Source organism: Anas platyrhynchos, chromosome 7 (genome assembly GCF_047663525.1).
Source record: "Anas platyrhynchos isolate ZD024472 breed Pekin duck chromosome 7, IASCAAS_PekinDuck_T2T, whole genome shotgun sequence".
NCBI lineage: Eukaryota > Metazoa > Chordata > Aves > Anseriformes > Anatidae > Anas > Anas platyrhynchos.
In genome coordinates, this window is record NC_092593.1 from 23,185,262 (window position 1) to 23,473,619 (window position 288,358).

Below are 288,358 nucleotides of genomic sequence, written 5' to 3' on the forward strand. Positions count from 1 at the left end.
GGAGCGAGCTCCTTGAGCACAGGCGAGGCTGGCGTGGCAAGCAGTTAAGCGTTGGGTTATTGTTTGAACTTTACTGTTGGGCAAAATCCACTGCAAACCTCTGGGCTAATACTTCAGTTGGGATATTTCTGGGACCTTCTTTTCTTAAAGTGTAAATAAAGGTTATGAAAGACCCATTTGATGGGCATAAAATTCCTGATTAGATTTAACAGTCAAGTCTTAAACTGCGTCAAGGAAAATAGTATTTTGTTTCTTTAAACTCTGTGGGTTGTCCGGGCTGTTGTTTAAAAAGAGGAAATTGCTAGAAAGCAAGGGGGGGAATGCAGTGCTCAGAGGGAGCGTCGTGGGCTCCTCTGCAGCTTCTTTCCCAGCTCAGGCAAATCTTAGCAATGGCTCTGATAATGATCTTAAATGTAGAGATTTTGGAAATGCCCCTTTCCCTGCTGAACCCTCGGTGCCGGTGGAGCGTGCCCGGAGAGGGCAGAGGGCTGCGCCAGGCGCAGGGGATGCTGCAAAAAATCTGGAAAGCAGCGAATATTATGGAGGTAATATTTAAACTCTCCGGCAACACAGAAGCTGGAGACTGGAGCTATAAAAGACACTGGCTCTTAACCTGACAATGATGTTGTATTTGAACAGCTGCGATAAGGTTTTAAAAGGTCTGTCTCATTGCCACAGCGAAATTTTAAATAGGGTTATTGTTTCCAGCAATGTAAAGTGTACGGTAAAGTGCAAAACAGTCAAATGCCAGGAAACAGGAGAAAATTCAAGCCCACATTGCTGGAAAAGGCATGTTTTGAGCTGTGCGAAAGACGCATTTGAAATGTTAAAAATCCTTTCACGTGCTGCTTGCTCCTTGGAATCTGAAAGGGTGTTTTGATGTTAGAAAGGCCCAAAATAAACAGCCAGATGCATCTGAAACAAAAATTATCAACAAGTTCACTTTGTGTGGATAAGAGTCCTTGACAACATTAGTCCCAGATAAGAAATACTCCAGATTGAGAACAGTTAAAAGCCAGCCAGCCAGCCAGAAGCAAAGAAAGAAAGAAAGAAAGAAAGAAAGAAAGAAAGAAAGAAAGAAAGAAAGAAAGAAAGAAAGAAAAAGAAATAAAATTAAAAAAATAATAATAAATGCCCTGTGCCATCACTATTTAAAATGTAACAGGTTCGGGTGTAAATATGGTTACGATGTGGGGGGACACTAAAACACGTTTAAAGTATTGGGATGCAAACAACTAATTTGCCAAGTAGGCATTTACTGGTGCCCTCGGTATTTTTTATTTTTTTTTAATTTATTTATTTTTTTAATATTCCAGCTGCACTCATCACTCGTCATTCGAAAAAAGAAAAAAGAAAGAAAGAAAGAAAAAGTTACTCGATCAGTTGCAGTAGGGGCATGAGTTTCTGTATATATATATATATACGTATTTTTTGATGAGCAATACTACAGAAGGAGAAATTATCTTATGGTGCTTTCAGTTTCCCGGGCAAGTGAAAAAAATGTATATATGTATATATGTGTTTTTTTTTTTTTTTCACAAGCCGTAGTGAGAAAGCATTGTAATATAATTTTAGGAATGTATTGTAACTATAAAACTCGACTTATGACAAAAGTATAGCTTTTAATATTTGACGATTTGTGTTAAAACAAAAATTGACCTTCTTGGTTAGTAGCGAGGGGAAAAATCAATGGTATAATTTTCAATAATTCATAACGCGAACGCCATTATGCTAAATCTTAACTATTAATCTTATCCTTTACAAAGTCTCGATTGATTTGTTAATAAAACATCTTCCCGTGCGTGGCAACAGCGGGTATAACTCTTTAAAAACCTCCAGAAGCAAGAAAATTACCAAGTAGCCCGGGAATGCAGATGAGGGCTTTTATTGATCGCCCCTGCCTCTCCCTAATACGCACCAATAAATCCCGCAACCTCTTGTACCTCGCGCTCGTCAGGCAGCACGCACGGCTTTTACAGGATCCGCGAGGGGAGGCAGCGGGCTTTTGCCGGCCGGGGGAGCGGAAGGGGGGCGGGGGGGGGGGGTGCTGGGGCCGGCCGCGCGGTGCGGTGCGGGGCTGCGCGGGGCTGCGCGGGGCTGCGCGGCGCGGGGCGGGCGGTGCGGTGCCGCGGCGGCGGCCTAGGGGTCGCTGTTGACCGCGGCGGGGCGCGGCGGGGCGGCGCGGCGGGGCGCGTCAGCGGCGGGGCGGCGGGGCGCGGGGCGGCGGGCGCTGCCATTGGCCCGGCTGTCATGTGGTCGCGCGGAGGCATCGGCGCTTCCCCGGGAATGTTTTCCTCGAGATGTCAGCCTGCAAGGGACACAGGCTCTCTTCCTCAAATTCCTGCCCAAAATGTCCTTCCCCAACAGCTCTCCTGCCGCTAATACTTTTTTAGTAGACTCTCTCATCAGTGCGTGCAGGAGTGACAGTTTCTACTCCAACAGCGCCAGCATGTATATGCCACCTAGCACAGACATTGGGACTTATGGGATGCAAACCTGTGGACTCCTACCGTCTCTGGCTAAAAGAGAAGTTAATCACCAAAATATGGGTATGAATGTACATCCTTATATACCTCAAGTAGACAGTTGGACAGACCCGAACAGATCTTGTCGAATAGAGCAACCTGTTACACAGCAGGTCCCCACTTGTTCCTTCACTACAAATATTAAAGAAGAAAGCAATTGCTGCATGTATTCCGATAAGAGAACCAAACTCATTTCTTCAGACGTCCCTTCCTACCAGAGGCTGGTGTCTGAATCATGCCCCATTGAGAACCCCGAGGTTCCCGTCCCAGGATATTTTAGACTGAGCCAGACCTACGCCACTGGGAAAACCCAAGAGTACAATAATAGCCCCGAAACGAGTTCAACTGTAATGTTACAGTTAAACCCTCGCGGCAGCTCCAAACCGCAGATATCTTCTCAACTTCAGATGGAAAAGAAAATGAATGAAAACCCGAACAACCAAGACAGCGCAGCTAAAGTCTCTCAAGTGGAAAGTCCCGAGCCCAAGTCCACGTTGCAAGACGAGAGGAGCTGCCTGCCCGAAGGCTCCGTGTCCAGCCCAGAAGTCCAGGAGAAGGAGAGTAAAGGTCTGTATTACCGAGTTTAAACCGTACCGTGGTGTAACTCCAACACGCCAGCACTCTAAAGCACGCTCTGATATACTAACGAGCATCACAGCCAGCACATTTAATGGTAAGAAGTATCGGGCTGCAGGTGCTGTGCCTCTGAAGATTTTGGCAGGCAAAAAAAAAAATAAAAATAAAAAATGCTACACAAAAGGGTCCAAAGCTCTGCTTTAGAGACCTGCCTCTCTTGTGCATGCAGACCGGCTCTGTGATGCGGGGAATATCTCTGGGTGCTCCTTACTGCACTGCAGCAGCCAAAATCAGCCAAACACCTTTAAAATAGCAGGTCTGGAGGTTGTAAAATACGACCAGCTCAACTTTTCTCTCGTAATATTTCGCTGATTTCTTGTTTGTTTGTTTGTTTTCACTGAGCCTGCCTGCTCTTTGATTGCATTTAAAGTTAATTACGATCCTATTAAAATAGGTGAGGAATAGGTGCTACCAAGCTGGGTGAAGTTGGAAACAAATGCACAATGCAAGCAGCAGCCCGCTGCCTGCCTGATCAAAACGTGCAAGGTTTGAACGTGGTGCTTTAGATAACCTTGGGTTTCTCTCCAAAAAGTGCAACGTTATTTTGAAAGGCGTACGAAAGCTAAAGGTGGTGTTTATCTAATTTTATTTTCCCCTTAGAGGTGCAATAAAGCCTTCGTTTCGAACGGCATGTGTCGAGGAATCCAAAACCGGGATTTTTTTTCCTTACAAAAATGTACTTTGCAACCTCTAGGTCGATTTCTACCCTACGTGTGCATGGAGATTCTCGTTATATGAATTACAGCTAACGGCCCAGGTCTAGGTTGATGTAGGGCGGATTCCTTTCTGATGAAAAAATAAAATCAAATCGAAAAGGAAAATGGGGGAAAAAAAAATGAGAGAGAAAAGAAACCCGAGGTGGAGGGTGTTGGTTTCACGTGCATCATTTCGGCTGGGGAAACGTCCATGTCTGATGCTAGGTGTGCGTGTGCAGCTGAGCTGTGGGTTGTGGGGAGGCTGCAGAGGAGCAGGCTGCGGGGCTCTCCTGCAAGCGGGGCATCTCCCCGGCCAGCTCGGAGCCGGCCGAGCCAGCCCCGGGCGGGTTGCAGGCGCCAGAGGGTGCCCGGCGGGCTGCGGGGGGGCCGGGCGCCAGCCGCGAACTTGAGCGAGCCCCTCCCGGGCCGCCCGGAGGCTCGGGGCCGGCGACGGGGTCGGGGGCTGGGGTTTGGGGACCCCCCGGCCCTGCAGAGCCCCGCGCCCTGCCCGCGCCTCGCCCCGCCGGGGCCTCGGCCCCGCAGCCCCCCGGTCTGCCGGCCCCGCGGAGGAGGGTTCATGGCCAAGGGTACACTCTAACAGACGGAGGGAGTTTTGATTTTTTTTTTTTCTTCTTCTTCTCCTTTGATTTTGATAGAGGAAATCAAGTCTGATACTCCAACAAGCAATTGGCTAACTGCAAAGAGTGGCAGAAAGAAGAGGTGTCCTTACACTAAGCACCAAACACTGGAATTAGAGAAAGAGTTCTTATTCAATATGTATCTCACTCGAGAGCGCCGCCTAGAGATCAGTAAGAGCGTAAACCTCACTGACAGGCAGGTCAAGATTTGGTTTCAAAACCGCAGAATGAAGCTCAAGAAGATGAGCAGGGAGAACCGAATCCGAGAACTGACCGCTAATCTGACCTTCTCTTAAAGCCTAATCCTGGGGGTGGAAACAGTGAGAAATGGGCACAGCACCACCAGTTGCTAAATGCAGGAGAGACTCTGGCAGAACCCGTCATTTTCCTTTTTTTTTTTCCTTTTTTTTTTTTTTTCTGGTAGAATGTGACTCTTCGTACTTCTTTTAGCGCTGCAAGTGAATATGTATTACTATGACGAGTATATATAAAACCTAGCACGTGTAATTTATTTTTGTTCTCATCGTAATGCAGGGTAACTATTATTGAATATTATCATTTGGTCTTAACTTATTGGAACTGTCGAACATCCAAGCAATGTGACTTTTTCATGTTTTTACTAACAAAATGGTATTTATGTGGGGCTGTTACACGGGCCATAACATTTTGAGTACATTCAATACTTTAAGAAAAAGGGGGGAAAAACTTTGGGGGCGGGAGGAAAGAGAAGCACATTATAATGTAACTATCCTCGCAAATGAACTTAGAGATTGTCCTTCGTAAAATGGAATATTTCATTCTTCTCCATTGTAGACATTTTCTTGTGGTGCATATGTGGAATAGTAGTCGTTCAGCAGCAATATGTCCTTCTTGTGCATGTTCTGTTCGCATGTATAATGCAATAAACTCTGTAAACTACTGCGGTTCCTTTGGTTTTCTACAAACGTTTGAAGTACGGCTGCAGGTTGGTTTCCTGATCTTTCCTTATCAGCAGCTCTTTGGACTGATGTACCTTCTCGCTTTCTTGTCCATTTTCTGGTCTTTGTGTGTGTCTGCCTGCTTTCCTTTCTTTCTTTTCCCCTTTTTCTTTTTTTTCTTTTATTTTTTTCCCCTTCCCTTCTTTTTAGGGGTGGGGTGGAGTCTGGGGCGGGAAATGATGTAAAGCTAATTTATTTATAATTGTGTCTGTAAACAAATGATTAATTGATAAAATGTTGTGTGATGTTCGCAGTCTAACAAACTGAATGCAAAAAAAAAAAAAAAAAAAAAAAAAAAAGCAGAAAGAAAGAAAAAAAAAAAGTAGTAAAATATTATGACCTAAACTGGACATCCTCATCCAATCAACTCATAAATGGTAAGTGATAAAAAATCTTTCTACCACAAGCTGTCAGCAATATGTGTGTCATTTTATTTGACGTTCCTATGTTGATTTAAAAAATAACAGTCACTGCCTGCTTACAATGTGTAGACTTTGATTTCGTGTCCTTACTTGCTTTAAAAAAACATCATACCAAATGCAAAGCTGGGTATAAATTAATGCGAGGAGTTTGCTTCTTGGTCAGCTCAAGAGCCTTTAGAAGATGGTGGATGGGGAAATATTCCCTCAAACATCTGGCAAGTTTGGGCTTTTGCGAGCAGGAAAGCTCCCAGGCGTGCTTACAGAAGTACACCAGCCTCTCCAGCCCCACTTTTGTGCCCCTTCACCATTTTTGTTTGCTCAGAGCTCGTTTTATTTCCCGCAATTCCATTTTAGTAGCACACGTCCAGATAATGAACTTCACGACTCTTAACCCTTTCGGCGCATAACTGAAAAATATTATTTGCAGGGTCCCTGCCCTGGCAGAGAAGGAAGAGGGTGCGGGTGAGCGGGTGGGAGCAGAAATTCCGAGCAGAGCTGGCTTGCAAATGAACATGACACCAAACCGAAGTGTGAATACTTGGGCATACTTTCACCTTCAAACACTACTGGAAAAATAGCGTGGCTGCTGGCTGCGCTGGGAAAACAGCTCGCCCACAATCAACGCCCAGTCTTCCCCTAAGCAGTTGCTAAATCAAGAAATGAAGCGCAAGATAGTGCCAACGTTTTCTGCCTTGGTGACACTGATATTGCTCATGTTGCAGCTGGTGGCGTTGCATTTTGCTCGCTTGTCGCGGATATTGAATTTCAGCAAATGCTTTCTCATGTTTGCTCGTAGGGCAGAGGAATATTTTCCTCAGCCCAAAGCATCACAATTTTGAAGCTGCGGGAGCCGCAAGCACATAGGTATGCAGTGCTTGTTCTTGTTTCGAAAACAAACAACAAAGCGGTGCTCAAATCCCACCTCTTTAGATATTGCGCACATTTGAACCATCTTTATTTTTATTTTTCCTTTAAAGATACTCGCTTCATCACCGAAGAAGTTTCGACAGTGGGGACTAATTAACTGGCTCCATACCAAGTGTTCAACTTATATAAAAAAGGAGGTTCACACTAATCTGCCCGCTTTATCATTTTCTATCTGTGTGCAGCGAGGGGCAGTTCCTCGCCATACAACAAGCCCTGCTTCTAGATAAAATAAAAGGGAAGTCTGAAAATGCAAAGGAAAATGCTAGAGCGAGATGCCCAAAAACTAAACAGAAAAAAAAATAAAAAGGAAAAAAAGGAAGAAAACAAGCTAAGAGAGTAATAAATCATTAAATAAACAGGAATTTCAGTCCCTTCCTCATACCGGCCCGCGAGTAGGAAGTGTTTTCGCAGTGCTGTTGTTTGTGTCCTCAGCGGGCTCTGCTGTGGGCTCTCCACTAACTGTGTGCGTTTCCTCCAGATCCCGACACAGCCACCTTCCCTCACTCAGAAGAGCAGAAATGTGCGGAAGACCATGGGTAATCTGGTTTTCAATACTAACCGGGCATCTTGTGGCTCGGGGAAGGGGGACCGGCTCGGGGAGGGGAGAGAAGGAAGAGAAAGCGAGGCGGGCAGAAAGCTCCCGCAGGCATTGAACGTGGCCAGCCGGGGCTGGCCGGCCCCGGTCCCCCTGAACTCGGGCGGAGGAGGCAGTGGGGCCGGGGCTGCTGCGGGGCCTTCTCGGGGTCCCCCCCGGCCAGGCTGCCCGGGGGCTCCGCGGCCCCAAATTTTCTCGGGTGCAGCAGAGGCGTGCGCCCAGCCACGCGTCGGCCGTGCTGGGAGACACAGGCTTCGCTGTTCCCATCCGTCCGTTTTATTAGGGACACATTAATCTATAATCAAATACACCTCATAAAATTTTTATTGAAAGGCATAAAATCATTACAGAGGTCTTCCACCTGTTTTAAAACAACACAATGGGCATCTCTTTTAAAACGCGGATCCTTCCCATGGAAACTTTCTGCCGAGGGAGGGGGGCACGGGGACGGATAATACTACCCGCACACGCTCTGAAATATGGAAGTACCGCAATGTGCTTTTACTGTAACATTTTCCTGTTTTATGAGAAGTCGTTACAGTCCCAGCTTGCGATGGTTTGTTTTTACAGGCAAGAATCCCCCCTTCCCAGCGGGTTTCCTCAGCAGCTCGGAGTGTGATTAGCAAGCCAAGGCTGTTGGATTTATTTAAACACCCTGCCTCTCGTTGATTAAGAAATGAATGGCAGAAATCACTCAGACGACGTGAAGAAATAGTCCGCGCCCGCCGCGGCCGTGGGCTGCCAGCGCGGCCACGCCCGCCGCGCCCCGGGCGGGCAGGGCAGGGCGGGCAGCGGGCAGGCAGCGGGCAGGCAGCGGGCAGGCAGGGCCGGCAGGGCCGGCAGGGAAGGCAGGACAGCGGGCAGGGAGCGGGCAGGGAGCGGGCAAGGAGCGGGCAGGCTGCGGGAGGCAGCGGGGAGCGGGCAGCGCGGGCGGCCCCGGCGCGGTGCGGGCGCGGTGCGGGTGCGCGGCGCGCTGTGCGGTGCTGTTGTTGATGATGATTTTTTTTTTAATCACAGCAGCCCCAGTTTAGCGGATTGATTTACTCGCAGTATTGGTAAATATGATCACGTGGGCCCCGCGACCAATGGTTGAGGCTTGCAGTCTGCAAAATACTACGATTGTTCTCAGGGAGGGTATCATATACAGTTAACAGTGTAACCTTTTATATGACTAAGAGGGGAGCCTAAAATGTCGTCTAGTGGCACCATAAGTAACTATTATGTCGATTCTCTCATAGGCCATGAAAGCGAAGAAGTTTACGGGAGTAGATTCGTCCAGGGAGGTCACAGTGCGACCTCCAGGCCATCAGGTGTTGCAGAGAGTTCAGATTTTTCCTCCTGTAGCTTTGCGCCAAAATCCACCGTGTTCTCCACCTCCTGGTCCACGGTTCACCCTCAGCCGTCTGCGGCAATGACCGGCATCTACCACCCCTACATGCACCAGCCCCACTTAGGGGCAGCCGACGCCGGCCGCTACGTGCGCTCCTGGATCGAGCCCTTCCCGGGCTTCCCGGGCGGCGCCGGCGGCGGCGGCAGCGGCGGCGGCGGCGGCGGCGGCGGCAGCGGCGGCTCCGCGTCCAGCTCCGGCTCCTCCACCGGGCGCCACTACGGGATAAAGCCGGAGACGGGAGCAGCCGCCTCCTCGTCTTCCTCCTCCTCCTCCTCCTCCTCCAAAAGGACTGAGTGCTCCTCGTCCCGGGAGTCCCAGGGGATCGGTGTGCCCGAGTACACGTGCAGCTCCTTCCTCCAGGAGCCCCGGGAGAAGGCGGCTGCCAGCAGCTCCAAGGACCCCGCCGCCTGCAGCCACAACCCCAGCCCGAGCAGCGATCTGAAGGAGGAGAAACAGCAGCAACTTGACCCAAGTAAGTAAAAAAAAGGAGAGAGAGTGAGGGGGAGAGAGGCAAGGAGAGAGGCAGGGAGAGAGGGAGAGAAAGAAAGAAAGAAAGAAAGAAATTGCCCCTTTGATTTATTGCCGAAACCTGTAAGGCTCGAATGTGCAAAACTGATAGTTTTACTAACCTATAAAAACGTCTAGACGCCTACCCCAGCGCAAGCAGCAACAAGCACCCATAAAAGACTCCACATAACCACCTACCATCAAGACATCATTTGTACAGTAAACAGACTGGGGCATTAAGGCTTTTATGATAATTCCTCCAAAGTTGTGAAAACAGTCCATCCTTCGTTAAATTAATTTAACGACCTTTCTCCCCCCCCCCCCCCCCCCCATATACCTCCCTTCTTTCAGATAACCCTGCAGCAAACTGGATCCACGCTCGTTCAACGAGGAAAAAGCGTTGTCCCTACACAAAGTATCAAACTCTGGAACTGGAAAAGGAATTTCTCTTTAACATGTACCTCACCCGAGATCGCCGTTACGAAGTAGCTAGGATTTTAAATCTCACAGAGAGACAGGTCAAAATCTGGTTTCAGAACAGAAGAATGAAAATGAAAAAGATGAACAAGGAGAAAGGCAATAAAGGAGACTAACGCTGGGGTAGAAATGCAGCTGGGGAATATTGCTTTAGTTTTGAGTTTGGGGCTTTGGGAGATTTTTTTTTTTTTTTTTTTAATTTTTAATCTCTGTTTGGTTGGGTTTTATGCTTCCCCTGCCCCCCTCAGCCCCGCATACGTTTCTCCTCCTCCTCCCGCGGCCCCCCCCCCCCCCCCCCCCCAGGAACTTTAAATCAATCTGGTCTTTTTTAGATAGAAGTGAAACGTGGTCTATGTCAGGTATTTTGGGAAATTTTGTCTTGCTCGCCAACGTGTTTTGCAGAGTCGCTTCATCCCCCCCTTCTCCTTCCCAGACCGTTTGGTTGATGATGTTGTGAGTGCACGTTAGCTTTGGGAACTTTATCTGATGTTAAATGTTTGACATGTTTCTTAAAAGTGATGTAGTCTAGGTAGTTACTTTGCCAAAATAAAGGTAAGGAAAATAACTATAATTATGGTAACAAGATATATATTAAATTACAGTCGCTTCAATCAGTGGGGGTGTTGTGTCGTCCACGAGTTATTAAAAGGAAACCTTACCCCGACCCTCTGCTTTCTAGGTCTGAATTGCGCTCCTTCGCAATAGATGCCACAGAGAGGCCACGAGAGACCCCCCCCCCCCCCCCCCCCTTTTAGTGCACTGTTAGGAGGTTGTCTCAGACCCGAAGCCGTTCGCAATAGGCCTCACGTTTCTCGGTCCCCCGGCTCGCTGCCGCTCTCGACCCCGGTAAATGCTGTACTACCCACCACGTCTCTGCCTCCCGACCTGCTGTAACTGTTGTCCGCTATTACAAAATAAAGGCTGCGAACGAAAAGCGCTGCGCTCGGAGCAGAAATCTGTGCGTCCCTCGCCCTGCCCTGTCCGCAAAGCCCCGCACAGCCCCGCGCCTCCCTCCCGCCGGCCTCGCCGCTCTTCTCCGCACCGCTCCGCGCTGCTGCGGGCACGGCGGCCCCGCTGCCAGCCCCGGGCCGGGGGAAAGCTCCCCTGGCTCCAGGGGCTCGGCCGGGTGCGCCCGCCGCTTTGCTGGCTTTGTGCGCGGCCTTCGGGCTCGCTCGGGGAGCTCTGAGGGTCATTTAGGAAAGATTTCCGCACCGCTCCTCCGAATAAGCCAAACGGCGCTTATTTGCCCAAACAGTTCTTGTTTTGTTTTCCCTTTTTTTTTTTTTTTTTTTTTTTTGGCCGTTTCTGATCTCCGCGCTCTTTAATCTGGAGGTTGGGAAGCTCTGGAGACACCAGGCTACTTCCAAACCTGCAGCGATATTGGCGAAAGATCATTTCGCAGCACGTCTCATGCCTTCAACATTTATAAACACACATGGCTTTATCAAGATAATTGAGATGAAGTTCATTGTAAAAAATGCTTTGTTTAAAGAGCAACCATTAAAATGAAGGACCCGTAAATATTTACGAGCAGTTCGGTTAATTCAAGATTAAGGGGAGAGCCGAGAGACCTCGCGTTTAATGTTTTCTACCTCTCTCTCTTTCTCTAAAAAAAAAAAAAAAAAAAAAAAAAAGGCAAAAAACATGTAGTGCCAGGAAAAGGTGTTGCATTGCTTCCCATCTATTGTCGAGAAGATACCTATAATTCTTTTAAAACAGGAAGAACCGTGGTATAATAAAACCATTGAGATGGCTAGACGTCTGGACCTAATGAGTTTACGATATGCTATGGCGCTTTTCTTTGAAACCACCTTATTTTGATGTTTGTGTTTGTTAGAGGAAAAAAAAAAGCCAAAAATGCAGACAAACTAGGTCTTAAAATCTTGGACTATAAATTTCAACACGTCAGCGTTGGGCCAAGGCAACAGTCTCAAAAAAGACACGAAGGTCACGAAACAGATTTTACCAAGTCCACTGATTAGTGGAAATGTATTTTGTTGGATATTCTACCGTGCTGAATCCTACCATCTTAGCGTTCATATTTTCGAAAATAACCGGTCTATATGTGTGTGATCTACAGATAACAACACGTAAACTATATTCTTGCCACTGAGCACTGTTAGGTTGGTTCTAGCAGAGGCTCTGCTAAGAAATTGTCACCAAGCCCACATCATTTCCTTTTAATATTTTATCTCAGGCACTATGACGTATTTTTATCTAGTATATTTTCATTTTTTTTCCTTTTCTTTTTCTTTTACTTGCTTCTGATACTGTGTGTGCTTATTTCAAAATGGCAGAGAGAAAATGAAACGTCTCGAACGTCAACGCGCAGTTCCTCCATGTAAATCGCTTTTAGTGTCAAACTAAACAATAATTTAATCCCTACCCGTTGGTTGTGTTAATGTATGTTTGTACATATGCACAGTCGCGTGCACACGCACACACATTATTCCGAATAATTCACAGGCATGTGTGATGGAGCGGGGGTAAACAAAGATTCATCTTTACTTTCGTTTACATAAATCAATCTTTAGATACATAAACGCACGGGCAAACAAAATAACATGTTCAAGACAAAAACGGAGAGCTCTGAAACTACCACACATGGAGTATTCGTGGTGTAATATGTGGGGAAACATGATCGAAAACGCGATAGCAGCGGTCTTCAAAGCTCAGGCGTCTCTGCTGGCTGCCATGTGTAAACGAGGCGCATTCTTTGTATGTAGTTAATTATAGCACTGGCAAAAAATTAAAAGAGGGTCACCGAAATGTGCTGAGAAAATGGCACTGGAAACTCCGACAGACACCACAACCACCACCACCCCCTCCCAAAAGGAAAAAAAAAAAAAAAAAAAAAAAAAGGAATAAAAGCAAAACCAAAAAGGAAAGGAAAGGAAAGGAAAAGCTGCTCGTGACCAAGCTCGTCGAGAGGCGAACATAACACCGCGCCGATCTCTGGCGGCGGCAGCGGCGCCGTCCTGGTTCTGGCGGACCCCCCTTGGCGGCGGGGCTGAGGCCGCAGTGGGGCTGCCTGTCCCCTGTCGCTGCGTCCCTGTCCCTGTGTCCCTGTGCCCCTGTCCCTTTCCCCTGTCCCTGTCCTTGTCCCTGTCCCCCTGTCCCTGTCCCCTGTGCCTGCCGCCGCGCGCCGCCAGAGGGCGCGCACGCTCCACCCTAGGCGCGGTGCCGCGCCCCGCCGCTCCGCACCGCTCCGCGCCCCGCGCAGCGCTGCGCGCCCCCCCCGCCGGGACCCCGGGGTCCAGAGCCCCGCGGGGACGGTGCCGGGCATCCCGGCAGGTCCCGCACGCGGGGGGCAGCCGCGGAGCCTTGGCCACAGCTCCGCGGGAGGCCGCGGAAGCAACCGCTGCCCCCCCCTCCCCCCTCCCCGCGCTGCGCAGGGCTCGGGCGGTGCTTTTGTGCCTCCCCCCTGCCCGGCCGCCCCTGCTCCGGCCTCGGGGGGTAGCGCTGCGCTGCTCTCTCGCTGCTCTTTCCCGCTAGCACCAAAAATCCGTGTGCCCCCCAACACCCGGGGCCTCTCACGTCCCCCCCCAACCGGTCTGTGGGGTTAAGGGGGGGTTGTGTCAGCGCAGAGCGGCCTCGGTGGGGAGAGCATTTGGGCACCGCGCCGCTCTGGGCCCCAAAACCTAGGGCACGGGGGTTTCTGCGCCTCGGGCCTCGCTGGGCCGGGCGGGGGGCGTCACTGTGCCCTCGCTGGGCCCGGCACAGCCTCACCACGGCCGAGAGGCCTTTACCGGCCTCCGTAAGTCCCTGCTCATGTGCGGGGACCCAGGCCGGCCGCCGAGACAAAAAGAGCAGCACGACGAGGGCCTCGGACATGGGGTGGGGGTGGGGGCGGCGGGGTGTGATGGGGAAGGAGCCTGCGATGTCTTTTATGTAACCACAAATATTTTTGTCAATTCACACCAGACGGTCACACGTGGCTCTGGCGGAGCCCGTATTAGATTTCACCTACATTTTTCGTCTCTGTTCAAAGCAGGGCGGACTCGAGCTCCTGGGGGTGTCTGCCCTTAAAAAAAGCTGGTTCCCGCAGCAGGAAGAGCGGTCCGCCAGAAGCGTTGTGAAGAGAGGACGGGGAAGACGGTGCTCCTCGGACCGGGGCAGCGGGGCCTGCGCAGCCTCCCGGGCCTCCTTCCCCGAGCCTCCAGCGCGGCGGAGGCCGAGGGCAGCGCTCAGCGCCCGGCCGTGCTCCCCCCGCGGGGGCCCGCAGCGAGCCCGGTGGGCAGCGCCTTCGCTCCTTCCTTCCTTCCCTCCTTCCTTCCTTCCTCCGTCCCCGGGAGCCGGGCTCGCCTGTTTCCCTCGGACGGCGTCCCCGAGCGGAGCTGACCGCTCACCCACACGCCTTTCTTCCTCCCTCTCTCTGCCTCGGTAATGACGTCCTCCAAGGGTGAAATGATGGAAAGTATATTCATAGGCATGATTTCCATTAAGTATCAATTAACCTGCAGCCTCAGCCATGCGTGCACGGCGTCAAGGGTAAATGTGCATCTCATTTCCCAGCACTCCGCTCGCCTGCGAGGAAATGACCCGGAGGGCCCCTGCCCCTGCGAGCTGCCGCCCTCCCGCACCGGGACCCCCGGGCCGCCCTCGCAGCCTCCCGGCCTGCTGGCCGCGGCTCCCCCGCCGGCTCGGCCTCGGCGGGACGGGCGGCGACGCCCCGGGCAGCGCGCCCGCGGTTATCGCGCGGCATCTGCGCGGAGCCTCGCCCCGCGCGGCGGGGGACCGGCGGCTCCTGGCGAGCGCGCACCGGCGGGGGGAGCGGGGGCGCCGCGGCTGGGGTGGATCCGGGCAGGGCCGGGCCGGGTTTTTTTCTTGCCTGAGGAGCGGCACATGTAAACTGAAGCCAAAAGTCCCCCCTGAGCTCATGAGCGTGTGCGTGCGTGCGTGTGTGTGTGTGTGTGTGTGTGCGTGCGCGGGCTGCTGTGTGCCTAATAGGAAATAGTAAAAGCAGTGAGGCAGGTCATTTTGGGAGCGATTATATTCCAGTCCTGGTCACCGCATACACGGAGAGCAGGAGAGGGGAGCGCACGGGCTAGCGGCGGCGGCGGCACCATGAGCGCGGCGTAGAGGCACCGGCGGCGGCGGCGGCGGCTGCGGCGGGGGGGAGCAGCGCCCCGTGCCCGCGCCCGCGCCCCCGCCGGCCGCTGCCCCCTCCCCGATGAGCTCCTACTTTGTCAACCCGCTCTACTCCAAGTACAAGGCGGCGGCGGCGGCGGCGGCGGCAGCGGCGGCGGCGGCGGCGGCGGCGGGGGAGCCGCTCAGCCCCCCGTACTACGACTGCCACTTCTCGCCCGAGGTGAGCGGCCGCCACGCCGCCGCCGCCGCCGCCGCCGCCCTGCTCTACGGGAACGGCGGGGCCGCCGCCGGCTTCCCGCAGCCCGCGGCCGGCGGGGCGGGGGGCGGCGGCGGAGCGGCCGCGGACTTTTACCAGCCGGCCGGGGGGAGCCCCACGGCCGCCTACCAGCCGCCTCCTCCTCCCCCTGCCGCGCCTCCGCCTCCTGCCCCCTGCAGCGGGGTTACCTGTCACGGGGAGCCCGCTAAATTTTACGGATACGATAACTTACAGAGACAGCAGATTTTTACGACACAGCAAGAGGCCGAGCTGGTACAATATCCTGACTGTAAATCGTCCAGTGCTAATATTGGCGAGGAACCAGACCACTTAAATCAGAGCTCGTCTCCTGCTCAAATGTTTCCCTGGATGAGACCACAAGGTTGGACGCAGTCAAAATTTGCTTCCATCTCACGTCTGAGTTCGAAACTTTTCTTTTCCTCCTCCCGCTTCTTTCCCCCTGCCTCCCGCTCTCTGCCTCTGCCTCCCTCTCTCCCTGCCTCTCTCTCCGCGACTCCTGTAACCGCGACGGCTCGTGATAATAAAATAAGACAGGGAGCAAACAGAAGCCTCCGGGAAGGCGGCTGCCACCCGAGAGCAGCCCGCAAAACTCGCCTCCCAGGCACCCGGGCGCAGCTGACACGCACGGCAAGGCAGGAGGCTTGAGGGCGGGGGGCAGCTGCCATTTAGCAGAAAGGTGCCCCCTAAACTCGGCCCCGCCACCTCTGAAGGCGCCTGATGCATCGGCGTGGCTGGGCTTTGAGGGTCTTTTTTATTATTATTATTATTATTATTTTCCCTGCGCCCGTCTGTATGGCTCTGGGCTCCTCCGGGTCCTCCGCGGTCTGCTTTCGCCCCGCGTCTCCGTGCCGCTTCTCTCGAGGGATTTGTGGAGGGGCCCGAACTCTGGCTGCCCGGCCCGCTGCTGAACGCCGTGCTTTGAACGACAGCACCAACCCCCAAAATCCTGTGTTTTTGTTTTAAACAGCAGCGCCGGGTAGGAGGAGAGGAAGACAAACATACAGCCGATTCCAGACTCTAGAGCTGGAAAAGGAGTTCCTTTTTAACCCCTATCTGACCAGGAAGAGAAGGATCGAGGTGTCCCACGCACTAGGACTCACCGAGAGGCAGGTAAAGATCTGGTTTCAGAACAGAAGGATGAAATGGAAAAAGGAGAACAACAAGGACAAATTCCCCGCTTCCAGACAGGAGGGAAAGGAAGGGGAGGCCAAAAAGGAAGCACATGATCTGGAAGAAGACAGAGCAGAAGGCCAGACGAATTAAATTTTGCCCTAAAAGCCTTGGAGAAAGGCTATCGAAATAACGAGCGCCACAGCCCGAGACATCTCGGCCCCGTGTCCCCTTGGACATAGTCCTGCGGGGGACGAGTGACCCCGTGTCCTCCGCCTGACGTCCCCCTGCTTCGGGTGCTTCGGTGCTTGCGGTTTTGTTGAGTCTTGGTCTTAACCGTTCCCGGAACAATCTCTAGATTTAACAGTTCATCTAGTCCCTTTTTTTTTTTTTTTTTTGAAATTTGATACAGAGTTTGTAGCAATACATTTCTAATGATATATATATATATAAATATATATTATTTTTTGCAATATTAAAAGACGGTGATTGCGGGAATCGACATAAATTTCCAAGGACAAATACCAATAAGCGAGACATTTAACAATGCTTTATTAATCAAGACAAGTGCACTCGTACTATTTTAATTCTTGTTCTTATCTAATGTTGAGTAAATTAAATAAATTTAATAAATTTGAATAAAAGATCTTAGAAATATATAAATCTTCTACTATTGATATTTGATTAAAATAAACCAAATTTATTCAAATATAAAATCGACCGGCTTCCTGACATCCTTTCTGCAATCCACTCCTCCAACAAGCGCCGGAGCCTCTGTGATAATCCCATCCGCCTTTTCCCTGCCTTTCTTCTCACACTGGAAATTTGGGAGGTGATGGAAATGGCCCTTTCCAGTCCAAGCCCTGCCTTGGCCCCCAGCCCTGGGCGGGGTCCCTGCGCACCCCCCTTCGCCACCGGCTTGTCGGGGTTGTGGAGGTGCCGGGTCTGACGGACACGAGGACCACGACCCGCGCTCCTTCCGTGGGTGACCCCACACTCCGTGTCGGTCCCGGACCCCCCCGACGTGTGCTCCTGGGCCTTGCTTTCGTGCCGAGCAGCGCAGCCCTCGCCCCCGCGGCGCCCTGCACGCTGCCAGCCCGGGGGAGAAGGAAGGGGGGCAGCAGCGGGACCCCCCGGGGCCTGGCCGGCTTCGAGGGGCTCAGACGCGGCCCCCACCCGTGGGGGGCTCCCGGCCCGGCGAGGCCCGGTGACGCCAAGCCAGGCCCAGCCTCCCCCACGGGGGGCGGGCGAGCAGGGAAGAGCAATGTGGTTGTGGCCTTGCGTGGAGGGGGGGTCGGGAGCTGGAACGGTTTGCGGTCCCAAAGCAGGCGTAAATACAGAAAAGGGCATTCCTCCGACGTTGCGGCCCCGAGTGGGTGCATTTTGCTGCTGCCTCACGCGGGTGAGGGGAAGCCGAGCCCAGGGGCAGACCCTGCCGCCGCGCCCGGAGCGGTTTCCGCAGCCACGGGAGGAGAAATCCGCTCTGAGCAGCAAAGCGCTTTCATTTATCCCCCCTTTTCTTCCCTCCCCTCCCTCTTGCTCGCGGCGGGGTCGGGCAGATCGCACTGTCTGACGGGGCGGCCGGGAGCAGCCTTCGGGAAACAGCAGGCGGAGGGGATGAGCCCCCCCAAGATTTCGGCGTCGCTTTTTCCCCGGCGCCTCATGCCTCCAGAGAGCGATGGCTGTCTGGAGGGAAGCGCAGGAACGCGGTGCGACATGCGACAAACTCGGGCTATCTGCCCGAGAAGCAAGAGCGCTGCCCCCCGTCGGAGCAGGCACGAAGCCGGGGCCTTAGCCCGTCCTCCCCGGCCCTTCGCCCACCGCCCGCTCCCCCCGGACACCGGCAGCCTCCCTGCCCCTGCAGGGTCCCCGCACCACCGAAATGGCCGGGGCTGTCTGGCCCGGGTTTGGGTTTTATACAACGGGGTTGGTTCATTTCGTTCCCCTTCGCCTCCCTGCTCTCCGCTGCCCAGCAAGGCACGCTTCAATTCCTGCGAAGCGCCAGCTCTAGAGGGAGGCAGAAGCAAGCGGAGTTATTGTTCTGGTTTTATTTTAATCGCGTAATTGCTTAAAGCTTGTAAACGCGTGGAAACTGCGGCAAAGCCGTGAAGTAAACATTTTGCTGCATGAATTTGCATAAGTGCGCCGGTACCCCTAGTGTTCGGGAAGGATGTGGATCTGGCTGTAAGGAAACCCAGCCGCCTGGCACTGCAGCAGGCTGCCCTTTTGGAATAATTCCCGCACCGGCGGCACCGGCACCTCGCCTCCCGGGGCCTCCCAGCCTTCGTCCTCCGCCGCCGTGGTGGTGGAGGCTCGGGGAGAGGCGGAGCGGAGCCCTCCGCGTCCCCCCCTCCATTTCCCGGGTTAAAGTTTGCTCGGGAAAGAGCTGCTGCCGTGGTTGTTTTTAATTTCCAGACAAAGAGAACGAAATTAAAATATTCCTGACGAAGTTTCCGTTAGCGTTGCTTTCCCAGGGCCGACTGGGAACGCAGCCACGCAGCCACAAACTAGCACTGGGGTGTGCACATCGTTTGTAAGGGCCTAGTGGTAACGGGGGCTGTCCCTCTCTTTTTTTGTTTGTTTGTTTTGTTTTGTTTTGCCAAAAAAAAGGAAAATTTTATGTACTTATAAAGGTATTTCCCGCCCGTAGCCTGGCAGACAAATCGCTCCCTCGTTTTTACTCGGAGTCCTGCTGAGAAAAAGAGAATCGAGGCAGGAGCTGGCCCTGGCGGCCGGCAAACCCTCCGTGAAACAGGGGCCGTCGAGCTGCGGAGCCGGCAGCGGGCTTTGGGGAGGGAAACGCCGCAGACGTGCGGGTCGCGGCGGAGAGGGGCCGCCTGTGAGAGCCTCAGCGCGGTGACCCGGCGCCCTGGGTGTGGGCAGGATTTGTCCCTTCCCACGCGGGGCAGCTCTGCGCGGCCGTGGGTGCTACAGAGACCCCGGGGAAAACGCCCGGTGCCTCGGCCAAGCGATGCGCGGCACGGGTGTGATTTTCACGGGCGTCTAATTCACTGAAACAGCATGTTTAAAAGACCCCAAGTCGTTAGGAGGATTTATTTTGTCTAGCTTTATTTTCCAGGCAGGTACGACAAACACGGAGGGCACCAACGGATGGCTCTTGCTGTTCTCTGAAACAAAAACGAGCGAGAAACAAGCACAATTTTCGTTCACTGAGCCGAGCACTCCCTGTGGGCACGGGATGATGTTTTAGCCTTTTCGGAGTGTTTTCTGCGAATTACATTTTGCCTTCTCGGTGGCTCCCCCTGGTCCGAGCGGCCCCGCGGAGGTTTTGAGGCGGAAGCAGCCCCGCACGAGGAGGCTGCGGGGAGTCCCCGCTCCATGACAGCGCCCGGCGCAACCTGGGGGACCCCCAAACCCCGCGGTGGGGACACGGCATCAGCTCGGCTCAGGCTAGCTCTAGGTCGGCGGCGACTTCGGCTTCAGTAGTGGGCGCTAAAGGAAACACGTTTTCTTTTTGGGGCCCGGCTCCGTGGGGGGGCGGAAGGCGGGCTACGGCCCCCTTTCGTTGGGGCAAGAAGCGGGTCCACTGGAGGGGCAGTTAAGAGCCCCCCTCTTATCCCCTACCCCCGTGGGGCTCCAGGGGCTGGCGGCTGCTGCGCGGAGGGCGAGCCTTGTCCCCGCTGCTCCGCGGAGCTCCGCGCCTCTGCCCGCGCCCGCGGGGCCCCGCCACCCCTCCGGGGGCGCGCAGGCCGCGGGCAGGCGGGACCGAGGAGGGGAAAAAAAAAAAAAAGAAGAAGTGCAGCGCGCAGGCGAAAGAAACATGGCGCTGGGAAGCAGTATGTGCAAAATCCGCAAGGAATTGCAGTAAATTCCTTTTTGTTTGAAGAAAATTTACAACTTGGTAATAGACCTTTTTATGACCTATTTGGGCTCGTCATTGGCTGCGGCTGGTCATGTGCAGGCAGCGAGCGCTTTCATGGCCTTTTCCTGATTTCCCTGGCGAATTTCCCCCTGCATTCTGCCTTCAGAGAGCCTCAGCCCCTCTTTTCCTAACCTTTGTCTACGCTGAGGTGTACGGCAGTCGCCGTGATGTCTGTGCACCGCTCCCCGCATCCCACGGCCGGCCCCGCCGCCGCTGCCCCGACACCTCCCCGGCCCCGCGACGCCTCCTCGGCGGAGCCCCGCTTCATCCGCCGCTCCGTGCCCCCGCCGCTGCCTCCGCCGCTCGGATTGCTACGCGGGCGCAAAATGGATTACAGCGACCCTCCCGGGCTCCTCTGCAGGCGGGCAGAGCCGCGAAGCGGTAAGCACTCGGCTCCCCACGGGCTGGCCGCCGCCGCCGCTCCGCGCCCGCGCACGGCCCCGCACGGCGGGGGAAGCGGGGCACGGCGCCGAGCCCTGCCCACGGCCCTGCGCCGTCACCTGTCCCTCGGAGCCCTTATTACTGCCGCTATTCTCGTTAGCGGGGTGGCAGCTAGCGCCGTTACCGCTACTGCTATCCCAAACAGCCCCGGCCGGGCCGTGCGCGGTGGGGCGCGGAGCGAGCCGCGGCCCCGCGCAGGGCAGCGCAGGGCTGGCTGCAGGGCGAATCCTCCAGCGGGAGGCCCCTCGGCTCTGGCTGTGCTTCCCCTGCCGGGCTGGAGCCCTGCGCCCTATTTGCGCGGCGGGGCTGCCCTTTGAGGAAGGGCGCTGGCGTAAGCTGGCAGCGGAACAGGTGCTTCCTGCCGCCCCGCCGGGAGCACGGCGCTGCTGCCCCCGGCCGCCGCTTCCCCACCGCCAGCCCCGGGCGGCTGCAGCGGGGCGAGTGCGAGAAACCGCGGGGCTTGTGCCGGGGTGCGCACGGGAGATGGGATTTGTCCACCTTGTCTGCAGACGCGTGCGGGTCCCGCACCGCCTTGCCTATCCGTGTGTGTGCACCCGCTGCCTGCGTGTGTGTCTGTACGTGGGTACACCTCTGTGGAACACACCCTGAATTATATTATTCTGAACGTGCCTCTATAAATTCTTTATCTTTATATATATGTACATTATATTGTATATCTCCGCTTTTAAAATGTTAGTCCGCCGTAGAAAATCCGCTGCCTTGTATTCAGCGCTCACAGCGTTGGTCGATGACAGAAACGCACCATGCCATTGCACTGGAGGAATTTACCAAATCGCCATTTACCTCAAAGGCAGCCACTTATTTAACGGTAAAGCAAAATTAAATTATGCCTTGATTAAACCATACCCAAGGAGTGTGGAAAGGCGTGGAGCCTGTCCCTCATACATATTTTGAAGCCACGGGGGAAATTCTTCTTTAATCCACCCCCGAGCACCTATTCGGCTTGCAAAAGCAGAGCCAGAGCCAGGCTAAGCGATGGGGTGCCTTTCCCTCCTGCTCTCGCTGTCCGCGCTAGCTGACCGCCCCGCGCTGCTGCAGGATTTGGGGATTATTTGGGAGGAATCGTTTGCAACACAGCACCAGTCTTCGAGAGTAACTTGGAAAGTATGTATTGCATTAGGTATCAGCCTCTGAATACCTCCTAGGTGACACAGTAATTATAGCTGCTTGATAATAAATCTCTCCAAAAATTTCGAAAAATCCTGTCCTTCAGCGCTTTTCAAATTATTCGTAGCCTGCGGGAAAACAAGAAAACAAAAGCAGGGTGTTCTAACGAATTCTGATGTGCGTGTGTGTCCACATGTTGATACATACGGATACACACATGCATTTACGATCCCACTGGTTTATGTGGGTGTTCGGCTTCTTTTTTCCCTTCCTAAACGTCTTCCTTCCTTCTATCCTTTTCTCTCTCTCTCTCTCTCTTTTTTTTTTCTTTTTTTTTTTTTCCTTTCATTCCTTTCATTAACATTAAAACACACATACGCATGTGTATGATCTTAAATATGCCTACGTGTGTCTATTCCTAACAACGCCTTTATGCACATATCTATGTATATACGACATATATGGGGATCGCATTGTTATTTATATTTATATAAATACATATAGAGAGCCTGTATGTCTGTATATGTGCATGTGCGCTGAAAATTGTGGAATACAGTTTTCGCATTCAGATTTCTCACACCTGCTTCATTTTTTTTTCACCATGATTAACAGAATGTATTACTCATCTTTTTTTTTTTTTTTTTTTTTTTTTTTTTAAAGGAAACAGACGATTCCTAACCTATACTTTACTGACGTAGGGGCTGTAATAGAACAACAACAAAAAATAACAACCAGGAAATTGCAGCTCGCGCTCCCTGGCAATACTCAGGTATTGCTGGCGCCGACTGCCATTTCGGAAGTCAGGCTGGGGTCCCGCTTAGCCGCGGAAAGTTGCCTGGAGGAGAAGGGTAGCCTCGGCTTCCCGAGTCTGGCAGGGGGGTGCTGCAAGGGGGGAAGCAATGCGACCTGTGGACCCGAAAAACCCAGTAAGACTAAGAAAAGAAATACACATTGGTTTTGTGCTCTTAAGAACCGCTAATCCCACCGATTCGTTTATGTCCCAATAATGTTTCTCTTTTCCCAAACAAATATATTTCTCACGGGGTGTTTTATGAGCGCTGGGGGCAGAAAAAAAAAATCGGAACAAAGACAGTATTTCACCCTTCGGTTGGCAGGCAGCTGTTAAAGGTATTTACGGCTCTACTGCAGTGCGGCACTCAATGCTGCTCTAGTGCGAGGGGAAAAAACAGGAAGTGAAAGGGAAAGATGAGGCACAATAAACCTTGCAGCGAGGCTTTGGGGCCGGGCTGGGCGCGGAGGAAGGGTCCCTGCCAGAGACAAGAGGCAATAAAACCGCATTCAGTGCCGCGGGGTCTGCTCACACCCCGGAACCTCCGCGGATGCGCCTGGGGGAGGGGACGGCCGGGGGGGGGGGGCACGGTGGGATCTCCCTCACCCGTGCCCCTCCGGCCTCCCCTCGAGGAGCACCCTGCGAGGCCGTGGGGGCCGTGGGGACGGCCGGCCCCGTCCCAGCCGCCCCTCCGAGCGCCTCCAGGTGCGCCCCGAGGGGGCGGCCCCGACGCGCGGCGCCTCCGCGGTCCCTCGCGGAGCCCGACGCGGGCGCAGTGGGACGGGATCGGCCGGAGGCTCTCGGGCCGCTCAGGGCTGCGCCAAGCTCCGCGGAAGCCTCCGCTGTCGAGGCCCGGCCGTGGGGTGGGCTCTCGTGGGACGCGTTAGGGACGCCGCGGCCCCGACGGCGCGGTCCAGGGTCACCTGCCCGCGGTGCCCGCCCTCGGGGCCGCCGGGCCTCGGCGCGGTGCTGCCGCCGGGGGCGCGGCAGGGCCCGGCGCCGCCACCAGCCATTTTGTCTCCCACGGCCTCTTCCAGGAGAAGGCGCTGTAGGACAAGCCTGGCCGCCTTCCCTGCCCGGGAGAGGGGCCCTCCGCCCCGCCGCCCCCCGCTGCCCGCCCCGGCCCCCGGCCCGCAGCCCCGGCCCACGCCCACGGGAGAGGCCCACCGGAGGGCCGGGAACACCGCCGCTCTTTGGGGGTCCTCCCCCTGGAAGTCGCCCCTCTACCTCCAGCGACGCGGCCTCCGGCCCGTCCCGGGCCCTGCGCGCATCCTTGCGGCCCCTCCGCGCCCCCCGAGACGAGCAGCGACCCCGGGGCTTACGGCGAGCGCCCCGCCGCCCTCACGGCCCCCAGAGCGCCGCCGATGTCGGGCTGCCACCGCATCCCCGCCCGCCCCTTCGGCCTTTTCGATGTGCCCCCCGAGCCGGGACGGCGGGTCCCCCTTCTGCCCCTCACCTGCAGCCCCCGGGGCTCGCCTTCCCCCGCCGTCGCCCGGACGTGACCCCGGCGGCCCCCAGGCCGTGCCTGCCCGAGCCCGCCGCTCCCACGGCCCCCGGGCTCCCCTCCCTGCCCCTCGCTCCTCGCCCTGTTCCCCCGCGGCCCCGGGGAGCCGCCGCCGCTGCCCCCGTTTGATGTCGGGGCGCGGCCGCCACCGCCCTGCCCGCTCCCGGGGCTCCGCTGCCGCCGGCTCTGCCCGCGGGGTGCTGAGGGCAAGGGGCCTTTGCATCCCCACATCCTGCTCGGCGAGGGCAGGGGCGTTGGGGTGACTGCAGGAAGGTCGGGGGTGCGATAAAAGCAGGCAGCGCTAATGGCGTCGGACGCTCTCAGGGCGCTCGGTCGGGCTTCAAAGGGAGAGCTGGAGCCTGTCATTTGGTCCTGGGGGTAGGATGCTGGTCCTGGCGGCTATCAGGTAGCATCAGGAGCGACGGCGCTTTACCCATGCGATTCAATTTCCCCAACGCTTTTATCGCAACAATTACCAGAGGTAAACCAATTATTATTGGGTTACTTCAGTCCACAGCTTATCCACCTCCAGATCATCAGCCCCGAAAATGAGAGCTGTCATAAAAGCCTAGAGAATGAACTGGCCAGAGCTTCAAAGTCAACTTTCACATCTGCATGTTAGAATAGGAAATGTGACAATGCCCATAATTCCCTCTTCCAGATACCAAGGCTGGCATTATTCAGTTGCAGAAGCATTCATGTCGCCCCTAAGATCACAGGGAGCCCCATATCTCTCCCATCAGCCCCTCTCCATCCCACAGCCCTTTCCCAGCCCCAGCCCCACATCTCCAGGACACTTTGGCCCCCAGCCATGCTCGGCCCAGGCCGCCGCTGCCTCCCCGTTTCCCAGGCCCCGATGTCTCGGAGCCGGCGGCCAAACCTCGGCCTTTTCCTCCATCCCCTGAGTGTCCGGGATACAGCCCTCACCTTAGCGACTCAGGATACAGCCCCCCGGGGGGCAGAACAGCTCCCAACCCCTTGCCGCCATCCAGAGCTCCTGGGCGAAGCTCCCCGGCGTCCCCCGGCCCCATCGGCCCTGTCCCGGGCAGCAGCGGGCAGAGCAGGGCAGAGCCGTGCAGGCGGGGCGGGGGGGTGCCGGGTGGTGAAACACGGACACAGAGCAAGGGGGGCAGCGGCAGACAGAGCATCCCCGAGCCCTAACAAGGCAGCAGGGAGCCTCGGGACGCCTCCTGGTCTCTGGCAACAGGAAAATTGATCAGCTGTGACCCCCAACAACATAAGGAGTGGAACGGGAGCTAAAGCTGAATTTTTGGGAAATCCACGGGGATATGACCGGGGCTCTCCCCCGGCGGTGGGAAACAGCCGAGAGAGTGCAGACCAGGAGGGACGAGACTCCCAAGTCAGGCAGCACCCAGACGGGGCCAACCGAGGCCAGGAGGGGCCAAGTGGGGCCAGCAGGGGCCATCCGGGGCCACCGCCCCGCAGGGAGCTGGGGCTGACGGGCTTTGGGGCGCTGAGCCCCGCGGGCGGGGAGCGGGCGCCGCTGGCCGCAGCAGTCCGCGGGCGGTCACCGACGGGGCGGACAGGGCTCCCCGCCCTCTGGGGAGGGACAAGCCCCTCCTCGGAGGCACCAGCAGCTCCTGGCCACTGCGACTTCCTCGTCGCAGCCGTGATAGATGGGGAGCTGATGCCCGGGGTTCTTTATGCAAGGGGCGGCTGTGTGACTGCCAGGGACATTTGACTTCCTGTGCTCAGGCTCCTTGAAATTCTCATTTGCTAACTCACACCCTGCTCCCTTCACACCAGAGCTGTTTTATTGTTTTATAACCCTCCTTAAACTTCCAGTCCTCAAAGATCTCATTGTGGCAGGCTTCACACTTTCTCCCTTCCCAAAACCCAGTGCCCTCGCTGCTTGCAGCAGTTTGGTCGCTTGCAAACGTCCGGCGGGCGCCTGGCGAGCCCGCAGCCCTTGGCACCGCTCCCTCGAGCAAAGCGCAGGAGGTGAATGAGTCAAAACCGTTTTCCAGGGTCTCCTGAAAAAAATGTCGTACAGGTCCGGGGAAGGCAGAGGGACCCCCTGTACCCCGACCTAACACCGCGCTTTGTCCCGCCGGTGTGCCTCCCTGTCCCCTCAGAGATGCGAAGGGATGCAGGGAAGGGCTTGAAGTGGTACCCACGGCGAAATGCGGCTGCTCCTCTCTGAAGAGCAATTTGGGAGCGCTCAGTCCCCTCTTGGCAGCTTTCCCTGCAAGATGCTCGTTAAAAAGGCCGGCATAACGCCACGGAGCTGACCTTCCGCCCATCCCCGCTACCCTGAGCCAGTCCCGCTTTCCAGAGCAGATTCAGCGGACCTTTATTTAGCGAATAAAAGTTTAAAGCTGAAGGTTATTTATGGTTCCGCGGAGATAGGTCCTGAGTGGCTATTTAGAAGCACGTGATTCCAATAAACTTTGTTTTATGGCTTGAGAGTTGACAAGCCAAAATATAATTCCCACCATAAATTAGTTTAAGAGCATACAAGTGCAGATGCTTTCGTTCCTGGAAGCAGTAATCGGGGAAGTGTTAGCAGGGAGCCGTCTGCGGGAATGCGGCCGTGCAGGCACCCCCGCTCCCCGGTCCCCCCAGCCCCGGGGAGAGCGCGCAGTAAGTCCTCTACAGCCTTCCTTCGGCCCGAGTCGCTCCGGTGTCTTTGTGCCTCTGGGAACAGGGCGAGCGAGCGAGGTCCAAACGCTGCTTCGCCCGGAAAGCCTTGCCCGAGCCTTGCGCTGGGCAAACAGACAGGTAGAGCTCGAGGGGCCGGGGCTGTGCTGGCATTAGCTGGCTGCGCCCTGGCTGAGGTTTCCGAGTGTGGTGAAGCATCTTATTCGAAACTAACCTGGAAAAAAAAAAAAGACAAAAACAAAACAAAACAAAAAGAAAGAGAAAAGAAAGGGAACGGAACAGTAGGGTAATGCTCAGAGCCGAATGGCCGATATTGTTCCACTGCTCTCGCCGTGCTATCCAGAGTGCACAAAACTAAAAATATATTAAAAACCAAAAACTGTCTTGGGAAGCTCTATCTAGTGAGCTGTTGATACCTAAGCTATTGCTCTGTGTGTAATACAACTCTCCAAGGTATGGTAGAAAGGCAATAGAAGAAGTGAAAAATCGCTTAGAGGATAAAAAAAATCACAAAACAACATTGGCGTTTTACTGTTAAATATGCAATGCTTTTCAGGAGCATTAGACTGAATATGTGTTGTTTTCCTTAATGTGAGCTTTGAATGTATTTCTTAAAAGATGTGAAGGAAAGTTCAAGTCAAATTTGTCCTCCTATAATGCAAACAAAGACGCATGTCTCGAGTTTACCGTTTGGATAATTGTGTGATCTTAAAGGGCTACTCTTATCTCAGAGTAGTACGAGATTTATTCCTATAAAACCGTCGTTCTTTTTGTTCTTAGCTTGCATACAATGCTGTATTGCATATTGTGACATTTTCTGGGTGATGTTTTAGCGTAGGTGATCTGAATATTTCATTTGTAAGTGACTGAATTGCCACAGAACAAAAAAAAAGGCCTTTGTTATTCTTTTTTTTTTTTTTTTTTTTTTTTTCCTTCAGTGAAAGAGGGAGGTCTGACTTTTCATCCCTTTGGAAATTATGTGGTATAAAATCTAGACTATGAATATTAAAAGTGAAAGATCACACCCCAGGCACAGGGAAAGCATGTATTCATAAAAACTGTCTGAATGCAATGTGGTCCTCATTCGGAAGGGGCTTCCACCCCATCACTCCGCTGCTCGCAGGATTTACCACCAGCTCCTCTCTGCCTTCATCTATCAAATGTGTTCTGTAACTGTTCTGGAGCAATATCACCCGTATGTGGAATACAACAGTAACAAACATTTTTATTGCAACAGGTTCGGCAACATGGAAGGACACCCACGGTAAGTAGCCTCTTATTTCTTGCAGAATTGGAGTTGGTTGGAAATGCTGTTTCTTCCCCTCGGACCGGAACAATTAAACGCGAGGTATCCCCGCTGAACGTTGCCGCAAGCAATCGAACAGAGAGGGCTGCGTCAGCGTGGGAAGGCTTTGGGGAAGGCTTTGGGGAAGGCTTTGGGGAAGGCTTTGGGGAAGGCTTTGGGGAAGGCTTTGGGAAGGCTTTGGGAAGGCTTTTGGGGAGTCGCCGTGCGCTACGGCGTCCAGGGCAGCCCGGGCTGGGGACAGAGCGTGGAGACAGGGGCTGGTGGTGCTGCCTCGGGGCCGCACAGGTGTCACCCCTTGGCCACCAGCAGTGCCGCCGTCCCCGCGGTGGCACCGCACAGCGCCTCCCCGGCGGGTCCCCAGGCAGAACCGGGCCCCGGAGCCCAACGCCCCCTCCGCCCCCCCCCAAACCCCGTTTCTTCTCGGTTCCTTCGGCCTCGGTCGCAGCGCGGCCGGGAGGCACCGGCCGGCGGTGGCGGTGGCCGTCCGGGCGCGGGGTGGCGATGCCGGAGGGCAGGGCAAGAGGGGAGAGGAGCGGAGCGGAGCGGGGCGAGCTCTCCCCTCCGCGCCTGCTGCGGCTCCGCGGGCGGGCAGCGTGCTGCAGGGAAGGCAGAGAGGTCTGGCTGCTTGAGGGGCTCGGGCTTTGGGCTGAGGCTGCCCTCAGAGAGGAAAAGCAAGGCTGCGGTGTCTGGGGATTCAGTACGTGCACGTCGCCCTCCCCGCTCCTGCAAACCGCGCTCTGACTGGGAGCGTGCACAGGAGCGGAGCCGCGTTTGGTCGCGTTTCTCCTCGTTTCCTCTCCCTGCTCGCGATTAATTATCTCTTGCACTACTTCGGCCCGGGTGTCTCGTTCTCGTTTTGCCTTGCGTTGCGATATTGGGTTTGGAGCCATTTAAATACGAAATAAACAATAGCCTCGAGCGCTGCATTTTTAATTTTGTTCCGTAGGTAACTTTCCTCCTCCCATAGCTAGCCCTGCGCTATGTAGATGCCCTTGGCGTTTTATTCCCGGGCCGGCCCTAAATGTATGGATTACTTGTTTTCTGCCAACCTACATTTAGCATACTGATTATGAACAGGCATACAAAAAGCCTGATAGATCAAAAGCATTTTGTATGGGCAGTTGAACAGGAGGTGAATATATAACGCTTTTGTTCATCAATAACTCTTTGGCTTTGACCTGTCTGAGCAAGTCGTGCAATAAGGTGAAACGCAGGTCACAGCGTCTAACAAATATGAAAATGTGTGGTATTAGGCAGAGCAGGGACTTGCTGCCTCCCCACCCCAGCGCTGCCCCCCGGGCAGCCCTCGGAGGGCTTCTCCTCTCCGGGGGGGCTGCCCCGAAAGCGAGCTGGCTTTGGGGGGGCGGATGCTGCCCGGCCCGCTCGGCAGGGCGGGGGATGCCCCCCCTCCCCCCGGGGGAGGCACCCCCTCCCCTCAGGGAAAGGAGGGGAAACCGGGAAGAGCCGCTAAAATAGCTGGGAGGAGATTGAAACGATCGGGGGGGGCGAGGGGGGAGGAATTAGGGACACGAGGTCGTTTCGAGTTGCACTTGCCGTGGAGATGATCCCACGGCAGTCGTAAGAAAGCAGAAGTTTAAAAATAGCATCCCCCAGATCGGGCAGCTGGGAGCTGCAGCCAGGCAAACAAACCGGTGCAGATCACTGGGACAAACGCAACACCCCCAAATGTGCCCTCCGCAGCGGCTGGATGTATCACACCCGCACCATTATTTGTCCTTATGTTGCCCGTTTGAAATAGTCGAAGGAGAAGAGGTTGACCGCAGGACAGCAGCGAGGAGCTGGGTCAGACACAATTCATGAACTTTTGTACTCCTGTGTGCTGCTGTCGACAAAGTAAAAATAATGAAACTTGGTGATATGTTTGTAAATGATTTCGGCTGACCTCTCGCCCTGCCCTTCACCATAAACGCTACTGCGGGGAGAACCTGGGAGGGTGCGAGGCTGCGGCTCACACGCAGCCGCGGGATAATAGCTAGACCGGCATAATGGGACGAAGGTAAATTTGGAAATTCTCTGCTTCCTGAGAACAGCTCCCTCCAGCCTCTAATCTCGTCTTTTTCACCAATCGCTGTTTCTGTTGTCGTCTGTTTTACTTCTGTTTCGATTTTTTTTTAATCCTTTTTTTTTTTTTTTTTTTTTTTTTTTTTTTTTTTTTGGGAGGGGGGAGAAGTTCTAATTAGGGAGAATCTGTTCAGATTCGTATTAGACTAAATAGATAAACACTTACTTTCTGTGTGATTTTAACTCTTATTATTCTAAATAGCGCAATTTGACTGGTAGCGTCCGTTTTCTGCAGGAAGGTTGTAAACGGCAAGCATTTAAAGTGCTCAGCAGGTCCTTCTGAGAATTTGTTAGTCGAAATTCGTCGCTATAAATTGGTGCAGAGTCGTAATGATCTATTTCATCAATAATAACAAGCGTGAATCTTTCCTGAAATCCCACCTTCCTGCAAATCCGTATTTCAGATCTCAATCCCAACAGAATAGTTTGCATTCCTCAGAAGACAGTAAGGAATAAGAGAATGGCAATGACCTGCTATATGGTAGATGAAAACAGAATGTTATTACGTTGTCTATATATACCCTGTAGAACCGAATTTGTGTGATATTCATATAGTCACAGATTCGATTCTAGGGGAATATATGGTCGATGCAAAAACTTCACCTTTCTGCAAATGGTTAGAAGTTTAGATACTGACGGAATCAAAAGACGTGTGCATGTTGAACACGGAGAAATTCTAAAACTTTTGCTGCCTCTCTCCTATTTACCAGACTCAGAACGTCTCTTAAAATTTCACTTGTCGTTCAATCGTAACTCTCCCTGGCAGACTGTGAAGTTAAACAGTTAATCTCACAAGAAGTAAAAAAAATCTGAAAAAAAAATCTACCAATCAGTGAATGAATCTTTAAAAATATACTGATATATTAGCTAGACGTGCTAGACGTTAGCGAGTTAGCAAAATTTTCCTGTCAAGTGTCCAGATCTCACCAAAATATTTACGACAGCAGCAAAAGCAGCACTCGACTCACTGAATGTATTTCCTTGTGCTCCAGGAATGATACTGATGAATGAAGACTGAATTTATCTCGTTAAACCTGTGATATTTTTAACCTAATTAAATGCCATCTCCAGTTCAATTGACTGAACTTTGGTGGCTAAAAGTGGACAGTTTCTTGTTATCTGTACGATTTCATATGCACATACGCCCAGATTTTTGTCTAAGCGTGTGCGAGCCTGTGTGCGTGCACACGTATGCACACGTATATATCGAGGCTTGCACAGTGAATGAGAAGTTACTGATTGCCTAATTTTATTCAGCAGAACTAAATTCTGGTAACTTTTGGATGACCTCTGCAAGACAAAGACAGGACAGATCTATTGTACATCATATTACCCTCTTCTTTGATGCCTTTTCTTTTTCTTGCCTTCTTATCAGTTTCCTCCCTTTTAATCGCCCTGCAGCTCCTCGCTCTGCATTTCTTTCGATATTTTATTTTAAGGCACGTAACAAACCCTGGTGGAAATTCTGGCTGGTAAATCAGACGAGAGGGCAGCGGAGGTTAGGAAAGTCAGCCCAGACAAAAGGCTGCCTGTACCTGGGGGTCAGGGAGGCGGCGGCCGCTTGATGAATATTCCTAAAACTCCGGTATCTGATTTGGAGGGTGAAACCTGCCGGAGAGGGGTCACTTGCTTACACGTATATTATTTAGTTAAATTCGTGGAAATTATGAGCTGCACACTAATCCGGTGATCAGCTCCCTGCCTCCCCATTGGCCGGGCCGGTCACATGCACGCCTAACTTTATTCAGTTGACAGCAAGTAGGAGGGCTCTATGGAAGGAGAAAAAAAGACAACACGAGAAAAATTAGTATTTTCTACCTTCAGAAATTAATGGCCATGAGTTCGTATATGGTGAACTCTAAGTATGTGGATCCCAAATTTCCTCCTTGCGAGGAATATTTGCAGAACAGCTACCTAGCCGAGCAGGGGGCCGAGTATTACAGTGCCTCGCAGGGCTCCGATTTCCAGCATCAGGGGCTCTACCCACGGTCAAACTACAGCGAGCAGCCCTTTAGCTGTAGCAATGCCCAAGGCTCCGCCGTGCAGCCACGGGGTCATGGACAGGAGCAATCCGGCCCACCGAGCCACTTCCCCGGTCAAGCAGAGCATTGTCCACCGCCTCCAATGTCCAACTCACGAGCCTGCGGCCAGCAGCCAGCCCTCAAAGCCCCAAACGGGTCAGCAGTTAAGCAGCCAGCAGTAGTTTATCCCTGGATGAAGAAAGTCCATGTTAACTCGGGTAAGGATCCTCTTCTTACTTTGCTCTTCTCCCCCGCTCCCGATTGTCCTCAGAGATGCTTTGCTCGAGTCCTTGCGAGACTCGTGGACGAGGGTTTGAAGCCGAGGTAGCCAATTACACTCGTCATAAATTTTTATTGCCGAGGAAATAGGCCGGTGGCCGTGTGGGGCTTTGCCGAGCAGGAGAAAACTCGGCTGCAGGAGCCGGGCAGAGGCTCGCAGCCCACCTAGCTTGGGGCCGTGGCGCCCGCGCTGCGCACGGGGGAGAGCAGCACGTCCATTGTGAGCTCCTGGGCTGGAGCCAGCCCGGCCACATGCTCGCAGCTCGTGAGGTTTTGTTTTGTAAAAGTCGAACCGGAAAGTCAAGATTAGCTTTGTAAAGTTCTCCGTATTTTTTTCCCAGTGAACCCCAATTACAGCGGAGGGGAACCTAAGCGCTCCCGAACAGCTTACACCAGACAGCAAGTCCTAGAACTGGAAAAAGAATTTCATTTTAACAGGTACCTGACCAGGCGCCGCCGTATCGAGATAGCCCACACTTTGTGTCTCTCTGAGCGCCAGATCAAGATCTGGTTTCAGAACAGAAGAATGAAGTGGAAAAAAGACCACAAACTGCCCAACACTAAGGGCAGGTCTTCCTCCTCTGGTTCAAACCCACATTTACAGACTGTTCCCAAGGACCATCAGACTGACTTGACAACTTTATAGAAGAGGTGAAATTTTCCATTTCATCCTTCGATTCTGACCAGTACTGTACATAACTGACACTATCCAAGCAGAACCTGCATGTAGCAGCTAAGGACTCGAGAAACTGTCATCTTTCTTTAAGGTACTGTTGTACAAAGGAGACAAAGTGACGCTACTTTGGACTTTATTTTATTTGCCTCTGCTAGCACAACCTTAAAAAAAAAAATAAGGAAAAAAAAAAGCATCATGCAGGCAGTGGGAATTGGGAAAATATTAAACGAGACCTTCTGTCCATAAAAAGTAATAAATCATTGAAAATGAAACTGTCCTGTGTTTCAGTTTTGAATTTGAAAGTGAAGGCTTGATGCTTTATTCTGGGATTTTTGCTTTTAATTGTCTTTTGATCCCATGCAATTTCGGGATGATGCATTTGGGCAAGTTGAGGACAGGAAATTTATAGCATAGTCTTTCATTTGAGCATAAAGACTAGTATTTGTGAACTTTTTGTGCTGCTTTACCTTTCTTGGTGTAATGAAAATACTTGCTCATTTCCATAACGTCTCAGAAGATGTGCATAGGAGTTAAGTGAAAACGGGTTATTTTATGCTCTGTTAGTGTTAGCGTATTTATTTATTTGTTACGTAGAAGGGTGACGATAAAAAGAAAAGAAAAAGAGTCAAACCAAAAATGGGAAAGGAGAGATGAAATGCAGGATTTCTCCTTCCCAGTCTCATGAACACATGTATAATGTTTACTTGTCTTGAACGTACACAACTTTCTTTTCCCATTTTTCGAATTTCCTTCTTTGTGACTAGGAAAGCGTCCCTGCTCCTTACCGTGTCCCCTCCAGGGCTAACAGGCTTGAAATCCGTTTCCAAAGCCTGCTCTGCTCAGCGCTGTCCTTTAAACTAGCGGTACCTCATTTAAAAACGAAAAATAAACTAAAAAGAAAACCCCGGAGTGAAAAATCAATGCGATTGCTGGGATTGTCCGAGCCATTCGAAGCTCAAAGCTAAACGCGTTCTTTCTGTCCGATTTTAAATTTATTTGCTGCCCAACAGAGGGACAGGCTGTGTGGGTTGTGTCTTTGTTTGGGGGGAGGGGGTTATATATATATATATTTTTTTTTGGTTGTTTGGTTGTTTAGTTGTTTGGTTTGGTTGGGGGCTTTTTTTTTTTTTTTTTTTTTTTTTTTTTTTTTTTTTTTTTTTTTTTTTTTTTTTTTTTTTTTCTCAAGAATAGTGATTGTTTTTAAGCAAACTACAACACATGACTGAAATGATTGGAAACCTCAGCAAGTTAAACCGTGGGTAAGAGAGAAGGTTTGCATGGGAGCAGAGCTGGTCTGATACCCCAGTATTTGTCTACAGCTGCTGCTTGCATCGTGCCAAAGTTGTAGTGCATTGAGCCTGTATTGTAACTATCAAACCCAGCCAAACCAGCTCCCTCAGCCACCTACACCACCACTCCGGCGATTTTAAAGCTCAGCCCTTATCTCCTCTACCCTCAGGGCAGCCTGGGAGAGGGACCATATCATCGACATTTTAACTAGATGATTCCATTATTAAAGGGAAAAGAAGGAAACCTAGGGCAAACGCTGAAGCTGCACTTCTGTAAAGGGAGCTCGAAACAGCAGCGTGTGAGTTAAGTGCCCATCTCTGGGCTGAGTGCTTCCCACTGAGGACTCGCTGCTTTCTGTGCTCACTCGGGATATCACTGGCAAAAATGGGCTTGAATGAATTCGAAAATAAAGGGCGATCTTTTCAAAATGAGGGTATTCGGCAGGATTAACTATGACCAGCGGTTAATTTCTGCCCTTTTCTCATCCCTAGAAGTCCGCGAAGTGTCTTGTAAGACTTGGTCTTTTGTTTTAGAGCCTGGAGAAAACTCTTTGTTCTTTCTTAGGGTTAGCCCAGTTCTCAGACTTGCACATGGCAATACTTGAATATCTCCACGTCGTGATATTAAAGATGGATATTCCTGCATTATTCGCATCATTGTTTCTATGACAAAAAGCACAGAGTTCATACATAGTAAAGACGTCTTTTTTCTGACGCCTTCACGTTGAGAAGCTGAAAAGGTATTTTACTGAAGTTCGGCTAAATTGCAGGAACAGGTTCACCCAGAGGACAAATTTTCTATTCGATTAGTTGTATTTCAGCCGGGAAGAGTGACCTCTAAACCCTTAACCTTTTGGACCCAAACTGCTCTTCCCTTTCTCTGCCATGGAGAGCAGTGAGCAGCGGCGCTTGAGGAGGGAATTCCTTAGACGAGTTTTCAAGTTTTGTTACACCCAGTCCCTGCGGTAGGAGCCTTTCGTCTCCAGAGTTGGCCAAAGACCTCCCTTTACTCTTGGTGTGCATATAGGGAAAGAAAAAAATAAAGGGAGGGGGAACGGGTGTGTGTGTGTGTGAAAACCCTTTCTGGCTGATCTTCGTGAAAATACCCCCCTCTCGGACCCCCACTGCTTACTTAGAGTCTGTGATGAGTTGGCTTGGAGCAGGGCAAACACGTTACTCGGGAGAGAGATGCCAAGTTTGGCCTCTGTGGTACGACTCTGAAAAATAATGTCCTCGGATAAGCAAACCCTGGCTTTGTGCTTCTTATCGACCGAGATCGCTCCCCAAGTTAAAGGGCCCAATTCTGCTCCCAGCTTTCCTTCCCCCGCCCACTGAAGTCAAACAGGGATGTAGCTGCGGGCAGAATTTGTCTCATTGTCTTTTGAAATGTTAATATCTCTAGGACGAGTGTTGGGTTCAGCAGGCACAGCTCTTACAACCCTCTTTGCAAGTCCCCTTTGAGCAAGGCTGGGGCACTGTAAGTTTACATAGTTGTAATTGCGTTGTAAGCCCCGAGAATATGTGAACTAGAGGCAGAAAGGACCAAAATAAATAAATAGTTTCCAGCTGCCCATGCTCTGAAGGGTCAGGAATGTGGGCACTAGTGACCAGGAGCACACACTGGACGCTATCTCCCGTGGAAAACGAACCTGAGATTTCATTTCCATTGTCTTTTAGCCCTCCCCCAGAGTTATTTTGTGCAGGAAGGGGGGCTGTTTGTTTTTGTTTTTCATGGATGAAACGTTGTGTATTGAAGTCTTTGTTAAACAATCGCATTGTCCAGCAACACTCATCTCTGTTAAAGTGTGATGCTTTTTATAGACTTTACCAATGTTTTGCTGCCATCGATTAAAGCGTTATTTATACTATTTGTCGCCTGTAGTTTTGATGTAAGCCCTCCATATACGTTTGAAATAATAAAAGGTGTAGAGAAATAGCTTCTGTTTTGTACCTTGAACAAACAGTCCTTACGAGGCGGGTCTCTTCTGTGGAAATGCTTGGCCCTCCCATCATTACAATGTTAAAAGATGGGTGACTCTGCATAGCATCCTTCCAAATGTCCCTTTGAACAGGTTTGCTGATTGCCCCAGCCATAATGGTGTGACTCTAGGCCAAGCTGGAGTCTATATTTACATTTAGGCTGCAGTTAAAAGTGCCTGTCATCCATTTGCTACTGCTTTGCATTTAACAAGCCCTCCTAGAATGACTCCCGGATTTATGCATGTGTGGTAGGAAGCAAGGAGCCACACCTGAAGTCACCTCGATCCCCACACAGATGTGTGCCTTTTAGGTGAGTCCGGGAAGGAGACAATTAAGAAAGAAATGGCAAGTTGAAATTACATGGCAGCGAGCACCTTTCTCTGAGCAGCAAGTTTCACTTTTTCAGCTGATGCAATAGAAAGATCACACGAAAACACAAACTTGGAGAGTCGAAACTTTCCCATGCACCTAAGGCAAACATCATTTTTTCCAGCCCTGCGTAAGCACCTCAGACAACAATACGTCCCTCTGACTAGCAGAAGTCGATGGCACTATTTTTGTCAGAAGTATTTGTCAGGGGGACTTGTCCTCTCTTGGAGCGTGGTCAAGGCACGAGTCCAAAAATACAGTATCTTGTTCAGATGCTGAAAGGAGCGTAGTGCATAAAACAAGGCAAGTGCCCTCAATGCCTGGAGAGCGGGGGGGCAAGGGGGGGCTGTGTATTCACAAGCACACTCTCACTAAGTTTAAATGCTGAGACACATTTTGTGATTATACTTTCTCTGTGTGCTGTTTAATGGCTCCTCCTGTTACTACCGATACATCAATACAGTTCTGTATATTATATCACCACTAGTCGTTAAGGTAAGAATGAAGAGGAAAGGCAGAGTCAATAGCAAACACCCCTCACTGTACAGTACAGTAAATAGGGACCTCTCAATGCAGAGCCACACAGCCTCCAACGGCCATGTTTGTTAGCCCTTTCCCCTGATTTTTTTTTTTTTTTTTTTTTTTTGCAAGCCTAGAGACCAAAATAATCTTGCTAGGAACAGTCATAACAGGCAGAATTTCAAAGTGCAAGGAAGATGATAAGAATAGATTTCTACAAGTCCTGACCACGTGATTTGCGAAATAATTAATTCAGCACGTCCCTTAAGAAACACGGAGTCGTCATTAATCTGCCAAGCAAAGGACTCTATCAGACTTGAAAACTGAAGAGATCCCAAGAATATAATATACAAAGGGTGCAGTCCTTCTCTCTGCACACCTAGCTCTTTGCTAGCTGCCGAAAAAGAGACGCACGGTATGTAACCATTTTTTTTTTTTTTGTACTTTTATTCCTTCTTATTTAAGCCTTAATGAACTTAGCTGTCAAACGCGTGACAAATAGGGCACGCTGCTTCCTGATTTCCAGCTCGGCAGCGGCCGGGAGCCGGACCGGGCGCAAGCGGTGACCTTTGGTTCCCAGGGAGCGGGGGGAAGCGGAGCGCGGAGCGCCGCGGAGCGCCGAGAGGAGGCTGCCGCGGCCCCGGGCGGCGCCGGCGCTGGCCGCTGCCGCCTGCGCGGGGAGGCGCGGAGAGGCGCGGAGCGCCCCGAGGAACAGCGCGACTGCCAGGGCATCCGCCGCCCGCTCCGAGCCGCGGGGAAAGGCCCCGGACTTCTTCTCAGCCGGGCTTGTAAATCTGGCCCCGCGTCCTGACAGCAGGGCTACCGCGGAGGCTGCGCACCCGCGGAGCCAGCCCCGGGGGCGCCGTGCCCCGCGCTCCGCCGCCGCCCCCAGGCCGGCCCCGCTCCGCTCCCGCGCCCCGCTCCGGCCGGCCGGCCCCGGCCCCGGCCCCGGCCCCGGTCGGTCGGCCCCCGGCCCCGGAGCACGGCCGCGGCCGCCTGCGGGTCCCAATCGATAGCCCGCGCGGAGGAGAATCGGAGGGCACGGTGTTATGGAAAGGCGCTCTCTGTGAAATATGGACCACGAGCCTGAGGTTTCTCTATTAAATCCCAGAGTCAGCTGGAAATACTTTCTGCAAACAGGATATTCTTTATTATCCCTTGCTGGAGTAATTTCTAAAAAACCCTAGATCGTAGCTTTTTATTACTTCCGTTTCGGTGGCAGGACAGAGACAAAGTTTCCTATGTTATGAATTATACATTCAAACAATAACACATTAATTCAATTATTCAAAGATGACAAATGTTTATGTGCTTTGGTAGTGACTAAGGAACAGATTTGCTACTTCACCAGAACTCCTACGTTTTTATCAATGAAGTTTTATATTATCCTGCTGGTCCGGGAAAGAAACCAAACTCCACCAAGGCGCGCAGTAAAATGGACCCGACCATAAATCGAAGCCCTTTCATAAGAGCGTTTATTCCTGCATATAGCCCGGGCTATTTTATCAGTTTGACAATTGCTGGAGTTGTTGTTATAAATCATCATAAGTAATTCCTGAAAGGGTGCGAGGCTGCTGGGGGGCGGGCGGAGACTGTAAATCTTTCTGTTTTATTGCTCTATGAACATATGCTCCGATTGAAGAAGTCTTAGATCCTTTACTGGAGACAAATTCACGCAAAGCTGGAGTCCCACCAGCGCCGAGGATTAACATTTCCTTAATACTTTCTCAGTCCCCTCTGCGATGTCTTAATTCTGGTGGCGAGGGCGCTCCTTTCTTCCTGCCGGCCTCCATTTTTACCTTAAATTTCACCTTTTTTAGCCTCCGAACAGCCACTTTTTCCAGGGCTTTTCGAGCTGCCCCCCGAGGAGGCATTTTCTTCCCCAGCCTCCTCTTGCTCTGGACTCGACCGGAGCCCAACTTTCCCCTCTCAGTGGTGTGTGGGAAGAGAAAGACCTCGTCGTCATCCCAAATGCCCGAAGCCCGGCAGAAGAGCCTTCGGCCGTGTGTGTACACACGCGAGCGTGCACAAGGCATGGGGTGTGCGGGGCTCTGCGTGTGTACACACAGGCGCGGGGGCTCTGCGAAAGTACACAGACGCCGAAATATATGGCTGACGGAAAAGGATATAAAGAACCATTGCCTCTTACTTGAGGCGAGATTTAAGTGCATCATTTCGAAGAAATATAGGATTATAAATCCGAAGCCGTACACAATAATTTACATTGAACTTACGCTTCCATCACCGGACTCCAATCTTTTTATAACTGGTTTGCAAAGTCAGGAAAAGCAATGTAATTTAGATAAATGTTACAATGCACTTACGGTTAGTATTGTAAGGTAATACGTTACTGTCACATCCCCGTGCTTTGGATGGTAATGAAATCATAGCAGATGTTAGATTAGGTGTGGTGTATTTATAGCTACTGATATGTTAGAAAATCAAACAGAGAAGCTAATATATATATATTTTGCCGAACTGGAATTGTTGGGGAGCTTTGTGGGCACACATGACGGATATACACCGGGGTTGCTCTGTGTCTCTACACACACACGGAGAGGGGAGGCAGGCTCAGGGCAGACACACACACGCACAAATGTCATGAGTTCTTTTTTTTTTTTTTTTTTTTTCTTCCCCGACGCTTCTTTAGCCTCCAGACAGGGGTAGTCCCAGCAGCCCAGCATATTTCACGGAACGGAGAAAGAGAAACCCAAAAACCCGCGCTCTCCGGTCGGCCCGGGCGCCTTGCCGCCGGAGCAGCGCTGCTGCCGAGCTGCCCGGGGCTCAGGCGGTGGGGTGCAGCCGGTTCCCAATTCCTCCTCTCGCTCCACTCCCTGGCCGTACCCGGCGGAGTTCACCTCTTCCCCGGCGCTCGGGCGGGCGCGGAGCGGCCCCGCCAGCTCCGCGGGGCGCGTAAGTGCGGGAGCCGGCCGGCGCGGTGCGGTGCGGGGCGGTGCGGAGCGGCCGGGGAGCGGGGCGCGGGGCGCGGGGGTGTCGCCGCCCCCGGTCCCGTCTGGGCAGCCCCGCTGCGAGGGGGCGAGGGGAGCGGGCCAGCCTCAGCCCCGGCGAGCTGCTCCCGCGATCACGTGGGCGAATGTGGCTGGATTTTAGGGCAGTGCCTATATTTCTGGTCAGAAAGGGGGTTCTCCTGCTCTTCCCCCAAATTCATCCATGGCCGCACGATTTAAAAACAAAACAAAACGAGAGCCGGCCAGTTTCCGCCTTTGATTCCAGGAGGCTGATGGCTAAAGGGTTGTGTGTTGATTTTTTTTTTTTTCCTAAACCCCAACAAATTCCGATTTCCACTCGCTCTCTTTTATTGGTAGTTGAGCCTGTGCCTGTTTTCGTTCTATCGGGAATTATGGTGTGTGGAAATGTCTGTAAAACCGCAAGATCAGGTTTAGGACAGTATTGTCTGCAGACAAAGGGTGAAGGATATATTCTAAGAGCTGCAAGCACAGATCCTGAAAAGTGAGGAGCCCAGGTTTATGATAAATTGACACACAGGTAAGCAACTGCATGACAAAATGGGACCTTTAACCACAGGGGCTGCATTATCGCCTTTACTCAGGGACTGTCTGGAATTTGTTTGTAATCTCTGCCCACGACGGCTGCAAATGCATGAAGTAATCTCCACCTCCTTGTGCGTTTTAAGCTGTATCTCCTTTTTATTATGCCGTTTGAATAAAAAGCGAACTCCTTCCCAAAGGCTAGGAGAAAAGGTTTATCTCTCTCCTATCCCCATTTTCCGTAGTTTCAGGAAGGGAATTACAAATAACCAAAAAATTAAATAAATAAAAAAAAAAAGAGGGGGAGACAACTTTGCTGGACGCTCCCATCGCCAAAGTAAGATTGAGCATCCCATTAATTCGTTGCCGTGGGTAGCCGGGCAGGGGGTAGCCGTGTGGATTTGCACAGTGCGATTTGAAATAGGCTCATAGGTAATGGAGCCTCTACGTTTGGTGTCTTAAATACTCATGCCGAGCGCCTTCTCGTGCCTTCTCCCCTCTCCGTGCTCCTCGGGGCCGCTGCTCTCCTCCTCCGGTGTGGTGGTGCCGCCGTTGCCACTGCTCTCACGCCTCCGAGCCGCACGGGCTGGGGAGGCTCGCTGTGATATTTGTCTCCCGAGAAGTTCGTGGCCGTGCGCTGGGGCGGTGTGATCAATGCGGTGCCAGAAGGGTGCCCGAGGCTGACCTGGGGCGGCCGCGGGGCTGCAGCCGCTGCAAAGGGCCCCGCAGCCTCCTCGCGTGCACCCGCGGCTCAGCTCCCTCCTGGGCTGCTTTCGGCTCCCAGGAGCGGCCGTCTCTACCCCGGGGCCTTCCCGAAGCCCGGCCGAGCTCTCGGGCAGTGTGTTTTGGGGGAAACCCCTGGAAAAGCTCGCTTTGTGGCGGCGAGCAGCGGCGGGGGTCAGGCTGCGCCAGGTCCCACCCGCCCCGAGCCACCCGGGCGAGTCCTCCTCGGGGGCAGCCGCAGCAGGGCGATGGGGCCAGGGGACAAAGTTGGGGGGGGTCTTTCTCCTCTCTCTCTCTCTCTTTTTTTTTTTTTTTTTCTCTGTTGCGTCTTGCTCTGCTCGATCAGAAGTTAAAGGCAGTGAACATTTTTCTTAGCTGTATGCCTCCAAGCTGCTGGCCTGCCAAGTTAGTCAGCTGAATCCAATTACTGCAAGCAGCATTTCATTTGGCTCGATGGAAGCACTCACTTATAACTTCACCTAAAATTTCAATAATACCTTTATTGGGCCCACGCCTGAATAATTCTAAAGATTTCCCTGGTTTGAGCTCTGGCAACTTCTTCTCCGCAGTCGGCTCGGTTGGAGCAGAGCTCAAGCCCGGCGAGCCCGAGACTCCCCTCTTCGCAGCGCAAACTTTGCAGGTTCTCCTTCTGGCCGTGGAAATCTATGTATTTGCCCAACCTGTCGCCAAGTAAAGCATGTCCAGAGCAAGGAGGCTATTGCTTGTGAGGCTGCTTCGAAAAGGGAAGAGAAGTCGATAATTAATTAGACGCAAGACGAAAACTTACCACGTTTAGCAACAGCGGGTAACAATGACTTGGTGTGCAGTGTTACACTCTCTCCGCTCAGGGGCTAAGGTGCAACCCAACTTACGCTTTCTTTTCTTCCTGCACGCCGTAAAGTGCTATTTCTAATGATCTCTGTTAAAAAAAATAAAGCACTTAAAGTTGACGTACGCCCACGTGCATATATTATATAAGACGTTACCGGGACAGGCCCGGGCCAGGAACCTGAGCGAGCACCGTGTGTAATCATGAAGCTCCACTTCCCTAACTCCAGTTTGCCAGCATAAATTAAGGTGATTTGGAAGGGGAATGCCGCATCCTACTGGGTTTGGGTAGGGAGAGAGAAGACTTGGTGGAAAGTTGTAATGTCTGTTGTGTTGTGAGCTATTGGAGGCGCTTCCGTTGGTTGTTCATTAAGTGGTGAGTTATTGCTATACAAGCCAAAGGTCATTTCAAAGGCTTATGGCTGCTAGATATCGTCTTTATAATGACCTGGGCTTCTTTGTGGGGGATTTTCTGGCACTCTTAAGTTCTTAAAGTCCTGACTCGACACATTACACGATCAGATGCAAAATGCGCGTTTCGAGCCACAAACGTTTGCGGTGTATTTTCAGAGTCGGGGTCTCTTCGCTTCTCTTTCTCTCAGTCTCAGCCGGTGGATGGGGAGCCGGGGGGGGTGGAGAAGGACCCGCGCCAGCCCCGCAGGAGCGGAGCCCTCCACCGAGCGGGGGCTGCCCGCGGCTCCTGGGCGCTGGGGCCCCGGCTCGGACCCCGCCGGCTCCCCTCGGCCTCGCTGCGGTGGAGGCGGCGGCTCTCCGGGGGTATTTTGCTCTTTTCTTCGCTCCCCGCCTCTCCCAAAGCGTTATTAATAAATGAAGAGAAGCGTCTGCCCTTTGTCTGCTAAAAGATCTGACGTGGACTTAGAGACACGGTGAGGGGCTGCGGACAAGACGTGCATTTATTAACAAAGTCCTAAGGAAGAAAGTCCAAAACAAACCAGCTTCCGCTGAGAGTTCTCAATTTTGTTGCAGGTCCGTGCCCAAGGATTATCCCAAGGAACCTGAAGATCCTACACACACTGTTAAAGTCAAAATTCAAGAAAAAACATAAGTGTGGTGAGTTCTCTAAATTTCCTTTTCCGTCCGTCTCCCGCTGTCCCCGGCCCGACGGCCCCTCCGGAGGGAGCAGAGCCGCCGGGGAGCGGGGCCGGGGCTGCAGGCTCCCGGGGCTGTCGCTGCATGGAGGCCGAGGAGCAGCAGTCCCTGGGAAGCCCCGCCGGGACACGCAGCTCGCTGCCGGACCCGGCTGGGGAACAGCCACAGTCTGGGCCCAGCCTTGGGAAGAAGGGGGGCTCCCCGGGGGGCTCCGGACCTGCTTTAAAGCCCCGCCAGAGCCGGAGCCGGCCCTCCCCTGCCCTCGCTCCCCCGGCCCCCCGAAAGGCAGGGAGCCCCCGCTCGGCTCGGCCGGGTCCCCGGCAGCCGGTGGGTGCCCGTCCCGGCAGCCGCCCGGTTCCCTGCCCGCGGGCCGGCCGCGGCCGCCGGCGGCCCCAGCGCTCCCCTTATATACGGGGCTCCCTCCGGGCCGCCGGCCGGGAAATGTGCCGAGTGGGGAATTCTTTTGCCGGGCTCCCTCCTACGCGCAGGCTGCTTTGCACTTCTGAAAGTGCTGGGGCTTGGGAAGTGTTTTCCTTTTCATTCCTGGCCGGAGCGTTTACTGCCACAGCACTCGCGGTCATAAATTTTGCTACAAACCGCAATGACAGGTGCATTGATATGCGCCCTGAGAGCTCCGGCTGCCTTAATAACCGCTCCACAGGCCGCTCTCGCCGCCTTTTATTTATTCGGTATCATATGAGATATTGATCCTCGGCAGAATTAAGTGTAGTGGAAGTTTTAGGAGAGAACTGCTTAATATGGAAGTGCCGGGGCGCAGCTGGCCGCGGGCCCTGCGCGGGTCTCCGCGGGTGCGGAGCGCGGGGCTCGGGCTGCGGGTGCTGAGCCCCCGCGGCGGGGGCACCTCAAAGGCGCTGAGACCAGCGGCGGGACAAAGAGCCCCATTATCATGTGTAACGCCGAGCGGTTCAGCTGAGGTTAACCTTTCTGGAGAGGAGGAAGGGAAATTCGAAACACAGACATGGATACTTTGCGGTTTCCTAACCTCAGTGCCTCCGAGCCCACCTCCCACGGATCGGCCTCGCCATTTGGATGTCACCTTTTTTTCCTGGAGGCTGTTTCTGGCCAAACCACCAAGTGTCGAGCCCCTGCTTTGGTGTTCCCTACAAAAACATCACCCTGGGCCTTGCACTCGTGGAAAATCAAAACCTAGAAAGGTCTCTCTCTTCCTCTTTCTCTCCCTCTCTCTCTTTTTAAGATCTAAAGATGAGCCACCAAACAGTTGAGCATTGTCCATGTGATTTATGGCCCATAGCCTCCTTTTTAGGTTCAAGCAGAGTTCACAAGCAGTTGGTATTTCAGAAAAGAAATAAGGCTTTTAACAGCTTAACAGCAATATTCTTTCTTAAGATTCTGCGTATTCTTTTGGGAACTATATTTTACGAGGCACATAAAAGCATACGCTCAAGGCAGTGTTGTGCTAACAAAAGTCCTCAGTCCAGACTGCTCCCGAAAATGTAGATGATAGAAGTGGAAAATGAGCGACAGAATTATTTTGCAGAAAAATACTTTCAAGGCTCGTCCAGATTATAGTAGTTTATTAAAACTCATCTGAATCCCCACTCTTCGTTCCCTTAGACATCCTTTTACTAAAACTTTCCAGGAGACTAGAACAGCTCCTTTCCCATTCTTATCTGCTTCCCAGATGATCCCACGCTTTTGTTCTGGGAAGAAAAGGACGGCGGCGGTTTGTGACCGGGGATAAACTGTCGAGAGCGGCTGAGGGCTGCAGCTCTCCCCGTACAGACGTGTATGGCGGTGAATTTTAGGGAATTTTTAGGTACTTAACTATACCATTTACTACGGGAGAAAGAGTAGTGCTATTGTAATGTTGCCTAATACGGGCTGGAGAATGGTAATTTTCAGACACTGTTCAAAATTTTTGAGCTACTTTTCTCTGGCATGTTAATAGGTCTGAACCTTGAAGAAAGGTACGGTGAGGTTCAGACTTATACAGTCAGCTGAAGTATGTGCTAATCTTTAAAATTACTGAAAATGTGAGAGGCAAACACAACCCGACAAGGAAAATACCACGTAAAATTGAGAACAGGGAATACTAAAAAGCTGTAGCCAGATTGCGGGCGAGTTTCTGTCCTGCAGCAAGAGAGAAGTCCCGGGTGCGACCAGGGGAAAGGCAGCGCCCTGCCGCAAAACTGGGACCTCCGGGGACCTCTCATCCTCGGACATTTCCAGGCTGGGCGGCTTGATCGGGGGGCGGGGAGGGGAGCGCCATGAGTTTGCAGGCCAGTAAAAGAAGAGATCATACAATCAGCGTTTATAATGAAAACCATCCCTTAAAAACCATCACCAGTGTCTCAGGTTCTTTCTGATGGGGACAAATGAAAGGGATGAGAAACGTCGGGTGAGTGATTTTAATTCATCACTGAATTAAAATAGGGGAGCTGACCTGCGACATCCTTTATAGTGCAAAGCGAAGTTAGTGAATGGCGTCGGTTATACTTTAACTCCGGAGGAATCCGGGGCAAGAAGGAGGCCGGGTGTACAAAGGCGATGGGATTTTTCTGCCTTCGCCCGGCCGCAGCCCGGCTCAATCCATCATGTCAGCCGTGCGCGGCCGTGCGCACGCGTGCCGGCGGGCGGCTGTGGGGGATGCCCGCGGGATCTCTGCCCAAATGGCTCCGGGGGGGCTCTGGGGACAGCACCCACCCGTGGCCGGGCCCCTGACGTGGTTGCGGAGCGGGGCGTCCCCGGGCAGTGGAGCGGGGCTGGCCCCGCGGTGCTCTCTGGGAGCCTTTGCCAGATTCCCGAGGAAACGGCCCAAAGACCAAGCAAAACATAACAAGCAAACAAACCAACAAGAACCCCAGGTCCTCAAAGACCCCGAGAAAGCTGTCTCTAGGAAGCCCCAACAATGCGCTCCTGCTCCTCCGCAGTGCTGTCCTTCTTGGGTAGCTTCTGCCCTGGGGTCCCCTGGGCCTTCCAGAGCGTGCCCTGGTGGCTCTGCCCCTTCCCTGGTGCTCCCTGCTTCCCCCTGGTGACTCTGGTCCTTCTCTGGTGTCTTCTGCTTCTTCTCTGGTGTCCCCTGCTCCTTCCTTGATGTCCCTGCTCCTTCTCTGGTGTTCTCTGTTCCTTCCATGATGTTCCCTCCTCCTTCCATGACGTCTCCTGCTCCTTCCTGGATGTTCCCTGTTCTTCCATGGTGTCCCCTGCTCCTTCCCCGGTGTCTCCTGCTCCTTCCATGGTGTCCCCTGCTCCGTGTCCCCTGATCCTATCATGGTGTCACCTGTCCCCACTCCTGCTGTCCCCGCTCCCCCTGTCCCACTGAGGCCGGGGACTCGGGGATGCGGGATGTGCTGGGGCCAGGCCGACCTCTCCCAGGCAGGCGCCCACCACTGAAGGTCTCTTTTGTGTCTCCGCTGTCCCCCTCCCCAGGTGGCTCCCGCGGCGGCGAGTGGCCCAGGCCGACGACGTGAGGCGCGGGGAGGCAGTCAATGATATTTGAGCAGGGGCCGCGGGCCTTGGCGATCGCAGAGCGCAAGATGCAGAAAGCCGCCTACTACGACAACGCGGGGCTCTTCGGGGGCTACACGTACAGCAAGGCCGACGCCTACCCCTACGGCGCTGCCCACCAGCCCTACGGCCCGGCCGGCCTGGACGGCGAGTACCCCGCCTCCGCCTGCTCCGTCCAGGGCTCGGCACCCGGCCGCGGCCCGGCGCACAAGGGCAGCGAGCTGAACGGCAGCTGCATGAGGACGGCGGGGGGCGGCCCCGGGGGCAGCCAGCCCCCGGGCATGGGCGAGCAGCAGCCCCCCGCGCTGCCGCCCTCCTCCCCGCCCAACCCTCCCAGCGCGCCCCCTCCGAAGAAAGCCAAGGGGGGGCCCAACTCCTCGGGCTCCTCCACAGCCACCCTCAGCAAGCAGATATTCCCCTGGATGAAGGAGTCCCGGCAGAACTCCAAGCAGAAAAGCACCTGCCCCCCCTCAGGTAGCCGCCCCACACCCGCCCCTCATATCCCCCCCCGTCCCGATGCCCGCCCCTGCCCTGTCCCGGGGGCACAGCCTGGGAGCCGGCCCCCGCCTTCCTCCGGCTGTCGGCTCGGGGGTCCCGGCCCTGGGGGGGTGGGGGCGGCTTGGTGGCTCCTGTCTCGCTCCCCCCGCAAGCCCAGGAGCGGCGGGAGCGGACCACGAAGGGCCTGGACGGGCTCTGGAGGGAGGCAGCGGGGAGGAGGGGGGGCGCCGTCGGGGGGTGGTGACGGTGGGGGGAGTGTGTGTGGGGGGAGGCCGCCCCCGGGTCCCCTGCGGAGCGGGAGGGGGCGGGGGGCTCCGGGGGACCCCAGGGGGCTTTCGGGGGGGACCAACGGCTCTCGGCGCCTCTTCCCCGCAGGAGAGAGCTGCGAGGACAAGAGCCCCCCCGGACCGGCCTCCAAGCGGGTGCGCACAGCCTACACCAGCGCGCAGCTGGTGGAGCTGGAGAAGGAGTTCCACTTCAACCGCTACCTGTGCCGGCCGCGCCGGGTGGAGATGGCCAACCTGCTGAACCTGACCGAGCGGCAGATCAAGATCTGGTTCCAGAACCGCAGGATGAAGTACAAAAAGGACCAGAAAGCCAAAGGGATCATGCACTCCCCCGTGGGGCAGTCCCCGGACCGCAGCCCTCCCCTGAGCGGCCCGAACCACGTCGGCTACTCCAGCCAGCTCCCCGGTGTCAACAGCCTCAGCTACGACACCCCCTCGCCCACCTCCTTCGCCAAGTCCCAGCAGAGCATGTACGGGCTGGCCGCCTACACGGCGCCGCTGAGCAGCTGCCTGCCGCAGCAGAAGCGCTACGCGGGCGCGGAGTACGATCCGCACCCCCTGCAGAGCAGCGGCGGCTTCGCCAACCCCGGCCTGCAGGGCAGCCCCGTCTACGTCGGGGGTAACTTCGTGGACTCGATGCCGGCCTCGGGCCCCATGTTCAACCTGGGGCACCTGCAGCACCCCTCCTCCGCCAGCGTGGACTACAGCTGCGCCGCGCAGATCCCCGGCAGCCACCACCACGGACCTTGCGACCCCCACCCCACCTACACGGACCTCTCCTCTCACCACACGTCTCAGGGACGGATGCAGGAGGCGCCCAAGCTCACGCATCTGTAGCGGGCCGGGAGCGAGCGGAGCGGGCTCGCCTCTGATTACCTCACTTTTCGGACGTGACCGTGTTGCCGGTGCCAGCAGTATTAGCGGATTTGCCTCCCCTAAGAGCCACCACCCTCCTTCCCCGCAGCCCCGAGTAGGTCCGTGAGCAGGAGCCGTCCTTTTCTAGCTGTTGTAAGCATGACAGTGCAATATACTGCAAACCAAGGGACTAATAAGCTGGTAATGATGTACTTGAAGGTAAGTCTTAGAGATCCATTAGTGTTAGCAGCGCGTCATGCTGAGGTGTTGTAGACCAGTTGTGAGCGGTGGGAACTTGCCCGCGTGTGAGTTTATTTCAGAGAAGTTAATTTATGAATTCTTCCGTAACGTGAGGATCGCAGCGGACTAAATGATACGTATTTATTATTTTAAGCGAGACATTTTTGTATCACTGATTATTTATCCTCGTCTTAATGTATTTATGTGGCTATTTGTAGAGTTTATTCACCAACGCTTCGGGAGATCGATCCAGGTCCGTGGTGACTTACATTTCACCTATTTAGTATCTTCGGTCTGAGCTAGTTGAGAGAGTAGTCTTGAACAGTTGTAACAGTGGCTGGTGTTTGTAGTTTATGTAAGGATTAATTAAGACAGCGACTTGTAAGTCAATAATAGAGTAAAACAAACCGTGGCGTCACACAAGGAGCCGTTACACTCGAAAAAAAAAAAAAAAAGTTAAAAAAAAAAAAGCGCAGTATTTTTTTCAAGTATTTATTTCAGCCCGGCTGGCACCGCGGGGCCGCCTCCGCGCTGGGAGCGCAGCCGCGGGGAGGAGGCGGTCTACGAGGCTTGGCCATCTTGAGTCAGACCAAATCCTGCCTACGAAAACCTCGGTGAGGTTAGCATTTATTTATTGACTAGGGATCTGTCGCACGCATTTTTTCGGTGGGCTATTTTCTTTTTTTCTACTTTTGTTGTTGTTGTTCATTACATTCTGGCTATCTGAAATAGGAAAGAAATTAGAAGCTTAACGCAAAACAAATATATTAGAAACCCTCTGATAGTGCTAATTTCATTAGGGTCTCCATAGCAATCCGTGCAGCAGCTGCCACCTCCTTTGTTATTTATACTGTTGTCTTTATACTAACCATAAATCAAATTTTTAGACATCTTTGGAAGCCCGAGCTTTTCCTCTTGTTTTTATCATAAAAATAAACTTTGAAAGAAAATTGACAATCAGATACATACAGCCGAAAAGGAGCTGCCAGGGCGGGGCGCGGACAGAGTCCCAGAGCCTAAGACAGCCCGGTCCCGTGAAGGGGACAGCTAACACACGGGGAAGAATAAAAATATATATTAAAAAAAAAAAAAAAAGGGAGAGAAAATAAAGGGGGAAAAAAAGGAAAAAAAAAAAAAAAAAAAAAGAACGGTGCTCTGAAACCTCGTGTTTTCTCCTCTTTAGTTACACGGCTGTGTTGAATCCCTCACTGGACTTACAGAGATACTTTCTGTAAAGGTTGGCATTAAAGTCTCTTCCTGACGGTACATGTCGCTCCGAGAAGTCTACTCTTACCTATTTCTAAAAGTGTCGAGTTAAAGATTAATCAGATCTTCTGTATTCCCCACAAAACCATCTGACACGTAACTTTCAAGTTTGACAAACACTGCAACTCCTACTCCATCCTCTAATGACAGGACCTGGAATTCCTATTGTGAGGAATATTTTAACTCCTCCAATTCTGCTCAACACAGACAAGTTTCTTTCTCTCTTTCTCTCTTTCTCTCTTTCTCTCTTTCTCTCTTTCTCTCTTTCTCTCTTTCTCTCTTTCTCTCTTTCTCTCTTTCTCTCTTTCTCTCTTTCTCTCTTTCTCTCTTTCTCTCTTTCTCTCTTTCTCTCTTTCTCTCTTTCTCTCTTTCTCTCTTTCTCTCTTTCTCTCTTTCTCTCTTTCTCTCTTTCTCTCTTTCTCTCTTTCCCCTTCCCTCTCTTCTTCTCTGTCTTCAGATATTTGTGTTTGGCTGGACAGTAATGATTCAAAATACCACTTAGAGTTTTATTTTCCCCTCTGTGCAATTTTAATGATGTTGTACTATGCTGAAAAAGTGTATCTTTTATTAAATTTCACTTTTACCCAAGCAAATTTGGATATATGTGTTGTAGATGTGTAAACAAAAGAGAACAGAATAAACTACTTTGGTCAGAAACATATTTTAACCATTTTGAGCCCTAAAATTGTTCTCTATGGAAGTCCTCACACGATCATTTCTTAGAAGCTCCATCCTGGAGCGATCAAAATATACAAATGATATGAAAAGTAAGGCTAGACACTACTCGTGAATTATACTTCTATGATATTCCATAAGTATATATATATGTTTGTATCTCCAAGCCTTCTGTAATTGATGTACCCACGACTGGAATTGTCCATGTATATTTTTTTGTGTGTTCTCGAAAACACGACGTGTCTCTCATCATTTGCTTCCAGCTGCAAAATGACAAGGCGGCACCATCTCTGCGGGGCCGTCCCTGGTGTAACCCAACGTGCTTTTCCCAAGTGTTTTCCACCTTCGTGCTCTGTAGACTGTTCTTCAAACAGTGTCTGCTCTGACTTACACTATTAGTCCTTCATAAAATCCGTTAAGAGAGAAAAGGCCGTGTACAGATAGCCCTTCCCCAGACCGGAGGAAGACGGGGTTTCCAGAGGCGCCGCCTGAGCGCCAGCACTGTGCCGCCGAGGCGTGCTGGCCTCCCTTGTTCTTGTGCAGTGGCGGCAAGCCGGGGTTTGCAGACTTGGTCTCCAGCGGGGGAGGAGGAGGAGCGTGTGCGAGGGGGAATCTTATTGTAAATAAATTCACTTTCTTCTCCGTGACTCTGGCAGAGGCGTCTCGTTTGTAACGTGATAGAAGTCCGTGATGATAACCTAATTATTAGAAGTAATGTTACTTTAGTGAGATCGCTGGCATTTTTACAATGTTTGTACAAGCATCAGCAATCTAGAGGAGAAAGACACTTTGGCACAAGCCAGACTTTTTCTTGGCCCATTATTTAAAACTCATAAATTATAAACGAGCCCCTTTCCCTCCACACTCAAGAGGAACTCAGCTCCTTTGCAACAGCGTCTGATGCGCTGAGCTCCAGCCACCCATTTAAAACACAACTCACAACTTGTTTGTGAAGGCCAGCCCTGGGGCTCATCCCAGCCTCGCCTTTCTTTGTAAATAGGAACCACATAATCCCTTCCCCTTCCTTCCCTGCTCCCTCCATCCACTGCAGACCCAGGGGCAGGGGCACAGAGCTTCTCTGGCTGAGGTGCATTGGAGGGCACCAGGCTTTGCTGAGGCCATGCCCCCAAATACATCAATGGGCTTTGGATCTCTGGTTGATGGTCTGGTCCATGCAGTGACCCCCTCTTGGGTGGGGTTGATGCCAGTGTTGTGGGGCTGGAAAAGCAAAGCCGAAAGTGCCCTGCTTCGTTAGCAAGAGCACTGCAGGCTCTCAGCCCTGGTCCCCCTGAGCAGCTGCCACCATAGGACCATACCTGAAGGATGGAGCCCCTTGGCAGCTCCAGGAAGACCCCCGACTTTGTGGGGGACCAGCAGGGTCACTGGGACTCCATTGCCAGGAGGAGACTGAAGGAACGATGAGCCTCAGGAGTGTCTGCGTGCTGCCAGCCCCATGCCAGCCCTGTGAACCAGCCTGCAGGAAGGCCTGGGCACAAAAGGGGTTCCACTTGGGAAAAAAAACAAACCAAACCAAAACAAGAAAAAAACAGGGAAAAAGGATAGAGCTGCTGGGCTGCTGCTGATGGGGCACCTGGGTGGCAGCTGCTGGCTGGGGCAGGAGGAAAGGAGCCGCGGTCGTGCTGCCATCCATCCAGCTCTGTGCCAGTGCGCAGAGTGTGCCCAGTGGGACACACACAGTGGCAGCCCCACAGGGTTGCACACTGCTGCAGCCCCACAGGGAACAAAAGCCATGAGGCAGCACAAAGGAGCCGGTGCTGCTGGGCCAGCCAGCGGCTGGGTTGGCTGGCTGGGGCTCTCTTTCTAAAAGGTGGGAGATGGGCCTGGCCACTTTTGGGGGGCTAAACGCCAGGCTGGCAGGCAGGCAGCAGCCCCCATTGCCAGGCGAGGCAGGGCAGTGGGCATGCTGTGGGCCTCGTGGGGAACACGCCTGGAGGGGGAGGGAGCAGGGCGGCTCTGTTCAGGGCTCATCAATCACACCCTGCACACTTTTCATCCAACAGCAGTTCCTCCTCCTTCAGCTCGGGCCTGAGCCAGCTGGGACCTGACCAAAAGCCTGGCCAGCAGAGGCACAGCCCGGTCCCTGAGCTGGAAAGCCCTGGCATAATGTGGCTTCCAGCCAGCAAGACTGTGAACGAGCCCCTTCAGTCACAAAGGTGCCAAAAGGGAGCCTGCAGGCAGCGAGGTGTCTGTGCCTGCATGCCCAAGCCTCTGCTGATGCCCAGGGTCCCAGGAGCTCCCTGAGCTGTGCTGGGATGAGCCCAGAGAGGCTCAGCTGCAATGGCCATGAGCACAAAGCTGAAGAAAGTCGGCACAGGAGCTACAACGTGGCACGATGGGGGGATTCTGGGGAAAAATACTCCTGAATGTACAATTTCAGCACTTATATTTGCTTTTTCTTTATTTGCTGATGTGCAGTTCTCCTTGCAGCAGCAGAAGCTTTGGGAGAGAGTAGATAACCACACCAGAGTGAGGTGTGAAAGCTGGATCTGTGTTCCTGGGCCAGCTTTTAGGATATCTTGGGGCAAGAAGGGCTAGGCAGGGCAGCAGGCTTTGCTGCAGACCCTTTGACACCTCTGTTTTGCACACAGTAGCGGGCTTACCTTGATGCTCAATACCTGTAATTTCTCCTTCAACAAAATTCACAGACATTGGATAGGAAACAGGGAATTACATGGCACAGAGGCCCATGGGGAAATCCCTCTTCTAGGGGAATCCTGAAGGAAGAAGGACGAGACCTTCCTCTTCCATGTTTGTGCAGAAGATCCTTGTAGTTAATCCCATGTAGTAGAAGAGCACGGGTCTCCTGTCCCAGCCTTGCTGAAGCTGCCCCAGGGGTCAGGCAGGAAAGGAGAGCTTGTGGCACGCAAATATCAAGGGAAGAGGAAAACACACCTTCCTCAGGAAGAGGTGCCTGCCCTTCTGGAAGGGCCTTGTGTGTGCTGGAGCTGTGCCTGGAGCTGTGTCAGAGCGGCAGGGCAATTTCCCTTCTGTGCCCTGGGGTCTCTCTACATCCCTGCTTTTAGCCACACTCTACAAAATAAACTTCCCAGGGATTCTTCTTCCCTAATAGCCTTCTTCCCGGGGCCTTTTGAAGACTTGCCAGTGTAACAGGGCCACTGAACGTATTCCAAGTGCGTGGATGGGCACACAGCCCTGCTTACCCCTGGGCACTGCCGCCAGGAACCGGCTCTCATGGATGGCAGGATCCTGGCAGCAGAGGGGCCAGCAGAGGGATCTGTCAAATCTCATGTGTTATTGTGGTAACTGTGGCAATATTGTGCCCCAGGCTGTTTCCATCATGCAGCCTTGAGGTGGTGCCTCTATTTGAGGGCTGCTTCCATCTTCAGTGCATGTGGTAGCATGGGGGCTGGTTGGGTCCATCATTCTCCCAGAGGTTTCTGTTTCATCAGCTCCCCTGGCTCACATCATCACTGTGCTGCTGAGACATCCCTAAAGCTACTGGCCATCCACAAATTCCCTTTGATGGCCATCATGTTTCTCCCACTCTTCTTTTTAATCCAGTTTTCTTTCTTCTCTTTGGACATTCAGAGACTCTTATCCGGTAGACCTCTTGCAAAAAATAAAACAAACACCACCAACAACAAAAACATCTGCAGTTGCTCAACACTGAGACTTAGTTATTTAACTCTGAACACAGTGAAATCCAGGAACTTAGAGAATTGCAACCCCCTCCTCAAAAGACAGAGCAGCAACAGGAGACACTTGGCCTGTGCGTAGAGAATGGTTTCTGCTTTCCACATCCTTGAACACTCCTGCAAAAACAAACAGGTAACGAATGAGAAACTCAGTAACAGGATCCAGCTGGGTGAATGGAAAGATCGTATGCTCTTGTTTTAGCATTTAAAACACAGCTTTAGGTGTAATTAAAGCAGTTGTGTTCTACAAACAGAGGAGCTGAGCAAGGCAACAGCCCTCCTCCAGAGCCCATGCTGTCTGCCTCACTGCGGGCGGGAGTTTTTACAGCAGGGGGGACGGAAGAGGGTAAATGCTTTCCTAGTGGACATCCTTTCTTTGCTAAAGAGAAAGTCTGGTGTTTGCAGGCTTCTGTTCTATCAGAAAATGACATATTTCAAACCCCTCTTCTTGCCATGGGTGTGCTGAGCAAGCTTGCATCACCAGAATTTAAACCCTTCATAGTTTTAAACCCAACCATAGTTTTCCTGACCAGGTGTATTTTATTTAAACTGTTGTATCTTATACCTGTGTCCTGTACAAATGGCAGCGTAGGTGATAATCCCATTAATAGTGTATCAGGGTAGTACAGCCCCTAACCATGAGCAAGGCTGTGTCTATAGAGCACCTAACAGCAGGGCTCTGGGCTTACAGTGATGGCTGTTTGTGGACTGAGCCTGGAGTAAGCTAAGGTAGCAATCTGTACAGCTAGCCTGTGTCCTTAAAGATGTGCTGGGTGAGCTGGGGAGAAAGCAGGGCTGTTAGAAGGCTGTTAGAAGGCTCCACTTCTGTTCACAACCCACATGCAGGGAAGTGATCTCATGTCCTTGCCAGCTGGTGCCTGTTGACCCCAGGGACAGACCCTGCAGCACAGTCCCAGCAGCCCCACTGCCATGCCCCATGGGTGGCACAGCTGCTGGGCAGCCACGCTCTTCTTCCCTGCAGAGGTCCTGGGAGGACCAAATCCCCAGGGACAAGAGCTGAGGCTGTCAATGAAATGCCCTGACCGTATCTCCCCACGCTCTCCCTTCCTTGCCACCAGTCCAGTACTCTGATATCCACAAAGGACCCAGTGGGATTTTGATTTCTCTGGGCCATCCTGGTTACCTTTGGGTGGCTGGCACCATCTCTGGCCCTTGCAAAATTTGTGTGCCTCTTCCAGGCCACAGTGAGCAGTGCTTTGGCTAAGAGCTCATCAGACTCTTTGAACTGTTGAATAGAAGGCACTGGATGATGGATAAAAACATTTTAGTTTCAGGTCTTTGTTTGGGAATAAAATATTTTGGTGGCATGGTGCAATCCTTGCATTTCCCAAGTGAGCCCACAGCCGCACCCTAAAAGCTAGGAGGTGAAATTAACTCAGTGTTTAACTCAAAGCTGAATAGTGCAGCCCTTCTTCGTGTTCCTTCCCTACCCAAGTGTGTCATCCAAGCCTGAGTGTGCTCTGCCTCTTGCCTTTACTGCACTGACACATGACTGTTAATTTTAATGAGCTGAATGAAACCCACCAGGATCCACATCGAGGTTTTAGGTAGCTCAGACTGGGCTGTCAAGCCTCCCTTGCAGTCATACAAGGAAAGACGATGACTTTTGGAGTTCAGGGTTCGCATTCTCTGTGTTTCTTCCTGTTCCCTGCCATCCAGGGAGAAGAGTAAGAGAAAGTGTTGGAGGGTTTGGCAGGGCAGTGCAACTTGCTGCACTCCTGTGCCTGCTGTGCTCCTTTGCTTCCTGTGCCAGCTGCGAACACTCAGTGAAGAATGCCGAATCGCCAAGGGAAAAATGAAAGCCCATTAGCGTGGTGAGCTGGGGGATTCACTGCTGAGAGCCTGCAGAGCACTTATCTGATGGAGCGAGACCATTAAGTGCCGGGAGGTGCAGCACCCCCCGGGTGCGGACAGCGCGGGGGTGCCCGCTGGGCTGATGTCCTGGCACAGCCCCGTCCTGGGACAGGGGCAGGGGCAGGGACAGGAGCCTGGGCGGCGGCAGGGCGCCGTCTCCCCTCCAAATCCCGGCTCTGCAGTGAGCGGCGGCTCCGCCGACCCGGCCGGCCCCGGGGGGTCCCGGCAGAGCTGGGGCCGGGGGCGCTGCCCGCCGGTTCCCGGCGCTGTGTCCCCTCCCCCATCACCCCCTGTCGCTGCCCCTCGGCCCGCAGGGTCAGGCCGGGCCGCGCTGCCCGTCCGAGTCCCGTGACGGGAGCGGGCGGCCGGCAGCGGGCAAGGGAGCCGGCGGTGCCCGGGACCCCCGGTGCGGGCTGCCCCCGGCGGGCTCCCATTGGCCGCGGGGCGGGACGTGCCGCCCGCTCCGGCCCTATATCAGGGCAATATTGCCCCGGCGGGGCGCGGGGCAGGTGTCGGAGCGGCGCTGCCCGCGCAGGCATGGACCTGGGGTACCTCTCCATCGGGCTGTGCCGCGGGGTCCCGGTGCCCCCCTGCCCGCGACGGGGACCCGGATCCTTCCCCCCGCCGGACATCGCGGCCCCCCCCCCGCCGCCTGCCTGCGCGGGGTGCGCGGCGGTCCCGTGCCCCGGCTACGAGCGGCCCCGCGGAGCTGGGACACCGGGAGAGCGCTGCAGGGACCCACCGCGCCCCGACGACTCCGGGACCCGCCGCCCGACCCCTCCGGAGTTCGGCCGCCCCCGGCCCCGTCCCGGCTCCCCGACCCCCGGGACGGCCCCGGCGGCGCCCCGCACCTTCGAGTGGATGCGAGTGAAGCGGAGCCCGTCCGGGAGAAGTGAGTGGGGCCGCAGGGCGCGGGAGGGGGCCGCTCCCATCCCTGCTCCCCTCTGCCCCTCTCCTGCCCCGACCCTCGCCCCCCCGTCCCGCTCCCTTCCCCCGCCCCCGCCCCGCTGAAGCGCGGTGTTTTTCGGCGTTGCAGGCGGCGCGGCGCCTCCCGCCTGCCCCCTGCGCACCAGCTTCAGCACCCGGCAGCTCACGGAGCTGGAGAAGGAGTTTCACTTCAGCCGCTACCTGTCGCGGGCCCGCCGCCTCGAGGTGGCCCGCTCGCTGCGCCTCCGCGACGCCCAGGTGAAGGTCTGGTTCCAGAACCGCCGCATGAAGCAGAAGAAGCGGGAGCGGGAGGCGCTGGCAGCCCCCCGGGCAGCCCCGGGGAGCCCCCCCTGAGCCCCGCCTGGGCGTCGGGGCTGCGGCCGGCTCCTCCGTCAGGGCCGGCCCCGCTTTCGCTGCCGCTTACCTGCGGCCGTGTCGCGGAGCATCGGCAGGGAAAGTTGCTGCCGGCCCCAAGCGCCGCTGTTCGGCTCCGTCTTGGAGCCCCCGGCCGGGCCCAGCCAGCAGCCGTCGGGGAGCGGTGGGGGGCACCGGGGGCCCCGAGCTGCCGCCCTCTCCTGCGTTTATCTCGTGGGAAGGGAGCTGCGCGGGGCGGCGGCACGGCGGGTGGGCGCGCACGGCTTCTGGCAGCGCTCCTGCAGGAGCCGGGGGAGCCTCGACGGGGCAGGGCAGAGCGCGGAGGGCTTCCCCTCACGGCGACGGAAAGGATGCGCGCCGGTATCAAGCGTGGCGCGGAGCCCCCTTAGGACAAGCGCCCTTATCTTCGTCCCCGGGGCCACAGTGGCGGGGCCCAGCCGGTGCCCTCCCACGGCTCCCCCCCGGGCACCTCTGGGGTGGGGGGACAGGGACGGGACGGGACGGGACGGAAGGGCGCAGGGCCTCCTGCAGCTCCCCTGTCCCGGGTCCCGGCCGCCCGCCTCCCCCGGGCTCTCTTGTTGTGTACGGGTGAAAAACTGCACCGCGTTAAATCCGTATGCAAAACGGATTAAAGCGCAGAAGGAGCCCGGGGATTCCTGTGTCTTTCTCTCGGAGTAGCGGTTCAGAAAGTGACAGCCATTGGTTGCTCCACAGAAGCGCAAAATTCACCAGGGATCCCCGCTTCCCCGGATTTCACCTCTCCCAGAGGTAAAGCAGAGGTATCCAAGAGGACAGAGCAGCCGACCCCAAACACTTCTCCAGCACCTGGACGGTGGCTGGGCAAGCATCGTGGCGGCGCAGAGGGACCTCTGGATCCACGGGACCACGGGACAAAACAATTTTAGACGACTCTCCCTCTGCTTTGGACTTCATCTGGCTGTGGGACTTCGGGGTGAAGAACAAGTCGTGGGGAGAGGGATCCTGGGGGTCCAGAGCGCGGGGTCCCCAGCTGGGAGCCAGCCCCAGCCTCCCACAGCTGCGGGGCCTCGTGTTGTGCTTACACACTGTGTCCCCACTGTACTTGGAAAGTACAATAAAGCTGGCGGCTGTGCATGCATGCAGGGACTTTTTGGTTTTGTACACAGGGTCACGGATCCTTCCAAGTAGTTGATGCACTTCACAGGTTACCACGGAAAAATTCCCAAGGCAGAGCTGCTCGTATGAAACCCGCAGCAACTGAAAGAAATGGGGTGCAGTTCCTTATTGCAGCAGTGACACCAAACGACCTTTTATACGGCAGGATGATCATTCATTTAAAAAAAAATAGGAACTAATATTTCTGCCAGCTTTTTTTTTTTTTTTTTTTTTGATAAGATACTACTTGAAGCAAAACAGAGTAAGATGTAGTAAAATTCATGGAAATTCATGTCAATAATTTTTTTTTTTTTTTTTTCAATCTGATCATTAAAAGCAAGTCAACTCCAAGCCAACTATTTTCAGCTGCTTTTAAGGAACATTTTACACCAAGTCTACTGCTAGTAGTCTGTTTCTAAACAAAAAATGCTCCTATATATGCAGCCAGAATAAGCTTATATGCTTATAAGCTGTCTTCTCAGAGCGCATGGTTCACATGCAAACTTCAGAAGACAGCTGTGTTTTCAGTTGCCTCCAAATTCGTCACATGCCCATGGGGCTGCTGGTTTGTCAGCCTTTTATTTTCTTAATGGTTTTGACATTTGTGCTAGTCAACTTCAGGCCAGAGGAAAGTTTTCCACACTGGTGGCATGCTCCTGCACTACCAAACTGGAAAGAAAGATTCTCATTGATTTCGGTGGTTCTTGACCAGGCCGTTAGACCACACTAAGTCTTTTACAAAGAATGTTTTCAGGCCATATATTTTCCCGACTAAAGAAATACACGTGCCAGCATCGTAGCAGTGCACAGTTCTGTATCAGTCAAAATGACACAGCCTGAATATCTAGAGATTTACTTGCAAATTAAGATGAAACCTTACAACTCTTTTATGGTTGTCTGAATAAATTTGCTGGTATGAACACAAACATATTCTGTTTAAAAAACTGGTACTTAGTATTAAGTGTAATTTCTGCTCACACAACAGGGACAGTTTAATGGCATCTCTCTTCCTCACAACCAGTTTTTACTGTGTAAGATATTACTCCTTTGCAGTGTTCTGTCAGCAAGATACCCAGAGGAAGGAGATAATGCAAGTCATGTGCCAATTCCTGAATAATTAAATAAAAATGCCTCCGATATACATGGGTGCACACATGAGACAAATAAATGATAGATAAGGTCTAAGATTCACTCATTTAATATCCCAAGAGTTGTCTCTCACACATGTTCAGTTTGATGCCTAACAGTTGGAAGCAGGTTTTAGGTTATGCAGATAGAGGTAAGAGCATGGGCTGTAATTCTCACCAGAGTCAGAACAAAATCCTCCAGACTTGCCTCAGTAAATACCCAGCACCATATAATTTATCACAAACTATGAAAATATTATTTTCTGGCCTTATTTTCCTCCAAACATCATTAGAAACCACAAAAAGACCATTCTATTTCAGTCTTATATTAATTTTTGCCTACTGACTATTGCTCAAAGAGCCACAGGCTACCAAGGGGATATGAACAATATAATTTTGTTTATGTGTTCCCATTTTGCTTGAAACAGAATAAAAAGGAAGAACAAAAATATATGGAAGGCTTCCAAGGAGAAAGAAAATAAAAAAGTTGTTAAGTTACTGTTCATAGGCAGTATATGTGAGTGCATAGATTTGATATCCTTTGGCCGGGTAAGTGATAACAGAACATCACACATCTTTGAAAGCTGAGCTCAGGCAAGAAGCCAGGCCGGCTTTGGTATCTGACTGCCCAAGAAGAACAGAAAAAGTATGTGGTCATGTGCCAACACAGCACAGGGAACGCTTTGCTGAGGGTCAGACCAACTACTCTGGTTTATGGTATCAGCTGCATATACAAGTTTATTTTGAGCATCAAAGAACACAACAGTAAGCCAGAAAACAAAAAAATATGCAACCCAATCACCACATTTTAATCTTCTTTTAAAAGTGTGCCATTTCCTCTGTTGGTAAAACCTGGAACAGTGGCTTACACATAAAACAGTACAGATTATTAACAGAGTAAAATAGACTATTACCTCTTTTAAGAAAAATATTTGCAGGCAAAGTTACAAAATGGAAAGACCTCCTTGTAGTTTCAGCTATTTGTCTTTAACAGCTAATAAATCATACTTATGATATGTCCTGTACTGCTCCGTTAGCCTAAATTCCAGTAAATCCTGAGAACAGTTGCAAATCCCCGATGACCAAGGAGACAGAGGTATGGAGAGTAACCTCAAGTAAGACATGATAGTTACCAGGTTAGCATTAACAGGTGACTGAAGTGTAGGGGAAACTCCTTCTCTTGTTGATATATGGCTACCTACTTCTATATGTGAGTTGCTCAAACATAAGCATCTTTTTTTATTGCTTTTCCTAATGTCACTGAGCACTAATGTTTGCTAGGAGCCTTTGGCCAGGAAATCCCCCTGAAAGAAAGAGGTGAGTCAGTAACATTTGTGTTTTCTAATCATAATGACATCTGTTAGTCAAAACCACCCCCCAACATACCCCTACAAAGGGGCCCCATACTAATTCTGGGCAATACATAGGAAAATATCCTTCCCAGAGCCAGTGTTCTATTGTATTTTATTTTTATCAAAAATTAATTGCTGTTCTTGAGCCAGATGAGCAAAGTAACCCTCAGCTGGGCAAAATTTGAATCTTCTGTGACTTATATTAACACCTGTGTAGAGTGCTAAAATCTCGGATAGAGATACAGCCCTCAGAACTATTTGTGAACAGGACAAAATTTCCACAAGATTTCCTCTCTACTGAAAAAAATGGGCCACGGGCCCACAAAAGAGCTTTTCATAAACATTTTTTTTCTTGTGTTCTTGTTTCCTGAAATGACAACAGCCCCTGGTGATAAACAGATTGAAAAACAAATGTGTAAGTAAACAAATACATGAACTAATATAATATATATCAATCTATCAGACTTCCCACCACCTGGAAAACAAGTCTTTTAATTACCCTTCATCAGAGAGCATAATGTTGCAAACAATAAAAGAAATTTCTTTTTTTTTTTTTTTTTTTCTGGAGATCAGGGCATTTTTAGCCAGGATGGCATACCGTGCCTTACGAAAATACTAAGACGACTGTACTCAAGTTGTCTGGTCTCTGGCCTTACAGTGAAATCCCCAACCCATCAGAAAACGGGGATACAACGCACTGGGGTGCTTGCACCTCTGCCTAGCTCTGCGGAGAGCAAAGGCCTTTGCAATGGATTGATCGGTGCTCCTCTGGCTGTGCATAAAATTACAGCTGGATGAGAATTCAGTGGATCTGCTTCTGCTCAGCAAAAGGAGCCATTCATTTTGCCTCTACAGCCTATGAAAGATGTCTGTGTCCCAGTAATATGATTTTTGTGACATTAGTATAGGAGTAGAACCTGAGAGCTAAGGCTTCCCAGCCATTACTCTTCATCTTGACTGTTGTGAGACACTAAATCTGCATTCCTAATGTCCCTTTTTATGTTTCTTTAACAAGTAAACTAGATTAAAGACAATAAAGTTTAGAGTGGTACTTGAAAATAGATAAAAATCTCACTAAATTTTTTAATGGCTACTGAAGATCAGATTTTGCCCAGTTACTGTTCAGATAATGGACACAGCTTTTATTCCTGGCACTCGCTAGTATCAAATCCATATGTTAAGCATAGATATTGGAATAACTATTTTTAAAGCCCGCACATTTATGGATTTATAAATTATGCCATTTATATATGGAGACATTTTCTTCAACACCTGAGCACATCAAATCCAAAGACAATTATCCAACAGTGTTAAAAGCCTGTCAATAAACCCCATCTATCTATCTCTTTAATAATTCATCTGAGTAAATGTGTGGTAAGTGATGTCAATGGGTTATCACACCTGTTTCCTCATGCTGGAGAAACTAGACCCCAAAACATGTGCATACAAGGTGTCAATGTTCTGCAGTAAGTCCGTGATTTTGTAAAACTTTATAATTGTAACCAGCACTGCAACTTTCACTTTAATGTGACCAGGCAGCCAGTTCAAACAAAAAAAGGTACAGGACTGTTGAACACCCTTAATGTCACGTCTCACTCAAGAAATGGACCACCTGGTGCTTCTGGTTGCTTTTCAGAAATAGTACCAAATCAAATTGATTCAGTAATATGATTTGAGACATCACAGGTGTGAATTGTTAAAGCAAGAGCGACATGAGAAAAGGACCATCACAACTCTGGGGCTAATCATAAATGTGAAAACAAAAACAAAAATACCCTATCTGTATGTTGTCAGTATGATCCACAGTGCTGCTGCATCATCTGTGATCTCACCTACCCCAGAGGCAGATGGTTGTGCTTTCAAAGGCAAACTGGAAGAGCACAGCTCTGCCCTGTTCTTCTGAAGTTTTTTCCTAAATAAAAAGTCTGTTGGATTTAATAAAAAGGTGATAGTATGTCTGGATTTTGTCAGCAGTGGTCACATCCAGGCTGGGACACCCACATCTGCAGTCACCACCAGCCTGCAATTCATTTCCTAAATCCCTTCATATAAGAAGTGGAGAAAAGAGAAGCATAAATGAACCCAGAGGTGAAACTGCCTACATCAACAGCCATGATAACCCGAGACTGTATTCTTGGGGCTGCATCAAAATGTGCTCTGTTTTTAAGGCAGTGTACCAGCCGTGTAGAGAGAGGGTCTCCCCCTCCACATAACCTGAACTGTCTTTCAGGTAAGAGGCCCTATGATCAAGCCAGTGATCAGAGCTCTGGAAGATTTTTTCTTCATTATCTCTGAAAGCAAATTTCTACTTTAGAATGACTAAAGGGCATTTGTTAGCTCACAGACAAATGCAGATGGTGATACACCACACTGGGTGGGGACCTAGTACTGAACTAGCCAAATCTTATGGTTATATAAAAAAAATAAATAAAAAGTCTATCCAGTTTTAAAGACCATTTGTTCTTTATCTAGGTTTTACTGTGGGAAAATTGATGCACTGGGCTATAGCATTTGTTCTGCAGCCTGGACAAGCCCAAAGTGAATACTGACACCCTAATGATAGTAATGGGGTCCTTATAGGAGAAACTGTGAAAGTGTTCTGACCTTCCATCATGCATAGCTCTGATTTTTGAATATCATGAGGCTCCACTTGGAGATGGGCTCAGGGAGCTTAAGACAGGCGTGGAAGCTCTGGGGTGACTTAGTGACTGTGCATCTTGATAGCACTGTCGGAGGAAGGAAGAAATGTCTGAAATGTCACTCTGTTCTTCTGTGCATAACACCATGATGATGACAACTTTGTAGTTGAGCCTCCTAGAGGAAGATTGCATGGTCAGCGTTATAATTGACACCCCATGCTGCAGAGAGATCATCACTCATGCATTCTCATGCTGTTTCCAGACTGCAGCTATGCTGATAGTGCAGGCTGACTGACCATCTGACCCATCAGTGTAAGTCTCCTGCACCAGAGCTGAGATATATTGGCAAGTCCAGGTATTCATTTTACTAAACAAATTTAATTTTGAGCTTCTGACTAAGAAGACTTCAGATTCTAACAACATTAGCCTTGTAACTTTTGCCAGCCTTTGGGGAATTAAGAGGAGATAATGAATTGGGCATGTCACACTTACATGTGTGACATGTAAGCTGGACTGGAGTTTAGCAAGCCTCTGCTTTTTGCACATTTATGGAAACTGAATCTGGCACATGTGGCTCAAAACACTTCTGAATGAGACATTCCATTTTCATGTCCCAGTGTTAAAAAAGCTTCAAAGTGCATATTCTTTGCAAAACATTCTGAAATCACTGCTGCACTGCTAAGTGAGCAATATTTGCTCACACAGCATACACATTTTATTTCTCTACTTGTCTCAAAAAGGACCAAAGGAGATGCCTGGTGCTTTTCTCACATCCTTCTACTGGTGCCAGAAAAAGAATCTATCTGATCTCTGGAGGTATCCAGCCTCACCAGCTCATACCCACAATTAGAAGACCATATGTTTTTAATGTATATACATTCAAGTTGTTTCAGTCATCATCATTTTTTTCTTTACCACTGTTGTACCCTGGGGAGAAACAATGTCAACTAAGAACTTCTACAGCTATAATGAAGGTAAGGCAAAGCTTTTCTTATTCCCTTTATGGAAAAAGACAGTGACTGTAAGTGGAATAGATTCAACATTTGAAGTTTATGTTACATCACATGCAGTGAATCAATTTTCGGCCTCCCTCAGAAATACACCAGGACAATCCTGTATGGCCAGGCTACATGTTTAAACTGGAAGTGTTGAAAAAAAAATATCTAGAGAAAATCTTCTTATTTATGAGGCATACAGGGGGAATGATTCAGAAAAATAAAAATTCACTTCCCTGTAAGCTTTTTTAAAAAGGAGATTTCACATCTGGAGGCAAACAGGTTTATAAAATATGACTCAGCTCTGTAGCATTTTTCTGTAAAAACTGAAAGGTCCATACTGACAACAGATTGCTCTCTGAAGACTGAGTAATTGGGCCAAGCCAGTCACTACTCTTCTGCTGCAGTGAGTCATACAGTGCCTCCTGCATGAGAAGCTGTGAGCTGCGTCCTGTCCTGACTCAGCAGTGAGAGTGCTCACATGAGATCAGAGATGTTTGTGTCCCTGCTCTGGTGTGTTGGTCTGTGCAGAGCCCTCAGCCATGAAACCTCCTCACTAGAGCACTCCCCAAGGCTATGCAGGTAGAGTGGGATGGTTAGGACTCCTGTGATTTCACAGTAAACTTTCTTCTCAGATGTTATACATACCTGTCGGAATTCTGTTTTGCAAGAGACTTGTACACATAGGACTGAGAAGGTGTTTTTTTTTTTTTTTTTTTTTTTTTTTTTAAGGTGGGTCTTGCTTTGTCTCTTCTATTTCTAAGATCTAGAAGGGGTTTTGGTTTTATCCCTGTGTGAAACAGTGACACATTTCTAATCTCAAAAATCTTTTGGGAGAAGGAAACCATTTCCTGCCCTGCTCTACAATTAATCACAGTACATCCCTCTTACAGTGTGCTACGGATAAATAATTCATTACAGCTGCCTCTTCCCCTCCATGCAGGGGAGGCAGTTGTGATCATTTCTACAGGAAAAAGAAGAAGAAAGTTGATTCTTTCTATGCTAGCCTCCAGAGAAGGATTCAGATCGTCTCACATAGTGTTAATAAACCTCCTCAGAATTTACCACACTTGTCCAGAAACTGAGCTCAATTGCAGCTCTTTAATTTTCCAGATAACATCTTTAGAGTTTGAGAAGACTTGCCTAAAAAGTGCCTACAGTCAAACTGTGAACAATTATTCTGACTTTTGTTGGCAAGATGGTTCAGGATTTTGCTGCAGTATGAGCTATACAAACATGAGGATGAACCTTTATGGCCATTGCTACCACCAGCTGGAGCCATGTTTGCTACTTTGACATTCCTGCAGATTTGATGATGCAACCATGATCCATGCTTAAAAAAAATTATATATATATAGTGTCTGATAAATTAGAGATTAAAAAAAGATGGACAAGAATGGAAGCAGTCTGTTATTACAGATTCAACCTCAGGCAGCCAAAGACAGAGTCAGCATGGCAGGGAAGCTGGAGGAAAGCAGCAGTGACCACGTGAGAGCGTGTGCAGGGAAAATCCAACTGCAGCTGCTGTCTCCCTGCTGGGAGCTCCTGCTTGCAGACCCCTCTGATTGGAGTTCTCATTTAAGAGTCCAAACCTGATCCCATATAACACCAACTATGTGGAACTATTGCTCTGAATCCACCACTTGCATGGAGAAATGTTCTCCATGTGCAGCTGAGGCCCTGCCAGGACCCACCACTGATGGGCCTGATAAGCCCCACTTGGGGCCCTCACCACACCCTGCCCAATGGCCCGGGACACCTATTTAAAGCTCAGACAAGGGTAATGCCCCTCTTTACCTAGATAGGGCTTGTCTGTGCCCTCATCTATGGCTTGATGTCCCTGTCCCCATGGTAGTGCCTGGTGCCCTGGGCTAGGCCGTCTGTGGAGGCTCTGCCCTGTCACCCCTTGCTGTGCCCTGACACCACCTACGGGCAGCCCCCAAATGGAGGCTCAGGTAAAGCTGGGAAGATCAAGACCTGCCTTCAAGATCTAGCTGTTTCTCAGCATAGGGGAAAATCTCCTCAGCAGCTGCTGTGAATGACAGCAATGTGCAGAAGCCTGGGGGCTGATGATGCCTCCAGTAAGGAAAAAAGTGAAGTGAGGATTTCTGAACAACTACTTTGATTCTTGCTCAGTGCAGCTGTGAGTATGACAGATGTGCTAAAACGGTCTTGGCACCCCTGAAAATCTGACCCTGCTGAATAAAAGAAGGCAAGAAAGGAGGTGAGAAAGGGAGGAGAAAATGATTCATCTAATGGCTTTCATACACAGTTTGAGATCCCGTTTGCTTTCAGAAATGCTATTTTTGTTCCTCTTAAAACTATGAAAACTCTTTCTGTCCTCATGTGGGTTGTTGGAAATGCATCAGCATTAATTGATTTGTGAATTAAGTATGCGGTGTCTTCCATAAGTGCAAAGTGGTTAGTGTTAATACTCTGGCTACTGTATTTTTATAGAAGCATGTTCCTAGAAGTTGTACCTTATTCTATTTGCACAACTATTAGACCAAAGCTTGTATCTGCCTGGTGATAAAAATAAGGGAATACTGTGACCAACATGCAGTTAATATTTGTAATGTGAAGTCTATTGCAAAATACACCTGGACTTTCACGGGAACACCTTTATTCCCTGCTTAGTCATGAATTCTACTACAAGACATGCATGTCAGCTTCTCAAGGAAGTACACAGGAGCTGTGGAGATCAAAGTTAGGCCTCAGGTTTGTCTTTGGGCTCCCACATAGAGTAATACCTCCTTTAACCCTGTGAGTAAACTCAGGACTTTGTGTGATTGAAAAACTTGGAATTTGGCTTGTACTTGGGTGATTTTGGCACCATTCATCACACTGAAAAACAGTGGATTGTGCAAAACAGTTGACAGGCAGATACTTGCATTAAAAGTATACCAAATGCCCTGTGAGATCTATTTGATCGCGTTAGTCTGGATCCATCTGTTTGTTTCTCCGTATGCTCTGCCAGGCTGCTTAGTGCACAGAGAACCTCTGGCATGAAGTTGTGCTAGAAACACCCTCCTGCTGGTGCCTGGCACTGGATGTGTTGGCAGGGAGGACATGCTCGAGTTTTCCTTCATTGCAGAGATTCCCAGCAGCCATAATAGCTTTTTAAAGACACTGACAGGCAGCATAATTCAGAGCAGCCCCCAGGATGCCCTAAGTTACACCAGAGGGGCAGCCTGGCAGCAGGCCAGGCGAGGAGAAGGCGTTTCAGTGCTGGTTTGTTTGCTGCCTCTAAATGAGAGGAATCCCGCACTACCACTTGGCCTATTCTCAAACACCAGCCATACCACACAAGCAGTCTGTTTCAGAGATTTCACTCACCAGTGAAATTTCCGCACAATTCTCTTTCAGAAAGAACCATTCCTAATTGAATCTACAACTGTTAGCACTCCTCCCGTGTTTTGGAAAGGCCTGAGTTGTTAGAAACCTGCTCCATGGAAATGAGAGCAGTAGTTTGGGCAGAGCTCCCCAGTCGTGTGCTGAGAAAGTGCTCTGAAGGGGTCTGTCAAGCAGCATGTGGCCTGAGGTGGTTGTCTTGGGATGAAGAAAGGTCGCTCAGCAGCACAGAACAGCTCTGTAGTATCCACCACCACCTCTGTGGTGCTCTGAAGAGGAATTCTTGCTGTTGGTGTTTGGCACACAATGCCATTGCGTTCAATTGGATTTACCCTATGATGTGTTTCATGAACTTGGGAACTGCAGCTCATGAAACTGAGCAGAATTCAAGTCTGGAGAAACTCAAACTCCTGCCCTTTCTGGGGATTTGTTCAATCTTACGTCCCATCACACAGATGCCAGCAATAGTGGGTGTGTTAAAATCTAAGCAGCTTAAAGCAAAAGACCGAAGTCTTTCATTGTCATCTCCCAGTTCCTCCTGTAAAAATATTCCCAACGATGCAATGCTATCTGCAAAGCTGGTATTTACAACGGCAGTTATTGGTATGTGCTATTGATAGCGGTGCTGTGCATTTTATTAAATATTAACATGGAACAGAAAAGTGATGCAAATTAAATACGTATGTTACAAACTGCCCAAATAATATTAAATGAACTAATAAGAACAGTCTTGGGATTTTCTAGGTAGTATATTAATCTTTATTCAAATTTAATTTTAAATTGAGCATATATATACATATATATGACCTAGTCCTGCTTCCCTGGTGGACAGTTCAACCCTAGCAATTAACGCTTTACCTGGTAAAGGCAGCCCATGTGGAGAGGTGAGCTATGAGAAAACTGTGCTTCATCTTCTGGGCACACCTATGAAAGGTGAGACCCTTAATAAGGGGTAATGGTTCTGCTGTAGCTGCTCCAGTTGAACTTCTGTAATAAAAAGCCCATGGATAGTCTAATTCTGTCTTTTGCTTTCCCTTGAAATTCTATCTTAAAGTGCATTCTATCTTAAAGTGCATTCTTCTCTGTGTTGAAATGAGAGCGATTAGCTCCTTGGGATCTGCTGTTATGCCTTTAAAATCTGTGAAAGCTGGGAAGCTTTCCATGGTATGAAGCAAGAATTACCAGAAAGAAGCTTATGAATGTGTGGCCAGCTGAAGAAACAATTTGCATGCGGGCCCTGCAGGAAGCCAGGCTCAGCAGGAGCGATTCCCTTCCTCAAAGAGCAAGGGGGAGGAGAGAGGCGTGTTGAATAGAGGTAAATGTGGTGATGGAATCAGCTTCATTTCTAATACCTGTCATCACTAGAGATCTCCCTGGTGCATTTCCTAAGATACTCTGCATTCACGGTCCTTTCAGTGGGAGCAGGGAGGAGGATGGTTAATATAGAAACAAGAAACACCACCCCAATCTCCAGTCCCAGGGAAGGGAGCCTGAACACTTCTGTCCTGCCACACTTTGAAGGCATGGAGCATGCTCCATTCACAGCAGTTTTCTTCAAATTTTGGCTACTCGTTTGGATTTGTTGGTATATTTTTCTTCATATGTATTACTCAATACCTGCTGGATTCTTTCTGTAATTCTCTTCTCTGAGTTAGTTTGCATCATCCATCTCCATTTCCGGAGAGGAGCTGATTGTACCAAACTGAGCTCTACAGAGAAACCTTCTTTTCTGGGTAGGTGCTAACTTGCATTTGGCCTAGCTCATACCTTGTTCACACTCAGGCTTACCAGGGCAACTTTTGCACCATTTTATTTTTGGCCTTCTCAGTACTCATAGTACTTAATTTAAACTTAATTTAGACTGTTTTCATCTCTTAATGCAAGCCATTCAACTTCTCAAGGCTGCTCAGTTTCTGTAATTTTGGTGCTATTCAGTTTACAACTTTAACTAGAAATGTGGCTTTCATCAGCATTTTAAAATAATCAGTCCTCTTCACATCACTGATTTCAATCTTCAGTCCATTGTCCCTGTATATTTGCTTCAGTCCATGTCCCAGTATACATGTATTTTCTTCTGCTTTTGTTGCTGCTCTAATAGCACTCTTCCACTCCCATGTGAAGTGGAATTTATTTTTAGTAACAACGTTGAGTAATTAAATACTAATTGTCAGAGGATTTCAAGTACTTTGCAACATTAATACTGCCCTGTATCCATTTCACAGTTATCTTCTGGTATGTACTAGTAAACAAGACTTGAAATCTTACCCTACCTAGACTGAAACATATCATTGTGTTATCTGTCCTTTCCAGTACAATAAGTCTATTTGATAAAATGAGGTATTCTTAAAGTATAACTAAGTCTTTCACATCTCCATTACCTTCTCTGCAACCTGCATATTGGATTCATGATTTAATGTTACAGCATTTTTATAAACTTTGGATAGTCTTTATATCCAAAGACTAAGACTTATATCCAATTAAGACCAAGAAATTAATGGTGCTTTAAAGGCAAGATGTACATCTCAAAATGCAAAGTTTTGGAATGACATATGGAATCTTAACTTGGGATGAAGAAAAGGCAGCTATACCCTTAACTGAGTTCCTTTAGTTATAACTTCATGTCCACAAGACACTTCAGGAAGCGTTTTCATCTAGTACAATGAAAAGAACTTATTTGGTATGATCCATAAAGAAAGCACTTGTGATTCTTGGAACAGCCTCCTGTCAAATTCAGATCATTTTATACTCATGTTGCCTCTCCTCTTTGCTCATTTGTTTTAAAGGTCAAAAAATTAATGGTACAACTGATACACGCTCCAGGGATGTACAGCCATACCTAACATCTTTGTTCTTGTTCATTTCAGGGAAGAATTCTAACTTGCAATTAGTATGGCATGTTCAGGCAGTTAGAGGTTAACCTTTTTTCTACTTTCAGGCTCTAAACCGTATTTAGTCATTTCTGTTATCTCCAGAGAACTATTGGGATTAAATCCTCATGTGTGTTGTAGCTCCATATAGCTTGAGTGCCAGAGGAACTGAAGATGGATTGAGTTGCCTTTCTTGGCAGATCGTAGGGCTGGTTACAGCATTCCCAGTAGCTCTTTCTACACTGAATTTAAAAATGAAAAATACTGTGTTCCTTTCATCCAAAAAATGTGGAATAGCCTGAACTCACACCTTTCAGATCCTTAGATATTGCCTCTACATGTCATGTGAAGCAAGCTAGCTAAGCTGACTTTCCATCAATAGTAGAGAGTGCCTGTGACTGGGGACTTGTCTGATCCAGAGCACATTTAAAGGTCCTTTGATGTTCTACCGGTCCAGTGTAACCTTGCCCTGACTCCTCTCCATAGGATCATAATCAAAGCTGTATACACATAATATAACACAAAGAGCTGCAAAGCATCTGCAATTATCCTTTCCTGTATACTTATTTTTCTACAAGTACAAATCTGAAGTGCCTGCGATATTTCAGAATTCAGCCATGTTTATACTGCTGAAGGATTTGGCATCTGCCATGAGTTAAACAGCCAATGTCATTGCTCCCCAAGCATACGCTTTACTACTGTTTACTGGGTAGAGATGTGGCTAATAGTCAACCCAAGAATCCATCAAAATACTCAGAATTAGGATAAATATTCTCATCTATCATGATATTGGCCAGCATTTCTTGCTACCATTTGACAGATTGCAGTTGTGTTTTCACTCCCCTTGTGATTATATTTCCAAGTGAAGAGAATTATTACACCGTGCCTAAGTATGCAGTTGTGTCTCAGATAACATTCCAATTGGACACGAATTTGAAGAGTTTTTTTTCTCAGACTGGTTTAACTAAGGAGATCAAGACTTAAGTCCCAAAACACCACTTTGTATGTCTTTCTAAGTTTCTATCCTCTACCCACTAAGCACTTTAAAGGAAAGTTCTTTTTCAATGATGTACAGCGACGATACTCAGGCAGTTGAATCATAGGGAGACACGTAGAGCTTCTTTTGCTGATATTTGTACAACTGAGAATGCATATCACAATACACAAAGATGTCCTCCACCATTTTGTGCCTGCTTTTTATGAAGCATGAAATTGTGTGGTTATCACAGGGCTGCAGAGAAACCAGAGGCTGTGTGACCATGGCGTGAATTGGTGGCAATGTGCCATTTGTGGTTTATGGCCTGGAGCACCTACGGAGACCTGAGCAGCGTGGTTTCTCGGTCCCCCGCAGAACAGGAACCCAAGTGACTGACTGAAGGCTGTCTGACTTAGTGCATTTCCACATCCTGAAGGGTTTGTATTTCAGCTTTATTGCTATGCGTGGAGCTCCACAAGGTATCCCATGAGGCCGGCTAGGTCCCCAGCCGCCGCTGCACCCCACGCAGGTTCTCCCTGGCTGTTCAGCAGTACCCGCACTGCCCACGGGCTCCGCAGTCCAGAGGCACCCCGAGGCGCTGCCTCCCCTCTCCCTTCTCCCCCCCGGCCCGGCTGAACCCTCCCCGCGGCCCCCTCGGCGCCCAGCGGCCCCGCGAGGCCGGCGGGGGAGCGGGCTCGGCCGCGGGCCCCTCCCCGTGCCCCGCCCCGGGCGGTCGGGAGGCGGTCCCGGGGCGGAGCAGGCCCCGGATGCAGTCGGCCCCGCGGCGCGGCCCCAGTTCCTGCCCGTGCCCTCCGCCCGCCGGGGCCCGCTCGCCCTCCGCAGCGCGGCCGCGCCATGTCGCTGGTGGCGGAGGCCTTCATGAACCAGCTGGCCGGTGAGGGGCGGGCCGGGGCGGGCGGGCGGCGGCCGCCAGCCGCTGTCCCCCGGGAGCCGCGGGGCAGGCGGGGCAGCCCGGGTGACCTCGGGCAGCGGGGCGGGGGGGCGGGCCGGGGAGCTCCGGCCGGGCGCCGGGGGCGGGGTGGCGGCGGCCAGGCTGGGGGTGTCGCCGTCCCCGCGCCCCGGGCAGCGGGCGGACACCCCGCCGGATCGGATCCGTGCGGGGCACGGCGGGCTGCGCTCCCACACCGCCTGCGGCTCCTCCTGTGCTGCCGGGCGCCGTCACCTTGGCGCAGTGACTGATGAATCACGGCCCTTGCATGGTCCAAAGTGCCTCGTGTTACCCGTTTGGCCGTTGCAGCCGAGCCTCCTTCTGTAGGGAGCTCGGTGTGGTTGGTGCCCCGCTCCCCGGGCATGTGCCGCGCGGCGTGTGTTGCGCTGGGAGCCGAGAGCCCTGAGGATGCCTCTGCCCTCGCTGGTGGTTAGCAGCTGGGCCGAGTAAACTGGCTGCAAGCCTGGTCGTAAAACAAGTGATGTGCATCGCTGCTGAGTGCATTAGCCAGACGTGCTCCCAAGGAGAAACATGCACCTCTGATTATTCCTTGCCGAGGTGTTCAAAATCCACTTAGTGCCTTGCACGCTGAGAGGCTGTGCCTTGGCCAGAGCTCTCCCTGCTCATTTCTCACTGTTGCTGGTTTCTTTCTGCTACACAGACTCACAAAGTATGAACACTGCAAGGAAGCAGCGTGCTTATCTCTGCCACCCTGTTGAGGAAGAAGTTGGAGTTTGTCCCAGGAGCTGAATTGTCTCCCACAGGCTCTAACATGGGAGTCCAAGTTGGATTTCTAATGTGAATTCATAGACTCCAGAGCAGGCTTGCCTGGGACCGATTCGTTAGAGAAAAGGCAGTGGGCCTTGAGTCCATGTGTGCAGAGAGACCCACAGGCACCCCAGAAAGTTGTGCTAGGCTCTTGGACTGGAACTTGTTAATTCATAGACGTTAGCATGGGTCGAGCTCACCTTCTGAGGGCCTGAACTTTGCTTCCACAGGGCAGGGAGATTAGGGCCTCAGCATTGCTTTGCTTTGTGCTGTTTGTTGGCGCCATCTTAGTGTAGTTTATTCATTTATATTGTGAAACACAAGGGTGATTAGGGTAATTACAAATGTGAATAGGTGTTGATTTGGCTGTATTTGTCTGCTGTGGACTTTTGAGTATCCTAGGTCAACAGGTTGCTGATGCTTTCTACTGGATTTACAAACACCAACTCAAAAACTGTATTGCATGTAGGCATCTGTACAGTGATAGCGTAAGAAAAATGCATATTTGAAAAGCTGGAAACAAGAAGATGAAGTTCTGAAGCACCTGCCTCTTTCCTCTCCCATCTCTCCAAGCTGCGCTTGCATTGTGCCTGGGCAGACTCTTGCCTCCCATTTGGGGCAGTTGCATGCCCTCAGACAAACAAATGAAACACTTGTGCTACTAAAGTGGGGCTCTGAGGGTATCAGAGGTGTTCGTGTACATCTGGACCTTCCTAAAACATAACAGGCCTAGGACAGTAACACCTCATCTTTTACTTGGCAGTCATGGGTTAAGCGATGCTCCTTTTCCTAGGTGAGGAACTATGTAGGTAGCTAATACAGAAATGTTGGCAACGCTTCACTATTTTTGCAGAGCAGAAATGGCTCTTGCTTACTCTGTTGATGTGCTTCTGCTGGATGTGCAGCTTCTTACCAGGACTCAAGGTGTGGTACAAATCTTTGTTGTGGACCTGCCCACTGGATGATTTTTTAAAACAAAATTACAACTTTGCCTGTGCTTTCCTAAAAGCATATCAGTGTCACAAGCATTTATCTACCTTGAAAATAATAAATACCTTTGCCAGTGGGTCTTGGCCTTCTTAGCTCATCTGTATCATGTATCAGTCCCAGACTGAAACTAAGTAAAGGCAAAATTGCTCAATTTTTTCATATTGGAAATTTTTCTATAAAAAATTAAGTTATCCAGGATCCTGGCTAATACCCACCACAATGGGATGTTGCACAGACACATAGAATATTTCATTCTGCTACTGAGAAGATATATATGTCCCACAGATATTTTTGAGGAAGAAAAATGGTGTGTCTGGAAGGAAAAATACAGCTTAACAAAAGTTTTTCTAATAGTGCCTTATCTCTATATTGTGAACACTGTCTTTCTATTATGTATGGGTGGAAATGCTGTGTTGATGCAGTGTCTCAAGGAATAATAAATATTTCCATAGCTTTGTGAATTGCAGGCGTGTTGTGCCACATTTTAAATAACTGATTTCTGAACTGTAGCAAATATTAATTGCATAATATGGTAGAGAATTTGTTTAGTGTAGCTTAGCATCAATCACACTGTAACAGGATAGGAAATGAGTGTTTATACTGTAAGAAGAATTAGAATGCCAGCTTTCAAGTGGTCCAGAATATTAATGTCTCTAACTCTAGGAGTTTGGAGAAGCTGACAGCTCAAATCACCTAGAAGAGATTGTTGAAAAGTTGTTTAATTGATCACTAAATTGCTCAATATGCTTAGTCCCCTTCTTTCCCCTTCTCCCTCCCCCATTAGTTTTAGATCAGCGATCAAAAAGAGAAAATAATATCCTTGCTTGTCATTTGATCTGTGGAAAATTACTTCTGTTTACTGCAGTTGAGTTATGTCCAAAGGTCCTAGGCTGGTTTTAGTACTAAGGGAAATGAATACAGTTTGAAAAACAGATGCCCTTCTGCCTTTAGATATTTTACATTCACAGCGAGTCTACCTCCAGTGTGATATGCCAGAGCAGAAGTAAATCTCCTACGTGCATGTTTTATGTATTAAGACGAGCTGCAACTTGGCTTAGAACATAGGGAATGAAAACTGACCTCTTAAATTGTTCCTGCTCATAAAGGACATAATGCATACTCAGTTTAAATCTTTTGCGTATCAGAATGTGCATATGTAAATGTTATCAGCTTCTGTCTATGTATGGTGAAAAAATAGTTATTTTTGCTTAGTAATAAATTGTCTGCAGCACAGCTTATTTAAGCCTGCTACAGAGGTGCTTGTAGTCAAGGGATGGTTTTGAAAATACCAAATTTGTTAAGCTACTTGATTTTATCTTACAGTGTAATTCAGGCTGGGGACATGCACATGTGCTTTTTTTGTGTGTGTGGGTGTAATCAAACTAAAAGGATTCCCTTTAACTCTTGTTCAGTTTCAATAAACAAATCTCCTAGGCTGCTCTTGGCAGTTTGTGCTCAGGCACATGTTTTATGACTTGATTTGAACCAATCCTTTGAGTGGATTGCTTGTCTAGCCTTTTCTTAGGGCAGAGAAAAAATGACTTTATTTCGTAATTATCACAGTACAGTACATATTTCACTTTGAGTTAGTTATATTGCTTCTTAAAAAATAATTACAGGTTATAAAATCATATCCTTCTGCAGTTGTTTCTGGCTCCATTAAGAGTAAGCATTCTTCCTCTGATCAGGATTTTATTATTATGTGTTTTCTGCTAACGTGGTATCTTCTTTTTTCCCACGGCAGGAAAGAGTATTGCTCTAGAAATGCGACAATAAAATTAGTAACTGAAGAGGAATGCTTATTTTAATGTTGTCCAATTTGATCTGCAAGTGAGGTTTCACCCGTTGTAAGATGAGTCGGGTATGGATGCTCTTTGGGAGCCTAACTTTTTGGCTCGGGAGAGGTCCCAGAAGTTTGACTTTGGGGAGGAAACGGGTTTTTCTTTGTCTACCCTCTTGTTGCACTCAGGACGCTCTCCTCTCGCACTGTCCTGAGGCACTAACCTGGTCTCATTCTGTAGGTTCCTATGAGCTTCACAAGAACGAATGAAAGCTTTGTTCTCTCTTCCTTCCTAGCTGTTGTATAATGAGATCGAAGCTGATGTAATGCTCGGGTCCCTAGCAAGAACTTTCTAAGAGGTTTTGTGCAACTGTATGTGTATATTTTTTTGCATTTGAATGCCATGTTGCAGAAATTCTGGAGACAGCAGAGTTTGTTCGCTGAAAAAGTCTCGAAAAAAAGATGAGGAAGACTGTGAGGGTATGATTATGAGACAGGGATAAATACATTCAGATTTTGAAGCAGGGAGTTGGCGAAGGCGAGGAAGAGGCAGAGAGATACTGCTGCAAATATTGTTGTCTTTTTTTTTTTTTAAAGTGGGGTTGCCTTGAAGACCGTGAGCCCTAAAGCAACAGAAGAGGTGCTGACATCTTCCCCTTGCTACTAGCCCTGCTTGCATTTCTGCTGGCATTGCTCACCTGCGTAGCGGTTGCGGCACTTCAAGGCTCTGGCTCGGTCTGCCGCCAGCACGCTGCGGTACTGTGCGCAGGGCGCTGTGCGGGACATCAGAGAGAAAGGAGAGAATGATGAGGAGCCCTAATGAAAGGCTGCAGGGGCCAGGTGGGCAGGAAGAGCATGCATGGGGAGTAGCTTTCGGAGCAGATAGGGGTTATTGAGGTCTGTGTGGTGGGACAGACGTGTAGGATGTCTGTTGTGGATCAGAGGCGCTGCAGATGAGAAAGCAGCGAGCTCCTCGGGGCACTTTGCAGAAGGGGTTTTCAAACTGCCTGCCAGACATCCTTAGGGGAGAAGGAGTTCAGACTGCTGCAGAGGAGGGGTGCTCTGTCTAAAAGAGCTTCTGAAGGACTGTTAACGTGTATGGGTGTAGATAACATCACTCAGAATTGTCCTAGTCCAGTAAGGCACTTAGTGCATTCTTGGGTGTCATAGCTCCGCTGTCCTTCTCTTCAGGACAGCCCCTGTGCTTGAAGCTTCCCGTCTTGAATCAGGGCCAAAGTGGCACAAAGGGAAGAGGCTGATTTAGAGATCTATTAAAAGCTATAATTAAGAATTGCAGAGGTTCTTGGAAATGGAGCCTTTGTGCTGAACATCAGGAATAAGTAAAATAGCTCCAGCTTGTCAGGACTTGACAAATACATCTTTTGAGGTCATTGAGCTGGCACTCTCCCTGCTTTTCTGGAGAAATCCAAATGTTGGTTTAGGAACGATTTGCAGGTGGGAACTTGATTCTGTTGAGCTCCATTGGCCCCGTTGGTGAGTGTGAGACGTGACTGTGTGTGTGCGGAGGCACCGAGCCACCCCCAGCAGCCAGGGCGCTAGGCTCCGTGCAGGGCTGATGCACAGCTGTGGGCACAAGGGCAGTAACAGAGTTGGACAAGCGCTTGGATACATGCGATTCATAGCTTTCTTGGAGGGTTGAGGGGCACATCACGTCAGACTAAACAGCTGCTGCAGTCGTGTCACGCTCAGCCTCTTGTAGAGCTCCTGCCACGGGAAGCTTGAGTTTGGGAATTGCTGCTGAGATTGAGTCTTTATGGTGACACGTGTGCTCGATCAATAATTACTGAACAGTCATGATTTATCTGAATTGTAATATCTGGAAGAAGGAGGCCTGGGATGGATTTAAGCAAATGATGTAATTATTTGATACATGATTTAATGCATGCTGTTTAACGTGCGTGGAAGTCGGTTTGCATTTGGCAAGGCTCTGTGAGACGCTTCTTGGTCCTTTGTCAGCAGAGCCAGGGAGTTGCTGATGCTTTCATTTTTTCTTGGCCCTTGTTAGTTTACAGGATCAGGCCAATTACATGAAATTGATCTGTACTCGGTGTGGGTGGGTTGAACTGGTGGGTCTTCAGGCAGCTAATTCACAACTTTCTCATACTTCCTTCATTGATCGCCCTTAATGTATGAGATGGGTATTTTTAACTGTTTTGGTTCCAAAGTAGCTGCAGCTTCATGATGTTAATCAAAGTATATTCCTACACTTAATTCCTGTAGTAAGGATTTAGAGACGCATAAATTCCTGGCATTTTCTCTTTAAACAATACAGTGCTACCTCAAATATGACCAATTTGTATTACAACAAGAGAAGGAAGTTATCACCTGCTTCTTTCTGTTCACCTTGACATCAAACTATTAATAATCCTCTTCCCTTCTGGAGTCTGTGGGATAGTTTCCAGAGTGGTTTTGTTTGGGTTTTTGCACCTGGGATATAGGGAGCAGCAGTCCCCCCCCTCAATAGCACCAGTCTTGGGGAGCCGAGTGGGTTGACTGCCTTCCTGCCACCTGATGTGATGTTTGTAACATCCCAGGGACTTGTAAATAATGCCGTTGGATGTGGCTGTTGCCCAGATGTAAGGCTAAATTTCTTGGTGTTTATTCTTGTGAGAAAACAGTTTTGAGGTATCTCATTATAATTTAATCACTTTTGTACCTAGGGAGAGGCTGAAGGAAACTATGTGGAAATAATGTGTAAGTTAATCTCTCCAGCTGTAATATTGGAATACAGTGATTCAAATTAATGCCAACTTTTTTGGTTTTTAATAGAGGGTATCTTGCCTCTTGGCTGTTTCAACAGGCCTTTAATGCCATGTGAACCAAACTGGTAAATACAGATGTTTTAGTTTTCCTCCTCTTTATGCAAGTTTAATATGAAAGTGCCTAAGAAGAATGTAACAGAAAGGAAAATGATCCGTGCAAACCTGGTGAGTTCAGAGAAGCAGTCTTTGTTTCTGCACGGTCTGTGAACTTCCACTTAATGTTTCAGGAAATTGCTCTGTCCAAGAAGATCAGGTGTTCCCAGGCCAGGTCCCACCTTCACCTACATAGCAGCACAAAGCAAACTGTGTGAAAGAAGTTGATTCAGAGCTTTATTTACAGAAGCAGAAAGAAGATGCTGAGGGATACGTTACTGGAATAGTGAGAGTTCAGTAGATTTTGGCTTACGTGAGATTTGAGGCAGAGAGTGTCTTGTTTTACTACTCCTTTGGCTCACAGTGTAGTTTCAGTACTTGAAAAATAATCTATGGGATAATAACATTTGGTGTTAATCCTTTAGCCTTGATTCTTAGAAAGTGTATGCTGGTTTTATAGCTAGAAGTTTGAAAATAACTTCTCTCTGCATTGCCTTTTGAAAATGTTCTTGCCCCACCCAAATTCTGTGGTAGTGCTGAGAGCTGGGAACAACTTAACTTCAAGTTGAACATTGTCCTGCAAAATCTTTTAATAACTTCATTTCCCACACAAGAGAGAGCACTGATGACTGGACCTGGTGGTCTCCTGCATGTGTCTGTGCCCGATACTCAGGAACGCTGTAGCTTGATAGTGTGTGCTGAAGGAGTGGCCGGCTAGCAAGGCAAGCACATCACGTACCAAACTGCTTGAAACTGGCTCTTCACACTAGGCTTCTGAAACTGCGAAACTGGTCTTTAGCATATTACACAATTTAACATGTAAAGAGTTCTCGTCTTCTCTATTTTACAGTCAGACTTAGTTTTTAACGAACGGGATTAAAGGCCTAACTGTAAGCCATTTATTTCATTACAACTCTTTCATCATTGTGAAGCTGCTTGGGGAAAGGGGATGAAAATGTCTGTGCCCCCCATCCATCCAGGCAGCTCTGACATGGGATGAATAGTTTCCCAGTTATTAGAGTGTAGGAGTTGAAACAAAGTTTGGTACGCTAAATAAGATGTCTGAACAGCCTGGAACAATTTGCTGGTGGGACTGAAGCTCTGCAGAGAGTCTTGAGACGTGATGCCTTCCTCTTCCACAGACATCACTGAACGAATATTGTGGCAACCAGTTTTTGGAACTGAAATTCACCTCTGTGCAAAGACCCCAGAAAAGTACACTGCATCCTGTTTTCAGAGCATTAGTTGGAGCTGAGATGTGTGTAAGCCTCAGGTCAGCTGCTCATCCCATACTGATACTGAAGCCTGGTGCTCTTAAGTATCTCTTCTTAGGGCATATGTGCATTTTTCACTCTCGCTGTCCCAAAAGTATTTGGATGGATAAACTCTTACAATTGAAATGACAGCCTTGAAACATCTGGAAATGTTGAAAGCAAAATGCTAATTGAATATGTCTCTGCACTTAGCATAGCTCAAGTAACACATTTCATCCCAAAATCTGAAGAATGCACCTGATACAATATTTTTTTGGTGGCAAAGAATTTGATGGAGCTGTCATGCATCATTCTGTGCTCTGCAAACTTCTTCTATGAGCAGCAATGTTTTGTAAGTCATTCCTAGCCTCATGAGGAGGCTAGGGATCTGTTTTGATAGTTGTAAACCTGAGTAATTAAAACTCCACTGGAACATGAAACACACCAGTTCACAGAGATTTCCTCTAAAATTCTAATTTGATACCAAAGAGCTCTGTTAACTCTTTGAAATCTGCATGTTCTATGCTAAACTGTTAATAAGTAAAATGCTTTGACTAACAAATACATTGAACTTAGTGAAATTTTCATTTATTTTTAGTCATCTACAAAACCAAAGGAGTTTTTTTTGTAGGCAGTCTGCTTGACATTTAACTTTTCTGCTTCTCGTGTTGCTGCATCTGCTGAATTCTCAGCTCCTGGGATAACCAGGCTTATGTGGTAATGCCTTCTGTGTCCACGCACCTTTAATTTTCACTTCCCAGTAACTTGTGAACACAGTGCAGATAATTTTAATAAGGAGGGCTGATCCCACAGATGGTTTATTTCCTATAACTGGCATAAAAACAAACAGTATTGTAGGGAAGAAGCAGGGAAAGATAACAGGATGAGGTTCACTTGTCCTGAACAAACAGCAGGCAATCCACATGAAAGACTGAATATTTGAATTCATTAGGCATGGGAAAAAAATCAGTAAGGTGGGAAAACAACCTCTAATGAAGATTGCAAGCCCAAGAGACAGACCTATTGAAAACCACACAATAGTAGTTCCTCTGGTTCTGGAGGCAGAAGGAAGAACCAAAGAGTTCCTTATTGCTAAGGTATGCAGAGAAGCGTTCCTGTAAGGCATACTTCCAGGCAGTTGCCTCATCCTGTGAGCAGCTAATGATAAAAATGTATGTTGCGTAGGATCTGACACGTAAATGTGGTGCTGTGTTGAAAGCTGCTTCTGAAACTGAATTGCCATAATGTTTGTTAATTTTCTCTTTATGTACTGCCACGGTAGCCTTTGTTATCTAGCAAACTAGCATCTACTGACCAGAAGATTGTAGTTGCCGAAGGATAAACTGGATTTGACTTCATTAGCGCACAAATGATAAGTTTGTGAGGAGTTATAGCATTAATCAACTTGATGGATTGGAAATATGACAGAACTGAAGCAGCGTGTAATATTAGTGCCTATTATTCTACAAATTATGTCTTCACCTACATTCATAAGGCAAGAGTCATTGCCGTACATTAAAGATGTTGCACGCTTTCTCCTTGTGGAGGCATGTGGCATCCCTTCAGCAGCTCTTCCTCCTCGGCTCCCCCGCGGGCCTCTGGGCTCCCCGAGCTGCGGGTTTTGGCCTTGCAAGTGACTGAAGGCAGCTGTGGGGCTGCTCTTTGAACTTAGCTTGCTCCTCACAAACCCGGACATCTCATGCAGCAATGTGTATTTAAACTTCTCAATCATCAGAAAAAAGTACATCATACTTGGAACATCTGAGAAGACAGAGTAAGTAGAAGTTGGAAGACAAGGGACAGATAGCGACTAGGCGTTTAACCTACAGAGAATTGCCCAGGCTTTGTGTGTACCTCATTGAACACTGTCTTTGCTGCATGCAATTCTGAAACTATGCTGCAGAATACATTTCCTAGGGTATGTCTAATAATATGTGAATCTTAGTGTGAAGTTGATTGTTTTAATATCCAGCCTGCACAGTGGCAGTAAAATCTTTGGTCTGCTCTACTCAGGAAGAACTGAAGGCCTCAGTTCAAGGGTCACGGGCATGTGTCCACCTCGTCCAGACATGGCCAGAGTTGTGACCTTCCTCTGGAGCCTGTCAGAGGCTGGGAACAGGGGGATTACTCTTTTATTTTCTTACAACTGTTGGAACTTGGAGTTAAGGTGTCCTAATGAGAGTGGCTGACTTTCATGCAACTCTTTGGCCTTGCATCATTGACTTGTCAAAAGATGTGTTAGTACACAGCTGGGTGGTGGATGAGCAAATGCAAAGATTTAAAACTACCCTCGTGCTTTCCTTCCCTTTAGTTTGGTGTGTGTTCCTGTATATGCTAAGGCTACATGTGGTGAAGACTTTGTATCATGATTAATGAAATTAGGGTCAAATCCACAGTAAATACAATTTGTGAAAATCTGTACGTGGTCAGTAGAACGTGGATGGCAATTTTAGGCAGATAAGGGCCATCATATTTCAAAACCATTCTGCTTGTATTTTGTTTTATGTCACAAACATGTTTTCTTTTATAACATAGACATGGCATGCTGTAGTAGTGGTGTCTTGTTGGATTCTGTGCGCTAAGAAGCTGTGATATATATCCAGGGCTGCCTGTAGCTTAATGCCAAGATCAGACACTTCAATTAGTGTTTGAACTTCTTGAGACGTACTTAGCTCTTCTGTTGGAACATGAAAAGTTCATTTAATTTTAGTGGGCCTGAGATAGTTCAGCCACATGATTGTGGAAGAACAGGCTGCTTCCAGTTTGGGCTGGAATCCAGGAATTTGATATGAATCTGACATTCCAGTCTGAAAAGGGTCAGGCAGAAACTATCAGTTGAAATGGGCTCGTGAAATTTCAGGGTCTCAGTACCATTTTGGGCATGGAAAAAGGATTTTTTTCTGTTTGCTGGCAGTGTACCTTTGTGACTTAGTTACATTTGTAAGTATCTCAGAGTTCAGCACTGCAAGTTTGCTTAAGTACAGTAATAACATTCTTAATTTCCTTGTTCCATTTGCTATAGCAAGACTCCAGTGGACCTGAAGAAATGTATTTTAGATAAATTATTTCAAACAGTTAGGGCTGTAGTACTGCAGACACTATCTAGTCTCTTTTTTATTTAAAGAAGTAAATGTGCTTCCACCTCAAGAATTTTTACTCCAGGGCAAAACTTTAATGGAGGGGTGTAAAACCAATAACTGCTACAATAAAACATAAAACATTTCTTCGTGACACTTAAGTGTGATTAGTTGCTTTCTCAAGCCCATACTAGTATAGCTTTGATAGGCTCTGTGCCTTAATGTTAAAGGTAGTGACCTTTGTAAAACTGTGCACAGTGTTACCAGCTTTACAGTTCTATGTGACTTCCATAAAAGTTAATACTTGGAGTATTTTCTTGGCGTTTGAGGGCAAAGATACAGAGAATGACCTTACGGAAGCCAGTGGCATATTTCTGTCTGAAGTACACATAATTATTTATAGACTTCACTGCTTAAGAAAATCTTTATTTATGGGATTAGAACATCAATTTTATTTACAAATAGCTAGTTTGGATAGAATCCAAATTTGAGTTGGTATTTAAAAATAGATTTCTAAAATGAATTAAAGAATGTGACAGAGACCAAACAAATGTGATGACCTGTTATCCTAATGCTAGCATTAACAGTAAATCACTACTGATTATTATTTTTGTTTTCCCATAAATTCACATGGTATATGATTGATTAAGTGCAGCAGTTCTCAGTTGGGAGATGTTATTGTCTTCTATATCTTTGCTTTTTTTTTGAACAACTGTTCAGCTGTTTTGAACAACTGATGATGCGGGTTTTTTAATGAATATTGACATTCCCATTTTAGGGTTGACTGGTACATAATTTAAAACAAAAGGTAGTTCTGGTCTTTGTGGCAGGTTTGTTTTTGACATGCCCGAGCACCTGGCTTTGTGAGTATTATATTGGACCAGTGAGGACACAACCTGAAAAGGCAGAAAGCTTTTCCATTTCTCTGAAGCAGTCTTCACACCTGGTTTTGAGATTTGTGCCTCTCTCCTCTGTGTTTTGTTCTGTTCTTCCAGAATTCATTGTTTAGTACCTTAATAAATAATCACGGTGGAGAGTGGCAAGAGTTGTGATGGCAATGCCTGCATGTTGTCTTTCTGGCGGAGGGAAGCTATCCGCTTTTGATGCTTGATAATTGAAGGGCCATTCTGCAACGTAGATTGAATTTTAGCTTTTACTGCACCGTTCAATTTTGGGACTTAATTTTCTGCCCTGTGGTGTCCCTCTGTGAGCAGAAAGAAGTCCGGGAGAAGTGAATGGCAGTGGGACATTTTTGGGGCAGGTCAAATCTTGCATCAGCATCCTTACAGTTTGAGTTCCTGCTCTAGGTAACGTTCATGTTCAGTTAGCATCTGCAGGCGCATTGTCATTTGGCTTGCTTAATTAATTCTTCTTCTTTCCACAGCCGCAGAGCCTTGGCCTGAAAATGCTGCATTGTATCAGCAACTGAAGGGTGGGTACACTTCTTTGCAATTAGTAATTACTTTGTTGTTAAAAACACATTAAATATGCACTAAGATAATTAACTGCAAGGAAGCACAGAAACTGTTAAAAGATTTCTTTGTGTTGTTTGTCTGGTCAGAGGTTTTTGCTACGCTTTCATCTGCCAATATAAACCAGCTATTCATGGCCTATAAGGTCCTTGGTTTATTATTGACTCATTATATTGGCTGCTGTAGGCAGTGTAAAATGATGTGGTTGCAGGCACAGTTGGCAGATTTACTGCACCAATAGCTGAGGCAGCAGATTTTTGAAGTCTTGTGGTAAAGTGGGCTCTCAGTAAAAAGGAACTGTTAAAATGTATAGGCTAGGATGGTTCAGGCTCCCTTTAGCAGCTCTTCATATATCATCAGATCACATTATGGCCCCCATTTGGGGCTCAGCAGCCTGCTACAGTTGTCAGAAGACTGCAAAGTAATGAAGACTAATAGGTAGCAGCCCTAGTCTTCTAAGCATGGAATTTTTATTGCAGTGAACTTGTCATCTTTCTTTTGTGTGACAGACCTAGACACAGTGTGCAATATTAACTGCAAGCCGTTTTTATAGGTTTCTGAATGCTTTTACTTTTTAGCCAGAGGAGTTATGAAGATGCGGTTTTATTTAACTTTGATTAGAAGAAGAGTAATTGGCATAAAACTCAAGCATTTGGTTTTCAATTGTGAGCATTTTTATTGTACGTTGTTGCTATAATATGATAAATGCTGTTGCATTTGCAGGAGAAATATTCCTGATACGTTTTTTAATATTCATATCACAGGTTTTCTAGTCCAGCTGCATAATAATTATGTATGTGCATCTTGTTTTATGTGTAAGAAATGCAACCCAGAATGACTTACAGTTACAGGTCGGTAGCTAAAAGGGCACTGCTTTTTGTAATCGTGGGTTTTGTTTTTCTTTTTTTTCCTTTCAACAGAGGATCAAATTTTGCTTTCTGATAATGCATCTTCCCTTGCTGTTCAGGTAAAATGTCATCTTTTCTAAACTAAAGGTGTTAATTACATTTTATATTTGAATGATTGCCTTCTAGCTAAAATAACTGTATTTACCTAAGTGAATAATTTAAGAATTCTTTCTGTGAAAATCCGTGACTTACTTCCTGCATCTGATGTGTTTTATGTTGTCATTGATATGCCAGAGCCTCAAGGATTTTGAGCGTTCTATATACAGCGTGTCTGCTTGTACTCCTATTTATATTGTATTATATCGTACAAAATCTGCTTGCCTGCCTAATCAAGGACCCGTGTGTGGTTGCCATCTTTTGTCAGTTGGCATGCTAGTTCCTCTTGTAACATCTTGCATGATGCTTGCTGCATATTCATACCTCCAACTCAAGGCATCCATGCTTCATATTGTGAGCATTGAATCTCCACGTGTCTGACAGTTTTTTTCAATTTCATCATGTATACGTAGTTGAGATCCAATGTGGTTTTTAGAAATAGTCCATATAATTGACAAACTTGCATCTCTAATTGACTTAAAAGCACCTCTGTGGCTGTGAAGTCCGAGTAAATTCCATTAACCTGTGAGGTTTGGTAACCCCAAATCTCAAGGGGATGTTTTCCCCATTAGCAGGGAGGGTCTGGCTGTCAGAAGTGGTGAGCCGGATGCCTGTAAGGTTCCTGCTCTTGAAAGCAACTTTGCCTCTGCTTTGTGTAGTAGGGAGCTGCACTGTTCCCCTGCTCCTTGCTTTTAGTGCGTGGTTGAGCTCAGAGCAGCTTGACCAAGGGATCTTCGAGGGCTATCCAAAAGGGACGCTGAAGACTGTAACTGGTGTTACTGGTAGGAATGTTAGGATGGTTTGATTGTGGTAACTACTTATAGGATCTCTAACTGTTTTTTTTATTCCAGTCTGGCAATGTAGGAAATACCTACGCTGTAAAATTCTATCACAGCAAAAAGGTACCTTTATCTCATGCTGGCAAGATGAGTCATCTCTGAGATACCAAATAAATAGGGCAATATTTATTTGTTTGGGTAGTGTGTTTTATATCATGCATCACACTAAAGCAAATAAGTAGTTTTGTTGCCCATTTGATCTCAGTGTTCCTTTTCAGTCCAGAAACCTTATATTTTGTGGTTCTTATGAATTTTCTTACCATCTAGCAATGCATATAGGTGTGGCTTGTATTTAAAACACAAACAAAAGAAACAACATAACCCTAAAATTTCCTTTTTTAATGCATCATTTTGCTTTACTGTTTCCAGTCTGTTGTTATCCTACACATGCCACTTAGATGATAAATTGGCTATAATATATTAAAAATGCTTGTTTTTCTTCAATATTCTCTAGCTGGACAGCTGATAGTAGCCATGACTATAAATATGGCTCTGGTAGATATCTGATCTTAAACTTTATAGAACAATTTTGTATTGGAGAATCACATCTATTTGGATGAATCTGCGCAACAAGACTGACTGTGAAAGAATAGTTATCCTTGGTGTATTCGATCCATTTTGAAATGATATTAGGATCTGTAGTTATGTATTACTAGCTAAGTGATCAGAAAGCTTTAAATATACCAGTGTGGTTTGCATAAGGAAATTGCTGAGTGCCTCTGTTTCAGAATTTGCTTTTTATGCTGATGAGAGGACCTTTATCTTTTTACTGCATATCTTTTTCTATTGTGTATTTTTTTTTTAATTTCTTCCCTGAGGAAGAAAGGGGGAGGATAGGAGGAGGAATAGGGGCTGGTACCTGGGGCTTTTTTCCCCACAATTGCCCTTCCCTTGTCCCTACTACAGATTCTCTGTAAGTGAATATCACCAGAGAGATATGTAGCTCATTCATGGCTTGATGAACTTCCATATGGTGAAAATGCATCAGAGTACATCTGATGAAAAGAGCGTACGGAGTCAGCTGCCATCAAATCTGAAGGAACGCAGCTCACATCAGGACTCTACATGTGCTGTAACTGGTCTTTCAGATCTGTCTCAATCTCTTTGCAGCATCTCTGCAGCACGCTGCTCTGGGATAGCTCTTGGAGAACCCATATAGAGATAGATCTAAAATAAATAATAAAATCCAATGCTGTAGTAAGTGGAGGCTGGCAGTTGTAAAACCGACGACCCAGCGGAGCAGTTGGTGCTTGAGGTACCTCTAGTCAGCAAAGCGAGCAGACAGCAGTGCAAGTTGATCTCAGTGGAGGTATAACAAAGGCTGTTGTGGGCATCTTGTTGGAGTTGGTGGGTAGTGGGGGCTGAAGGCTGAATGTAGGAAGTTGGTTCTGTCTTGCTGTTCTGATAGCGATTGGATTTAGGACTTCTCCGTGTGCAGTGCAATCTGGGCTCCTGACAATAGCAATATCTCATATAAGAGAGGGGAGGACAGTGTCTTCTGGGAATTGTTAGGCAGCTGTGTTAGTGGTGCCTTCAGCAGCTAGGCAAACAAAAAAAAAATCCCTCTCATCTTGTGGAATCTTTCTGCTGATTCTGGTAGTTTTTTTGCTTTTGTTTTTTAATTCCTCTTCTACCCATTGTTGTTCCTGAAAGCAGACTGGTTTACGAATTCCTTTGTCTTTTACTGTGTTCAGGTCCTTTAAATTTGCTGAAAATGCAACATAACTTCAAATGAGCTAGTGCATTATCTCTGTTACATCTTGGTGTTTGCACTTCTTGTTTGTTAACGTGGAGTTATACAGTCCTGCTGAAAATGAAGCCCATTTGATCTTTGGCTGCAGAGTCTTGATATTGAATGAAACTGTTTTCACAGCAGAGGAGTTAGTATTTTCCCCCAATTTTAGTGTCAGCAATGATTTTCCAGCTACAGAAATGAGAATGGTGTATGTGGAATGAAGGCTGTGTTTTTCTCATGGGATGTTCAGCCCCGTTCTCATTAAAGCTAATGAAAATACATATACTTCCTAGGTAGTGTGACTCATAGTTAAAAGCATTCTCCCTTTATTTATTGTACAGCTTCCATTATACAGCATTCCTGCTTATCAGTCATATCATACTAAAAAAAAAAAGTCACCAAAAACCAGAAGCAAATGCAGAACTTATGTCAGTCAAAGAACAACTGAAGGTGTTTTGTAGGGGGGTTTTGGGTTACCATTATCAGACCATGGGTGGGGGAGAGGGAAGAAGGGAAAAGGAATGTTAAATGCTCATTCTCAGTAATGTAAATACATTTTGTATTCTCAACCTTATTGTTATTATTATTATTATTATTATTATTATTATTATTATTTACATTTGTCTGCCAGGTACTTGAGGTGCTGCTGTGCCTGCCTTTATGCATGTCTGGTCTGTAGGTGTGGTGCCTTTGGATGCTGTTGCCATGCACTGACAAGCAGAAGGTAGCATGTGTATGAGTTTCTGCATATAATTTCTTGCAACACGGTGTTTTTATGTGATACTTCATGTGGAGGTATCTGGGAGAGAGAGACCTCAGTAATGCTTGGTCAGCTGGAAAAATAAAAGAAAGAATTGTGCAATTTAAGAAGTGGGTTATGGGCCTTTCTGTAAGGACGATCACCAGACCCAAGGCCTTCCTGAAGCCAGGCCACCTGTGTCCTCATCTCTTACAGATGGTGAGTTAGGTCTGCTGTGTGTTTGTAAGTCTATAAACACTTTTTTTTGAGTTTTATATACTTTAGGATACAGCTTTATTCTTGTGCAAGTAGGCTACAGTTTTTCATTTACTTTCAGCCATGAACTTGGATCAAATGTGATAACCAAAGGAGACCATGCTTCACCCTGAAGCAGCGGGCCTGCCCAGGCCCTGTCTTCCTACTGATACTGGGCGCAGGTAGAGCCTTTTGGCCAGCGACTGGGCAGCACTGGTGGAGCAGAGGAGGTGGACGGGGCTTAATGTAGCTGTGCTTTGCTGGGCCTCTGGCCTCAAATGCAGCATGGAGCATCTCTGTGCTGTCCCAACTTGTCAGGAGGAGGAATGTGAGTGGTTAGACTACCTCTGTCCTTGCAGATTCTTCTGAAATATTTATGCAGGTAGTGTTAGAGTCTTGCTTAAAAGGCTGTCTAGATTGTTCAGGACTGTGGAAATTCTAGTAGCTATCCTGAGGTTATACAGCCTGCAGCTCATTACGTTAAGTTATGTATTAATTGCTAGTGCAATTGATGTCCTTGTAAATGGTCTTAATATATTCCAGGAAAGTGCATTTAGAATTGTCTGTTCTTAGTCCTGAATGACAGAAGGATGTTTGGGCAATTTAAAATTGTGTTACACAGACTAACTGCTTATTTACTTCAACAAGTAATCAAATAAATGTGTAAATCACACATGATTAATTGCTCTCTACAGATTTGTGATTTTTTTTGTGTGTGTGTGTGTGTGTGTATGAATTGTGGTTTGGTTTTCCTCTAGACAAAACATTAGGAGAAATCTGAACTTGTTGCAGAGGTTTGAACAAAGGCATAGTGAAATGAAAATCTGACGGTCTCTTTTTTTAAAGAGAATAAAAGCTGGAATTCTTCATGATGAGAAATGCAGTATCAACATAATCAATCTAGCAGCATTATGTTGTAGCTGAAAACATGCTTAAATCCCAAGCCATACAGGTACCTTTTGTGAGTGAAACATCTTTCATATAGTTCTAAGATGAAATTACCCCTGAATGAATAGCATCTTCATTTATCTTCAAAACCTCTGCGCTACCAGTGAATCTACTCTTTCCACATTCTACAACTAGAATTACATTATACCATTAGAGCAGTGTTGGGCTGCAGTGTAAAATAGATTGTTTTGGAAAATGAACGTGGCTTTGCTATAAATTACATTCACAGGTACAAAGGAATTTGTTATTTTGTTTAAAATAGTCACAAATATAATTAAGCTCTTAATTTATGTTAAACTACAAATGTGGCCATTACCATAACTGGATTAGGAATTTAATCTGTCACTCAAAGAATGATACTGAACAGTTTTCATTTATAACCTTAGACATACTATTTCAGTTACAGGGTCTGCAGCTGTTTGATATGAAAACTGAATTATTCTGTAGATTTGTTCATGGTTTTTAATTTTAAAATGTGTTCCTGCAATAAAGTAGAGAATAACTCTCTAGTTGTCATCACATATTGTCCTTTGTATGCTCATGAAATAATGTAAGAATGAAAACAGAAAATGCCTTTTACTCTTTCTTCACAACAGTATTGTGTGAGTGCTTCTAGAAGTGCTGCTGAACAGAGTTGCTTGGAATGGTTTGTTCTTTATTAAAAATCTAATCATGACTAAATCTTCTTCAAACGAAGCCTGAAGTGTGTGCCATCTGAAAATAGCGTTCCTCATGTGGGGACGTAAGTTGTGAACTATTTGAGTCTTGGCATAAGTAATTTCGTTCTTTCCTCTGATCTCAGCAACTGCAATCTGGATATGATTTACATCAAGTTGTAACTCATTTTTAATGAGTATATGTGTTTGCTCACATGTATTATTCTGAGAGGGGCTGGAGGGGAAGAGGAGAGCATTGTGATGGATCTGACAGTGCCCAATCTTTGTTGGGCAGGGCAAAGAGGAAGGGAGAGTGAAGGTCACCGAGGGAGTAAATACAAAACTCTCACCTCTCTTCTCTTAGTCCTTCCCATTGAACTTCATGCACAGTCATTTTCCATTCTTGTCATTATAGGAAGACACGATGGCATCACTTTCTTGCATTGTTTTTAGGGCAGCAGCAGAGCTGAAAACGTCATTCGTGTGAGAAGTGGAGGAGAGGAAGGGTTGGGGTGAGCTGCCTGCGATGGGCAGTGGTTTCTGGGCTCTGTGCTTTTGGGCCTTGGCAAAGCAGCACAAAAGTGATGGCGCTGGTAATTTTTTTAGGTAATTGAAATCCGACATACTCTTTACATTTTGAATTTGAAATTGGGTAAACTGTAAGAAAACAAAACAAGCCTTCAGTTGATTGTGTCCTCTAAGCAACGCTGTTGTAAATGTCCTCAGTGATTTTGTCAGGTGTCACCTGCCATGACTGAAGTGAGTGATAGGCATAGGTTGTTTGATTAATTTTGTAACAAGTGTCATCTCAAAGCTTCAGATCAACCTTTTTCATATAGCTGCTGATTCTTCATTCTCTTGCAGCAGAAATACAAATTGGTTTGTTCCATGCTGACTTTCAAAACAGAGTGACTTCTGCCACAGTTTGGGAGAAGAACACAGCAGCCCAGTCTGGGTGTGTTAGGACAGGAGATGCACTGAGAGGCTTCTCTGCTTTTTATTAGTTTACTGTCCTTTTTCCTAGACTCTGTCTTCCCTAGACTGTAACATTAAATATGAGGAGGGCAGGGAAGGAGAAATGTAATTCATTTTGTGACATGTTTTCTCCCTTCCTCTGTTCTTCCCCATGGATCTGCAGCAGCTCTCCACTTTGCAGTGTACAGCAAAGCCTCCCATTAAAAATGAGGTGCACAGAAGCAGTAAAAACTTCAGACTGAGAGCTTCCAGTCTGGAAGAAGGTAGCAGTAGCACTGCTAAAAAGTTACCATTCACATTTCTCTGCTTTTCCTGGATGCCGGAAGAGTTGATCATGCTACAGGTACAGAGGCTGGACTGGTATGAGAAGGGGGTGATTCTCAAGGAAGAAGAGGGGAGAGAGCACACGTGTAAGAGATAATGACAGACCCCATTAAGTCAAATGTTTTTTTTTTTTTGTTTGTTTGTTCTGTTTATCACATTAACCTCATTCAAAGAAAGGACAGTCTTTGTTCCAGAAGTAACTGGGAGAAAGGTTTTTGAAGAAGACATTACACTGGGCATAAGTTGCTAACCTGCACTGTCTTCCCATCTTCTACTTCAGTCATTGGCCAATGCTGGTACTGAACAAGAAGTCAGGCCCCTGTTTTTAAATTTACAGAAATGCAAATAGCCAGTGATATATATATGGGTACAGGAGGAAGCCCTGCTGATTCTAGGGGAATGAACTCAGTCCTTCCCAACCTGAGATTTTATTGCTCTCATAAATGTTGTATTAGCTAGTATGAACCATGAAATTACTCATTTATTTTAAAAGCCTGAGCATTTTGGTTTGATGTCCTTCAGTTGTAGTTAATTCTGTATATTTATGCCTGAATGAAGTTTCCTTTGTTTATATAAAGTGTATTGGGCAGTCACCTCTGATATTTTGTAACATGTGCAAAGGGAAATAAGACTATTAATCCTTTTTTGATTCATCTTAGTAGTTAACTCTTTGGATAGTTGTTAAGCAACTGCTTTAATATTCTTGCATGAGAGTCCTAAACACTGGAGGAGATCCAGGTTGTGGATTCCCTCTGTTCATTCTGTGGTAGCATTTTTTTTTCCCAGAGGAGGAAAGGAGAGAGGGGAATTCCGTGCCTTTCTTTGGAATTAAAAGCATCTTTGCAAGGTATGACAGTTAGGCTTGTGCTCAGTTAAGTGTCAGGTTTCTAGTTTTGCCGTTGCTGCCTTGCTTACCAGTTTTTAGATGATTTTTTTTTTTTGTAGGGTTTGATTAACTATCTTGGAATTCAGTTGGCCCCTTTCGGTCTTTTTAAGTTGATCAGCCAAATTTATGATGTTAACAATGATCTCTGATGTACTAGAATAAGGCTAGGCCCTTGATCTCTCAGGTTGCTCAGCTTTTGATGCCATGTCTTTGAAGGGATGTTGATATTTTCATAAATCTCAGCAGAACTGCAGTGGGGTGGTTCCAGCCTTCATTCCAGAAGCTCTCGGAGGAGTGGTGTTCACTCCCGTTTCCTGGTGGCTTGCTCAAGATGTGTATGTGAAGTACGTATCCAAGGGAGAGTGAGATGTTCTGAGCTGGAATAATCAGTGTCCCACTGCATCTTTTCACGGGGTTGGAAACCGTAGTGGTCTGATACCATCTGCACACCAAATGTGCTGGTGCTTAACATTCTAGTGAGTGGGCAAAAAGGGAACATAGCCTCCCTTGATCACTGAGCTAAAATGTTACAGGAGATAATGCCTCACAAAAATTGCTGCTTTGTCTTCTTTCTCCTATGTTTTCTCTGTGGGATTTCCTTAATTTGTGCCATTTTCAACTGTTTTGGTAAGTGTTCATGCCACTTAACTAGTTACTGGCTAAAATCTAATTCATCTAGCTGAATATATCAGAAAGAAAGTTGAGGTTTTCAGGCAGTGAATATTTACAAGGATGCGTTGGTCAAAACTTTTGTCCATCTCTTCTCTAAAAGAAATCACAATTATTTGAACATTCACTGTACTCAAAAGTCAAAAAAAAAAAAAAAAAAAAAAAGAAAAGGAATCCACCTGTGTTGTTAATACAAGTAGTATCCAAAGCTTCTCAGTCATCTGATAAAAGAATCGAAGTACTCCTGCAGTGATGCTAATTGCAAGGTCTGTTTCTTAGGCTGAGCCCTTATAGTGGAAGCTCCCAGTGTGGAACTTTCCTTCTACTTTTCATTTTCCTGCACAGGAATATTTAAGGAGCACTTAAGATTGCTTTGGGTACAGTCAAGCATGTTGGTATTTAATTCCCTGCCTTTTTAACTTTTTAAAGGCATGATAGCAGTTCTCCATTTTCAGATATGTTTTCTTATTGTGTTGTGTTGGTGGGTATTTTAAAGGTCTTTTTTAAAGCTTGCTGAGGGTAAACCAGCTGACTTCTATGCTTGCTAGAGTCTGCTCTTTGTTATGCAGAGTAGTGAACATTTTGTTTAGTTCAGTTAAAATTTCTTCCCACGTTAGAGCTCAATTCTAGTTTAGCCTCCTCTCTGTGCTTTTCTTTAAGTGCTGAAAAGGCACACGGACCCCGTGTGTTTGCATTTCCAAGATGTCCCAATGGCAATGTGTTCTCAGTCCACTTTGAACTAGGCCAGAGACTGAGGTGGAATTTTCCTGCCAAATATAATAAGGGTCGATATTCTGTGGTCTGTGGATATTTATTGAGGAGAAGGAGAGAGAGAAAGGTCACATTTAGATTTTTGATGGAATTTTGGCTGAACTCTTTACACTAATAAGATTTTATTTATAGCTTAGCCTCTATTGAGAAATGCTTTGCACAGTTACAAACTGTATTTTTTGTGGTAACCTTGTACTGTGTAGGAGCCTATGTACAGTGTAGGCAATAATTTGCTGAAGGAACTCATGTAACCTAAGTGTTCTGTACTGGCATATCTCATTTTTGACACACTGATATGGAAAAGTAAAAATAGTTTTCTGATTCACTTCCTCGTGCTTGAATGTGTCTCTGCACTCGCAAGCTCTTTAGTTATTCATGTGTTACTCGAACTCCAGTGCAGTTCAGACATTCTCTTCTGCACCAGCAGTGAGAATAGTACATGGCGGTCTTAAAATTCATCTCTAGCTTAATGCAGAATCGCAGAGTTAATTTAATGCCTTGCTGCAAAGGGAATTCATTTGGTAAGCCCGGATAAAATGAAACTTCACATATTTTTGAGGTGAAATTCAACGGCTAAGGATGAAGTAGTATGATACGAGTTCAATCCCCCCTTCTCCTGCCCAAGGATGAATTTACTTCTGAATCTGCTGTCTGGTGCCAGCAGTTCCACCACATCACAGAGCTGCTGAGGGGAGGTTGTTTGCGTCCTACTGTAACTGACAGAGCTATAGGAAGAACCAAGTCTGCTTTCCAATGGAGTTGTTACATATATTCAGCAGGTTACACTGCATCTGGCAGTGGCACACTAATGAGTATTTAATCTGAACCAAAATCACCAAATTCTTGTCTCGAGGATATTTCGTAAGTTGCATATAGAGCCCCAGTCTGGGCAGAGGACATGATGCATATAGCGGTAGCTGGAACAGTCTGCACCATTCCTAGGTCCTGCAGAACCAACAAGCAAGGGAAGAGGTCTGGGACTGAGACCAATGCCTTACATTCCTGTTTTAAAAATAGTCTTTTGTGTATTCTTGCCATTTACATGGAGTTTGGGAAGCTGAGGCTGCAAGAGTCTTGATATGTGGTGGACTTCGGCATGCTGCACACTTAAAAAGTGGGATGTTGTCAAATGTGAGCAGTGCCCTGTGTTTTCTGTGGGTGATAGTTGCTGCCTTAAGCAGTTGTAGAGGTTCTGGTAGGGATGAGGCTTTGGCCATCAAAGGACCGGTTTATTCCTGAGTAGTACAAGACTTGTAGTACTTGGCAGATATACATACACACACACACAGATCTGCATGTGGCTGTGTAGTAACTGGCTCCCAAGCAGAGCTTTCAGCTAGGATTAGGCTGAGGAAATCTGTAGAAACCCAAGTTATCCAAGTGAATTTTGCAGAGCCTCTAGAGCTCAGAGGCAGGCTGCTGTCAGCTGCAGTCAGTGTCTTTGTAACTGTTCACGTCCATATCTCATCTGAAAATGCACGAGCCAAAAGGTGTAATGAACTGTGTGGTTATTGGGTTGGTTGGAAGAGGCCTTGAAAGGGTCTGAAGATTTCAGCTTTTGTTCCTTGGGTACAGGGGACAGTGCTTGGGTTAGGGTTTGGGAACAAAGCACCTGAAGAGCATGAGGGAGAGGAGGGAGATTGTTTGATGGATACTACAGAAGGCACAAAGTTGGGAAGAGTGCTGGTGGCAGTGTTAGTTAATGCCTTATGGACTTTGTGTGGAGATGAGCAGTCTCAGTGCAGTTAAGATTTGGGTTAGTTTGATGTCTGTGGTTAGGGCCTGAGCATCTAAAACTGTGAGAGCACAGTTTACTGCCAGATCTTGTAACTAGGAGGAAGCCCATGCAGAAAGTGGCCAGTGACACCTTCTGCTGTGGGCACTGGTTTCCTGAATGTAATTATGGTTAGGTCACGTTCTGGGAATCTGACAGGGCTCTTGCTGGGTGCTATGTACTTTATTTTCTTTGGCTTTCTACTCCATCTCCTAAATGAGATCCAAGTGCAAATAGAGTATACTCAGGCTGGGAGAGCTGTTTCTAAAACAGCTTTAAAAGTATGCTGTGCTGTTTGCCATTCTCTGGGACCCGAGGCACTTAACATTTTGGCTTTGATCTTCTCACTTGCAGCCAATGCAGACCACGCCTTCCCTCAAGATAAAGCAGCATTTTCCTTCATGGTTGGTAGTATTCTTGGGGTATGCTTTTTTGAACCTCAAGCCACGGTGGATAAATAGGTGTAATGTTGGAAGTCTGCAATCCCAACCTTTCTATTTGCAAAGACAAAGTGAATGATAGGACTTCAGCCCAGTTGTAAGAGACTTTACAGTTTAAGAGGTTCCTTATGTGCCATGATACCTCTAAATTGTAGGTATTTGTCTTGACGCTTTGCTTTTTAAACAGAAACACACCAGGGATTTGGTAGTGACAGCAGATGCTGACAAAATCAGTATCCCACTGAGGATGCTTTGGATCCAAGGTTAGAGATGAAAGAAACAGTAAATCGATGACTTGCACTCTCCGTGATTCACATAAATTACAGATAATAAATTCTTCCCCCTAAAGCAGACTGGTGCTCTTAGAGTGTCGTAAAGCAAAACTTTTGGCAACTGTTGTAATGTGGGAAGGTGCTGCGTGTATTTGCTGTGTTACACAGCATGAGTTTGGTTAGGCAGCTCTAGCTGCAAGAAGCAAGTACTGTGATTTTCAGGATGGGCCGAGTGTCACTTAATTCTGTACAGCCACAACACTAGTTGTGTCTTTCAGATGGTGCTTCTTCGCTCCTCTTGAGGGGAGGGGGGAAAGAAACTTCATTAGAAGAATGCCAGTCAATGACAGGACAATAAACAATTGTCTAAAAATGTTAGAAAACCGTGTTTTTCTTTTTGCTTAAAAGCAGTATGCAAGGAACTTTACGTCATAGGTATGTGCTAAGAATTTGCTAAAACATAGTGATATGTATGAAGAACACATTTGTCTGTCACTGGTGTATCAATGCTTTTTAAATGCTTTGTTTGCAGGCCTTTTTGCAAATGTGCAATCTGCCGGTCCGGGTGGTTTGCAGGGCAAATGCCGAGTACATGTCCCCATCTGGTAAGTGCGGCCTTCATTTAGCTTACTACATTACACCTCCAGTTGGATGCCATGGCAACTGTGCCTTGTCTTGCTGATAAGTCAGTCCGTGCTACATGTCTGGGATGCCTTCCCCCTCCTCTCCGGTGCAGTTTCTTTCCTGTAAACAATTAAAACAATTAAATGTAACGTAACGATGGTACAATACGTAAGGAAGCCTGTGAATGCCATCCTTAGGTGTAGCAGACAGTTCAAATGCCTGGTGGCAACCTTCTCTAAAAAGCTGGAGGACTGTGAGTTGAAACAAAGACGTTTCCAAAAATGCATTTAATCTGCATCCAGGGAATATTCCTGCTGAATGGTACTGTATTTTGCTGTTCCTGGGGTGAGACAAAACTGGAGAGAGTACCTTTTGTTACCTTGTCTGGGAGATGGTGGCAGGTATGTAAATACAGGGGAAGAATGCATTGTCACTCTTACGGGTGCCTGGTGGTTTTAAACCTCTCTCTGATACCCAGAGAAAACTGCTGAATGCAGGGCTCACAAGTCTGGCAGTCAGTGCGCTCCTGCTCAATTTTTGTTGTGTTACAAGATATTATTTGCCAATTGCCTGGCTCTAGCTGACGCTTGCCATATGGAAAGGCCTGTCAGTATGTCTGCCGACTGTACGAGTTCTGCTGCTGCTACTGATATTTCAGTCAAAGCAGCTGGAGTTATACTATTCAGAAAAAAGGAAAGCTGCTTGGCAGCAGTGAAAAATACCAAAATATTTACCTTTTGTAGGTAAAGATAGCTTTAGAATGCTGAATATCTACACAGAAGAGCTTCTTAGATCTGCAGGAGTGTGACTGGTGGCAGCTGCATGCCCCCTCTTCTTTGCCATCCATAACCCATGTCCACACTTGCTGGCATCTGACATTTTCCCAGTTTCCTTTCTTTACCACATTTTCATTCTGTAAGGATAATTTGAAAAAAGTTTGTATTTGCACCCTTGCCACCACCCTCTGTCTCTAGCAGTGGTAGACAGAGATCTGCATCTCATCGCTTGGGGGTGAAGGTTATTTACTTTGTCGTTGTAATGACAAAATCCATTCTGAGGGAGTCAAAAGTGGAATACTAAAGGATTGTCTTTGTGTGGAAAGTGCAGCCTAGCTGAAATCATTGAACTCTGGAGCTCAGGAAGGTCTGCGTTTCCTTTCGCAGTATGCAGCGTGTGGATGCAGATGGAGCCTTTGTTGGTGTGGTGCACTTCATTTATTACCCTTAGGCCAACTGAGCCAGTGAAAGGGAATCTCGGGATAAAAACCATGACTGAATGCTGCGAGCATGAACTCTGTTTGAACTAGGCCTAACATTAGGTTTTATGTGTTTCAGTGGAAAGGAATGCATGTATTGCTAATAACATATTTGGAGTCAGGCAGGTATTGATGGATCTTGCTCTTTGGGCTCTCTGTAGAAAGCAGTTTGCCCACAGCACGAGACAGGAAAGCATGTACTGTGCCCCATTGTACTGGGCAGGCTTGTTTGCTGTCTTTAGTCATGAGGGCCTTTTTGGTGATACAAAATGTCCAGCATTTGTCTCCACTCTATGGCCGACTTCAGTCATGTAAGCAGTCGTATAAGATTTAGTCTTAAACATAACATGGTACTTAAGGGTGGAGTTTGTCAGTTGCATTTGGATGAAGATCTACAGAATGAGCAGTGTGTTTAGGGTGGATTGAAGCAGGAGCACTCAACTTCACATGCTTAAAGCTGTGAAAAAGGGGCATTTGGCAACTTCTGTCATTCTTTGTGCTTTGCTGCATGTAACATTGCTTCCTCGCGGCTTGGGTCTGTGTGTAACAGAAGTCACCACGCAGAGAACATGGTCCATGCAGGCTCAGGAGCCTTCCTTCCTTCACACCATCACAAGTTCCACCAGTTAACAGTCACTTCCCAGATCCCTTTTGTGGACTGGCTGGTTTTAGTCCTGCCCCATGCTGGGCCTTCTGGGCTGAGCTATATAGACTGAGTGTTGATCTGATATTAAGCTTTAACACAGTTTTGCTTCCATGACAATGAAAAAGCTCCCGACCTCCTCCAACTCCTCAACAGGGAAAATGTGGGTCTAATGCTGTTCCTGACCCCAGAACCACAGTGCCCTAAAAAAATGCTCTCCCACAACCAGAGGGTGAAGGCTGGGGCAGTTGTCAGGAGCCAGTTGGCCCAGTTGCTGGAAATCTGAAGAGCTGGAGGAGGGAGAGTCAAAATCCTGCCTTGCTGAGTGTGCATTTCGCTTCCCCCTGCTTGCTTTTCTGGGCACAGGGCCACCTCTCCTGTCATCCTTTCAGCAGTCCTTTCCCTGCTAGTGGGTTAGAAGGGAGGGTGGGAACGCGTTGCTGTCAAACTAGCCAAGGGCTCTGTCTGCTTTCCTGGGATTTCCCAGCTGTACTTCAGATAAATGTTGAATTTGGTCTTTCCAGCAAAACAAAACCCATTATTAAAATACAAGTCAATAGATCTCATTCGATAACTTTGAAATACACAACTGCAAGTCCTGCATGTAAAAGTGGGTCGGGAGGAGGAAGATCAGGCAGTTATGTTTGTTATTACAAATTAAAACTGTGTGAGCTATGTATCTAAAAACTTTACCTGTGCTTGTTTAAAAATAAAACCAAAAGCAACAACAACAAAAAATGTGTTCAGGTGTACCTATAATATTTAATTGCTTTGAAAATATGAAATGTTGTTTTACATGCATAAAAAGCTCTTACTAAAATACATTTTTCATTTTACAGGCAAAGTGCCCTTTATTCACGTGGGAAATCAAGTAGTATCTGAACTCGGGCCCATAGTACAGTTTGTAAAAGCCAAGGTATTCATACATTGTCTTCATCTATTACTGAATAGTGCGTTAGCTCTCCTTAGCACTTGTGCTTATTTGGTGTGCTCCTCTAGGCTGTTACTTCATTTTTTAAAGCAGTGTGGAAGTCAGGTGCCATTTTAAAAGAAGGATGCCCTGAAGTGGGAGTTCGTTGAGGTGGAAATGTTTTTCTTTGATATTACCTTATATTGTGGAAATAAGTTCTGTGCAGACTATATGCATACCAACATCACTTTCTGAGAACCCTTTTCTACGTGCCCTGTCTCAGTTTCTCATAATTCTTAAACTCTGAAATAGCTGGTTTAAATTTTGAAGTGTCAGATACTGTTTGTATTTACCTTTTTTTTTCCTTCAAAAATGTTTGTCTTTTCACTGAGCACCTTGATAAAGCTGTATCACAGATGTAAACTTGTTTACTTCTTGACACAAACATATACTAACTGGGAGGTTGTGTGCTCAAACTGTGTTAAACTGTTCCTGGTAATAGCCTACATTTCTTGTAGGTTAGCTATATCATGTTACGATGATTTCTTTTTCATTCTAAATACACTTTATGTAAAAAGTATGTATGTAATTTGTTATTGAGCTTATGTAAGAGATCAGCATCTGATCCAAAGCTCACTGACTTCAGAGGTCCTTGGGTCAGGCATTGCTGAATACTCCAATATCCTATCTTACATGTCTCTCTTTTTCTCTCCCCATTAGGGCCATTCTCTCAGTGATGGGTTGGATGAAGTCCAAAAAGCTGAGATGAAAGCCTACATGGAATTAGTCAATAATATGCTCTTGACAGCGGAGGTACAGCAAGCCATAGTGACTCCACACACTTTCATAAGTGATTATAGGCAAGAAAGCTTTAGGACTTTTTCCTGTACTGGAAAGGACGGGACTTTTTCCTGTACTTAAGTCTTAGATTAGGTCATCAACTTTGGAGGAGAAATGAGGCAGGAATAAATTCTCTGTATCCTATGGGACTACTTGATGAAATATTCCTGTAAACTCAAGCCACGTGTATGATTCCCCCACCCACCTGAAGTGTGCTGTGTAGCTGTAGAAGTGACTGATTTCTGCAGATGGAAAATGTCAGCAGTTCCTGGGATTCTACCCCATCCCCTGGCTGGCTGGGCAGCCCCAGTGTTGCCTTTCACAGTGCACATGCTCATGTGCCGTGCTAGAAGCTGGGTTACCCATGGGTTGCATCCATGGCCAGTTAACATGATGCAGTTCCAGCACTGGAAATGCTCACAAGCACGTAGCTGAGGGCTGGAAACCTGCGTGTGGAGTTGTGTGCGGCACAGGCAAAGAGAGTGGGTGGGCCTTCGGCCTCAGCTTCGCGCTGGTGCTGGCCAACTGAGGATTAGCAACTGGGCATGTGGCTTCCAGTTTTAATTTCTTTTCTGTGTTCTGAGATCTAATAGAAGGAATTAAATTTAATGTAATATAGAAAAAAAAAATCCACTGGTGAGAAATGATTGTATCTGTATTCTTGTTTATTAGGAAGTTTAGTAAATGTTCTTTCTGTTCCTAGCTGTATCTCCAGTGGTGTGATGATGTTACAGTAGAGGAGGTGAGTGGTTCTGCAACATTTATCGTAATTAAAATTTAATGAGAAAACACTTTTGCTCACAATTGCAAGTCCCTACTTATAAATGAAACATTGAGGTTTGTGCCATTAATGATACAGTCTTTTCGCTTTAATTTTGCTTGCATATATGTTTTAGGGAAGTTTTGTCTTTACTGGAGGTAGATGACTGCAAAATAGATGTGGGTTTTGCGTAAGTTTCTATGGTAATAGTTTTAAGTACTGCAAAATATAAATTCTGCACAAATAGTTGCAACATGTCATGCAAAACCCTTTCTCTTTTACATCTCCTTTTGTGGCAGAAATGTGTGAATATTAGCTATTTTGTAAACAGAGGTATCTGCATTTCTTCTGTTATAACTAAGTACCTTTCTGTTTCTAAAACAAAGATTACCCACCCAAGGTACGGATCCCCATACCCATGGCCTCTTAACCGCATTTTGGCCTATCAGAAGCAGTGGGAGATAAGGCGGAAGATGAAAGCCATTGGATGGGCTGGCAAGTCGCTTGAGCAGGTCAGTATGAAAGGTGAAGCTGATTTGTTCGCCACCTTTTCCTCTTTTATTTAAGATTTCAGAGAAGTAATGCTTTCTTGAAACAGTTGCAATAAAAAATATATATTGTGTACTTTAACATTATCTAGAGTCAGGCATCTACGTTCAGCAGCAATATATCTTAAATCATATGCATTCTGATGGGGTGGGAAGAAAGATGCTTTGCTATATGTGTATTTTTTGCTACTGTTAGTTTACGCCATGGTCCTGAAAATAATTTATAAATTACAGTCCCCCACCTGCTGTGGCATTAATAGTCATGCTTTTCAGGATTGTAGCAAAAAAGAAAAAGGCAGTTTTGAGGTGTAAGTTAGTACTTTTAATTAAGCTAAGTCAAAAATCTTATAGAAAGCACTTAATTTGATGTATGTTAAATGTTAGATTAAATAACACTCAGCCACCTACCTTTAGCAGCTTTTGATGTTCCAACATTGTGTATTCTTTGTTCTCTCTGTCAGGACAAATACAGTAAGAAGGTTATTTTTTTTAATGTTGGTCTTCCCTGACATTATGATTACCTTATCTCTTGTGTGTTTTGATAGGTGCTTGAAGATGTAGATCAGTGTTGTCAGGCTCTTTCCCAGAGATTAGGAACACAACCATATTTCTTCAATAAGCAGTAAGTTACCCTCTTCTGAAATGTTACATCCACCCCTAAAAATATTGTAAAATGTACGTATGGTATATGTAAATAAATATATATATAAAGCATATGAACGTACACACGCATATATGTATATATACACACACCATGTATACTTTAAATATATAAATATAAAAATCTCCTGGTTTATTTCAATTCTGTGTTATTGGTTGAAGAAATTCAAATGCGTGACAGCAATACAAACATGATATTTCAAAAAAAAAAAAGTAATTATAGGTTTTAAAAGGAAAATCTGTTTTTTTTTTTTTTTTCTGTTGATTTAATTTTATTCCTGTTTGTCTTTTATATAGAGTCTACCACATCTCATATAGTCTAAAAATTTGCACCTTTATACAGTTGTCTTTAAATGTGTCTTTTTTTTATAAGAAACTTTACCTGTGTTTAAGTAACATTCTGTACTAGGTACAGGACAGTAAATGTACATCATGCCAGGACAGTTTTTCTGCATGGTTATATGTGCTATATATTTATATCCATATATGCATATATAGATATGCATAGTTATATATATAGTTATGTATATATATACACATATATGTATATATATACACATATTAGATTGCATTGCTGTCTAACAGTTACTCAGAACAGCTATTTTTTTTCTTAATCAGTCCTTACTTTACAAAATACCTGCTTTTTTTTTTTGCCGTTTGTTTTTACAGACCAACTGAATTAGATGCTCTGGTATTTGGACATCTGTTCACAATCCTCACTACTCAACTAACCACGGATGAACTTTCTGAAAAAGTGAAAAACTATGGTAATCTCACAGCCTTCTGTAGGCGAATAGAGCAGCAGTACTTTGAAGGTCATGATAAGGACAACTCTGGAACTGCTGCACCCAGATCTGCTAAGAGGTCCTTACTGAGATAAGAAAGTTACTTGGTTGGAGTGGATTGCAAATCATTCTGGGTCAAGAAAAACTCTAAATATAGTTTTTGTGTTGTAGAACATACTGTGCACATTTAACCTGAAATGACTGTATGGGCACTTCCATTTTAATTCCATATTAATTGGCTATGTGCCACTGCCTCTAAAGTGACCTTTGAAAAGCATCGTATCTGTATTTAAAAATAAATAAAATATTTTAAAAAGTTTATCTGATCTAAATGTCTTTTTTCTTTTAACTGAGCTTTATGTGAATGTAATAGAAGTTTCTGTTCGTCATTATAGCAAAAAGACAAGGAATGCAATTTGCTTGAAATAGAAAACAAATAATTTAACTATGTAATAAAACTAATGATGAGAAAATACTTCTTCCTTCACCCTGTACTCACCAGCCTTTTGTGTGCTTGCACTTCAAAAATACATGTTGACAAAGGGACCAACATTTATAAACTAATGGGTAAAAATAGAGCTCTAGCTCTTATTTTATTTCTCCCCTCCTACTATTCCTATTAGAGTAGCACTTCAACCTTTCTTTACATCCTTGCAATACAAATACATAAGAAACTGCTGCACTTGTGGAAGATCGGTAGTTAGCACCTAAGTCAAAGCTTTCACTACAGAAGGCAAGACTAATTATGAGCAACAGAAGTGCAAGCTTTCTGGTGCTGACCCAGACAGATACTCTGTAAGGAAGAAAAAAGGTCTTTATCCTCATCCTCTGCTTGGACTGCTGGTAGCAATGTCATCATCTGCATCAGCAGTAACATCTGGGGATCAGGCCATGGGAGTGAGCTAGATGAGTGGGATCCTGTTGACAGGACACCTGGAGGATAGCTGTAAAATAGTCCAAATTGCTAAGCTGGAAATAAACTAATGCATTAGAGAATTTAAGTTGCGTTCCTCAGCCAAAATGCCTTCAGGGTCTGGGTGACAAAAATGTCTTGGAGCTTTGCTGCGTATAACTGATGTGATTTTATTTAGTCCTTATTTTATGTCAAAGTAACTTCTGGCTTTCATGGTTTCTTATTATGTGTGTCTTGCCCCTGCTTTTATTTCTTGTTCACCTTTGGTTTTCAGATTTGCATTTTTTTTTCTTTCCTGTGATTTCCCAATTATTCTCCTCAGCTTGTCTTGGTCTGTCTAAAATGAATTTGCTAGCTAAGCATCTGCCTAGCTGTTTCCACTTCCAATATGTTAGTGCTGCTTCTAAACTTTGAAGTACTTGTTTGGGTGGTTCTCTTAGCAAAGGGGTTGGTATGAGACTGGGGCTGACATGCCCTGGTCTTTCTGCCTCCCTGTCCTGTGATGCATGTGGGCACAGTAAAACAACAGTAAGCAAAACCACACAATTGTGGTGCTCCAAAACCTCTGGCAACTTGGAACTCTTCAAGGGATGGTGCCTGTGTGTAGGCCTCTAACTGGTATTTCCTTGAACACATCACCATTTCGCTCTGCTTTCTCAGTTGTGCTTGATGCTTTTCCAGAACTGCTAACAACCCAAGAAATGTGCTGGTGCCAAAACCAGTCCGTGTGCTCAACTGGGAACTTGCTTGAGCAGTCTGACTGGTTGGAACCGTTGTGCCTTGTTCCTATGAAACATGTTCCTTTGACTGCACCTCTTAGTGTCAAAGCACTTAGAGGCTTGAACTGTTATGCAACGGTCACGAGATTTTTGGCTGCCACCTCCTCCTCCTCTCAAAACCTGAGCAGAAAGTATCAGTGTGCCTTGGGTTGACTGGGGCTCTCTTGGCTCTGTGGCTTGTGAACCACTGCTACTTACTCATGCTGCGGGGACCAGCATTGCCAGCTCAACTGGAATAGGGAGCTGAATTCCTACTGCCTTCTTTTTGATACAGGATTCTTCATACTGGAGTTAAACTAAGGTTAGTATCCATGCATAAGTGGGACTTGGCTATCTATCAAATCACTTGCCAACAGAGGAAAATCTCCCTTGTTCTGCATTTCTGTCTGTTTCACAAGCCTGTTTCGTCTGAATATCTTCTCAAATTAAACCCCATCAACTATTGACTGCTTCATGACAGTTTCTGCTATCAGTGGCGGTAGCCAAGATCCCAAACAATCCTTTAGCATTTTCTGCATTAATGCAACTTTGGGAAAAAAAAAATAAAAAAATTCTTAATTTGTGGAGAATGGCATATTATGATATATGCTACTTTGAGAGAAAACTACTCCCTAATGGTCTCTAAAGTTAGCAGTGCTGTGGTGGTAGGGAATCCTGTGTGAAAAAATGAAGTATCTTAATCCAGGGTGATTACATTTGGCATTTACTTCCCATTATGTTCAGAGCATCGTTTATGACTGAAGGTTTTAACTTAGCTTCTGTGTTTTTGGCAATCCTGCTACCAGTAGTTTACTTGATGGACTTCAAAGCCACCTATGCGCAGGCATTAACTTATATACAGCTTGGCACTGCAGGTGGCCATGTGTTCCTCCTCTTTTAAGGCTGCAGAGGCCATTAGTCAATTTGCTACCAAATTTTAGAGAATGCTTTGAAATGACAGCATTAAATTAAGCCATGTTTTTACATTTTGGCAAGAACAGGTTTCCATGAGGAAGAAGCAGTGGTATACAGCACTTTGAAGGCTGAACAGATAGTCCTTGCAAATTTTGTGTGGTAACACCTAGTGCACTTTTAACTTCAGAGGGAAACAAACAAACAAACAAACAAAAAAACTACTGAGGTAGCCATATGCATGAACCCATTTTGAATGTCTCATCTAGAAATACATCTAAATGCTGTGGAAGTGGTTTGGCAAAAGATAGTGATCTTTATTACAAGCAAAGTTTTGTAAATCTATCTCAGCTACTCAGACTACACTTAGGGATATGGAGACAGGCAAATTACTTGGAGTTTTCAATACTGAAGTGAGAGGACATGCAGAGACTGAGATCTGAAAGTTTAACCACCCCTCTCCTTGCTCGTTTAGTGCAACTTTGATAACTTCATTAGTAAAACAAAATTTAAAGGGGAAGGGCTATTTTTGACTTCCTTAAGAGCGAAATTATTCACATGGCATGTTCAGACTGCACATCCTTCTAGGCAGTATCTACATTTAAAACTAAGAAAAATCTTGGCTTTGGTGCCAGTGCTGAAGATAGCTATTTAAGTCATAGGCAAAGGATGTTGTTCTTCATAAATCAAGAAATTATGATGTGATGCTTCTTTAAGTAATGTTGCTAGCATGCGTATTGCTACAGAGCAGCCTGAGCTGAACACTGAGGACCCAAGCTTGCACACCATGCTTTAACATGGGGAAGTCACAGTCATATAAAGGATACTGATTGCTGCTGAACCTCTGTGCACAGCTCAAGAAAAAAGAATGAAAAGTTGAAACATGAGCAGCAATAAAAAGTGGAAGACAAAAACAAAAACCAAACCCCAAACCTAATAACCTTTATAACAAGGGAGTTGAGCAAGTCAGTCTACTTGCCTCATCCACGGCAAAGCAAAGAGGTCTTTCTGTTAGTCTGAATAGCCCTCCAGGAGACAAAGTCTATGAACGTGCAGTCTTTGAGAGTTTTACACTTGGATTGTGTCTTTTTCTAGAAGACAGCCCCTGACTGAGTGAAGTACAACTGCACCAGAAGCAGGAATCAGGTCAGGGAGGCCTATGGTGTGTCTCATGGAGCAGGACAGTGTGGATGGTGATTTTCTTTTACAGCTTTTCAAGCTCAAAAATCCTAAACTCCCAGAGGCTGTTTGGGTGAAGCAAACAGACAGCTGGAACTTCTTGTTTCCTAAAATTAAGATGAAAATTCAGTTTCTAACAAGAGGGACATCAGAAGCAGCTGCACCATGCACCAATGTACATCCTCTAAATATGCTCTACCATGAACTGAAAGAGTCACTCAGCCAAAATGGTACAAAGTCATAAAGGCACTCATATCTACAAGTGAATGGACATTTTCACCAGGAGCTTGGCAGGTGGAGGTGTGGGTCCCGTGAGCTGCATGTACAACATAGGAAATGGAGCAACCATCCTGCTCCACTGCAGGCAGTGGCAAAACAGCCCGTGATGAGAAAGTGGCTAGGATTTCAGCCTCAGGCTTCACAGTGCTGGATCTTGGTTTTCAGCTGGTAGCTTCTCCTGAGCCCCTGCTTTTCCTGTGCCTCTCTGAAGGCAGCTTTCCTGGATGGGGTAGCCTCTGATGCTGCATTTTATAAAGTGGTGGGATTACCAGAGAGACATTAGGTAAAGGATCTTTAGTTTTAGCAGCTATTCCTAGGATTTATCACTCCATACATCAGACAGTAAAAATTGCAGTATTGAGTGGTGTTAATGAGATATACATCTGCTATTTTCTCTGCCTTGCATTTTATTTCTCTTCCTCCTCCCCAAGGAAAAAAAATAACCAGGCAATCTCCTGCTTCTTAAAAGTACTTAAAACTCAGTCTAGTGGAAAAAAGAGCCTAGCACAGCCCTGCACATGGTGAATGCTGCTGAGCTGCACTTAATGATGCCTCTTAGGATCAGCCTTGCTGCTAGAAAACGCTTCATTTCCTGTGGCTTTCTTTCTTTACAAGCAGAGTGCAGCTCCAATGGCTCTCACAACAATTATCACCCACTTGTTCTGCAGGTTTGAAGTTTTTTGCATTAGTCAGGTTGAGAAATTCATGGTATTAATCATGACTGAAGTTGTTATTTATCACCTGCTGGGTGAGAAATAATAATTTTGGCACTGCTGGGGCAGCAGGCCAGAAGTACCAAATTAAGTAAAACATCTAAACACTAGCAAGGATCATTTCTCTGATTAATGAATTGTTACAAAGAAAAAGTGCTACTCGTTATCTGATCTTAGGATAAAAGTGGGAGTTGGAAGTAAAAAGCATTAGCAAAGTCAGGCTTTGCTATGATGTAGTTTGAAACTTTCCTGGCTGATCTTTCCTCTGTCATTCACTAACTGTTAACATGCACTCATCTGCGTCAGAGGTTTGCAATACTTGGCTCCCGCCCCATTGCCAGCTTTGCAAAAAGTAGCATTTGGCAAGCAGCTCAAGACCCATTGTGTAATCACCTCGAAAGAAATGTTGAAATAACTTTAACTCGGGGCTTGTCTGGGCTGGAAGGTTTTGCTATAGGAACAGCTACCAGACTGGCAAAACACCATTGTGTGAAGGCAATAATAGGGTGCAGGAATCAAAATAAGCAACATCAGTAGAAGCCTATAACTAGGTAACTGTTTCCATGTACTTGGCACATTAGTTACCTACTGGATAAAAAAAAAATAAAATAAAAAAAATCCAACCACCTGATCAGAATTATTTCACATGTAAATAAAAAAGGGTTGGCCTACACTGGATACTGGAAATGCGGTCTCTGTGTACTATTATAGCCATAAGCCACCATAACATGCCACATCCTCTTCCTGCAGGGAGCTGAGGAGCTCACCATGTAGCTGTCCATAGAAACTCTATTTTCTGGGCTCATAAAAAACACATAAAAACTTCCTGTCAGCTTCGAATATGGTTGAGGAACTCAGGCCAGTAGGGACAAGGTACCACTGAAAGTGAACAGTAACTTTGGATTCAATTTTTTTTGTTTCTTTTGGCTTAAAACAAACAAAAAACAAAACAAAACAAAAACATGTTTTAGAGGTCCCTTTTGCCTCTGTCTAATGCATTTTCTGGAAAGAAGACAATGGCTTTTTGCACAGAGAGCATTGAACGTTCTGATCTACCACTGCAGACATCAGATGTGGTGCTGGTTGAGGAGAAGAGCTTCCCACAGTCCACACAGGCAGGCTGCTCCTGCTGACTTCCGTGGCAGCCAAAATTACTGCTGTCTACCAAGCCAGCATGCACAAAGGCTGACTTGAAACTGTGAGCTGACATGAGAGGTTAGCATGAACTCATTCATGCCTTTCCTGTTTGGCTTAATGTTGACAGTATTCCCATTTGCTAATAAAGAATTTTTTTTTTTTTTTTTTTTTTTTTTGGTAAGAAAGCTTTGCCTCCTTATGTTATTTATTTATTTATTTTTACCAAAGAGTTTATTTTGCATTTGAGAAGAAATTTAGAGATCTCTGGGATGTGGGACATGATGGCCACCTCTACAAATGCTGCTCAAATCATCCTTCCTCTAGGTTTTGTGACTCCAGTTCGGTGTCAAGGATTTGAAACAAGAATGAAAGGAATGCTCCATCACAGAAAGTAAGAGCAGCAGCTAAGGGCTTGGAGAACAGATCATCTTCCTAGGGGAAGCAGGCAGCCATCAGAGGGCACCTGAATGAGCCTTGGTGTGGGCACTGTAGGGGGGAACTTCTCTCAGAAACGCTTTACGCTTTCTACCACTTCCTGAAAAGAACTATTTCAGCAGCTGGTCCACCCTATCTCCTTTGTCATACATCTGCCACTATCCATGAGAGAATGCCAAAGTAAAATTTTGGCCAGGTTTTCTTGACTTTGAAGCTATCTATTTCTGGTCACTCCATTCTCTCACTCTTGTGATCAGCAGTTTTGTCACTGAGGCCCAGGATTATCACCTGAGTTTATTCTGTGAAAATTACCTCTCATTTTTCAGATGTTAGCCATCTGTTGGGCTAAGAGCTTCCACTTTCTTCTCTTCTGAAGACAATAAAAACTTCCTTTTAGGTCCACTTCTGTTTCTACCTTGATTACTGCAAATTCCTCTCTAAAATTTCTCTGCAGTTCCTGTTGGCTCTTTCCCCCAGAAGTGAGCAGTATCTTGATCTATGATGCCTCCTAGCCAAGAAGTGTATAGCTAAGATTACAAACTATCACCGAGATCTCTTTCAATTGCAGCTTAAGTCTGTGTTGTGGCATGTTTAAGGAACCAGTTGATGAAGATCATTAGTTTGGGAGCATTATGGGAAGGGTACACTTTTATCTACTTAAATAAATTTATCCCCAGCGTATTTTGTCATAGGCTATAGTGTTTTGTAAAAGGTGTGTAGTTTAATGCACGTGTATGTGAAGATCACCAGAATTAGGCTAGATCTGGCTGCTAGCTTCCATACTACAAGTATGAGTGCAAAGGTCTTTCTGCTGTGTTGAAACACACTGCTGTAATGCTGCCCATCATCTGATGGAAACGCTTTTGACACACACAGGACAGCTCGTGCACTCTGGTTTCAAAGGAGGAGCTTTCATTTGGTTCGGTGCATGTTCCTGGTGCCATCCTGCCTTCCTCACAGCTCCTGTTTGTGAGACCCACCCCCCCCTTGGTGCTGCTTCCTGGTCTTCCTGCACTGGGGGGAGAAGCTTAGGCCTGTGGACCCCATCACCCAGTCTGCACTGAACAAGATTCCTCACACCAGTAAAATCACCTTAGAAGAAACAGAGAAGCCAGCATGCTTTCTAGGGTTTGCTCAGACTAAGAAGCATCCTACAACCCTATCACCTTCTGCAGTAGTGACTCCAAATGCTGGTTCCACAGGAAATAGAAGGCTTACAAAGCAAATCAGCTACATGGTGTATTTTTATAGACTATAATACCTAAAATCTACTTTTCTAACTTATGAATCATAAAAAATTGAAATAATGAAGTAATTGATATATATATATGTGTATATATATATATATATGTGTATATATATATATGTGTGTATATATATATATATATATATATATATATATATATATATATATTTTTTTTTTTTTTTGACAAAATTCACCACTGCAAAATAATGGGAAGTAAGATTAAAACTCATTTGGATAATGCATCTCTCTCAAATTTCTTTGGCATTCTTGTATTATGATAATAAAAATGATCAATGTAGTCATAAAACGTGATTTACTGAGGAGCAGGCTGAGAAAAGTGTGGAAGGGCAAGGAGCAGATTCCTCACTCCTGAGGGGGTTAAAAGTGTGAAATGCTTAAATGAGGCTTTCAAAAGAGGAAAAACTGGTAGCAATAAGAGACTGGAGTTACCTTTCAATCCTTAAATCAGATGAGTGAGTTTCTCTGTATGTTGTGCTCCTCACCACAGTGAGTTGGAGCCATCACTTGCGCTGAAGCCAGCAGAAGTTGTTTGATGCATCACTACATGACACATTTGAAACGTCACTGGTCTGCAATCAAACGAGTGATTTCTAGCCAAAGATTACGAAATATTTGGCAAACTTATCCAAGTGGATGAGTCAGATCTAAAAACCTGTCTGACAGAAGAGTTGAGTCAAGCCACAGCAGTTGCAATTAATTTGTCCCAAATGTGAGCAGGGCAAAATCTAGACCAGGAGGCTTGAGGCTGGCTTTCCAGCTCCATGCTCCAGCCATCGCACTGCATTCTTTGCTTCTCTTTTAACCACAACAGCCTCTGAAAATAACCCTTCAAAGGCATTTCTTGGTAGTAATAAATGAAGCATTAAAACCTAAACAAAGAACCCAGCAGTTGAGATGATGCAACTTAACAAATAGAAATAACCAAGACTGCTTTGTCCTCTGCTTATTTCCAAACAAATAAAACCCAGGTCATTTATAAAGACTACCCCTTCCCCTCTCCATTGCAGCCCCTTGGGAGTCACCCAGGAGACAGCACCACTTTCCTCTGCTTTCCAATCTTTAAAATATATTCATTCTAGTTTTCAAATTGCTATTTTGTAGTGCTAAATCTCTACCCACACTAATTTCTCCAGGTCAGAATCTGACCCTGATTTGAACAAAATCTGGAGTCAAATATTCACACCAGAATGCTTTCGCCTTGCTGCATGTCAGATGCCATCTTCCTGCAAATGTTTCACACACCTTGGAGTGCAGCTTGTGGAACTGATGAGGTGAAGAGCACTGCACAGCAGCTCTGTGCTGGTAATCACAGGACTGAAGAAACACATACATCATCTGCCACATAGGTTGGCATTTCAAGTAAAAAACCTTCACAATGTGTAAGATGTTGGACAAATGATGGCCATATGCATGTTTGTCTCTGTGCAGATGTCTTTGCATTCTCAGCTAGGAAAAAGCTGAGGTAGGCTTTTTTTTGCCGACAGTTTAATATTAGTGACACAGTTTATGTCCTCTGCAAAAACAATAATGGAGGATAAGGTGACATAAATTATTTGCAAATCGTTTGACATATGCAGGGCATTGTCCTTGCAATAATCACCATCAGTCTGTCAGTTTAAGATATGAACCATGCCACTGCCATTTTATATCATTGTGTTAAGCTTTCACATGCTGTAATTTTACAGATTTGTTCTTTGGAGAACACTGCAACACAAATCAAATTGCATTATGTTTAGTCATAGGCTGTGTGGAGCACCTCGCTGCAATTAGGGGCGGGGGGAGATGAGGAGCAAACAGTCTCAGATAAGACCCAGTTCCTCAAAAGTTAGCAAATTTGTTAGGTACCATTACTCAACTTTCATGGTCATTATTCAAAGCAAGAGGAATTATTCAAATTCATGCTAACATCAGTTGTTGGCTGCATGAGCAAAGTGAGCACTGGCAAGCACCATCCTGACAGATCAATTTAAAATACCCTTGTCTTTTTTGTTTCTCCATAACAGTCAGGCACAATGTTTGATTCTTATGAATAATGTGGGGTTTTCTAAAGTAAATGCACCTATTTCTTTTCAACTCACAAAAGACCCTGTAGGTGCCTGTAGTATTAACCCTGCTTTCCGTAGATGCACAGAATGTTTCTGGAAGAGCAAGTAATTCCGGCACTGTCTCTTTTATTCCAGTCAAATTAATTCCTATCATATAGTTAAACAAACATCAACAAAACAAACAAACAAACAAACAAACAAACAAACAGAAAGACCTAAAGTAAACTTTTTTTTTTTTTTTTTTTTTTTAACTGCAGATTACTGTGGGAATCATTCACCATTCACAAGTGTATTCTAAGTATGTCCAGTGCCAGATACCTTATATTAACCATCTGAGAAACATTTTAGTATGCAAGTGTGTCTTAATTGAAAAAGGAGTCAATAGAAAATATTGTAATATACATTCTGGAGTACTGCATTTCAGTGACTCTTTACTATATTTTGAATAGAGAAACATGATTTGTTTTCCCCTGGGAAAGTTCCCCACATTCAGTTGTCAGCAGTACAGAATCCTTCTGCTTCCAGTGAGCCCTTAAACTAGAAAGATTTATTGCACTTACACCCTTGAAAGAACATATCTTTTTCTTTGAAGGCAGCCATTACCACCATCCCATTTTATATCTTTTCTGATAAGTGCAGGCAGTAAAGTAGATAAACTCCTTGCATACCAATTAAAGACACATGCACACTAAGACACTGTGTACTATCAGGGATGCTCAGAGTAATATTCTTCCTAACACAGTAGATATATCTAGGGAGTTTGACTTTTATTATTCTCAGCTTTACACCTCTGACATTTCTAAAAACATGGAGGAAATTAATGAATTCTCGCCTAAGACTCTATTGTCTAATCTTGCCCCAGTGCTCATGAATTATGGAAAATGACAGATCAGCTGATGACGTACAATGGGCTATTTTAAAACTATCCTTTTAACATAACCTGGGCCATAAATGGCACACCACTGACTTTTGTACAGCCACCTGACAAAATATCAGTCCCGCATTAAGTGGTATCTTAAACAACTGCCCCTCTTCATCACATCCAAGATGATGTGGTCCTTTTTATGGACAAAAGGCATGAAATCTCAGGAAGACTCTTTTTTCTTCTCAGATAGGAAGCTGAAGTGCAGGCCTAACTCTTAGCAACCTGCCTTGTATTTTTCCATTTTGAGAACTCCTCAGGCTAAACCTGGGATCATTAATACTTCAAGGTTCTTAAACACAGCCTTCTCCATCTACCTACATAACTTCTCCTTCAAGTGCCTTTTCCCAGGCAGAAAAAAGGCCTTTGCTCATACTGAACAGAGAAAGTGAAGCCAGAAGGATTTGGACAAGAAGGCCCTCCAGGATGAGCTGTAATGACTCAGAGCCACACCAACAGCTGCAAGACCAGGAGCTGCTGCCTAACCCGTAACATTTGCCTGGCAGTAAGAGGCTGAACTGTCTATGAAGCCTTTGGCTATGACATCTCCCACACCCTCTATGTCTGATGACGGTGGAGAGGCCAAGTGCTGCCCTTTGCTTTGCTTCCCCTCAGAGGAATTTGGTTGGGCTTTCTGCCATGACACAGAGACTCTCCACTTACATGTCAGTCCCCAAGTGCAGTGTGTGGCCACATGAATGGTTTCCTTGTGCTCCATGGGCTGTGACACTGTTTTTCTGTCAGGGTTCCCTTCAGATAAGAAACTACGGAAAGCAATACATCTCATTCAAAACATCTGATAGAGCTGAAGTCATATAAAGCACTAATCACTAATTAATACAAATAAAAGAAACAATCTTTCATGGAGGTGGTAATAATAACACTCCAGAGCTTGTTCTAATCCATCTTTTTGTCAAACGAAGCACCAGGGAATTTATCTGCCACAACCAGGGTATTTTCAGAGTCTCTGCTTCGATTTGCAATGTGGGTTTTAGCGCTGTTAACACAGGCCTCAGAATAAATAATCAAAAGGAACGATTTTTAAACTAATAAGCTAGGCTTTAATACACAGAGGAATTTTGCTATACTTTTATAAGCAATTGAGAACTAAATTTTCCAAGTTAAGAAGCCCTTTTTAAACTTTACCTAGGAATTCTGAGTGTGACAGCATCCCATTGCACAAATCCTGGCAGTGTCCTTTCTTTCGTTATAAGAACTGAAGGCAGCTGGGAAATCTGGCTTCTACCCTCCTGCTCCAGAGAAATAGCACCTTCCATAACATCAGGCGGTCCTGAAACCCTTTAAATAGCACTGTATTCATTATATTTAGTGACAATTACACAAGTGACTTCCTGACTGCAAATATGATTCATTACTCTGCAGCAGAAGTAATACCTCTAATAGACTATGCATTGAGTTGACCCAAAATAGCTGCTGAGGAATATTTGTTTCTGAACTACTCCATGGGTAGATTTTTTAAATTATTATAACCATATATAAGCAGAACAGATTATCCTGCCATGTAATTATTTGGCCCTACCCCTAAATCTTTATGTAAACTAAATTTCAAAGGTGAACAACAATAAGCAATGTTTAATAAGGAGTTTTTAGGCACAATTTGTCTGGAATTTGCTGGGAGGTGATAAGTCCTATTTTAAATTAAAAATTTGCATTCAGTGTTTAGTCACCCTTTAGCTCCATTATTTAGCTCCATAACTCTTAAAGTTAAAAAAAAATGAAGAAGAGAAAAAGAGAAATATAAGAGCAATTCTTTCTTCTGGGTAAAGGGAGTAGAAACAGAGTATTTCCAACCCTGCTAAACCTGAGGACACGGTTCCTGCTCCCACCCAGCCTTGCAGTAATGCAGACCATGAACCCCGCTGCAGACAGCACTACCCCAGGGCCTGCACCCCTGGCTTTATGGGGACAGTGCTGCCATGCTGTTGATTTTGATGCCTACACACTGATTGGCATGGGGTTTGGGGGCTTAAAGAGATTAGGAAGAGTCCTCAAGAGATCATCATGCATCCATTCCCCTACTGCAGAGCCCTAAACCATAAAAAAAGAGACCTATTTTGCTTATGTGTGATCCCTGTCTTCCCAGAAAGAGGCTGCCCACGGGCTGCAGAGAAGATCTTCAGGGCATCCCCAGCAGAGCTCAGCCCTCCTATGGGCCATTGTGGCTCCAGTTCACCCCAACACAGAGCTCCTCGGCACAACCTGTTCCTAAACGTGCTGCTGCAGAGCAATGCAGGCAGCAGGGATGGTGCAGGTCCTGCTGCCACAGGACTTCTAGCATGGACAGGTGTCTGCCTTTGCTCCTTGACTGAGAGGAAAGTGCCCCCTGAAAGATTAATTTTTTCCTGTGGGTACTGAAACACCCATCCTGCTTGATGCTTCGCTTCTCAGACAGCAAAGAGCAGGTGAGAATCAGCCTCTTACTGCCTCCCTGTCCTTGAAACCAATTGGATATTTTCCATGAACTTCAGGGAGGCCAAAATTTCATCTGTATTGTTTAGGATTTCACCACACAAGGCAGACTCAGGTATACACAAATGAAAACAAAAACAAAAACCACCACCACCACCAACAAAAAAACCACAACCACAACCCTATCAGTTTTCTAAAGAAGCCACAGAAATACTCCATTCCATTTACATAAGTGATAATGAACACATGTGCAACAATACTCTTTTGGGTTCTTTCTTTTCCCTTTCCATAACAATTGCTCAGTGCAACCTCCCAGACAACAGCTGCTGCCAGAGAAGGCTTTGAGACCTGAGCTGTGCTTGATACTAAATTATCCAAGTGGTGGCTCTCAGTTCAGCTTTAAAATTTTTATTGTTTTTTTTTTTTTTTTTTTTTTTTTCAGCTTCCTGTCCAAGTGCTGTTCCTGCTCTCTTGATTAGAGAACAGCAATTTGCACTAAGCCTCACCCCATGCAGTCTCTGATGCTGCTGCCGAAAAACGTCACTGACGAGGTCTCAGAGTAATCCCAGTGCCCCAGCATACCATGCATCTCTCTGTTCTGGCTTGTAAAATGGCAGTCTACAATGCTGGTATGTAATCTAAAAATCATCATAAGTAATAATTAAACATTAAATCAGATTAATTCCAGGCTTGTTTGCCCTTGATAATAATCCTATTAATTCTCTAGAGAGGAAAGTAAGACAATCATGAGAAAGCTAAGCACAGATAATTCCATAAAATGCACAGGAAACATTTCCAGTATTAATTTTGCAATATGGAATATTCATTTTGTATTATGGTGGTGACATAAAATATGCAGCAGCAGCAACAGAGGAAAGTTGATGGACTGACAAAGCTGTTTCTCCTTAAAATGCAGATTGCTTCGGAGCAGTTAAGCTCAGAACTGAGATGAGACTGCCTACACAGGCATTTTCAAAGGCTTGTTCAAGGCTGACAGGCCACTTTCAGCTCTGATATGGGATAAAAATTAAAGCTTGGGATCACAGGAAAACCCAGCCAGACAGTGTGGGACAGCCTCAGAGAGGAGGTCTAGAAGAGCTCTCTTTGTGGCCTCGCAGGGTGTTCCCATGCTTGCTGCCTCCATATCAAAGATGCTGTGTTTATAGACAGCAATCTGCTGGTGCCAGGGAGCGACGGCCGTGTGATATATGGCTGTTGGCAAAATGATCCTGTCCGTGGGCCATCACTGGCTCTAATTAAAGGAAGACACAGGCTACTGAGTCGGGGTCTCTTTCATTGGAGCTGAGAGGACAGCAATCTCCACAAGAGCTGCAAAGGAGGACAGATTCATTTGACTGATTGCATGATGTGTGAATTAATGGTCAGGAAAAGAGCTATTATTGTGCTTTTACTGGTAGGCTGCCTCAGAAAGCTTTTGCTATCTGCTTGAATGTGGAAACTAAAGCAATATATTCTTTGATTACATGATTATATTACAGATTCTTTTTTTTTTTTTTTTATATATATATATATATATTTAATTTCATCTCCCTATATGTGTATTTTCTGTGCTTGTATGAATAGTCTGGCATTGCCCATGAGCCATATGCGTGACCCTTTTTGCCTTTGCCAGCCCCTGTCTAAGGGCTGCAGGGTTATTTCAGACCTTAAAGCCCAGCTTCTGGTGGGTCAGTCTTAGCGGCCCCTCCTCAATTTCAACACGTGGGCAAGCCTGCTGCCCTGTTGTCTTGTCCTGCTGCGGGATTTGGACTGCGATCTCTTGGGGGTGACAGCCCAAGCTGCTGTTTGTAGGCGAGGCAAATCCCGGTATGGTGTGCCTCTCCTGGATCAATTTTACAAGGCTGAGTGTCTAATACATAATGAATGTTCAATAGCTCAAATACAAATACTTTGGAAGGAGCAGGCTGTTAGTCAAACAAATGCTGCTCTAACTTTTAAAATAGTCTTATTGTTTTATTGATGATGCGGGTGGCAGAGACAAAGCAAAGCAGGACACAATACAAAACGCAGCACCAAACAACTTTGGCTCCTGGTCTTCTTTGTGTCTCCTTGTTCTGGGGCTGGGAAAAGCTCACTAATTAAATCCTTGTAGCAAAGCCGGAGCTGCTGGGAAGAAAGGAGTGAGCAATAATCGCTATCAAATAGCATAGCAATGGCCAGGTGGCCCAGCATGTGTTTGACAGGTGGGAAAACCCTGTTCAAAACCTTGGTGCTGGGAGCACACTCCTTTTTTAAGGGGGGAGGAGAGGGCTTAATTCTTAAGAAAACACACTATTCTTGGTGCATGTGAGAAATCTGGCTTCTTTCAGGATTTCTGTAATCCTTCAAAACTGGAGCAAGTTCCAGAGCTAAAATTAAATTCACAAGCTGCAGCAAGCTTGCAGGCTGGAATGAGCTTGCAAGCAGCAACCTGCTTCCAACATTACATTTGAATGTATTGCTTACATTTCCAAGATCTTCAGGATCACAAAAGACTTTTAGCTAGATCATGTGGCTCGCTTAATCTCTCGCCAGGAGCTGCTGGATCAAGCTGCAGAGATTCTTCAGTGTGACCTTCTAATACAAGCGAGACTTCAGTCCCACCCCCTCACAGTGCAGTGTCCAAGTTTGCTTCTGTGGCAAACTTTTCCACTTTTGGGAGACCTCTGCTAGTAAGTGAAAGTCTCAGATAAGAAAAAATGAAGTCAACAAAAATGACAAGCCAGCTCAATTCCTGGTTTCTAGTTTGCTACTTCTCTCTGAGAGTCGGCAGAAAATTCTCACGTAAATAAATTACAGACCTCCACTAAGCCACCTGGCAACGACCTCCATGGCCCTTTGGCTTCTGCTGAGCAGGATACTGAACACCAGTACTGCTACAATGCCCCTGGAGGCAGCACAGTGCTGGAGCAGGTCAGCCAGGGAGTCTTTCAAACCTTCAGCCTTGCAGGTTTTTGACGCTTTTGAAGCTCTGGCTGGCCTGGTTTGGAGATGACAATAAACCTGATCTGAGCATGAGGCTGGACTACGGACAACAGTGGTCCCCTCCCACCATAAGCTCAGCCTTCAACTCTCTCTTAGTCCTTCACTGCTTGAGCTGTCTAGAAATGTAGAAGGCAAACTTCTTGGTCATGAATTTCTTCAGAAATTCTCCTGAGGGTATACATGCAATTCTGTATTTCCCTAAGAAGAAACATGGCTACTTATCCAATAAATTAAACCCTTAGTGATATCATGCTTTCAGGAGCTCAGACAATAACCTTTGTAAATGGATATATTAGCACTGATACAGACAAAGCCACTGAGGTACTTAATCATATATTTTTATGTGATCAAAGATAGCATATTAAACTGATAGCAGTCATGTAAATATTTAAATCATACAAAGAAAAAGGAAAGATAAAGTTTTAAGACCTGGCTCAACTTTACTGAATATATCTGTAAAGTGGTGCTTCTGGTTATTTGTTAGAGGAAAAGTGTTCACTTACTAAATTGTTTCTCATTTATGGCCAGCATAGGTTTAGAACTTGTATTTGTATGGCCAAAAATGTTATGAAAATCGGATCTGGTTGTGTAATCTGTAGAGAATATCAACCTACAACAATTTTCTCAAGCCTATATTACATGTCTTGCAAGCACAGAAGTGGTACCTGAGTATAACTTGAGAGCAATTACTTCATTTATATTTAAGGTGTTGCAAGTGAACTTGATTGAGATACTTGTTGTATATCTATACATATTTGGAAAAACATTCAAAGTATATATTTTTTATTTCATTTAACTTCCATGGAATTTCCTTATATATCTAAAATTAAGCACACACTACAGTGCTCTACTAGTTGAAGATGATACACATACACAATTCTGAATGTTATTTATATAGGATTAAACCATATACAATATAATATCATGTTCCTGAGGTTTGTGAATAAAAATTAAAAATCCCTCATAACAAATACACATCTTTATTAACTGATGCTTTTAAAAATCATTTATATCTTCTGGTTAAAAATGCAGATAAAGTGAAGATGCACTGACAATATTTTGCCTTAGCAATTCTTAACAGCCACTGATTAAAGGTCTGTTTAGTGTGCAAAACTCACGTTACTAACCTGTTGAGCAACGCAGTGCTAAACAGAGGTGAAGGGTAGCAGCTGCGTGGTCACTGCAGCTTCACCGAGACGATGCTTTTGCCAAGATGCAGACACTACATCTAGTGGCATCTACATGATTGCATTACTAAACACGACTGAATCTGTAAACTCACACAAGCTGAATTACTTTAATGTTTTGTTCTGTGTTTTTTTTTTTTTTTTTTTTTGTGTGTGTGTGTGTGTGTGTGTGTGTACAATGCTTTTGCTGGAAACCTTGCCGAGTGTGGTAGATCTTTCCTCAAGAATAGGATCAGACAGGCCCTGAGCAGCAGAACGAGTATCCTGACAACTTTCCTGTGCCAATGCATGGAAAAGTTTTTTCAACATCTGCTTATTTTATTATTATTTTTTTTAACAGGAACAAATCAACCTATTTTTCTCTCAACTCATTATCAGGGATGGTTAAACATTTTTATTTGATTAAAAAATCATTGTGAGTCACAGCAAATCTCAGCTGTTCTGATTAAAAATTCAGAGAACAATAAACATGTCAGACCACAGTCTTGTAATGGCAAATATGAGGTGATTTTAACCATGCCAACACCTCTATGAAAAATGCAGAAATAAGATGATATATCTTCCTGTTTATTCGAAACAGTGTCAAAATGCTGTAATTTCACTATGTTCATTGTCAAAATGTCCCTTCTTATGTACTTCCTAAGAGAAACCAGAATTACTTAATGCAGAAGGAAAGATTTAATAAAACACTCCCCTTGTTTTTACAATGTGCCTTCACTGAGAGTTACTGAGCACTCTTGAAACACCTATTCTAAAGCCAAAGCTGTTCAAATCACCTTAAGAATGTTATGTGTGTGCATGAACATTTATACAGAGGCTCAGTCAGCACAGTAGGAATTCATACCATTGCAATAAACTGGAATGGCAAGAAGAAAATACAATGAACTGTGTACTTCAGAAGAAATATAAGGGAAGAATTAGATAAATACATTTTAATGAATGTGCTATGAAAGGTATTTTCCCATTATCAACTCAGTTCTTATTCATTCTCATTTGATGCTAACATCAGTTTTGCCATCACTACTTAACACTATGCAGTACTACAGCTAAATGCTGCTTCTTCAGGAATCAGTTAATATAGAATGAACTTTTATATTGGAATATTTATACTGAATAGGTGCATATTGATTTTGCTCTTCTGTGAACACAAATGCCTTCCTAGCAAGCAGAGGCACCACGGTACTGTGAAAAAATATTTTAAACCACCTGTTTAAAACATTTATTTTAGTAGCTTCGGAAAAAAAAATAATTAAACAATCAGCATTAGGACATGAAATTATGGAATTTATTGTATCTCTGCCAACTCCAGGGCTCTTCACAGCAGGGCCTTGCAGAGTCAGAAACAAATCATTTGCAGCCAGTGTATTCAGAGGTCTTATCACCTTCAGCTCTGGCTTCAGAACAAGGTCCAATACCAGAGCTGCATTTTGCTCATCCTCCTTTTTCAGGTGGTGCTCCAGGACTATCTGAATCTCCCAACAACCACCATGTACTCCCTGATTTAGATTGCTTATCTTTCATAACAATACAGAGCCAGTGCTGACCCTCTTTTCATTCCCAGACACCCTCACAACATGCTCCTGTGGCTACAAAAATGTTCATGCATACTTTAAAGCAATCTGGGGCTGATTTATTCAGTGCACCTGCATGAGGCTTGAGGGAACATACTGCACCGCCCACAGCCTCCCAGGCGCACACATTCCCTCTCAGACTTCATGGTCATGACCCTGTCTCCTTCTCCCTCAGCCCTGGATTGCATATCTGAAATGTTTAGCAGGGAAACATGTCCAAGGGTGTTGGATAAGCAGCGGGAAGATGGGGCCAGGATGTGCTTCCTGGGTCTGGTGAAATCTGCTGCCATTCGCATTCGCTGCTCCATTGGCGTGCTGTCCTCTGGCTGTACACTGAGCAGAGAGGGGGTGACAGTTCCTCATGGCTGTTACAGCACCTCTTGTCCCTCTGTGTTATTGCTGTCACTCTGACAGGGTTCAGTCGTTCTTCTACACAAAGCTTACGTGTGACATGTCTGCAGGGAGGAGGTGTAAAAGTGGCAGCTTTGGGGAGAAACAGGGATGTGGCATTGGTACAGTGCCCTGAAATGTGAGCTGCTTTTGTCTTGATGCCTTAAAAAAGCAAAATAAATGCCCTGGAAATCTTACAGGTCCTACATCTGGCTCTGCGTGCGATCTTTCTTTGCTTCATTAACACTTTTGTCAGTTCGATGAGTTAAAAAGGAAATCCCCTAAAATTACACAGCAAGATAGATAAAATGGGTAAGCGATGCTATCACCTTGCTGATAGCACTTCAGCTAATGCGCACATGCAAAAGGTTGGTGCTTTAACAAAGGAAGCTAGCAGATCTTTCAAGACTTCTTTGGACAGCCTCTTTGAGGTATTAATCATATCAGTGTTTGCTCCGCGAGGCTGTGTGCATTTCAGGCACCGTTCTTTCCTCCAATTCTTTAAATAAGGAAATACTTCTTTCCTAGTATTCAGAGGTCAAGTTTGGTCCCCTTTTGACACCTCAAATCCTTTCAATTTGCCTGCTGCTGCTAAGCTAAATGGTGGTGTGAGGTAATTTATTTGGGAGCAGGGTTAAAGTGTTAATGAGAACACCACATTTTTCTTAAGCTCAGCAGAACTGAAAGCAGAATTCTCAGCTGAGAGAGAGCAAAAAAGAAATCCTCAGCACATACTGGAGCCAAGAAGCATATGGAGCCATTTTAATCCACAGTTGTACAGCGTCTTCTCATGTTTCAGTGAAGTAAATCTAAAGCGTAGTTTGAACCCTATACGTACAGGAAGTCCATGCATTCGGCATCACTATAAAAGCAGACTAATTGGAGCCCTACTCTGGTGAGGTGCTGAGAGCCTTCACCTCCACTTGGAGCCAAGAGGACGGGTAAGCTTAGCACCTTGAAGGATTAGGCTTCTAAATGTTCCTACTGCCGATAGCACATTTGCTAGGAGAATTGATTTGACAAGGGTAGCGATGTATGGCCATTAAATTGTTTGCAGATTTGACCTATCTGTCCATAATAAGAAATAATACCTGAAGTGCCATAACTCTGTCAAACATTTCAAAGGAATACTTGTTCAAAGATCGAATCCATTATGTAATCTCATAATGTCAGATTAGGACATAAAACTATGGAACATGACACAGAGCAGCATTACAAGACATACTGTGTCAGAAATTTTATAAACAATTTCTTCTGGCCCGCTCACATGTTATCAGTTTGAGTAGTGACTATGATGCATTTCAAATTTCTTCTGGCAGCTGGAGACAAAATGATGTGGCAAAAATGTGACTGAAAATATCATCCAGAGGCTCTTGAAAAAGTATTTTTCCACAGCAAAACACTACAGTTCCTGTTGTGAAGGAACATATGGGGAGAAGAGGAAAAGAGAAAGGAGGGCAGGACAATCAAAATCAAGGAGAGTGACTTTAATGACTGTTTGCCATTAAAGTGAACCAGAGCTCTCAGCTAACAGCCCTCCAATAATTCATAATAAAGGAAATGTAAAAATATGTTACCTAAAGCCAGTGCAAGAGCTTAGACTTACCCAATGCTTATGCCTACAATTCCATAAGCATCATTTTTCTCCATATGGATTTATTTTTATTACTTTCTATTTGTCTGGGTGTAAGACTACCTAGGCAAGATAAATATCTTTTACCTTGGTAAGATCTATCTGATCTCTGTTAAGTATAAAGCATGTTGGAATTTGGGGAAATGGAAAAGCAAAATAAATTCCCACAAACTAAATCTAAAATCAAGACAGGTATAAAAAACAGAGCTGAGAGGGGAAAAGGAAATAAACCTGCAATCAAATAAATAGTGATCTTCTTTTTGAGACTCATAATAAAGAACAAATATTTTAACTTTCCTTAAGTGACAACTGGTGGAAAAATAGGAAGCAGATAAAAAAAAAATAAAAATAACATAATAACATTGAGCTTGCTAGGCTGGTGAACATCAGATGCAGTTTTCTTTTCTGTGATTTTTCTATTTAATCTTCATCATTTTTATGACCTTATTCAATTGAAATAATGTATAAATGTATGTATGCTTATAAAAGAATATATGAATGTCATATGAAGCATTTTTGTGAATTGAAATTTAATCAAGCAGCAGCACTGGGCCCCTTTGTCATCTTCTGCCACGGCCAGCGCGGAATAGCAGAGCCCACGAAGCAGTGTTGTAACTGGAAAGCTCCTGATTTTTACTCCCATGTCCCACCTCCACCAGCCTGCCCCACTGACAGCACTAGGGAGGTTATAAAGGCACTATACCAGGACAGAGGCCTTGTGAAGATCCGCTCACCTCCCTCGGCAAAGCAGTGTGTGGTAAAGGGATTGGGGTTCTGCAGCACATCTTGGAGGAGCGGATGGCTCAGGCCTGTCAAAGCAGCTCCAAGGCTCTCTGGGATCTGCCAGCCCTTCTCAGAGGAGCCTGCAGTGCAGCAGTGAAGTGGCACCCCAGATACCACCCTGCTGGCCTTCCCTGGTGCTCTGCCTTGGGGAAAGGGTGACAGAAGAAGGATGCCAAGACACAGCTCTGTTGGGGACCAGCTGAGCAGACTCCGGATTTTTGTCTTGCTTGTCTTAGCACAGCAAGCACCAAGCTGGTCGCGCACCCCAGGAGCAGGAGCTTTTGGGAGAAACATGCAAGTGCTGCTCTGCTTGGCACAGCAGATATTAAAAGTGTTTGTCTCCCTCTGTGAGCCATGTGGGCAGGCCCAGCATGGGTACACATCAAGCATGATGAGTGGTGGGGCTGGGAGCTGCTCTGCGCTCCTGTACCCTCTGCATGAGTTCTGCCCCTTGGCTGCCCCCTTCCCTGCAGGCTGCAGGGCCTGCACTCTTGCTTTTCCCATAGGTAGCATCTTGAGACTGAATTTTGCTTCTGCCCCAGGACAAACCAGTACAAAGTCAGCTTCCCTTTCTCTCTGTGTAGGAATCATGCAGAGCAGGGCTGTCAGGAAACTGAGGCTGGACTGTGCTGAGCAGCATTAGCTTTGGTAGCAGCCCCTGCAGGATGCATCACACACCAGGAACGTCCGCGCCCCGTGACGATTCCCCATGGGCGGCTGCTGCCTGAAAGCTGTCAGTTAGCCAGCACCTCTGCATTAGCAGATGCTAACTGGGTCAGTATTACTTGCATTAGATGTAATCATGCTCTGTTCCCTCCTTTCTCTTCCTAATAAGTGGCTGCTTCCTTACATCCCTTCTGGTCAGCCCTGCCTGTCAAATGACATATCTGTCAAAATATGCATTATTCAAAAATGGACCTGTTGCCAGCTATGTGAGGCTGGGGGATGGGTTCATGTATCATATCACTCTTCCCTTCCATACATCTCAATTTCCTGCTTTCTGCATGATTAATGTACATTTGCTTCCTTCTACATAATGTAGACAGCAAGGAATGAATTATGCTGCTTCATTACATTAACTGGTAACATGCCTTTCCATACCTATATACTATAATCACTGCTTTCTTGTGCCTTGTGTTTGTAAATGAACTACATGGAAGGAGTAAACATAGAATAATAGCATGTTATTATGCCATGTAACATTCTCCTCTAATGTAACAGAAATCAGAGGGGGACAAAGAGGTGTTTCTCCTACTAGTTTAATTTGTCTTCATAATTTTAAAGTAACCATTGTCCTCAATACACATACATTTGATCTTTTATGTTGAATTTCAGTAGGTTTTACTAAATTAAAGGAACAGAAGATAGACATTTTCTGCATTTGATAGAAAATGAATAAAAGTAAGAACTAAGATGTACTTTAGAAATGCAGGCTATAAGAAATTGTTCACACATGGAGTGGTTAATCTCTGCCTAAGCTTAAATCTAAATAATACAAGCCAATATTGGCACTGTCAGACAAACTCCAGTATTGCATCTGGAAATAACAATATTATGCAGACTTGAAGATATTAGCAGCTTGAAAACAAAGAGCAATAGCAGATGCTATAAAATACACAGAATCAATCCTGCTTGGACATTTATTGCATTAATACTATTTTCAATTTATTTAGCAGCAAAGTGCTTTTATTACTGACTACTGACTACGTATGACTGAGAGTGGGTGTGGGTGTTGTACACACAAACGTGCATATTAGCTGCACTGCCTTGCATAAACAAACCCTACGAGGATAACAATAAACTGCTTTAACAACACATAGCATCATAAGATACGCCATAAAGACACAGCACAAGAGAATATTGATTCCAGAGATCCGGTTGGAGTTTAGATACAGGGGATGAAGACAATATTAACCAAAGATGGTTGCGTTTAGAAAATTGGCACTAATAGCTTATCTCTGAGAAATTCAATGGGGCCTTTAACCAGAAGCAAGAAACCAGCTGTTTGTCTTTTTTCCCCACTTTTACTTCACAGAGCCTCCAGAAGCTTATGTAGAAAGAAAATCAATTAAATAAAAATGGACAATGATGAAGAAGTCAAGAGAGCAATTTTAAAATCAATACATTGCTTCAAAAGAAACTCACAATGTAGTTGCAGAATATGGAATAGAAGCCTGATATACCATGCAGAAACAGCACTGAGAACCAGAAGAATATCCCACAGTACTTTCATATTTATCAGAAAGGATGATATGGAAAGATTTGTAATAATTCCAGGCATTGTAAGCACATCAAATCGATCTTCTGTTGCCTATTCTAACTCCTAGAGGGTAACCAGTGAAATTTCAGACATTAGGCCTCGTCTTTGAAGTAATAAATGGACAATGCTTGAGTTTAAAGAACCCAGAACTTTAAGAGTCAGCCAAGAATGAGCTCTTGTAGTAACTCAGGATCAGCACAAGTATCACCCACTTCTGCTAGAAGTACAAGACATAATTTTCCAATTTTCAAATAAACACACGGCACAGGCTTAAAAAAAAAAAAAAAAGAAAAAGCAACAATTAAAAAATAAAACTCTGCCAAAGCAAAATGTTCCATTATGCATGCAATTTTCTCCCCAGGGAGTGGGCTGAAGAAAGACCAAACCACATGTGAAATGTTAGTCATGTTGTTTGACGCACTTCTGGGTGGTTCTCAGATAGTGTGGTAAAGACTGTACAAGAGCTTATACAGACTAGTGGAGAAATCAAGGAAAAAACAAAACAACAACAAACAAATGAACTTCATCTTAATGTTTTCTTACAAGATGATGTGGGCAACTTTATGAAACCATCAGTGATTAAAGTCACTTAAATCATCATAAAATATGGTGATCGCAAACTATTTAACAGGAAAAATGAATGGCAGAAAATGGTCTTCAGATAGGGAGAAACTTGCTGCAGTTAGCTATGCTTTAATGCTGCTCCTAAAGTAGCAAACTGTACAACTCAGACCATGAAATTTCTTGACTTGCTTTGCTGTGTCAAAATTAAGGCAGAATTAAATGTGACTCAAGTAGTCAGGCAGAGTATTGAGCCAAAAAATTCTTAGGCATATTCACTTTTCATTTCAAAACCATTTCTGTTTTACTGCAAGTCTGTGACTCTGAAAACATAGCTCAAAAAGATTGCTCTAAAGAAATTCCTTTTTTTTTTTTTCTCTTTTTCTCTCTCTCTTTTTTTTTTTTTTTTCCTCCTTCTTTTCTTTCCTGCTGTGCGAAACATCTGTATAGGGATATACCATGATGAGCATGAGGCGTGCAAATACAACTCAGAGCAACTGGCACTTCTGTCAACACGGCACTGAAAACACTGATGTCATTTGGTATTTGCGGTAAGCCCCAAATATTCCTCTTGCAGCAGAACATTTGTTGTCTTCTTCCTATGGAATTTCTGAGCTGGAATCAGGACCAGCTACATCATATTTTATTTCTTCCCTTACATCATGTTTTTTTTTTTTTTAAATTCTTCAGTATCTAATGTGCACAAATTCACATCTGAACTTGAATATTTGGAAGTCTTACCTCTCCCTGAAAAGAGGCTTGTTGGCTTTTCTTTCAGCCACTATTATTTGCAGATGAAAATCCTTGCTTGTGCTGATGAAACAAAGCAATGTTGTCATGTCTTCCCTTCAACCAAGATAGTATTTTCATTAATTTTAGTAACAAAAAATATTTGTAATGAGAAATTCAAATTTAAATTCTTATTTTTCTGTAAGTTATGCTTATAAATCAGTAACATTAATTATTAATACCGTCACTACACTTTTGGAAGTGGACATCATCAATGTCTTAGGTATTGTTTGGCTGAATTCTGTAGTAATGGTAAAGAGAGCATCAGAGAAACTGAATCTTTAGCTCTCCAATGGTTAATACCCTAGGATCCTCAGAGATTATCATAATAATAGCAACAGCAAAGGTGAAGGACAAATCTACTGTATGCTTTCTCCGACTGCTACCTTGAGATCGAGGCACTGCTGAGCTCTGTGCCAGTTGCCTCTGGACCAGGAAAAGCTGGTATAAGAATGTGAACGGGAAAACTGTAAATAAAAAAATATTTGAGCTGTGTATGTGAGATTTCCAACATATTCAGAGGAGGTATACACAGCTGGGTAGGCATCAACAAGTGTGTGAAGCTGGCAGTGCCATTACCAGGAAAACTTCAGCGTCCATCTGACTTCCTCCACAGCAGCCACATGCTGAGCTCTGAATTGCTGCTGCTGCTGCTCTGCAGCACGCACAGGGCTCACAGTCACAGGCAGAGCTGCTGCCCTGCATGTCACACTTTCTTTCACTCTGTACACAGATCCATACTGCTTTCTCAGGTGAGAGTAAATTTGGAAATGAAGACTAGTAGCACCAGGGCTGTACCTTATGAGGCCCCAAGTAAATACCTGCAAAGGCTGTGCTTCTGCTTGGAAGTCCTATTGGTCTGGGAGGAAAAAAGTTTTCACAGTTCTGAAGATTGAGCAAAATAAAAAATTTACAGATCACACTGGGTTGAGCTCTGTCTTCTAACCCAAATTCACTGTAACCCACCAAAGCACCCCTTCTGGCAATGAACTCTGCTACGAGCCCAGAAATTTGTTAGACACAACTGGGGCTGCTCTTTTGGACACTCTTTTGTCTTTAACTGTGGTACGTATCACACCTTTGGAAGTATAATGATTGCAAGAAATACAAGTTGATAAGGTACTCAAGGTCTTTGCTGGCTGCTTGTCAGTTAAATCCCTAGCAGGATTTAAGTTTGCTAGAATAAATACCAAAATATTTTATGTAAAATATAATTCTGTTTGGAGTTCATCTGTGTATATATATATATATATATAAAGCTGCTGTCTGATTTATCAGGAATGAGCCTCACAGTTGATGTTCATGATCTGCTCATGCCAACAATGGTTTCTTGGATTAACAAACTGACACCAGCAGACGTACACAGAATTTGAAAAAGCATAAAGTCCCCAAAGACAAAATTAGTGTTATGTTTCAACATATACATTTCAGACACTTGAAACTAGTATTCCCTGGCCTTTGCATATGCATCTGTGATTTGTATATAGGAAACCAAGAAAATCAACAAAAGAAACCAGAACAAATTAATAATCCTCTCCTTCAGCAAATTAAACTTCACTCTGCTAAATTAGTTGACCTTCAAAGTTTGCCCCAGGGGAATGACGTAAGATTGGAGGGTTTGTCTGAAGAAACAAAGATGAAAACTGGGATGAAGAATGTGAGGTGGCTAGTGGATTGGATGGGTCCTGAAAGGTTTGTTTAGTTACCTTTGAAAAAGTTCATTGAGAGGGAGCACTACCGCCACCTCTGCATAAAGGTAGATTTGGTCATGCCTTGTAATTTATGGTAAGGGGCTTAATTACCACAGTAAGAAAGTGCGATGAGAGGAGTAGGAAATATTCTTCACAACTCAGCACAAAGTATGTTGCATCAGCTCAGAGAAGGAACCAAAAAAGATGACTACAGAAATCTGCAATGTTTTTTTTTTTGAGATGGTCCAAACTGAGGTAAAGATGAGTGAGAGTGTTATTCAGCTCACGCAGACTGACTTTAGAGTGGGCATTATTTCAAACTGCCCCAGACACATGAGCTAAGATGACGTGAGTGTCTAAGGACTGTAATTCAGCTATGGAGGATCTCTTCGGCATTTCAAACATATTGGGTTTCTGTCACAGTGAATTCTTAGCAGATCGAATGTCTAATAAGAAAAGAACTAGGAGAAGTAGGAAAGACAAATAATTATGTGGCTACTTAAAAAAAAAAAAAAATCTTGCTAAACAAAAAGTGTTAAATTTAAATAAGATAATTTGTCTCTTGCTAGATTTTGCCTGCCCCTGCAGACTTACGGTTTTATCCCCTTAGCAGAAGGGATTCAGTGTTACATTGTATAAACTCTTCTTTTGTGATAAATATGTAGTTTTGGTTATTTTATTTTTTAGCTTTTATTAACAGCATTGCTACACAATTTTCTAAAATTTGTGATATGGGCTACAAGTATGATGATTGATGCCGATAATTTTATGAGAACACCAACGTAAAAACACTCTCACAAGTTCTCAAAAGAGGGAAGTGTGTGGTTAGCCTCAAGTACTAGGAAGACTTGGATATGTCTTCCCAATACAGCTATAACTTTGCTGTCACAGGCACATTCTCTCTAGCAAGGTTCTTGCAAAAAGGTGATCTGACTAATATCTGAAAACACTCAAAGGCCTGCTGCATTGATGGAGAGCAGGAAGCATAACCTTTGACCGGCGAAGTAATAACAGTGTAAACTCTTCTAAACACAAAACCTAGTGGAATTAGTGTCCAGTATCAGTCACAAAGTGCATTTAGAGCTCTCTATAAATCTCACCAAAGCATTTAATGAAATGGTCATCTTCCTGTGTAATTTGAAACTGATGTAAGAGCTTTGCACTGGCAATGAGGATGTTAAAAGCTCAGAGGACCTGGGCTAGAACCAAAGGAGCACATGACACTGAAGAGTGAGGGCTTTTCACAGGGCTCGACCTGGTACCTAGAACCCATCTGCAGGACCTTGGTGTATGAAAGAACAAATGTGGGCTAGCTATGTCTGCATGGGATCTATAGCATCAGTATGCCAAGCAGGAGCCTCGTTGTGCCAATCACTTGGAAACACTGAGGAGAGCAGGCTTATGCGGTCTTTCAAAAAATATATAGGTGTTTCCATTTTGTTTCACAATTCATGGGTCAGAAGATTTTTCTGAGACGTGGGAAGTTTAGATTCAGTTCCCTCTTCCCCTTCTTCATCTGAGTGGTTCAGAACCCACCTGCTGTGTTTCCAGCAGAATCTCTTGAAGGAGCATAGGAGAAAGACAAAGCTCAGGTATCCTCACTGGTGCCTGGAGTGAATGGGGGTGGCAGGTCCTTTTTTTCACTGTGTTGCTACTGGGCATGTATTATGTCATCAGAACTCAGCACACAGGCTCAAGCCCGTACATTTTAGTAAATCAAGGATGGATCAACAAACATATTTTAAGTTGATTTCAATTAACTAATTAAAGCTGTTTTATTCTAATAAGGTGTTTGATGTCAGTCAGGTTGTTACTTTCTTTATTTGAGGAAGATTAATGGGCTTATTTTCTACCTAATTTTCATCATGATATTCAATTCTTATTGTGATTTTATATTTAGTGTGATATTATCATGATTGTTTAATAATCTTATCTGAGCACCCCTAAAGTGAAGCTCTTTCTTATGACCTTGCTGAAGATTTCTTTCTGGTGTCAGAACCCCTGCATGAGCAGGTGTTACATACTTTGGCAGTGATAGAATTATTCTTTCATAGTCCATAGAAGCTCTTAAGCTGCCTTCATCCCCACAGCGTCTAAACTCCATTGAGTAGCACATTAACTGACGAGACTAACATCCATCATCTTTGCTTCATTCTCCTCTCTTGAGGAAGTGTATAGAGAGAACATACAGCTTGGGTGGGGTTTCCACTGCATTTTATTTATTTATTAAACGTGCTTGCTGCTAGGTTTTAAAGAAATTCTCCCCTCACTTGGAGCAGAGGGTGCAGAGAAGTTCCTAAAGGTCTTTCATTCCTGACATTATTTACACTTGTGTCTCCATTCACTTGAAGTCTTGTCAAGAAATGAGCTTTATTATGACATATGATCCAGTGCAATTGTTAAGAAAAAGAGATCCTTTTATTACAGCATTTTATATTGATTAGGTCTTCTGCATATATAATAGAAAAAGCTGTCCAAACTGCCTGAAGATTTTTTGTGTGGTCTCTTGGGTATGCGTTAATACTAGTAGCTACAGCCATGACTCCTTACACACATAGCTACCAGTACAGATGTCCAGTTGAAGATTTACTGCTGAGTAAAGGCTGAGGCTTGCTAAAGACCATCCTTAAATTTATGTTATTTTAACTGTTCAGCTTGATATGCTGGGATAAGGTGATACTAATACTGATGATAAAGAAATATTCTAGTGTGTGGGTACTTAACCTTGGAGAGCTTGACAGTCATTCTGTATTTTGATTGCACACAATCTCTTAATAACAACTGCAGATGAATGCTTTGGCAGTGTTCAAAACACTGCATGGGTGCCACTCCCTTACTGCACTTTAAAGACGGATTATGAAAGCAGTATTACTATCCATCCAGCACATGATCATCTTGTAATTGTATCCCTTCACCCCTCTCACTGCCTTATTTCTGTGGCACTCATTCTCAGCCTTGGCTCACTGCCACTGCTCCTTGGAGAGACGAGCTGGTAAGTCCTCTAGTACTGTCAATCACCCTTGTAGCAAGACACAGCATCAGACTAAACATGAAACTGGCTCACTTCAGTGTCTTCAAGTATGTAGAGGATAAAATGCTTCCAGGCCATAGGATTTCCCATCTAACCTCTCACCTGTCTCATCTAACTGGTCACTGTCTGCCACAGGCCAGTGAAGTACGTTGCAGTGGTACCAGCTCCCAGAATTCTGTCACCAGCTGTGCTGAATTTAAAAAGCTTCAGTTCTTAAACTCCCATGATTTCTTGAAGATCACTTTTTTTTTTTTTTTTTTTGAAACTAGTTTTAGCCCCATAAAAACAGGATTCAAATATATAAGATATCAAAAACATACAAAGGAAACCCACACTGTACTATTTTAAAGAAATTTTCATTATATGAGGACTAGAGTTGTGATCTGAACCCTCAGGTCTAACAGTGCTGATGTTGCCAAGTATGAAGCAGCCCTTGCTGAGAGATCTATAGGGAAAATTTGAACTCTGTGCAAAATCGCTGTACTTCCTAATTTTTCCTAGATTGTTTTGGGCAGGTCAGTTTTCCTCTTCCTATTTGATAAGAAATCTCTTTTAATTACTCTCTTTACTCTTGCCACAAAGCCACCCACAGCATTTCCTGTTGAATTTTACCCTCCAACTCCTGTGTGATTAATATAGGAGTAAATTTTATTCCTGCTTTGATTTCTTTCCACTACTGCTGTTCTTCTCTCTCCCCACCTCTAAAAGCTACTTCCCTTTCTTTTGCTGTCTGATTTTTCTCGATCCTTTCATTACTGACACCTTAGTCCTCCTCCTACACTTTCAGTGTTCTCCCTCTCCATCTAACCCCTCCATTTTGTGTCCCTGTCAGCCCAGCAGCAGAAATCAAACTGACTAGCATCCCCATCCCTTGCTGCTATTTCACAGCTCCGGAGCCAGATCAGTTTTGCATTGCTGCTAGCAGAGCCAGAGGAGAGGAAGGGGAGGGAGCAAGGAGGCAGCACAAAGGACATAGCAAGGAGGCAGGCTGAGGGAAGCCGCACAGGAAGCAGGAACGCGGCTCCCACATGAAGGCAGATGCACGGCTCCATTCCCCAATCACCAGGCTGCATCTTCTCATACAAAGGCTGTGAGCAAAAGGCAGCAAGCATTTTGAGGGAATACTGGTGGCTGTGGTGCCTGTATGCCTGCAAAGACTGCACAAGCAGATCTCTGTGCATGCTCACCAAGAGAGCAGGGATTGACCAGTATTAAGAACTGCTGAAAGCAATTGAAATATGGGGCTATCTCTTGGCCTGATTGACATTTCAGCTGCAAAAATGCAGACTGCTCCCAGGTCTGAGGGAGTGCACAGTTGGAATACATGCCTTTGTCCACGAACAGTATCTAACTCACTACTTCGTAAATGCTGGGTTATCCTGAAGATGTATCCTGAAGAAACAATATACAAGATGTCTCCAGTCTTGCAATTAGTATTTGGCACCAGAGCAACCACTAAAAAGCCATGTCTTTCCTTACTGGGAAATACATTACTAGATACATGACATATCCCATGTTTATTACTGACCCCAAAATACAAAGAAAACACAAAAAAGATGTGCTTACTTTCCCATGAGTTGCAATGGTCAAAAATAATGTTTTCTTCCTCTATTTTGGGACTCTTCCAGTAGGGTCTGTTTTTTCAGGCCATGGGGATCACTGCCGTGAATGCATCTCTAATATTTTTCCCTTTCTTTTTGTAAAAATATTGCATTATGTTGAAGAGCTTTGGTATGTAGCAACAAAAATACATGTTCTTGAGAATGAGAGTCCTGTATCCATCCCACTGTGGTGAATACCGAGTATTTCACTGGCATGAAAACCCTATACTGCAGCTATCCTTATCCAAGGTAATACACCCAATGTATCTCACGGTCTGTTGACAGTTCACACAGTGACTCATCTACAAGAATGTGTATGTTTTAATCCAATTCAGCATGATGCTGAGTTGTTATTCAAAACCACATCATCTTCCCATCACCCCATTCAACCTGCCCACTGGGTCACTATAACAAAGACACATCAGGAAAAAGATCTAGAAAATGAAAATGAGTTGGAGGAGGTAACCAAATGGTTCCATTTATATCTTCATTCCACTAGATGTACACAAAACTGAAACACAGCAGCTTTAATAAAGAGGAGGTGAAATGCCTTCTGGCCAATACCAAATTAAGCTGTAGCTCTTGCTGTTGCAGGAGTCATACAGACATTCCATGATAATTTTGAATAGGAGGCCCCAGGAAAATTTGCATTCAATAAGTTATGACATATATTCAGTTTACATATTATTTTTGGTAGAATTCTATCTCCTCATCTTAACCATAGGCAATTCGACCCATTAAAAAACAAACAAACAAACAAACCAAAACAAAACCAGAATCAATTATTCATGCAGACCAATGCCAGAACACAACCTAAATGTACACCTCTTAAAACAGTTTTGATTTTCAAGGTTACTTGACCAGGCTTTCTAGAGACAAACACACAACCATTGTGGCCAAGATTGGGTCTCCTTTACGTGAGTAATCCTTCTTAAATGAAGCTTGGAATGAGCAAGGCAACTTCTTATGGTGTTTTTGGACCACTCTGGAAAGGAAAAACTATGGAACCCTTTAGGTATAACCACATACGTTTCCAAATAAGAAAGTCTCTTCTACCTGGAATGTCTACAATAACTAGGAAGAATTGACATAGATCTCACATTCTCTCCATCCTCACTATTGTCAGTCTTTTGTCTAGATCAGGTCTTTTATATGACCTTTCCATGTTTGGATGAAAAACAAAAGGCTCAATTGCATGGGAAAACTTGAAGAAATACTATGTTCCAGTTGGCCATTTTTAACACAATATAAAAGTCTAGATAAGAGAGGGTCTAAACTTTCCCTTTGTTAACAAAAATAAATAAAAAAAATATATATTATTTTAGTAGAAAATTTAGTACCTATTACAGATAGTTATTTAGTAACAGCCGTATTACAAAAATGTTATTTTTTTTTTGTACCCAAGTGATCTTTAGATTTTATTGCTTATGAAAATTGCAAAATCTACATTAAAATTAAGGGGGGAAAACACTTTATTTAAGTGTAACAATGTGTTTTCTGTCACTGGCTTCTCTCTTCATCAAATCCTATTATATCCCACTATTGGGACATAATAAATGGTAGGGAGAATTTCCTACTCAGCAGTTTGATACCTATGATCATCTGTCTTCAGATCAAAGCAAGAGACAACTGTGTTTCTTCAGTATTATTGTAGTGAAACTGGACTCCTACTTTGCCCCAGAAGTAGCAGGTTTTTACCCTGATAGGCAGATGAGACATAACTCCTAGCTTATATTCGGAATAGATTTCTACTTCCTGGCTGAAACCTACAGCCCTGGGGAAGTTAGTCACCTCCTGCAGACAGAACTACAGGACTGTGCTAACTGGAAATACCTAGCCACTAGTAAACAGGATCTTTTGCAACATGCAAACGTGATGGATCAACACTGTCATGTCCCTACAGGGATACGGTACAAATGCATGAAGGAGGAGATCTCTGACACAATTTAAAGCTCATACAAAACATCAAGTCAACCTACAATACCCAGACTTTTTCAAATAGATATCTTAAGATGAAGTCTGGAATTCTGATTATGTGTTGATAGGATTGCCCTCACTGTGAAGAGTCTTATTCTGCTTTACAGAAAAACATTTTAGGCCCAATCCATCCTCTCTATCTTTAGTGAAACAGACATAACAACTAGACTCTGATCTTGGCTCATTTTTTTTTTTTTCCTTTTTGCCATTCTTATTTTAAAATATACACTGTTTTTAAAAATAGCTACTTTCTCTGTAAGACACAGTCTGATAATGAAAATGTCATTAATCTATAGTATGGAGACAGATAGATATTTGACAAAACACCTTGTAAATGGCTCTAACAGAGTAATATTGACTGATTCTGTCAATATTTAGTAAAGAATTTGTTGCAATATCACCGAATCATACAATAGTTTATGTTGGAAGGAATCTCTAAGTTGTCACTTGATTTAGCCTCCCCCTCCAAACAGGTCCAACTAGATGGGACTGCTCAGGGTCTCATCCAGACAAGTTTTGATAGTCTCCAGGGATGTAGACTTTACCTCCCTGGCCCTCTGTTGCAGTGTTTAATTACTCTCAGAATTATTTTTTTTCTAATATCGAGTCAAATTTTCCCATGATGCAACTTGCATTATCTCCTCGTCACATCACTGTTTGGCTCCAAGAGAAGTCTGTCCTTTTTACAGCCCTGATCAGCCTCTAATCATTGTATACAGCAATTACATCTCCCCCTTCTTTCCTTAAGGCTGAATAATTTTACTCCCCTCAGCCTCTCCTCATACATCATGTGCTCCAGAGGCCATCTTGGTGGCCTCTGCTGGACTCGCTCCAGTGTGTCAGAATCCTTTTTGTGCCAGAAAGCCCCAAGCTTGAGACAATGCCCTAGAGGTGCTGGGAATAACCACTGTCCTTGACTTCCTGGCTATACCCTTGCTATTACAGTACAGTGTGCTCTTGGCCTCATGTGTCACAAAAACACACTACTGTCTCCTTTTCAGCTTCCTGTCTACTGGGCGCTCCAGGGTTTTTTTCTGCATCACTGCTTTCTATGCAGTCATGGGCCAGCTGTATGGTTGGGTGGCGTTATTTTGTCCCATTTGCAGGACTTTGCACTTGCCTTTACTGAAACTCATGAATTCCCTGTCAGCCCGCTTTATCAGCCCATTGAGATCCTTTAGAATATCATCCCTGCTTGCCAGCATATTGACTACTCCCCACAATTTAGTATTGTACACAAACTTGCAGTGTGTGCCCCCTGTCCTGTTGTCTGAGCTGTTAACAAAGATGTTAAACTTTCTGTGTATGTCCAGTATGCTTAATTGGTCCTTTAATCTTCCTTTGCTGTAGGAAGTGTTTTACTCCCACAGACTCCACCGCTAGGTTCAGCAGCCTGAGAGAACTGAGGGCAGATCCTACCAGTAAAAACAAAGGCTAAAAAGGCATGGAGAACTCTGGCATTTTCCATGTTCCTTGTCATTATGTTCCCTGACCCACTAAACATTGGTCCACATTATCCATAGTCTTTCTTTTGCTGCCAGTACATTTATGGAAATTGTTCTTGTTCCCCTTCACATCCCTTTTTAGTTTCAGCTCTGGCTGAGCTTTCACTTTCCTAACTCTTTCTCTGCATGGTGGAACAATGTCTCCATATTCCTCCTAGGCAGCCCATACCTGCTTACCTGCTCCCACCCTAGGAATACAACATTTCTGAGCTTGGTCAGGAGTTCCCATCTAGTCTGAGCTGGCCTTCTGCAATGCTGGCTAGACTTCCTGCAAATCAGAATGACCATTTGCATGCTTTGCAAAGGTTGTCCTTGAAGATAAAATATTAATGTAAATTAAATATACATGTATGCATTTTGAATACTACTTAAGAATGTACACTTCCATGTATTGTATTTAAATAATTAAGAATTGGAAAGTATACCCTAAGGAAGGTTTGCTTGGTGCTGGGTATGATAATGGTGTGGCTGATGCTATATATGGGTTTCTCACGCAGGAAACAGAGAAGTGACTCAAACAAAATTAATGCAAGCTTGTCACCAAATATCTGCAAATCTGCAGATTCATATTGTATTGGGCAAATATAATTTTTTGGGAGGGACATTTCAACAACATTGCAGGCTCTGACAGCTACTTGCAAAACAGAATGATGGGATAAGTTTTGAGCTGTATGAATTGCAACAAGAATGAATTGCAACAAGAATGAATTGCAAATCCTCAGGTCTTCCCCAAAAATGGAGACTAATAAGATTAGTCAAGTAGCAGGCACTCTGTACTACATCCAAATGCACACGGAATGTACATTTTTTTATAACTTTTCTCTCATGTAAATTAACTGCATTTTTTTTTTCAGAGGTTTGACTTTACACTTGTGTCAAGATCTCGTAATTACAAAGCAGGTAATTGGCCTGAATTGCTTTAGGGGAATCAACTGCTTTAGGGGATTAATTTTTATACAAAAGTGTTTACATGCTGTTACACAGAGACTGCTGTGAAAGAAAGATGATTTTAGGAAGTGATCCATGGCCCATGTGAAAATGCAGTTGAAGCATTTCAGCTAATACATCCCAACAAGGCAGCACCTGTTGCTTTAATGACGTTAAAGATTTTGGCAATTCTGTAGAGAACTGCATTACAGACTGTTTCACAAATGCTTGTGTGACTTTGGCCACTGCTACACTCTGACCGATTCACCTTTCAGCAGGACGGTGCCACTAACAGATTCTGTTGCCCTGGCAGAGGAGGCAGCCCTGGTCCCCTGAAGAGCATGCAGCCAGCCCGTGGGCTAGAGTGGGAGCCAGGGGCCTCATCTGAAAGCTAGACTTCCAAACCCCTAACAAAGTGCAGATGGTATTTTGGAGAGTTCACTTACGTACTGTGGGTATAAATAAAACATGAAGAAACAAGCCAGACTAGCTCCAATGAGTAGCAGCAGCACACTTCTGTAAAATGGAACCGCATTACCATATAAACCATGTGAATTTTCAGAAATATCCAAGAGAGACTTTTCCAAATATTTGCAGACAAATGAAAGGAGAGATTAAACAACACACGGTGAAGTAAAATGATATCTTTTTTTATCTTTTTTTTTTTTTTTTCTAAATAAAGAAAGGTTTACAAGGAGCTGGAGCTGTGATTACATGTAGAGGAAAATTCCAACAGTATGGTAAATTATTAATTAATATTGATGCACTATCAATCAGCATAGTGCATTTATGGAGTATTCAAAGTTAGAAAAAGACAGGCTAATTAGTAGTCTAGAGGGAAGACCATTTGAGAAAGCATGGCAGAAACTTTGGCTCAGATTTACAGTGGTATTTATTGTTAGATGTTATGGGCTGCATTGAATCTGTGTATTCAGTGGTTCCATAAAGATACTTAGTCAAAAAGTAAGCCTAAGTACGTATATATATATTAGGATTAAATGTAATAGAAAAACATGCACTGGAGAGGGAGAGGAATTCCCCCAGATCCATCCATCACACCAGTTCCAGGGTTGCTCATTTGATATAATAAAATCTATAGCTAGATTATTTAGCTGAGTAAATTCTCAATTTCTATTCCACTCTATAAAGCATATTTCTCTTTCTGGGCAATATAAAAATATTCCTGTTATGACAATTACAGGGTATACTCGTGTTGGATATTATGTGAACAGAGAACTAATATGGAGAGAAATTATCCCTACGTAATATCTATTGTAGAGCAACGTAGATTAATTAAAACAGTTCAAAGAATTTTCCTACAGCATTTACAGTACTGAGATTCATCTTTGTGCTTATTGAAAACTATAACTTCTTAGAATATTTAGAATATTCTAAATAGCAGTTCCTAAGCTTCAAAAATTGCATTGTTGGAGCTTGAAGACACCCCCAGATGAACTTTTACTTGTGATAACATAATTTCAAATGGTAAATAAACCATTTGTTGTTCTTGTTAAAACAATGTCTATGGCAGCCACTGTTCTGTGGTAGTTCGATTCATATTGTTTTAAAACCTGTCATGGAAATCAACATCCTTTTCTTTAGCACCACTGTGAGGGTTAATGCAGGTTCATTCACATTTCCTACTCAATCTCATTGGGAAGTTTAAAGAAAAAGAAAAGGAGATTTGAAATTGTAATTCAGATTTCATTTTAAACTGCTTATCTCTGTTCGTCTTCTGATTAAACACAATTTTTTTTGGAACCAAAATGTCACATTATCTGTATGACTATGCTCTCCATCAAAGCAGTAAAAGCTTGAAGGTTTACTGCAAAAAGGGTTCCCCTTACTGGTGGCTCATTGTACTACAGCACTCAAATCCCCAGTATGGTTTTAAATCTCTAAAATGATTTAACCCAAAGCAGCTGCTGGTTGTATGTCTTGATTTGAGGACCCCTCACACAGTCTTTCTTCAAGGCACGTATATGTTTAGCAAACACATGCCAAATTATCAATAAATACTCGCTCCAGGTTACTGGATTTGCAAGTGTCCTTCCTTCCTTTATTTGGGTACTTCTGAATAGGAGGGACATTTGTGCCCATGTGTGTAAGTGCGTATGGAAACATTATGTGCTGTGATACTAATCACTTACAACGTTTAGAGATATAATACATATATATTACAGTTATATAGGATGGTTGGAAGATTTTATTGGCATTTACATAGAGTGGCTACAAAAGTGAAACAGTGATAATTAAGTCAGTCATCCCATCAGTACTGCTAAAGCCATTATTCCCTGCCTGTATGTACAGAGGATACAGAAACCTCATGGCCTCAGAGAGGGTGCTTGCAAGTGCAGAGGGGGTCAACAGGTTAGCAGTGCATTTTTACACCATCACACAAAGATCCCAACAGGCCAGAGCTCAGGAGATGGAGCTGCAAAGGTGATCCTTCGAGAGTGCGTCTATCTATTGCCTAGAATAGTTCTACCAAAATAAGCAGCAGACATTTTTAAGTCCTGTTAGCTCATTATTTCCCATGGCTCATCACACTACAACCTGCCAGAATAAGGAATTTTTGGTTTTTAAAAAGGCCAGAAGTAACACTCTTCCACTGGAATTTGGAATATGGGAAGAAATGTTCTGTCATTTCTCCTGCCACACAATTAGGCAGTTTACACTGACATTCCTTCTGCTGGTATAGACACATCCACAACATACAGAGAACACGAGGTGGGGAGGTCGGTAGCTGCATTTCCTCATGCTGAAGGTAAGGAAGGAAATTTTAATCTGAAAGGCTGAGCTAATTACTGTTGCTGCATTCACGTCAGGGGTGTAGAAAATATCTCAGGTGTCCAGGCTAGCGAGGATCCTCTGTTGGGTAGTTCTTATCATCCTAGGGATTGGCTCAACTGTGACAGTGCTGGGGGCTACGCCACAGTGCAACTTGAAGCACGTTTACCCCTGGTCAGCACTGATGAGCAGAGCTACAGACCTTCCCACATTTCCTGTCACCTATGTTGTTCGCCTGTGTCCCTCTACTTATTCCCTGTGAGAGACAGGCACACTCTCACAGCTGTCAGAAAGTTAGCTTGGCAGAGAAGACCCTCCTCCACAAGTACCTTCAGCTCATCTTACACTGACTCTCCTGAGTCATTGCTGGACTGAAAAAAAAACAAACAAAAAAACAAACCAACAAAACAACAAAAAAAACACAAAAAAAAAAAAAAACACAAAAAAAAACAAAAAAAACACCAACACAAACTCAACAACAACAACAAAACTACAACAATAAGAACACACCCCTTCACAATCTCTTCCATATAGTTCACATGGGTACATATCCATCCCAGTGTAGGCAAAAGCCAACCTCCAGCATCTTCCCAAGACAACAAGCACCTTACTGTAGGTCCTAGCCATCCATGTTTCACCCAAACGGCCACAGCCATAAAAAGGTGAGGCACGGATGAGCATACTACAGTCCAAGTCATCAGCACCACAGCTTAGTTTGGCTCTTCCTAAGCAGCGAATTGCTGTTTCAATCCTGATTACAGCCCATGCCACAGCCACTAGGCTTGCTGGGAATCGACTATCATCGGGCAACGCTAGACAGACCCTTGCAACCCCTGCTGCCAGAACATCCCCTGATAAATAATTTCCATGGCTTTGACTGAAGGGCTGTTCATTTTGTAATGCTCCCTGCTTTGGTGGGATTCTCCCTTGTAAATCTCACCTCCAAGATTTTTAAGACTCACAGCTGCGGTAGCTGGGTGCAAAGGCTATGGTTTTTAAACCATTCCTAGTTTGACTGGAGAAAAGACATTCCACAACACCTATGCTTGGAATATTTTTTATTCTCACGCACCAGAGGAAGATTTGTAGAGCACAGTACCTGACTAACTACTAAATTGGAATTCAGAAAATATATGAACTGCTCAGTTACACAGCATCCCAAAATTACATTCTTAAGGGAAGTTACTAAACTGTATATCCCTGCCCATTTTTGAAGACTTCCTTTTCATTGTGTGAGATAAGAACAGCACTGGAGGTAGCAACAGCCCACACTGGATTCTGACTAATTCTGAAGCTAAAAGCTTTGAATGCAAATCAGATATTGGAATGCTGCGACAAAATAAAACAAAGCACAACAGACTGATGTTTCCTCTTCAGTAGTTATTACTGTCATCACGTTTTTGCCTGTGTTTTCAGGCAAAAAGGTGAAACTTCTAAAATTTCTTAAGTATGTCCTCTCCTCCACTCCAAGCACTAATCTAAATGAGGGTGCTGAAAGTTGACAAGGCAATCCCCATAAGAAAACCAAGCTCCATTGATGTAATTTTTAATTTACATCTGCAAAATCTTCAATGATGGTTGGTAGAAAACCTTAAAGTGCAACTGTGTTCCAGCTTGCTTTCAAAGGAAAGAGACTCTATCCTGCAAATGGCCAAGCATCTGAAGCATCTGTCTGGCCAGGATGTATGTTGTAACTAATTTAGGCATCTGCTTTTGATGATGCCTTTTTGGGCTGTTGTAGGAAGCAGCCCACACTAATAGTCATGTATGCCATTTTTGGCAGCAGTCCTGTTTCCTTAATTAAAGTCATTTCATTCATACAATCAATAAACACACATTTCCTTCCTAAGTATATCTTGAAAAAAGTTAATTTAGATAAGGAGTAAAATAGTATTTAGCCATGTTATAATAATATTAAATCAACATTTAAAGTAGATCATCTTTGAGAATATCAATTTCTTCACTAATGGATTAATAGTTTGCCACATTCTTACTTAACTTAAAAAATCATCATTTTAGCCATGTTAGAACAACTAACAAGAAAATTCTGGGTGAAAGCTGATTTTTCTGGTCCCAAACCTACACTTCCCTCTGCTTCTTTTCCTCCCTCCCCCCAAAATAAAAACAGAATGACAAAAATTAAGTTTACCCTGATACTTAGAATTTGCTGACTTGAAGCCAACTCCTTAACATTGCATCCTGCACTGAACAGCTTTTTAGACGTAAATTATTTGCTTTCAGTCTTAACTAAGAAGTTTAACTGCAGGCTTGAATACCACAACAGAATTCCTTCTGAGAACAGTTAAATTTCAGGTCAGAACCCCATTCTGTTCCAAAGAGCACTTTGCTGTAAGCAGAGGCAGAGGAATATTAGCTTGCTCCTATTTATCTTTTCCTGGCACTGTCGAAGCCTTTCCACCATGTGATAAAGCAATGAAGACCTGTGTGTTTGGGGCCAGGGGGGTTACCCAGAGCAATCAGTATGCTGTCTCAGGATAGCTGCTCTCTAAACCACCCTACTTCCATCCTACCAGCATCTCTGTAAGAAGGTGATCCCCTCTCCCCACCAAGGAAAGTCATTTCTCTTCATCTCTGAGAGCTGAAGCCATAAAAACTAGCCTGCTGATGCTGTGCTTTGCTTGCAGCTCTGCCCATCACTCCTCTGCAGCAGAGGCAAAGCTGTCAGCTCAGAGAAGTCTTAGCCCAGCAGTCCTGGTGGTGGTCCTGGTGGTGGTGAAGGGCTTGCCAGGACTGGGAGGTGAAGGGCCCTGCACGGGAGAAAAAAGCCTCAGCCCTGACCTGACTAGGGATGCTGAGAAGCAGCAGTGCTTCTACACCTTCACATAATGAAATTGCCTGTCATTGCCACACTCCCCAACAGCATCTGCCTGCCTTTTCTGTTTGACTGGGTGGGCATGCTTCTCAGATGCTGCAAAGCTTCAGGCAAAGTGGGCATCACACTGCCTCTTCTTCTTCGGCCCTCAGCATCTCCTTCACTCCTCTTCTCACACGTACACTGCAAGCTCCTTGGATCCTGAGCTGCCTTCCAGCTATGTGTTTGTATAGTTTCAGGGCTTGTGTTGCTGGTGGCCATGAGGAACTATTCAAAATTAAACAGCAACGATTACAAAAATACTTGATCATGCTGAGTGGTAATTGGTTGCAGTCACCTGAAAGGTGAAAGTGCAAGTTGTTACAGGGACAGGGCTACCTGAAAGAGTTGTGTTCCAGCAGGAGATAATGTATGACTGAAGACAAGAAAAGCAGAACAGATGCCCAAGGAGTTTGTGCTGTGGATAAAAGCAGAAGCTCATCATTGTTCTGTTCTCCAACTCCGTCATAACTGACAGGTGTGAGTGGAGAGGTTCAGACAATGAGTTATCCTTGTGCTCCTGAACTAATAAAGGGTGACAGGTTTCCAAAGCACTGTGCTGTTTTAAGGGAGAGGAAAAAAGCATGCTCAGAGTTATGGAGTCCCAGCTACCTGGATAACAGACATCAATCACACAACAGGACACACTCTTTTCAAGCTCTAATATTTCTTTCTAAGGCAAATTCCCTAATTTCACAATAACCCCGGAATTTACTGTGAACTGACAGCTGCATGTGAATTTCAAGACAGAATGTTTTTTGCTTCATGGTCTAGAACACGGATGAAAAACAAAGCTGTGATTTTAAGACCAGTGTTGTGTCCAAGTTAAATAGGAACAAAGGCATGGGGACTAGTGCTGCTCCACCATCTTGTTTACTTAGCAGTTTTGCAGAACCTATCAACCAGGTGATTATCTGTGGGATTGTGGGAGCCTCCCTCAAACCACTACTTGTAGGAGTAACTGCCCATCAGTGTGAGACAAAAAACTTTCTTTTTTTTTTTATTTTTTAATTTTTATTTTAATGAATTGAAAAGTTCTTTGGCAAAATATTTTTAAACAAAGGCCCCTTTCCACATTGTTGCATCCCCTTTTCCTACTGTGCTAGGTGTCACGCCAGGTAGTTCATTTTCTTCTACCATTTGTAAAGGTATTTTTGGTTGCCTGGAAATTTATTTATTTATTTATTTATTTATCTTTAATTGATGTTGGAGGTGGGAAGGTGTCAAATTGCTGGGCACCTTTGAGCCACTCCGTTCGCGCCCTGGCTGGAGGCATCAATTCACAGAACAAGAATCTGGACATGGAGACCTCACCCAGTGGGAACAGTTGGTCTCTTTTTGAGGTTCAATCTCTAAAAGTACCTTAACTAGACAAAGAATTAGTGTATGGCTGGGGATAAGCTGCAAAGTTCTTGTGCTGTAAATTTATTACATTTTTGGTAGAGTATAGAAAACATCCTATTTCACAGTGTTTATAGGAAGCTACCATAATTTCTTGTTCTGCATATTTCATAATTCTTTGAATATAGCCCACAGTATATATAAATTTTACAGACCTATAACTGGAAAAAACATAGCACATGCTCTTGCGAAATACTGTAAAAGTCTCCCATGGTTTGTTTTTTCCCATCTGAAATCCACATTGAATGAAGCATCTGGTTGCCATCCTTAATTTCCTGCAAAATGGCTCAGAAAAGACCCATTTCTCATTTCCAAAAAGACCACTTAATTCTATTTGTGTGGTACTGCAAAGTGAGCATAAATTACTCATTCTTTTCCTACTTATATTATGGTAAGTCAAATGACTTCAGTGCAACTAATCCTGATTTACATCAGCATAAGCCAGGAAAGACATAAAGGCTCTAAATTTCCCCAGTGTTTATTTTCATACAATATTTTCTCCTTCTCATGGTTATCTGTTACCCTATAAATCTGAGTACTCCTAAACTCATACAGTTCATTAATTTTTAAAGTGGTTTGGCCTATTCTTTGCGACATACTTGAGCCAACTCTGGCAGTTGTATCTCCCAATCACATTTCCTACTCCCACAAGAAGGGGCTAGTCTGAGGAACTTGTCTCAGCTTTATAGCCATGTAGGAACATCACTGCAACCTGCCTTCATGTCTGACTGTGCATGTCTTAGGAGTGATCTAGGAAGAGTTCAACAGAGTGTAATATTTGAACATTTACATTTCATACTTCTGTAACTGTCATTAACCAAAGGTACCAACTCAAAATCCCCAACATGGGCATCCAGTGACAATAACCAGGATCTCTACAGATTCCCAAGGGAAAGGATAGACCCCACAGGTTTCTGAGGTACTTACCCCCCTCCTCACTGCTCTTTAGATGACATTTTGACACCTGCTAATTACAATGTACATCATATTAAATCTGGAGCAACAATGTTAATCTATTAAGATGTCAGTTATGAGATTGTTCGATATAGTACATGAAGAACATTTAATGTCTTAGAAGTTTTCATCCACACTGTACATCAGCAAATCAAATGATATACTCATGAAACAAAAAATTAGAAGCATGATATCATCAGAATGATCCTTGCCTGCCTCTGAGCTATGACTTGTTCAAAGTGTTTTACAAAGTTGATAACCCTCTCTTCAATCATTACAGGGCACTGCGCTAGCATCCAATAGTTTTCATTAAAGACTGATCTCACTAGAAATGTAATGGTTTAAAAATATTTTACACTGCCATCAGCTAATGAGTATAACATCTCTGTTTGCATCTCTTCTCACACATATAAACCTCCCAGCATTTTTCTTGCACAGGAACCAAAGTATTGCATAGTAAAACATCAGCCTTACACCCTCCTCCTTATAACTTCCTAAATTCTATTGCAATTTACATTTATGTGGTTTATATGTTCTTTCCACCTGTATGATTTCAAATAATTTTATAGATTTTTTTTTTTTTTCCTTTAGAGATTCAGCCTTCCCAAATACAGAGATACAATTCCTATAAAAAAAGAATCCACTGTATGGTACTTCCACTATCAGTACAACACCACTGAAACGAGATAGCATTGTTCCCATTCTGTGGTGAAGCATAAAAAAGTTGTGACCTGTCTCAGATTATATACCAAGTAGCAGAGCAGTTAGGAACAGATTTCAGATTTCTTCATTCCCCATCCTTCTAGCACAGGCAACACAGCATGATGAGGACACGTACTTTAGCAACTTAACCTTTCCATATCATTTTACTTGAAAAATTGCTCATTTTATCTTTGTGTAGGGATGCTATGGAATGGTCTGCTACACTCCAGAGACAGTTGCGTATCACCTGGTATGATAGGAAATTAAGACTGTACTTCTAAATTGAGAAGTGCTTTGGGGCTTCTATGGATCAAAGGTACCTTGGAAATGTAAAGTATTTCATAAAATTAACTAAAAAGCTTAGCTTCAGAGTTGTAAGAAATTAGCATTTCCTCTTCTATTTTCTGTCTTTCAGTCTCTGCTATCTTTAATTTGAATTTGCAGCTGTCAAAATGAATAATATGTAGCATCAATTTAAACCCTGCTTTTCGATAAGTTCAGTGTAATAGTTTCACTTTGTCTCGATTCTGTTGATTGCTATTAAATTCTAGATTGTTTTAAATTCCTTGAGACTATCCTGGAAGTATCAATTACAGACTGTAGGCATTTATTAGAATTCAGTTTGAGACAGAGCACTCTCATTTGGCTGGAAAACAATTCTTTCTGTTCTTTGCACTTAATACAGAAGAGGTCATAGAAATATAATTTGCTATTTAAGAAAGTAGATTGTTTAAAGAAATCTTATAAATGATTGTAGAGATTAGAACAGAAAGGAAGGAAATAACCTTTATAAAGAGCATGGATGGTGGCAAAGAACCACACACAACTTGCTTTTTGTCTATCTATGTGACTGTTCAAAGTCATTGGAAGAAAAGTGACTTGCAAATGTGAAGCCCATAAGGAACATAACTCTCTCCATTCACACAGAAAAATTCCCTTGGACTTGGAGATGGAAAATAAAATCATCAGTTCTTGCAGGTCAAATTACTTCTGGAATAATGTGGCTTACAACATACTACCTAAGAAACTTGTTATTTCTGCATGGCTATATTTTCTTATGGATCAGAGCTATGTATGTTGTTTGACAGGAAAGTGCTGCATAAGCCTCCCTCCCTCTTTTTTCTTATAACTGTTATGTTATTCCAAGTGCTTGCTCAGAATAAGCAGCAACATCCATAGTTTTCTTTCACCAACCACAATTGGCATGCAGCCACTTTTCACAGCCTGAGCTGTTTGACAATACTTGTATAAAAAGTACCTAGTCACTGTGCTTTGCAAAGAATAAGACGCTCATACCACTAAGATCAATATTAGAAATGGATTGAGAAAAGAATCTGGGAACAGATTAGGGTGGGTCTAGAGCTTAAAATTGAGAGTAGAGTTAGAATTCAGTCTGGATGACACCGAAATCTTGTTGGCTGTTCTTTTGAATTTTTGTCCAAGAGCATGAATGATCTCATAAGATCATCTGGAAGGTGTTTATACTGTGCTTGACAAATACATTCACAGTTTTTTACATCTTATTTGTTACTTTACATATTCTCTATCTACAAAACCAATATGTGATTTTTCATCTGATGTGTATGCAAGCATTAAGCAACTATTATTTAGGCCAGATGAAGTTATTTAGTCTTTTCTTTTTAATCTACATCCTGATTGTAAATCCTTCACTGGCTTTTAAAACTTGAATCTAAACATTGTATTTTCTATTAATTATTCTGACTGAAGTCATCACTAATGTCGATATACTGATTACTAGGTCTTGATTAAAGCTAAAATGGGAACCAAATTGCTACCAAATGTCTACTTGTTTCCATTTTTAAATATATATATATATATATATATATATATATTTTTTTTTTTTTTTCTTTCAAGGATGTTGACTATTTCAACTAGAAAGATTCCCTAACCATTCCCTACTGTTAGTGGAAGCTTTGGGTTTCTGACTTCCCTGACTTGGAAGGAATACCATTTATTTCCTGTGGACTAATAAAACAGGAGTTCATCCTTCACTCCTGGCCAGCTTCACCTCAGACTAGATTCCAGTGGTGCAGGTGAAACTTCATTATGTGTGGACAGCTAGTTGTGCTTGCTGTGATGTGTAAATTATTAGGTAGAATCACTGATGCAACCTTGGCATGGATGTAACCCAGCATGAATCAGAAATTTTACAGTCATTCTTAATATGGTTGTTAAAATGCATGTACCTGAACATTGGTTCTTAGTACCTGGTATTGTTTCCAAATAATCAATACTGTCAAGTAATGAAAGAGAAGAGAAAATTCATGCCATTGAGACATGTGAGTTTAAGAAAATTCATAAAATTGAGATTTAATTAAACTAGAAAGGAAAGTGGTAAAAGATTATTACACTTTCAGAGCCAAAATATAGAGTGGATTACATATATAATATATAATTAAAGGTATAAGTAAGTATAGAAAAAGAGAGGGAGAGTGATAGAGAAGAAGCTAAAAATACAAGGTATAATTTATTCTTTTGCACAAAGCACTACATAAACATCTCTGCTCCAGTTTTAATCTTTCCTTCCCTGTTATCCATTATCTCTTATTTGCTTTTCTTATTGTTCTTTACTCCATCTCAGTCTGCCATTTTTTTTCCTTTTCATGCTTATGTTTTTAACTTGAAGTCCTTGACTACAGCAAGTCTAGCGTGTTGTCTATTTTATCTCTTCTAAATCATTTTTGTTTAGAAGTCTTTCAGAAAATTGGCATTCAGTTTAATTCCCCCTCAAACAATAAGCTGATCTGGCACAGAACTTCTGGAGAGGCTATTTCATCATTAAACTGAGCCAACTACCTTAGATGGAAATGGCTAAATAAAAATGGATGATTCATAAATAACTTTGCATGCACACAATTCAAATCTAGGGCTTCCTGCAGTGATGGTGTTTATTGTTCTAAAATCTAGGCATTCGTGCAAAGGGTGGCAAATCCAGGAAACTAAGCTCAAAAAGTCATTTTAGATTTATCCACATTTTTGACAGATACAAGCTTGAATTCTGTTTGGAGCCTTTATGTCTGATGGCAAGAGGCAATTGCCTTCCCTTTTGCTTTTCATCCCTCCCTTCTCACCCCAATGCAGCAAGTCATCAAGCTATCAGGGAGCAAGTGAACTAGAGTGGACAGAGTTTTCTGGAAAGTCAGAGAAAAGACAGAAGTTGGGCTTTCTATTTCCCTTAGTAGTAAACTATATCCCCAAACCACTCCAAAATCTCATGTTTCTTTTCTTTCTTTTGAAGTGGGAAAGTTGTCCATGCTTTGCCTAGTGCTGTTGCTCAGCCTCAGCCCAACCACACTGTCTTCAAAACACAGCTTCCTCTTGTGCTTAAGCTCATCCAGGACTAGTGACCTCCTCTCACCAGGAACTGGATTGAACCCATTCCTGGTTGCAATAGCCACCAGAATTTTAACGCTACTTGTGTTCCTCATGAAGCTGATGGGGTAGATGGAAAAATTGCATGTCATCAGGACCATTCAGCCATAAAAGAAGTGTGCTGCCTTATTGAATGTCCTGAAATCCAGATTTACCCTGACATCAGAAGTACAGTGAATCCCAGCATGCTACTGGAAGCTGTAAGGGCTTATGAAGTCTCACAAGACACAGGAGCCAGGCTGCTCCCCATGGACTCTGTTGGGCACAGACACAACTGGGGAAGCAGAGCATAAGCCTCCTTCCAGGGCTCCTGGCATCTGTATTGCCCTGCCAGGTCAGATAAAGCTTAATGCCACTGGGAACACTTTGTGGGTAAAAGCTGGGTTTATTGGGTTGACATGACACAAACAGCTCTGTTTTCCATACAAAAGACAGCAACTGGAAACTGAGCAGAGCATTATACAGAGCTGTAATGACTATGTACACTACACAACATTCATCATTGCTTTTGCAGACTGACTGGGACCATAATAAATACATGACTATTTGATATATGTCCTCAAAAAGGTCATCCAGAAGCATATCCTGGGAAGCACCTCCTGGCATGAAGTGCAAGACCAGCCAAATTGTTTAACTCGCCAGTATATTTTTAGAGTTCATTTAAAATATTTTGTCATGTATATTCTCTTTTAAAGAATGATACATCACCACTGACAGTCAGTGCAAACTGTTTTCATAGCCTAGCTTTCATAAATATTATGAACAAATATCACAGTGGTATTGTTATAACGAATTACAGTGATGTGTTTCTTGAGAGAGTGCCAATGACTGGTTTATATCCTCTGTGATGTTAGTGTCACCAGAAACGTGGCACAAATCTTTTCCCAAGGTTCAGCAGTATCTTCAGGCCAATAATGCTATGCTCTTTTTTCCTTTTTTTTTTTTTTTAACAGTTTCCTCTAAACATTGATGTATAGCCTTTTAAAATTTTATTTTAATACGGCCAATGATCTAACAACACTTATTAAGCATGAAGGTTCTTTACTGTAATCTGGAAATAATTTTCCTCTGACTCTCACCAACAGCCAAACATAATAAAATATGTATAAGCCAAATAATGTTACACAGAGACTCTCAGGACTACGCGGGGTTCTCATACAACCCTGCAGCATCAGCGTTACAGAACACTGCAGTACAGGTAGAAAAGGAAGCTCTGAGCTCTTCCCATCAACTGGTAGCTCCTCTGGGAGTGGAAGAACATCTAGCAGTGCTTCAGAGAACCTGCAGCGGGTTCCCAGTCACACACCTGTCAGTCAGAAGCCGGGGACAAGCTCTGGGCTTTCCTTGGGGGTGCCCTGCTCCCAGTCACTGGGCACTGTCTCTGCACAAGGTCTGTTGCCTTGCTAACACCCCAACAACCTTCCCAGGTGGACCACTTCCTTCAGGAAAGGTGTGCCAGCAGGCACCCTTAGAAAAAGAGGGCTGGATGGATGTGAAATTGTTTTTTATAAGGTCTGTGAGGGAAAAAACGTCATATGTTTGCCAGCTGCTCATCTTGAGATAGGCTTGAAGTTGAAGCCATTAAAATAAAAATAGGATTTTTAACTTTTCCTTTTTCATGGATTTTAATCTAGCCTACCCTGTGAGAACAATAGTTCATTTAACTCCAGCTGTGTTCCGCCACATTCATTTCAATAATGTTTGGTCTACTGAACATACAGAATTAAGTACCTGTGTGTTCTGAAGTGGCATAGATATTTTGTCTTAGACTCTTCAAAATAGAAAATGTTCTGCACAACAATATACTAAGAGGAAATTATATGTGAATGTATACCTGGTCACGGCTGAAATGCCAGCATTTGCTAACATACACACTGCACAGTATGGTAAGCATTTTTATAATATACAGAACAAGATATAATAGCAACTACCTTTGCAACTTTGATACTCTACCCAAGACATCAAATGTGCCTTCACAATAGTAACCTGTCCCAAAGAAATTATAAATGCTCTGACTCTTTCAGATTGTGAGGCATTTTAGATTTCACAAGGCCCCATTTACTTCCCACATCGACAAAGACTTTTTTTCTCCCTCTTTAAAAAAAAAAAAAAAAAAAAAAAAAAAAAAGAAGCAAGAAAATTTCCAGAAAGATAAGGAGATCAAAAGTACTGAGTGAAAACAAAAAGTCTTTGCCTAAAAGAAGGAAAAACCCTAAGGGGCCCCGAGCTGCAGTTTCTTAATTTGACAGGCATTTAGATGGGTAATTGATGGGGCAGTTAACATGGCTCTTGACCAAAACAGCTCATATGCGATAGCAATGTCACATTTATAACTTACCAAAAATCATGCTAATATGTATTTCATAAAAACACATCCACTTCATTAAATAGGAGAAAAAAAGATCCCATACATTAATAAACACATGGAAAGTTTCAAGTTTGAAGTGAGATATAGTTATTTCATATTATTTCTACAAATAAACACACAACGAGGACACTTTCAAAACCTCTTTTTTTTTTTTTTTTTTTTTTTTCCTGTTGCATTAGGCTATGCTACCTTTGCTACAAATACAATAAAGCAAATTGTCTACAGTCCAGGTTTACAGTGGAAACCAATTGCCTCCCACACTGGGGAGAGGGAAAACCAGGTCATTTATCAAAAATCACTAATGCCTAAAGCCATGGGTCACTTTTCAACCCAAAGGATAATAGTTTTTCCTTTCAACTACAAATTCCAGTCTAGGCATGCTTTATGATACCTTTTGAAATGCCTTTTTGCCTAAAGTGTGCTCCAGTGTCACCCTCAGCTGAGGCTTCTTTATATTAATCCAGAGCCACCTGTCTTCCACAGGCACTAGCAAAGCCTTAAAAAGGTAGCCAGAAAAATTCCCCTGCTTGTGATTTTTTTTTTTTTTTTTTATTTGCAGGCCATTTGCTGACTACCTCTCTGGCAAATCCAGTGCTTATGAGTAAAATATATATGTATGCACTTGGAATTCGGCATTTTTTTTTTTACTTTCTTCCCCCTGCCCCATAAATATTGGTTACTATAGTGATTTTGATGCATAAAGCAGCAGAGGAACAAAGAGACGTGCTCATAAAGGAATTGTACCTCTATAGGTATCCTGGTCTTCACTCACATGGTGTGGTAGGCTCTAGATAAACGCATGGAAAGAAGCTTGCTGCCACTAGGAACCTACAGGCTAGTTCTGTGATTGGGCCTGACATGCAGAAACTTGATAGTTTTTCTTGACAATGTTAACTGGTTGCCTTATGTTATAGAACAACTTTGGGCATGCCGTTGTGAAAATTAATCTTAGTATGTCTGTAGCCCTCTGCGACAGCTTTCTACTAATTACAGAGCTTACATTTATTACAGGTGCATGGGGTCACTGCTGACATTTCAACTCTTAATGGCCTTTCTTCAAGTACACACCAGAACTCAGCATGTTGGTTGTTTAGCACCATGCAGGCCTCAAACCATCAGTGGAGTCAGCAACCAGCCAGCAGTGACACAATCACTAGTTGCACTTGAAGTTCCTATTGGACCTTAAAAATTGCTATAGAGAAAAGCAACAGAAGTGAGTACTTCGTTGTCATTTACTGTATAACTGCAAAAAGTTGAAAAGACTCTGGAAGTGGGGATGTAATGCTTTGCAGGAATGAAAAAGGGATAGAGAACCTCTGGGAAGCAGCACCTCACACCCACCACAGGCCACACGTGAAACCATGTAAATGAGGACTTTGTCACTCTTGCTCCATCCACACAGAGATGAGCAGCTCTATCAGGTAAAACTGACTAGTGTGCTACATGGCAGCAGTTTCAGGCGACAAGATTTGAGTAACCTGAAGGCTGAGCACTTCCCTTAGCCCTGTGAAGCAGAGCTGAGGTATTCTGACAATATGCAGAGCAAGTTTCCTGTACCCTACCTTCCTCCCCTCTCCTTTAGATAAATCTTCAAGAACCACGAGACCTGCAATTTGTATAACATTAGTTTCACAGAAAGATATCAATTCTTGTTTAGAGCTCTCCTGGCTACATACAGGTTAAACTAAATATCTACTAAAAGAAAAAATGCTCTCAGATACCAGCATGTGGTAACCGTAAATATTAATTTACGACTCATGAGTAACTTGGAAAATATGAATAAAGATGAAAGGATTGAAAAGAATGACTGAAAATTTTATGACTGAACATGCTGAATTTGATTAGTTATGATTAATGGGGGTCATATTTTGTTCCTTGTAAATAGTTGAGTAATCACTGTAAATCTGTGAAAATATTCACAAAAAGTGAAAGGTTTTAGCACAAACATCAACCCACACAGGAAACGTCTAGTGAGTTACTACATAGCTGCTCAAAACCTAAATCCTCCACAGCTTGTGATATTACAGTCAGCTTTCTCTTCAAGTTTCTGGCATCATTGTCTATTTCCTCCACCCAAACATGATCACATAATATCCCTGTGGCAACCACAACTCCAGCTATATAAAAATATTAAAATATGCATACATTACTGGCTAGTTTGAATTTTTACTTTATAAAAAAAAAAAAGTAATTACTATGTTTGTGGATCTAATAACATCACTAGCATATCAACTAAAAATAGGTGGGATTAAAATGAGGACATGTCAAGAGATCTTGAAGATGGTCTTCAGTGCTTCAACAGTGATACAAGCATCAGTACAGAGTTTGACTAGAGAAAGGAGCCAATTTGGAGACCCTCTTTTGTCACAGAAAGATCTGGGCAGAGCCTCATGCTCAAGCCATGACCAAACAGTCTGCAGAGTGAAGAAAGGGAAGGCCCTGTCCAGTCTGTCCCTAGAGCCTGGAGACCATTTCTCTGCCCTACCACCCACCAAGCTGTTCACCAGTCTGCTTGCCCTTAGTCCAGAAAACTCCCTGCATTGCTTGTTATAGATCTGGTACCCATGAAATCCATACCAGTTTAGGCAGAGAAAACATTTCCTTTTTCAAAACAGCTATTTCTCTAAATTCTGACCTCCTGTCACCTTATCTGCTACAGACTTCATACGCTCTTCAGGCTGACTTTACTTTTAAAGTATTTTAATGCTTTTAATGTATTTTAATTCTGCCTCCAGGAACAGACTAACACTTCTTATTCAGAGCCCCAGTGGTGATTTAACACCCTCCCAGAAGCCCACACTTGAGTTCTTCAAACTTAAATGCAACCTGACAGCTGTTACAAACTGAAGACGCAGCAAGGTGAATTTATAAAAGTCATTTCCGTATTTGATGAATACTGCTGAGCTGTGCAAGCAACATTATCGAACTGTATCTGCCTTAAGTTAAAAATACCAGCCAGCAAATGCCAGATACAAGGTATAAGAATGTTCCTTGTTGCTGCATATTTACTCAGTCAACTCTGTAGACAGGAACACAAAGGACCCACAGGGGATATCTTCCAGCTGCCAGGCAAAACTTGGTTTGGTTTACTGAAGCACTGAAGGTGTTTAGGTTCTGAAAGCTCTCTTGTCTTTAGAGACTACCCTCTTTAATGAAAATCTGAAACATTTTCATTGCTTTCAAATCTCTTCAGGGGTTTCATGTTTTCTGTTTTCCGCATGCTGATGAAGTAAAGTTTTCAATGTAAATAATAATAAAAAATTCAATGTAAGCAATAGAAATACACTCTTACTTTCATTCCAGGTGAATGTCTCTTTCTCTCTCTCTCTCTCTCTCCTCTTTTCAAGGAGAATATACCACTTTATCCCTCAGGAATTTTGTTTTCTTCACCTGCCTGGAGCAGACTAGCCAAACTTCTACCAAAAATGCTCCTCTCCATACTAAAAACGAGGACAATCTCCCTTTTTTTCTCATTCTTTGAAAAATCTTTTTTTAAACACTCTTTCCTCCCCAGTATCTTCAGTATCTGCTTTCCTGCAGAAATTCCTTGAATATATCCTCCCTTCAGGCCCACTATTGGTGCCACTTGCATCAGGCAGGACAGGTTGGCTAGCAAGTAACTTACTTCACCATCTTCTCCCCATGTCAGAGGGATTCCTTGGCAATGTTGTCAGCCAGGAGTCTGGGTTAAAGTGGGGACATTGCCCAGGGCTACTGCCTGGCAATCTGGGCATTAGTCTCTCTTGTAAGTGCGAACATACTACTACTATTACCTGGTGGTATTGCAGCATTATCTGAATTGAGAAGCTTAAATGGGACCCTGATGAAATAAATGACTGTAAAATTAACCTCAATTTTAGTTATGAAACTGAGTGTTGTCTTCTGAAGTCTGCAGTGTAAGCCCTTGTCACTGCATCTTCTTTAGCACAGGATGCTTCTGAAACAAAAGGGAATTTTCAAGGGCAGGAAGGCTTAGGTGGAAGTGGGAGATTATATTTTTCAGACACAGATATCTGTTTTTTTGATGTCCAGGAAGTCCATATGCCAATTTCTGTCAGGTGCAGAGACAGAATTTTTCACAAAATACCTAAGGGACAGGGGAAGAGATTGTAGTCACAGTCCATTTTGGTACCACGATGTAAAAGGGTTGTAGAAGTTAAATTCAGACAGCTGCAATGGAGCAGGGTAGGCTTTCCACAATAATATCCTCTACAATAACAAAACATACATGTAAAATACACCAAAGAAACAAGGCCCAAACAACAAACCTCTCCAAAAAGTCTGAAAGGATTAGTTCAAAAACCATGAAGTCTACAGAAGGCCCGATAGCCATTAAATACACTGTATTTGAAGCCTAGGTAATATGTGTGGCATAGACCAAAGAGAAAACAAACCACTTAAAACCTCCTCTGTATGGATGGCTCACTAAGAAAGCAATGTCAGCTTCCCAGGGCAGAATATCAGCATTAAAAAAAAAAATGTAAGCTTTTAAAAACCAGAACAGAAAGGCCCATAAAATAAAGAAGTTCAAATGTAAACAGGGAACAAACAGGCCTAGAAAAGAATTTGAAGAGTGCCCAAATTGATAATAAAATATTCTTTGAACACATCAAACGCAGGAAGCTATCCTGTGATCAGTGGGACCACTTGATGACAAAGGTATAAAAAAGGACACTCATGGATGATAATGTCACAGCCCAGGTGCTGAGTGAACTATTTGTTTCCGCCGTTACTGCTGAGGATGTTGGGGAGATTCTCTTGCTTGACACACTTGTAGCACATGAGTATGACTTTAAATTTTGTAATGAAGTTACAAAAGATTCAGAGAAGGTCAGCTAAAATCATCAAGGGGATGAAGCAGCTATCATAAACACTACATACTCTACGACTCTTCAGTGTTGAGAGGAGAAGGCCAGAAAGGGTGTATGATCACAGTTTACAATATAAGAAAGGAAGTGAATAGCTGAAAGCAAGAACAGAAAAAAATAACAGAATAAAATCCTGAAACACTAGAAAAAGTGGTAGCAGACACCATGAAACTAAGAGGAGACTGATTCAAATGAAATTAGAGTACTTCCCACAGCAAGGAGCAAAGCTTTGGAACTTGCTGCCACAAGACACTGCTGAGGCAGACAACAGGTCCATGACCACTAAAAGGACTGCAAAAGCATATGGCCTCTAACAGCCCATGCTGAGAGAGCATGAGGAGAACAGACCATGGAAGAGGCCTAGTTTGCAGGCTCTCCTTAAATAGTCTCAGTCTCTCCTACTGCCTCTGCTGGAGGCAGAAACAGGCTAGACAGATCCATGTCTCATCCAGTCAGCATTTTAGTAACTTCTGTCAAGCTTCTACATCTTTGACTTGCTTTACATTACTTTTTGTGTCCTTTAGCTAAATGCCCACCCCAAAATGGGCTCTATCTGTCTCACCATTACCAGAAGACAAGCCACTGCTCCTAGAACACAAGTATGGATGGTTTCTGTGGCTGATGTATGAGAGAAGTCAAAATGATTCATGGGTGAATATCCAAACCCCAAACTGATATATACCACTCCATAGCAGCATTTATAGAAAAAAATAAATCCTGGTGCTTTGCAGATATATTTTTTTATATCAAATACTTCTGTTTTTAATAAAGGGGCCAGAAACTCAAGTGGAAAACATGTTCAGCAAACTATATTAGTATTGATTAATCAGGACATTGCAGAAGCAAGTATCCTAGTGAGACCTACTCTAAGAGTAATAAATAAAAACACACAGGAAAAGCTGGCTAACAACAGCTAAAGGGAGGAAATTTACTCTTCTGCAGAGTAATTTCTGTAAGTTCTAAACTACAGTGGTACAAAACATACAACAGGAGTAAGGCTACTGAAAAGATGAATACTTTCTCCCAGAAGAACTGTAAATTACAGTATATTAACAAGAATCACTTGGATATGTTCATTAGTACAAAAAACATAGTAAACCAAGCAATAGCTCCCCCACTGTCCTTCACTAACAATCAGAGGAAACACAAACAGATTCCCCAGTATACATGTACCAGACTCCCATCTGGAATATCCCGTATTTCCTTTCTCCTCACAGTTTGATGAAAGGTGATAACAGATACTACAAATCATCCACACAAGCTCATTTATTGGCTCAATGGAAATTCTGAGCAAAAAGATGTTGACAACAGCATCCCAACCATCTCTTTTTCTGATTTGTTGGTGCAGTAGAACATACAATCAGCAGAGAGAGTGTTTTACAATCACTGCAATAGTGTTTTCTATTTATAACTAGTGGAATGTGAATTTATGGTCTGTGAAAGCCTTTAGAGTTCTGACTGACAGCCTGGGAGTCTTTTATTTTATAAACACTACATGATTTAATAAACAAGAAATCAGGAAGCTGATTCTAAGAAATGAAACTGCAGAAAGTATTTTTTCAATCTGAAGACAACCATGCTAATAAGTTTGAGGTTATCCTCTTCATGTTGTTACTCACAGATGCACACGTTGCTGTACACAAACATGGCAAGTTGCAGGGTTTATACAAACTCCTAAAAGGGAGAAATAGTTGAAACAGCACGCTGGGGAGACAGCTGAATCAGAAACCCACCATAAGAAATAAATGACTTTTCAAAGGATGTATAATACATACTCTTACTAAGGACCATTTATTAGAGACTAACACATCATTTATTTTGAGTGCAGCTTTGGAAAAAAGCTTGCAAGGGCCATTATGGTTAAATCCAAAGATTAAATTACTAGCTTGAAATTTTCAAAACATTCTGCGCTAGTTTAACCTTGCTCCCCTTGAAGTCAAGCACATTTTTTTTCCAGTGATTTTAATGGGACAAGAACTGAAGCAAGTGGAGCAGTTCCAAAAGGTCTGTCATGGTACTTCAGCTTCACTCTTTACAGCAGTATGAGTTACATTTTTATGTGGGTATCTAGATGATCTGGGCTGTAAGAGTACTCTCTAACTAGCCTAATAAGTCTAGTAGTTGAGTCAATTTTTAAAATATTTTGTTGAATTAACCTCACACAAAAATTTAATGATGGGTTATATCTTTCTAAATGCAGATGTTGTTGATAGAACTACAGTGTTCGGAAGCTTCAGAATTTCAGAAGATCTTAATATTACAACAATGCCGATATCTATACTCTTACAGGCTTTCCAAATGCCTTATAAACATCAATAGTTTTAGTCTAAAGCATCCCTGTGAAATGTGCTCCAGCCACACTCCCCACCTCAAACTTCTACAGATGGGGCAGAGGCTGTAGCAAAGAACCTCCATTGCCAATACAGTCACACCACATGGAAGCCTGTTGCTTGCTTAAACCAGGCCTAGTGCCATTTTAGATGTTTCAAGGTACTCAACGGATTCACACAGGACATGAAGTAGAGGCATCCTGCTGTCCAGGGTGGTCTCTAGGGGCCAGAAATCATACCTTATACCACTTAAAGACTTAAAGTAGCAGCAGATTACACCTATGCATTTTTGCTGTCTTTCTGTCTGACATATATAACATATACATCATACAGTTCAAGCAAGAAAAAAAAGGCTAAACGTGTATATATATATATATATATTCACACATATATACAAATTTCACATTTTATATTACTGATCAAGTACATGGCAACACTCTAGACAATAAACAGGAAATAAAACTATCGTACCATTTCTGAGAAGTTGGGGAGTTGCTCATGAGGGAAATATTGAGTAGTGCAGTTCCTTACTAGAAGATAACTCCTTGTCTAAAAACCCACAGGTTCCAGGCAGTTGGAAGCTGAGCAGCAAGCCAGCCAAGAAATCATTAAAGTATAGAGTAGGGAACAGAAAGCAATCTCTTTTTCTTTCTGAAACAAGTTGAAAACTTAGAAAAAAAAATCAGGAAAAAAAAAAAAAGAAAGAAAAAAAAAGGTAAAAGGTGAGCATGAAGTAGTAGGAGGAATTTAGTCTCATTTTACCAAGGTAGGGTGAGGTTCATTTAATTTTAACTGTCTGAAAGTTACAGGAGTCCCGTCTGAGCTGGCTGTCCATCCTTCCTTTAGCAGTAATGGAGAGATCAAAGCACTACTGGGGTGCCCCCAGTTTATCCTTCCATTTCTGAACATGTTCCAGGACAATAAACTGCAGGCAGCTGAAGTTGATGACATGAATCTTACCTTGGGAGTGTCAGATAATAATTATTTTAACATGTGACAAATTTTCAATGAATGATAGCCCTTCAGCTAGCTCTGCAGAGGGCTCCAAGTACTCCCAGGCAGCAGATTTGTACAACCTCCAACTGCACTGCACCAGCGTGCAGTCCTGGCTATGACTGTAATTTCTATTTTTGTCCTATCTCCACAGAATCCAACATGGAAGTGTCCCAGTCTGTGACTTGGGCTCACACACCACAGCAATGGAGAAAACAGTGCTAGGTCTTACAAAGCTCACGCAGATCCAGGGTTAGAAATTGCTAAAGCACTTTAAAAGGCTGTGTTATTATAATTAGATTTAGCTGCTTAAGTGAACAAATGAAGAAGTTCAGTACTTAGTGTTGTCAGATGTAACTTGTCCTTGAATTTGCACAGACAAACCTTGTTCTCTCCTTTCAAAGTTCTTGTAAATGTCCTTAGAAAATACACCACTATTCATAATCAACTGAAAATACTACGGCTTCGTCACCTTTAACTTTACCCCTTTAGTTGCAGGAGTCAGCAACTGCAAGGACACAACTTCAGAAGCTTTGTATTTGTTTTCCCAGAGGACACTGCTATGATTTGAAAAGGAAAAACAACTTTAAGCATTTTCCAAAATAGCAAATAAAAATTACATCTGTCAGCAGTGGGAATAGATCTTACGGTTACTTCTTAGGCACAGCTTCCTTTTGATATTATTGAGATGGAAGGGCTTGTTTTCTCAGTAGCAATTTAGAAATGTCATCTAGAAGTTTCAGAAAGATAAACCCTAAAGGTACTACATCCCACACCTTAAACAGAAATGTTTTAAAAATCATCCCTGACCTACACTTCTCCCTCTGGGCACACTACACACCAGACTAACATCTGCACATCTGTTCTTCATACCCGAGTGTCTCTCAAATGAAGGAACACAGAAAATAAACTACTGTCTAAATCAACAAGATATTGTATTACACTTGGTGATTCCCTTTAACTTAAAGCAATCTTGGAAGAAGCTCTTAGAAATTAAATCCTATCATTATTCACATATATTTATCTTTCTTTATGTAAAATTACAATTAAGAAACCACTAAATGCAATTGATTGGTACCAAAACCTGGAAATGTATTCAGATTGTTATTTATGCAAACCTGGCCTGGAAAATATGCACTTAAGTGATATTCAGAATGGATACTGCTGTATGGTAGGAACACAGTTTTCTTCCCAGTCAGTTCAAGCAACCCTTTCTGCTGCCCTGTCTGTCTCTGAACTTCTCTTTCCTGTACAAAGCTCCATTATCTCCTGCCCTTTCAATCCCCTGGATGTCCAGTCCTCTTTCCAACTTAGTGCTCTGTGTGTGTGTGTATTTGTTTGCACATGCACATATGTATGTCTATAAGGTCACTTGTTAAAGCTGACTGTATGCAGGTTTGGATGTTATTGCTGTTAGCACTTTTTTTTTTCTTTTCATGCACAATAATACGTTATCTGTAATACTGTCACGAAAGCTTCTGCAAAAAAAATCTAATCATACTCATTAGGATGCAAGATTTCATGCAAGCATAATTGACAGGATCAATACGCAACACATATGTTCTCCAGGATGTTGCTAGATATGATCACCACTAAGATCCAAAAGAAAGAATGGGTAGAGAAGAGTTCTAAAAAACAACCTGTAATAAACAATATTTTATGGAGTAACTAAATGGATAATGAGCACTGGAGTCTGCTATGCTGAACCTCCTCACATTTAGTTGTGGGTCATTTTTCCTGCCTGTTGGTGATGTTAATATGTCCATTTCTTGCTTCATTTGTATCACTTTAAATTGGGAGAGGCAATGGTCATTCAAGGCCTCTCAAAACCCTATCTGGAATCAGGGGGTTGAAAAAATTTTGCATCTTGTAGCAGCACTCTAGAGAAAAGAGAGAAGATGGGTACTTTCTGTAACTAATACCATCAAATACTAAGCCAAGCTAAAATGTTTCACACCAAAATGGAGTGTCTCCTCCAAACTCCTTACACACCACAGACTAACGCATCCAAAGGAACTGAAGAGCTGTTTGCATACCGCTCCACAGCTCTACCTGCAAACCAACTGCTTTGTGCCTACCTATACTACTACATAGATGGCAAAAGTAATGCGGGCTTCTAAGGATTGCCCCAATAGGAATAAATAACAATTAAAAAAAAAAGAACTATTAGGACATATTATGATAATTTTGGTCAAAGGATAAAGAGCAGCTACCATAATCTGTATAGGAATTATTCCCCACAGTGTCTGTAGAAAATTGAAAATGAAATATTTCAGTTTGAAAACCATCTGATTTCAAAGCACATGCTTTGGTATTTTTTTTTATTTACATCCCCAGCAAGATAAATGCTAATGTTTAGCTATCACCATGAATTTTTGTTTGTCATAAATTTATGGTTTTCAATCTCTCTTATCCTAGCTCCCCAAACTTTGCAGTTGCAATATTTAACCACACTAGCCCTGAGGAAAAAAGCATTTGCCTTTCTCACTCATGCTAATTGGAATGCTCCTCAGTGACTGCAAATGCACAGGAACTCAAAGTCATCATTTAGCTCTGCTTTCACACCCAATTCCTATCATTTCCTGGGACTGTCCACCATAAAACAATTACACAAGGTATTTTTGTTTGATGTTGTCTAGTTCTAGAAATAGCTCATATAAAACCAAACTCTTAACACATTACACTTAACTTGAGATTATTTTTTTTTCAGTACCCATTACAATAGAGTCACTATCGGTCGTTCACTCAGATGAAGACACATTTTTGACATGCCATTCTTTCCACTGACACGCTATATAAGATGGCATTATTGCTCTGCACATGTTCCGCATGCTGCTAGCAGCTAAAGGCACTGAAGAAGACAGGCGCTCCAGGCAATAGCGAACACTTCCTAGCATGCCATGAATACTTCTACATTTCTCAATAGTTCCCTTAGTAGCTTGAATATTGGTCCTATAGCAACCCATAACCTGTGCATGGATGAAGAGCGGAACAACACAAAATCTGAACATGACAGCTAACAAAAGGGAGAGGAAGTGTCCTCTCCAGTTAACCAAATATATAAATTCACCAGTCAACACTACATAAAGTATCCAAAAAAATCACTTGAACTTCAACTTCCTTTCAACACATTTAATGATGCTGTTTACAGTATTTTAGCATGTTACCAGGTTTTAATACAATAAACGTGCTCAGCTACTGTTGTAGCTGCTACACTCAGCATTTAACCCTATGACACCCCTGGCCCAGCACATGCGACTGCTGCCAGCTGAACGCACGCTCAGGGAGTTTAAATCTCAACAACGAACATGCCTGAACGTTTCCTCTCTCAGTACTGCAAATGCTTGCAATAAATTACTAACAAAATATAGGCCTGATTCACCACTGCATTACTCCACTTGTACACAGCTACTTCAACAGAGTTATATTAGTGTAAAAGAGAAGCAGGGGAGGGGTGAAGCGAGCGCTGTGTGCAGATAATTAACCGTCTTTTTCATTGAACTATAATATACTTTTCTCCATAAACTGGCAACAGAACCAATCAGTGTACACATTTCATTTAAAATACAAAGTAATTTTAGAAGCTAGCATTATTGTACCATTTGAAATATTCTCTGTTCTCATCAAATGATTCCCCCTGTAATTGATGTCATAAAGAATATCTGTGTTAAGCTGTCTTCATTTCCACAGTTTTCAATCCTTATGATGATCAATTATTTATATACAGACTAGATGAAAGGCAAGATTGTAATGACTCCAAGAGATTTAAGAGTGATATAATAAATCTTGAAAGCAGAACTCCAGTGGGTGATGGTAACAAAAGCCAGTACTGGACGATCATATTTTACTATTTTTAGAAGTTCTCGCTCACTCCCCTCCCAAAAAAAAAAAAAGATTACCAAAGCAGCACCACTCACTGCAGTCCTTCTTTTGTTCTAACAATAGACATTCTGCTTCCCCATAAGTTCCTTGCCACTCCCACCCCTCCTAGCTCATTCTTCCTCAGCAAGGAAAGTGTGTTTAGCAGTGTCCTTACCCAGCCAGCCAGTTGGGTTGCCAGGATGACCTCACTGTGTGGCCGGGGAAATTTTATGATCGGATTTTTTAAGAAGTTCTCCTTGGACAAAGTACATTAACACACCTTTATTACACTAATGATGACTCAGGGCTTCAAAGTTCATGTGTGCAGCTGAACTTCCCAAAAGCATCTGTTTGGCTTTGGTTCAAGGCTACAATAAGCTAAAGAATTGTCACCAGCCAGCATCCATGTCATATGCAATTCAGAAAGATCATACACATCTTCATATGACTTTCATCAGACTTTAAAAACAAATCTGGCAAAAATACCAATGACAGATAAATCGAACATTTGAACCCATGCCTCTACCTCCTTTTTTTCCACATTTTTCTAAATAGAAGATTCAGCAGTTAAGAGTCACCAGTCTATTTTCTCTGATCACGCTAAGCCATCAGATTAGTCTAAACACGTGGGTTCTGGCTTGCTTCCAAGTGTAGCTTCCAGCCACATGTAGGGACATATATCCCTATTAATTGTTCACACAAATAACAAACCTATATCAAAAGATAGCCTTTAGATTCTCCCAAAATATATTAAAGACAGTGTCCTAATCTTATATGTCTTCTTTATGCTTGCAGTATAATAAACAACTGTGAGGCACAAATTCACTTTCTTTTTCTTGTCTTTTAGTTATTTTATTTGCTTTTTGACACATACATTAAATATAAAAATACATAACCCATATAAATGTATGTTGGAACACTGACCAATAACTGGGACAACTATTTTTGGACAACTGTAAAGAACTTCATTCAATGAAAAGCAAATTTGGAAATGAACCCTGAGCTCATGTGAAAGGTCTGCAGTTGGGACAACAAAAAACAAAGAATCTCCAAATTACTTATCATTTTTCAGAATGAAAGCCAAAATCTGTGGTTAAATAGAGGGCAAATTCCAAAGCCTTTAAGTAATACAAAAATTCTCCCTGGCATTTTATTTCAACAAGCACTTCAGAATTTTATTACTTGCATTAAAAAGATGTACAGTAGGTACACCTTGCAACACGGTCTTACATTTTTAGTGTGTACTAAAGAAAATGTTTCCTATAGTGGTAGACAAACGATGTGATTAAAAGATTGCATATTCTAGGACCAAGTTTTGCAGTAAAAATAACGGCAGTTTTCCTCAATTAAGACTCACAAAATATGGTCCTAATTGATTTGTATAACAATAAATGTAGCCATGGTTACAATTAGTGCTGAAGCCTTTTGCCAATTTATTTCTCTCTCTCTCCTTTGGGACTTCTCCTTTTCATAATACACTTGCAAGAAACAATAACTCTTGCAAATGTCTGCAAGGACTTAATTCTAAACGATAAAGCAATCCAGTCCAGAAAGCAGCTAAGATTGAGCTTATGTCAACAGGTAGAATTTACAGTCTCACAAAAAGAAATGTTTAACAGTCAACTATTTAGCTGCAATAAATTAGACTTTCACTATGTTCTTCTTATCACAGAGATCTATAGATGAAAAGCAGTATATAGTAGCTAATTATTAATTTTATTTATTACCACAGGCAGGATTTTCTAGTAGCATTCTGTTCCTTAATGTGAAACTAGGGATCAGAACTTTATGATGACCTGAAGCTGATTTCTTAACAGTTTCGATTTCCTGCTCTTCATAGTCACCATAAATCTTGTTTTCCTCCTCAAAACTTCAGATGTTTCTAACTTCTTATCTATCAACCTCTAAAGTGCTTCCAGACTCCCACAAATGTTTCAGCTGACTCCAAAGGCTTGTCTGCCACTCTTTTAACTGTCAGGCCATATATCTGTTTTGGGGGAGTTCCCCACTGAAGAAGCCCTACCATGCAAAAAACATGTAAGTGGGGAGGACCCAGAGGCACCCCAGTCTTGGTTATATTTAAAGTATGAACCTCCGCTGTCATCCTAACCTGCCTAGCATGCAAACTGACTGGACAAGCTTAACTCACCAAGCTAAAGGTAGAGTTAACTACTGCAATTCTCTGCGAATGGCAATCCCAAGGCTGGGTAAGGCTATGGCCCGCATCCTCCAGCAACTGTTCTACAAGGCTTTGCGGTGGCATTAAAGGACTGATCTCAGTGTGGATATGTGGATCTGAGATCACGGACCACATCACGGCTTACCCAACACCTTTACAGCAAAGATGCTGTCACCCAGGCAGTGGTAAGTTTCCAGCTTTGAAACAGGTTGTCTTAAAAGAGAAAGAGGGTGGGGGCTGGAGGAGAAAACGGACAGGGGAGAGGGAGGTGGTGAGGAAGGAAAATGAATTTGCAAAGACACACCTTATCACAGCTTAAGCTTCATCATTTTAGAGTTAGAATTGTAATGAAATATATTGCGTTTGGCCAATGAATGATCTTTACAAATCACAGCCACCGGAACAGGTCAGTAGAAAAGACACCCTTCTATTCAGTTTGACTTCTAGTTGAATCCTTTGGAAGTGTTCTCAAGCAGCAAGGGAAAGCCTCTTTCCTAGCTCCACTGTGACCCCACAGGAATTATTATATTTCTGGGGAAAGAACGGGGAAAAGAGAGAAGTAAAGTAAAGGGAATTTACAATGCTTACATAGCTATTAGGACTGCTTACGTGAAAAGAAATGCAAAGAGTGGGGTAGTTCAACAAAGCCATTCTTTTGCCCAGAAATAATCTTTAAAAAAAAAAAAAAAAAAAAAAAAAAAAAAAAAAAGTGTAATAAAGGATATCCTGGTAATGAAAAACAAGGAGCATAACGTGGAAGGACAGTGTGGTATAGAATACGAAATTTTGTATGACATACTGGCTCCTCATGTGAAAAATGGTCTAAGATGCCATTCATTACTTTGGTCTGCAGGTCTTAAAGAATACAAAGTGAATATACAAAAGGCTTCTCTCCTTAGATAGCATTATCCTTTCAAGTGTGGCAGTATGTTTGATTAATGTCTAGCAACCTAAGGGATAAGGCGTCCTGTCTGTGTTGCATGAAATGTGAAATGACAAGGGACTCAACGTGTTTCCTGATGGTGCCTTTATGTTCAATTATGCTGTTTTTAAAGCTGTTTGCTTTGCTTCTGCTGTTTGTATGTGTGCACATGAATAGTTTAGTATTTGGGTCATGTGGCTTTGGTCACATGTGGCAAAGTTTATGGTATTTTATACATTCTTCTATATATAGGTGCTGAGAATATCCTGCCCCATCGCTGCATCTGACTCCTAGATACAACATTTGCAGATGGAACTCCCTTGCGTGGAGCAGAGCTGAATGTTTACAGATGTGCTTGCCAGAGCTAACTTTTCTGCTAAAAATTCTTGCCAAATCATGTTTCTTTTACTAAAATGAGGGAGAGTTCATAAAACGGGAATCCATGTTTGATGGGAAACATGCTGCTGAGGAATATCATTATGTTGTGAAACAGGAAAAAAAGTGAAAAACAGTTCTATGATGTCACTGGAGGACATTTTTCTCTAATTTTGTAGAGGCAAACAAGTCATCTGTGACCCTGGTTATTTAGCTTTCCCCACGTCTAGAGCACCCTGGCTCAGTGGCATGGGTCACTGGGTGAAAGAATAACTGATTGTTTTCCCCATGGAAAATTGGATGCTCTTGTACATTTATTTTATTTTTATTTATTTTAAGTGCCCATTCATTTCTACCTTATTGCACTGCCTGAAGTTTCCAGGGCTTCCTTTTCTTCTCTCTGCTGTTTGCAACCCTGGCAATGGAAGTCTGCTGGGAAGCACAAGAACCAGACAGTGTTTTCTGGATTCCATCTCTCCCCAAACACACTAACGTGCCTCTTCACTGCTGATGAAATGGTTTGCACTGACAGTTATAAAATTACCCTTCTGATTGTTTTTCCAGACAAACGCTAAGTGCCTTGTTGTATTTGGATGCATGTTGCTGCTTCTTTTACTAATTGACATCTCTCAAGAGCAAAGCCAGCCTCAGATCAGCAAAGGGCAGATAATTCTGCATCTGCTCTCAAGCCCCCCACCCCCAAATGCTGTTGATTCTCACTGCATTCTGCTCCCTCCTTCCCCCTCTCAACTCTTGTGTGCCTCAACATTTTTGTCCACTTTGCCAAGTCCCTCAAACATCTGCTTCCTCCACCCCTGCTCTTGTGCTCAAGAATGTCTCTGGCAAAAGCCTGTGACCAGAATGGCTTTCCCCACCAGAAACCTATTCTCCCCTCTTTTGGTCTTGTCCCAGCAGAATACCTCTCCCAACACAAATACTTGACTGCAACCCCTAGTGACTTGAACTCATATCTTTGTTACCTTTATCTACCATCCTTTCACTGCACAAGACTGTATCAGTATCTCAAAAGAGAATTGACAGAGGATGACTTGATCTTCCTCTTACCTGTTTACCTCTTTGCCTTCCATGATTGTCCCCAAGTTCTCTTCCATTTAGTATCTATAGTAGATGCATAAGTTTCTCATCTGTTTTCCTCCAGTCAGCCTAAGACCTCCTTTGATTCCTTCTCCTGAACTTTTCCTGCAGGCCCCTTCTGCATTCTTTTTCTGTATTTATTTTTTATATATTTTAAAATACTCTTTTCTGTAAAGGAAATACAGAGAAATCTGTCTCCTAAAAAGGAAACAAAAAAACAAGCAACCCTCCCCAAAACAAAGCAGAAAAAAAAAACAACCACCAAAATAGAAAAAAGCACCCAAAACCCCCCACACAAACACAATTGACTTCCCCTTTCATCTCTAAGCTTATTCTGTGCTGTCAACACCATTATGTATTTTTTTTGACACCACTTCCACCTAAGATCCTTTCCAATCTGGCTTTCCTCCCCACATTCCAATAAAGATGTTGTCATTAGTGTTTTAAATGATTGTGTCCTAGACATATCTCACCATCATTTATTTAATTTCATTCCTTCTGTGTATTATTTTCAAACACTCTCTGGTGCATATGCTCAAATAAATGCCACCCCCCTCCCACCCTCAGTTTCTTGACATTATCTCATCTCAATTGCCTTATTTCTTTAACTGATCCTTTAGAAAGACTCACTGATTCATTCCTCCAGTCTTCTGCAGGTTGTCTCTGTACCGCAACTAAATTATGTTTTCCATAACACATGACTTACTTCTTCATACTGAAAGTCTATATTAGCATCACTGAAACCTAACGGGTATATGCCCACCAGCTAAAGCCAAGCATAACTTTAAAATAGAGGAAGATGGAAGAGTACATTAATCTCTTCCCAGCATTTCTCAGGTTTCATCGTGGTGAAATACCCCACGATTACTAGCTTCTTTATGTCATTGAAGAAGTTTTCTTTGCCCCAATCCCCTTAGCTTCCACATTCAGACCAGGTCTACTTTCTACAAATTCTTTATATTTTTTATTTTTTTATTTTTAATAGGAGTGCTTTCCTCTCATACAGCTGAAAATCCCATAACTCTCATCCCATACTTTCTGTGCATCTCTCAAATTGCTCCTCCCTCCTTATTTCATCTTCTTTCCAGTTTCTGCAATGGAATGAACATAGCACTCTCTTGGCTTCCGAGGGACTTAAAGACATTGGGATTAAAACAAACTCAAGAAATCACTCCAAAATTACTCACGTTACTCCTTTTCCCCTAAATATAGAAGAACTCTTATGGCAGGCAGGAAGGGGTAAACAGTCTGTAAGACCAAGGCAGCTGGTCTCATCAGACAACCGCACCCAGCTGTTTTATATATGGGGCAGGAAGAGGAAATTAGAAGCTAGAGTAGGAGGATAATTCCCTGTTCAGAAGCTTAATGCGAAAAGACTGTTCTATTAAAGGCTGTATTTGTTTTTACTACATAAAGATTTGAACAAATAGGAAGTATTGCCACTGAAAGGGGAAAGCATTTTTATTTATTTTTATTTTTATTTTTATTATTTTTTGTGGCCTGTGTCTTCTTTCTATTCTCTGTGACACTTTTGTTTTGAATACATTGTACCAGAATACCACAAGCTGAAAACCATTCTGTTAGATTTATTCTTTTTTTTTTTTTTTTTTTTTTTTAATTCATTTCTTACCAGTATTCCTTTAAAAGGTCAATTACCGTGAAGTATGAATGGTGTAAATGGGTATCTCCTATAATTCCTTCACAAGTTTTAGTCTTGACTCTATGTCAGTTCAAATAATTTTTCCAACCTAAACTTCACCCATAGGACCACATGGCTTGCTTTGTCTCCAAAATACTGGTATTGAATGTCTATGGCCTATCACACAACTAGTAAAGACACCCAAAAGGTCACTGGAGCAACCAGTGGTTTCTCTTTTTCAGTTTGTGAAGCATTCAAGGCCTTGGAACATGTCCAGAGAAGGGCTATGAAGCTGCGAAGGGCCTGGAACACAAGTCATGTGAGAACCAGCTGAAGGAACTGGGGTTGTTTAGTCTGGAGAAGAGGAGGCTCAGGGGAGACCTTCTTGCTCTCTACAACCACCAGAAATGAAGGCGTGGAGAGCTGGGGGTCATAAAATCATAGAATATCCCGAGTTGGAAGGGACCCGCAATGATCAAGTCCAACTCCTGGCTCCACACAGGTCTACCCAACAATTCAGACCATATGACTGACAGCACAGTCCAAACGCTTCTTATTAAAGTCCAAACTCTGACAGGCTTGGTGCCTGGGGAGCCTGTTCCAGTGCACAACCACCCTCTTGGTAAAGAACCTTTTCCCGATATCTAACCTGAACCTTCTCTGTCACAGCTTAATTGCATTCCCTCCGATCCTATTGCTCGTCACCAGACAGAACAGATCTGCATCTGCCCCTCCACCCCCCCTCGTGAGGAAGCTGTAGGCTGCAATGAGGTTTCCCCTCAGCCTCCTCTTTTCCAGGCTGAACAGGCCAAGTTACCTCAGCTGCTCCTCATACATCTTCCCCTCTAAGCCCTTCACCGTCTTTGTAGCCCTTCTCTGGACACTCTCCAATAGTTTCACATTCTTTTTGTACTGTGGTGCCCAGAACTGCACACAGTACTCGAGGTTGGCTTCTTCTATCGGGTAACTAGTGATAGGAGAAGAGGGAATGGTCTCAAGTTGCATCAAGGGAGGTTTAGGATGGAAATTAGCATACCTTCTCAGAAAGAGTAGTCAGTTGTTTAGCTCAGTTGATATCAGAATAAGTAACAAGAAAAAAATACCTCTTCTCCTCTTCTCCACCCTGTTCACACTCTGTGAATGATATATCCATTTCTCTGTTACAGCATTAACTTATTTCTTCGAATAGAAAGTAATACTGAGTAAATTTACTACTTCATAGCAAGAAGCCCTGCTCAGAAGGAAGGAGAGGAATACCGAGTCTCTTGCCTTTCTCAAGTTTTGGATTAGGCGTGTTTTTTTCATTAGGCATGGTTTGTATTACAAGCAATATGCAGCTTAGAATTGCCAATCTTGTAATAATTTCCAGCAGAACTGCTATAAAATGAAGCAAACTCATTTCTAAACCTCATTACATTCTATAACTTCATTCTTATTTTTTCTTTCATTAATAAAAAGACACAGTCTATGCTATGAATCAATAACGACTAATGGAATCATACTTTACACACTTGAAAGCAGAACTAAGTCAGAAATGTATATGGAAATTAGTACAATGTATTTAGAAATTTACCATTACCACACCAAAAAATTACAGCAACATAATAAAAAAATCACATAATGATGGCAGATCTATTTCATGGACTCGTGGTTTCCCTTTTTATCATAAAAATATGTTTGAAAAGTTTATTTTCTTCCATTGAGTTAGTAAACTCTTGGAAAATGTGTCTATTTTATAATTAGAAAGATTTAATGGTGAGACTATTTGGCGTATATGGGAGATGGACATGAATAATTTTACCTGGTTCTCATAATCATTGCCTATTGAACAGGTGTAAATTGCTGTTTTTTTTTTTTTCTTTGAATTTTGTCATCCCTAAAGCTCAGAACTGTGAGAAAAGATTTTATTGCTCTTGATACATCTCAGTTTTTGATAGCAGATGTTATCAGAACATCTTTCATTCCACAAAATTCATGAAATGGAGTTTTCTTCAGCTGTACATGCCATCTGTAGCGATGACCCTTCTTTCCTGTCTGGGACTAGGTAGTACAAACAGAAAAATAAGTGGCTCTGCGTGATCTAGTTGTCTAGAAAAGTCACTTGTTGCAAACACCTCAGAGAAGCTCCACACCAGTCTAATTTTGATGGAGTTCCATCTTCTCCAGAAAGACTTGAGCATATGGTATATTCTAAGATATTCTCTCTAAGATTCTCTCTAGCTGTCTCAGAGTAAAAGCCTTGTGCTTGGAATGCAAGTATTTTCTTGCCAGTGCTATATATTGTTATTTACAGCTATTTTTGACCGATCATTTCTTCCTTTTGCCTGCAAAATTCAATGCCAATGAAACTCATTATTTCCAAATGTTTAGTGTCCATGGAGTATGAACAGAGTATGTGAACTGTAAATGAGGTTTTCTTCACAAAGAAATGCCACTAGCCCTGCTACTCACTATTAATTGAACAACCTGCTTTTTTAGAAGTCCCTACATATGCATGGTAGGATTTTGTATGAAATATTCCTCAGATTATTTACCTTGGATGAATACATATTGAATACAGGTGGAGGGAACACAATGTTTAAAATTACTTTAGCCATAGCTCCTGATCATGATATTAAAACAGATTTTTGCATTTATTTGTATGTACTTAAATATGAAGACTTAAAACCTGGACCAATCTCTTTAAATATGTCTTTAAGGACCACCTAGTGGACAAACTTTATACAGCAGTTTTATGTAATACTGAATTACAGATGCCTCTCTTTTGAAAAAAATAAAAAACAAACAAACAAACAAACCTATATATGAATCTATGTAGGAATGTAAAAGAGAGGGAAAGAAATGCATTGTTATAGCCTTGTTATAAACTGTTAAATAATCTTTATCTTCTCTTGACAAATGTCAGTGGAGTAAGAAAATTTATTTGCCCAAATGGATATATTGAAAAAATTAATATTTGACTTTGTGATGTTGATTTTTCTCACATGCAGTAAGACTAGGACTGATGGGCATTTAAAGAAAAACGTTGAAAACTGCTTCTACTAGATATAGGGGTAAAAATCAGTAAAATATTTGCCTACTTCTAACAGAACCTACATTCCACGACACCACGTGCTATATCTTCAGTCTACCAACCAGAGTGAATTGCAAAACAGAAGCAAGCAGCATCTATATTAAAAACTAATGATGTAAAAAAATGTCTTCAGTAATAATAATCTAAAATGCTAGTAACCTCAGACATGCTGCCTTCCTCCATTATGGAAATTTAAAAATATATTTTCTCAATTCACATAGTTAGCAATACATTTTCACCCTATTACATAAAGCATAGCTGGTCATGTGCAATGTGGAGCTATTGCCTACGTTATAAAGAATAAAGATGTATTTGTTTGTCTTTATAAAAAGATTTCCTCAATTTATCTTCATTCAGATTTGTTAAATATTCATTTATTCATTGAAGATTCTTGCATTTTTTCCTTATTCTGCACTCAGACAAAGTGTTAATAAGTGACTTTAACTATATACCATATTTTTCTGTCATTTGGTTGTTTCTAAATACATCAGGAAGCACTTGAATACAGCTTGATGGAGGTATTTGTATTTTCTCCTCTTGTACTTTCTGTTACTGGCACTGAAGCCCTCATAGTGCGAGGCAGCAAGGACCCCCAACTCGCTTGAAGTCTACTTGATACTGAATGGGTTTCTGTATGAATGAACTGCAATTGCTTCAGGAATATGGGTGCTGTCAAGATCTTCACTTTCTTTACTAAATATGAAATTATCGTGAGAAGATTGGTAAGTTAAGTGTAAGGTGGCTTAAAAATTCCCTGGTGTCCAGAGCCTGACTTATTATGAAACCGCATAATAAGTCTGCTAAGTTACCTTAGCTGTGCACAGGCTTGACTAAACTGCATAAGTCATCCTAGGGGCCATGAAGCTGCTTGGACTCCACAGCACCTCTATCTGCAACATATGCTCCTCAGTACATACACCTTGTACTGGAGTTTAGAACATATCTACAAAGTTTATTCCACATTCTGTACCTCAAAAGAATCCTTTCACTGCAAAAATGAGACTTTTATGACTAGTTTCTGCTACATTCTAAAAGATTCTCAATTCTGGATTGAGAATCTTTACTATTTGTTTGAAAGACTTCCTTCTTTGCTTACTTGGGGTTAGACAAACTTGTTTTTTATATGGCCCTCAAAACCAGCTTGAAAGCACCAGAAACTCAAGTGCTACGAGCTGTGTGCTGCTACTAGCAGCAAAGCAGAGGAACACTTCAATATCTGTGATTTTATTTAGAACAACTGTGTTTAGGGCAATTGCTACAACTGCTGGTTGACAGGCAGAGGAATCTCACCTGCCTGTTCAAACTCAGTTCAACAGTCTCAAAAGTGAGATTATCTGATACTAGCAAATATAGAAAAGTTTGCAAGTCTAACAGACATTCTCTTGCATAAAGACTTCTGTCACTAGCAGCATCTTAATGGCTGTGTCAGCAGAAGTACAAGATAGCCATTCCTGCCAGTTTTCTTTGATTGAGGTTGGACAAACCTTGGGTGAATAGTCACATTGCTGTTGGAAATGTTTTATATAGTAATATAAATATTATTTAATATACACTATTATATATGTATAATTATAAAAATATGGTATATAATTATACAATAACATATCACAAATATAACAATTATCTAATGATATATAATTATATTTATAATTTCCAGCCTGAACCTCCCCTGGCGCAACTTGAGGCCAGTCCCTCTAGTCCTACATCCTCCACTTTTTTGCCCCATCCTCGCCGATATTGCCTATAATGCCAGTGGAAATGGTCCCCTTGAAACACATGCTTTGTAAAATCGGCTGGTTTTGACACCCTCTGCAGAGCCTGAATGCTGTGAGGAGAGAGCCCAGAGACAGCGCTGTGGGCAGCAGTGAGATTTTAACACGTTTTCATGGAAATTTGGGCAACCCAGAAGCTCAAGCTCAGGTGCCACAAGATGGCTGCCGCTGCCTCCCAGAGAGAGGGAAGTGGGGAGACAAGATGGCGGCAGTTTGAGCAGCAGTAGGATTTTAACATGGTTTCACAGAAACGTGGGCAACCCAGAAGTGGAAGCACACCTGGGCTCCCGTGGATACATGTCTGTGCCCATTTCTCCTCCTTGCACAGTATGGCCAGTTGGTGTTTTCACCAGTGCCCCTGTGTCTGCTCCCATCCCAGGAGAATGGGGGTGACGACTGATTCTCGCCTGAACATGAGCCAGCAGTGTGCCCACGTGGCCAAGAAGGCCAATGGCATCCTGGGTTGTATCAGAAGTAGTGTGGCCAGCAGGAGCAGGGAGGTGATCATTGCCCTGTGCTCTGCGGTGGGTAGGCCACACCTTGAGTACTGTGTTCAGCTTTGTGCCCCTCACTACAAGAAGGACATCGAGGCCCTGGAACGTGTCCAGAGCAGGGCTATGAAGCTGGTGAAGGGCCTGGAACTCAAGTCCTGTGAGGAGCAGCTGAGGGAACTGGGATTGTTCAGTCTGGGGAAGAGGAGGCTCTGGGGAAACCTCATTGCTCTTTACTGCTACCCGAGAGGAAGTTGTGTGGATCTTGGCGTCGGCCTCTTCTCACAGATAACTAGTGATAGGATAAGAAGGAATGGCCTCAAGTTGCACCAGGGGTGGTTTAGGTTGGAAATGAGGAGATATTTCTTCTCAGAAAGAGTAGTCAGGCACTGGGACGGGTTGCCCAGGGAGGTGGTGGAGTCACCGTCCCTGGGGGTGTTTAAGGAAAGGTTGGACCTGGTGCTTAGGGACATGGTTCAGTGGATGCCATTGGTAGTAGGGGAATGGCTGGACCAGATGATTTTGGAGGTTCTTTCCAACTTTTATGATTCTGTAATATCTAATCTGAGAAGTAGAGAAACGGTTACGGATTCTTGAGGATGGGGATTGTTATCAGTATGTCTCATTGTGCAGTACTTTGCAAGATACTCTTTTGTTCTTTACGTCTTTTTTGATGTCAGGCCACAACACAAACTGCATACAGCAGATTTTGGTACCTGAGACCTTTGCTACAGCAGTGTTTAGAATGTTCATATAACATGGGATTGCTCATTCTTAAAACAAGGAAATTAATAACGCTGATAATGTGGTAGATTAGCCAAAACATGAAAATAAAAGAAAAAACTTGTATTCATTAATTTCTTCTTGTACAAATTTGCTGTTTTCCCCAAGACCTGTTATAGCTATCTGCACTTTCTGATTCATGCTAAGCAGCAGAGCCACTCAGCCTAGCTGCCTTTACCAAAGGTTAGCAGGCTAGCAGCCACCAGCTCCAGCTTAACACGTTGCTTTGCTTGGTTTTGAAGACATTTTCAACTAGTGAGTATTCTACCTAAATTCTAGCTAGAACTGGCAAATTTAGTACTTTTATTGACCAGGAGAATGCGTGGGTAAAACCATCTAGATATGCTTGGCAAGATATCTAGATATGCATGTCATTGCATACTTCTCAGTGATTCGTTGCCTGAGCAGACCACTACCGAGCATGTGGGCCTGCGTGAATGTGTATGAGAAGAAACAAACAAAAACCAACTGGCTCCCAATCTGTCCCTGCTGCTATTGTTAGACATCTTCTCAAAGATTGCCAGTGTTTCTTCATCAGTGCTGGTGGCATTGATGTCTGTAGATTTGACACTTCACATGCGGAATTTTAAAGCTGAAATTACACAGCAGTTTGCTGTGACAAGAATTGTTCTAAAGGTCCCTTTTCTCCCAAGGGGATTCCCAGCTCTCTTTAAATGTCTCAGTTTATTAAGGCGATGTAAGACATATCTTCCTGTAAACTCCAATGAAAGTCTACAATAAGCTACTTTGAAAAGTTTGTGGACCAAGCAGGAAAGGAGATGGGCAGAAGAGGAAAGCAACATTTTTGATATTGTATTAACACACTGCCACTAGTTCCTTCCACAACTTGATACGGCATCACAGGCTGGGGAAAAGACCTTCGAGGATGTAAATGGGGGGCTAGACTCTGCCCCCTTCCACCTGGTTTGTGGAAGGAGGAAGGTCATCAATGCAAGGAGAGCTCCTATTCCTGCCCTGTAACGATGGCAGCATCCTGAGAGAGAAAATTCCACACAGGAAAAGTGACAGTCTGACTTTAAAGGGCTGCTTGAGCTAAACAATGTGTTTTTGCTGTACCAGGATTAATCAGGATGATGGCTGTTCACTATATTCCATGGAATGCTGAATTATGCCATGCCAAAAATAATAATTTTTGTTATGGCATTTTAAAGCTAATAATTTTTAACACCGTACTTTCACTTGCAAAACTCAGTTTTGGAATGGGACAAATTCCTTAAGATAAAGTTTTCATTTTTTGGCTAGTTCTGCCATTCTGAACAATTCAGAAAGAGACATAATCTAATTCTCTGACAGAACCTCATTTAGGCTCAGCAGCTTTCCCATAGGAGTTAAAAAGCTTGATTCTGTACTGGTTTACATTGAGCCTATTTTTTTACATCAAAACATCTACATCAAAGTTTATGTCAAAGAAGACTTGGGTCCTTTTATTGCCTAAGGTGTTGAGTATCTTTCACCTTTGCACACAGCTGTCTTGATGAATCATCTCTATTACAAGCTTCTCGTCTCCTAATTTCCATTTTCATTTTTCTTCACTTTTTTTTTTTTTTTTTTTTTTTTAGTGAGTGTTCACAATACGCTTGCAGATGTGAGTGGCTGCTAATGGCAATGCCATAGAAATTTGTCTAGATGTGGTCTGTTGCTAACACACAGACCTAGACAGAAATGCGCCTTTTATGATAATCCCGAGATATCCATGAAGAGGGATTGCCAAACATGACACTTGGCATTATGATGAACCTGCCATGCCTTGCTGCAGGTGCTGCCCTCGCCTCTCCTCATAAGGTCACAGGTGAACGTCACCCTGTCGCACAGGAGTGCCCTGGAGACAGGACAAGGCAACACCAATAGATGTGTTCTCTAGAGGCACCTTCCACATCCCCCTCCACGGGCCAAATTCGGCAACCATTGTGAGAAAGGTTTAAGCTGTATGTGGAAAAATGACTCTGAAAGGGATCTTCCTGTGAAAGGACCAGGAAGGCGTGTATGTTTCCCCAGCTTTGACTCTTGACTTCCAAGAGGAAAAAGTGAAAACAATCGCTGGGCACTTTTGCCATATGCTGTCTCCTCATGATTTTGATTTTCAGGCAGCTGGGAGTGCTCTGCCATTTCTATGGCAGTGAAATCAGTCTTCACCCGTGATTTCTGGGACAAGCCCTTGCTCAGCATTCTTATCACTTTTCTGCCCCTGATTTGATTTTCTCTGTGCCCCCAAATTCAATTTCCCAGCAAATTGTATCAGCTGCTCGTGAAGCCGCCCCCTGAGCACATGCAGTACACCGCATTCCTTTGTGGTATAAATTGCTCATCAAATCCGCGCGGCCCGCAGCCGCCCCCGTCGCTGCGCGCTTCCTCCCCTCACGAAAAGCGGCGGGAAAGGCTTTCTGTCAGCCGCCCGCCCCGGCCGTGAGGGCGTTGCCACGCCGGGCTCTCCCCCGCCGAGCGAGCCGCTAAGGGGCCAGGCACATCCTGACGCACGGCTCTACTGGCAGCCCCCTAAGGGCTAAACCTCAGCTTATGGCGACGGCAGACCGCGCCTCCCCTCACCCCCACACCGAGGGAGGCGACGAGCCAAAATGGCGACGGCAATAACGGCGCCGCTCCTTTTGTGCTGCTGCCGCGCGCCCCGCCTCCGCGCCGCGGCACCATCAAGGGCGACACCCAGCGGCAGCGCGGCGCAACGACCGCCCGGGCAGCGGGCCTGGGGCGCGCAGACAGACCTGGCCCTTGGGGCTCCAACTAAATTTTCGTTTTTAGATGGCGACAAAAAACTTCTGGTCGGTCCGAGCTGGCGCCACGAGGCGCCAGGATATGCCCATAGCCTGAAGATGAATGCGTGTGGTGGTCTTCTGCCACCCAGACATTATAGAATTGTTAAGGTTGGAAAAGACCTTCAAGATAGAATCATGGAATATCCTGAGTTGGAAGGGACCCTTAAGGATCATCAAGTCCAACTCTTGACACCGCACAGGTCTACCCAAAAGTTCAGACCATGTGACTAAGTGCACAGTCCAATCTCTTCTTAAATTCAGACAGGCTCGGTGCAGTGACCACTTCCCTGGGGAGCCTGTTCCAGTGTGCAACCACTCTCTCTGTGAAGAACCCCCTCCTGATGTCAAGCCTAAACTTCCCCTGCCTCAGCTTAACCCCGTTCCCGCGGGTCCTGTCGCTGGTGTTAATGGAGAAAAGGTCTCCTGCCTCTCGACACCCCCTTAACGAGGAAGTTGTAGACTGCGATGAGGTCTCCCCTCAGCCTCCTCTTCTCCAGGCTGAACAGGCCCAGTGCCCTCAGCCGTTCCTCGTACGTCTTCCCCTCCAGGCCTTTCACCATCTTCGTAGCCCTCCTCTGGACACTCTCCAACAGTTTCATGTCCTTTTTATACTGTGGTGCCCAGAACTGCACACAGTACTCGAGGTGAGGCCGCACCAGCGCAGAGTAGAGCGGGACAATCACCTCCCTCGACCTACTAGCGATGCCGTGCTTGATGCACCCCAGGACACGGTTGGCCCTTCTGGCTGCCAGGGCACACTGCCGGTTCATATTCAACTTGCTGTCTACCACGACCCCCAGATCCCTCTCTTCTAGGCTGCTCTCCAGCGTCTCATCGCCCAGTCTGTACGTGCAGCCAGGGTTTCCCCGTCCCAGGTGCAGGACCCGGCACTTGCTCTTATTGAACTTCATGCGGTTGGCGATTGCCCAGCTCTCCAACCTATCCAGATCCCTCTGCAAGGCCTTTCCACCCTCATTCGAGTCCACAACTCCTCCAAGTTTGGTGTCATCAGCAAACTTGCTCAAAATACCTTCTATTCCTACATCCAGATCGTTTATAAAAATATTGAAAAGTACCGGCCCTAAAATGGAGCCTTGAGGGACCCCACTAGTGACCGCCCGCCAGCCTGACTCAGCCCCATTCACCATAACCCTTTGGGCCCTGCCCGTTAGCCAATTGTTCACCCATCGTATGATGTTTTTATTTAGCTGTATCATCGGGTCCAACCATACCCCAGCCACCAATACCACCCGCTAGACAATGTCACTAAGCACCATGTCCGGCCTTTCCTTACACACCCGCAGGGATGGTGATTCCACCACCTACCCTGGGCAACACATTCCAGCGTCCGACTACTGTTTCTGAGAGGAAATCTTCTATAATTTCCAGCCTGAACCTCCCCTGGCGCAACTTGAGGCCAGTCCCTCTAGTCCTACATCCTCCACTTTTTTGCCCCATCCTTGCCGATATTGCCTATAATGCCAGTGGAAATGGTCCCCTTGAAACACATGCTTTGTAAAATCGGCTGGTTTTGACACCCTCTGCAGAGCCTGAATGCTGTGAGGAGAGAGCCCAGAGACAGCGCTGTGGGCAGCAGTGAGATTTTAACACGTTTTCATGGAAATTTGGGCAACCCAGAAGCTCAAGCTCAGGTGCCACAAGATGGCTGCCGCTGCCTCCCAGAGAGAGGGAAGTGGGGAGACAAGATGGCGGCAGTTTGAGCAGCAGTAGGATTTTAACATGGTTTCACAGAAACGTGGGCAACCCAGAAGTGGAAGCACACCTGGGCTCCCGTGGATACATGTCTGTGCCCATTTCTCCTCCTTGCACAGTATGGCCAGTTGGTGTTTTCACCAGTGCCCCTGTGTCTGCTCCCATCCCAGGAGAATGGGGGTGACGACTGATTCTCGCCTGAACATGAGCCAGCAGTGTGCCCACGTGGCCAAGAAGGCCAATGGCATCCTGGGTTGTATCAGAAGTAGTGTGGCCAGCAGGAGCAGGGAGGTGATCACTGCCCTGTGCTCTGCGGTGGGTAGGCCACACCTTGAGTACTGTGTTCAGCTTTGTGCCCCTCACTACAAGAAGGACATCGAGGCCCTGGAACGTGTCCAGAGCAGGGCTATGAAGCTGGTGAAGGGCCTGGAACTCAAGTCCTGTGAGGAGCAGCTGAGGGAACTGGGATTGTTCAGTCTGGGGAAGAGGAGGCTCTGGGGAAACCTCATTGCTCTTTACTGCTACCCGAGAGGAAGTTGTGTGGATCTTGGCGTCGGCCTCTTCTCACAGATAACTAGTGATAGGATAAGAAGGAATGGCCTCAAGTTGCACCAGGGGTGGTTTAGGTTGGAAATGAGGAGATATTTCTTCTCAGAAAGAGTAGTCAGGCACTGGGACGGGTTGCCCAGGGAGGTGGTGGAGTCACCGTCCCTGGGGGTGTTTAAGGAAAGGTTGGACCTGGTGCTTAGGGACATGGTTCAGTGGATGCCATTGGTAGTAGGGTGATGGTTGGATCAGATGATCTTGGAGGTCTTTTTCATCCCTAATGATTCTATGATTCTATTTTTTATATACTTTTACTCACCAGTTTCCAGATTAGATCCCTGCTAAAGCTCAAGGGAGCAGAAAAAGGCCTGTACTGAAGCGGAGCTTGGAGAGTGCGGCCTAGGGTGAGTGCAAAATCACCATATGCCTTTGGGGATTTCCCCTCGGTGCAGTGGAAAGGCACTGTCAAGGAAGAAGGAAATCAACTTGTGTTGCACTGTCGCTGCATCTTGCAAGATTCAAAGCTATGAAGAATTGCATATGTCTAAGTTTCTGCTCCAACACAGGGAATTTTGCTTTTCATGTCCTGGTAAAGCAATATGCTTTGCAGTCTCTCATACTAAGTATACACAGCCATGAAACTTGAAGATTTACAGCTACAGCTGTAATAGTTGAAGTTTTACAGTGGTTCACTTGGATTCTTTTTTTTTTTTTTTTTCCCAAAAGTGAATACCAAAAATTGTCTGCCCCCAGGAGCAGTTCATATTTAAGCAGTTAGTCTGACTCTTCGTCATCATCTATTAGAGTCAGATGGCCAACTCTTATCAAAGAGGAGCAACAAATTGGTTCCTGAGTCACTGAGTGCTTTAGAAGCTCTCACCTTGCAAGAGCCTGTAATTTGCTTCTTTAAATTGCAGTAGCTGATGAGCCAAAAGAATGCAAGAATCAAATAATTCTTTTCTGCACAATTCTTTACAGTCAGTTGGCAATTTCAGTATTTTGTGGTGGACGCTATGAAAGTTTACTGCCTTTGATATTTACATTATTTTCCTGTATCTGTTTAGATTTTTTTTTTCCTGATAAAAAAATGTGTTTACAGTTGTATATTTCTTTAAATAAAAATACTTATGATCTAGACAAAATCACCCTTTTGCTTGATCTTCCAATTAAGTGTTTGTAACATTTTAAAAGTCCCTCTGAAATCACACTTGAAAAAATATCAAGACCTGCTGCCTTTATATAAAACACTCTGAATGCATAAAAAGTTTTGTATTCCAAATACAAATTTAAGCATAATTGAGTACCTGAAAGAGACTCTGGAAGCCTACTTGGGCAATTTACTCTAGGGAACCTGCTTTGTCAGAAGGGTTGGACCCAATGATCTCTCGAGGTCCCTTCCAACCTCTACAATTCTGTGATTCTGTGAAGGAGTGTACACTGCAAGTTTGCATTAAATATGTGACTGATTTCTATTTCTGCAATGTAAGAGAAAATCATGATGTCTTTAATGCGTGCCAAAGAGCAATGCTGTAATATAAGTCAACAGAATGGATCAAGCTGGGGATTGCAAACAGTGTGTGCTGGTGGCCTGCAGTGGGTATGGAGCAGAGGTTGCAGAAAAACAGCAACAAAAAAAGAAAAAAAAAAAAAAAAAAGAAAAAAAAAAGAATGGTTTACTTATGTAGCAATTACTCTTAAAAATACACATGTTTAACAGCCAGGAAGCTCAAAATCACCATGAAGTTTAGTACCAGTTCTGACCCTTTTTCTGAGAGGAGATGGATTTGAGAAAACTGAGTTTAACTGAGGAGTTTGCTTTGCTATCTCAACCTCCATTTCTACAAGTCTTCAGTGTCTAATAATGTAGCTAGTCTGAATTTTAGTTTTCCGTAGGGAAAAAAAAAAAAAAAAAGTCCTCAGGTGACAGCTCCATGCATCACTGATGCTACCCTGGAACTCAATTGTTCTAAATGTGGATTAGGTTCTGGCTCTGGATTCTTTTCAATAAGATCTTTATTAATCTGGCACCATTTCCTACCTAAGTATTAGGGTGGGAACTGTTCCATTGGCAAGATTATGTCTAAGTCTATACTCAACTGCAAACTACTTAAACTAAATAATGTTGCTGTCAGTTATAGTTATGTCAGCTGCATCACAACTCATTCAGTGTTTTTGACACATACACTCATCTGTAATGTCTTACATTTGGGCTAGCTCAGCGAAGAAAGAAAAATAGGATATATAGCTTTGTTTATCCAGTCTATGTAAACCAATGCCTACTTTACTTTTGAGGAACCTTTGTTTCTGAGCTTTTGCTTGATTTAGTTTGACTTTGGCATATGTGTAGAGATTTGGTTTTCCTGTCACTTTTAATTTTCAGGCAACTTAGATATCTTCAGTCCTTCTCCAGAGTTTATCCATGCCTAACTAACCTTGCTGTATTCTTCTTGGTATTTTTATTCAACACAGTATAAATCACCTTTCTACTAGTACCTTTAAACGAAATCCCATATAAATTTCTCCTATATACTGGCAACAGATGCTGGGAATATGTAGCACCAGCCACGTTGTGCTAAAAGGCATACATACTTTTCTACAGGCTTTCATCCTAGGGTAAATGGAGAAAGATAAATATGTACCACTGATCCTTTCCCTACTGGAGATATATATAATAGCTAACAAACTAGAAAAGGTGCAATTTGTCACTATGCTACGGAAAATGTCCTGAGATTTTTCTTAAGCTGTTTTTCTCTTTTGCTTCCCCAGTGAAGATATTCTCTTGAGGAAGCTGTAGAACTGACATACTTTTACTCAGTAATGGACTTTTACCTTCTTCCTTTGGCTTCTCTGTTACTGTGAATAACTTAGATTCTCGTACTGTGTTGGTTTGTGCCTCACTGTCCAACTTGAAGTGGCACATACTGCTTTTCTGTCAGGTAAACACTTCTATTGCCATTGGCTCTCTACAATTCTGCTGAAAAGTTCACCTGAATTTTAGCTTTTTTGTTTTGTGCATGTCCTGCTGATGGCTACGTGCACATTTCTCCTAGGCTAACACTTTCCTTGCTGCTTGCTATAATACCTACAGCTCCACATGCTGCTTCTGTCAGAACAATCACTCCTGTAAGATTGCCTTCAAACTTGGCGTGTTTTTATTTCATGACAAATTATTATTACACATCAAAAAGATTAATTCTTGTACTGTCTCACTGAGATTTTCTGTTCCCATTCACAATCTGTAAGTCTTACCGGTAGCGGTCCACCCCAAATGACTCTGTAGCAAAACTTCACAAACTTGTTCAACAAGCACTTTGTTGCTGTGCTCACAAGGATACACAGTCCAGAGGGAGCAAGTTCGCGCTCCCAGCCTGTGCTAGGTCACGCATTATATGGAGAGAGCACCCAGCTGCCTCCAACCAGCGTGCTGAGTTGAGAAACTAAAGAGAACCCATGGCATTGCACTAATAAATGAGCTTCCAGGGGTTACGGGTGGGAATGCGAGGTGGTAGTTAATGCAGGAGGTGACGGAGGCCCTTAGTACACAGGGTGAATCCATCACTGATTTTTATAATGTTTCTTCTTACATTGCCAGTGTGAAGAACTGTAGCCCGCATATATCGTCACTCTGGAGGGTGTGTATGCTTCAGTCTATCTGTGCGGTTCCCAATTGGCCATCTTCACCTGGAGTTAAAGGTTAAGAGTATCAAAAACTTCAGAGACAGAAATAAAACCAGCTTGTCTTCCTTTTATTAGCAGATAGAAGAGAAGGAACTCCACTTCATTTCAGTGAATTTTAATTTTGATGTCTACGTTTATAGTTAAAGTATAATGGTGCCTAGTTCATAATCTGACTGGCATCAGCTTTGCAAAATATTTTAGTATTATGGGGCTTGAGGCTGTAGAGCTACTGTAGATTGATAATAACAGAAAACAATGATACACGTGAATGTTTGGATTATAGCAATTATTTCAGAACAGTAGGGCAGAAATGGTCCTCTTCCAGCTTATTGAAATTGGTCGTCTTTTCTTGCTTTTCTTGTTACACAATAACTGCTATTTACATCTAATTTATTATAAGCACATGTTGAGTAATAGACCATAAAGCTTTTGGAGCTTCTATTTTCAGTTACATTGTACTGCTGCTGAATAAGAAATGCGTTTGCTGAAATTTGTTTTCAATGGTATGTTGATTAAAAGCTGCTTGAGTTTAAAATTTCCAACCATCTAAAATGAAAACCCTTCACATGCTTCATATCCCCGGCCAGCCAGAGAGTTTATTTTCCTACAGTGTATAAATAATGGATTTTGCTGTTTATATGAATCCATCATCAAACTAGGTTGAATTCTCAATTGGCAGCGTGAATTGTCTTGCAGTGAAGCTAACTAGCTGGAACTAATTTTGAAATGGGTATAGTGCATAATTATGGTAACCTAGTGTACGGAGACTGATTCACCTGAATCAGTCATATCTGACGTAAAAGAATATGAATAAAAACAACACTGAAAAAATAGCTGCCTAGTTATAAGCTAAATCCATTTTCGTTTACTGATTTAAATCCCTTTACTTTGCAGAAAGCAAGTGTCAAAACTGAATGTATTTCACCCTAGCTGTTCCCACAAAGGCTTTAATCATAACCATTGCCAACAATTTACAAATAATCTTGCCTCTGGAGAGGTGGGAAGACATCCACAGAAAAAGTATAGGCATTCAAACAAATTTAATCTTTTTAAAACTTATATGCCTGAGAATCTTTTAGGTTAGTATTGGGGTGGTTCAGAACCCCCCCTGGTTAAGCCATTTGCAGTTAGCCTGGTGGCAGCTGGGGTTTCCAGAAATGAGGTGTATTCTGAGCTGAGCAGCACACAGGCAGGTGGCCAGCAAGGTCAGAAGATGTAGCAGAAAAAATGAAAGCAGTGGTGTTGATGCCCATGATGGGAACACTTTTGATAGCAGGGAGGTTGCCAGGAAAAGGGTTCAGCAAGGATGAACTGACCAGGTGAAGTGTTGGAAGGAAACTGGTGAAAGGCATGGAAGGAAGTACAAAGGGGGAGATAATCTAAGGGGATTAAATACAGAGAGACTTGACAGTCGTGCTGGAGTTTGAGGATGTCTGAACTAGAGAGGGATTGGGGGAAGGGATAGAGCCTTTGAACACGAAGGAATTTATGGACCTCTGAAAGCAGAGATAAAGATAAGGCCTTTCAGAGATGGCGGAAGATGAAAGACTCACAATTAATCTAACTTTGTGAGCTATATCTAGCTAAGGTAGCGGCAAGATTTAAACTTTTGTTGCTGTTGCATGACACATACTGTGGTGTTGTGTCTCCCTAGATAACACCCTGTGACTGGAAGAAGGAGGATTTCAGTTACCTGCCAGCTCTAGGCGTTGCCATGCTGGTATCAGTTCTCTGGCGTTAGCCATCCTTGAGCTTCCTGACATAGCCAGAGTAGTCAGGCTTTGCTATACATTTTTTTTTTTCACCTTAAGAAGAAAGAAGGTGCACTGGCATATAATATTTATCTTGACTATAGCTCATCAGGAAAGCCAACTGGAAGTGCTCTGTGGATATCAGACTGCTGATTTGTTATCTTCACACAAGTGTAAGACAAGTGCTGAGAATTTCACCACAACCATCAAATAATAAAAGCGCTGCTATAGCAGCAGCTATTGTTTATTTCAGTTTGCTGAATGCAACAATAGCAAACAGCACAGGGAGAAACACAAATAAGAATATAGCGTCTTTACAAATACAGTCATTTTCTCCTATGCCCAATTCATCTCTGTGGAGAAAGTGGATTTTCACTGGGTCCAGACCTCTGCAGTTGTGGGCACTCAGACTATAGTGTGTGTGTTTCCTGAGGGATTTTTCAATTCTGCATTTAAAAGCCACAAGTAAAAGATCCCCATTCCTCCACTGGTGAAATTGTTCTACAGATTATCATAATTCTTGTTCGGGAAGCATTTCTTGATCCTCAGTGAATGTTTTGGCTTCTCAGTCACATCTCCTGACTCTTAGCTGTTCTCTGTGAATCCTGCTGAAAAATGCCTTTCCTTCACTGGTGGTCTTCTTCAAATATTTGTAGGCTGTTATCGTGTCCCCCATTAATCATTTCTTAGCCGAGCAATTTATATATTTAACTCTTCTAATTTCTCCTCATAAATCAATCCTCCTAGTCTTTGGATCATGTTGGGTGCTCTTCTCTGAACTCTATAATTTGTCAATATCCAGAAATGCATATAATATTCCAGATGGAGCTACACTAGCACCCATAGAGAAAGTGGCTATTTCTTGCTTTCTCAGTTATGTGATACTGTTTGCTCTCTCCAATATTGTACTGGCCTTTTCATACCATATCATGTTGCCAATTCATGTCATTTAGCATGTGCTATCTCACTTAGATCTCTTTCATCATTATTGCATCCCAGATTTCTCCTTCCTGTCATTCCCTCTCAGATGTCCTCCTAGCCTGCACTTTTTCAAAGCTGAGTCTCATTTAGTTATTTTCTTTCCATGGTTCTATCTGCTCTAGGAAATACTCTATTATTTTCTTTGTACACTGATCTTTCTGTCTTTCATACTCGTATCTGTGAGCTTCATCAAAGTGCTGTGCACTCCCTTTTCCAGATCATTAATAAAGAAGTCAGACACAGACTGTTCCTAGCAGTCATCCACATGGTAGCCAGGAGACTTCCCACCACCTCACTACATTGCAGCTTATTTCCTGTAATTTCATTACTTCAACAACTTGAAAGCCATGTGGAAACGACCAAGCCAATGTGAATTACTTTTTCAGCTAAGATCCTGTGAGATACACCATCATACTTTTATTAAAACTGATACACATTTGCTGTAGTTCCCTGCCCTCAGTAAAGACTCTACAGCCAAAACTCCCTGAAGCAGTGACACTTGGGAACAGAAATTTTATTTACGAGAGTGTCTGGGTGCAATACCCTTCCTGTTGTTGAAGTTGGTAATGTTGACCTTTCCCTATGCTCTAACTTTTTCAGTTCTTTGGCTGATGCATGGTGAACATAGATGAGTTTAGCTATGTCTTCTAAGTCCTACAGATGCAGGTTGTCCATTTTTTGGGTGTGTGTCTTTGTTCACATTTCCCTCATATGTCCTTTATCAGTTGCAATTTCTTTCACAGGATTCTTGTCCCATCCTCCTTCAGTGCTTCAAGCATTTCATCTTTGCCACTGAGGAAATATCTGAAAAGGAACTTGGTGTCAGAGCCATTTCATTTATTCCTCTTATGTGAAAAGATCTGTTCTCGGTAGTTTTTATTATTTTTTTTCTCCTTCTAAGAATGAAATAATACTTACAAAAGCCCTTAAAAGAGTCAAGGCAATAACCATGAACTCTTTGGCTAACAAAAAACTTATGCAGTATGCTTTTTCAGTTAGTTTGGGGGGTTTGAAGCTTTTGGGAAAGGGTGTCTTTTGTGTTGAGGATTCTTTTTTCAGTTGTGTTTACATTTACTTGTAACTCTCGATTGGCCAGAGTCAGAAGAGAAACATTTCTTTTTAATATAGTTCTACAATATATGCAAGGAAAATGAAATCTTTGTAAACAAACATTTGCACTGTAACTAGATGCCAGTCCTATTGTCCTGAAATACTGGTGTACTTAAATGGTTTGAAATAAGCATATCTGACCTGAATTTCTTATGCTAGACCTTGAAAGTGGATGAGAGTATATCTGGTTTTCCTCCATTTCATAATTTCCATGTATAATTACAGTTAGTGATCTCCAGAATAAGATGAAATTGAGTGATTTTACACTCTTTAAATTACACAACTAAAAAAATCATTAGAAACATAACCTCGGATGGCAGTAACTTCTTCAAATAATTGATGAGAGAAGGAGCAGAACATGATAGGTATCAGAAACGAGTCTTGGCTCTCAACACAAAAAAGGAAGCAAGAAATGCAGTGAAAGGCCAAATTATGTCTCGTATAGCCTCTGTGACATTTCTTTCATCTGAAAGATTTTGGCAAGTGATAAGTAATCAGCATAACTGTCTTGGGGAATAGACAGATATTACTATCTCTATTATTAAAGATGGGCAAACAAAAGGATGGAAGTGAGGCAAATCAGCTGTGTGGCATGAATCAGACCTGTGGAGAGGTGTCATTAAAATGAATCTCTTCCTTATTCTGTTTACCCAAGCTACTTTAACACTGAAATTAAGTGTATTTCAAAAATAAAGCATACACAAGCATGAAGAAATAATTTTGCATTGTCAGGAGAAAGGCATGAGATCTGATTTGACGATGCTTTTACATTTCTAATACTTGTCATTCTGAGGTATATTCCTGGATAGACCAGGATTTTGAGATGCTGGCTGATTCTAACAACAGCTGTTTCTGTTATTACAGACATTTTTTCAGCAATTAATTTGAGTGCAGGTAGCGATCACTTTCAGAACAGAAATTCCTGTGGAATATGCTATAATGGTTGCCTGTAGTCCCTCAGATATGCTGGCTGTGCACTGCGGACCAGTTAATTGACAGAACAATTGTTCCTTCCCGCTGTATCTTGTCCTTTTTTCTTTCTTTTTTTTTTTTCTTTTTTTTTTCTTCTTCTTCTTTTTTTTTTTTTCTCTGCAGGATGCAGCTAAAGTTCAATACAGTCTATGCAAAGTCTGCAATTGATTTCAGTGTGCTGTGAATCCATGGTGATTATGCTGAATGGACTCAAAGCAAAACATGTTAGTCCTAAATGAGCCAAATGATGTTCTGCTACAGTCTTGTGAAAGAAATGGATAAAAATTGCAAAAAGTACCACATTAAGAAGGCCAGTTCTCTGGCTTTCATTTGATTCTACCCTTTTAAGCAGAGGAATGCCTAATTTTATATGACATGCAGTAAATACTGGTGTTGAAGTAGAAACAGGATCAGAAAAAGTTATATGTGCTTGGCTTTCTTAGAGATAAGAAGAAAAGTGATTTCAATTAATAGTATTGGCTTTTGAGTGCCTACATGTAATGAATGGCCAGTTTCAGTCATGTTACTAGAAAATAGATGACTTCTTTATAAAACTATATCATAGTTGGCACTCTTTTTTCTTATTATAAAGAAACAAAGGACGGATCTGGCATGAAGCCTATACTACATTTTACCTTTAATGGGGACCTCTTCAGATCTAAGTTTTAGGCAGACTTGTGGGTTATATTGCAGTAAGCTTCCATCTTTATTGCTTGTTATGAATGTGAGTTTTATGGAAAACAGGACTGTCAAGCTAACAGCTCTGTGCACTTATTAAAATTCAAACTTTAAAAAAAAAAAAAAAAAAAAAAAAAACAAAAAACTGGGACTAGCTCAGTAATCTCCGCACAGTATGCAAGCTCAAGAAGTGAAAGCACCTGAAAAGTATTGTGCACTTGGGTCACTAATGGCAAATGTGTGTGGTCTGAGGATGGAGCAGCTGACATTTATGTGTTGGCTGTTTTGCTGGCTGCCTTCACTCAAAATAGGTGTTGGATGTTCCCTCTTCCCTGGTGCAGCTGCCCAGGAGAGGTGGTTGTAAGTGGAGGCATAAACTTTTATTTCCTCCCAGTTGTGGGCTGCTTGCACCTTGTTGCCAGCGGGTGCCGGCAGGAATGTCACAGCCCAACCCTCGCTCTTGGGCAGGCTGGGAGCTTGGTGCAGGAGGTGCAACAGGACTCTGGCCTGGCTTGCCTGCACAGAGGTGCCACCAAGTTGCCATAAGCCAACGTGCTGTGGTGGGTTTACCCCGGCTCCCCTGCTGGCTTTTGCGTCGCTGAACCTGAGTGAGCTGGCTGTGTTCTTAGAAAAATCCCTCTGTTACTTGGAACATGCTCCTTGTGTTTTCTGATGTTTATTCATTGCACTGGAAAGGAATGCAGTTATATTCGCATTGGGTTCTCCCTGGTGCTCAGCCGCTGCTGCTGCATTTCTGTCCCTGATGTTTTTTCCCTTCTTTGGGCTGAGCGCTGGCTCCTAGGCCGCGCAGGCCCAGACCCCCTGCGTGCACCGTTTCCCCTGGCAACGGCGGGTCCTCGCTGCCAGCACACCGGGAGGGCTCTCCCCGCCGTCGTCGGGCGCACGTCACCCATGCCACCCGCGGTGTCCTTGACCCGGCCGGGCTTTGTTCGTTAGCGGCAATGCCGCTAATGAAGTTGTCGTGAACTTCTTTGTGGTTTACAGGATGGGAGATTTTTGGAATCGTCTATCATTGGATTTATTTTGTTTCAGTGGATTTTGCTGACATCAATAGAGACAGAATGAGGCCAGTACTGAATTCTTCTGAAAATCTGTCTTCTCAGGAGTTTGTTTTTCCCTGGTACACCAGTAAATAAGTAAATCTGATGCTCCACGGTGATTTAGCTTCTTGAGAAACTCCAGCTCAGTGGTGGTCTTTGGCTTCTAGAGAAGACCTGGGTTTGCTGCTTGCGTAGCTAGGTTAGCAGAGAAGCAAAAAGGTCGGTTCATGGTTCACCCATAACGGCCTCACTGGGAGAAGATCAGTCCAGGTTGGACCTGGGCATGCCCTGGATCTGTCAATCCACTTTGTCTAAAAGCGTTAATTTGTATTTTCTCTCAATATGTTTCTGCATCCAAAGTGCACTTAATAACAGCGCTGGTTTCAAATAATACTTCTGATAAAGTTAAGAACTCTGAGGAAAAAAACATGGTGATTCTAGGCAGAGATGGGCAGCTATTTCTGTTCATGTCTGTGTCTTTGTAGAGACAACTCGAATTAATGGAACCCCCTGGGAGCATTTGAACACAAAAGTTGACCCACTGAGTATTTTGCCGTCTGCTTTCTTTTGGAAGAAATATTCCAGAGAAAGTTGGGAAAAAGTCATGAATGCTTTAAAGCTAGCATTGTGATATTATTTCCTGAAGATTTATTGCCTTTTGATGGCAGTCTTTCAGCAGAAACTCATGAGTAGTTATGTTGTGAAGGAATTAGGAACTTTTGTGGTTTGTCTTTAATTTACAAATCAGCAAGAGTATATCTCTCTGAGGTGACATACAATCTTACATAATTTACATTATATGACATGGCAGCTTTCTCCTACGTGCAAATTGCCCTCCAGGAATGTGACAAAATGGCAGTCACTCACATTTAAGTGTTGGCTTACACCACAAAATTTAGATCCAACTCCAAAGGTTTTTTAGAGTTGTGATTGGTCCCATTAGAAAAGAAGAGATCCAAAAGCTGAATTAAAATCAAATTTGAGTATCCTCTGTAACTTCAATTTGTTTGGGTATAGGGTTTCAGTTGGCTCATCTTGTCTTTCAGTATAGCTTCAATTTTGATAGCCCTTTCTGTGTTCAGAATTTCTTTGTTTAGAAGCATACTTTTGCTTGTTTAAATCCTTCCATATGTCAATATAATTTTTATTTTTGTTACATTTTTAATCTTATTTTGTTTTGCTTCAGGATCTGGATAGTGCATTAAATATGCATATTTATGTTGGTTCTCTTCAACCTTATTGCCTACAATGTTCTTAATTAGGAGAATATTTTCCTATTCTATCCTGGGAATAGCAGAATTTTAAAACAATTCTGTAGATCTAGACATACTGTGAGGTTTTATTTTGGAAGAGGTTATTCTCTTGATGAAAATAGAACCATCATATCAATTTAATATTCGGCCTAACTCCCTGAATCCTGTGTTTATGGCAAAGGATCAAGTCAATAAGGCTTTATGACTTTGTCATACTAGAGTCCTTTCCTCATTCAAGGAATAAATCCCAGGCTACACAGAAACCCATTATGCATTCTTGATATGTAAACCATTCCAGAATAAAATTTAATAACAGTAATGAAACTAAATCAACATGACAAATTTCAAATAATCCACTGGAACATTTTTTTTTTTTATCATCCAGCTGTTAAGACAAACTGAAATGGCAGAATCATGATGTGCAAAGTCCTACAGAATAATGCTATGGATTTTGCCGCTGCTGCAGCAAGAAACAACCTTTATCAAAAAAACATCTGCTGAGTTCCCTTTGCAATCACTGGCAGCTGAGACCAGTGCACAGTAAATTACTCTCCCCATTCTATCAGCCCTCTCCTTTATTCCTCTGATGCAGCATACCAATTTGTACTCCTGTGCACTGGTAGTTGTTAAAATATTTGCACTGTGTCTATGCTTGCTCTTACATTTATAAATAAAGCGCTAAAAAACAACAGGGAAAAAAGTCCATATACTTCTGGTTTCCACCAAGGGATCTTGCACCTTAGCATATTTAAAAGGAGATTAAAACTAGATTTTAATCCAAAAAGTAACCTGCCTCCCAGTGCAGCTTCTATAGTAGAGAACATCATCTGGATAATGAATATGATCGGCCAAGTTTTTGATCGGTTCAAATCAGTGTATATTTTGGACCTGGCCTAGTTTTCACTAAGCCCTTTTTTATCTATTGTTGGAAATTTTCTGAAAGCTGCAGGTCTCCATCGGTGTGTGTTACTGGAGAGCCAGCTAACAAAGGCTGTGTTAACTAACAAATCATGTCCCCAGAGCAGTGCTGGTTGCTGACATGATGGATGGTGCTGCACCATCAGGTAGGGCCCTACTTAGAAGAAAATACACACAGCCTTCAGGGGCTCGAGAGACTTCAGAAGGCCTTGCACATTGGTTGCATGTCAAGACTTCCTGTGGAGAGGAAAAGCCAATCCCAGTTTGCAAGGCCCACAGAAAAAGAGAGAGAGAAAAAAAAAAAAACAACAACAAACAAAACAAAACAAAACAAAACAAAACACATCTTACCAATGTGCAGTCAGATAGCTGCTATGAATTGAGCCTGCATACATCCCACCCTCATTTTCTCTCTCCCATGAATCCAAGTCCTACATCTGTTAATCTTCCTTCAGAGATGCAACAGCAGTTATCGTAGCCCTAAATAATTCAGCAGGGAGAGGTCTGCGAAATGATCTGGGTGAAACAGAAAATTCTTTTTTTTTTTTTTTTAATGTTAATGTATTAATCCAAGAAGAAGGTTGCCTGCTAAATTTAATTGTGTTATGGGTGAGAACTTCGAGGTAACTTAGGACCATCAGGGAGGGCTAGCACATGTGGATGGGTTTGCACTGCCAGTGGATAGCACAGAGAGTATGGAGAAACCAGCCCCCGTGAAAATCAAACAGTTATGCTGTAGGTAATGATCTAACAGATGAATAAATATGTAAGGTGGTAGTGGTGGAGACCCCAGCCATGTGTCCAGCTCACCCAGCCATGCATCACTTAGGCATGGTTCCCCTGTCAGCTCTCTGGCAGGTTGGCTGGGGACTGCAAAGGACAAGAGCAGCGTGGGGCCCAACTGCCAGGCTGGGTGCTACTAATGGGTCTGCAGTGGCTCACATACTCCTCCAAGGGGTGGCAAGCCTGCTCCTTCCTCGAGGAAAACCCTCGAGAGTTCCTTTCTGCTTGTGGAACAGACTGTTCCCCCAGTGCCTTCACCCTTCCTGTTTGTGTGCTACTTCCCTCAGTTTCATAGGTAAAAACAACTCAGTTCCTGATAGTATTTTTAATATATATGGTCTGCAACTGTAAAGGGCTATTCCCTATTTATATCATTCAGTGTTTTTTAATTACTTGATGTTCTTTTGCCTCAGTGGAGCCTTCAGCTTGTTGTGCTTGCGGAGCTATTTATATTCTGCTTTGCCTTGGGACTACTTTCAGAACCGTTGGTATTCAACCTTTCCTAAGAAAAGTCTTTAAGCTCTGGAAGCAGGCAATAAAAAATAGAATGCACACAACACAACAAATAATACTAGTTGCACCAAATCCTATTAATTATTTTTAAATGTCCTTCAGCTCAATTATGGAGGAAACTATTGGTCTCTTGGCTTAGAATGAAAGCACAGAGGCTGCGTGGTCAGCTGTGGTCATAAGCATTCCCCTGAGCTCTGATGGGAATGGAGAACAGGCTTGTGAATTCTGCCCTCACTTTGTGCAGAAGGTCAATGTATCAGAAAATAGCCAGTTGAGCAGCTAGTTTCAAGAGCTTTCATGCAGTGGTTATGAATCTTATTTTATTGTTAATGCTCCTTTTAAGTTTGACATTAATCTCCTTATTGCATTACGCACACAATGCTATGAATTATTTTTTGATGTATAAAGAAGATTAAGAACACTCCCAAACTGCCTACCCACTTCATGAAAGTATTAAGCAATGGATCCAATATCTGACAAGACAGCAATCCTCTCCCTTGAATTTCACAAGGGAATAGGGAATCACATGTATACTGGTCCAGAGCTCTGCATGAGAAAACAATGGTGTTTTCTCCTAAAAACAGTGAGTAATTGGAATCAAAAAGCTTTCAGAACTGTTTGATTCAGAAAATACTGGGAAATTTTTCTAAGTTTTAAAGTGTCTTTTTTTTTTAAAATGTTCAAAATAATGTTTTCCTTTGAAACTTAGGCTAATAATAGAAATATATGGTAAAATGGAAAATATCTTGAAATAAATAGTTTAAAATTGAAAAGTATGTCTTTGATTCATTTTCACCCATTTTGTTTTCAATTTTATGAATTTTGATTCCTCTTATTTTCCTAGCCTTTCTCCCCTTATCTGTTCGTAGTTGTACAGAATCTGAGACAAGTTTCTTTGGAGCAAACATATCAAATCTCATTAACCTCACTGTACTATGAATGAGGCCTCCTGCGACTGACCACAATGTAAGAGAGAGACATTCACTACTCACGTTACTCTCCTTTTTTTTGTGGGCTGGTTCAGAGACGGTCCTTGAGTCAAGTATACATCTTACCGTCTGCAGAATGGCTATGGTCTTGGAAAAGGAGAGTTCAGAAGGGATCCCTTGGTTTGCTCGGAACACCCAGGACTTCTTAGACCTCCATCTTGGTTAGGAAGGGCTGAGAAGATGCCATTCTGCTCACCTGCTTTAACTGGATGAATATCTATTTTGTGGGATAGAAGAGGCAAATACTGGTGTAATCTCTGTAATACAGTTGGTCGTCTGAGTATAAGAAAAGGTATTTTAAACTGTTCTGAAACACATACAATTTTATTTTAAAATATTCTTAAAATGAGAAAAAAGTGCACCTAATATGTATCAGTCTAACTCAGTATTTTTTAAATTCGACTTCCCTGCTTGCTGGTTACAGCTTCGCTGCAACTCATATTACAGTCACAGTGTAATGCCAAGTAGAAATGTACAGGTATAGTGACTTAGTGGGCAGCTGATATTCTGTCTGAAGTGCAACACGCTCTTGTGAGCTGCACACTATCAATTTTTTCTGTATGTTTTGCAATCCCTCTCAGAGCCCATTGCTGTGCTTTTTCTACTCTCATCATGATGTCCATACCACAAATACCCAGCAAGGCGGGGCCTTCTCTCTGCGAGGCAGTCAGAGACCTTTCCCACATGCCAGGGGCTGCTGAACCCCTCACCCAGTTTCCACATGCCTGTGGTGTGGGCTGGCTCGAGCTACGTGCAGAGACTGGGACAAAACTTGCCCAAAGTCCCCCAGACAGCTGAAACCACAGGCTACTTGATTCAATTTTGGCCAACTTTCATTTCAATCTGGATTTCCAAAGAGGAAGGAAAGCAAAGGTGGGGCGAAGGGAAGTGTGCTGGGAGGCAGAGGGCCGAATTCTCTTGCAGTAACCCCAGAAGGGTTACTCCATCATGAGAAGGACCATGGCCAAAAATAAGCATTCACAGGCCTACGCATAGCTATGGACTGTGACACCAGTTCAGCCAGCCTTGGATTCATCCCTCCCTACTCAGCAGAATGTTCAGGTTTGACTTAAAATTACCTAAAATTAACTCTGTCTCCAAGTGCTCTGCTGAAATAGGGCCTCTCAACTATTGAATATCTAGAGGTGTTTTATAATTTCTAGTAAAAGTGGTGACAGCTATAATCTTCATTTATTTTATTTATTTTTTTTAATAACATCAACAACAAATATGTGCATGATAAATGTTAAAAAAAAAACTAATTATCTGAATTATTCAAATGCTCCAATTCTGTCAATTCCACTACAAGTGCATCTGGTTAAGAGCCACCTTCTTGTGCCACTGGTGGCTGAGAGGACCGGATTGTTGCAGTGTGCGAGCTGTTCTGCAGGCATCATAAGAAACCAGAATGATTTAGCAGACTCTTGTAATATCCAGCTTCTCATTCACTGACCTTCTCTGGAGAAAATCGGGATTTCTGACTAAATGTTCTCATGTTTGAAAAATCTGGACTAATAGAGTTGTTAGTTACAAAAAAATCCCTGAATGTTGTTACTCTTGTTAAAATATTCATTAAAGAATGGCTTGAGGTTTTTTCTTAATTATACTGTTATTAATCTTTGAACTCATTTTAATGGATGTGGCTTTATTGTTCTCAAACCAACTGAGCTTATAATTCTATTGCTATATTTGTGGTTGGCCAGGCACAACGCATTGTACCACAACAACTTTTAAATTATTTTTTTACTTTATTATTTTTTATTAACAGTCTAATAATTTTTTTAATTATTATTATTATTTTTTTATTTGTTTTTAAGTAAGCAGGAACCCTGTATAACCTGCTGTAGTTGATTCGTGAAGTATAGAGGAGAAATATCACAGGGCAGTAAAGACCTAAGCTTATGCAAAAAGTGGGGTATGAAATTATGAAGTTGAACTAGCATTCCTCACTGACAGCTTTCCAAAACAAAAAGTTAAATCATTGTTAAAAACACAAAGTGGAATGAACAATTTTGTGGTTAGCTTTTGAATACAGCTGCCTTAAAAATCCATATATGCAGTTTAAAGTAATTACATTAATTATAACACGTTTCTATTATTACCATAATGACAGTACACATTTCAAAGTGGGCTGAAGATCTGAACCACTTTCTTTTGCTGTTTTTGCTTTAGAGAAAACTGAGGCTAGTGTAGCCGTCCAATTTGCAGCCTTGAGGATGAGGCTGGACATCTTCCCCGTGAGTGGAAATGCCCCTCACTCCCTTTGTGCCTCTCCCTCTGCTAACCTGGTGGTAGGTGTTCTCAAAATCGCAGTCGCACAGAACCCCCTAGAGGCAGCTTAACAAATTATCACGAGTGGCGATAGGTGCTTTAAAAAATCAGTTGCTTCCAATTGTCGTAACAATTTAACATCCTGTTTTTGTCTTTCCACAACCTCGGCTCTCTCAGTAGTTCCAAAGCTGCATTCCTACATGTTTTTAACAGGATGCAACAGCCATTTCCTTATTTTGTATGGCTATTTTTATTAGATTACAATTACTTTACATTATGATTGATCAAGGGCTAAAACTCAGCTATTCATTTGATGTTCATATAGTCAAAATATTTCTTTGAAGTTAGAGGGTTTTTTTTTTGTTGTTAAATGATTTTCCCTCAATTTTTTAGACAGACTGCTAAATTAATGAACAGTCACTGTAGCGCAGAAGAGCACATACTGTCTGTGTTCTGGGTGTGCACAATCTTTACTGCTTTGCATGAATTGGGCTCACATTAGAAAGAGATGAAATAATTTGAAACTGCATAAAAATTTTTGTTTTATTAAAAGGACACGCTTGCTTTAAAGAGTACATAATGCATTGTATGCACACCTCATTTATTACTCTGTGCTTTTCTGCTGCTGTAAAACTGCTGTCAAAAAAGATCATGCTAGCAAAAATATTCTCAGTTTCTGAGTAAAGCTAAATGAAATCAAATATAAAGTTTGTGATACATTAAATCACAAATATAAATATATTCTTTACAGCCAGCTGTTATCTCTAAATGTGCACATTTTAAAATGGAAACATTTATCCAACATGCTGATTAGCAATTTCAGTTCTGAAAAGCCTGATTACATTTAAGATGCAAAAGATTAAAATGACTAAACAGATAATGTTAATAGTTCATCTTCCTTGATGTTTTTATATGTTTAAAGTCACAAAAGTTACACCAGAACTTCTGGCATAGTAAACTCACTAGAAATAGTATGTATGGCTGTAATGTATCTTACAGCAAGTTGTAATCTCTTACAGCCAGTGTTTGAAAGAAAGCTTTTCACTGAGAATGCATGTCTGTGCTGCTTTTATGATATTTACACACACACGTCTAATTTAAGCTACAAAACTACATAATAGATGGTTGTACTAAAAATGCCCCAAAAGAAAAATGTCATTATCTTAATTACTAATAGAACTCTAACTTCTGTGAAAGTTTGTATTTGTTGTTGGTAATTCATTTTTCAACCACTCTTCTGTTCTGTGAATAAAATTAACTAAAAAAAAAAAAAAAAAAAGTGGTTTTACTTTTCATTTAAGATTGAGTTCTGTGATACAGCTCAATTCTTCCATTTTTTATTTTATATTTCTTTTACATTTGAACATGCAAATGTAGAGGTGAAAATATTACTTGTCTTTTTTTATATGTTGGCAATCAGTGGTTCAAAAGTTCACACAAAACCATATGTCCTAATAATATTTATCTAAATCTAAAATAATATGGATCTGTCAAATAGGATCCCTCATGGTAACAAATGATGGAATGCAGGGGAACCCTTAGATTTAGCCTTTTCTTTTTTGTCCAACAAGCTAATGCAATAAGACCAATAATAAAAGGTTGTGTAGTAGGCCAAAAGTCTGTGACAGATAAAAAAGAAATGTTGGAAACCGATGAAGCTTTTGCACAATTAGATTTTTTGAGGCAGTGCTGTAAGGATTGTCCAGGGCCTGTTCAGTTCTGATTGATGGTAAAATCATAACTACATCATATTAGCTGTAGAGTTCACTGACAGGTTACTGCAGATTAATATTGCTACTGCTGTTCACTTACCATCAAACTGGTGGAAATATGAATTGAGCCTCTCCTATAACAAACCCTGCATATTAAGAGGTAGGGTGCTTTACTGAACAATCTCCACTCTGTCATTAGGGAAGGAGATGCAAACAACATTTATCTCCAAGGTATGTAGATATATAGTAACATACTAATTAGTTTTTCCAAAGGACCTTGATGATGCTGACCAGGTAGCAATCATGCATGCTTAGTGTTGCTTTGAGGTTTAGTTTCTGATTAAAGTGATACTTGCAAATGATAATGAACAATATTTTTCTCTGATTTAAATATTTAATCCCATGCAAATGGCAACAGCACGTGATGGATCCATGCTGGTTCTGGAAGGTGAAATGAGGGATATTTGGGGTCCCGGGCTGATGGAGGTGCTGCACCCCACCAGACCTGGCTGGAGGTGCAGCAGTGGGGCACACAGCACCTGCAGCCAGCACACCCTGTAGCTGTTCAATTTCTTCCCTTTACTACTGTCAATGACTGTGACAATTACTGTTGCTTGTCATTCCCAGCTGTGACAAAAGCATACGGACATTGTGTGGTGCTCCACATATTTCAGTAAAATCTGCCTAGAACCTTGTATTTCTTTCCTCAGAAAACCACAACATAATAATATTCCTCTGACTAGGGAAAAACATGTAGTTCCATAAAAAGCAGGCAGAGTTGTCCAAAAGCCAAAAAAGCCCATTTGATCTGAAAAGGGGTAACAGTGGAGAGGGATCGCTACTGGGTAATTGCAATGAAAGCAAGCTTCCTGCCACTGGTGTTGGCAACCATGGAAAACAGGAGTGGAGCCTCACTTCTCGTTTGGACAGCTCGGTGAGCTCTTCTGCCTCAGCTTTTCCATCTGTAAAATGAGAATGATCCTTCTAGAGCATGACAAGAAGTAATTCTTTAGTGCTTTGTGGAACTTGGAACAGGGAAGTGTACTACTGAAGTCTGCAGATACACAAAAACAACTCCACAAGTGTAACAATAGCATTTGTGATTTTAAAAATGTAGGCATGAATCTTTACTCTAAATCTCAGCTGAGTAAAATGTATTTTTGTCAAGGAGACATTGTTTTTTTTTTATGGTAGGTACTGTGTGATTCATGAGTCAACATGCTATACAAATACCAGAAGGCATAAGTGAGTTACAGACATTTCTCCAGAATGGCACAGCAGTTCTCCATTCAGTTAAAATATCCTATTTATCATGCTTTTTTTTTTTTTTTTTTTTTTTTTTTTTTAGTGGATGGATCCAGAAATTTTTAGCTAAGTGAAAAATCCTTGTGAGGGAACATGATCTTTGGCTGGAAATGAGTTTGTATAAGAATTACAACTTAAGTTATAAAAACAATTCAAGAAAATGATATGTAATAGTCTCACTGTAAATTATGCATCTTCAGTGGCATTTAATAGCCTTTCATTTCTATCAGTTATTCATTTATTTTACAAGACACTGAGATCCTTATATCTAGGTACTTTTCAATACTATTTCTCTTTGATACAAGTAACAGACAAGTCTATCATCCTTTTGGAAAACCTTTGAATGTGTTTGAAGATATAGGTGGTTAGCAAATTTGTAGTAATGCTGTTTATTGAAAAATACCTATCTGATGATCTGAAAAATGTTTGGCAGATATGTAAAATGTTTCAATGAGAAAAATAAGTTTTGGAACAGAATTGCTACTTCAATACCACCACTGTCACCATTACCACCGCCCCCCCAGAAATAAATAAAAAATGGCAAAAAAAAAAATAAATCCAGTATGCAGCGGGAATTGATGTACCTACCTGTGACCTGGGAGACCCTGGTTCAAGTCCTGCCAAGAATTTGAACCTGGGCTTTCCCCAGTCAGGTAAGTACCCTGGCAATGAGTCATGTTTAGAACATGCCTCTGTGTTTTTTTTTTTTGTTTGTTTGTTTGTTTGTTTGTTTTTTAATGTCAGAATATTTTCCTGGGCAAGATGAGAATTATTTGGGGACTCCTGAAATTTTCCAGCACAGATTAAACCATTCCTTTGACACACTGCTCTGCAGCACATATTTTTGGAAGTTTTTAGGAGACTGGATAAGCTTTGAGTCACTCAGAAGCTAGATGGATTACAGGGACAAATTTAGTCATGACATCAATTCAATGACTTCCAAGTTGCTTTAATAACCAGCAGAGTTGGATTTGGCCAGCAGACAGCATTTATGTAAAAAAGCAACATATTTAGTAAGGAGAGGATCAAATGTTCACAAGGGTTGGGAGGGTGGGGGAAGGAGGACATATGGGGGGAGCTGGAAAGAAGAGAGTGGAAGACAGAAAGGAAAAGGTCATAGCGTGAAAGGGTGCCGTGAATTCCAAAAGTGTCTAATTAGGTTTCTGGCTGTGGAATTTGCCTTTGCCCCAAGCCAAGAAGCCCAGCTGTTTTACAACAGGGCTTTTGCCTCCTAGCAATGACTGCAGACAATGTGTGACCTAAACTGCAAGTGTATTTATAAGGACAACTTCCTTCACTCTTCACAACAGATTCCATAAAATATGTTCAAATGTTATTTAGAAGGTCACATAACTGCTTCAATTTTTATGTACTTTTCTTGCTTTTGTTGGGCATCTAAACACAATTTTGAAAAGTCCTAAAAAGAGGTAGATGAATTTCATTAAAGGCACTCCTCTGAACTTGTATGCCATTGGACTATTTTTAAAAAGTGTCATTCTTCAAAATGAAATGTTTGATGGAATATTAAATTTGATGAATCATTGCCAGTTTCCATGTTTGTTAGCTTTTATATACCACATTAAAGCATTCATTAATAAAGTGTTACACAACACTGCTTTGATTGAGTCCTAAAAGGTTAATGACTTGATACAGGCTGGTATTCTGAGCTTTACTGTTTGCAGGCGGTTTGTGGTGAATGTGAAGTGCTTTGAAATTGTAACAAAGAGAAATCTTTTATTTTTTCTCTATTTCAAGTCCAGATAGCATTCTCAACCAATCTGGATGCACACGATGAACTAGACTTATCACCATTAAACTACAATAATTAAACAACAGGAGGTACAGTTGTGAGGATCAGGGGTTTTGTTTTGCTTTGTTTTTCCTTACACGACACATTCAAATATAATAGTAAAAATGACTCTTCAGGGGACAGGGGCATAGGATATATCCCAAACTGATGCTGTCCGTCTACATCTATTTGTATCTTTAAGTCACCTTGCCAATCTTTTTTTGAAAGTAATTAGTCAGTTCAGAATTGTTCCCTATTTTCAGATATGCCAAATATTTTTGAAATTGTCAGAAGCTTTCAGAAAGTATGACTGCTGTGGACACATCCATGAGATTAGTCTTTGAACTAGCCAGAATGCAGTCTGGAGGCATGACCACGATTTTGCCCAGAGCCCTCTTGGTAATGGCCAAGCTGGGTAGACCTGGTCAAGTCCAGGCATTTCTATATGCTTAGTAAGTGTTGCATATATGTCACTTGAAAAACCTATAGCTGAATTGGTAGTATGGGCAGCAAAATGAATGGAAATAACATTTCCAAAGTCAGTCTTCTTAACTACAGTGTCCAGATTTTGTGAAATTTGAACTCTCTTGAGATGGAAATAAGCTTCTTGACAAAGTCATGTGTGAAGTTAATTTTTTTTTAAGATAGTATTGAGGTTCTGCTCTGAGGGGAGTTGTTAGTAAAACAAATGACTCTAACTGTTTTTGTATGGAAGACAAATCAAAGGATTTCCATGAAGTACCAGGGGTGACCTGCTGTAACTTAACCATTTCCTGAGCAAATACAAGCTGTTCTATTGGATAGGGGATAGTTCCCATGTTAGCCATTGTACAGAGAAAAATAAAAGTTCATATAAAAGAGCCCACCAACGGTTATATGGCTGCAATTGTTTCCAAACTGAAACAACTTAGTATCTGTTTATGATTGTCAGTATCATGTTATATTGTTCTTGTAGAATCCATAAAACCTAAAAGTCTGCAGTATTGCCACTAAACATCCAGCAGCGGCAGCCAGGAGATTTCAGAGCAAATGCTTTTAAAAAGAGGCGAGGTAAAAGCAAAAGTTAATAAAAAGTTGACCTTGATTTAGTTTACATCTTAATCTAATTTTGATGAGGTGCTTCATTTGAGCATTAAAAGACAAAGAGCAAAATGCAAGATGATGAGATTAAGGTATTTAAGTTTGTGTCCTATAAATGTTTCTTTTATTCAAGGATTGGAGTTGAGAAGGAAGAAGAAGTAAATCTGAATTCCAACTTTCTCACCGTAGATCATGTTTCCACAGATCAGACTGTTATCCTTTCATTTTCTCAGCCATTCCGATGTACAGCATGCTATTATATTAACACTACTCAGACAAGGATATTCATTTGCATTTTCATAGTCACTTCCTTTGCATTGTGTATAACAAGTGATGCAGAAAACGAATGGGCAGATATGTGGTTCTCCATTCAACAAAACTATCCCTTGGAAGAAGCTACAAAACAATTCAGTCTCTTGGAAGACAGAGATGTTATCACCCAATGCAAATATAAATTATTCTAATTTTCAAGTAATGCCAAAGTGTTCTTGCTAATGAAACTGTGGTTCAGTCAAAAGCATGATTGAAAAACAATGATATTTGAACTTGAAACAAAGCTGATGGAAAGATAAATAGAATAATCATGTGTTGGTAAATCAGAGGTATTGTCGAGTACTCATACTGGCTAATTGCAGTGGTTTCTTCCTGTCTGATTTCAGCAGTTTCAGATTTCTCTGTGTGTGGGAGAAATGCCCATTATTTCTAGCAGTGCAAACATTAACACATTTACAGTAAGATACAGACAATCTGTTCACAAGGAGCACATATATCACATGGGCATCTGCAATCCACAAACCTTTCTGTAGGAGCATGCTGCTGCTGACAATGAGAGAGAAAGAGGGAAAGAGAGAAAAAAAAGAGCACATCATCTGGTTAATCCTGTCTCAAAGATACTTCAAAGCAAATTATGCAGAGTAGCTCTTATCATCTGCAGCTGCTTAGTAGAAATGCCATGCGAGCAACACAGTTTGTAAGATAATGGATTTATGTCTAGCAGGAACTCAAACGTGTGATGACTTCATGCAGATTCTGTTAGGAATCATGTTGCTAATATTTTTTCCCATCCCAACAGTGTCATATGAAAACACTGAAAATTGTATATTTGAAGCCCATATCAGATGAGACAGGGAATGCAGATGAGAGGGAGCTTTATTTCAAGGACAGATTGCATTAGGAATGATTCCTTTTAGAGTTGTCCTTGCCAGAAGCAAAACTCTTAGCTTCCTTGATTCAGAAATAAGGGGCACATCCTCACATGGGGTAAATGCCATTGTTCCCTTAAAGCCAGCACTGAGATGGTAATTTATGATTTGCCCCATGTACTGATGAGTCTGATAGATGAGTTTATATTGCTTGCTCATAAACAAACCTATTTTTTTTCCAGTTCTCAAATTAGGACTCTGTACACTCACAGGCACACAGAAAATGAAAGAGAAAAATAATCACACTTGCTGAGCTTGAAAAACTCAGCACTTCCTCTTTTAAACCAGTTGTTTTGTCTCTCATAATAATTTCGTATTTTATTATCCTTGCCTACAGTGGTCTTTTACCATGTCTGTATAAAACTCATTTCTAATGGTCTCAAAGGACATGCTTGGTATTTCCAGAACAAAACAAAATTAAAACACACACCCAGAAACCACACACATGCACATGCATTCCCGAAGTATAACAGTGCTGAAGGCTTGATTCGAAGCCTGTGGAGATTTCAGTGTGGGATCTGAGCTGTGATGACTGACAGACGGGGCTACCGGCGCTGTGACTGCTGAACAGCAGCTGAGCCTCCCACCCGCACACTGGCTGCTCCAGTCAGCAGCACTGGTGGGGTAATTCAGAGGGATGTTCGGCCTCTGTGGGGATGGTCCTCATCCCTCCTGGGATGGCCTCATCTGGCTGCCATCACTGGTGAGACGCAGACCCCAGGGGGGATAATGTTGCTCAGCCCAACAGCAGGCTTTAGAAAGAGGAAGACTAAAATGGGCTTGTGGGGGGAGAAAAGCTCTAGATATTTTCTTAACTAATTGTTTGTTTTTATAGGCTTATGGAAAGAGGAGAAGTGATTTGACAATGTAAATGGCAAAATATGTGAAATGAGCTGAAGGACTCAACAGCAGGAACTCTGCTGAATTGTTGTGACTGAGTATTATTGTTGTGCTGTAGCAGCACTCAGAGCCCTGACCTGGACTCGTACTCCCATTCCTGTAGTAGGAACAATACAGGCACAAAACACCTACTCCACAGAGCTTCCAATTTTAATTAATCTGTCATATTTCAGTGGGGGTGGTGGTATACACATACAGCATGCACACGTGCAGCATGTATATGTGCACACACACATGCAGCCTGCACACATGCACATGTTCAGCACACACACGTCCAGCACACGCACGCAGCCTGCATATGCACTGCCTCATTCATGTGTCCTGGCACGCAGATAGCAAATTAGCAGGTATATCACTATGCATTTTCATTTCCTCATACACTATCTTGAGCCATCCTACACGTATTACATATGCTTGGGTCACAGAAGGGTTAGGGACATAACTATCGGATCCCAAGGGACAGATGGAGCAGAGCCAGAATAATCTCTGAATCCAGCTCTTTACTGTTACCCTCTGATCATGAAAAGCTCAGTGAGCTTGGAACAGACACTTTCATCCAGAAGCTGTTTGCACATCAGAGGCAAAATGTCTACATCAAATCTGAGAGAACAATTTTTCATGCAGTTCAAAGCAGGTAGGGAACTAGAGTCTTTGTTCTGTCTGGGCAGCAGCCCCAAAAGAGCAGCTCGTTTTCTGTGAAGGCTGCTAGAGGTGTGGGGCTACAAGATTGTCTTCTTCCCTCCTTTTTTTCGTGTGTTTGTGCAGGTTTCAGCACAAAGGAAGTCCCATCAGAGCAGAGCACTAGAATTATATAAATGCTTAGTGCTGTTACTATAAATAGTGGTGTATATCCTTATATACTCCTGCCCCTCCCCATGAGAGTTCTGGCCATAAACTCAGGCGGTCTGAACTCAGAAGTGTAGCTGTGGAATTGCACCCTATGCATTTGCTCCTTCTGACATAAGAGCTGTATTCTCTCCCACGGGCTGGTGTCTTCCTTTTTTCTCTGTAGGAAACTCAAAGTGCTTCTGTTTTACAGATCTCTTTCAGGCATGATTAAATTGGCCTCAAAGGAATGGGATTTAACTGAAAGAGTGCCAACTACTACTTTTTAACCATGCCCAGGAATCTGTGCTTTGTAAATAACAACTGGTGAGCCCATCACTGTGCTCAGCCAGAACTTCACCAGATGAACTTCAAGCTAAAAGCACGCCTTTATCACACTGTGTTTAAAGGACAGAAGACATGTCTTTTAGAAAGAATACATTTTTCCTTTCCCCAGTCTGCTTCTTTTCCATAATTGGCCCTTGTAAGTAGCTGTGTGAACTTTAGTGACAAGGCATGAGAATCAGTTACACTGCCCTATAACATCCACTTATTTATCTTCACTCTTTTTCTACACAGCATTTTTTTCCCCTTCTTTCTTTAATTTAATACATTCTAAGGACTTTCATATCAATCCTGAGTAATTCAGGGTGCAAACCCCAAGCAGAACTTTCTGCATCAGATGCAGATTCTGTCTGAGGGAGGGAATCTCTTTTGGAAAGATGCAGCCTTGATTTAAAGACTTCAAATGATCTACCACATCCTGCGGTAGGTTGTTCCAATGATTAATGGCCCATGCTGGAGAAAGTACTGCAGCTTCCAGCCATTGGATCTTACTGTGCCTTGTTCTGTTCGACTAAATAGCCATTTGTTATCAGAAATCTCTCTTCCTTATGTAGATACCTGCAGACTTTGATTAAGTCACCTTTTAACTCTTGGATAACCTTAAGAGATTAAGGCATGTTTTTCTGACTTGTTTTCTTTGAATACTTTTTTTTTAAAAAAACTTTTCCTAGCTTCATAATATACATCAAGAACTGCCTCAGCCCTATGGACTTATCTGGGATTCGTGGACTTCTGGCTGGCAGTGGTTGCTGCCCCTGGACCTGCTCTGCTCTGCTTGTCTGGGTGCTGTGTCCCTGCCCCTGCATTGCTGCCACTCTCAGCTACAGAACAGGAGGGCTGGTGTCTGCTGGACCTCAATAGGGGAAGGTGGCTTTCAGTTGCCAGTTACTTATTATCGGCTGTTTGCTGATTTTAGTCCATTTTGTGTGTACATGTTGCTTTATCAATGGAACTTGCCATTTCACCCAAAAAACTAAGATCAGATTTGCTTGAAAAGACCTGGTTCTGTGCAAGCATGCAGGGAGGAATACTCTACCACCGTCATTTCAATATTTACTGCTTGCCTCCAATATTAAGCTTCCAAGACATGGATGATGGCTCTATTCAGATTAATAGGCTGAATGCCTATTAGTCATCACGTTTACAATTTTAAAACATTTACATGACCTTAGCCTCTTTTACAGTCCTCTTAGACTCTTCCAGCTTTTCAAAAAGTCAGTGTGTGTAGATCAGAGTGTTCCCTGGCAAGCTGCTTTCATACTCCTGAGTAAAAGTTGGCCAGGGCAGTCTATTTGCTGCCGGGTAATATTTCTCTGCTGGCGGATGGGACAAGAAGAGGCTCCACAGCCACTGTGGGATCTATGAGCACTCACATATTCAGCAGCACTGGAAGAAGAAGGACTTTAAAAGGAGTTAAAATATTTGCAGGAAGATTAAAAGATCAGATTTTCCATTATTCTGCTCTGCAACCAGGACAGAGGAGTAGTCCTGGCTGTAAGCCCTCCTGGTATTATGTACATTACTACTGCCTCCATTGAACTTGTCTAATTTATGCCTTGCTTCATCATCCCGGCCCAAGCCTCATCTAGAATTACCATCCAGGCCATGCTCCCCAAGCCCCTTTGCTAAGAAGCTGGAAGCTGCCGCCAGCTCTGGAGCAGGCACCAGGAGACCAGGAGCTGCTGTCCCACGGCTGGGGCAGGCACAAAGCAGCCTTAGTGCTAGCAGCAGCCCCTTGCTGCTCTGAAAGCTCCTCGATTCTCACAGCTGAGCAGGCCATGCCCCAGAGCTGCAAAGTCTGTGTCTTGCAGAAACATTTTCATTCCTATTCTAGTGCAAAAGCTGGAGACCGAACCTCAGCTTTTTTTTTTTTTTTTTTTTTTTTTTTTTTCCTTAACAAAGAAAAGCACAGTAAAGCTGGCCCCAGAGTGAGCAATTACTGGTGAAAGAGCAATTGTGTTATGAGCTACCAGACATGGGTAAATGGTCAAAATAATCCAGATGAGTCTCAAAGAAAAAAAAAAAAAAAAAAGGCTGAGATATAATTGAAGTCACCCATAGTAGTACATGGGCAAAACATTTTAAGTTTTACTTTGTTTTACTTGGGAATACTTTCTGGAAAGATAAATGTAGAATTTTCATAATATTTTAGATAAACTGTACCAATGAGCCATCTGCTATTATTAAAGTGCACTATGACAAGCTAAAGGTACCCTTTTCAATCTGTAACCAAAATTTCATATCTCTGTACAATTCTTCTTGCGCTTCACTCATCGTTTTCCCCATGTGGAACTTAGTATTTGCATCAGCTTATTGGACTGTGCCAGTGAGAAAAACAAAGGCAAAGGGAAACAAGATAACATTCCTAATAACTCCTGTCTTAGAATAAGATCCTAGCTGTGTACTGTAGTAAAGACCCTCCCATGATGGGAGTTTGTTCTCCTGCTAGGCTATAGCACTTGCTGTGTCTAGGTTAAAGCAGAACCGCATTGAAGTCAATGGGAGGTTTGTGCTAGAATGTATCTTGTGTGCTGTCACTTGGGCAAATGTCCACCTCGGGCTACAGCAGAAACAGAATCACCACATTTGTTTTCGCTTCTGACCTGCTGAAAGTAGGATTATATTACTTGTATATTTCATTCTGATTATTTTTCCCCTGTTTTAAACAAAGATACTACTATGTTATAATCTGATACCAAGCACTGTGCAAGATCAGGGGAAGTCAATTATAACTGAAATTGCAGACTTCGTTTACTGTTGCCTTGCCTTTTACTCAATGTTTTTCTTCATAGGCAATTGAGATACAATTTCACATCTTCAGCTTGTACTTCTGCGTCTCATGATACAAGCAGTATCACTGCTGACTTTGAATTCCCAGATTGTTCTCATGTTGTGCTACTTCCTTTATGTAATTTAATTCCATTTTTCTCCTGCGTAAATATATTGCATAGGACAAATGAACATCATTTCTAACAGGTTGTCAAACGAGTGGAGCAGAACTGAGCGTGCTGAGACTTTGCAAACCAACCTTGCAAAATGTTTTTATTATTGTTTTGCTCAGATAATCCAAGGACCCAGAAAGACTCTTCCAGTGACTGGCTAAATCTGATTTTTGTTTGTGACCAGCATGAATGCTGACCTTTGCCTTCTTGGCTGATCTTTGCATCTCTGAGAAGGTTCACGGAGAGGTCAGTGCGGCACTGACTTCCTCTGTGAGCGCGTGTGCAGGGACACCCTTCTGCCACTGAGCCATCAAAGGGCTGGCCTTGCCCACTGACAGCTTCAGGTTCATTTTTGTGGAAATCTGGACCCACTTATACCAACAGCAACAGAAGTCTGGCAGGTGAAAGGGCACATCCTTTTTTATTTACTCAGCACCCTTGCTGGCCTTACTTTTCACTGGCAATCACTCCCTTCTTAGCATGAAAGTTTTGTCTCAGCTCTGATACATTCTTAGCTCAAGGGACTGGTGCTACATATCGTGCCCAATTTTGTAAAAATGTGACTAGAGACAATTACAGAAGAAATAGCTAACCTGTTTCCTTTTCCTTAAATACACTCATATTAAAGAGGATGAGTTCTTTCCTTAGATTGTCTTGGTGTAGGTGCATAACAGAAATAAAAATGATTTCTTGTGCGTTCTTCAGCTGATTCCTTTCACAGATAAGCTCAGTGCTGCTTGTCACCACAAAGGAGAGCTATGAATCTTGTGAAAGCCACACTGCTGACACCGTTGACTATGCAGGCATCCACTTCCCCATCAGACAGCAGAAAGCAGCACTGTTAGAGGGCTTTAAATCTCTGCTCAGGAAGTGTATCTATTTACAAACAGCAAGAATAGCCCTGAAATTGTGAAAAATGCACTCGAGTCATATTTAGAATGATTGGATGTGGGGGATATAACAATACTTTTCAAGACTGTAAGCACTGCGTATATTCATATCTTGTGCTATTTATCTTGCAGATATACAGCACTGGAAGTTGCTGGCTGCAAGCTGGTGAGCTTGTAGCAGGGAGAAGGAAAGATCTCTCCGTTTGTCACTGGCCGTATATCACCACAGCTGTGCCCTTTGATTACACAGAGGGCTCCTCCAGCCATTAATAATAGGAAACACTTTTTGTCTGGTGAATGCATCTCAGTGCCGTCCTCTAACACCTAGGCTTTTCAGTGAGGTAGAAAAGGTAAATTAAAGATGGAGCTTGTTCATTTTACATTTACACTTGATGTGTAAACAAGGATAACCTTTGTTTGCCTCAGAAAAGAAAATATGCCATTCCTTTTCCTACCATCACAGTGACTGCTTCTTACAGAAACAATATAGCACTGCCAATTACAACTTGCCGAGGAAGTGACACTAATGAATCACAATAATGCTGCCACAGCATCATGGAGAGTACTGTGACGCCAGCCTTCCAGATTAATTGCATCACATATAATAGCACAGCCACATCTGCTGGCCAGGTGTGTCAGTGTAAAAGATTTTCCCAGAAAAGCAGAGCTTAGAGGAAATCGATATATAGGCTGAATGAAGCCATTGGTAAGAATGCTGCCTTGCCAAAATTAGATCGCTATCTGGAATTGTCACAAGTAATTGATGTTAAGATTGGAAAAGTCTAAAATGGTGTAAATTGTTTAGCGCCAGAGAGCACTACAAAAGGCATTACAAGCTTGATCTGCAAAATGAATCAAAATTAATGCTAAGCTTGTGTGGTGTGCTGTTGCTCTTGCCTCTTGCAGCACAGTGCACCTGAGCTGCTCCAGAGAGGTGCTTGCAGTCAGTGGGGCATGGAGGCTCCTTGAATCTGACCTATCTTCGTCCTCTCTCATAGCATCTTTGGCACAATAAGGAAAGACTAAAGACCATTCGTCTTAATGCTGGTTTTAGCCATGTGTCAAAATATGGTTTGGGGTGGTTTGTTTTAACTATCCCAATTTTATATTTAAATTTACTATTATTTACTATTATCTAAATTTAATATTTAGATTTATGAGGTGCTTGGGGTAACAAAACAAAAACAAAAACAAACAAACAAACAAACAAAAAAGAAAACAAAAAAGAAAACCCAAGCCCTTCCAATGCAAAACCTGCTCTTGCTGAACACTGTTTCAAGTCCCCTGCTCTTCTGTTGCCAGAAGCAGCCATCTCATCAATAAGGCAGTAAGGCCACAGATAGATTTGTGCTGGAGGAAAGGATTCTGCAAAATGCAGTTGTTTTGGAGGAATTCCAAATATCACACAGAAAGGTATCAATCCTGTCCTGCATTTATCCCAAAGCGGTGCCCTCTATTTATATTTTGGTAGAACCCACAGTTGCTTCATTGATGGTCTTGTGACTACGATATGTTCCTCTTAAATCTGCACTGACAACTTACTTAGGTCACGGAGTCACAGTTTAATTTCCTCAAGTTAGATTTATTCCCTCAAGCCATAAAGAAATAAGAAAGCGCATGCTTGTTGCTGACTCAAACACAGAGCTGAAAACCTCCAAGGCGGAGGCTTTGGCTCGCATACTGCTCCTCTTTTTTCAGCCTCAGGTCCCTGCTTCACCATTTGAGGATTTGGAAACTGAGCCAAGTGTGGGGCACACCATGGCCTCAGCAGCAGACCTGTGCATGCCTTGCTGCCTCCCTGGGCTGTGTGGATGGCACGCTGCGTGGCTCCTGTCTGCAGCACTTCACCCTACAGACTGCAGCAATCCGTGGCAAGGCACAGCCTGACTTATGTGAATAACGTAATGTACCGTAAAGTGTTTTATTTTTATACAGTGCTGTTCTTCCACAGGCACATAACCTAGCTATCTGTATGAAAATGTCAGCTATCTGTATGAATACTCAAACAAGAATTAATTAGATGTCATTGATTAAATAATTTTCACAGACATATTGGTCAGTGGAATGTACTTTCCTAGAAATACAGAAGACTATACAAAACTTACTTTTTGCTATTTTTATAGTCTTCCTGCCCCAAATACACTTATTATATTGGTCGCTGAATTTAAATGATGAATTTCTCTGCTTTTAAAGCAAAGAGGAAAAGATCACTAAATTTCTTATCAGGAGATAGTGATAGACTTCTCAAAAAATGCACAGCATCTTGGAAGTTTGGTTTCGTATCACCATTTATATTCCTGAGAAATAGACATGTCTCACATTCTGTAGCAGTGTTTTGTGACATTTGGATTTACAATGTTCAAGTTTAAGTCTCTAGCCCTTTGCAGTCTGTCAAAAACAGCTTCTCTGTCCATTTATTTTTGTCTTCTGTGCTCAGTCTGAATATCTTTTGTAAATTTATACTTGACAACCCTCGTATTTCAGCAGCTGGCTTTGTTTCACAATCTACCTTGCTTGCTCTGTTGCATTAGCTGAAACAACAAATTTAATCCATGATGTCAATAGTAAATTATAGCGGAGATGTAATATATGCCTGACATCACTAAGGTCAAGGCCATGGTGAAAATATTGCAAATAATAGATCCAAAGGGTCTTCTCGTAGTGGTAGTTGCTTGCTGCTCATTTAATGTTACGAGAAACAGATTAGTGCCGCATACTGCATTATGTTAGCCTTTTAGTTACAGCTGGCATAAACCTCCAGCTAATGTAAGAGTGCTCCCACAACATGAAAAGAGGTTCCAAAGAAGTTTGCTATGTCATTATATTTCATATTTTCTAACTGATAAATAATTAAAACAAGAATTACTTTACTGAAAAGATTCATTTAGAGCATACATTTTCCATTACTCTAACTGTTTGGAGGGGTTGGGGGAAACGTTTATTGCATACCTTACCCAAACTACCTTGCCATTAAAGTATCTAAATTACCTCAGTGAATTCTAAGCACAGAAGTGGTTGATGAATTGCTTTTTGCATAAATGCACTTTCCCTTTGCTAGAACCTAATTTTGTGTATAAATACACACACACACACACACATGCACACACAAAATAAAGCAGCCACTGAACTCTCTCAAGAAGAAAAATTGAAGTCTGGAATTTTCTCTGTGTAATGAAGTTTTTCTAAATGTTGCTTGTATTATAAGCATCCTTGGACTCTCTGAGGACAAGCCAAAAATGGGTTCTTCTACAATGGCGAAAGAGCAGTTAATGAATCATTTTCTCCTGTGTGAAAGTGCTCATTCCTGTTAATTTATCCATTTTTACAGCCACAGCTTTTTTAATATCAAAATTTGTTTTCAGTTTAAAAGCCCATTTAATGCCATTAGGAAAAACCAACCAACCAACCAACCACTACCACCACCACCAACAAAAAAAAACACACCAAACCAAACCAAACCAAACCAAACCAAACCAAACCAAACCAAACCAAACCAAGAAAAAAAAAAAACACCATTGTTTGTTTCATCTGGCATAAGGAGCATCAACAACCCAGGATTTTCAATCTGCAATTCATCCCTTTAACTTGGCTCTGATGTATTTTCATATTTTAACAAGAAGGGATGGGACAAGTTAACAAGCTGCAGAATTTACTGGATTGTGGCTACAACATCAAGCTTTCCATGTGCCCCGGCTAGAGGCATACCATTTGATAGGTTTGCCTCTCAGCAGAGCAGCTTTGCTTTTGCTTCTGTGTTGGTAATGCTGACTGGCTGAAAGCATGAGCATGTTCTACCTCAAGAAGGTGTGCAGCCCTGTCAGGTTCAGGAACATGTTTGACCCTCCTCAATCAGTCTTAACTCCAAATGCCTGTTTTGGGACAAAAGACATTAACCATCTCTGCAGGAGCCTTGATCACTGTGTGTGTTGCCCGTGTTCCTTACTGCTTCATTCAAATCCATGCCAGACTAAAGTGACCAAAAGTTATTTGTCACTGCAACTAGAGCTCCACACGCAATGAGTCGTTTGATTGACACGCAATGAGGGTTTGGTTCCGTTCCTGTTGGTCGTGCATCCACACTGCTTTTTGCCCATTGTAATATATTTTGTTGATGCCTCTGTTGGTCAAAGCAGCAAAGAAATGAAGTGGCAGACCAGATGATAATCCTTTCTTGAGGTTGTCTGGCAAAGTTGAGTGAGGCATAGTGACAGCAGGGAATTACTTGAAATTGTGCTTTTAACCTTTGAGCTGTTTTTTTGGGGAGGGCAGTTTTCATTACTGATAATCTAGTGGTCAGCTTCCTGGAAGGTATTGCTTTAAGGATGTAAATATTAAGAGGAATCCCAAACACTGAAGTTCCTGTGATATTCTCTTATACACAAACAAAAAACTAGAAAAGGGAATCGGTTGCTCTTGGAACCAATCAGCAGTCTCAGTATGGGCTGCTTTGATAGCTATTTAATCTCACCCATAAAAGAAGTCTAAATAATGCTGTTATGTGCTGATGCTCTTAGCACTTGCTTTGGTGCATGATGTATGGCCAGTGTCTACTCCAAGAATCAACAAATGTGCATTATTCCATTAGCAATTTTCTGTTTTCTACAAAGCTTTACAATTTATTAGTGTTATTTATGTTAATGTACTACTGCCTTATTTTACATATTTATAATATCTTCTTTCCTCTGCCATGAAAAGCAATGAAAGGTTTAAGTATTGCAGCTCAGTTCAGCTTACATAACATTTACTAATATTCTTTCCAAAAACAGTGTTATAAGAGAGTCCTTTCTGAGTCTGGAACTGCTGTTTTAGCTTATTGAAACTCTTACTGACATCAAAACAAGACTGAGGATTTTCCAATCCTCTGCACCTTCTTCCCTGCTGTTTTTCAGAAAGGATGAGAAACTCCAGAGTATGCATGAGTAGAGATGACCTTTTTCCAGTAAAATCTGGGAAAAGCTTAGGAAGAAGAAGAACATCAACAAAAGGTTTCTTGCCTTGAAGATGCGGATAAGAATGTTTCAGTAGGAGGAAGAACTCTTTTTAAGCAATGTGGTTGAGTCCTGCAGGGTTTCTAAATGCTTATTCATTCAGAAAAAAAGGTAGCTGGTATCACTGGTTATCCATCAACTCATTCCTGAACCTGTGTTATGCAACAAGGTATACAACAACTTAGACAAAACTATTTACTTCTGACTGACTGCTTTTCCTTGATTTCCCTAGCATATGGACCTCAAGGCCAATGACAAATTCTGAACATTGTCTACATCATGGCTGCCTGATAGATTTCCTAAATATGTCAGATTTCCTAAACATATCATTTCAAGGCGTCTCTGTTACACCCACCATGTGAACTCTGCCTGTACAAGTAATTTACCTCAATGACATCACTCTGGGCAGATGCAAGCAAAGGTAACGTGAGTTTTCTTTGTTTTGTTTTGTTTTTTAATATATATATATATATTTAGATGTATATATACTATTTTGGGTGTTGACTGTATTAGGTCAATACTGGAGCATGGCTAGTTTCATCTCTGCCTAGCATCACAATTCAAGAACATGTGTGTGAGGTGATGAGAGACAGCTTAATATTTCAGGATGCAAATCGTTTGTTGGTTCCCCATATGTAACTTCACTTTATATTTTTAGCAATGCTTATGTACCCTAACCAAATCTAATCAATGTTTTTGGATACATTCTACTCAATTTAACTGTTACCTCAGCATGGGCTGAAGCTCATTAGTATCTAATGTCCATTAGGTGGCCTGTGTGTAGAGAGGTATCAGGGCTGACGTATTTCCGGATATATTATTATTGAATTTTCAGACATTTCTAGTTGCACAAATGCTCTTGTGGGTGGACATGTCCCTGAAAACAATGACAGAGAAAGAACATATTTTATTAAATATGTTAATACACTATTTTGGACACAAAGCTGCTTTACCTGTAGAACAGTTTCAAATGTCTTTTGATTAGCCGCAGACTGTATCTGACTTCCCCTGTTCTGTCCCTACAACATGACTTAAGCCACATCAGTTCCTAAATCCCTACGTGAAACAGTGATGAAGTATGCCATATATATGACAACCTCTTATTAACTAGAAATTGCATCAACACTGACAGCTCTCTTTGTACAGGCCACCATACAGACGTAATGAGTTTCAGGCTCTGCTGAGGGTCATTGATTCACCTCAGTGACAGAAAGCTGTGCCCTTTTTTCAATGCCCCAAACATTCCCCATTCCAGAAAGCACCTGTGGACCCTCGTTCAATGGCATCCAACACATTTTCACTTATTTGTCTTTTCAATGGATTTCATTATTATTCTTGACATTTCTGAAAGCATTTCTCAGATAGAGAAAAACCCTGTCCTTTCCAAGAATATTTCCAAAGCTTTGGATTATTTAGGACCCGATTGATCATGAGTAATATTTATGTAAAGGTAAATTTCTCTATATCAAAAAATTTAAGAGGGCTAGAGCTTGCAAATGGCACCTAAGCTTCAGTTAACACCAATTGTCAGTTTACCTTTTATTTTTTTCTGAATGCTCTGAAAGGAGAAACTTCACCTCCAAAATAACAGCTCAGAATCACCCATCTTATGCTACCTAAAATTAAAAAGCCTACCATTATGTTGAAACACCCATAGTGTTCATAATTCTCCTTTGAATATCGGAAGCCTCTTAAGAGTCCTGATGGGATGTCATACCTGGCCAGGGTTGATGGTATGACAGGGTTTCTTTGATCAGGTAAAATCTGATCTACAATGGTAGAGCAACATTTTCACCTTTACAGAACAAAAATAATGTCTATGCTGCTATAATAATGTCACTTCCTGTAAAACCTCAGTCACCTTAACTAAAAGGGGGCATCTATACTGATTTCAGATGGGTTTGGGATCTCATCTATAATGTCATAGTTGAGATTATTTTAGTTATCCTCCTGGAATCAAATGCTTTCATAAACTGGCTTAAAAATCATGTTAATAGATCTCATGCAAAAGTTGTTGTTTAATTTCAGTTTCAAACTAAAGCTGGGTGTTTAATTACTATTTGGAGAACTGACTATAAAATGAAGTTTTCTAAGCTGTGACTGTTGGTAGCAACAATGCTAGTCTAAGGCTAGGCACTATTTTGTTCCAAAGGACTTGTGGGTTCCTTCCATTAGAGTCCATTCTCAGAGGTTTTCCTCTGCAAACAAGCTCTCCCCACCAGGAAGGCTTCTTTTTCAGAAATACTTTCTGAGAGGAAGGCTTTTGTGGTGGGAAATACCCACCACATAGGGAGATCATAAGACTGCCTCTGGAGTTCTTCACATCTTTTCAGAAAAAGATTGTGCAGATCAATGTTCTTCAGGTGAAATGGATTATCTAAAGTATAGGAAAGGCATCATTTAGTCTGGGAGGTCAGATCCTCCTGAGAGTTCATCTCCGTCCCCTCCTCTTCCTTCATTGCACATCCTTCCCACCTGTGTCCCTTCTGAGGTGCCACAAGAGCTTTGCCTGCCTGATGTGGGGTCTTTCTAGCTACTGCCTGTCCTTATCCCAAGTAATGAGGGTCATAGAGCTGAATTCCACCTTTGTGCCACTGCATTGGCCAGAGGATTTACCTCAAAGGCACATGGCAGTGACAGCAGGCACAGGAGTAGTGGGGGGATTTTTGACTGGGAAAGCAGTGTGCACAAGGATAATACTTTTTGGAAGTGCTTGTATCAGGACCCAGAATGTCAATGGCTCCTCTATTCACAAGCAAGCCAGTGCCCACACTTATTCCTGTCACATTGCTAGAGTATACACAACTGCCCCCATCACACACACTGCAACCTTGCTCCTAGAACTTCCAGTTTCTCCACATGGCAACCTTTCTGAATTAAAAATATAAATACATCCTTCTAAGGGAAAGAAAATAAGAGTGCTGTTTTCAGCAGAAAACCCAGCTGATTTGAAAATAAATATAGGGAAAATATATAGCAACCAAGAGTAAACTCTGTTTCTCTTCAAACCTGTAAAACTCCAAAAAACAAATAGTCTCAAAATGTGCTCTCTGTCTCTGGTCTACCAGCAACAAGCTCACTCAGAGCTCAGAACACTGGCAGAAATGAATTACAAGTCAGTTCATGGGAAAAAAAAAAAAAAAAAAAAGTAATTTCTATCTTGTTTGCGGAACTATATATCTTGCTAGGGTTTGAAAAACACTGCTTTGGATTTCCTATTTAAATTGCTCACGTAACAGGTAACTTCTTCATGGACATCAAGGAACAAATTAAAATGCTGTTTATGGCCATTGAAACAGTCTAAAATCATACATTAATTCTTACAAATATGTTATTCTTATAGATGTAACCATGTGTGCTGCTGTAAATTATTATTTGCATTGAAGCAGCCTTAGGGCTTTATCTGAAAGGAGACTGAGGAGGGCCTGCTTTCAGGTAAGCTTCTTTCAGGTAAGACCCAGATGTGCCAGGGTTTTCTTCTCCCAAGTCCTCACCTTTCTTTGCCCTCATATTACCACAGCTGAAGGATGCAGCTCTGATGGAGCCCTGAGTACCCCAAAGTTGTCTCATCAGGGTTTCTATATGCCAACTTTTTCCATGTCCCATCAGCTGCTCCAAGGACCAGCCGTGACCTTGTGCTAGGAACCACAAACCCAGAGCAACTTTGAAAATCCGTGCATTCGTGCTTTACATCCTTTCATATTAGATGCTTCACAGATGAAAGGTAGACATCCACAGAGTGCAAGAACCAAGAGAAGGAAAAAATAGAATGAACTTCAGATTTTTTTTTTCTTTTTTTTTTTTTTTCTGTGAGTTCAATGTATTTTTTAAATTATCTTAGTACTTTGGAAGGTAGCAAAGCCAGGTGAAGATGTTCAGACACTTTCTTATGGTAACCTTGATTATGTAAGCGATAGATAACGTGCTGTATTCTTACCAAAAAATAAAAAAATAAAAAACATACTATTTTGTAGCATACGCATAGGCAAAGTGAGGTTTACATTGCAAAATGCATTATCAAATGCTGAAAGGTTTGATCTTGCTCAGACATAAAGAAATAGTCTGTTTCTGATGGCTGGGAAGTTTCTGATTAGATACTTTGTTTATGCTTATTTCTCAATACGAGATATTTTCAAGGGAAAATTTCAATAACTCCTTTGTACTGAAAGGTTTCCTAGCTCCATTTTGCTGTTAAAACTAGGGATAAAAGGGAATGGGCAGATAGAGCGCAGACTGGCAGGAAGGTCACACACTTGAAACAGGAGAGACCTGCCTGGATGTCTCTGCTGTTCTTGAGCCAATCCAAAGGTTCACAGCATTACCTGCAGAATTCCAGATCAGATCTATGATCTATTTGATCCACTTATGTGTTCCTTTTTTTTTTTTTTTTCCCCACTCACAGTTTACAGAGTTTTTTTTTCTTCTTTTTCTTTTTTGTTTTGAAGTGCCTTGGTCTTTTCCCAGCACAGAAGAGCCAACAGTTGCAGACTTTGAAAAGTCTTGTAGGCCCAGAGCAAGGTTTCTCGCCCAGCTCCAGGGATCATTCCCCTCACCTCTGCATGTGGGGAACTTCCCATGTGCTTTATGCTGGGGCTTCCAGCCAAGAGGTTACCTCCTATACATATAAGCCCATATTCTGTGAGCTCTCTCTAACATAACTGAGACAAGCATTAGCTCTCTTCATCTGGTCTTCCAAAAACAAGGCAACCCCCCAAGCCTATTTAAAACATCTCTGTGACTGCAAGAAACAGGTCTGGGCCTTGCCATCTCTGCCCAAGGCCTGGGCATTTAGAGCTGCTTATGATTCACTTGCAGAACACTACAAAATTCAAGATCCTCCTTATAATATGTACAGGATTTTCTGCAAAAAGCTTGTAAAATATCTTACATTTTGTTCATCTTGGCATTTGCGTCTGCTCTGCTGGCAGAGAGCTCTAATTGTCAGGGACACAATAGGCTGTGCTCTTATCTGTGATTAATAGACATGATCTTTCCAGAATGATAAATGCAGGTAAGTAAAGTCTCCATGACTGTATCTATGCTACATCATAGATTATCAAAACCCCTACAATGCGGACATGATAATAAGCATCTGTGGTGTCTAAAAGTGCTGGCTAAGAGTTCCTAATGTCTGGAATTTGATTTTTATGATTTTTATGAGGCACTGAAATTCAGCATTTCGGTTTCTTAGCTGTTGCTCAGCTCTCTGTTCTAGTGATTTCCTCTGCATTCCTCTTTGAGACTGCCTTTAAGCAGAAAGCAGGACCCATTCCCTTTGCAGCAAGACAACTGGGAGCTGTGGCAGTTGGGTGAAGCAAGCACTGTCCCCCCTGTGAATCCTCTTGGGTGTGATGGATTTGGAACAATATATATATAAATATGTTTTTCATGTAGCAATATTTCAGGAGGCTGAGGTCCTCTGAAAGTTGCTGCAGCAATGAACTGCCAACATTAATATATTTCATGTCATCCAATCAGGAGGGGAAAAATGGTGGTGGCAACTGACAACCAGTGTGATTAAAAACACCCATTAAAGAGATTAAGAATCTGCAAATGCCATGGTACATAAGACGCAGAGCACCGCACTACTATGCAGATGGCAACATCTGTAGCAGGGATGTGACATTCAGAAAGGCGCAACAAGTTTCTCAGATGCTCTTGCAGCCTGAGACGCAGGCCACACACTGCGAGCAGATGGCTCCACTATGCTTCATCATACACAGAAATACTGATTTGTTGTCATGCCATGGTGTAGATTTTTGTTGATAGCAGGTTAATGGCATTTGGCAGTAACCATTGTGCAGCCTTTTTTCCATTTTTTGGTGACATGGATTGTTTTTCCACAGAGCCACACAGTGTGGCACTGAGATCCCCTCTCTGGTATTTCCTCAGACCACCTTGGTAGGTTTGGGGAGTTTGTGAGGGGAGGAAAAAAGCAGCTCAGCTCTTCTCTACTTGCATGGGAACCAGGGACCAAGCAGGAGGTTTTGGCTGACACACAGCTGTCTGAAGCAAGCTCTGTGAGCAGGAAGTTTTCAGCACTTGGATCCTGAGAAGCATTATTTTCAGTGCATATGTCCTCCACAAGTCAGAATAAGAATAAAACATGGTGGAGAAACTTGACTAAAATCAACAAGAGAATCGTATCTGCTATTTTGTCTGGAGTTTGTGCTAAACTTACAGGCAGAGCAGTAACAACCAGAAGAGCTTTTCAGCAAAGACTGGTTCAAGGTGCCTTGAGCCTCTGCTCTGGTGTCCCCAACAAGTGACACACTCCTGGGGACAACCGATGGTTATGTTCTGTGTCCTTGAAGTTTTATCTGCTTAACTCACTGAAGAGTGTCTCTTGCACAGTGGCAACTCTGCTTGTTCAAAGTACTTCACCTGGCAGACCCAAAGAGGGCATTCATAAGAAAGAGAAGCAAGAAAGATCTGCCAAGGAAGGCTTCTCTCAGAAGAAATGTTTAAGTCCATGACTGGCTGTATCCACTTTATAAGTCATGTCTTTTAATTAGACCTTTATTACAGCAGAATTTACAATCTATCTAATGGTTAGATTTCCTCCAAGATTAATTAGTTACTACAGATATCCACTGCCATTTCTGTATATCAAAAATTCTTAATCTTGTAGTGCATACCAACAAAATATGGGGAAGACCATCTTCTAAATACTGGTGATAATGACCAGGAATGATAATACTCAAAATGTAATAAACACACTTTTTTCTAAAAACTACATCAGTCCTATAATCTTTGAGTACAGAAATACAATATACAAAGTTTTATTAATATGAATGAAATGTCCCCTTCTATTTCTAAATAACAAAAGATATAAAGAGTGAAAAGATGAATTATCAACAAATTGAGAAATTGGCAGGCAAAAGTACTGTCAAAGGATCAACAGGAGAGAGGAGTGAAAAATACGAGAGAAATTGTGAGACAGCTGCAAAAAAAAATGCCCACTGCAGCCATGTGGGCATTACTGAACGACATATACGTGGAAGACCTAAGTAATTACTTTTGTATCAGCTGACGACATTTTAATAGGTTGTACAACTGTAGAAGACATTTCAGGAGATATTTTAGACCACTCACCTGACTAAACAAAGTTAAGCACGTGTTTAAGGGACTTGCTGCCTTGGGATCTTAATTATTATGGACAATTTCCATGTGGGTGTTTGCTTTAACATTGTCTCCTGCTGGAGAACAGCTGGCTGCAAATGGGCTGGCAAGGTAAACAGGAACAGGCCTGCGATGCCTAGCAGCTCCGACAAGTCTTGTCACCAGCAGAAATCTGTTGCCAACCTGACAGGCATAAAATGTCTTGGAAGTATCCACATTTCATTGCAGTTGTGCCTCGTGGACTGTGTCACACTCCAGCAGCAAGATATTCAGGGCCCAGTGATACAATTGCTGTTGTATGTCAAACACAGAGGGAAGAACTGAGATTCTTACCAAATAACCTCTCTTTTGAAGATTGTAAGTCAATGTGGTATTTGTGAATAAACCAAAGCTGTTAGTCTACAATGGAGTGCTGGCAGAGCTGGCTGGTGCTGTGTTAGTAAACCTCAACAGCTTCTTATTTCTGAGTTAATTGCTATTTGCCTAAGTCCAAGAGTGATTCAAGTGATAAGCAGGCAGCTTCAGAAAGAAAAAACAAAACAAAACAAAACAAAACAAAAAAACATTTCCCCAAATAACTGAAATAAAACAATTGGGAAAAAGAAAGGGGAGGCAACAGTGGATATGTGACAGTAGAGGTGGGCTGTGAAATAAGGGCTTGGTGTGCTGGGCTTTCAGTATGTTCAGCAAACAGCCAGGGATGTTGGCCATACTGTTGCCAGCACCTAATCTTGTGCTGGGAAAAGAGGGGTATAAACCTGCTACTTATAAGCAGCTTTCTAGCCTGTGATTGATCAGCAGAACTGAAATAGAAGTGGTGATTATGTTTCTGTAGTTTCCTCCTGGAAACCCTGTGTTTGTTCTTCTTTTGGTCCTGGATTCCCCTGTGTTGCTAGCTGTACTGGCACAAGGAGCTAGTGGCAGCGTGCACCTGTGGGGCATGTTTCCAGTGATGAGTAGCTGATAAAAATCAGCTTCTTCCAAGGATGTATTGCTATTCAATCCAGACTGCAGGTCAAAACCATAGCTGGCATCATGGCCAGGTTTTGCATCCAATTTCATTGCCTCTCACAAAGCTTGAGTGTGTATAGCTTGTAACCCAAAACAAGGCCATATTCTTTTGTCTTGGTCCCTTGCTTTGGGAACATAGGTTGGTCTGTCAGGCAGACTCACCTGTTCATCTGCATGCCTATCTTTTAAATGACAACTTGAATCTGCTTAAACAAATACACACAGAGCTGTGGGAAGGCAAGGCTACACAGAGTATAGAGTCACTCCATAGTCTGGAGTGACTAGAGAGAAGACATACAGAAAGAGATGAAAAACTGGTGTACTACAGAAAGGTTATCTGCAATACTGAGCAGACTGGCAAAAGAAAGCAAATATCTGATGATAGCGCCAAGGTTTTGAGCCTGAGAGATAAGAGTTGAGATGACTGAGAAAACAGGCAGGATGCAATGGAGAAAATTAGAAAAAAATAACATACTTTTTGTTTGGAGAACAACAGTCTAATGCAGTCACTGAGAGCAGACAGCATAGAAGGCAGCAGGGGCAGGGGTGTTGGATAAGACAAAGACACAAAAAGCAGGCTTTGGGGTGCAGCTGGAGAAGGTGAGTTTGAAGAAGAGAGTGTCTGCTAAAGTACATGAATAAGGAGCTTCTTCCTCTCTGACAATGAGTTAAGTATGAGCAATGGAAGCCTGTTTGCAAATGGCCTATGATAGATCCTCAGCAGAAGAAAATGGAATAAATTTTAAAGTTAAAACATCAGCCCTTGAGCGGTGGCCTAGCATAATTGTACTCCACGTGGAGGCAAAGCCTACAACAGATAACCAGCCCCTGTCAGAAAACCATGCTGATGCACAATGTCAGGGTACTACTGCATGCGGTGGAGTGGCAACAAAAGGTCAGCCAGAAGTTCAACTTGTCCATCAGTCTCATGTGGAGAACTTATCAATGGCATGGGCTGCCTGGTGGTCATACCTAGGAGGCATTGCCCTTGTAGCCTTTCTTTTCACAGACAGCAGGATGCCTCCGTCTGTACGATTCTGGTCTCAATAATCATAAACTTGTAACGAACTGACCTACTTGGCTGGCAGGGCTGAAGCATGAAATGGAAAATTCTGAAATTATGTTCAAAGAGCAGAAATAGTGTTCTGGACCACCAGGGTTCACAGCAACTATATAGCAGCAATGAAACAAATGTAATTATGTTTTTTACTCTCATAATCCACAGAGACTTAATACTTCCTAGCATGTTGCCGTACCAATCAATAAATAACCAACATTTTTCTTATTTCATTAGTTTTGAGATTCATTCATTTGTTCCAGCTCCCCTGTATTTTTACCAGCATACACAAAATAAGATGTTTAATATTTAATCAGTATGGGAGGAAGATCAGCATTTTTGGAAGTTGTTGCACTTGAGTGAAACTTTGAGTTTCACTGCTGGTCGCCATGTAAGGCAAGGCCATCCTTTATCTCAGTTTATCATTCTTCAGACTGGTTTCACCTAGCATGTACATGCAGAGGATTAAAATTTAAAAAGCATTCTTGAAGTCACTGGGCCAAAAAGCATGGTGAAGATATTGGTTTACATCTCTTTTTTTTTGGAGCAGTGCAGGATGGTGCAGTAATCCTAGCACGATCCTGCACTCACAGACCTCTCAGTGACTGAAGGAGTGTGCAGCGTAACTACCAATTATGTTGCTACAGGTTCTGAATGGCACCATTTTGTTGTTAGAATGAACAAAGGATGCCTACGAGGGAGTGAAATGTAAGGTGCTGAGAGAGGAAAGTTTTCTGTGGCATGCTGGGGGAATGCGGGCAGCAAGACTAGCATGACAGATCGTGATGAATGATGTTACATGCAGAGAGGCTGGGCCAGATGTGTGCATGCAGTGAACGTCTGTCCTCAATGAGCTGGGCAACTTAATGGGACTGAGCAAAGAAAAGCTCCTTTCTAAAATGGGATTTCATCCTCCTTTCTGAATTGTCAGGACCTTTCATTTAAAATGTTACTCTTGTAACAAGGATGGCCATGGGCTACAGTGCATTAACCCATTTTGATGGGTTAGAGCAACACAGTAGAACAACTTAATCACATACTGGAGTGACACAGGCTCGCTCCAAATCAAACACTCTGAAACTGTTTGCTGTTGAGGAAATAATCTCTACCTCAATTTTCAGCAACTAGCACAAGCAAATCTAACTCTAGCTATACAATGCAAACACTGAAACTGATGCTAAAAAAAATAAAAAACTTATTTCATTTGGGAAGTTATTAAAAATACATTTATTTAGGCAAATTTCTGGGTAAATAAAATATTTGGCAGAAGTGTTTTGCCCACCTCTGGTAGCAATGCTGTATAACTGAAATCTTTTATAAGCAAGTAATATTTATTTCCAGAACACAGCTAACATCATATACTGCTGAATATTTGGATATATATTATTGACAGTTATATGGGGAGGAATAAGGTTAAAGTGGTAATCATGTAGAGTTTATGCCAGTAATCACACTACTTCTTACACCAGTCATCCAGAAAAGAAGTTAAGGAAACTACTGAAGTTTCCCCTTAGTTTCCTTTCCATTGCAGTTTCCCCTCTTTGCTAATGAAATGCACATAAACATGCACAAATAGCAAAGGCTTTTTTGTGTAGCTTTGTAACAACATCTCCTGTGCCAGCTCCTGTACTGAGAAAGCTTTTTTATGTTACAGGCCATCTCCAGCACTGTTGGGAGAAAACGTGTCACAAACTGTTAGGGGTGGGTAAGCTTGGCACCAGAGTAATGGCACATTGCAGCCCATAGTCATGAGATAGATATAAATGTTAGAGGTAGCACTGAAAAATCTGGAAAGTTTGTGTGGCTTTAGACTGAAGAAAATCTGTGTCATAAAGCCAGGGCTGATAGCAAGAGTGGAGCAAGCCCACATAGGACAAAAGCTTGCAAAAGCATTCTACAGCTTTCTGCTGCTTGGGTGTCTTGAACAGCATTTCTGTATAAACCCTACATGAAGTGGGTAATCTTTCAGTTCTTTTTTCCTTTTGATTGACAAAATTTCAAGCAAATTAACAATAAAATTAATTATGTAAACTTTCTGTGACTTTTTGTTGGCTGTCAAGGACAATTAGGACCTACCCAATAAAGAAGCACATTTCCCTCCTGCATCCATTCTTTATCTCAGTGTATTACAGTGAGGTGTCCTTTCAGTGGGTGTTTGATGAAGAACAATCATTTTTTTGAGGTCTTTCTAAGAGACAGAAGTTAATTGGTCCTACTTTACTGACCTACATCAGGTAATTTATCTAAACACTGTAATGTAGTCATATATAAAATGGCAATTCCTTCACTGCTCAAGCAATGTAGCAATTACCTTTATTTATTTATTTCAACTTGCCAGAGATGTCAGTCATGGGCCTACACTTAAAAGTGTATCAGCAGTTCCCTTTTCCAGGCAATTATATTTTAGAAAGCTTTAATTTTGTTGTACCTAGATGTAATCATAGAGGAAATATTTCTTTAACAATGAATAAAAATTATTTGGATACATTAAAGTCACAGAGAAGTATACAATTAAGATGAAAACTATTATCAGGACAGGGTTTTATTATGAAATGCTCATAAGAAACTTGGTATTTTAATATTTTTATGTGGTTATACAACTGTCAGCAGTTTCCTTTCTATTTTCTTTCTCTTCTCTGGGTCATTGGGCAGAATAACAAGTGAGATTTGTAGTTCTTACCCACCTACCATGCTGTTAAAGTTTCTTGCAGATATGCCTTTGATTTCCAATTTATTGGCTCATACAGTATGTTATAAACCAGCAGTTGTATATACAAGAAATGGGAAATGTAGGCCTGTAACTGAATAAAGCCTCTAAGTAGTTTCTGTGCTTAAGTAAAACGTACTGTTTCAGCTGCAACACATGCCAAGGCACGTATTGATATCTACCCCAGCCCTTTGATGGGAACTAGTGGCCATGCACAGCCTCTCTGTGTTCACTGGAGCTTGTAGAACTAAGTGCAGAACCAGGGTTTCATGGTCTCCTGGGTCTGCCTAGGCTTTAGAATAACTTTCCTACTGCAATCAATTGAAGAACCTGCTTATTTATGTCAAGAGAGCAGACTATGGCCTTTGGGAGATAATCTTGACATTTTCCATGGAGTAAGTCACAATCTAAAATGCACAACTAAAAGACATTAAATTACAGCCATGGAGTGAATGTCATCAGTATGAGGTTCAGTTGCAGTATGCCGGAGAATGTAGCACTGGGCATTCATGGTCTGCATCAATGGCAGGGGTATCTTTTGTCAGCCTTTATTGATGGTCAATGTGTGTGCAATGCTCAGAGCAAGTAGCTCAGAAAAGCATCTGCAGCCTGGGGCTTGATCCTCAGAGCCCAGAAAGCTGAAATTCATCCTAAATGGTATTTTCTTATGCTGGGTGGCAAAACTGGCCATGGAGATCGACCAAGACTACACTGGCATTCTTAGAAGAGGTATCACAACTTGCAGTCTCCTGCATATTAGCAAGGTCTGAGGAGTCAGTTCAGTGAGGCTGTGTACAGTCCTTCTCTCCTTGTCTTGTATGGGGAAAATATCCATCTGACAGGAACAGGACTAAAAGAAGCAAACATTTGCTAGATTTCAAAAAGATGATGTCACTGATAGATGGATGATGGTGAAAAATGGTGGTGGTACTCAGAGACCAGAGACCCTCAGAGAACCACATCACAGCCAGGAGCACCATCAAGAGTCACAGAACTAGGTAAAAAATATACTTTTTGAAATACCTAAATATGTTGGCCATTGGTCTTTGGTAAATATTATGTAGTTCTTTTTTGTCTCAGAAGTAAATAATGAATATTTTATAACCATCAAGAAAATTCTCTGCTTTCTCCACTTCAGGTCATCATAAGAAGAATAGAAATGACACAGGCAACTGTTATCTAATTAAGTAGATGAACTGATGCTTTTAACATTGATATATATATATTTTTCCTTTCTGCATTTGGAAATCATAGAAAAGAAAGCAGCTATACAACTTCAAAGCACTTTCTAGCACTGGATGTCATTAGAGATATTTCAGCTGTTCTTCCTATCCCAACAGCTCTGGCTTTCACATGCTGGACACACCAAACAATGGTAAGTAGAGAATGGATGACACTTTGCTCACACAGCAGAACGTGGGTGTAAGTATGTACCCAAAGGGATATGCCTTCCAATCTGGTTTCAGAGGCCTGCCGGCTCTGCTTGCACTGCAATGACATGAGCTCTGAGGCTTCCCTGGTTAGCAGGCTGAAGGTGTTAATTGTGATGCAGGGAGGGCTGTGTGCAGGTAGTGCTGCTGAAGAGCCCTGAGCAAGGCAGACAGAGATGCCCTGGCACTAAACCATGAAGCAAGGAGAAGTCCTGAGAAGTTTGTATTTCCTCTGCACATGGACTGACTCTACCAGCAGGCCAAGCAGGTTAGCCAGTTACTTGTACTGGCACGGCTTGCCATTAAATAGTTAATACTGCCTTACGCTGAATGCATTGTTATCAGGCCTCTAAGGTATCACATTTGATGGGCACAGTTCACACTTCTCAGAACCATTATTTCAATCTTCCTGCAAGCTCCTTAGTTTACTCAGGCTTCGTATTATCCCAGTTATTTTTGCAGCTACAAAGGCTGGAAATGCAAGGCCAAGTTCTCTGCCAGGAAGACCTGGCACAGGGCCGCACGCCTGCAGGCTGCAGCACCCACCCTGGCTGCGGATGGGCTCAGGAGAAAATCCTGCCCGCCAGCCTGGGGACTCAGCCCAGATCTGGTTATGAGCAAGAGGCTGGCCAGCCACGCTGACATGTCACTCCAGGTCTATGGTAAAACGCTTTAGAGATTTTGAAAGCCATGATCTTTCTCATGAAGCTTTAATTGCAAAAATCTCCAATTTCTTTTTTCTTTCCCCTGCGGCCCCACCACCCAGGCGTTACTGTACCACCAGAACACCAAGTTCGGTGTCGGCAGGCAGGAACTTGCAAATGAGACTGACACAGCAGCTGATAACATTTTATTCAGTTTGGGACATACATAGGACCTAAGACACAGAGTGTCATGAGGCACAAGCTGAAGGGAAGGCAGGGAAGCTGTACTTCAAAGCCAGGAAATAAGGACATTCTTTCACAACAGCAGGTTATGCGTATGGAAAATTACCTACAACCAGGAAAATGTGAAGCTAGTATTTTCAGGATTATATTTGTTCCAGTTTAATAGTCTGTATCTGGTAAATAAATAGTCCTAAGCAATGCTTCTGTAGTTGAAGATAGCTCAGATTTTTTTAAATTGCAAACACAAATTTCAGGGCATATAATTCAATCATGTAAAGCCACACCAGCCAGAAGCTTGCAATCTAACTGCCATGCTGGGTGCAATTCCGTCTCCCCTACACAAGACTGTACAAAGCAGCCAATTTGGTTTTGGTTAAATGACTAAATGTAAAAAGAAACTTACTTGGTCTCAGTTCAAATATTGCCCATTTTCCCTCTGACAAGAAAGAGAAGGATTTAAAACAAAGATGAGAATTTCAGAATGGGCTCTTTCTCTAAAATATCCACTACTTGCTGTGGATGTAGTTCAACTCATTTTCATAATTATTTCCAATGCAGAATTCTGGCAGCATCTGGCAGCATCAGTGGGATATTACTGGAATACACAGTGAGGAATTTAGTCCAATGAGGATATTAAGTCCCAAAGATGCCAATGGGGCTTTCCACTTTAAGATATGCACTATGCAGATTATGTTGCTAAACAGTAGCAACAGATCTTGTCTACACATGGAGTTATTCCTCTAAAATTATGTCTGGATCCTCCCTATTACAGTAAAAAAAGTGTGTTTGATGCTGTGCTTAAGTCACTTTCACCATAAATTAAAATATCTGAAAGGAAGAAATTTTATTCTAGAGTGAGTCCACACAGAGCTCTCTAAATACCTTTTGCATTATAAAGTCACATCTTACCACAATCTTACTCTGAGCTGCAGATAATATTGTATTTATAAAGAGTATGTTCTCAGGGGATGAGAAATATTGCTCAAAACACCATCCAAATGTTGAAAATGTAGTATTTACACTGGATAGATGCCATCCTTGTCTGGCAGGCTAATAGATCAGAAAAAAATGTCTGTGAAAAGATGACTGTGGGAGTGGCTGGGAGTCTAACAGTCAGTCCCCCCCCCTCCAGTTTTTAACATAATTGTACATCCTGGTGTTATGGTTTAAATCAGATTTTAAGGAGTCCATTATGATGCATCTGTTTAAAATATCAAGGGGAAGCACAATTCAATAACACTAAATGTACAAGGGTGAGGGCTGCAAATTAATACTGCCGCTCCTGTTTAACTAACTGCCTCTTGTATTAATGCATCTTTGACATACAATTTCACATCGCCGTGGTCCTAAAGAGTGTCATGAACTGTAAATAGTCAGTTTTGCCTTTGAATGTCTTCACATGCCCTCACATGGTTCAGAGCAGACCTGGTGGTCTTACACACAGTAGTCCAAGTTTGTTGATTTGAAGTTCAGATTTCAGTCAAGTTATGCTGTAGTTACAGGAAATCAAAATGTTCTGCAGCTATTAGTCTATTTTATACTTAGTGTTGCCATTTATATTACCTGGAGAAATAAACAGATAACAACCCATGCAAATCATTTGTAGAGGAGCTAATTCTATTTCTTCTAAAGCCAATACTAAATCTCTTCCATATGGTTGATACCAAACATTACGATACAGTTGACGAAAACGTGACTCCAATGAAGTCAATGAGTTTTGTGACTGACTTCAGGAGAGCCAAGATTTCATCCATTATCTATCTCTGTAGTGTAGGGCCCAGCTGTGTTACAGTAAAAATAATAAAAATAAAAAATCCAACAACAAAAGCCTGAAACCATTAATCAACTCAGAAAGATCTGGTTAATGTATTGCAAGATAGGCCTCTGTCGGGTGGTGCGTGCCTTTAAATTCTGCAACCACTTAGAGAAGCCCTGAAAAAGAAGTGACACATGTGCAACCCTGGTCCCTGAGCCCAGACAACATCCATCCTGCCTGCTGCAAGCATCCTGGTTGGCTGTGGCTATGCTTTTCTTCCTCACCCTTTGAGGCCCTTCTGACAGGCAGACTGCAAACTTTCCTAAGCAGGGCTCGTGTGACTGCCGGTTGCGGCCAGGGATGCAGCTCACGATGTGGGGCACTGAAACGAGCGGGGCTGAAACTGGGTGCAAACAGCAGGAGCTCCCACGGTGCCCCAACGCAGAACCAGACACTTGGCCATCAAGTCTTTATTGCGGCCATTTAAATATAACATATAGCTGCCTGCTGTGTCTTTTGTTGGAACGTTACATCACTTGAAGCTGATATAAAAATTCAGTTGCCGAAGTAATGCCACATGCTCTTCAACCTCCGCCAGGCCCAATTTAGAAAAAAAAAAAAAAGTTTCTCTCACCACTGAAACCTGGATCCCACACACACAAGCATATAATCTGACTCGTGTCCACGAACCCCAGAGAATAAACGGGCTTGTTCACACCGTGATATTGCACACGTACTTGTTCAGGCAGAGTGCAGCACGAAATAACAAACCACTGATGAACTGGGAGACAGAATTAGATTTCTAAAGAGCGGATTTAAAGATAATGTTGGTGTGGCTCTGCATACCACACCATAAAGAGGGACTTACAAGTGTTGCCAAAAGCCAGAAGATATCACAGTTGATCCTGAAGAGTCATTCAGGAATGCAAAGTATCTCCCAGACCCCTTCGTTTCACTTAAAACTCTTCAAAGTAATGTAGGCTTTCACACACCTCAGCCATATGCATGTGGAAGTCTGTAATGCTTCGCTGAGTTTTTAATTCATGTAAGTTTGATGCTTTGATCACACTGCTGTTACACTTTCTGCTTGCGTTTTTGCAGTCTTTACATTATATCTGGTGACAGAAAACTGTAGAGGGCAGAGAAAATAATTATTCAGCTCTCATGGAAAACTTGCCCGTTTTTGTAGATGTTTCAGAGCTCACATCTTTTTCAATGTAGTAGACAATGTGATGTGTTATTTTTCTTCAGCTTAAAAGGTGCAACTCCTTTCTGTGAACATTATGAGTTGTGGTCATTACCATAAGACTACTGAAGTTTTATATAAAAATCTGAGATGGAAGAAAAGCAAAGTTTTTTTTTTTGTTTGTTTGTTTGTTTGTTTTTGCTATTTATTCAAATATATTTTATTTCTGCATTTTGCCAGTAAAGGTATATATAAATTACACAGTAATATCCCGATTCTTTTAATCAGAGGTGATGAATACAAGGGTGTATAAAACACTTCAAGTTTTGAATCAGTGAGATAAATATACATTTTATGCTGTATGGTCTGCACATGCACACAGGTCTAGCCAGCTTTATATTCAAACACAAATGCCTATTTTTGGAAGCCACGCTTAATTTAAGACATTCAAACTAAAGCAAGCACTACACCTACAACTTTCCCATTCGTTCTTGTGACTCAAAATAGATCACAATATGTATACAGGTTTTCTTTTTAACCCTCCCTTAATATACAGTGCATGAATCCAAGATTACTAGAATGCAAATTACTTCCAGAATTTTAGAATTTCTACTAAAAAGTACTTCGTGGTATTTTCCTCCCCTTCTGGGCGAGAAAAACGCTGTCTCTCCCTGCTCGTAATACGCCTCTTCGGGGCAGTTTTTGCCTAAGAGCTGCCCGCTCCCGGTCGGGGCCGGTCCGGGACTTGTGGTCCCCGCTCCCAGCCCGGGCTCGAAGAGGAGCCAGGCGTGGGCAGCGAGCCACTCGTATCCCTACGGGAGTTGGCCTTGAACATCAGCCTGGCCACATGAGAATCACTTCTTCTCCTCACCTGCCTACAACGAAACTTGAAGTATTTTCTACCCGCAATTCTGCAGTCAATTTCCCCGTTGTATTATTCTCGTTTCATCCTCCCCCAGACCCCGGGTAAATTTCGGGCGGCTTTGCCAGGCGGCTCCGTTCCCTTCCCGGCGGACCGAGGGTGAACCCCGGCGCAGCGCCCAGCTGCCGCAGCACCAGGCGGGAGCCCGGGAGGTGCCCCCGGGAGGTGCCCCCGCACCCGCCGCCGACCCTGGCGCTGTCCCTGTCCCTGTCCCCTTTCCCGTCCCCATCCCCGCCGCGCTGCCAGCACCAGCCGCGCCTTCTTCCCCCGCACTGCCGAGGGCAAAGGAAAGGATGAACTTACGTGGCTCCTGCGGCGGCACCGAGGGAGGGCGGCCGGGCCCCTGCCCTGCCCTGCCCGGCCCTGCCCGGAGCCGCTGCCCGCCCCGCCGGGCGCCTTCCAGCCCAGCTCTCCCCGCATTGTTTTCCCCACTCCATTTCCCATTTCTTTTTTCATTTTTGCTCTCTCTCTCTCTCTCTCTCTCTCTCTCTCTCTCTTTTTTTTTTTTTTTTTTTTATTTATTTACACGAAATCGAAAAAAAAAAAAAAAGCCTGCCACCCCCCTCGAAAATAAAAAAAATCAAAAAATCCCCGCAGACTGCTCGTGCCGGGTGGGGGAGCGCCCCCGGCGGCCCGGGGGTGGGCGCTGCGCGCTGCGGGGCCGCCGCATTCCCGCTCCCACAGCGCCGCCTGGCGCCCGGCCCGAGCCGCCTCCAGCCACCAGCCCCGCCACCCGGATTTAGCTCAAGTGCAATCTTTCTTCTTCTTCTTCCTTTTTTTTTTTTTTTTTTTTTTTTCTCTCTCTCTCTCTCTCCCTCTCTCTCTCTCTCTCTTTTTTTTTTTTTTTTTTTTTTTTCCTGGATCCTCTTTTAAACCCACTCCACACTGCTTCTCTGTCTATTACATGCTAATTTAATTTTACTATGGACGATATTTTCAGCATTTGCTGAGGACAGTAAATTTTGTAGTTTATGTTATTTCACTTTTTATGACTTTTTAACACTTAATAAAATTTTATTAGAGCACTTTTGTGTTTACAAGGCCACAAAACTCTTGGCAGGTTGTCAGAAGTCCTTTTTATTATGATCCTACTGATATACTGCGAGTAATGAAATAATCATGTCCAGAAATGTATCAAAGGCCAGAGGGATTATCCAATTTAATAGCTCTACAGATGCGCTGCGAGGGATACGGACAGGCAACGCGTCGACAGGCTAAAAAGCCTGTGCGAGGAGGAGGCAGACCTGCTTAATTTCTTTACCATTTTGGGCTGGTTCTGTGCTGTCCTAAAGGCAACCACGCCGTCATGTGACTGCGGTCGGCTTCAATAAAAATGGATTTATTCTGTTGCAAAAAGCTGTTTTCTTTTTATTCTTCTTTGCTATGCATTCAGTGCTGCCGTGCTTGCTCTGGTCTTTCCACTGTTTGCAACATTCATTAAAATACAGTTTGCTGGAAAAAATCCAGTGTCATAGTGCCATTGTGCAGTAAACAGTGGCTTTGGGCACTAGGATCTGGTCTTGCAGCCAAAAAGAAAAATAAATAAATAAATAAATAAAAAAGCAGAGGCAGAACAAGCTGGTGAGAATGAATACAAGCAAGACATTTTACAGTCTTCTGTGCAATGATTGCTTTTTGCTTTGTCTTTGAAAGGGTACAGTTGCAGGAGCGCTCTCATTTGTGCATGTGCCCTCGTTCCACAATGGGCTGTTTTTCTGCACTGCTGTCTGCGCTATAGCCTGAGATACTGCAGCTGTTTTTAAGGTCATTTCCTTTTATTTTAAATAATTGTTCATTTAACATATGTTGTTAAACTCATTCTTGCGTCAAAAGGAGGCGATTATACTTCCTGACCCTGAAAGCAAGGTGGGTAGCTTTGTTTTATAATTAAATTTGCTGTGTTCAATTTCATATTTTTCTTTCTCTGCTGTTTCCTAAAGAGCATGCCAAAAAACATAAAAGGGAGCAATGATACCAGGAACATTTCAGTGCCAGTCTTGCCTCTTTAACATGCTTTGTTCCAAACTTTCAAGCTTCACAGGGACACCACAAAGACATATTTTCATCATTCCACGATTAATTGTTAAACGCACTGTGATTGAAAACCTGCCCCACAAAAGCCTGCAGTGAGACTGTATTTCCACATTTCTAAGGTAGCATGAGGACTTTTCTCTTCCAACACAAACATATGTAGCATATTTCAAGGTAATTCATGATACTGCCAGTAGGCATTTCTTTAAAAGAAAGCAGGTACTATCTGTGTATTTTAAAAAAACATTTGAAAAATTCACAGAGACTTTGCAAACAGACCTGAAGACAAAGTTTGAAGTGACCAGAGAATTTACCTTCAAAATCGTGACAATATAATGGTGGACCACATTTTGGTATATTTATTCATATTGTGATTCTGCCTCACTCTTGGAAGAGTGCCTCCAAAAGCAATGGGGCTTCTGGAGGAATTAAAATAATGTACAGTGTTAGTAAATACGCCAGAAGCTGACCCAGGAGAAGTACTGTAAATCACTTGACGCAGTCTTGCTTCAGGACAGAAGTTTTGTTTTTCCAGAACAATATCATCTACTGTAAATCATATGTTTGCAGGTCAAGGTCAATTTAAACTTTTTAAACCTATAACAGCCATCAAATCAGAAACCTGCAGGATGAAATGATGTGGTAAAAGAGGTGATGGACTGGAAATTGTTAACCTTGGAAGAGGAGCGTTCGCAATTGTTCTTTGGAGAGAAAGAAAAAACTGAGAAACTCCTTGAATATAAATATGTATACATGCTACAGATTGTTTCATCAATGAAGCATCAAAGTAATTTAACCCTTTCCTAGGTGATTGAGTTTTCTTCTTAACCAGCAGAAGTGGCACAAGGAAGCAAGTATGCCATCATCATGGAGAAAAAGAAGCAGGACTGGATGCAGGAACCATGCCTGGGCTGGCACCTGTGCAAGGCTGGCAGGATTGTCCTGGACGACAGAGAACAACCTCAGTGGAGTAATGTGGGGCAGTAGCATAACTAGGGATGGTCTTAAACCCTTTGGGGACAAATACTGGCCCCACAAGAGGTCCATCAGATGCCAACGGGCACTGTCAGGTCATTTCTGTGGGGAGGAACGTTCCCCTCCACCAAGGATGGCTGGAAGATGAGACTAGAGACATGGGGAATGTGTGTACGGGGGAAAGCCTGCAGTCACTCTGTTACTGTATTTACACATAACCTCTGTCTATGTCCTGGTATTCTCTTTAATAGGTGATCAAGCAGGTTGCACCTGTGAAACACAGCATACTCTAAGCACATATCACAGTGCTGAACCTACTGGCAATCTGGTGGAAATGAGAAGATACATACTGATCATTGTAAGAGGCCAAATCCTAGATCTATTTGGGTCATGGAACTTTTGCCATTGTCTACAATGAGACACTGTTATTCTGTTTTAATTTTTAAAAGCATTTCTCTGTGAGCTTTGTAGTGGCTTTCTAATATCAACCAGCACAAAGCTGGACTATGGTATGTTGTGGACTGATAGAATGATTAGTAGTAATTTAACACTATCATATGCATGGTTACCACAGCCAGTTTTATAAAACAACTGTGAAAACAATAAATTCTGAAAATCAATCCAGAATTTTTTAGGTAAAGAAGACAAGATGCTCTGTGAGAGTTGTTTGGGCTTTAGCCACAGAACTCCTATTGATTAGAGTTGAATTTGTGCAGCTAAATTTCATTCTGATTTCTGAAAATAAATTTAAGGATGATGATGGAGTCACAAAGTCAAGTTTATTCACTTCTGGAATCTCTTAAAAGGACTTCAATTAAGACTTTAATTTTCTTTTACCAAAACTGCCTGCAAAACAAGTGATAAGTACTTTTTTGGGGCTGTTATTTTTATTTCTTTTTAGGGAAACCATTTATTTGCTGAAAACTGCCATTTCGCAAGTCAGGTGAAAATATAATGAAAAATATGGGTCCTTCAAAGCAACGAAAACATTTCCAGGGACTTGGTTACTATAATTTGAGAAGGAAGGCCTCGTTCATCTAGGTTAGATATCATTATACTCCCCTGATATTCAGGAGTCCACAAGCCAAAACCTTTTTCTGTAGGTTCAGATACGGACTGGAGCCCACACTTGCCACCTCCCAAATGAATGCCCAATACCTAGGTGGTGGGGTCTTGCAAAACAGGCCTCCCAGTGAGGACTCTCAGGAAGTGCCCAAGGGAAGACGAAATCACAGCAAAGTTTAAATAAACAGTCCCATGATTTTTTATCAAAATCCCTGAAGTTTGGTGGCTACATTGCTGGGGAGTTAGTCTGGAACTGTGACTAGATCATTAGATTGGAAAAAATGCACATTCCTATCAAAACTTTAACCTTTTCTTTCCTATGTAGTCATCTGCTACAGAGATTAGTATACTGCAGATGTATAAGAGGACAGAAATAAATGAAGATAATGATTTAAAATTAAAGTTTATAAAAATAAGACAGTTGAAATGGTACCTGCATTGTAGTTTCAGTACAGTTTAATGGGCATATGCCAATGAGCACTGTGCCTCTGTGTCCAAACTGATAGATGTCCCCCATAAAAGCTTTCCTGAGAAGAAAGTCAGATAAGTGAAACACGGTAGAAAAATAGCTGTAGTTTCTGCAGCTATAGATTATTCAATCAATGCAACTCCTATCTAACTTGATACTATCCATGTCCTTGGATTTTCTTTCTGAACTCTAATCTAAAGCACAATCTGGATCCAAAATTCCTCTGATAAGTGAGGTAATTTTGAATGTCCAGAAACCCTTCTCAGGGAGTAAGTGGTAGCTCCAGACTATGAGTTTTACGTCTGAGACCAGAAAGGGATAGCATTTATGATTGTCTAGACAAAGCTTGGAGTTTTCTTTCTTGCTTAGTAGCATAGTTATCACTTATAATGTAATGTAGTTTGTTTTCTTAAGCTGAGAGGTGGTTATGGAATCATTTCATTCTTTATTGTTTTGGCTTAGTCCCATTTTTCTTTTCCTTTTCTTGCGCTACACACACACACATATGTATCTTATTACTAGTTCTCAAGAAAATGTTAACATTTCTTTAGTGTGTTTCCTGGTATCTTACAGAGACAACTTCATAAATGATGAACATAGCAATACAGAAACAGTCTAACATGACTGCCTCAAAGCACCCAATTCAGCATAACTACAGAGCCGCAGTGCTTAGCCATAGGAATTATATGCACCAAACACAACTGGAGAACTTCCTACTTTATACTAGAAACCCCTACCAGACTGCTGTATTTACCCTGCTGAGCATTTAGGGATTAGGGGTTCAACACTCCTGTGAAAGCTATGCATAAGGCAGAGCCTTCCCTTTGGCTCTGTACTGGAGGGGCAGCTCTGCCATCCCTGGGGTAGCTGGGGCCATGATTTCAAGCACCATTGCATTGACCCAAATTCTGCCTTTAAGGGAACACGACACAGACTGCCAGTAGCCCACCCTGGTCTCAGACCACGTTGTGTCATCTCCCCCTCTCCTTTTCCCACTCCCAGCCATGCTGCTGGGGTGGTTTGCAGGGGAGGGGGAAGGCTGCTACCACCTGCGGGCCTTCTTCTCCCTCTTGACCTCTGGTGTGAAGTGCTTTCCTGATGCACTCTGAGGCAAGGCTGAGCAGATATTATATCTGTCATATAGATGACAGATACCAGGATCTTAAAATACTGTTTAGAAGTGCTGTAGCAAGGAATATGTTATACTGCAAAAGCTATTTAAAAGTTTATCATCTAAACAAGGACTGTCTCCAAGAAGAGTCCCATACATAATATTACACTGTAATCATTAGCTTTAAAAATTATTACAAACAAAATAAAACTCAATGCATCAAAATGGATTTGGGCTATGTGACCATTCAAAGCTTATTAAAACAACAAACTTAAGCAGGAATGCTTAAAACTCAGCATGTGTCCATGTGCCAGTTTGATGTAAAAAAGACTCCAGAGGCTTTCTTGAGCCTTTCATGAATTACTCCCCAGACTCCAATGCTGGCCAAAACAGGGCCATCACTTGGGCCCAGTTCCCTCCCTCCATGTGATCTGTCTTTCCACAGAAGATTCAAACCTGAGTCTTTCTTTTCAAACAGATACTCTTGGCAGCTCTATTTTCCTTGGGGAAATCTAGCATCTTTATCTTCATTCACACTTAAAAAAGGTTTGGTTTGCAGTGCTTTAACACTTCAAGTAATGTGGACTTTTTTTGCTGCATAGCATAAGCTCAGAGCCTTTTCTCTTAGAGTGAAGGTCTGCTAGGGCACATCTACACCACAGTGTGCTGCAACAGTCCCCGAGGTAGCATCAGAATGACTTTGCTACAGTGGCCCTTTCTCACGGAAAATAACCATTTTGCTGAATTAATATTGTCAAGATATATCTCCACCTTTTTCAGAAACATAAGTGAAAAACTGTCGTCCTAGTTTCACAGACCATTCACACAGCTTAGCCCAAGCACCTCATTCACTAGGGGTAAACAAGAATACTTTTTGCAAAATGGTTGCCCATAAAGTGAAAAGGTCACAGCAATGTGTGTTGAACGGGTCAAGTGCAGTAAAGGCCTAAATGGTGATGTCCAAACTAGCAGTGCCTGTTGTAGGAATGGGAGTCAAATGGGAGTGGTAAAGAGGAAGCAAGAGAATGAAGGTTCTTTAAGAAGTCATTCTTTACCTTTCCACAAAGTAAGTTTGGCTCAAGGAACAGCAAAGGTTTTGGTCAGTTTTTAGACAAGTTGAATTGATTCTTCTGTGAATAAAAGTGTTGGCAATTCATCCAGCAGGACAACTTTGCACATCAGGTTTCTGTAATTTAAGTGACATCCTTTTTATCACAATGACATTGAACCAACCTGGAAAATGTTTCAAGATACTAAATCCTTCAAGCTTGATATTTGGAATGGGGTCCTCTTTCAGAATTGGAATTTTCCCATCACTGATGACATCTTTATATTATGGAGACCCTTATCTTTCATTCTAATGATATTGCATAGACCTGTCTTTGTCACGCACTGAAGACCTGTGAAAAAGTGATGCAGTGAATTTTCTCACTGGGACATAAGGAAAAGATGTCTCCTGGACATCCTTTGTTTTCGTTGTAGATTTTTTTTTTTTTTTTAATTCTACAAAATCTTGTTTCAAAACACAAGATAATTCAAAGCAGACGAATTTGTATTAGGAAGATGTTTTAAAAGTCAGTATCACAGGGAGAAGGTGATCCTAAAGGTGGATCAGATATACTACTTATTTTAAAAGTATTTGAAAAATTAGCTTCTGTTTTGTTCACATTATTTGCATGTCTTCACCGCTTCAAATTACTCCTGTTCATTCTTCAGCCATTTTCCTGTAGGCTAACATCGATACAGTGAATGTATATCGGTTTAACAGCATATTCTTTTAAAAATGCTGTAAAAGCCAGATAAGGCCCAACCCATTGCATACAGAAAGCTAATAAATGCTTTTCAGCTACTTCTAAAGCATTTGAACTGGTTGGTTCCATAGTGAATATTAGCGAAGAATATGAAGATGAGTGGTTTCTTCTGATTTCCCACAAGCTTTGTGTAATTTTCAGAGTACTCCCAGTTAAGCTTGTACTCACTAAGGCAGTAGGTGTGTGTACACTCCTCACAAAAGACACATGAGATAGGATACTTTGTGGAGAGTGAGAAGTCTCTAAAATTGCTCCCAGTTCCATAAGGAACATACTTTGACATGAAAGCAGTGCCTTTTATTTAAAGTAATCAAATCAGTCTGTGGAGAAAAGAGGGTCCATTTTTAGTGTTAGTCCATTCTTAAATGTTTTTGGTAGGTAATACACCTGGGGTGAACCCCTTGCACTACAGAAGATGCAACAAATGTTCCAGACATTCAATTTAATCAAAATATCAAATACCTTTCACTGCAGTCCAGTTAACTTTTGTAAACTAAACAAATACTCATGAGAGTTTCCTTGCAAGATGGGCAGTGGATATATAAACACACTTTGTAGGCTGAATCCTTTTCCGCTAACGTGCTTTGTTTGTGGCCCAGTAAAATATCGGAGAGGGGAGGGTGGAAGGGTCAGCTGCTGCCCGACATCTAAAATCTTTATCAGTACCAGCAACCCCTCTGTTGGTGTCAGTGATTTGTGGTATTGTTGTTTATCTGTGTATCACTCACTTGGACGCACTGTTTAGATCCAAAGGTCTCAAGACCATTTGCAATCTCTCCTCAGCTTGTTGTACCAGACAGGGCAGACATCTGGCTGTCAGTTATAATTGCGTCCTGCACCAGAAGTTGTTTTTAAATACTCTTGCTTCTCTTTGAACGCAGAACTGTGATGCACAACAGTTTCAAGCCATTACTGCAAGAGGCAAAGTCAATCCATGGCTTTAGCCTAGTTTGAAACAAGATTTATGAGAGATGGTGGGAAGGGGGGCCATTTTACAAAAGGGTGGCTGTTTTAGCCTGCTTGGCTTTTAATGATACAGCAGTTTCCTTTCCAGCCCATACAACTTATTCTTTGAACACTGACAGAAATAGTGCATCAGAAAAGTATTTTTGTGGTGTTGCCATGTTTACTGTTTCCTGTTGTCTTTCTTTGGAAGTATTTTAACAGAAATTAGGACTTCACATAAAAACTCTACAGGCTGTGGGATGAAAGGATTTACTATTAGGTTTCCTTCTCACTCAAACATGGTGGACTGTGATTTAAACCCTACAGACTCATGACAGGATATGATGCCAATTAAAAGCACAAAACCTAATTTTTTGACAGAATAATCACATAATCCCCTTTCTATTATCTGGCTAAAGGGTTATTGACAGCACCTTTATTTCTCAGCCCAAATCTTGGATTTATTAGGCTAACAAACTGCTCTTGTTTAAGTTATATGGGCCAATGAATATTGTTGAATGTCCAGGCGCAGGACTGCATTCAATATTGTAAAGGGATGTTTTTCCCCTGGTAATTGTCACACTGGGTCAAGAATGCACAGAAATGTAAGTGGACAGCTGGTTCTGGTTGAAAGTAGAGTTCTGATTTGCTTTTTAATACCAAATCAATTATAAAGTAATTTAATAACGAATCTTATAAAGTGAAGCATTACAGAGAAAAATTCAGCTGGAGTCTCTTCTGAGCTTTGAATTCAGATTGCGTGGAATACATATGAAGTTTGTTCGAAAAACACTGCTGCATTAGATGCAAGATGATCTGTTCTGCCTCTTTGAGCTGCCAGTCTGTCTGCTTGAGCCTAATATGTGATCTGCATTGTTTCGTCAAGGCAAGAATTTTGCTAAGATGCTGATGCACCCTTAGATGTGAACTATCTGTCTCCCCCTCTGACACCTGATCTGACACCAGCTCAGATCCAGAGGCTGGTATTCATAGCTTCTGTTCAGCCCCTGGTGGACTGAGTTCTGTATTACATATGTTTTTTCCCAGAAATGTTTCATTTACTCACATTTTGTGCAGTGGTGTCATAAATGGGGAGAAAGCACTCTCTGTCTCAGCCACATGCATGCTTACACAAACTGGAGCCGGCAATTTCCCTAATCACTAAAATCCCTTCTTCCCACATGTAAGTTGTTAACCTTCATTACATCCCCAAGGGGACATATATTAAGCAGAGGCCTGTTAAAATGAAAATAACCATCCCTCCAAATTGCCAAATCATCATATTATGAAGTCCCCTTCTTATAAAGCAAGGTTCATCATTTGCAGTGCCAGGCTAATTCCTGCTCAGAGTTGGATGCAATTATTTCTGCTATATGGCTTTATTTTCAAAAATACCTCATTGGCTTCTGCAGCATCACAACAGTACATATTGTGTTCAATTTTAAAATCACGAGTTTTAAGATGAAGGTACACCTCACAGTTATTAGAAAATTCACACAGAGACTGCTTTCACATGTATACATACATTGTTTGCTTTGAGCTTCAAGGTTAATTTTTACCCTGTGTGTTTTCCAGATGCATATAGGATTTTCCCCTCATTTCCTGTCTCATTCCTAATCTAAAATCTATTGCCATTTCATAATAATTAGAAAAAGAGCTAGGCTGCTGAGTGAGCAGAGGAACTCTGATGCCGAGGTGGGTGTGCACGCCTGTCCAAACCACAATTTTATTGCTGTTGTGACTGCAAAATGGTGGTTCCTAGGCTTTGATGAGCAGGGACCAGTAATATGCTCCTCGTGTAGTCATGAAAAATGCCCTTGCCTCATCTAAAGGAAGGCTGGCTTCTCTCGCCTGTGCTTGCCTTTGTGTGTGTCTCAGTGCTTTCACAGCCCTCACTTGCCTTGGGACTGCCCATAATTCCTCCGAGATCTGCAAAGCCACCAAATTCAGATTTCAAATTTAGAGTTCCTCAGGAGTAGCTATGGTGCTGCATGCATGATGCACAGCCCCAAATGGTGAGAGGACAAAATCACAGTGATTTTGTGTCTTATGTGTTTATTAATAGAGGACCAAATGTCACACAAGCAGCAGTCCCAGGACCAGTTTGTATGGAGAATGAATGTTTTGCTAGTGAATAAATGGTCCCTCCAGATCAAGGTTGAGGTCATTGGCAAGATCTAGGTGTTAGTTCACTCTAAAGCTATGTGCACATATGAATAAAGAAGGCAATACTTGGACTGTCAGTATGTCTCTTTCATAAGTGATGAGTTCAGCTTTTTTTTTTTTTTTTTCCCTAATATTTGGATAAAAACTGTTCATCCCAAACTTTGGTGTAAATACATTGCTGGCAAAATAGCAGCCCTGACAGGCAATGACCTTGGGCTACCACTAGCTAGATGTCAAAGAGCACAACAAAAGAAGGTTAGGAAAATGCTAACTAAATGGAAATTGTCTGTGATTACCCACAGCAGGATGAGCCCCCTCTTTTGCCTGTGAAGAAATAATTTCCTTTCATCCAGGTACACAGCTACTGTGGTATGTTAGAGAAGGCAGCTTCACAGTGTGCCAGTAAACACGGATGATACAGAAATATGCTAGAAGTTGAGAACCTTTGTGTAGTTTCCCCTGGTATAAAATAGATCCACAGCAACAGTATTTATGGTCTATGCAACAATACTATTTTCTCTCTTTGGTTTGCAAGGGCTGTAAATAAACAAACAAACAAACAAACAAAACCTAAGCCATTAAATCTAGGAATAACAAGGCTCTTAAAGCTGGTTTTATTGTACTGGTGTAGGTAAAAGCTTTACAGTTTTTGATCTGCGGGTGTTAAATATTCCTTCTGAGCCAGGATTCCTGCTCAGATGTTATTTATCTCTGAATCCTGGGAAAGGAAGGGAGCAGACAGATGTCCTTAAACTGCGGGCACCACCTGCCGGCTGGCGCGGCGCAGGGTGCGGGGCTGGGGCCCCCGCTGCGGGTCCCCCCCACCAGCAGCCCCCACGCGCATGGAGATGGATTTGTATTTTGACGAAAATGAAATGAAATGGTCCCCAGTGTTTTGGTTTTACTGACTTCTAAGCGCTCAAGCCAAGTGTTATCCAATTTTTCCCATACAATCTGTTTGGAGAGCTAGCAGTGCATTTCAAAATGGCTTATTTTGATGACATGGTCATAATTCTAAATAATTTGATTTCCAAATATATACATCATATTGTGGCCTTGCCAGAAAATCATTCTATTGAAAGACTTCCATCTTAAGATTTAGACCAAATACAGGAGAAGTGATTACATGATCTAAATACCTTTCTGGGGGAAGGGGTGGGGGGTGTGCTGCTGTTTGCTGGGAAAAAAAAAAAAAAAAAAAAAAAAAGGATAAACAAAGAAAGTATTTTCCAAAACCAAAAGCTTTTTTTTTTCTGGCGGTCATGAACTGGAGACATTGCGGGTACTGTCAAAAATCTAAAGAGGAAATGAAAAATAGCACTTGCTCCTTTTGAATGCGTGTGTGTGTTTTCTTTTCTTGATGGCTGGAGGAAAGGAGGCTGCATTTTAACAAGGTTTTTCAGTGCACTAGAAAATGCAGAAACATATCATAATTCCCTGGTTCATTCGGACTGAAAAATCAGAGAGTATGTTTAACATACAGGAACTATGTGTGTGTGTATGTAGCTTGCATCTGCAAAGCAGAACTTCCATGTATAGATGTACGTATGGCGGAATTTAAATCTTCAGTCTCCAATAAAATTGTATTCTGTAATAAAACTGCTGCACCTTGACTCCAGACTACACTGAATCCCAAATTAAACACCCCATTTACTCTACTGTAACAAGCAGAAAGGTTTGCTACGGTGAACACTATTACAGACAGGAAAGGCATATTATCATTCTCTTTACCTTCTGTACATATGATAGCAACACCTAAACAGCCCCTGTGAGTCATATTTTTCTCTAGTTCCTGGCTCCTCTTACAAGAAAGAATTGATGAAGGGAAAAGGTGGATTGAAATGTGATATTTAATTTCACATCACTCCCTTAATTATTTAGCTAGCTGGACAGACAACTCCAGCAGTTTAAAAGCAAGCAGGTAGCATATTTTACTACAAAATGTCTTCCTGGATTTCATGAATAACTCAGTGTCATAAACAGAAACAGCTGGCATGCTGAAGGCTGTGTAGATTTCTTTATGCATTATATATAATGTAGATTCTTTCCACATAATGCACATGAACTATCCTATTCATATCAATGTTTGTTGCCCACAAATACCACTAAATAATATACCAGGGATATAAAATTAGGAGACTTAAACTTGTTAATGCAGGTTATATATCAGAATCCCATTGTTTAGTGGTGACTTGTCTATTGTTTAAAGGTCTAGCAATTTCAGATGCAAACTGTTCTCTGGTGCTAATTTTCCTATCTTTCTCTAGGAGAGTCATTAGAATTTTGATGCTTTTTTATTTTTATTTTTTATTCCTGAGGTTATTAAATCTGAAATTAGAGCTCACTGAGGGTAAAAGGAGGAGAGAAAGCCTGTTAACGCTGCTTTGTCACGTCAAGCAGAGCGCAGGCAGGCATAGCACACTGTCTGGGGCTGGGCTGAAGGATTTCAGCTGTCATCTGGAGACAGCTACCCTCTAGTGGACTGATGGGGAATTTTATTTCCCTTTTCAAGCCCGATCCTGGTCTTCATTTATTAAATACAAGGTACCTTCTCTAAGGATATTCTTGGCTATTAACCTTCATGCATGAGACAGGAGCTGAAAGTTAATAAAATATTTCTAATCAACTGTGGTGATACGAGGCATGGAGAAGTCACACTAGTCAGCCAAGAATGTGAATCCCCAGGCCTCTCACAGTTGAGGTTAATCTGAAGGAAGTTACAAGTTTGAAGTTGTTTTAGATCAGATGTCTAAGGTGAAGAAGAAGGGCTTCATTCCCAGGCATCTGATCTAAACCCTTTGAGCCTTGGGAATTTTGACTCCAGATGCAGGTTCCAGCTCTGCAGATGATCCTTATCTTTAATGGGACCAACTCAAATAGCCACACATAGATTTGTTGCCATTTTAAAGGACCCAGCAAAATAAGTTGGCTCTCAGCCTGTAGCTTTGGGGAAGTCAGTCCGTGAGCACAAGCAGTCTGAGTTTGGCTCATCTCTGTTTAAAAGTGGAGTAACCTAAGAAAAAGAAACAGGTTGGGGAGTTGGAAAGATGAAGACTATAGAAGGATGTGACTGAATTAGAAGGATTTTGTTTGTTTGTTTGTTTTCTGGGCCATGGAGGGCATTGTGCAGCATTGCTGGGCTAGAGAATCTATTAGCATCTACTGTAAGTTTTGTTCCAAGGGATCGGATTTCTGGAGCCTGAGACCAGTTACGATACATCAGAGGAAGCCTCGTAATAGGAAGCTTTATTGCCTCTGCTAAGTGAGCCAAAAGTCAGGGGCTTTCCCTTGTAAGCACAAGGCTGGGAAGGGGGGTGGGAGGTTTTTTTTTTTCCTTTTTGCCTGATGTGTTTCATCCTTCCCCACCTCCGACATCAAAGTGTTTGCTAGGGCAAGTCAGCCCTGTGATTCTGGAGCTGTGTATTTCCCCTCTCCCAGTAGTTTCCATGCCCATTTCCTATGCCCCAGCTGCCAGAGCACTAACCCTCTGCTGCTTTAATCACTCCATTAATCAAGGCTTTGCAGTGATCAGCACACTCACTCTCACTGCCACAAGGAAGCCTGTTACTTCTTCAGGACACATAATCTCCCACTAGCCCTCCAAGGGTTTTTACTCAACTGAGCTGTATTGCCCTACCAGCTAAAAAGGGTGTTTCACTCCATTTGAATGAGGTGTGTTTTTAAACATAATCTAGCTCACATAAGGCTCAACTTAAGCATAGTTCTTCTGGTTTGGGCATCGTGGTGATGAAAAGCTGTACTTTGCCATTTCCTTTCTAAGCTTCACAGGTACTGTGATTTCATTTAAGAGATGAACACTGCCATCAAACTAAAGATCAGCAGATAAAAACAAGTCATCCCTGCTGGCTTCTAGGGAGCTGTTACTGCATCCCCATGGGCACGGGGGTTGTCATATACAAAGACATGAGGACAGCAGTCCCCAGTCCAGTCAGAGCAGTTTATTAGCTACTATTTCGTACTGGGTATTGCCAATAGATAGCAGATCCTATTATATTAGGAGACTGAAAAATTTTAAATGTAGCCACAAAACAAAAGATCACTGTAAAGCCACAGACAGAGAACAAATAAATGAAAGGGAAACATAATAACCTTCAGTGGCCTCTCACACGTCTGACTCTTACAAGGGGAATGAATGTGTAGCACTTGAAGATTATTTTTCAGCTTCGTTGCTGAGTGAAGACTTGGAACTCTGCTGACTTGCAGGATGGGGATGTCATTTCTGAAGGTTAAGGGGAAGCAGGGAGAATCCTGCATGCTCAGGGAAGGTGCAGTTCCTGCCTGGTGTGGGGTGGGGCAAGGCTCATCCCCCAGTAGTTCTGCCTGCCTTTTCTAGGAAACCTGTCTTCCCGTGCATCTGTCCCCTAGCACTCCCTGCCTTTTCCAGAGCCATCCATTTCTGAAGCCAGGGAAATTAGGAAAAGGAAAAGGAGAAAAAAAAGAGCAAGAGCTGCATGAGAGTGTTCACATTACTACCACCATCACTCTAGCAATATGTGAGAGCAAAGGCACAAGGGTGGGATGTGAAAACAGTGGCAGAAAGGAAATGAGCTCGGAGTTTGAGAATCCCAGCCTGCTGGGAAGGGCAAAATCCTTCCAGTTGTGGCAGAAGGTTCAGCAAAGAGTGGTGTTTGAAGGAACAGAGGCTGTACAAAGTGGAAATGAGACCAGTCTGCTTGCTGAAGCCAACGGGGGACACAGAGAGCAAGCATATTCCTATTCATCAGCTTTACGCCTTTAAGCATAAGCACCCTCTAAAACGTTCAATGTCCAGTTTCTGCAGCTGTTCATTCCCTTCCCTGATCTAGATCTGAATTCTGCAGCTCAGGCAATTTGTGAGTGCTGTGAGCAAAGCATTTCTCACATGAACATGCACATGCACATGCATGCATATGTTCTTGTGGTGGACATCTGCAAAAATATCAACATTAAATAGAAATAACAACACCCAGAACAGTCACCAGATACAAACTGATGCAGTGCAATCACTACAATAGTTTTGCAGAATCACTTCACTGAGGTATCTACTTTTCTATCAACTGTGACTACACACTGAAGCTTTTCTTCCTGTATATTAATGCTTGTTTCCCATTTCAGTTCCTTAAGTCTGGCTTTGTAAATGTGTATCAAATCCAAATGACATGTTTGCATGTGTATACTCAGTGAACAACACAAATTATTTATCCCTAGGGATAAAGAACTTGAAAATACAGATGGTCTTTATACAGTCTGATAAGAATGTAAACAGGAAAATATCTTTGTTGACTTATTTCTTAGTAATCAGTAATAATTAGTTATTGTCTAGAGATGAATTATGTTATGTTTTTTTTTTTTTTTTTTTTTTCATAAACCTTGCACCAAACAATAGCTAAATGAAATCAACTTTTAGTTTCTTACGATTGCTAAGGAACAAGTGCTTGTCAGATAACTTCCTTAGCAAATTAAGAAAAGCCTATGCTCTATTTTCCATTGTTTATTTTTTTAAAGTCTATGTCAAATTTAAAGGGAAAAAGCAAGATCATGAAGTGCTCTGGACTTTTATTTGCTCCTCATTTGTATGGTTTTGCAGCTGAGTTATTTATTCATTCAAAATGTGCTTTTGCATACTTTAAATTTTTGCCCATCTCAGATGTCAGTATTAAATTTTGGGGTTGGTTTTAGTCCTTTTGAAATAATTGTTCTTTCTCACAAGAGCTACAGCTATTTTCTTGTTTTCAGTATATTATGTTCTGCTTCCCCATTTCAGGTGAGCAAAGACAAACAAACTCTTTTCACCTGTTTGGTCTGTCCTGTAGGCTTACTACATCTCAGCCAGTCACACGTCTCTTGTAATGACTTAGCAATTTTTCAAGAAAGGTTTGATTTGTGGATAAATATTGGCAAGAAAATAATAGGTGAGATGCGCTTGACTTTAGTAAACTATGTCATGTGATTCTAATCCTTTCCCTGGCTTCTAGTTTGAAGAAATCATGAAGTTACTCTAAAGGTCTAAAAGTCTAAAGGTCTAAAGGTCTGCATACAAAGTTTTCGTCATGTCAAGGCGAAGGAATTACAAAAAACGACCACAGGGAGAAAGCACAAAATGGTGTAAGCATGGCTGAATTTGTTAAAATTCCAATGAAAATTCCTCTTTTGGCCCTTTTTGTTGAGCTGTGGATATGTGCTGCCACAGCCTTCTCTGTTACTACTCCCAGCCCTACCAACCATCTCCCCTTTCTGCCCTGTTCATTCTCATGCCTTACAGCTGCCTAGATCTGTTCCTTTGCTCTGACCTGCTCTGAGTCACTGCCCAATGCTTCTCCACTGGCCTAAAGTAGTCCTCAGACATGTTCAGTGTCTTGATTTTATTGTTTCACACATTGGTAGCACTCATTAAGTAAGAATGGCTCAACCCATTGGTCAAGTGAATAATGTCTCCCTGTTTTAAAGAATATTGTTATTAGCAAATTCAATAGCTATTTTGGTATAACTTCATAAATATCAGGTACGACTTGTTATTTTCTAAGGTGCAAGGGAATTAGACCTTCGGCTATATTTTCTAATCCATCTGTTAGCGTTCATTAAAATGAAATAAAAGGTAAAGTTTATTCCCCCTGCATAGTCATCTACCCAGTGCAGACTTCTGTATGTTTAAGTGGTCACTTGTTGCAAAACTCCTCCCAAAACCGGAAGAATTCACATATTGCCTTCACAGTGAGGTGCCCTCTGGTATAACTCTGGTATACAGTCTTGAGCAATCACCTAACAAAAATATTTGTTAATGGTTATCTGTTATAAGCAGAGCTTTCTGGACATCTGTGCTGGTAATTAGCAACTGACACTTAGTGGAAGCAAGATTCACTGAGGCTGGTGTATGAGGCTGGTTTGAACAAAGGCATTTTCTATTGCATATAAGTTATGGGGATTCCTATGTAGTTGCTCTACAGCATAACTAGTGATGGCCAGGAACTGTACAGTTTGCATTACAGCTTTGTTTAATATAGAACAGAATATCCTCTGCACCTGTCCTTTTTAATACAGGAATAATCAAACCAGCACCCTACTGGAAAAACTAAACTAATACAGAAAACAAACAAACAAAAAACAAGTGAAATTACTGGAAAAAAATGTTACATGCTGACATGTATTGGTACTGAAACATGCAATTGTAATTCTAATCCACAAGATCTGCTCTTCTTGTAGAGCTGTGCCTTATACCTGACTAGTGTCTGACTTCTTGATACCCAGACTCAAAACAACCATGTCAACCGGTGGCTTAGAGAGCCCAGTGTTTGCCTCACTGATAACGGTTTGGGAACTTTAAAAAAGGACAAGAATGTCTCATTCAGGTCTACCGACCAAAACGTCACACAGGATGGAGGAGTCTTCACCTAAGAACAGGCCTGATGTGAGTAAATGTACTCTGCAGGGTAAAACCACAGTGAGACTGATGTTTTCTGAGAGCTTTCAGAGGAGACTGACCATGTCCTGGGCAGAAATCACTGGACCCACACATCAAGATGTAGTAGTCCTCATTGGACTTCCCATCAGTTCACAACAAACAGGCTTCCATCAAGCTGCCTGCTTTCTGGCTGGTTCTACTGACAGAATAGGACTCAGGAGTACAAGTTCACTTCAGGGCAAAATTAAATTTACCTGCAAACTGCCTAGTAATTAAGTCTACTACCAAACTAGGCTGTAGTTCATCACTGACCATCTAGCAGCTGTGAACTCAGCACCTTGGGAATGACTACTGGGGCTTTATCCCATAATATCTATTAAAATAAAAGATTATTTGGGTGAATAATGTACAGGCTTATTCTCCTTTTGTATAAAAGTCATTAAAAAAATTTCATGCTAACAAAAGTAGGATAACATCCCCATAGATGGGTATTTCTTAACATTCACAATGTTTCTTCAAAATTCAGGTACAGGAATGAATGAGGAGATCAAGAGTCTGAAAAATCAGGAGCTTCAGTCTCTAGCCCCATCTGCCATGGATTCTGTCCAATGCACTTGTCTGTCTTAGTCACTCAGCTTTTTAAGTGGGGGTAATATTAATTCACCTTTCTAAAGTGCTATGAATTCTTTAGATGGAAAAAGTGCTGTGTATGTTGAACCCTGGACTCAATTTTGGCAGGTAAGTGAAGAAATTGATTTTGAGCCTATATTTATTTGCAGTTTTAAATTGCACTAACTTCCTTAGACTTACTCCAAATGTACAAATGCGTAATTGACAGCAGAATTCACCCCATACCTTCTTACAGACCACTATTCTAACCACTGAACTACATCAGGCTAGCAGACAGCAGAATCTGGCTCCTTCTATATCAGGATGTTTTATAAAACCGATAAAATCAACTTCACTTCTATAGATTATTTATTTATTTATTTATTACAAACTATTAAAATGTAGTGTTTTTTTAATATGCAGTGTAGAAATTTAACTGTGCTGCAACATAATACAGTAAGGGCCAAATTCTACTCCCCATTATTTTAGGAGTTAGATAACATAAATCCATTGCTTTAGGTTTATCTTTTTGATCTGTTGCAGTACAGGTATGAAATATATTTATTTCATTTTGCAACAGCTGACTTTTTTGTGATGGCTGCTACAAGAAACATTGACTTTTTATCTTTTAATAAATAATATTTATAGATTAAGAAAAAAAAATCATTCGTTATGAGTTATAGCTACTGTAATCATTATAAATATATTAACAACAAATGGCCATGCAAAATAAGAAAAGCTCTATTAAAAATTAAATAAAAAGATCTATTGAGTAAACAGATGTCTCTTCACAGCAGACATATCCCCACAGTTATTGACTGATGCAGTTCTATGTATAAGGAAATGACCAAGCATGACAAAACATTGCTAAAATAATACTCTGTAAAATACAACTTGCAATATTCCTTTGATTAGGGGATGATCAGGAGGCTAATTAACAGATTGGTATACAGTAGGCTCAGAAATCCATTCCCTTCTAAGGAGTATCTAAATGACATGCTTAGAGATAATTATAGAGTTCAGACAGGGATTTTTCTTTTTTTTTTTTAAAGAACAGAGCCATCATCCAAGATGACCACACTGTTTAATTCCTTTTTTTTTTTTTTTTTTTTTTTTTACATTCTGCAGATAGAGGGTTTGAGAGAAAGTAGAAAATTGCAGCAAAAGAACCCTGAAGCAAGGCAGAGCCCTTGATTCCCATTTGAATCACCTCAAAGGGGCTAGATAATATGGAGGATTGGGACCCCAATTGTTATTAGCATACTTTATTTACTTATTACAATTATAAATAAATGATATAGAAAGTATATTCCTACAGTGTCATTGGTCATGTTCAAAAATTATATAAACAAGGTTATACTTCATTTCAGAGTACTTTGCTTGTACAGAGGGCTAAATCTGAGGCTTGAGATTAAAAAGAGTGCTAGCTCCCAGGCTAAAACAAAGCTAGTTTAAGGAATTGAAATCGCTCCAGTTCTTGATTTAAAACAGGTTTTTTACTCTCAGTAATCTCTGGCAGTAAACACACATATTTTTCTTTTCAAGATGGTTTATGATCAGTGATTTCAGTCCACTGCACATTACCCCAACATGTGTCCCAAACTGCTTGAGACAATCCCAGATTAGGAAACACATTCATAAGTCTTGCACAAAGACTACTTTATAGAGAAATAACAAAATGGCCTAACATCTGCTCATGGCCCCTTTGGTAATAAGCTTATATACCTCAACACTTCCAAAGAAGGTCTTCTACCTAGAAGTTACCATTATCTCTGGAAGACAAGAAAGCCAATGTGGTTTGCACACATACTTTCTTCTAAACTAAATCTTAATATCATGGATGTTATTAGAGAAGCCATTAAATTCTGTCCTTGCTTCCAAAATAGAAGACCTTAAGCTGAATGGCTCAGTTATGTGGCAGGTCTAAAAACACGGAGGAGGTGTGAACACTCACTGCCTACCGTGAAGTTCCAGTTACAGAAAATTGTCATATACTGTGGGAAGGGAGATTACGAGCAAGGGAAATAGAAATCAGTGGAGCCATCTCTAGACAACAGTGGCTACACTAATAGTTTCTTGAGAGAGTAATGAGTCTCCCAAGAAAGAAGCAACACGGGGGTAGTATAGATTATTGCTCTTTGACATTTTCAGCCTTGATTTTAGACCAGAAGGAGGGTTTATGCATTCAAATGTTAGAGTGTCTTTTTTTCTTAGTGATGGCAATAGCTCTAATAAAATATTACTCCTCCCTATAAACTTGCTGTTCTGACTTTCACACAGTTGTAACAGTAAATCCCAGCCACAGCAATGTCACTTAGTCAGATGACCACTATTCAGGATTTGGCCCTATCTGAACAGCAACAAACAGTTGTGTAATCTAGGCCTTTGCTTTTTTAATACTGAATTGATATAGCTTATGGCAGTTTTAGTGGCCATTAGGGGTTGCCTTCCAACAGATACCTCGATTTAATGTGATACAGTTGATTTATTATGAGGCACAATGTGAATATTTGTTTTCACCTCCTTCCTCTCTCCACCCCTGATTCCCATGTGTTCTGGTTGAAAAGCTTTACAGATATGAGGGCCATCATCATCAACACATGCATTGCTCAACCCTCTTTGTAAGGGTACTTTTACAGCGAGTGCTGAAGCCTATGAACTCTATAGTGTGAGCAACCTACATTTTTCAGACTAATGCTATTTTGGGATATGTGCATGTCCTTAAGTCATATTTTTCACTGTAGTAGAGATATACTGTTATAAACAAGAGACAAAAAAATCCAATAGTGTCTGGATTCCTTAACACTCAGGATAGTTTCTAATTTCCTTAAGGCTTGAGGAAAGATAGAGCATACTGCAAGTAATAAAAGCCTCCCACAAAATCATTCATTAAAATGACAATTGAAACGTACATTTTAAATGACATGATTGACAGGCATCTGGGTAATTTAAATCTATTAACATTCTGGGGGGAAAATGCTCACTGCTGCTGCTTGGCCTAATGCAGATCTAGGAACAGTGCTGTGTCACATAACGCTGTGTGGTAACTCTAATGCTCCATCTGAAAACACGTTAGAGTTAAATAAGAAATAATAACAGGAAAGAGAAATTGCAGGCCATAATGCACAGGAGAAGAGAGATGTTTTCAGCTGAGATTAGAAATCAGATTGAGAGTCAATGAGGTAGAGAGATAAAGAAAGGCTGCTCCAGATGGTGGGAGCTGCAGAGCAGAAGGCTGTCTTACCACCAATTAATTTAATGAAACCCACCCACCAGTTTCCCATCCAGACTTTTTTCCTGAACTATGCTAGGCTCAAGCCTCATGGTGTGAAACCACAAGAACCCGATGTGAAAAATTCCATGCTCTCAGCATGCCATGGTGAGAAACTCCCATGCACATACCAGTCTACAGGAAGGACCCTTGTTCAGACAAAGACTTTTTTTCTCACAAATGTCACTGTTAAGTCAAACAGATGATTCTTCTGGAGCCCATGCCTGCAAGGTGATGAACACCTCCTTTCCCACATTGCTCTGCACATCTTGGCATGACTTGTACAACAGGATGGGTACTGTTCTTTAGGGAAGCAGAACTGCTTTCAAGGAAAGTCTTATACAGGTGTGCTGGGAGACAGTTTGTGCACAACACCTTCCCCTGGAGCAAGGCCATGCCACCTTACATGGCGCTTCACAGCATGGCTTGTTCAGCCTTCTGTGTGAACAGACACCCTGAGTAGCAGAGGACTAATACCACCAGAAAGCAGCCCAGATCTTTGTCTAAGCCTAATGGGATTTCCTCCCCTCCAGGGTTGGGTACACACATATCATACTAATATGCTCCTTCAGGGGACTCTTACACATATGAAGTTTAATGCAACATAAACTGACTACTGTGATAATTACCTTTGCACAGTGGAATTCACTGATGTGAATGTAAATATTAATCATATGTTCTAGGTACTGTAACAAGCTTGCATCAAGCAATATTTGCAAGTACAGCTTGCCAAAGTAGGATAATTCCTGACAACTAAGCTAGCAGTTCATCTAGCAGCATCAACAGCTCATCCTGAAGAGCTTTGCCTTGTTCTATGAAGCCCATCAGAACAAAGCTCCTGTAGACAAAATGTAGAAGAGAGCGTCCAGAAGCCATGCTCAGCTCTGCCTCTGTCCTCTTCTCCTTCATACAGAGGAGCTTGTGCTGGTTTTACCAGCCCTGCTTTTGCTTATTTTTATGCAGGAGAAGCTGTCTTTCAGTCCTTTGGTTCTCAACCAGCACAGGAATTTCTAGATTAAAAGTGAAATTCTCAGTTTCATACAGAAACCTACAGTATACCTAATAGGTCAGTGGTAAGATTGCAGGAGGAAGCCTCCCTGCACCATCAGGACATTGTGCCCTTCTTCATCTTCAATTTCTGGATGACTTCCTGTGCATAGCAGGAAGGATTTTGCATTATTTGATCTTGGAGGAAGCATGATCAAAAAGTCTGTGCTGTTAAAAGCAATCTGTAAAGCTTTTCACTGTATGTAAGTGAAAAACAGAACTGGATTTAGTTATGTCTGCTTCCTCATTTAATAACAGTTAAAAGTTCTGGGATATCCTTCCACTGAACAAAGAACAAATACATGCTATCAGTTAAATCCATGACCTCCACTTTTTTGCAGTAGACATAGAATAATGCATGAGTAAGACACTTCCTAAACACTGTAAATGCAGATTCAAAATATTATTTGATTTTATTCCTTTGCATAATTCTACTTATCACAACTCTAAAAAAAAAAAGATAGAAACTATTAAAGAAGTGATGACAAAAATGCCATGTTAGATTTCCATTTATTTTATCATTAAAAAGATTTACAGCCTGTACTGATATCAGATTATAAAAATTAGGGCCCTTCATAAATTAAAAGGGCTTGCTCTTGCTGAGCTATAATAAGGGAGCTAATATGTCAGATTTGAAAGGTCCAAGAAGCAGAAAAACAAGCACCAAAGAAAAGTGAGATCTTAAAAGCATGTAGAGATTTTTAAAGTAGATTCTTGCAGAATACAATGAAATATTAGTAGAAAAAGGTAACTTGCCAAAATAGCTGTGCTAATCCTCTTCTTATAATAGCCTTCATGGCAGAATTAGTAATACTCTTTTTTTATTAAACAGGCTCTGATATAATGACACTGAATTCCATGCAAATATTCTACTTCTTCAGGAATAATTTATTGTAGTTTTACTGGAAAATTTTAGATGGATCTTAAAAGGTTTTATGGCCTCAATTATAGCACTTTTACTCCTAATAATCAATATTGATTTTACCCTATCATCCTTTTAAAAGTTTCTCTTGGTTTACATAGAATCCAAATCTTGACTGAGTTTATAAAATGATAATATTTTCATCCTAAAATCATATTCTTTTAGACAATTATTCCAGGTTTTCAATAGCTACTTCTGTTACAGCACTAAAAAGATGAAACAAATCTCACTTAGTTAGTAGGAACGAAATGTAGTGAGAAGCAGTGGGAGAAAGGCAGCTGATTTGCAGCAGCATTGTTCCGTGACTTGAAGTTGTGCTCATCCCTTCACGTGTTCTCATTGTGCTCCAGAGCTTCATTCACTGTATCACTGAGTCTACATCTCATCTGCAGCTGCAGCCTACTCTGCTGCTGCAATGCCCAAGAGACAAACCTCAGGAAACTCAACACACTGACCTACATGGAGCTTTTACTATATAGTCCTCATAGAAAATAGAGCTTCCTGGAACAGCTCCGTCTAACACAGGCAGATGCAAGGGAGCTGTCTATCCCACCTGCTCATCTGCTCCATCAGGCTTTTCAAGCTCTACTGTTCTTTCAGGACACACAATCATAACACAATCATAACAAGCTAATGCACACTCAGTTATTTTCTCCTGTAGATAAAATGCCATTTTTCTTACTATTAACACTATTGCCTGTGAAGAGACTGTGTCACAGTTTCCCTTTTCCAGGTCTGCTCCCCATGCCCAGGCTTCTCCTGCTGATGGACACCACCATGGTGCAACCATGCAGGGTTCCCAGTGCTGTGGAGGAGCCAGTGGTTCAGGCAACCAGCTGACTCCTTCCGGTCCCACAGACCAGAACTTCCTTGTTCTCTCCAGCAAAACAATGAGAAATATATGTGCTTTGATCAGTTAGCCATCTGTTTTATTCAGCTTTAAACAGGTAAGTTTGAATCACTTGCCCTAGAGAAGGACAGTGGACAAGTGAGATCCTAGAAGGCTGCATGTGCAGTGTGGATATTTATTTACATTCATTTCTATTTTCCACTCAAAATGTAAGTCTCATTATTTTGCTCTCATCTTTTTAACATAATTAAATGGTGACATATGTATATATATATAGCCTAAACATTTACTTGAGTTTTCAACTAGGAAGAACCAATGTATGACAAAGGTTATAGAAAAAGAATAGCACATGGAAATTTTCTGTGACTGTTTCCATTGACTCTTATACACCTGCTTTCCAGGCTCTTTTACTCTGTCCTTCTGCTCTTTTACACCAGGTTTATTTCAGCATCTTTGGAAATGAAAAGATCCTCTTTTGTTTCAGAATTAGTACTTGACTGATGAAAAGAATGAACCCCAGGGGCTGTCTTTTCCAATCAGGCACTGTACAAGCACTTGAGCTGACTATGTTCTGCAGAACATTGAAAACATGGCATGCCCAGGAAATGTTTGCCATCACATTAGTGATGCTGTAATGGGCACCACAAATCACCTGGACATTAATAGAATGAAATCACTTACTGCCTCTGAAAGCAGCTTTATTCTCAGTTGGTGTCCTGAAGGCACCATGTGTGCAGTCTAGAGTTTCTCCCACAAAGGAAAAATTTTCAAATATCATAAAAGCCCAGTTTTACTTGCTGCTTTTAGAGTTTGTTTACATTGCTACTGATTATTTCTGACTGCAATCCCTTAAATACAACTAGTGTCAGAAAAAAAAATCAAAAAATAAGTAGGTGTTTTATGAACTTTAAGTGATCTCTGATTTCACTAAAAGCTGTAGCAGGACAGGATACACATGTCTTCTAATGACTGCCCTTGCTCTCACTTAACTACAATAACGCATCAAATGTGTTTCTTTATCCTGTTATTGCTGGTTTGTAATTTGATCATCAGACAGATCTGAATTCTCCCCAAGCTGTTCCAATGTGTCTGTAACAGAAGCAGAGGTACCTCCACGCACTTCCCATTTTGCTCAGAAAATAGAACAGCTTCAATGATCACAGCCCATGTGAAGCAGACAGCAGTGGTTAAATTAACTGTTGTGATCAAAGAAATGGGCTGTTAAAAATACCTGATTTCCTATTAGAGAAGACTTTTTAATTGTGCTTCTGGTGCCTAGAACATGTTGAATTTTTTATGAGATAATTCAGGTAACAGTCCATTAGAAAGGGTATTCAATTTAGCCTGAGGAAGTTGGGGAAAAGAGTGAGAGCACTACTGCGTGAGCAGAGGCTGTCCTCCAGTCCGCCCCCCCTGCAGGGCAGTAGTGAGCTCTGTGCCCACTCTGCATCCCCACAGTGCACAGCCAGCTGCGTGGATGCACACCAAAAACAGCTGCAGGTTGCATTCACATACCTCAGTGAGAGACAAAGTAACTTAAAACACCCACTCTGCTTCCCTTGTTGCAGGAGCAGTATCCACTGCAGCTAAATTGAAGAGATCTCATGAGTCAAATCTTTTATTGTCCATAAAATGAAATCTCAGGCTTATCTTTCCACTTTTAACTTATTTTCACTTTTTATTAATAGAATGTTGGTTATACCACATTCAAGAAAACATCTAGTTTTCCAGTGTTATTCATGCAATCAAACTGATAGCTGTAAAGCAGATAAATAGGAGCTGTACACCACCATTTCTGCTGGCCCATTTTTCATTTTTTGAAATAAACCCCCCAGAGTCTTTTTTCAAAATAAATTGAAGATAAAAAAGTTATCTTTTGATGCGGATAGTTTGAACATGTCAGATTTGTGAAGCATTTTCGTCAGCTAGGTTAGCACTCTGCCTTTTGAAATACATATAAGGCAAAGCACAGCTGTCAGAATTAAAAATAAAATGGTTGGATAAGGCAAAATTAAGTAGCTCTATTAAAAGAAGAGGATCTGAAAAGTCAGGTTCCACTCTCCTTGTTAAGACCAACTGGTACTTCAGTCCACAATTCTTCCTTACTGAAATCAATGAAATTACTTGAGAATGGGGGATAATACTAAGTACAAGGAAACACACCTAAATCTGGCCTTTACTAGCCTGTTCTTGTCAGTAAAACTGGCCTTACAACCCAGGATCCAGCAAATGCCCCTTGGTCTGTGCCCTTTCTCATCCCTAGCTCTTCCAGGAAGCTAAAGAGTGAATATATCTTTTCAGTATGTTTATAAGCAAAATATCAAGTTTAAGCATTACAGAAGAGAGTACAAAATTCTACCACACGTGAATTATAGAAAGTCAATTAATTCCAGCCTTTGGAAGGCTGGTCATATCTGGAACTGAAATAATAGATCTAAGATTAATAAAGGTAACAGTAGATTGCTACTTGATTCACTTTCCATGTAGGCTTTCAAAAGTCAGTGCAATCTATAGTTCAGACAAAACGTGACAAAGATGATTTTACATTGCATTGACTTCCTTAAATGTTCTTAAATGTATGTTTGCATACCTAAATATACTTACTGTTACAGCTTCCTTCCATTTATCCTTGTAGGCATACTAGAATGATAATGCAGCCTTTTATTTATTACCTGTACCCACTTGCCATCTCGTTAAGTTGTACGGGTGCAACACCTCACCACTAATACTTTGTCTGTGCAAGTAGTCACAATTTTTCATAGGGAAGTGATAAATTTAGTGCAGGTGTACCTGTCTGCTTCATCAGAGATTTTGATACTAAGCTTCTGTGAACCACGGGTTATGCCATCAGTGTAACAAGCACCAAGCACAAGAGCACCCTGACTAGAGCTTTTACAGGCCCTAAGTCAAACGAAGAGTAAACATGATCATTTCTGCTCTGTAGTGTGAGTTAGATGAACACTGATCAAGGAAATGAAGTAAATTTAGTGAAGTAACTGAGCTAAGAATTTTGGCCAATGACAATACCTTGCATTTCTTAGCAACAGCTGGATGTACAATAGCCTGTCTTATGGCTGAAGATGAGGCCATCCCTCAAAGGTGGAAATAGCGATGTCTCAAAAGACGAGTAGTAGCTGAAATGGGATGTTATGGCCCTTTATCAGTGGAATAAAACATCCCTGTTAACTGTGGAAAGTCTACAGCACTGTTCAAATTGCAAAAGATATTGTATGGCAGTGCTAGAATACATTCATAAGGGTTGTTATCATAACACACCAATATGGATTCCAGTCCTTTCACTGTGTAATTAAAAACTTAAACGCTCTTCAGTGATGTAAATTTGTCTTTATTATTTGTAACACTACTCTAGTAAAGACCATTTCACAGGAAATAAAGAAGACAACTAGTCAAAGAGGCATAGGATGAATTCCTGATCGTTTTGATATTTATGCCAAGGACATGTTGCTAGAGACTTCTGATGTCCATCTCCACATGCTTAGATTCAGAGATTCTTGCATTGTTCCATTTGCTAGCCACCAGTCAACTGGGACCTCCCCCGATAGCCAGGACTGCTGATAAATGATGGAAAGCGGCTTGGCCAGCTCCTCTGCCAGTCCTCGGGTGGATCCCATCTGGCCCCATCGACTTGCGCACATCCAAGTGCCGTAGCAGGTCGCCAACCATTTCTTCGTGGATAGTGAAGGCCACATCCTGCTCCCCATCCCCTTCCACCAGCTCAGGGTACTGGGTATCCAGAGAACAACCGGTATTGCCGCTAAAGACTGAGGCAAAGAAGGCATTAAGGGCATTAAGCACCTCCGCCTTTTCCTCATCTTTTGTAACAAGGTTTCCCCCAACATCCAGTAAAGGATGGAGATTCTCCTTAGTCCTTTGTTTTGCATTGATGTATTTATAAAAACATTTTTTGTTGTCTTTAACAGCAGTAGCCAGATGGAGCTCCAGATGAGCTTTGGCCTTTCTAATTTTGTCCCTGCACAGCCTCGTAACAGCCTCCTTATAGTCCTCCTCAGTGGACCGCCCTTTTTTCCAAAGATTATAAATCCTCTTTTTTTCTCCTAAGCTCAAGCTGCAACTCTCTGTTGAGCCAGGCCAGTCTTCTTCCCCACCGGCTCGTCTTTGGGCACATGGGGACAGACCGCTCCTGCGCCATTAAGATTTCCCTCTTGAAGAGCGCCCAGCCTTCCTGGACTCCTCTGCCCTTCAGAACCGCCTCCCAAGGGACTCTACCAACCAGTGTCCTGAGCAGCTCAAAGTCAGCCCTCCGGAACTCCAGTACAGCGGTTTTACTGGTCTCCTTCCTGGCCTAGCCAAGAATAGAGAACTCCACCATTTCGTGGTCACTCTGCCCAAGACAGCTTCCGACCACCACGTCTCCCACCAGTCTTTCTCTGTTTGTGAAGAGAAGGTCTAGCGGGGCGCCACCCCTGGTAGGCTCACTAACTAGCTGCATCAGGAAGCTATCTTCCACGCTCTCCAGAAACCTCCTAGACTGCTTTCTCTGGGCTGTGTTGTGCTTCCAGGATATGTCAGGGAAGTTGAAGTCCCCCACAAGAACAAGCGCTGATGATTTCGCAACTTCTGTCAGCTGCCTGTAGAACTCCTCATCCGTCTCCTCATCCTGGTTCGGCGGTCTGTAATAGACCCCGACCAGGACACTAGCCTTGTTGGCCTTCCCGCCGATCCTAACCCACAGGGACTCAACCTTGTCATTCCCAGCCTCGAGTTCTACAACATCGAAAGACTCTCTAATATAGAGAGCCACACCACCACCCCTTCTGTGCTGCCTGTCCCTTCTGAAGAGCCTATAGCCAGACATTGCAGCACTCCAGTCATGAGACTGGTCCCACCACGTCTCCGTGACGGCAACCAAGTTGTAGCCTGCCTGCTGCACGATGGCTTCCAGCTCCTCCTGTTTGTTACCCATGCTGCGTGCATTGGTGTAGATGCACTTCAGCTGGGCCATTGCCTTATCCCCCGGCCTTGCCATTGTTCCCCCTAGCACAGCTCCAACAAGCCTCGAGCGAACGAATGGATAGAGATCAGCCTTGATCTGTGTGTTTCTGCATAATGACATTTGTGCAAAAATAGATGGAACTGCTCATGTAATGGAAATTGCCCTGCTACTTACAGAATCTGGCCCTAAAAAGGCTCCTATCTAAGCTGGTAAAAGCCAACATTTTAACTTCATTTTTCCTCTGAACTTCAGATTGAGCATTTGTGAGGCAGTGTCCTGTGAAAGAAATTTCCCTTCACCTAAAACGTCTCCTGACAAATAAATTGAGTGAGCCCAGTAATGATTTTCATTTACTGATGTTCACCCAGTAAAGAAAGGAAGCAGCACCCTTCTTCTCAATATGGGGGTATACAAGGAAAGCTAATTAATTTTTCCATGCCAGGAGAGAAATAACATGTGACTACAAAGAAATGTAAATTCTGGTGGCCCTGTGACCTCTGCAGAAACATGACCTTGGCCTGTGCTTTGTGGTGGGGCACGGGCATGGTGCTGGGCCTTGGGCTTAAAGGCAAGAAGAAGTGCAGATCAGGAACCAAAGAGAAACAGCTTAGGGGAAAGGTCATGACATTAAGCAGTCAGTATTTATGTACTGACATGCTTCCTCCAGCCAGAAATTCACTAATCTGGCCTGAGATTATTTTGATTTAAGTGAACTTTGATTGTGGCTTAACTATTGTAAAATACCCAATTCAGAAGTGGTATAAAGAGAAACTTGTACCATAAAGAAGTAAACAAAACACTGTTCTTGTTCCTTTGGCTTGAAATATCATTTCTAGCTTTTAATCACTGTTTGAGAACTTTCTATTTCTCTACCACTGGAAACTATCACTTGCAAATTGATTTTCCTCCCTGACATTTTGGCTTGTTGTTTTGGCTCCAATCCTCTAAAAGTGGCCTTGTTGGTTTATCCCAGTAAATTCTTGACAGTCCTGGGAGCAGAGCTCTCAACACCCCACTCTTCATCCAGGGCTTTCAGAGTGATGCTTCATCCTGTGCTTGCAGTGCTAGTGAGGCTGGCGTGCTGGTGCTGTCATTGGAGCACAGCTTTCTGTCAATAGAAGTAGCTGGGGCTGCCAGTTGGAGATCAACAGTAGGACATGTTACTTAATTACATGTAGCTCTTGGGGACTGTTGCTTTTTTTTTCTCTTAGATATTTTCCAGAAACATTTTTTTTTTTTCCCAGTAATAGCAAAGATAGTTTTACAGCCAGACCCTCTTCTGCTCTCATAGTGGGAAAACGGCAGTTTGGTTAGGTTTATTCATTGTTTGTTGGATTACAGTATTTAAAATTCTAAGAGAAAGTATCAACATAGGAGGGAAGCTCCACACAATAATTAAAGAAATGTGTGGAAGAATGTACTTAAACAAAAGTTTAAATACAGAAATGCAGAACAACAAATTACATCCTTCAATACAAAATACAAAGTAACTTCCAACAGAAGGAGACAGCATGGAAAGAATATGGTAGATAAAACATAATTTAAAACTGTAAAATCACTATTTTACAGGACAATAGTCATTAAAATATTTATAAACACCACATAATCTACCATTCATAAAAGAGCACTGCAGGAATTTTCATACAAACTACAACATAGGGAACATACTGCAAGTCTTTTATATTCCTCCAGTATTCTGTTTGTTTTTTAAGACTCCTACCTCACTTGCCTAAGAATCAGACACTGCAACAATGTTCTCTAGCAAACCATCCTTATGCTCTGCAGGTCAGTAAGTGAATAGCTGTTAAATGATTCAGTATACAGAAAAAGAATTTATCATAAAAAAGCCGCTGCTTAAATGAAAATAAAATTAAATCCAGTATTTATTCCATGTCACCTAGTCCTTGTCACCTAGTCCTCTTTGTTGTAGAAATATTTTACTTTGTTACAGAAGAGAAAAAGTCCATTTTCTTCTAAAATGAGTGAATGTTCCTTTTCAGTGTTTTCGACATGAAACTCCTTTACTTATTTTCATTGTGAAGAGAATTAACAGTGGTTACTTGCTGAAGTAGCTGTATCAAGGGATACAAAAGACTCACTCCTTAGGTGAATATCCCCAGTGCCAGCGTCTGATTTTGTAATGAGCGGCTCTGGAAAAATGCCACCTTCAAGGTCAACCTCAGAAACAGTAAGCCTGCCTTCCTGTCCTTCCTTCTCTGTATTTCAGCTAGGCGTCTGACAGGGTAGTCAATTGTCTGTTGTATTGACCAAGGACCTTTCTGAATTTTTTATGTATTGAAATATATCTCCTTGCAATTTTATTTATGCCCTATGTATTATATTTATTAATTTGATTAAAGGGTTTAAAGTCACACATATACCTTACTAAACTAAGGTCTTAAAAAGAAAAACACCACCCACCCCACTAACAAAACTTGGAAGAATGAGGAAATATTTGTTTGATTCTTTGTTATGAGGTATTTATTTTAATTTTGTTTGTTTGTTCCACAAGCATGAAAGTGTTCATGATAAATCAAAGAAAAAGCCCAAGTTTAATTGTAATAAAAAAGCCAAAAAAAAAAAAAAAGCAATTGCTAGACCTGTTTGGAGGTGGTCATTCAACGATCCAAACCTGTGAGACTGAGATAAATTACTTGTGGTAACATTTTCCTCTTGGAAAATCACAGATGAGACTAAATGAGACGTTTTATATATATAGTAGCAAACAGTCATAGGTACATTTCATTTTGAAAGTCCCATCTGTCTTACAGCCCAAACAGTTTTTGACACCACAGAATGATTGCTGCACTTCACGTTATATGAAAAGGCAGTAATAGTTGATATACAACAGGGCTCTAAGCATCAGATCTCCATTTTACTATATTGAGCATTTATTCTAAGGAAATGGGTTTAAACAAACAAACAGCAACAACAAAAAAGGATATAGATTAATAATTTGTATTTGTTGCCCTAAAAGTGTGATCAAGATTTGATTTCAAGACTCAGTTTACTAATCCTTAGAAGGATCATTTGATTCATAAATCGAAGCTGTTGCATTTTTTTTCCTAGAAAAGCAAATGAAATGCACGAATGTGATTTATCGTTTGATCACATTTTAATTGACTGCATTAAAGCTGCAAATATTAAGGGAACTCAGCCTGCGTACTTCTTGGAGCCTGATTCAGCATGCATCTTAAAGCCAACTGTGTGTGGCAATCCACAGTCAGTAAGGTTTAAATTAATAATACACAATTAAATACTGCCATCAAAGGAAAGAGTTAATTGGTTTCCTATTTGTAGTATGACACTGAAACGCCACAAGAGCTCAATGATTGTTACCATCACCAGGAAAATAAGTGTGGAGTTTATCCAAGATTGAAGAGGAATTAGTGTGCTGTCTTATTGTTTAATAAAGAACTACCAACAGCATGCTCAGTCACTGCTACAATCACCTCCCTTATCAAGACACTAGCAATTATTTTATCTCCAGTATAAAGAAACACTTATTTCTAAGTTTCAGGTTATGCCTCTGAGCAGACACTATTTGGACCCTGTACATTGCAAAATGACATACGACAGAAGCATATTATCTAGTCTCCCCACAAGGATCTTACATGACTCTGAAAAGCAAACAGAAGAAATATTTTTCCTTTAAATGACTCTTAAAATTCCACCATAGATGATTTTAGCCCATTGAATCATCTGGGAAAGAAATGTCTACTGATAACGAAGAAGACTTTGGATCAGATGAAAACAAACATTTTCTTTGTAATACTGGGTATCTTTAGAATGCCAGCATTGCTATAAAGAAATATAAGATCCACTCTGGGGAGCCATTTCTGACCCTGGTCAGTTTGCTGCAGGAATAAAGTCACAGCCCCCTCCCCATTCTACACTTGTGTGACTTTATAGGCTTCAGTTTGCCTTGATACTATCAGAGTTACTGAACATGATGTGCTGCTGACTAAATGACAGTTGTTTGCTCCTTCTGGTCCCCATGCTGGCATTCTGGGCAACTGATCAAAGCAATTTGGGCTGGAAAGAGAAAGCAACTGTGCAGGCCTTTTTCAGGCCTTATCTGATGGTTGATGAAATGAGAATTTTCCTTTGAATTTTTTCCATGAAAATGTAAAGAAGGATGGTAGTTATGGAAAACCAACAAAATAAGTCTGCCTCCTTAACATTCTGGCTTTGCAACAATGCTGCAGAAAGGCTTACATTTCTATAGAGGAACAGCATAGATAGAGATGAATTTTAGTATTCAATATAATCTAAACCAATGTACTACACTACAGCTCAGCATGCCCTGCTAGACTATAACAGAGCAAGTTATAAAGGAAGACAGATACAACATCAGTTTTTCACATTCTTAATGAACAGTGTGAATTCATTGCTTTCAGAATAACAGATGATTTAATTGAATCTGTATAATCTAATGCAATCAATCTCATTTAACTAAATGTCACACAGCCCTTTTCACCATGAGGCAGTTTATGTACACACACCAAGAAGCAGCACCAGCTTCTAAAACCCTTACCAGTGTGAGATCAGTTTTTGAGTTGCTCAGAAAAAGTAGTGTACTTCTATTTTGTTTCTGAGTTAACTGCTAAACACACAAGAAATGTTTAAAAGCCTATGGCCTAACAGCAGAGAAACAGAAAATTAAATTAAACAAACAAAACTAGCTGCACTTGCTATACTCAACCTGAATTATAAGCAAAGCAAAAGGTAGTATTGAATAGATTTACAAGTCTTTTTTTTTTCAATGTTATATTTCTAAATTCTCCACCATATAACTCATTCACTTTGGGACAGCTTAAATGCTGTTACAAGTATGGCTGACCTACCAGGATCTCACAGAAGCAGTGTCTGAGTGCTTGCAGCATCTCACTGTCTGTAGAAGTACAGGGGGCTGGAAGCAGAACCCTCCCTGGTCTGTGCCCCACAGTTCACACCTGTTTGGGTGCCTGCAATTCGCATGCTCTCACCACTCACATCCTGTGGATGAAATGCTTAGAAGCTGATTGAATTGCTAAACCTTTGTCAAATGACACTGGCCAGGGCTGTCTTGTCTCTGCCACAGAAACAAGCAGGCTTTTGAAGCCCCAGGAAGTGATGGGAGTTCTAGCTTTTGCCTTTGCTCTCCCAGACCTAGCAAAAAGTGTCAAGGGCTGAGCACAGGCTTCCACCTAGAATGGACATTTGCTCAGTATTCCACATAGATGTAGCATCCCCTGCCTCATAGATAAGAGGTATTATTTAATAAATTTTCCAGTGCAAATAAACATGACTGATTATTCTGCAAATAAAACCTAAGGAAAGTTTCTTTGTTGTGCTTTCCTGCAAAGAAGAATCTGCAGGACGCAGAACTTGAAAATGAAGTTGTTTAGCTGTGTCAGTGCACCCAAAGAATTCCACTGAGTATTCACAATGTTTTAAATATTCATCTAGATTTAACTGGAAGCAAATTGGATAAGAAACCATAACATATATGGTGTGAAGTTAGGGAAAGTCCTTAAAAAAGAAGTGACTCTGTAGCTTAAATCTCTGGTCTCAAGAGCTATGTAGAGTCAAATGTTTAAAGGTATATTGGCACCTAAATTTACTTTGCTTTAAATAATATTAAACCTCTATTCATATAACCCAAAATGCATCAAAGTGCATAAATATGTTTTCAAAAGAGGTCTGAGAACCTATACCTCATTACAGGAAAGAGTCACTTTTGAAAATAAAACTCAAGATTCTTAAATCACTTTGTCATTTTGAAAATAAATCTGGGATCATTAGTGACCCCAGTGGCCTCAAAACTCAATCTAGAGAATGACACCACTAGTTGCATTCTACCATTCTCCCTAATTAATTGTCATTTTGTGTCAATTCACAAGGAAGAACAAAATTCACAGAAAACATCATTTCTGGCCTATGCCTTACTTAAAAGTTCTTTTATTTTCCATTCCCCTTAGCTTTTGAAATTTGACAGGCTCAGAGACCAGAAAGTAGGGAAGTGATCAAAAGATCCTGATTTATGATTTAAAGCATTTGAACATTTTTAAGACCTTCAAGAGGACAATTTAACATGTCCCCAGGTAACTTTAGTTTACACAGCCAACCCTCACAACACAGATAATCTAGGCAGACGTTGTCTTTGGCAACATTACAGGACTACATTTCACAAAACTGGCCTGTTTGTTAACTGTTTTTCACTCTTTCAGACAGCCACTCATGCATTATTTATGGCATGAGGCATTGCTATATGTTTTCTTTCACCTTCTATTTGATTACAGAAATGCAATTGTGGCTAGCACAAAACAAATGGAAATATTGCAAATACAGATTTAATTATCCTTTGTGCCTCATCTTTACAGGGAGTGTAGGATTATCTGGTGTGGGAGGTTGTTTGGGTTTCTTTTTGGTTAAATTTACTATTAAAAGTAGAGTACTATACATACTATAAAAGTAGAGTATATACATACTATATTTGGCCCTCTAAAAGAGCTTCTGAACCTCTAAATAGTGGCAGACTGAAGGGGCTTTCAGTCCATGGGATGGGTAAGTCCAGGACATTTGCCCCGTAACCATCCCTTTACCCGCAGTTGACAGCTTAGGCTACCTGAATAAAACTTCTGCAATCTACTTATTTTCTTGCAGTCATTTACATGTGCCTCCCCAGCATCACCAAAATATACACGAATAAAGGGCATAATTTTAATCTTAAAAACACCTAGACACTATCAGCACATAGACAAGGAACACTTACAGACTATCAGCTGAATGACTTATCCATTTTTATCTACTTACGCAGTTTGTCGAGAACAAATTACATTGGGGGGGTGGGGTGAAAACTGAGTAAATTTGGGTTGATTCATCACCTGTCCAACTTTGCAGATCAATCAGTTAATAATTTCATTGACCTGGAGGATCATTCAGAACAATGTATTTAATTCAGTCATGCATTTAGTTTAATTAAGGTTTGACGTTACCATGCTCTGCTGGCAAAGAGATATTAAATCTGTTTTCTTTCTGCTTTCCGTTCACTTTCTGAATTTCCTCTACTGGGTATCATTCATAAAATATCTGTTATTTTAATTTAGCTAAATTGCCTTCTTCTGTGAAATTATGCCCCTTTCTTTGGAATAAGAACCACCCACAAGTCTTTTTGCACATCATTTGATAGATGTGCTGGAAGTATTGGGCTTCTTGGACGCTTCTGCAAATAGCGTTGGGGTACACAAATCTTGGAAGCCAGCTATTTGAAGACTGGCTAGGGGTGTACAAATGGTCTGGCGCAGAGATGCGACTTATTGCTAAGGGGCTGTCAGAGAACAGGAACTACAGAGCCAAGCGCTTTTCATGAAAGTCTCTTGCAACAACACAGGCAGGAATAACTCTTGCTAACTGTGCGGGTTAAATTTAGCTTTTGAAAAAGATTGAATATATATTAGGATTACTGCAAATAAATAAAGTGATGATAAACATCAATCTATCATTCAGTTGACCTGGAAACTGAAAGTTACAGGTCTATGAGAATCAACAATGTACAATGAATGCACCTTTCTACAGAGCTCCATGAGCTGCCAATACTGAATTTGGTCCCATAGATTATGCTGAAACATTTGGGGATACTTTGTTTTATTGTGTGCCCTTCTAATAGTGATTTTTTTTTTTACTTTTTTTTTCTTTTTTTTCTTTTTTTTTCTGGCAGTTACTGTCTCTTTCTTCCCTCGTGTAAATGGCACTAGTGTTTCAAATCCCTGTAAATTTGCCCCAGGTTGAAAGCTGTATTCATCTTGTGTGCAGCTGTGTTGAGTGTCAACAATATCATATAGCCTGGACTGAGAGCCTCTGTAATGTGTGCCCACGCAAACCAAAACAACTATGCAAAAAAGCTCAATTTACATCACTTTTCATACCATGGCTATCAAACAATAGTTCATCATCACCTTTATGAGATACATGTCAATTTAGCAGGAAGACTCTTACTGAAACATGGGTATATGATATTGCCAACATATCCTAATTTCTAACAGGCAATAGTTTGAACACTGCAGACATATCTCTTAGGCCTACCTTGAGGTCTAAACAGTCCACACATGCTGCAAGATTAAGGTTGGTAATAAAGAAAACTTTCTTATTCCCTAATCTGCTGGCACTACTTTGACATGCTCCAGATGGTTCGGCCAAACATCCTGCTACCAATCAGATAGAGCATTAATATTACCCTTTGTTCCTGGTTTCCATTTAATGGACTAGCTTCTTCTTTCGGTAAGTTGCTAGGTTCGAAGATCCAAAAATTCTCCAGTCATGAATGAATGATAATACTGCTTGTGTTAGGGCCTTTACAGTCTCTGAATTACATTTGTGTTCAATAATATGCTTTCAAAACAGTGAATAGTTGTGTATAAACTCCCTGTTCTAGAGAATACCATGTACCTGCAAAGGAAAAAGCATTCAGGAGGAAGGGTTACATTGGATATCTAACCATTTTATTCTTATGTATTTCCTCAGTGAGTTAACATAAAAAATCTAGACACCGTAGCTCTGCTGTTATTAAGGGCAGTTATCCATCTCGGTCTTACAGCCAGAGGATTTGTGAATTCCTGTGCTTTGAATTAAGGCAGCTATGGTTTGAGCTAGCAAATTGGTTAATGGCTTTGTAGGCAGACTCAGGACTCTGACAAGGTCCAATACACATATCCATCACTCACTGGCTGTGTGATTGATAACACTTTTTGTTCTGGCAGTTTGACATACAGTGCACATGATTTGATTATGCTAGTTTTCCTACTTTCTTTTCCACAATTTGCTTGTAGAGTCTGTTCAAACAGTCCTAGATCTTCAGGTCTCACGTGGGCAACATCACAAGGAACTGTTCACATGTAGGTTTCAGATGCCTGAAGGGAACTCTGCTGAGAGACTTGAGCTGTATAGTGAATTTGGTAGTTGCTTTGATTTATTTAAGTACATGAGGAAATCTCCATCACAGATCAGCCCCATTTTATTACATAATTATATTATAAAAAATGACATTATTACTGCTCTCAAGGTATTATCTGAGAAATCCCAGATTTCTTGCCAGCTGGAGAAAACAGTTGCAAAATAATTTCAAATGAATTTTAGCTAGAAATTGATACATTTGATATTAGTATTTTGGTTTAAGAACAATGAGATTGTAGAGAGGCCAGTCGAGACTGAGAGTGCATCCTTGAAAAGCCCATTTGCTGTTTGGAACATTATTATCCCCCAGTGTGGAGAAAGGCTGGGCAGTACATGATTCATGCCATGGCTGTCACAACACACAGGTGACACGTCTTTTCCACTGATTATTAACTTTCCTCTTCACTCTTGTATTTGGTCTTTTATTATGCTTGGCTGAAAAGCAGGTTGGAGGACAGAGACATGGTGTGTTACTGTGTGTGGAAGCATGAATAAAATTATCTCTTTGTTTGTTTGTTTGTTTGCTTTAGTTGTGCAAAACCCACTATTTTCAATGTTGTAGTCTGCTGCATGAAAAGCCGTACTAGGTCTGCATTAGTTCTGTCCTCTGATATCAGAAAAAGCACTATGCCATTTTCATGGCCTTTTCCTATTTTCGGCTAAGCCTAGTATTCCTACTTCTGCGGTGCTTGAGCTAGGTATTTCCCTGTTTACAGAACAAACTTATTTTTCCTTTACTTTTTGACCAGTGTTTCTTCCACAAAGCCTCACAGTGTTCAATAGCAAAAAGATACTTGAAAGAAAAAGATGTATCTTGAGAGCCTGGAATACACCATGTCTCAGCAGGACTGCCCTCCAGAGGTGGGTCTCTGGGGCAAAGACCCTCTCTCATTCAGGGTGCACACACAGTATCACTGCTTCCCATTTAATAACCTCCCATCAGTCCTCCCTAGATGCCATTCTTACCTCATCTCACTGTGAGTTTGTTCTTATTAAGGGCCTGATCCATCAAGGCACTTAAGCACATGGTTGTGGGTTGTAAACCCACCAGGACTTTTTATAACCCTGTAAAGTGTGTAAAGTGTGTACCTACAGCACTATAAAAGATGGTTTTAAGTGATGTCTGTGATAAGAGCCAACCTTTTCTGTTCAGCACTTATTCTCCTCTGTAACACAAGAAGTTTCTGCAGTCTGTGTTGCATATATTTCAAACAAGACTAGTTTTGACAAATTGACTGTTTCTTTTTTAGTTCTGTCTTTTTTTTTGTGTGCCTGTCCAAAAGAGCATCTATACCTAATATATATTCAAGATATTATTCGTTATCTGCATTCCTCAAAAAACCTGGTAAGATTATGTTAGACACCCTGAAGGATTACTTAATATTTTATTTTTTTTCAGTTCAGCTTCTCTGAAAAAAATAAAACAAAATAAGAAAATAGAATGATCACAGTAGGCTCAAACCTTTTCCCTGCAGACACAGCTAAGGGTAAATTATATCCTATTCTGAGAGTGGAATTTGGTCCAGTGCAGAATTTTAATTTCTGTAAGCACTGAAAATAAAAAGTAATTAAACCTCTGCCTATTCCTTGTGTACTATAAATACATTAATAAAATAGGCAAAGAAAATCAACTCCTAAATTATTAGCAGTAGTAAAATGCTGAATATTGAAACACAGTTTAATTTATTCATTTATAATTTTTATCAGGCTAAAATAGGCCTCTAGGAGCAATTTAAACATTAAAATAATGCAATTGTTCAGTATAGTCAGCAGTCAGATACACAGCTATCTTTGTACAAAAACAAACAACAAGCTAGTGGCAAACTCACGTGTTTCAATGTAAATTGTTGGTGAATTTACAAAAAGCCAGCAGACTTGTCTATTTTGTGAACATGTAACTTACGTATTTCAGTGTGAAAACTAAGGGCCAGTGAATCAATCTAAAAACCAAGGCTCCTGTAACTTAGCATATATAATGTGTAAATCTCCCAAACCCAAAATGAACTTAGATGTTGTCTGTCTGTCTTGGATGTATTTTAGAGAAAATTGGTTAAGTCCAAAGCAGAGCAAAAAGAATATATGTTATATATTAATAGCAGAGACAACTGGAAATCCTTTAGCCTATATATTAGTTGATACATCTTCAAAAGTAAGGAAGGCATTTCAAAGCTAAAACTACTGGGAGAAAGTTTTCTCTGACTATTTCTTTATATGAAACAGCGCTCTTCATTCCAGTCTGCCTGCACAGGGCAGATGACATTCCTCCCAGTCATCACTGAAGTAACAGTAACCCACTGAGAGGCTCCAAAACTGCTGTGGTGCAGATCCAATCTGTTTGAAATTCAGCAGACTTTCTCATATATGCTAGGAAAAGTCGTTGGTTCTTAGGCTTTCATTTCATATGCCAGAAACTCATGAGGGTACAGCTCTGCTTAAGTTTAGACTAGAATGAGTTTGTGAGGGAGTAACTTCCCCACAAGCGTGGATGCTGCGAGACCTGAGTGGGGCAGGCAGCTCCTCTCATTTTAGGGACTGTGCTGTTACTCCAAATTTCAGCTTGCATTTACAAATACAAGGAGCACCCATGGCTGAGGAAAAAACTCAAACACTGTGTGTCTAATCCAACATACCACTGCTTTTCACGTCTCAAAGGACTTCAGGCAGTAATTTTACTTTTAGAGAAGTATTAAAAAATACTGAGAGGGATGAACTGCTCCTGTTCTCTTGTTACACTCCAAGGCCTAACAGTCTTTAAGTACTGGATACATCTAGTATCAAAGTAGGAAAAAAGTAAGTGGACCAGAGATCTGCAGTCTCCCTGGTGAAGCTCTAGCTTGATATCTTGCTTATATCCAGTTTGGGAGGCTTACTCCTTTTCATGGGTGCAACATGGAGATAACTCCAGTGTCATCCAAAGGGAGATGTTTATAATATACATGAAACTGTTTTTTTTTTTTTTTTTTTTTTTTTTTTTTTGCTTGTTTTTTTTCTAAATAGCTCTTTTAAGGACTTAGTATTCTTTTAAAAAGTTGCATTTAATTCAAGTTTGAAAATATTTTCTGTCTTATATGGGCTATCAGTCAGGTGTCTCTGTACTACAGGTTTATTACACATGGCTCAAAGAAAAACTGAATACTAACAATTTGCTGCCAGTAAAGGTAAGTTGTTTCTAGGCCAAAAAAAAAATAAAAAAAAATCTCATAAAATATGCTATATCCTTGTGGAACATAAACTATTAAATGGACTTCTAAAGACTTCTAATGTTTTGTAATTGTCAAGAAGTTATTTACCATCATGAGAGACTTGCTTATTCATGGAAAAGGTATATTTAATTTTGTAACGAGGAATAGAATAAAGCCTAACTGAGAAGGGCCATCAAGAAATCTGAGGAACCCTTTTTCACTGTTACCATAGTAACCTCCTTAATAAGCTAGTAACCTTGGTTAGAGACAACCCCATAGGCAAATATACTGCAGAAATTTCTCAGTAAAAATGAATACACTCTCTTTGTTTGGCTTTGTATTGCTTTCACAAATGCCTGACCCAATTACTAGTTTCCTTGCTGTCTTTAAGAAGCAAAACCTGAGGCAAAAGCAAACAACCTGCCCTAGCCATCACTCTTAGTATTTAAAAAGGCATGTTTCAGGTACAGCACATTTAATTAGGATCTAACTAGGTTGGTTGGAAAAAAGGAAAAAAAAAAAAAAAAAAAAAAAAAAAGACAATAAAATTCAAATAGTAAAGGAGTTTATTAAGGAGAATAAGATGAGTATTAAAGAGAATTAAGGTTTATTTAGGAGAATATTAAAACTGCAAGTTTAGAAGTAATTGGAGAATCACTTGACCAGCTGTTTGCTCTATTGAAACTGGTCAATTGAAAGATCCAGCTTTCAATTTCTGCAAAGGCTGCAGAAGAAAGAGAAGAAGAAGAGAAAGAGCAACTTGTTTTGGTTTTCCACAATCACAGAAAGAGGGCTGAGGTGAAAATTTACTGTGGGTTTGGGGTAAAAAGTCTGGAACCATTAACCTAAGGGGAAACAGAAAGCCTATCCCTGAAGTAACTTACCACATCTAGAACTAAGAAGCATCAAAAAATAATGCTTCATAGTGGGTGCTGAACAAACACAGGAGGACATAAAGTCTTGGCTTGCGAGAGCCATCAAACTAAAGCCCCAGTTCTGCACAAAATGCACATGCTCAACTTCAGCATCCTAAGGAAAGACTGTGGTTAAATGCTGTAAGATAGATATATATATATGTGTGTGTGTATATTAAATCTTCTGAGGAATACATGAATGGATAATGTATAAATGTCACTTCACTGGAGACAAGATAGCTACCAGCTAAGATACCAGATACAATCCTTTACAAAGTTAATAATAATTATTTTTAACATATCTTATTGACTTCTAATAATCTCTGAGGGGATTAATACCTAAGAAAGTATGTATGTGTTGATGATAGAAAGCAGAATGAAGTATACTGATTTATTGCAACTCTTCATTAAGTTTAAAAGCATTCCACTGTGATGAAGACATCAACCATAGGCTGTGGTATTTTCACACTGCAAAGGACTAGTTAAGGGCAGGAAGAAAAAAAAGAAAGCAAATAATGTTTTAACTTGAATTCAAGCCAGATTTCACAAAAACAAGACCCTATTCAAATCCAATGAAGTAAAACATGTTAAAAGTATCTACCACTTTTCCCTGTTATAGGCATGGATGAAACATATCTGTTTGTGTGTCTGCTAAAAATGTTACTAGGTAAGGTAATAGCAGTTTACTATATTGCATAAAGTATGTAATTGGATTTCCTGCAAATATTCAAATCTTGAATCTCATTCTTTATGATCTACAATTAAATTTAAACCACCAATTTAGATGACAGAATAAGAAGAACCTTTTCATATCTTGCACTGTGAAATCCTGATTTCTAATTTTTAATTAAAAAGACCATTTTAAATTCAAAAAAAAAAAAAATCAGATCAAGAAGCAATGTGAAATTTTATGTTATATGACAGTTATGATAAGGTTAATTTTGGAGCTCATCTTTAAGGAGTTAGTAAAAGGGAGTTACATAATATAGCTGTAGGTTTTGGACATAGGAAGCACAAAAGCAAAACAAAAAGGTGACTGCTCTTGATGAAGCTAAATGGAGATATTGCAAACTTCTAATTAGAAAGGAGAATTCCTTTTAACTCCAATGGGATCAAGATTTTATCTTGTGTTCCTAATTATTTCCTGGTGAGTTTTACACATGTGCATATTACCAGCAAAAGTCAGGTCATTAACACAACTGCCTCAACACTGAAAAATACTGAATGCATGCTTGTTTCCCGAATGACGCATGGCCCTGCAGTCTGTGCACGTGTCCCCATGTAATAGAGCTGAAATTCTTCATAAGCAATATCATCAGTCATTTTTCTCAGAGGAAAATGAGCACAGTATGTCATTATGCTCTAGGATTGTATCACAGTTTGGCTACTAATAGGCACTGGGCCAAACTCCAGAAAAAAAATTAGATTATATTTATTTTGGAAGCCTCTTAAAACAGGAGCTCTCTCTTTCGTGCTACTTAGCACACTGTCAGCACTTATAAATATAAACAAAAAAAAAATAATCAAATTCTGATATTCAGTTTTAGCAAAATGTTCTGAATACCTGTCTGAAGAGGATTAATTAGGCAGCTGCTTTTATCCCGACTTAAAGCCTGGCTGGCTTCTGTCCCCAACATTTGATAAGAGGACATTTTGGGCCTCCTCACATCAAGAGTCCAGAGTGTGAGGTCCCTCTGAGCAGGGAATCAGGAACATCCCTCTGCATTCTCACAGGTCCACATTGTCTCCCAACTGGCTTAATGGTCTTCTGCCTTCTACTTAAAATTAAAAAGTGAAGGACTTCATTTACAACTTATGTAACATAGTCTCTGGTTCTGTCTCACACACAGGAGTGTATGTGTTTTCTGCTTTATTTTTTTTAAGCTTAAAAGTCCCCTTCAGAGAAGCATCCCAATTTCCACTATCTCCTCTATCTTTCTGAAATCAATGCAACTTTTCTCATAGCTTTAATGGGCCATTTTTAACAGTGCAGAGTATTTCTCCTTGACTTCTTCTTCAGTCTGATGAAATGTGATGGCCAGAGAGAAAGTTTTAGATGCATTTCATTTCTCTAGACTCATCCACATAGGCATGCTGCTCCTGATCATCCCAATGGTTACCTCCATCTCCAGTCAGACCTCATTTCCACTGATGCCATTCATAAAGGCAACACTCCACCTCTCCTCCACCTGGCCACCATTACACTTACAGGAGGATCTCAGCACATCTATGGGGCAGAACAGAGCTTGATGTTTGGACTCAGGGTGTACTATTAAAATCACTGTATTCAATGATTCATTCATTGTAATCATCCAAAGCATGGATTTTAAAAATATTTCTACTTCTTTGTTTTGATCACTTACTACCAGGTCTAACAGCCCCTTTTATTTCACAGTAATAAAAGGGGCTGTTAGTAAGTTCGCAGATGACACCAAGTTAGGTGCGTGTGTCAATCTGCTCGAGGGTAGGAAGGCTCTGCAGGAGGATCTGGATAGGCTGCACCGATGGGCTGAGGTCAACTGCATGAAGTTCAACAAGGCCAAGTGCCGGGTCCTGCACCTGGGGCGCAACAACCCCAAGCAGAGCTACAGGCTGGGAGATGAGTGGTTGGAGAGCTGCCAGGCAGAGAAGGACCTGGGAGTGATGGTGGATAGTCGGCTGAATATGAGCCAGCAGTGTGCTCAGGTGGCCAAGAAGGCCAACGGCTTCCTGGCTTGTATCAGAAACAGTGTGACCGGCAGGGCTAGGGAGGTGATCGTCCCCCTGTACTCGGCTCTGGTGAGGCCGCACCTCGAGTACTGTGTTCAGTTTTGGGCCCCTCGCTACAAGAAGGACATCGAGGTGTTTGAGCGGGTCCAGAGAAGGGCGACGAAGCTGGTGAGGGGCCTGGAGAACAAGTCCTACGAGGAGCGGCTGAAGGAGCTGGGCTTGTTCAGCCTGGAGAAAAGGAGGTTCAGGGGCAACCTTATCGCTCTCTACAGGTACCTTAAAGGAGGCTGTAGCGAGGTGGGGGTTGGCCTGTTCTCCCATGTGCCTGGTGACAGGACGAGGGGGAATGGGCTTAAGTTGCGCCAGGGGAGTTTTAGGTTAGATGTTAGGAAGAACTTCTTTACTGAAAGGGTTGTGAGGCACTGGAACAGGCTGCCCAGGGAGGTGGTTGGAGTCACCACCCCTGGAAGTCTTCAAAAGACGTTTAGATGTAGAGCTTAGGGATATGGTTTAGTGGGGACTGTTAGTGTTAGGTTAGAGGTTGGACTCGATGATCTTGAGGTCTCTTCCAACCTAGAAATTCTGTGATTCTGTGATTCTGTGATTTCCGTACATGACTTCAGAAGAGGAATTTTGTGGACTCTTCGGTCATCCTGAGGTAAACAATTGCTTTTAGAGTTAGTATGTGCCCTATAAATGCAGGCATATACTGACTGAGGTTTTTAGAATCATAATAAACTACTTTAATACAGCAGTACAATCCTAGATTTCATCTAAAGACTCTGCATCAAAATAGATATGAAATTCATCCTTCTGCCTAATAACATTTCCTTGGAAAATACTAGATCACAAAATATATTCCCAGTAGAACAATCTTCCAATTTTTCTGCTGCTGTAGACACTGTCTCAGTCATTCTGTTGCTTGTGGTTAATAAGTCATAAAGTCTGTCATAAAGCCTGTCATGGTAAGTATGTCTTTTCTGCCAAAATTATTTTAGTTATAGCTCCCAGAATAGAAAAAGCTACCATATGAGAAGTTACTACAGAAAGTTGCAGTAGATCCTCTTTCATCTTATCTATTCTCTTCAGAGTCTTCAGAGGAATGAGTTATCACAGTCCTAGGCTAGCCCTCTTTATCTAGGCTTATTGCCTTGGATTTTTTATAGATATTTTTAAAGTATATTTAGTGGAGATGACTTGGATTTTGATCTTCAAGACTAGTTTTCCATACCACCTTCCTTTTTCCCATATTTTCTGAGGCCCTAGTCACTGGTGGCTAGTGACAGTCTTTTCCTGGCAACTCCTGCAAATTTTCAGGTAATCCATCTCTTTCTGGAAAACCTCAATTCTTCTCTTCTCCAGAAAACCGGTATTTAAAAATCTAGTGTATCTTACAGCTGCTATAGAATCTGCAGATTAGGAGTTTACATCCTTGCAAACCTCTAAAATCAGACTAGACAAGCATCTACTAAAATGGCATGGATACTCCTGCTTTGGAGGAAGACAGTGGACTCAAACACAGTAACTGTCTGTTATAGATACTTTGAACAGATCTCAGCATTTCAGTAACCAATTTTCTACCTTCTTGCAGATTTTTCCAACAAGAAAGAAACACAGTACTTCAAGAGGAGACGGTGAGACCATACAGTCCATAACGGAACTCATAAAATGTCAAGGCTAGTATTGTGCCTTGCCCAATCACCTCTGTGAAACATAGCTCAGACTTTAAGTACCATGTAATGAATACTTACAGGAAATTATTCATAGTAAAATCAGCAGAGTTAAAAAGAATTCCTGATTCATTTAAGTAATGAATAAAATTTAAGAAAATCGTTATTGTTGGTGATTGTGAGCAGAATCATGTTTAGATGAGATGACAGTATTTGTGATAAATTTTCCATACTATTTTATTACAAATAGCTAATTATTCTTGCATTCTGTAGGTTCTTTCTCTCTCTTTCTCACTGACAGCCTAATAACAATAAATGTTCTTTTTGGTTTGAAATATCTCCACTGAGATTATTTATTGTTTTTTATCTGTCATCACTATGAAGAACTTAGAAAGACAAGAATATAAACTCAAGAAATCTGAAAGTATATAGTGATAATCTTGAAAATAATGGAACATGGTAGTAATCTGACTTGTGAAGGACGTCACTCAAATTAGACAAAATAGAGAAAATGTGCTTAAAATTCTGCTATTGTTTCTCAGAAACATTAAAACATCTTATTTAGTAGATCACATCATAAAAGAAAGACCTGTGACTATCTGACATAATTACTTTGAAAAAAGAATAGCACACTTCCAGACATATACAGTTCCAAATATATATGCAAAAATTCTATTATTGTAATTTAATTTTAGCTTGGCAATTTAGGATTTCTTTAACTTCCATTTCATATATTTAGAAACTGGAAAATTCAAAAAGTTGCATTAATTTTAGACTTGAAATCTCTATACTGTGGAAATGGAATTGGAAAAATATTATTTTCTTCTTTACATCAATTATTTCCCTCTCTCTACTTAGAGTACAATAGAACAGGTAAAGCAAAATAGATATGAATTGTAAAATGAAAAACTGCAAATATTTTTCTTATGTTGTATTAGTGTACAAGGGGACGTGTATTAAATGTTAACTCCAGCTAATGATAATAGTCTCATACAGATTATGATTTGATGATTTTGCTCTAAAATTCTCATAGTATTCTGGACAAGAAAAATCAATCATAAGTAGAATGAAAACTGTTAATTCCTGATCTGGCCTGGAAGGTAGCCTACTAGCTTTACATTAAATAAATATTAGCAATAATATTAAATAAAACTTAAATGTTCCAAAATATCAATTGTCATTTATTTTATGACTGCTACCCAAAATAATAGTTATTTTTATAATTATGTCAGAGGGATGAATTTCTCACTCTGATTTCTAATTTTCTGTATTGGTAAGAAAGTTCTAGTTTATGTTAGGAAATAAGTTGTCATTCCAGATCAAGAGCATGGGTGTTGGACTTAGTGATCTCCTAGACTTCTGGCAAAATTATTTTAATTAGCCTTCTCCTAACAGCATTTAAACAAATCCTATGCTGCCAGGGAAGGAAGAAATGACTTATCAGTCAGATAGTTTACTTAAGTCTTTTTATCCATTGCCATAAATCAGTGTGGAGATTATTAGTGACTAAAGATTACTTTTTTTTTTTTTTCCAAACAATTAACTGTGGCCACTTTACCCACTGAAAAGCTCACACATCATTCAGGTATAAATGTCCTGTTTCTGCATGGTTTATTTTCACACCATTGTTGGATTCTAAAATAGTTTTACACCATTTATAAGGCATGGACATTTTAACTAATCTATCCAGTCTGTTACAGGTATGCCAAAGTAGAAAAATGTTAGGAGTAACCATGTATTTGTGCAGTGCTGTAGGTACATATATTGGAGCCAGACATGTTTGGCAAATACTAACACATTGTTTGAACATCAAGTTAACTGCTAGTGATGCTCTGTGAATTCCATGATGCATAGAGATGTTGAGAATAGACCTTACTCTGAATATGTAGAATGATCAAAAATGCATCTCCCAAAAGAAATTTACTTAGAGACATAGGGGCCAACAAAAATCCAAGATTTTTGTCCCCATTTAGTGAAAACAGTCAGTATATACCTTTCTGTAGCCTACAAAGACCCTGCCTAAGGTCTGGCACTGGCCCCTGCATACTTTCTTTACAAAAGAATCGCTGTCTGTTTCCTGAGTGGGAACGCTAATTTTTGCGAGCTTGCTCGCGATGTGCGTGTGTGCGTGTTGCCCCAGAATTTTGAGCCGTGCAGCCCAGCGCTCCATGCGGTTAAGTAAACACAGCATGGCTGCTGAGGCACGCAGCCAAGGCTGAGGCCAGGAGGAGGGGATGAGGCTGGGAGGAAATAAGAGCAAATTCCTCTGAAATGATCTGACAGGAAATGACAGAGTGTCAGCCTTATATAACCACACTGCGAGAGAGGGAGGGCGGGAGAAGTTCTTCCTAAACACAGAATGGTGCCAGATCTCAGTAGGTGAGGATGATGAAATAATAAAGCATTTCCCGTGTGTGTTTTTCATTAGTCCTGTTTTGTTTTTCTTCCAAGTGCTGTGGAAACAGAACAGAAGCCCATGTTTCAGCCAGGACTGCAATGGCCTCCTCCCATGGGAATAACAGCTGCATAAATAGAAGGGAAGCCCTCAGTGGAATTGCTTCCAACACCTTTCTAATGGAAATAATGATTTGCAAAGCCCAGTTTATACCTTTGCCACATAATTAGTAGCCAAGATTAAAAACATTGTTCCAACTCCCAGCATCCTTGAAATCTGGCAAGACCTTAAATATTCCACTGTGTTCCAGCAAGGTAGCCCATAAGTGATCATTGTAAGGACAGTTTTAGCCAGTTCAGTCAAACCCTTGAATCAATCAACACTTATTATATGGAAATTAACCAGTTTGATGTCAATTAGTGGAAATTTGTTAGCAGACATAACCTATGAGACATTTTATTTTGAATTCCTAACTCTCCCTATTGAAGCAAGTTAAGATGGGCCAAGGATGAAGCCATTCATTTCTGAAGACCTGAAGCAGAATTAGTGAAAAAATGGTTTGAGGGAAGCTGTAGTCAAGTACACAAAACTTCTGCTGCCTATTAGGCACAAGAAGCACAAGGGACTGGATATCAGATTTTTTCCTGCAAGGAGACAGTTACTAGTCACAGATTTGGTGTATAACAGTCTATTCTGTATGAGTCAATACTGAGTACAGGAGAAAAAAAGTGTTCCTAGACTAATGGCAACACCTACCCTCACTTTACACTACTTATAAACTGAACTTCTTTTTCCACCATGTTCTGATAAATTATATTCCTATATTATGAAAGTTGAAAATTCTAAATTAAAGATATCTGACTTGATCATTAACTTTCCTCCTAAAATAACCTAAAAAAGTCAAAATTTTGGCTAGCTGTTCAAGCCAGAAGGGATGACAAAAGATTTCCTTAAGGCTTATGAGCACTACCTGTCTGGTTTATTGGGTGGATTTGACTTTACTGTGAATTCCACCTTTTGTTTAAATTTAATAAAGTACTCTCAAATATCATTTTAACCATTTATACCAGTATGCAGCATGACAGCTTGCTGCTATACCATTCAAATTAAATATTAGGACTGTGGGTTCAATCTCAAAGTTTTACATCAATCCTAAACCACTCACAGGTAAGAAGGGAATACAGAATCAGAGTCTTGCTATAATATGAAAAACTCCTGTCAGATTTGAAGCCAGGGTTTCCACGCAGCTTGTGGAAACTCCTCTGTAACTACTATTAACTGACCATGACATATACACCATAATACCCTCCGATAAGCACCCATATATATGGGTGTTTAAAAACATGCTTAATGTTGCTTTCTAGAATGCATGTTCACCAATTTGTTACCTGCAACAACATTAGCCAATGTTTTTGCAATATCCAGAATTCACACTTTTACCTAACTTGAAGTGTCTCTTAAAACTAAGTGCTCTAAAAAATCTCCCAAGTATTTCAAATAGTTAGGAATATTTTTTTCTGCTTGTTTAATTTATAAACAGGTATTAAATGAGCCATTCAATGTAGTACAGTACGATACTTCCAGAAGTTGACAATGGAGGCACCACTGTCAAAATATAATGTCTTTTCTTTGATACTGATAGGGGTTCTGTAACCTACATGATCAATGCAATTTATCATCAGATTCAGGCAGTGAC

At 42.8% G+C, this 288,358-nt stretch overlaps 7 protein-coding genes and 2 long non-coding RNA genes across 23 annotated transcripts; 8 read left to right on the top strand and 1 right to left on the bottom strand.

Annotated features, from left to right (window-relative positions):
* The first annotated feature begins 2,203 nt into the window (after window positions 1-2,203).
* On the top strand, window positions 2,204-5,413 carry HOXD10 (homeobox D10). Its single transcript, XM_005013549.6, has 2 exons — window positions 2,204-3,092; window positions 4,513-5,413. The coding sequence occupies exons 1-2, from the start codon at window positions 2,351-2,353 to the stop codon at window positions 4,788-4,790; spliced, it is 1,020 nt and encodes a 339-aa protein (XP_005013606.1). The 5' UTR covers window positions 2,204-2,350; the 3' UTR covers window positions 4,791-5,413.
* A 1,785-nt stretch (window positions 5,414-7,198) lies between these two features.
* HOXD9 (homeobox D9) lies at window positions 7,199-10,727 on the top strand. 2 transcript variants are annotated; one of them, XM_072040982.1, is made up of 3 exons: window positions 7,199-7,356; window positions 8,654-9,277; window positions 9,664-10,727. In XM_072040982.1, exons 1-3 carry the CDS (start codon window positions 7,353-7,355, stop codon window positions 9,903-9,905), a joined length of 870 nt encoding a protein of 289 aa, XP_071897083.1. In that variant the 5' UTR covers window positions 7,199-7,352; the 3' UTR covers window positions 9,906-10,727. The 2 variants fall into 2 exon arrangements, with proteins under 2 accessions (XP_071897083.1, XP_027317532.1); XM_027461731.3 differs by lacking the exon at window positions 7,199-7,356 and having other exon boundaries at window positions 8,280-9,277.
* A 3,513-nt stretch (window positions 10,728-14,240) lies between these two features.
* Window positions 14,241-16,983, top strand: HOXD8 (homeobox D8). 3 transcript variants are annotated; one of them, XM_038182249.2, is made up of 3 exons: window positions 14,560-15,100; window positions 15,371-15,518; window positions 16,125-16,983. In XM_038182249.2, the coding sequence occupies exons 1-3, from the start codon at window positions 14,963-14,965 to the stop codon at window positions 16,418-16,420; spliced, it is 582 nt and encodes a 193-aa protein (XP_038038177.1). In that variant the 5' UTR covers window positions 14,560-14,962; the 3' UTR covers window positions 16,421-16,983. The 3 variants fall into 3 exon arrangements, with proteins under 3 accessions (XP_038038176.1, XP_027317861.2, XP_038038177.1); XM_038182248.2 differs by having other exon boundaries at window positions 14,241-15,518; window positions 16,128-16,983; XM_027462060.3 differs by having other exon boundaries at window positions 14,507-15,518.
* A 3,409-nt stretch (window positions 16,984-20,392) lies between these two features.
* HOXD3 (homeobox D3) lies at window positions 20,393-51,283 on the top strand. Of its 8 annotated transcripts, XM_072040977.1 has the most exons (5): window positions 26,501-26,617; window positions 27,873-27,899; window positions 43,204-43,287; window positions 46,738-47,289; window positions 47,689-51,283. In XM_072040977.1, exons 4-5 carry the CDS (start codon window positions 46,797-46,799, stop codon window positions 48,435-48,437), a joined length of 1,242 nt encoding a protein of 413 aa, XP_071897078.1. In that variant the 5' UTR covers window positions 26,501-26,617; window positions 27,873-27,899; window positions 43,204-43,287; window positions 46,738-46,796; the 3' UTR covers window positions 48,438-51,283. The 8 variants fall into 8 exon arrangements, with proteins under 8 accessions (XP_038038175.1, XP_071897078.1, XP_071897075.1 ...); XM_038182247.2 differs by lacking the exons at window positions 26,501-26,617; window positions 27,873-27,899 and adding an exon at window positions 20,393-20,531; XM_072040974.1 differs by lacking the exons at window positions 26,501-26,617; window positions 27,873-27,899 and adding an exon at window positions 37,340-37,571.
* HOXD4 (homeobox D4) lies at window positions 30,563-36,156 on the top strand. The gene is made up of 2 exons (XM_005013550.6): window positions 30,563-32,262; window positions 32,665-36,156. Exons 1-2 carry the CDS (start codon window positions 31,854-31,856, stop codon window positions 32,967-32,969), a joined length of 714 nt encoding a protein of 237 aa, XP_005013607.1. The 5' UTR covers window positions 30,563-31,853; the 3' UTR covers window positions 32,970-36,156.
* On the bottom strand, window positions 40,604-42,535 carry LOC119717484 (uncharacterized). Its single transcript, XR_005267078.2, has 2 exons — window positions 42,398-42,535; window positions 40,604-42,307 (listed from the first exon to the last, which is right to left on the bottom strand). It is a non-coding gene; the product is annotated as an uncharacterized lncRNA (long non-coding RNA).
* A 5,296-nt stretch (window positions 51,284-56,579) lies between the features above and the next one.
* On the top strand, window positions 56,580-60,121 carry LOC113844207 (homeobox protein Hox-D1-like). 2 transcript variants are annotated; one of them, XM_072040981.1, is made up of 3 exons: window positions 56,581-57,080; window positions 57,225-57,379; window positions 58,205-60,121. In XM_072040981.1, exons 1-3 carry the CDS (start codon window positions 56,726-56,728, stop codon window positions 58,655-58,657), a joined length of 963 nt encoding a protein of 320 aa, XP_071897082.1. In that variant the 5' UTR covers window positions 56,581-56,725; the 3' UTR covers window positions 58,658-60,121. The 2 variants fall into 2 exon arrangements, with proteins under 2 accessions (XP_027317976.3, XP_071897082.1); XM_027462175.3 differs by having other exon boundaries at window positions 56,580-57,080; window positions 57,225-58,578.
* A 12,545-nt stretch (window positions 60,122-72,666) lies between these two features.
* MTX2 (metaxin 2) lies at window positions 72,667-104,727 on the top strand. Of its 2 annotated transcripts, XM_027462279.3 has the most exons (10): window positions 72,667-72,826; window positions 85,009-85,056; window positions 86,017-86,063; window positions 97,916-97,988; window positions 100,745-100,821; window positions 101,536-101,628; window positions 102,359-102,397; window positions 102,802-102,927; window positions 103,509-103,585; window positions 104,293-104,727. In XM_027462279.3, exons 1-10 carry the CDS (start codon window positions 72,787-72,789, stop codon window positions 104,501-104,503), a joined length of 831 nt encoding a protein of 276 aa, XP_027318080.1. In that variant the 5' UTR covers window positions 72,667-72,786; the 3' UTR covers window positions 104,504-104,727. The 2 variants fall into 2 exon arrangements, with proteins under 2 accessions (XP_027318080.1, XP_027318081.1); XM_027462280.3 differs by lacking the exons at window positions 85,009-85,056; window positions 86,017-86,063 and having other exon boundaries at window positions 72,698-72,826.
* A 1,535-nt stretch (window positions 104,728-106,262) lies between these two features.
* LOC140002944 (uncharacterized) lies at window positions 106,263-235,996 on the top strand. 3 transcript variants are annotated; one of them, XR_011810686.1, is made up of 6 exons: window positions 106,264-106,401; window positions 117,841-118,027; window positions 129,219-129,319; window positions 219,367-219,555; window positions 222,478-222,569; window positions 232,372-233,813. It is a non-coding gene; the product is annotated as an uncharacterized lncRNA (long non-coding RNA). The 3 variants fall into 3 exon arrangements; XR_011810685.1 differs by having other exon boundaries at window positions 222,478-235,996; XR_011810687.1 differs by lacking the exon at window positions 117,841-118,027 and having other exon boundaries at window positions 106,263-106,401; window positions 222,478-235,996.
* The last annotated feature ends 52,362 nt before the right edge of the window (window positions 235,997-288,358 follow it).

Bases quoted from the DNA above. Each gene is read 5' to 3' on its own strand.
- HOXD10 (XM_005013549.6), top strand. From the start codon at position 2,351: ATGTCCTTCCCCAACAGCTCTCCTGCCGCTAATACTTTTTTAGTAGAC. The intron at 3,093-4,512 runs GTCTGTATTACC...TGATTTTGATAG, and splicing joins CCAGGAGAAGGAGAGTAAAG to AGGAAATCAAGTCTGATACT.
- HOXD9 (XM_027461731.3), top strand. From the start codon at position 8,605: ATGTCGTCTAGTGGCACCATAAGTAACTATTATGTCGATTCTCTCATA. The intron at 9,278-9,663 runs GTAAGTAAAAAA...CCCTTCTTTCAG, and splicing joins ACAGCAGCAACTTGACCCAA to ATAACCCTGCAGCAAACTGG.
- HOXD8 (XM_027462060.3), top strand. From the start codon at position 14,963: ATGAGCTCCTACTTTGTCAACCCGCTCTACTCCAAGTACAAGGCGGCG. The intron at 15,519-16,124 runs GTTGGACGCAGT...TGTTTTAAACAG, and splicing joins TCCCTGGATGAGACCACAAG to CAGCGCCGGGTAGGAGGAGA.
- HOXD4 (XM_005013550.6), top strand. From the start codon at position 31,854: ATGGCCATGAGTTCGTATATGGTGAACTCTAAGTATGTGGATCCCAAA. The intron at 32,263-32,664 runs GTAAGGATCCTC...TTTTTTTCCCAG, and splicing joins GAAAGTCCATGTTAACTCGG to TGAACCCCAATTACAGCGGA.
- HOXD3 (XM_038182247.2), top strand. From the start codon at position 46,797: ATGATATTTGAGCAGGGGCCGCGGGCCTTGGCGATCGCAGAGCGCAAG. The intron at 47,290-47,688 runs GTAGCCGCCCCA...TCTTCCCCGCAG, and splicing joins AAGCACCTGCCCCCCCTCAG to GAGAGAGCTGCGAGGACAAG.
- LOC113844207 (XM_072040981.1), top strand. From the start codon at position 56,726: ATGGACCTGGGGTACCTCTCCATCGGGCTGTGCCGCGGGGTCCCGGTG. The intron at 57,081-57,224 runs GTGAGTGGGGCC...TCGGCGTTGCAG, and splicing joins GCGGAGCCCGTCCGGGAGAA to GCGGCGCGGCGCCTCCCGCC. The intron at 57,380-58,204 runs GTCTGGTTCCAG...GTTGCTCCACAG, and splicing joins TCCGCGACGCCCAGGTGAAG to AAGCGCAAAATTCACCAGGG.
- MTX2 (XM_027462279.3), top strand. From the start codon at position 72,787: ATGTCGCTGGTGGCGGAGGCCTTCATGAACCAGCTGGCCG. The intron at 85,057-86,016 runs GTGGGTACACTT...TCCTTTCAACAG, and splicing joins ATTGTATCAGCAACTGAAGG to AGGATCAAATTTTGCTTTCT. The intron at 100,822-101,535 runs GTATTCATACAT...TCTCCCCATTAG, and splicing joins TACAGTTTGTAAAAGCCAAG to GGCCATTCTCTCAGTGATGG.